Source organism: Filicampus tigris, chromosome 1 (assembly GCF_054856515.1).
Source record: "Filicampus tigris isolate MCC_2025a chromosome 1, RoL_Ftig_1.0, whole genome shotgun sequence".
NCBI classification, from domain to species: Eukaryota; Metazoa; Chordata; class Actinopteri; order Syngnathiformes; family Syngnathidae; genus Filicampus; species Filicampus tigris.
In genome coordinates, this window is record NC_141217.1 from 23,928,346 (window position 1) to 24,132,383 (window position 204,038).

At 40.5% G+C, this 204,038-nt stretch overlaps 9 protein-coding genes and 1 long non-coding RNA gene across 28 annotated transcripts; 7 read left to right on the top strand and 3 right to left on the bottom strand.

Annotated features, from left to right (window-relative positions):
- The first annotated feature begins 2,840 nt into the window (after nt 1-2,840).
- rassf11 (Ras association domain family member 11) lies at nt 2,841-4,865 on the top strand. Of its 2 annotated transcripts, none has more exons than XM_086028096.1 (2): nt 2,841-2,955; nt 3,048-4,865. In XM_086028096.1, the coding sequence occupies exons 1-2, from the start codon at nt 2,853-2,855 to the stop codon at nt 4,316-4,318; spliced, it is 1,374 nt and encodes a 457-aa protein (XP_085884222.1). In that variant the 5' UTR covers nt 2,841-2,852; the 3' UTR covers nt 4,319-4,865. The 2 variants fall into 2 exon arrangements, with proteins under 2 accessions (XP_085884222.1, XP_085884213.1); XM_086028087.1 differs by having other exon boundaries at nt 2,848-2,970.
- A 2,406-nt stretch (nt 4,866-7,271) lies between these two features.
- csde1 (cold shock domain containing E1, RNA-binding) lies at nt 7,272-28,546 on the bottom strand. Of its 6 annotated transcripts, XM_086028155.1 has the most exons (22): nt 28,435-28,546; nt 23,628-24,313; nt 21,061-21,323; nt 19,917-20,099; nt 18,540-18,738; nt 18,290-18,456; nt 16,894-16,980; nt 15,765-15,862; nt 15,598-15,679; nt 14,551-14,679; nt 14,330-14,455; nt 14,014-14,229; nt 13,731-13,871; nt 13,462-13,626; nt 11,468-11,575; nt 9,984-10,156; nt 9,763-9,875; nt 9,550-9,669; nt 9,283-9,461; nt 9,040-9,203; nt 8,725-8,857; nt 7,272-7,370 (listed from the first exon to the last, which is right to left on the bottom strand). In XM_086028155.1, the coding sequence occupies exons 3-22, from the start codon at nt 21,184-21,186 to the stop codon at nt 7,323-7,325; spliced, it is 2,757 nt and encodes a 918-aa protein (XP_085884281.1). In that variant the 5' UTR covers nt 21,187-21,323; nt 23,628-24,313; nt 28,435-28,546; the 3' UTR covers nt 7,272-7,322. The 6 variants fall into 6 exon arrangements, with proteins under 6 accessions (XP_085884281.1, XP_085884244.1, XP_085884235.1 ...); XM_086028118.1 differs by lacking the exon at nt 19,917-20,099 and having other exon boundaries at nt 18,347-18,456; XM_086028109.1 differs by lacking the exon at nt 19,917-20,099.
- Nucleotides 27,478-33,111, top strand: sike1 (suppressor of IKBKE 1). 2 transcript variants are annotated; one of them, XM_086028167.1, is made up of 5 exons: nt 27,478-29,350; nt 30,413-30,518; nt 30,594-30,736; nt 30,873-30,986; nt 32,328-33,111. In XM_086028167.1, the coding sequence occupies exons 1-5, from the start codon at nt 29,192-29,194 to the stop codon at nt 32,454-32,456; spliced, it is 651 nt and encodes a 216-aa protein (XP_085884293.1). In that variant the 5' UTR covers nt 27,478-29,191; the 3' UTR covers nt 32,457-33,111. The 2 variants fall into 2 exon arrangements, with proteins under 2 accessions (XP_085884293.1, XP_085884302.1); XM_086028176.1 differs by lacking the exon at nt 27,478-29,350 and adding an exon at nt 29,870-29,958.
- A 147-nt stretch (nt 33,112-33,258) lies between these two features.
- micos10 (mitochondrial contact site and cristae organizing system subunit 10) lies at nt 33,259-35,862 on the top strand. The gene is made up of 4 exons (XM_086028189.1): nt 33,259-33,573; nt 34,221-34,268; nt 34,352-34,452; nt 35,656-35,862. The coding sequence occupies exons 1-4, from the start codon at nt 33,510-33,512 to the stop codon at nt 35,662-35,664; spliced, it is 222 nt and encodes a 73-aa protein (XP_085884315.1). The 5' UTR covers nt 33,259-33,509; the 3' UTR covers nt 35,665-35,862.
- A 714-nt stretch (nt 35,863-36,576) lies between these two features.
- On the top strand, nt 36,577-46,470 carry htr6 (5-hydroxytryptamine (serotonin) receptor 6). Its single transcript, XM_086028218.1, has 3 exons — nt 36,577-37,915; nt 38,766-38,900; nt 41,927-46,470. Exons 1-3 carry the CDS (start codon nt 37,028-37,030, stop codon nt 42,281-42,283), a joined length of 1,380 nt encoding a protein of 459 aa, XP_085884344.1. The 5' UTR covers nt 36,577-37,027; the 3' UTR covers nt 42,284-46,470.
- Nucleotides 42,522-55,113, bottom strand: tmco4 (transmembrane and coiled-coil domains 4). 2 transcript variants are annotated; one of them, XM_086028201.1, is made up of 14 exons: nt 54,813-55,113; nt 54,120-54,270; nt 53,842-54,016; nt 53,297-53,324; nt 51,920-52,049; nt 51,703-51,800; nt 51,236-51,379; nt 50,976-51,095; nt 49,319-49,483; nt 48,725-48,861; nt 48,444-48,528; nt 47,169-47,286; nt 46,907-47,024; nt 42,522-45,886 (listed from the first exon to the last, which is right to left on the bottom strand). In XM_086028201.1, the coding sequence occupies exons 1-14, from the start codon at nt 54,853-54,855 to the stop codon at nt 45,383-45,385; spliced, it is 2,016 nt and encodes a 671-aa protein (XP_085884327.1). In that variant the 5' UTR covers nt 54,856-55,113; the 3' UTR covers nt 42,522-45,382. The 2 variants fall into 2 exon arrangements, with proteins under 2 accessions (XP_085884327.1, XP_085884331.1); XM_086028205.1 differs by lacking the exons at nt 53,297-53,324; nt 53,842-54,016; nt 54,120-54,270; nt 54,813-55,113 and adding an exon at nt 52,754-53,282.
- Nucleotides 55,114-66,155: 11,042 nt separating this feature from the next.
- Nucleotides 66,156-78,925, top strand: vwa1 (von Willebrand factor A domain containing 1). 2 transcript variants are annotated; one of them, XM_086028233.1, is made up of 7 exons: nt 66,156-66,287; nt 66,477-66,563; nt 70,854-71,411; nt 73,896-74,225; nt 74,335-74,610; nt 76,449-76,718; nt 77,856-78,925. In XM_086028233.1, exons 1-7 carry the CDS (start codon nt 66,176-66,178, stop codon nt 77,882-77,884), a joined length of 1,662 nt encoding a protein of 553 aa, XP_085884359.1. In that variant the 5' UTR covers nt 66,156-66,175; the 3' UTR covers nt 77,885-78,925. The 2 variants fall into 2 exon arrangements, with proteins under 2 accessions (XP_085884359.1, XP_085884369.1); XM_086028243.1 differs by having other exon boundaries at nt 66,189-66,563.
- A 1,145-nt stretch (nt 78,926-80,070) lies between these two features.
- On the top strand, nt 80,071-108,299 carry LOC147153341 (ral GTPase-activating protein subunit beta-like). 9 transcript variants are annotated; one of them, XR_015086470.1, is made up of 32 exons: nt 80,071-80,226; nt 81,890-82,111; nt 83,214-83,416; nt 83,756-83,922; nt 84,104-84,290; nt 85,970-86,101; nt 86,689-86,867; nt 87,177-87,245; nt 87,625-87,776; nt 88,216-88,465; nt 91,255-91,456; nt 91,532-91,699; nt 91,868-91,982; nt 92,082-92,229; nt 92,726-92,790; nt 92,913-93,057; nt 94,771-94,901; nt 95,311-95,493; nt 95,587-95,735; nt 95,951-96,138; nt 96,239-96,342; nt 96,619-96,774; nt 97,670-97,879; nt 98,038-98,196; nt 98,349-98,514; nt 98,591-98,713; nt 99,785-99,921; nt 99,999-100,107; nt 100,248-100,326; nt 102,209-102,357; nt 104,660-108,135; nt 108,179-108,299. XR_015086470.1 is itself a non-coding variant. In XM_086028303.1 (32 exons), the coding sequence occupies exons 2-32, from the start codon at nt 81,935-81,937 to the stop codon at nt 104,851-104,853; spliced, it is 4,632 nt and encodes a 1,543-aa protein (XP_085884429.1). In that variant the 5' UTR covers nt 80,071-80,226; nt 81,890-81,934; the 3' UTR covers nt 104,854-108,299. The 9 variants fall into 9 exon arrangements, 8 of the variants coding, with proteins under 8 accessions (XP_085884429.1, XP_085884383.1, XP_085884395.1 ...); XM_086028303.1 differs by adding an exon at nt 90,440-90,475 and having other exon boundaries at nt 104,660-108,299; XM_086028257.1 differs by having other exon boundaries at nt 104,660-108,299.
- Nucleotides 99,838-109,934, bottom strand: LOC147153342 (uncharacterized). The gene is made up of 4 exons (XR_015086482.1): nt 109,844-109,934; nt 102,169-102,291; nt 101,624-101,656; nt 99,838-100,469 (listed from the first exon to the last, which is right to left on the bottom strand). It is a non-coding gene; the product is annotated as an uncharacterized LOC147153342 (long non-coding RNA).
- Nucleotides 109,935-110,863: 929 nt separating this feature from the next.
- prex1 (phosphatidylinositol-3,4,5-trisphosphate-dependent Rac exchange factor 1) lies at nt 110,864-202,901 on the top strand. 2 transcript variants are annotated; one of them, XM_086028340.1, is made up of 41 exons: nt 110,864-111,423; nt 134,004-134,069; nt 134,260-134,382; nt 139,737-139,841; nt 144,398-144,499; nt 145,560-145,721; nt 150,624-150,757; nt 151,007-151,122; nt 153,055-153,204; nt 159,278-159,425; nt 164,455-164,555; nt 166,222-166,325; nt 166,600-166,649; nt 167,451-167,526; nt 168,656-168,728; nt 174,070-174,215; nt 175,795-175,887; nt 178,824-178,972; nt 179,045-179,130; nt 180,795-180,934; nt 182,442-182,586; nt 183,597-183,772; nt 183,898-184,059; nt 185,418-185,628; nt 186,849-187,116; nt 187,597-187,815; nt 190,341-190,429; nt 191,596-191,678; nt 192,480-192,570; nt 192,673-192,801; nt 192,967-193,008; nt 193,312-193,529; nt 194,207-194,309; nt 196,320-196,463; nt 197,975-198,089; nt 199,403-199,469; nt 199,592-199,636; nt 200,299-200,474; nt 200,576-200,678; nt 201,058-201,125; nt 201,204-202,901. In XM_086028340.1, the coding sequence occupies exons 1-41, from the start codon at nt 111,280-111,282 to the stop codon at nt 201,244-201,246; spliced, it is 4,965 nt and encodes a 1,654-aa protein (XP_085884466.1). In that variant the 5' UTR covers nt 110,864-111,279; the 3' UTR covers nt 201,247-202,901. The 2 variants fall into 2 exon arrangements, with proteins under 2 accessions (XP_085884466.1, XP_085884476.1); XM_086028350.1 differs by lacking the exon at nt 199,592-199,636 and having other exon boundaries at nt 110,866-111,423.
- Nucleotides 202,902-204,038: the final 1,137 nt, after the last annotated feature.

Consider the following 204,038-nt stretch of genomic DNA (forward strand, 5'->3'; position numbering starts at 1 on the left):
AAGGCATTCAGGGTTTGACTCAAAGCATGACAAGTCACGGCGCTATATGGACAAGCTAAAACAACAACTCAGCATTTCTAAGTGTACAGGAAGCTTCATTCCGTCATTTTGTTGAATAAACTATTTTTTCTATTAGACACTACGCATGTTTTTGTTTGTTTTTATAGGCTACTTTAGGAGTATGTCAAATAGCTAATAAATTCCCTGTAGCCTCGTTGATATTTTTCTGTCAACAGACGATCTACGACAACAGAAATCCACAGAAGGCAGAAGTTCTCTGATGAACAAAAATGTACCCGGTGTTGTTCACTTTTTAACTGTAACACAAGTGTAAAAATAAGTTAACCTAAAAAAAATGAAAAACCCTTCAATCACCCTTCACTTTGACAATGAGCAATATGTATGAACTTGTAGTCTTTTTTGCATTGAATGTTTTAAGTAATGCAAAACACCCTATATTGGCCATTTATGTAACACGCCTCTGGTGTGCCATCCATCTGGGACACTGCAGTGTGAAGACAGACAGCAGGACTTCTATTTTTAGGGACCGTGAGCTCAAATGTCAGAGTTCGTTTTACGGTTGAATGGGTTAGAGATCAAGTTTTTTTTTTAAAAAAAAAAGGCGTCCAGTTGGTTCAAAGCTCAGAAATTCACTTTTGTGCGGTTTCAACCAAAGCATATACAGTGTAAGCAATGACAATATTCACTGTAATACCAGCTGTGTAACCTTAGTAAGTATATGTAACTATCTTTCAATACTTGAGGAGTTCAAAACTTGGCTGTTGGTCTGTGCTATAAAAATTCTCATCCAACAACAATAAATTGTGGTTATCGTATATCCGATCTTCGTGGGTTCTCATACTGACGCCTGGGAGTGTGAAGGGGCTGGCACTCGGGAGTCTGCCAAAGTTTTTAAGTGAGGTTGAACTTGAAGGACAATGCTTCAAAGTCAAACGGTAAGCACATGAATAATTCTCAGTTTTAGATTGAGATGTAAATGGTTGCCAAGGTGGACACGGAGCTAATGGACATGACGGTGGTCTACATGGCAACATGGAGCTGAGGGGGTCCGAGTCGCTTCCTATCATGTTACCTTGCAACCCCACTCCACCCCGTCACAAACAACAGCTGCTTGACATTAGATTTTTTTTTTTTTTTTAATACTAGTATGTGGTTCTCAACATTTTACATCAAGCACCACCTAAAATACATAATGGTGGTACTGGGAGAGCGAACGTACCACTGACCAACATTAAAATACTGTAGCGTGGCATGCCTAAGTGCTCATGAAAATCTAGGGGTTTCATTCTTAAAAAGCACATCACAAATCCAAATTTTGATTCCACGTCTCCACTCAATAGCATGAAAAAGTTGTTACCAAACTTTCGAAGGCAGTCTATATTTAGTGTAATTGTACGTTGCTGTAATTATTTAATTATACTTGACCCTTAAATATAGAAAACAATGGGGAAAGGATACAAACAAAAAGCACTGCACATAAAAGTTAAAAACTGTGCACAACACATTGAATGCAAATCTATTGAACAACAAAATTAATACAAACTAAATTGTACTTGCCACTCAATGGAGCTTGCGTACCACTGGTGCTACTACACTTAATTAGTGAAGTAGATTTATTATTGAAAACCATTTTGAACCTTAACAGCGACTTATATGGGTCAATAATACACTTAAATATGGAAACAAAATTGCAGAGCTAGGCAGTCTTTCCCTGGGCCGGACCGGATGCCCATTTTTGGGGCGAGGGGTGCGTGCTGACAAATTTAAAAAAAAATGCTGGACTAAGCATGATGACTGATTTTAACGGTAAAAAACAAAAAGAAAAAACAACTTGACACCAAGTTGAAAATGTAACAAATGTGATCAAATTAAAGTCAGGGAGTGTAATATGAGTGTAATGTGGGTGGGATCACAAGCCGCCTTTGGGTTGTTTAAATGCCTTTGGGAGTTCTAATTACTCTTAATTAGTCTGTTTTTTCCTCCTGAGCAGAGCACTCAGCCAAGCAGACACTTCTGATCATCTTTACCACAAGCAGCACAACACGGTAGGTGGCTTCAAGCATTTTCTTCGAATATACTATGCTTGAAAATTCAAGATCTCAGACACATGAATATGTTTTAGGGATTCAGTCATACTGCCATTGAGTTATTTATTTTTAGGGCAGGGCAGGTCTCCATTCACAGTGTGGAACAGTAATTGCGATCTCGACATGGGATTGGGTTTTATTTGAGCTGAACTTGTAACTGGAACCTTTTTGTACAACAACAATGCATCATACCACTAGTGCTGTATCGATAACAGCCATATCGCAATGTTAAAATTGCCAAATGATGACTTTTTGCCTGGTTCAGCTAAACACAGCATTGTGAACTACATAGACCATGATACTTTGCGTCGCTGAGCCAATAGGAAAACATGAAAATGAAAGAACGGGCTGAGACTATTTCTTTGTCACTCCTGTTTATGTCCAAAAACACAATGTTGTGCTTTGTTTTTAATATTAGTTTTTTTTTTTTTTTTACAATGTCATAAATTTTTATACAATATTATGAGATTTTTTTTTTTTATATCATCAACCTCCCCACAATATCATGATATCGTAATGCTTGGATATTGTTACATCCCGACATATTATGCAGTATCAAGAACAAGGGAAGTGTAATTGTATGAGAAGCATGGTCCTAAAAAAGAAATTTGAAGTTGAAGTGCAGTCAAACTTATATCTGGCTAACTAATTATTGGATCAAATAAATGCTAATATTCAAGTAACGCCCTATTTGTTGTGTCTCCTTTATCAAAAATGAATACTTTTCTTAACAGATTGCGTACGATGGAAATCAAAGTGTCTGTGGACAGCGTGCCACGTTTGGTTTGTGGAGTTACCGATGAGACAACATGCCAAGAGGTGGTCACGGTGTTGGCTCAAGCCCTGGGTACGTGCCTATATGGTGGGAGCTACACCTTTACCGTACTTTTTATTACCCCATAAAGTTGAAAACAAAACCATGTCACCTTTTTCATTTAGGCCAGCCTGGACGTTACATGTTACGCGAGACGTTCAAAGACTTCGAGAGGTGCATGGCGCCGGATGAGCACCCACTAGAGATGCTGAAGAAGTATGGGGAACACGCCAAGGAGGTCCAGCTCACTTTGCTCCACAGCGGCCCTTCAGTTTACGACGAAATGAGCAGGGCCAAAGTGGGCCGACACCAGCCTTGTCCGCCACTGCGGAGGAAAGAAACCGCGGCTAGAGGTTGGCATCGCAGCGGGACGCTGAATCTGCATCGGCAGAGCTTTCCGCTGTCCTGCTTGAGGCGCGACGCGGACCAGAACCACGAGCATCTGAAAAGACCCAAAAGAAAGTCCCTGACCCTCATGGAGGAGGCTTGGGAATGGCTGGAGAATCTGGGGAAAACACAGGTCTATAGCACATCAGGTGATCAGGACAGCGGCAAGAAAAAGACTGAAAAAAATCAACGAACTTTTCTGAGTGTCACACTTTCTGCTGCCAGAAAGAGTCCACGTGAGCAGAGCCAAGTCCGAGGTCAAAGAAACTCAAAGTCCGACTTGGATCAGACATCTTGTTGCATGGGAACCCAGCAGAAGGTTAAAGAAAATAAAAACTCCAAGAAAACACGTGCGGGAAAACTCGAGAGCCTCTCCGATTCTAACAGTGAAGACGAGATGAATCACCTAAGACAAACGATCATATGCCAGCTCAGCTACCTTCAAAAGCTGCAAGTCCAGATAGGGTGTGTGGACGATGAGATTTCAGAGCTGCGGGAAAGCGAGCGGACCAGGGAAGAGCGGAAGCTGATTGAAGAAGAGATGGAGCAGATCAGGTTCTGGGAGAATGAATTAAAGGTAGAAGAAGATTTTGAGAGAGATTTGCAGAATCAGTTTCATGACATGAAAGCAAAGGTTGTGGACTGCAAGGCCAAACTGGAGGACTACAAGAGCGAAATGCAAAAACTGGACTTCTGCAGAGCTCAAAATGTTGACTCCAAAGAGGGCCCACACGCTGCAGACGGCAATCTGACCAAGGACTCAAATAGGCAGCAATTTGAGACAGAACTAGATGTAAATAGTGACAGGAAGTGGCCGCCCAAAAATGTCAACCCTTCTCCCGCTTTATTTCCTCCTAGTCAGATAAAGGAGCGCCGGCCCACCGGGCCAGCTGAGCTCAGGGAGTGGTGGGCATGCTGGTCTGCAGGGCAAAACTCTAAATCAAACAAAAAGACGACAGAGATACACCGCTCGGAGCTCACTATTTATTTAGGCGGAACCAAAGATTAATGAAGGGGGAAAAAAGTCACCGTGAGTTAATGGCCACTTCATTACACTCTTGCGATATCTCATGTACATGTTCAGAAAGCACTAATGCTTTAAATTCAACATTCCTTGCATGTAGTCCCATGTGTTAGGTGTGCCCTTTGCTCTTGTACTTTGCTGGCGTCGGGCCAAAACCTCATAAGACACATTTAGGTGAATTTCATACTTTTTCCAAAATCGACACTATTGGTCAGTCCGCACGCATAGATGTAATTATTAAAGTGTTCAAAATGGCTTGCTCTCTTTCACGCTGCAATGCTATGATAATGATTTAACAAACTTGCCATTTTGGGGGTCCCTTGAAAAGTGACTATTTTGGAGGTACAAGGTTTTGGCCCAATACCAGCGACTTGGAAGTTTTTGTAATTACCACCTTCAAGTTGTAGCTACAGTAGTATAGTGACTGCTGCCCAAAATGCCCTTTAACCCCCACCCCTAAACCCCCGCTGGCCTGTGTCCTTAAACAAGAGTGTCATTTAGTATTCTGCGCTCATAAATTGCCTGCAATGCACTGTGATGTTTTTGACAATCTCCTTGTATCTTATTCCTATAGTCTCAAACAAAATTCAATCCGACGACATTATCTCCTTCCATTGTTTATAGTGCTAGCCTCTACCTCTTTCCTTACCATTTCCAGAACAGGAGCTCTCAATTTGCTAACCCAATTGTTCAATAGGGTGCTAGAAATTTGTATTGAATGGCCACAGATTAGCATTTTGTGCACATGCTAATGTTATATTGTTTTTACAATTAAAAAAAAAAAAAGGACCATGACCTCCTCCAAAGGGATCTCTACACCCCTGGTACACAATCAGTAGGGAAGTATTTTTTTGCATGAACAAGGGGACTGATGGAAAAGTGAGTGATTGTATGCTAAAAGTTGGGTCTTTGGCATGCCTGCCCGTTCATTGGGTGTGAATTTAAAAGTTAAATCTGGATCTGCTCATTTCTGACAATGTGTGCGAGAGAGCCCTTCTCCACTGTTACAAAACTGGGACTAATTAATGACATGCCACTAAGTCTCTCAGCAAATACGGGGGTGCACAGTGTTTGCAGATTAGCTTTGGATAACAGTGCTACCAGCATTATCTTCTGATAATAATCATCCGCTAAATTGTCAACAAGGGGATGGAGGTACGCATTTGTGTTTGGCAATGTCATGCACCTACAACTACTCTTAGGTGACAAGTGAAATTAAACCGCTTCGTGATTAAATGCTGCCTCCGTAAGTGATAATGCATCGGAACCTAAATAGGCACTCGCTTTTGTTTTTTTAATCTTATTTTGTAAGTGCACAAATGACGAAAATATTGAACATACATCCATTATTGATACCGCTTCTCCTCACAAGGGTCGCGGGCGTGCTGGAGCCTATCCCAGCTGTCTTCGGGCAGTAGGCGGGGGACACCCTGAATTTGGTTGCCAGCCAATCGCAGGGCACACAGAGACAAACATCCGCACTCACAATCACACCTTTAATTTAGAGTGTCCAATCAACCTGCCATGCATTTTCTTGGAATGAGTGAGGAAACCGGAGGACCCAGAGAAAACCCACGCAGGCAAGCGGAGAACATGCAAACTCCATACAATACCGTGCAATTTCATCGATAACAGTAAAAAAAACAACAACAAAGCACCACTTGATTTTCATAAAACTTTAATTTGCTTATTTATTCAAGACCATTAAACGTACTTAGGAACCTCTGTACGCGGTTCAACTGAAACCCAGTGATCGCTGCAGATTGATTGATCCTGATTCTGTTGTTTTTTTCTTTTCTTTTTTTTTTTTTTTAATTTTTTTTTTTAACTTAGTTTCTAATACCTTACTTTTCCCCCATAAATTTGTTCTCTTATATATGAAGTCTGACTTCAACTAAGGGAAAAAAAGCACACATTACATACAGTATTGTTTAACCCACAGGTTTGGGATGCATATCATTATCTCTACTTAACAAGAAAGCCATTCAAAGATTGTTCTTTATATCGGTGGCTGGCTGGGAAACAAACAAGCCTTTTTAAGCCCCACCCCCCCACATTTTGCTTGTTTTTTTTTTTAGGCACCTTGTTTCTCATAGTAGACTGAGTTTCAATGGAAAAAGCAACATGTGCAAAAATAATAATAATAAAAACTAAAATAACTGCAGATATAAGATGCCACAAGGAATTCTGCACCTGGGAGAAATTGCTTTAGTGGAGCTTGTGAATACCAAAAAAGTATTTAAAGGCTCCAGTTTGGTAAAACTAAATCACATTAGACTCGCAAACACAAACACTCTCACACACACTCCATGCTTTCAAAAAGCTCCCAAATCAAGCATTTAAAAACTGCTCAAAAAAACGAGCAGAGAAAAATCCTCGGTTGAAGCTCGCACATGAGAAATATGATCCTCCTTATGGAGGGAACTTTGCTTTATGCATTTTGTAGGAAAGCATACAGTAGCAGAAATCTCACATTGAAATCATTTCAAGTGTCTGTGGGTAAAGAAGCAAACAATAAGGGGGGGAAAATACATGGAAAAGACACTCAAAGACATGCAGTCAAGCATGCGCACACACACAGTCACGCCAACTAAACAAATGGACACATTTACAGGTGCAGAATTCCAAACAAAGCTAATTCCAAAACAATTGGGGGCACAGATGGCCACACGGTCTGATTTAGAGGGACAAGGCCCTGTCCCTACTCACAGCGAAGATACATCACACATGCACACGCTCAGAGATCTCATGTGCGCTCATCAAGAACATCATACAATGGAGGCTGGGCGGGGAACGAGTGGGGTGGGGTTACTTGTCCCACATTTATCCATGGCTCCATGAATTAAGTGGGCCAATTGCTGCATTGTGTGCGTACGTTTTGGGTTTTAAGCGTATCGTGACATATCGGGTTCACTGGTATACCCCCCCCCCCCCCCCCCCAAAGAAAATCGTCCCCCTCCCCGCTTCTACCAGCACCAAACAGTATTGCTCAGTCAATGACACCAGGCTGGCGAGTCTTGCGCTCCACATTGAAGCCCTGGATGGGAGACAATTGGGTTTTATGTTAATAATCACATATATGTTCTATTAAAGTGATATTCAGTCATTAAAAGCTATGCACCATGAAAATCAATTATGCTTATATAGTCTAATGTTTAATATGGAGGTCCAAGAGACAAAATTAAATAAGTCATTAAAATAATAACTGTCATTAAAGGGGAAGTCAACCAAAACATATTTTTTCAGGAATGTGTTCTATGGAGGCCAACAAGGCATTCTGATTAACATTGCGTTTGTGGAATAAGAGTTAACCAGCAAAATCCACCTCATTTATTTTAAATTGTACATATTTATTAAAATGTTTATTTGAAATTTTTTTTAATTTCATTCTGGCACCTCTGTTCCCTGTGTGCAGCGGAAAATATATATATATCATTCGCCCATCAAATACAGTGGGCGGGATCAGTACAGTGGCCAAGAAAGTTCTAAACAAACACCAACGCCAACGGCACTCTATAGTTGTGTTGTGGCCATAAAGATGTACAACCTCGCCCCTAGCCTTCTCTTCCTTTCACTTACAGTATATTGAGGCAAATGTGCTTGGCTCCAATAAATTAATCACATCCCGACAAGATGATGCTGACAACCACTATTTTATGTTGTTGGCATTGGTTAAGGCCACGTTTTTGAAAATCTACCCCATACTTCAAAACTAAAATCACAAATTGGGTAAAGTAGTGCTATTTTATGGATTTCAGTGACTTTCATTTGAAAGTAGAAATATAATCACTCAAACTTATTTTTCAATTATATGCTGTACTGTACCATATTGTACTTTTGTGTTTATGTCAATCCAACTTTTGAACAAGCTTTATAAGTAACATATTTAATATTTTAAACATTAATATATTTAATATTGTATACATGTGAGTCGCATGCATCTAACTGGTGTCTGGTTTCAAGATACTATTCCTTAAAAGTTACATTTTTTTGTGTGAAGAAACTTATTCAACACAGATTTGTTTTGTACTATAGTCATATCTGACATTTTCAAACAAGCTAACAGCATGAAAATCGCTTAAAAATTCAAGGGATTATTATTATTATTTTTTTTTACATGTTCTCATGCCCCAAGTCTCAAGAGGAATACATGAATTGGAGACGCGGGACTGTACGTCGCTCTTATTCCAAGCCCAGGCTCATTTCTATGCATATGGCGATTGCAGTTGTTTTGACCCGTCTCGAGCAGACAGGTCATATACTATATATAAGGTTATGAATACAAAGACTTCACCTTTACATGTGACATGTCACTGTGATAAGTCTGCATGTCTGCAGAGATGCATAGTGGTACTGCAAAGAGGCTTTCATGACTATTCAGATTGAGGTACCTTTGAATTGTCTGGACCACGCGGCTGTCTAACGATGACGAGACGAGGGGCACTAGCATCATCCAGAGTGATGCTCTTCAGTCTGTTGACCAGACGGTCAGGACGTGGAGTCACCACTGGTTTAGGCCCCTCACTGCAATGTCAGGGTCAAAACATATAATGGAGGTTTAGTTTAGCATGTGGCTACAGTATATACCAGGGGTCACCAACTCTGGTCCTCGAGGTCACCTGTCCTGCATGTTTTCAATCTCTCCCTGCTGTAATGTATATACTATATACAATGTTGCACTTTAGAAATGACCAGTCAGGTCCTACCTGACTCTGCGCACGTTGCAGGCACTACATTTTCCTGTGCGTTGATTGAAGACGACTGAGAATTCCACTTCATCCCCAGTCTGGAGCTCCAGGCCATCTTGTACTTCTTTGACGTGAAAGAAAAGCTTCTTGCTCTCACCAACTTCGTATGTGATGAAACCAAACTAGGAGACACACAACAACTTGAGACTACTTTTCGTCTAGCAAGAATCCCGTCATATTGAGTTGGTGCGTGACAACAACCTGGTCTTTGACGCACTCCACCAAGCCTCGACGCTGGGGCACCACATTACAGGCCATCTTCTGTCCAGTTTGGGATATTGTGCACACCTGGAATTTCACTTGTTCTCCTTTTTGTAGACAGTTGACCTTGTTAGCCATACCCATGATCCCAAAGGGATAATTTGTGCCTTTACCTCCACCTGAAACAACCAAGTGTACATGACAAAACCATTTTTCGTTAAAGGGAAAAAGAAAAGCTCTTAAAGGAATTGCAATGGTCAGCCTCACCTTCCTCTATGACCTCAATAAGCCCTTGATATTCTGTCTGAGATGGGTCCACACTGCGTATTGGACGGATGACTTTCCCCACCATCACTGTCGTACCAACATCATCTCCAATGCCATTCACTGAAAACAGTGGATTCCACCTTGTTTATTGTGTGCAAGAACAATTGTATAAACTGGGGGGGGGGGGGGGGGGGGGAGAATCCAAACTCATACCGGCAGCCACTTTGGTGACCTTTTCGGCACTGACTTTATTTCCTTTTCCCTTGGAGAGAGTGTACTCCACTGTGTCACCCAACTCCAGATTATCCAAGTCCCCACACATTTCACTGAAGTTAAAAACAAAAAACAATTGCTTGAACAAAATGTGGTTATCACTTGTAACAACATCTGAAACAACTTCAACGTCCAAACAAGAATTCACTTTAAAATTTAACCTATAGTGAAAGAAGATCTCCTGGTCGTGATTTGCAGTCTCGATGAAGCCAAAGTTATCCTTTAGCGTGGCAATGAAGCCTTGCAGTCTCTTGCCACCGCTACGGTTCACCACCCTGATGGAAACGGCACTCTGCTGGCCGCTTCTTTTCACTTCATTGATAGAGAACTCAACCTAGAGGTTGAAAGTGACCATGTCACACACAGTTACCACAACTGAGTTGCTACTCAAAGGGTTCTGTTGGCAGGGCATCTAGATCAGTGTTTTTAAAACTCTGTGCCGTGGCACACCAGATATTGTCAGGCGTGTCGTGGGAAATTATCTAATTTGTGTGCTTGTGCGATCTAGCGCCTGGCAGCGTAATCATGTCTTTACTACACTGTAGTACTCTTCCATACCAGCAGGTAGCTAATTGTCTTTGTTTAGAGACAAGCGAATTAGTGACACGTTTATCCAAACAGGCCCATGTTTCACACCAAGTATCAATATGAAACATCATAAAATACTTTTTTCTTTGTGTTTGTTTGATTCCCATTCAAGATGTTATAATATAACATCATTCTTCAATGATAAATAATGCTCATATAAACAAAATAACACTTATATTGTTAAAATAAGCTTTTTTTGCCCCACAATTTCAGTTGGTGGTGTGAAGCAGGATTTTTTTCAATGAAATAAATGTGCCTCGACTCCAAAAAGTTTCAAAAACACTGATCTACATAAATACATTGTGAATGAAAGCGTAAAATCTCTGGTGGAAAATGTTATGTATTAGCGCGATTCAAAAGAGGTTTTCTGCACGGTTTTTCTTTTTCAAAAGCAGCTTTCCCTCACTTTTCTGCTCTTTACATTCACACAAGAAATGCACAGAACAATCACATACATGGGTGTTAAAGCTGTTTGGTTAAAATTACAGCTGTTCTCAGAAGCTTACATAAGGAAAATAAGATTGAAGTGATGATTGTGCCACACACACACACGTGCGCACACACATGTTTTGGCGAGTTTCTTCCACATCTACATTTTCCATTATAGGCATTGAGGATGTCCTGTTAAAATATACTTCATTTTGTTTTTTTATCTTATTTTTTAAAACTAAACTTTTTACTTTAAATGTTTTATTTGTGCAATAATTTTGTTTTATTATTAAATTCAATATTAATGTTGCAATTTTAGTCAGTTAAAAACATTACAACTAGGACAAAACGTCAGACTGAAAGGGGCCCAAAATTTCAACTTTGTGCAAGTAGTATCTTAACACAGCAGAACACACGAGCAATGTGTGGATTATCATTAAAATAATTTTACACATTTGTTTTAACCCAGTTTAAAATCAGACTATTCTAATGCTATTTCAAACATATTCTGTAATTTCTCAATGTGGTCAATATCCTGGCAATGTATCAAAAAATGAAAGCAACCTCTGGACATTACTTTAGCAAAAAAGTACGTAAAAATATCTCAAGTTATTTGATCAGATGATACCTTGTCTCCAACCAGTGGTCGATATCCTCCCTCGAGGTCTTTTGTATGGTATGCCACAGTAAGCTTCACTCCGCAGTCTTCATATGCGATCACTCCATCCTCGGGTTCCTGCAGAGCGAGAAACAAATTCAAACCGATATACTGCATATCAATTTTCTATTTTTGAGCATGGAGTGGGTAAGTATATGACCACGTGTATCAAAACGGCAATCAACATTTCCTCTAAAAAATCATCAACGAGCCACATCAAACACACAAGTTAAGTGGATCATATGATTTTAGAGCTTGTTAAAAATATCGCGTGCATGTGATCTAAACTCATAATGCACTTAGTCAAGAATGATCATAAAGGCATGGGTGGTGACAGATACAGTATATCTGTTATAAAGCTGTCTTGTGATCCTAACCCTATCTTTCAGTGTCAAAATAGTTGGCATTTAACAGTATTTTAAAGGGTTTGCACTGTTCATTCGGGCTGGGCAATTATCGCTTAAGATAAGTCAGGATAAATTTTCAAATCCATTTTTTAGTGGATTCCAGTGCTCAAAGCACGTCCCTGCAGATATGCACTGCTGGCTCCAACAACATGGCTGCAAACTGGAGCTAGTAAACAAAAGCTGCTAGAGTTGCCAACTCACCAATTTGGTTGCAAAATTCAGTGACTTTTCTCACCGTTCTTGAACATGTTTTTTATACAAGCAACTATCAACTTCGATTCTTCTTTAAGAAACAGACAACGTGAGCGGAATCCTTTTCACATCGCTTTCATATGACGAGAGAGACTGGTGGAAGGCAATGCAGTCGTGTGGTTGAGCATGAAATTGTGAACTTTTCATCCCTTTGTGACAGTAACTTGCAATTAACTATTTTGTTGGAGCATCCCGAGTGTAGTAATTCGGCAGCTCCGTGATGAAGTGCTCATTAAATTTTTTTACGGGGCGCTCGCTTTGTTCTTCAGACGCTGGGCTGCCACTTCCACACAAGTAGCCACTCGACTCGTCACAAATACTAAGATCTGCCCAGTGTCGTCATGGGTACACAAGGCCGGACATGATTTGCATACCCCCTATAAAAGTTACTGTATATTTAATGTTGAGTTTTGGCAGTTGAATAAATACAGTTTTTTCTTAAATCAATGAATAATCTTTTATAAGTGATTTTAATAGCAATCAAAATAATCATGTTTATCTTTTCCCCAATAAATACCCAACTGGAATACAGACCTTGTATATTCCCTTATCAATAAGATTGTTGATGAAGTTATTTCTATTTTCAAAAATTCTGCCGCAATACTTCTTACTAAGTTGTTCTTCACATCCATATGAGTTAATTGGTGACCAAATGCATGCTGTCAGCAGCAAAAGTAAAAAAAAAAAAGATGAGACCTTTGGGTCTTCAAAGACTAACCTTGTCTACCATTTTACCCTTAAAAAGATGAGAGGAACAGGCACCTATTAGACAGAAATTCTCGAACCTAAACAGGGCTCCAGACTGCACCTAGATGGGGGCATTTCGCCCCTAAATCTGTGACTGTGCTAATGGACTTGCGCATGTGCGACTAGTAAATTTGCTGATTTTAAAGAAATACATATAACATTGATTATTTTTTGTTGCTGACAAACTTATGCTCGACACTTCATCAGCAATATAGTGAAAATGGGTGGCTGTGAATATCTACTTTGCAGCGTGTGCCCCTAAATGTTCTACTTGCGCTTCTAAAATTACCACTGTGCTCCTTGTAAAAAGAAGAATAAAGAGTTAGTCTGGAGCCCTGCTAAAAATGGTCATCTTGCGGTATTGTGCCATATAATTCTTTTTTGCTGCATGCAGTGGGCCTGAGTCCTACCTTGTCTTTTTTCTAACCACAAGAAGAGGGAAGAGGAAGTGGTCATTGAAAAAGAAAGCAAAAAGGTAAACATGATGAACTACGAAGACCCCTTGTAAAGGCAACACTGCTAAATCGCCACCATCTGTTCAAATTGATGATACAGTACCTTCTCCTTGGCCTTGCTGGGACTGGCATTTTTAGCAGTGGCTGATACAACTTCCTTCTGCACCACCCCCATAAAGCGCTGCTCAGACTGTGTATGAAAGGACACCGTGCCCTTAGGCAGCTTCTTGATGCGTACGGCATGGTTCCTCTGAGCAGAGAGCATATCCTAGCAAAGACCAGATAAGATCATGAGATTGACTTTCATTTGTTGATTAATTACAAAGAGCATGCCAACTCCTAGAACAGCATTACAGGGAAAACGCAACATACAGGCACGACAGTAAACTCCACTTCATCAGAGATGTGCAGTTGGCTCTCTTCCAGGACTTCACTGAAGTGGAAGAACATCCGAGCATCGCGATCCACACACTTAATGAAGCCGAAACCGTCACGTATAGCAGCAATCACCCCCTGAAATAAGACTGGCCATTACTCTTGATGACAGTGTCTTCTACATGAACCCATTCATTTGCATCTCTTAAGTGTGAATTCAGAGAGCTCATTGAGAATTGTCGAAGACACCATCCTCCCGCCAATTTTCTGTCTTGCTTACCATTTCACGGGTCTCTTTAGTGATATCAAAGGAGTCTGGGAGGATGTCGATATTGGTAGCCCTCTCCAGCTTGTCTCTGCGGTCAGTGGAAATGTTGAATTGCACATGGTCGCCCTCCAAAAGAGTCACCTTTGACTTCGTGTCCTTTTCACCAAACGGCATTTCTTTGTCACTGAATCCAATCCGAGCACTGATACGGCCTGGGAGAGGGTCATTCTGTGCCAGCAAAAGAAAGAGCAACCAATGGTAAAAGGTGTATTCTTCAAGTTATTTTCCAAAACTACTACTCTAGAAACAACTTTTTATGGCGACTTGCCTGGTTTTTGGTGGGAACCTTGGGGATGACCTTGATGACTGTTCCTTCAAACTGTTCAATGCTGATATCCTCAAAGATTACAGTTCCTTGAGGGAGAAGTTTCACTTCTGTGGCAACCTCCTTACCCTATTATCACAGGAACCCATGGTTCAAGGGGTCAGGTCAGATTAATGAACAATGGTGTGTGTTCACAGTCATGTCAAAAGCTGCGAGATGCCTACATTTCTGTCCTTGATTGTGAACTCAACATCATCTCCTGCCTGCAAGGCCTCAAGATCTCCCTTAAACTCACTGTAGTGAAAAAAGATCTCCTTCACCACATCAGCCCTCTCGATGAACCCAAAAGCCTCCTAAAAAGACAACAGATGGTTAAATAACACACAAAGATGTTTAAAATTTGCATTACTGCTAAAACTTCACGTCATAGTAAGCATTACAAACATCTTTTGAATTGTCACCCATAAGCGCCCAGACAAAAATCAACTTTTTTTTGTAGTAAAAAACATTTTTATTTATTTAATATGCTCAATATGACTGCCATTGTTTTTAAAAACATTTCAATGCGTGCCCTCCAATGCATATTAAACATATTAGCACAGCTGAACTTGGATAATTTATGTTTTGAATCTTTTTCCTGGGCCACCAAACGCCCCTAAAGATAAACATCATGTGGTGTGGGATTTGAGGGCCTGGGAGACCACATTGACCAACCCAACCATCAGGAAACTGCTAATCTAATTACTGACATGAATGCCAGAAATAAACTTGACGTTACCAATCTTGGTAAACAAACATACAAAAACAACAACAAAAAATCTCTTTTTGGACCATACAACCGATTCAGAAATATCAAGTTTGAACTCAAATTTATATTTGTGTTTGACATTGCCCCACTGAAAATGTTTCTAGACAAGAAAATACAATTGGCTGTTATTCACAATGTGAATTTAAAAAATGGTTGAATTGAAAAACAATTATTCATTTGTTGTATTGCCATGCCATTGTTTAATAAAACTCTTGATCTAGGTACCTGGGATTAACCTGCAAAAGATTGCTCCTCAAAATTGGAAAGTTGCTCCTCAAAGTCACTGATTAGCAAAACTGCTCCTCCCCAAAAAGTTATTTTGAGCATTACACATTATGAAACGACCAGAGTCTAGGCTGAAACGACCTAGGATTATTACTCGACTATACAAATCCAGTATTTAGTTTTTGAGTCATGAGACAGGTCAAAGACAGGTGAGACGGGTGTTACCAGTGACCATTACCTTTGTGGCGCACACCACACCCTGGCACCTCATTTGCTTTTTTGTCACAAGTTGGATATTACGAGCGCTGACCGCACCAGTACTGAAAAACAGGAGGTGGATAGAGTTAATGCAACCTGGTTGGACCAGGGAAACACTAATAACAAAGAGAGAGAGCTAGAACCCACTGCTTGTTGGTCTCCATATAAAAGCTGACTTTGTCACCAGTGTCCAGGTGGGTATTGCCCTCCACATCATCAGTAGTGTAGGTAAGGTAGAACACTTCCTGTGGAAATCACACCACAGTCAAGCTCCGATTGAAGGGATGTGATGTGAACTGCTTAAATTTATCGCATGTACAAAATCACCCCTTTAACATCTACAGCAACGGTAACATGCTTAGTTCTCTCTGACGTCACGTGACCACTTCATTAGTAATACTACCTACATATTTTGTACCATACGTATATGCAAAATATAATAATGAGTACAGACTGATTTATCATTTTGGCTACTCCAGCTTCAATTTGGCAAAATATTAGAAACACCTCTCTGAATCATGTAGTGCAGTTAGTTACACACACGGGTACACGTAAGTGGTACGCAGGAGCACTGTAAACTGCGCTCCAGGTGAAGTCTGTCATTGCGCCGTTTGTGCAAAAAGCATTGTGCTTTTGCTTTTTTTTGGGGGGGTCTCCCAGTGCAGAGCTTGGCTCCACACGAACAATGAGCGCACATGGAACAAACTCCCTACAGTGAAACACAACAGCAGACGAAAAACATTTTCAGGGACGGATGGAAGGGTAATTTTCAACGGTGGGATTACAAAGCAGTCGTGAGATATGTGCAGTCGGCGTAACGGAATTGAGCACAACTTATCCAAGTTTGCCTTTTACTTCGAACGCATGGTGAGCGCTCCCATGCACTCATTCCCTCAAAACCAAACTCCAGCATGGACATGCACTCATGTCCTGCGATATATCTCAGGGGGTGACGGTCGTTTTGCTCCATGTCACTATTGGTCAATGTCTAGGAAAAAATCGTGTGGACATGTCACAATAAAGTATGCAGGAAAATATAAAAAATAATGACACGACTGACTTTTCTGTCATGGCCATGAAGCATCCAAGACACGAGACAACCAATCGTTGATTATGTAACTACACGGGATACAACGCTTCAACATTCGTCTAGTTTGAGCTCGGCCTAACAGACGTCAGTCAAACTAAAAAAAATTTAAAAAATATGCCTGTTGTACTCGTATGTTGCAATTAGGTTGGTTAGATGGATAATCTGGAAATAAATTCTTAACATTACCCCATTTCGTTCATAACAAACACTTCCAGTGGGCACCTGGCCGGGAGCAGACTTCCCATCTAAAGTTCCAGGAATTGAGGAGACAACCTACACAAAACAAGGGCGTCATTTAACAAACATCTTTGCCAACCATAATAATTTGATTCTAAAATTAAGGTGAAAACATGAACACACAAACACACACGCACGCGCACACACACACAATAAGTTGACCGCCACCTATCACGATAACGAACACAACAAGTGCTCACCATCAGTGACGCACTGGCCACAGTGGTCAACTATCCAGCAGCAGCAGGAGAACAGTTGGGGATTTAAATGCCTTGCTCAAGGGTATAGCTGTGATTGTGGGCCGTTATAGGAAGAGGTGTGGGCTGCTCTACAACTCTTCCATCCCATTTTTCTAGTCGAATCTGATGCCCTTCAATCACAGGGCACAATCAAAACTACTACCGTACTCCTTCAAATATTTCCGCCTTTATTTTGAGATGGTAATCGATCTCAAACAACTATAAAATATCCATGTGTCTGAATATACCATGACCAAGCTTATAGAGTACTGTATAAGATCCTCTTGATGCCAAGTTCTTTTGTTTGATGGATTCTTATTCAACCACACTGACTGAGTAGGAAAAGGAACCAAACCATGGTATATGTGAAACCCACTACATTTGCATTAACCCACAATTACAGAGCACTTGAGCATGACTATTAATCTTCCAGACAACTCATAGCCCAAGACAACATACAGTATGAAGGACAACATACTAATGTAACATTAGGCTTAATTGATATGAATACAAAAATATAGTAACATGTATATAGCTGTATGAAAACTCCTGCCTTCAAAATGTTAATAAATCTCAGTTGTGATTGATAGAGAGGTATTACGTTGTTGCTACTTATTGAAATTTGCAGTGGTGACTACAATCACTGCATTATACTGTGAGGTGTTTTCAATATTTTGACTCATGTAGATACAATTTAGAAAATGTATTCATTAGTATCTAGGTACTCAGAATAATCTTTCTAACAGCGGAATTTTTGATACAGCTTATGTATTGTGGCGCTCAATGTACAAGTGGCCGTGCTATGGCTGGTCAGGCTTTGTCTCTTTCTGCGTTTGTGTCTTTTCATACTGGATTGGCTGGTGACCTCATGCATACCTTTGAAAAACTTAAATACAACGCAACTCATTCACTGCCAAAGACAAATTTGTCGTTTCACAGTCCAGCCATTCAATCCCAGGAATTTATTTGTAATTTTTTTTTTTTTTTTTCAATCTTTTTCAGACGTTTGGGTAAAAGACGGCGTGAAAATGTCTAGCAGTGAATGAGTGAAGCATTTAAAGACAACAGACAGGGACAGAACCAAATATAAAACGGTGTTCCTTAACTGGATGAATATAACCATGCAGCACAGTAAAGGGATAGGCGTGCAGGTCTGGCCCCACCTGGCCTGAAATGCGCTCCTCTGGCAGCACCTCTGGCTTAATCTTTAGCAGCTTCACTGCTATGGGCTTGCCAGTGCGCCTGTCAGAGGACACCTCAAACTCAACATCATCTGCAAAGAAAACAGCAGAGGGAAAATAAGTTGGTGTATGCAGGAATAAGCACAGAAGTTTCTCCAAGTCCAAAATTCCTCACCTCCTATTTTGAGGTCCTCTAGGTTGCCACAGTATTGAGAACAGTGGAAAAAAAGACGCGCCTGACGTTCAGAGCACTGGATGAAACCATACGAAGTGAGAAGCTTCTCAATCACCCCCATCTCTCTAATGCCAGGACCTGTGCCATTAGCATATGCAGTGTGCCCATTGTTATGGAGCATTCCTGGGTCAAAACTCATCTGGGGAAGAGGACAGAATTTAGAGTGAACATCGCAGACTATACCAAACGAAAAACGCAGACAAATAAGTTGCTTCCTGCCAACCTTGAAAATAAAAAATCAAAAAAGAATTTACAAAAACATGCACACTTAAAAATGTGGAAAGGAAAGGGAATTCAAAAGTCTAATAAGCTTCTCAGGGGCTATCTGTACAAAGCCAGACAGATTGATTACTTAATTCCAGTACGATTCAAACCATACATGGGTAAGTAGAACATGTTGCACAATGGTTTAAGGCGCATGCACTAAAAACTACTTTTCACTTTGCAGTTGTAAGTCATTAGTACAGTAATGTGTATTAACGTACAGTTCCAGGTTCCAGTATATATAAAAAAAAAAAACTGTTACACTCCCTCTACTGATTAGGTCAGAAATCCTGTATAGGCAGACTTCGGTCCGGATCTAAACACAGAAGCGTTTTAATAACCCCAAACCTAACCAACAACTTCAATTTAAATAGGGCAACTTTTTTTTGGGGGGGGGACCTAACCAACAACTTTAATTTAAATAGGGCAACTTTTTTTGGGGGGGGGGGGGGGGCGGTTGAGTGGCGGGGCTATACATTGATTTTGCCACTGGAAACATAGATAGCCTTTACGTGGGTTAATATCCTTGTCAGACACTGATGGACTGATTTGATGTATAGATTAATAACTACAGCTCTCTCCCAAATGTCTCAATTTTTCTCCTTTTCTACTCTCTAACCCAGAAATGGGCAAAGTACGGTCCAGGGGCCACATCAATACAAATTCTAGAAATGTTTGAATCCTTCCTGTTAAACGTGAAAAATAAAAAAAAATTGTTGGAAGACGAAAGCATTTTCTCATTTTCAATTTGGCAGTTATTTGGCGACCTACAAATATTTGGGATTGAATTACAATACACGCTAAACATCATGATGTTCAGAACCTTGCCTTGAAGATGTTTTCCTGAACTGAACTGCTCCAGCTACAGAAAACCAGAAATAAGTTGTGATTCACTGAGAAAACCATGTAAAAACATTGACAGAACGAGCCCACAGACCTTGGTTAAACTTTGTTTTACAACACCACACACAGTCCATGCTGTTAAACCACATGATACATTGGGATGTTATAGAACTGTAAAAATCCTTAGGGACACCCAGCATGCCCTCTTACTGATCTCTGGTACAAGGGAGTCCGCTTGTGTTTTTTACTTCCTGACTGGGGGCGGCAAGAGACCGAAGAGGAGCGGGGAATGGACATGGGAGCGGTAGAGGTGGATGGGCCAGTGCTGCGAGCCACTGGGGGCTCAGAAGTACCCCTTTCCATTTTTGACATTTTGGCTTGCGCTTGGCTATGCTGTTGGAGAGGAGCATTTAGCATTCAAGTTTAACTACCTTTATGCAGACAGTAGAGATTGTTATGTAGTGCCAAAAGATACTCAAACTATAATAACATCCAAAGCTTTACCAATAATAATGATTGGTTTTCCTTCTACGCACAGCTATAATACCATTGCCACATTACAGTTCAATATAATGGTAATCAATAGCAGAAGGTTATGGAAAACCTCTAAATTACCAAGCAGGAGAAAAAAAACAACGATTCACCAAATAGAATACCACCGTACATCACTTTGGCTGTTCCCCTCCCCCCCAACAACGTAAGAATTAATAAGAAAATACAAAATCAACTTCAGTCAGTTCACAAACATTTCTAAACCAGAGTCCTAAACATTAGTGGAAGAGTCAAATTATTACATTATAGAGGGGATATCAAATGATAAGGCAAACAGCAGTGCATCTACAGTGAAGAGTGGTGATGAGTAATGGGTTATGGGGAGAGGAGGGGGTCCAAGATCAGCCTCTTTTGTTGGCCCAGTAAGGAATAATTTACCTCAAAAAATGTAAAGGATCTCATTAAGGTGGTCCATTAAAACGTAGGGAATAAAATTGATCTTCGGCGGCCAACAGCCAGTTATCTCATTTTCTTGGCCTTGGTTTGGGGGCAGTGATTTACCTGTGTATCGATGAAATTGATGAACCTGTATTGGTTTATGTGGGGGGGACAAACTGACATGGGAGGCAAGAACAGAAAACGCGAAAAGTGTGATATTCTTCTTGGAACAGCCACCCTGAACAAAACTCCTGAGCAGAGGCTAGTCTCTGGAGCCCAGAGGGGATGGAAGGTTGTAGGCCATTCACAGCAAATCGACGTGGGGGCAAGGCAGGCTGATGGACGTTCGATGGGAAGGGTGGATGAGCATTCAATGGAAGGGCGGTGGGGCTTTTTAGAAAAGAGTTGGGAAGGTGGAACTTACAGATCGGCCATATGGCGACAGGCTGAGTCCGACAGGGGATGTGCTGCTCAGGTCAGCGCTAACAAACGTGGTGGGTGGCGACGCAGGCATGGTAAATTCAACAAAGCCTTTCCAGGGGCTGCCCATATTTTCCCATAAACTCAAACCACACTTGCTTGAGCACTTTTGCTGATTTTGATAAGTATTTCTAGTTTTTTTTTCTTTTTGCTTGATGGTAAATGATTTGTTCTAATGAAACCACCCAATGATACACCGCTGGATGTCTGCAGGGGCGAAGAGAGGAACAAACAAGATGGGTGAGGCAAATACGTCAGCCGGCCACAAATTCACAAAAAGAAGGAAAGGGGGTTTGGCCTCTTCCCTGACAAGGAAGTGTACAGAATGTTGAAAACTTAACTAATACTTTGGAGAACATGTCTTGAATCAACAGTAGGTGCACGGCGGTGTAGACCAAAGGCAATCAACTTTAGCAAAATTACCGTATTTTCCGGACTATAAGCCGCTATTTTTTCCTCGGTGTTGAAACATGCGACTTATATAATAAAGGTGCGACTATTCTGTGAATTTTTCTTCCACCGCTAGGGGCAGTCTAACCGGAATTACATCCATCCATTATCCAGACACCCCATATGCTCACAAGGGTCGCGGGCATGCTGGAGTCTATCCCAACTGTCGCCGGGCAGTGGTCTGGATACACCCTGAACTGGTTGCCAGCCAATCGCAGGGTACACAGAGACAAACAAACATCCGCACTCACAATCACTCCTAGGGGCAACTTAAGAGTGTCCAATTAACCTACCATGCATGTTTTTGGAATGTGGGAGGAAACCGGTGTACCCGGAGAAAACCCATGCAGGCATGGGCAGAACATGCAAACTCCACACAGGAAGGCCGGGGCCGGATCGAACCCACGACCTCTGCACTGTGAGGCGGACGTGCTAACCAGTCAACAACCACCGGAATTACAATACAATTGCCATCAACAGGATATAACTGCAGGTGGAGGAGTTCAACAGGCGAGGCGCTATGCACAAGGGTTATGAATTATGTGGTATGCGGAGATAGAGCTGACAGTGAAATGAAGATAAGTACTTTATTTTTTCTGAGTTCTGTTCCGTTTTGATCAGCAAAGTTGCTGCCATGTTAAAAGGCACTGTTAGGAAAGAATCTGTTTGGGTACAAACATGGACATTTACAGTTCAAAATCATTCTGTAAATGTTTTTAATGTTTCAACATAGGTGCGCCTTGTATAAAGGAGCGGCTTATAGTCCAGAAAATACGGTAACTAAAAACAGCATTTGTTGATGTTTTTTGTTTGTTTGTTCACTGTTGGGATCATCTCAGTATCTAACATTTTGGAGATGACAAAATGTTTTTTTTTTTTTATGTTTACGCAAAATGAACAAATGATATGAAATTTTGACAATTTAGGCTAAGAAGAGAACCCATTCAATTTATGTCTTAGACTTTTTGTTCCCTTTGGGGTGGGAACCCAAAAGCCCCAAACCAAGGTGAATGGATCATGTGGTTCTGAGCCAAGAGTGTAGCATAAAAGCAGATTCCATTAAAGTGTTCTTCAGCCTTGGCGAAGGTCTCATCTCACTAAATGTTTTTCTAGTTTACTGTGCTGATACCCTATGGAAAATTCATTTAGCACTGAGGAGAGCAAGTTATGGGGCGTATAGCAATGGAGAGTGGGTCCAAATGTTGCTCAAGGACACTTCTGTGAGAAATGGTATTATAATTATTTTGAAATCTCCTAATTTAATGATTTAGTTGTTTATACGTGTTTCCATTTTTGAGAAATTCTCATCTGGCTTGCAGTAACATTTTTGACTTAAAAGGTCACTAACAGAAACAAAATACTTTAATACTGTTTACTTGGCATCACTTAACAGACTAATCGCGCAATAGGAACTCAGTCGTTCCGCATTTAGGGCAGGGGTGTCAAACTCATTTTTTGTCGGGGGCCACATCGTAGTTATGGTGTACCTCGGAGGGCCGTTATGAGATATAAATGTATGATCGCATATACGCAACAAATTGATGGATAGCTAGTTTAGAAATTAGAAGCCGGTATGTATTTGTTCAATTATTTTATAGGTAGGATTGTTAACAAATAACACATTGCAGTATCTCTTAAATTTCAGTGTTAAAAGTGAAAACAATTTGCAAGAAAGGTGAAATTGACGCACTTGAATTGCCTTCGAGGGCCACATAAAGCGCGGTTGCTGGTCGGATCTGTCCCACGGTCCTTGAGTTTGAGAACTGTGGTTTAGGGCAATAAATACCACTGCTTTCAATGCAGACACTGAGGGACATATTACTGAAGTCTCTTCTATACCGCTGTGAAATTCGGCTACTTTGACCAAACACTGGTTTGTTTACCTTTGAAAAATGCTCCATTGTGTGAGTTACACGAAAGACAACCACCACCACCTTTGTTAATTGATTTAACCAACTTAAACTTCCAGGGAAATAAAAGAAAGCTTGAAAAGGGGGAAACAGTTGATGCATAGCTAAGTACAGGTTAACATGTTGTGCTGGAAATACACTTATGACCCACCTTTAGTTGTCTTGAAAGGTAATTTGCAGGTTCTTGATGACTAATACGTTTTTGCGGATCTCTTCATACACGGTCCAACACACACTCACGCTCACACACACTTGTTACAGGCTTGTGGCACAAGTTGCAGATGCTTGCAATAAGCAAAAGCAGGAAGAAATGTAGCGCAAAATAAGAAAGAAGGTAGAAAAACTGCTTCGAAAAATAACGTTGGATGAAAAAAGTGGGCGGGCAGAGGGGGTTAAAGTGTGGGGGGCTATGAAAAAAAAAAAAAACTAGCAGACAGCAGCTCACTCCACACCCCGGTGTCGAGTCGGTGGTGTGGTGAGGATGAGGAGAGCTAGGAGCAGCGTTGGGACGTGTGCTTTGTCAAAGCTGTTGAGTAGGCACAAACTTCTGGTTTCAGATCAGTTGTCTTCTCACAATAGGTTGGGGCGTAGGATTGCTTCTCTTCTGCTTTAGTAGACTGGCCTGATGTTGGTCTTTGGTCGATTCAGGATTTGGTTACATTTGTTGTTTTAAACCCTTGAATGAAATGATCCTAGATCCAACGTATCTTGGAGTCTTGGGAGTTGCAACGTTGCTTTATTTTGTTTTGGAAATTTCTCTTCGGTTTCTTTCTTGTGATCTGAACTTTGAAGCAGTTGCGGATGGTACAAAAAAATTCGGTCCCGTTTCACTTCATACTGTTAGGAAAGAAGCACAGCAACAGGGACAATGCATTAATTTCTTTCACGTACATATACATCAAATGTTTAGGTTCAAAACAGCAAAATACAGTAGTGGTGCCCTACATTTCAAATGTATCTAGGAACAAGGCTATTACACATGCCAAGTAAACTATATGTCATGTTTATTATTTGTACGATCAATGTATAATTTAGTTCTATGTTGTCACTGCCCGGTGTTGACGCTCGTTAAGTTGGGTGCAATATTGCTTTCTGCAGATGTGGGTTGTATCATGTGTCACTTGAAGTGAACATGTAAATAGACAGTACAAAAAAACGGATGTAGCACAATCACAAAGACTGCGATTTAAGTGGTCATTTGGAGCAGCGCGGAGGGGTTCAGAGCAGGCATAGGTGGCAACACTCTTAATGCCTGGCGCACTAGGTATGAGTCATTTTCAGGGAGTTTTCGGTCACCCGAGACCTTGATGCAAGTATATAACATGTGACTTTATCACCTCGCAGGATTTTAAAAAAGTAAACAAATACAAATAAACCATTTTGGGTTGTTCCGGTCGCTGTCATATGTTGAAGTGTGTGGCAGTAAGGACAACAAACCTTTCATGTGTGAGCCACCACGGCTGTCTAATGTGCGCTGCCCATATAAAATAAAAGGGTTGACTTATTTACATCTGATGTTTGTGCACACACAAGGACAATAGAGTGTGCACGCTACTATACAAATGTAAACAGATCCTCCGATCAAATGACTTGGTAAATCATCAAAGTTGTTAGCGGTTAAATAGTAACAGGATAAATATGCCTGTATGTGCTTAAGAGAGCACTTAAGAGAGACGAAATGATGTTCCTCATCATGAGGTGCCGCCACTGCTGATAACTTTTCCGTGGTTAAGCGGAAGTTTCAACTCCAACCGGAATGTTTGCTGCCGTCAACATGGGTGCATTTGGAATTTCACTCCGACACCCTAACACCACTCAAGGTGTGTGTGTGTGTGGGGGGGGTGCGGGGTGCGTGCGTGTGTGCGTGCGTGCGGAAAGGCAGAGTGTGCTGCCCTCCAAATAATTTCAGAACTCAGCCAATGTTATAAACCAATCAGCAGCTCGTGCTTGAACTGTTTCCTTTCATTGTACTGGCTGATGCACTCAGCTCCGGCACTCCTTTTTTCGGGGACACTATGAATAACCGAACAGCACATTTGAACAACGCTCTGCGTTTCCTAACGGTCGGGGTGAAGCTCTGTGAGCTCTCAGCATATAGATGAACGCACCCGCGATTAGGGAATGGGGATTTGGGATGAGAGTCTGACTTTTACTGTTCATGGTTTTTATCAAATAAATTTCCCCAAAAACTGCGACATACTCCGGAGCAACTTGTGGTCCAGAAAATACGGTAATTACTTCTTCATCTGACTTGATCTTAATCCCATATTGTATAATAGAGCATATTGTTTATTACAATAAAGATGAAGTAATTGGTTGTTTGTTAGAAAGGGACTTTGAAAAAATAATTGCATAAAATGGCTGGATGGATATTAAATCGCACTTTTTAGTGGCAAAAAAATTGCAATTCGATTGTTTTCCAAAATGGTTCAACTCTAATCTGATTATCATTAAAACCAGAATCAGCCACTTGTACCTGTACAATACAATTTTATATAGCGCATTTCACAACAGCTACAGCTGTAACAAAGCACTTTACATACAACAACAAAATAGCAAGATTACAACAACAGTGTAATAATACAACAACAGTGTAAAGCCAACCTTGGGAGCCCCCACTGTTGACCAAAGAAAAACTCTCATATGACTGATCCATACTACAGTATGTATTCTGTGTCACATGCAAAGGGGTTGGGCAGTTGTTTTGGGAAGCCCAACGCATGGGTTTAAAAATAGGTTCTTCCCTGATGCCTGTGATTGCAGCTGACTAGATGGAGTACAGCAAGAAGCCTGGAGCAACAAGTGCTCATGCATACTTTCAGATCAGGTCGTGACATTTATGGCTGCATTCTCCTAATGTGATCTAGCGCAACAGTGTTGACCACAACCGTGTTTTGCATACCCAACAGTGCATGTTCAGACATAGATTATATAGGGGCTCGCCTAACAGGAAAAGGATTCCATCAATGGGTTAGACATGAGACTTTGTGACCTAAATATTGTACACATCTTTGAATAACAAGTTGAGAGGTGAGGCCAAAGGCGTAGGTCGTTTTTTTCCTTTATTCAATCAAATGCATGGTGCAACATCTTTCTCATTGCTAGTACATGGATGTACATTGCTTAGCAAACAATGTCCATGCTGCGGTAAGGACGACCAATGCCTCTCTCCTGTGTGGATACAAAACGGATATGTATCCGATGTAACTGCATTATAGCCGCTCAGGCACGCTCATTCAGATCTTTACATCTTTAAAAGCCAAAACTCTGTCGCATCTTTGCCACTGCAGCCAACGTTTCTCTATACTCTGTCAACTTTTTAGTCCTCAACTAAGCACACCTAAGGAGATTACAGCATGGTGCCATTTTGTTAGTAAAAGAGGTTGTACAAAGTATAAACATCAGGCGTTAATAATTGTGGAAAACATGATTTGATGGAAAATAATTATTTCTTACTGAGGGAATTTCTTTCTCACTAAATAAATGCACTGGAAATAAATGTTGGATTTTTCTCTTTTTGTTAGGGGCGGGGGTCCTACATTATTTAATCAACATTGAATTTATTGGAAGCTAAAGAATGCATCTTAACCAGGGGTGCCAATAATTATGGAGGGCAGTGTATACATACATACACACAAACCTATTTGCTGTTTGTCACCCTTTTGAGTCTGACCACACATTTTACCTGCAACGTTGCCTGTATATCTTAAGTTTTTACAATGGTTCAACCTTTTTACAATGGTTCAACAATATTAATTGTCTATTTCGATCACTTCCAGTGGGGGGCGGGGTGGGGGTTTGTTGACTGTTTTAAAAAGACTCCAGTTTCAAATCATTCAGTGGGCCCACGCTTGGTCCAGAACAACAAGTCCTCTGACAGGAGTCGCCATGTGACTTCCCAGCAGTCGCCATGGCACGCTCAGCTGGACCCGCGAACGGCCTGATCATTGAGCAAACACGTTGCAACACACTGCAGCCGTCCAAGGCGCAAGAGCATTTCCAGAAAGGCATGTGTGTCCTGAAGAATGCGACGGTGGTTTGCTGTCTGTCGTTCCGTTTGGGTCGGCAAAAAAATGTCTGTCGCTTTAACAAAAACTGCGTTCTCTCAATGACCTTGCCTGGGCAAACGGAACCACGCAGATTAGCATTAAGCTAACTATATGGTGCTTGTGTCCAGGGCGTTACCGATCGACTATAGCGGCAGTGGGACAGTCAGTGTCTCAATAAGTTAGTTATGGGAAATACTAGTTTACGGCATCGTCGTACAGTAAATTCAGCATAATTTGACTTGCAAAAAATTACGACACATACAAAAGGAAAAACACTCCTTGAAGCGATTCGTTGCTCATATTTTAAATCCAATTTCTGTGCTAAGAAATAACTTCATGATTGATCACCCAATTGTACATTACAGGTACCACACTCGATTTCATTTTAATAAGCGAGTGCCTAATACGTTGGCTTAGTTGTTACCTATAAACGTGGAGTTTTAATGATTCCTGTAGTCTACGGTTAACGGGGACCGTTAAAAAAAAACCTAGCCGCACGAGGACCGGGCAACAAAGAAGCCGAGACTGGAACTCGAGATTGGTCTTATCTATCTTTGTTGCCATTCAACGGTTACCGCGACAGAATCGAATAAAGTGATTACACAATCGTCGTGTCACCACGACATTGTTATGTCCAGATATAATAGCGAGAATGTTTTACTAGCGGAATGTGGTTAGGCCGTACCCGGTCCTGGCGGCTAAAGCTAGCTTGCTATGCTAACCTAGTGGGTCCTTGTGTGGGGTGATTTATGCTGAGGGGAAAACGTCTGCTCCTACCAAGGCCCCACTAGCACGGCAAATGAGTTCCATTTCAAACTCACCGTCGCTACAAATTGTATCTACTCGCTAGACATATCCATACATGTGTTTCAAAACAATAAGGAACCGTAAATATTTATAAAAACTCACCCCAACAGCTTTCAGCACTGTCACCAGCGCCGCTAGAAGCAGCACGGCACATTACGTAGTGAGTCTGACGGCTGCTATCGCGATATTTCCCAAACGTTCGACAACCAAAGAGTTTAGAGGGGGAAGAGAGTTACTCCTTCCCGACATGTTTTTGTTGTTTTTGTTCACCTTCGAACAGTCCATTCGCAATGATGTATGGGTGCAGTTCAAGTTGGACACGAGACGTTAATACTGTATCCGACAGTAATAATGAAGACACATTTGTTCTGAAAATACACTTGAATGCCTTTCAATCAGTTTGTCCAATCTCAAAATAACTTATTTTGTAAGATAATTTTGAATTTTGAAATGTGTTAACTACGTTTAATAATATGCCATTCATATTTTGTTTTCTAAAGTTTTATTACCTCAATATTGGCGACTGTGGATACATTACCATATAAAATAAAGGTAGGGAAAAAAAGCGAAACAAACGTATTGCGGAAGTGACGTCATCAATGTGCCTCGCGTACCGAAACGAGTTTTGACTGCAAAACGGACACGGTGTTTATTTTCAATCGGATCATTTTTTGGGGGGGTCATAATAGTAGTATTTAATATATAACCGCTCACCTACAACACAATCGCTACTTTTGGTGCACAAAGACCACAACGCTAGCGTCAACTTAAACACTGTGACGGTTGTTTTAGCCAAAGGAGGGGAGTGGGGTGTGCGAGTAATTTGTAAGCGTTACATTTACGGTATACCTTCAGGCAGATGGCCTGCACTTTAGAGAAAGTGTTGGGTGATGCGCGGACACTGCTGGAGAGGTTAAAGGAGCACGACACAGCCGCCGAGGGCCTCATCGAGCAGTCCGGGGCTCTCAGTCAGAGGGTGCAGAGCATGAAAGAAGTGGGAAATGCTCTTCCAGACAAGGTAAAGACATAATGTAGGCTTAAAACAAGTAATTCCATAACTAACAAAGTTAACTGCAACAATCCCCTACTGTAGGTGTACCTACAAGCCTGATCAATTATTGTCAATCACAATGATATTGTATTCTGAATTGTTCTTGGGTTGGGTGTGAGAAGAGTTCCCCGTCCATATGGGCCCGGCGTTTCACTGGTGACCAGTCCAGGGTCGCGTTTTTGCCTAAAGTGAGCTGGGACATTCTCATCAAAATGGTTAAATGGAGCTAACTGTGACTAAAAAACAACAAATTATGCCGTCTTTATGTTTTTTTTTCTATTTTATCTTACTGATTCTAGTTCTTAGACTATACTACTGTTTTGTCTTTTAGTTTTGTTGCTCTCTGCCGTTGTCAGCTTTTAGCTCCAGTGTTTCCTCACGGGGGAGCCTCCGCTTTGAGGGAGGGGTGGCTGCCCTTCCCGCGGGGGCTGTCATCGCAGGGACTCCTGGGGTCTGGGTGGCCGGCGGCCTCTACACTTTGTGTGGGGTCCGCCTGTCTAATCCAGGCCTCTATGGTGGTGGCGCCCCTGTGGCCGTGGGCTGTCATTCCCCTCGGCGCGGAGAGCTCCCCTTGGGTACCCTTTCCTCATATGGTTTCTCTGTGCCTTGTCATGTCTTTTTAACACATTTTATCAGGTTGTGCACTTTGTGTGGGTGTGTGTGAATGATTGCTGATGTACTAATGGATATCTGTCTTGGGTTTGTTGGGAGGGAGGGCATGAACGAATTTTTTTTTTTTCTAATTATCTATGATTTGCTTTGAATGTTTTAAAGCACTTTGAGTTGCATTTTTATGTATGAAAAGTGTTATATAAATAAAATGTGATTGATTGATTGAATTAATCATTAGACGCAATTTCTATAACGCCAGGTCGCTTTTTTGTTGCAGCGAGTCTCTGATTGTCACTAGGTGTGCAAGGCTCAGGGGCCGACTATAATTTGTTTGAGATTGCCCAGTTCCCTCAGTTCAATTGATAAGCTTGACGTGCTGCTGGCTTTACATAACCCTTCTCCTTTCTTTCTCCTCAGCATGCAGATGACACTTCGGAGGTCCAGGCGATGATCAAGTACAAGCCTCATGTCCTTTTGACTCAGGAGAACACTCAAATCAAGGAACTCCAGCAGGAAAATAAAGGTTTGGAAACATAAATTCCCTCTGTCCTGTCTGTATTCCCAATGTGATCCTGTGACATGTATTTAATGTCTGCAGAGCTCTGGTTGTCTCTTGAAGAGCATCAGTACACGTTAGAGTTGATCATGGGCCGTTACCGTAAGCACATGCTCCAGATGATGATGGCTAAAGAGGAGTTGGATACCAAACCTGTCCTTACACTCCACGAGGACCACGCAAAAGTACAGTGGCTGTCTTTACAGTATTCACACATTGCTAAAGGCCAATGCAAAGATAAATACAGTCGCAGCTTCATATCATAATCTTCTGATTCAAAATTCACAAAATTAAAAAAATATTGCTTTGGCTCTTATCCAGGAAGTGCAGACGCAGGTGGAGCGAATATGTGAGATGGGCCAGGTGATGAGACAAGCTGTGCAGGTGGATGATCAGCGCTATTGCTCCATTCGGGAGAAACTTGCCCAGCTGGAGGTGACTAGACTTCTATGTCCCATTAACAGTGACAAACCCAACACATAGGCCTTGGCATGGAGAGGAGGGAATAAAAATGCCAATAAATGTTTGTTGTCTGGCTGAATATAGAAAATACACAGAGGAAGAAATCACGCTGCTGGATCTTTCGTCAATATTTAGTTGGATCCGAAAAAAATCCTGAATATCTGTTCTCACTCGCTTGCAGAGTTCTCTAAATAAGATCTCAAGTGTGCATGCTTCAAGCTTTTCATGCTTTTTCCACTCCCAATTGAAGTTTACATCATATCCGACACATAAAACAAAAGTGAATTATTAATTGTGTATAGTTAAAACACTGAAAATGTTTGATATAATTCCCTCTCTACCGGAAGTCCAAATATAATGCAAAACAGCATAGGCAGGTTAAAGAACATTAGCATGAAGGGTATCCTCTGCCTCTTGCCCCAAATTCAGCTGGGATTGACTCCCGCACACTCGCAACCCTTGTGAGGATAAGCGGTACAGATAATGGATGGATGAATGGATAAAACTTCAAACATCTGGTGCTTTAACACAAATGGAGCAGCATCACATACAAATTGAGCACACAACATTACTGAATTAAAAAGTCTTTTTAACTAACGATGAAGTGTTCATATGTTCAAAATGTTCCTATGATGAATATTTGTAAATAGTATTAAAAATCTGCGATACAGCCGGGGCGCGAAAACTGAACCAAGACATAGAGGGTGAATCCTGTCCTGCAGTTTGTACATGCAGTACTCAAATCTAACATCAGGACACAGTAATGAAGAACTTAAAAAAATATTTTCTCATTAATGTGTGGTTTGTTTGTTTTTTAATTTAGATGATTATTTGCAAATGTTAACATGTGAAATGTTAAAATTGTGATTTGTGTTGTGTTCCAGACTTACAAACCTTAGCACCTTACCTGAAAGGTGCGCATTATTACTTTTGTAGTTACCAAGTCTTTTTTTCACTCCATATTACAAACTGGGTAAAGTTGTGGACTTGCCAAACTTGGATAAAGATTAAGAATAGTGTTACGGTAAATGACTGGCAAGATGAGGCGTCTATATACCATTTTACGTGACAAACTGTATTTGGCCGTACCTTAGAAAAATATGGAATTCGTAACATACGAGTGCCTATAGTCTAGACCGCCAAGTTACTTTTACCTAAGGTCAAATGAGAGTGCAATGGCGCAGAATGGTTATTCAGGTAGTTTATGCAACTTCTGGCACAAAAATGTGCAGGAAAATTCTTACCAGGCATTGTTTTGGTTTGCTTTTTTTGCACTTGGTCACCATTTGTCCCTCCTCACACTCTCTTGGCCAGATTGAGAACAAGGAACTTCGGGACCTGCTGGCCATCAGTAAGGACTCAATGACAGGGGCAAGAGATGAAAGCACCCAGCCAGCAACAACAACACATGAAAACGGGCCCCAGCGGGAGTCCAGTGATTAATCTAAAATGCTTCATCTGGAACTGTTTGGTCTTTGGTCCATGGTGTTGTGTTTACCATTGATGGGTGATCTGTTAAACAAACCACAATATTTGTTTTGTGTAGTGGTGCAAGTTTTTATGCTAATTGTTGATTTTCATAATTAGGTACATGACCAAGTTGATGTAAATTCATTGAATACCTTTGAAAAGAACAATTGTACAGTATGAGCAAAGGGGAATTTTGTTGTTAAATCCAAAATATATTTAATCTATGAAGACATGGTTGTTTCTACCTCTTTGCTATTCATTCACTTGCTTATAATGACCCATGCTATACTTTTTACTTGAAGCAGCCAAATGTTTATTGTGCGCCATTTAAAAAAAAAAGGGGGCGCATGCTTGATGCTAAAACGACGTCTATGTTAATTTCGTTTAGTCATTTTTTGGTTAAACGCTAGTTTCAGGCTACGAACCCGTTATACTACTCCCCTTAGTTGGCTGCACGTCTATGTAGTAATCCCCACGTATCTTCATGTTGGAGTACTTTTTCGTCAAACAATGTACTTAATTGTCTCAGGAAACCAGAAATACTACAATAAAGAATAATTTTGTGGCAAACGAAACGTCACTCAGAAAATTGTAAATAAGATATTATCAATAAATCTACTGTACAGTATATTGGGTGGGGTGACACCGATGACTTCTTTGAGAGTTGACTTCTTTGGGTTCCAAAGTCCGTGGAGTTCCACCCTGGCGCATGATGTTATAGTATCGCGAGAACTGTATGCTACGTTCAAGCGAGCAAGGAAAAGTGTTCTCTGCGCTTTTGGCATCACGCTATCGTTACATTTTGGGCGTGTTTTTGGTATGGTCTCTTTCCCCCCCGACTGTTATTAATTATATCTTATTCTGACCTTAAACTGCATATGCTTTTATCCTATTCCCTACGAGTTTATAATCATCATTATTATTATTATACAGGAAATATTGTAGGTTGAATATTTACGATCGTACTTGAAAGCTGCACGAGTCAGCTTTTGACACTTGGAGCCTGCTTCAAGCTAAAAGCTCAGCATGTCTGAGAAAGAGCTAGGGAGAAAGTGGGACCGATGCCTCGCCGATGGTGTCATTAAGCTTGGTAAATATCCTCAAATGTCTCTGTGTTTACTGTGATTATGGCAAGGATGTGAAATCGAATGAGCAGCAGCTTTTAAACAGCAGTTGTCATTGAGTGGTGAGGTACCTAGCTAGCGAAGGGCAAGCCAATGACCACCAAAAAACATCGTATCATGCATCGTATTTTTTACACGTACAACATATTTCTTGGCACTTTACAACACAAATAAAACATCACAACGTGCACTATAATGGTGGATAATTCGTTCACAATGTCTGAAGTTAAAATAAGTGTAATTTTAACCCTTTGTTTTGCTGTTGCCCGTAATTATATTAATACCTGTCTTGGACTGAGTTATTCTGAGACAAATACGCTTTTGAATTGAACTGAATTTTATTTGTGAAAGTTGAGAGGGTCCAACTTCAATAGCATTTTGCGGCATATTTATTTATTTGAAGAAAATTGTAGCTATTTGCTTGTTGTAGTGTTACATTAGTTAATTACATTGGAGAACACGACTATATTCAAAAATGTACATGAACAGACAGTATGTTTCACTTGAACATTGTGTGGTGCAGCAAATAGTTATAAATAACTTTTCAGTGTAACTATAGTATATCATGGATGACAATGGGCGTGCACGATCTTGTTTTTTTTTTTTTCTATAGGCACAGGTCTGGGATTGGGAATTGTGTTTTCTGTCGTCTTCTTTAAACGTAAGTTACATTTTATTGCCGTTTTACCAGAAGAACAGCCAACCATCTGATGCTGCACACAACACACCTTGTCTCTGATTCAGGGCACACATGGCCTATTACGCTTGGCTCTGGGATGGGCCTTGGCATGGCATATGCCAACTGTCAGAATGACCTGAGGTTACATTACTTGCTGCATAAAAAGGTAAGTAAGAATTATACACACAAAGGTCTCAATATGAGGTACACTGGCACAATTGAATGAGGAAAAAACTACCTTGACAAATATAACGCACCCTCTTTAAATGACAGCTATTAGTTTAACTATTGCGATTGTAGTTGACGGTGTAGAATTGCAGTGCATGATAATACTGAGAGTTGTTTTTGTTTGTTTGCAGTATATCCTTAAACAGTATAGCTTCCACTCAATTAATCACTGAGTGTAATATCCACTCAAATAAACAAAAGCCTCTCTTTGTGCCACTATGTTTTTTTTCCCAATCTGTATCACACAAAAATAGGACTCTTTTCTTTTGACAGACAAACATACGAGAAATGGTTTGAAAAGAAACGAATCACTTCATTGATTACATACAACAACCAAATTACACATTAGCATGTTCTTACAGCTGTGTAAACTTATATCAATTTGTAATAATTATAAACTAACAGTGCGTTTTGCCTCCGACTGCACAGTATGTATTATTGACTGGAACTGGAAAGAAAGGGACACAGTGAATTTTAAAGTGTGGCATTTATTCAATCGTTCATTGACCAATCAATAGACAGCAGCATGTCCAGCGCCAATCTTAGTCAAGCATTTGTACATTCGTAATGAAACAACTTGCCATGACTCTTTGGTTTTAAAAAATGGACAAGTTAACTTGTCTATGTTCTATCTACCTTTGTCTAATGTTTTTGTAGTTCCATATCAAATAAAAGATTATTCTTATTATTATTTTAATGCTGTTAAGTCAGTACACACAAGTATCTATGAGGAAATACGGTTTTGGTCAAATTAAAGTTTGTGGAAAAGAACGTTGTTTACAGAACATAAGGTGACAGCCTTTTTTTTCTTGTTCACATTTTGTATTATAAACATATTTCAAATTGTACACGCCATAAAGGATATCTTGTACTTCGATTCTGATTCATTTATATTGTGCCTAAGATAATAACATTTGAATAAACTGTCATTTACCAACAGCAGCTACACACCTGTTGTGCTTTTGTCCACTTGTGTATTGGAACGCTCAAGGACATTCAGAAGATGGGCAATGTGATGCATGCTTGTCGTCTACCATCACGGATTTGTAGTTACTTTTGTCGAGGCAATGCAAAAATTGTTTTCTCATCGGCTGTGCCGTGTTTCTAAGTTGATGTAACCAATGTCTGTTTTCTTCAACAGGACCAGTAGTTTCAAGTCACCAAAGGACTGTCTTTTTTTGAAACGTCTTTTGTTTTGCTTCTGTGGGAGTCACCATTTGCACTGTCCTCCTATTAGACACCGTTGTCTGCTTATTGGAAGACCCTCTCCCAGTGTGGCTCTGTATAACATATGCTTGATCAGGACAGTCTGTGTTTATGTAATAAAATCAGTATGAAAACAGCACAATGTGAAGGTTGTGTTATTTCCACACAAATGGTTTGTTTGAAGTGTGATGTGAGAAAATGGATTAAATCCACACTAAATGGGAACAGATTTAAAAGATTGGCTTTCAATTTACAGTTGCTGTGAATTGAAGTGAGATGAGTGGTCAAAATCATTGCAATTTTGAATTTCAATCCATCCGTCCATTTTATATGCCACTTCATAAGGCTCACAGGGAGCTGAAGGTTCCAGTATTCCAGCTTGGTGAAAGGACTTGCTAGACAAATGAAGTCTCCATTCACTGCCACTTTTCAATCCAGATACAATTCTCTAATAGCATTAAGTACACATTTTTAATGGATAGTTTCTGACACCTAGTGGTTACCAGCGCATATTTCAAAATAAAACAGAAACTAGACTAGTCTTACAAAAACACTTCACTTACTGTGAACTATAACCCCAATATCAGTTAAACACACCTTTTAAACCAATCATTTTGCAGATGAACCCTATTATAAAGCATCCCATTTGGTACAGAACGCCATGACCAAACATGGAGCACCACCACCCACACCAGAGCCTATGCTGTCAAATTAGTATGTCTTGGCTGTGATTGTGCATGCTTATGCATTAACAGCCCAACGCTTTGACACACTCCTTCTCAGAATCTGTGCGCCTTGGAGGGGAGGCGCGCTAGAGTGGCCGACGCGGGGATTAAGGGGAGCGAGGGACTCTAAACGCGGCGTTACAAGGACCGTGATACCTATTCACCTCGTTAAAGATGAATTTTGTGTTGCTTTTTGCTTCCCTGCTCCGTCTCCCAGAATAGAAATAAGTGCCGGCAGTGCACGAGCTCAGCACAGACTTGTGAAGCCAGTTAAAGTGACAGGTGAGGTGGAATTTGGAAAAATATCTTGTTTTGCTCTTTTGTATTCTTGTGTGACACTTGACACTGTCGGATTCCCGTGGCCAATGGGCGGCTCATTCATGCTCCTTGCTGTGGAGAGGATGGACTGATGAGACTGTTTGGAATTTTGTGGAAGCATCTGTAGGTCTCGAGGACACATCCAGATGGACAGAAGATGTTCACCTCTGGATCTTTGTCTAGTTAACCTATTTTCTGGGTGGCTCGTCCCCAACGGGACAGCAACGTCTGGAGCCAGCTCTCATTTACTTACCGACCAGCACCATGCCCGACTCTGGCTCTTTCAGAAGCGACAACAGCAGCTTCGCAAGCAACGGCGCTTGGAGCATCAGCGGTGGCGGTCCCTGGTTGCTCGCCTTCCTGCTGACCATCATTATCCTCATCACCGTGTGCGGCAATGTGTTGCTCATCGTGTTGGTTTTTGCCCACCGTTCTTTAAGGTGCACCTCCAACTGCTTCTTGGTGTCCCTGTTCCTGTCAGACCTCATGGTGGCGCTGGTGGTCATGCCCCCCGCCATGCTCAACGTGCTGTGCGGGGCCTGGGTGCTTTGGCCGGCCTTCTGCCCCGTCTGGCTCTGCTTTGACGTCATGTGCTGCAGCGCCTCCATTCTCAACCTGTGCGTGATCAGCCTGGACCGCTATCTTTTCATCATCTCGCCACTGCGCTACAAGCAGAGGATGACCCTGCCTCGGGCGCTGCTACTGGTCGGAGGGGCTTGGGGGTTGGCGGCGCTCGCCTCCTTTCTGCCTATCGAGATGAAGTGGCACAGCTTAGGACAATTGAGCGGGCAGCATTTGCCTGCGGGAGGCGGAAGCACCAACATCAGCTCCTACTCGGACTTGCTGTACCCGGCATCCTACTTCCAGCTCCAGGGCGTTTACTTTCAGTGCCGCCTGCAGGTCACCTTGCCCTTCGCTCTGGTGGCATCCTTGCTCACCTTCTTTTTGCCCTCTAGTGCCATCTGCTTCACCTACTGTCGAATTCTTCTGGCAGCTCGTAGACAAGCCAAGAGGGTCGCGGCCCTCAGCCACCCACCGCACCCTCATCCCTCTATCGGGGAACCATCTCAGCCTCCTTCGCTTGGGGATGGAGTTCACCAAGATGGAGATGACTGCAGTCACCAGGGGGCCCCAGTACCACAGAACGTACCGGTAAGTAAGGGAACCCTTACGCTAGTCCCGTTTGTCCGATAATGTGCTAAAGTGCCCAAATAATTTGATATTGCATGCCTGAACAGTACAACTAAACGAGCGGACATACATTTTGGTACAGTTAGTTAGCATCGACTGCAAGACTTCAAGAAAGGTCAGCCATTTGCCCCACCTGCAAAAAGTTTCATCAAACCAGTACTGCAGTTTTTAGTCCTTCAACCACTTAGGTTTGGTGATGCGGATATGCGTCAGCCAGTCCAAGAATAAAGCTGACGTAATTGTGGCATCGATCTAACGCCATATTCCATCGACTGTTTGTGTTTGAGGCTTCCCCGACGTCGTACTTACTGTTGTAAAATGCGATTGGATGGAAAACAGCCAATCGGAATTAGCCCTATTGTCCGACTCCTGGTTGGTTAAGAATTGTGGCAAAATTATAATGCCTGTATCGAAAGCGTGAGTCAGCGTATTGTAGTAGACAGAAGAAGCAAGCGTAAAAAACAATCTTGTGGGTGCATGTGGATGGTTTTGTACACGCGAAACACATTTTTCAAAACATGCTTTTGTCCGCAGTATTGCACATTACACACATGTGAAACACTTTTCTATGTGGTATTTTACATTACATACACGTGAAAGACATTTTGTAGGCGGTATTTTACGTTACGCTAACGTGATTGTGGCATCAATCTAACGCCATAGGCTACTGTGCTGAATTTATACCATGCATTACATTTTATCGTTTCATTAAGAATTGTTTTTGTTCACATAATTGACAATCCCATTATACGCAATACCATATTTTGTACAATTCAAGTTGAAGTACATCTCCATTCATTTCTGACTGTAGCCATCAGTGAACAGTGAGCGCCATCTGGCTCACAGACAGGGTCGGAGAGCACTGAAGGCCAGTCTGACGCTTGGAGTTCTTCTGGGACTCTTCTTCTGCACTTGGCTACCCTTTTTCATCATCAACATGGCTCAGGTCAGTAAAGTACACTTGCTACCAGCATTGTGTGCAAATGTAAACTAAATGCTGGGTAATACATCACAGCACATCATAGTATGCTCAAGATAGTGTCTGTCTGCATCAATATCAGAACAATCTGACTGGACGATTAGTGAGTACTTTAATGTCGTGCCATGCAAGCAGAGCTGGGCATTCTGCCTATGTAACAGACCGGTCCGCCTATGAATGACGCCCATTTTGTAGGCAATAAGCGAAATTTTAAAAAATTGTCGGACTAAGCATAGTCGGAAGCCCATTTTGTTCCATCTATCGTCTATTTTCACTGTGTCACCAGACACATAAATACCGAAGTATGGACACCTGATAAATCTACTAAGTACACATTTTTGATATACCAAACAAACCTAGCAGGAAGGTTAAAGGCAAGTCAACCCAAAAATGTTCTTTACAAGAATACTGTTAGTTCTATGCTGGCCCACAAGTCAAAATAAGCATTCTGATTAAACCAAACATATATTTTTTTCAAGAATATGTTCTATCCAGGCCCACTAGTTGAAACACTGCATTCTGATAAATATTTCATTTGTGGAATAAGAGTTAATCCATTTGTTTTTAGCCATCTCTGGGGGCAGCTATTTTGTCACTTCTGTCAAGTGAAAATAACATCACAACTGCCAAGGGCTCAGGTAACGACCAATTATGTCTGACCTGTTTTCTGAAGCTGAGCTGTGATTGGTCGTTACTTGAGCCCTGGGTAGTTGTGATGTCATTTTCAGTCAACGGAAGTGACAAAATGGCCGCCCCCTGAGGTGGCTAAAAGCACGTACATTTTGCTGCTTAACTCATATTACACAAACGCAATATTCATCAGAATGCGTTGTTTCAACTAGTGGGTCTGCATAGAACATATTCTGGAAAAAATATGTTAGGGTTGACTTCACCTTCAATAATGTGTTTGTGGAATAGAGTTTTGCAGTAAAATCCACTCTTTTTGACGAATCTCAAAGGGTGGCCATTTTGTCACTTCTGTCAACTGAAAATGACATCGCAGTTGCTCAGGGCTCAGATAACAATCAATCGTGGCTCAGCTTGAGAAAACAGGTGAGCCTCATCTTCCACAAACGCAATATTAATCAGAAAGCCATATTAAGACTAGTGAAGTCGCATACAACATATCATTGCAAATAATTGTGGGGGCTTAACCACCCCTTTAAATGTGTAGGGAATTACAAGTAGTTATTACTAGACTACTTTTATGTCTTAACTATTTTTTCTTCCTTCAAAATCTGCACCCTACCTCAAACCACTACCCTTTGTCTCCCAGCATTAACCCTGCGGTCTTGCTAAAATGACTTGTCTGTCTGTTGCTGTTTAAGAAACAGCAGGCAAATTAGCAGAGATTTCTCACCCTACAATCTCTGGTGTGCAACTGAGTCAGAGGTTGTTTTGTCACTTCTCTCAAATGAATATGTATGCATGACCATTTCAGTGATAAATACATGCACAAGCAAGAAACCGAGAACCTTGGCGATCGGTCTATTTTTGTATTTGCCAGTCCTGCCGTCAAGCCCAAGCTATCCAACAAAGACATATATAGGCTTTGTAGATTGGCATTTCAGATGTGCTGCCTGACTCATTTTCCAGAATCAAGAAAATAACACTTGGTCGCCACCACTTATGCTCGTTATTCATCTTTACTTGTTGATATTCATTGCAATGACTGACTGTCCAAAACAGCTCCATCTTCATTGGTGACGATACTTGGGCTGTTTTTGAGCTTTCAATGCTCCAGACATTTTGATTTCCCATCTGTGCCCTCTCACAACCAGCCCCCGCCATCCGACCTCCCCAGCCCAAAACTGCATCACACAGAGCAGACTGTGCCTGTTCTCATCTTCCTTCTCACACTCAATGTGCTGTGTGAAACGCACACACACTTCTTTTCTCTTCCACTGCGCCGCTACTATCTCATCTTGATAGTATTCGAAGCTGTCCTCTAGCAGCTGTCTCCTTCTTTATTAGTCCTCTTTGAATGGAATGATGAATTACAGACTCACTCAAACATGCACTCCTGTTCCGAGGAAAATCTTTTCTTGATCACAAATTTAATTTTTTATTTGTTTCTGTTTTTGTGTGCACTTTTTAACCACGCAAAAAACATTCATAATATATAGTAACATCCAATTGTCATTTAATGAGAATTTTGTATTAAAATTCAATTTTGAATTAATAAAATCAGTGTCACCAAAAAAAAATTGTTCAACGTGCTGTCCCCTCCCCCCAAAAATGTGTCACGAGCATTTAGCCATCATTTCAAAGCTTTTTTTTTTTTTAAAGGGAAAGTCAACCCAAACACATTTTTTTCCTGAATATGTTCTATGCAAGCCCACTAGTTGAAACAAAGCATTCTGATGAATATTACATTTGTGGAATAAGAGTTAATCCACTCGTTTTTAGCCATCTCTGGGGGAAGCCATTTTGTCACTTCTATCAAGTGAAAATAACATCACAACTGCTCAGGGCTCAGATAATGACCAATTATGTCTGACCTGTTTTCTGAAGCTGAGCCGTGATCGGTCGTTACCTGAGCCCTGGGTAGTTGTGATGTCATTTTCAGTCGCAGAAATGACCCCTGAGATGGAAAAAAATGGATGGATTTTGCTGCTTAACTCATATTCCACAAACATAATATTAATTAGAATGCTGTGTTTCAACTAGTGGGCCTGCTGGGAACATATACTTGAATAAAATATGTTTGGGTTGATTTCCCTTTAATCTTTTTTTAAGTTGTTTTAAAGCATCACCACAAAATAAATCATGTTAAAGCCTCTTGAAAAACAGACACACTACTGTGACTCACAATCATCCCTTGAGGTACAAAGTTGCATTACACAATAATATAAGGCTACAAATACAGTACAGTACACAGAACTCCAAACTGAAAAGATGGCATCACTACTGTCTAATCAATGAAGAAAATAGAAATGACTACTGAACTTCAAGGAGTTGTGAACTAAATGTTGCTGTGATCATTCTTTCAGGCAGTGTGCGACTGTGTCCCCCTGGCGCTCTTCGATGCCATCACATGGCTGGGCTACTGCAACAGCACCATGAATCCCATCATCTACCCGCTCTTCATGAGGGACTTCAAGCGAGCACTTGGGAAGCTCTTGCCCTGTTCCTCCTCGCGGTTGCCCAGACAACCTTCGCCAGCGCTCTCCCTGTCCCTCCGCAACTCGGGAGAGCCGAACATCTGCAGCGAGCCCCCGTCCCCTTTGGCCTCTGACACCACACCTCCACCTGCCACCGCCACAGACGCCGTGAATTTGCTGGACGCCGAGCATGCTGGGATTGAACTGCCTATTCTTCTTCCCAATCAGGTAGTCACACTAAACTGAATGACTGGCAGGTTGACCATTAACTATGAGTTACAGTCTTGAGTTCAAAGACATTTTTTTCTGGTTAAAGTGGTTCAAGTCCAATTTTGACTTTTCAAGAGTTGGAGCTTTTTCCAGTGACCTGTACCAGCACAGTGTTTCCCCACTACTGTAAATGTTCCTTTCCAAGCGATTGTTTGTACAGTACGCTTACTTAGTGTATTGCCCTCACATGGGAAAGGACAGCCACAGTCGCCGATGCACTTGTCAACCATTTATTGACTGCCGGTAGAACAGTAAAACACATACTGTAAATACACTCAGAACAAATGCACATGGAAAGTGGTGTTGGTCACAGCTCTGGCCTGTACACACCAAAGTTCACCGGGCCATTTATCTGAAGGCAGTGCATGTACACAAACTAGAATACACAAGATATTCTAACCATTTTATTCTCGCAATGTGTTTTTCTGGACCGTAAAGAGGGGTTCACTGTAAATTGGAAATGCATTGGACATGAATTGTAACACAATAGTTGATAAAAGCTTAATTAGACTGTACTGTATTTTCCGGACTATAAGTCCCGTTTTTTTCATAGTTTGGCCGGGAGTGCGACTTATACTCCGGAGCGACTTATGTGTGAAATTATTAACATATTATTGCCTGTATATCATTTCACATGTTATTTTAACCCACATAAAGAACATTAAGATAAATCCTAAAAGCTATTAAAATGCATGAATAATTTGAACGGTTAAAATCTAATATTGTGTTAAATAAGTAATTAAAATAGTATGATAAAAAGACAATCTGACTATCAATCCATCTATACAAAATATTGTACTGTTCCTTGAAAAGGCATTGTGCCTGGCAGTGCATGGTCTTGCATCATCAGCCAGCCACACACACACGTACGCACAAGAGTAGAGGAGAGAACAGATAATTACGACCGAATACAAAAATACTTTTGGAGACTTGGAAACATTCTACATGGTCGGCGATCAATAAAAGACTTATTTAATCGATCTACGGCCGTTTTGGTGAGTTTAAAGTTATCTTACCGTAACTTTCTTGTAATGCTACATGTGTGGATGTTAGCTAAATGTTACCATCGTAGCTCGGTGGAAATTATGTATACTAAGCGCACAATTTTATTAATTTGATTTATATGGACACATTTATTTGCGTTACGCGACAGAGACAACTTGGATTTTGAGAGGGAGTGGAGGGGGGTGGGGGCGACTTATACTCCAGTGCGACTTATATATGTTTTTTTCTTCTGTATTATGCATTTTATGGCTGGTGCGACTTGTACTCTGGAGCGACGTATAGTCCGGATAATACGGTAGTTGTTCTATTTTGTAATATCCTCTAAAAACAAGAAATGTAATTTTTAAAACGATTTTGATTTAAAACAAATGATTACATTATTTACAATTACTAAAAGAAATTTAAACTGAGTTGACATAACTTTATTTGTCTTTACGTTTTAGTGGTTAAAACACTCCATACTCACGTGAAGCTACATGATTGCTCACTCTTGAAATTTTTGGTATGTTTTCATGAGAATTTAGTTGGAAAATGTAGAAAGGTTAAGCACTACATCATATCAACAACTGGAGTGTTTTTGGGTTAGGCTGGGTCATAATTTTCACAATATGTTTTCTAAGGCTGAATGCAAATGAACGGAATATGGAGAAGAAAAATTAGTTGGCAACTCACACCTGCACACCAACCGAACACCGCTCACCTACAGAAGCGCTGCAATGGAAAAACTTTGACCCAGTATTGGGTTTTGAGGCTCCATGTACAGTATACTGTACTGTATCTTTTTTTTTTTTTTTTTTTTAACCACAAAAACATGGTGGCCACAGAGACTCCCCACGCTATGCTTTTTAGCAAGAGGTACATATGAAATTATAGTTAAATAGTTAAAATAGTTAAAATATAGTTAAAACACTATATCATGTCGTTTTCAACACTGCTATGTATACTGTATTGGTATAACTTGGTGGCGCTGTGGTGGCCGGCTGCGTCTCGCTTATGCTTAGTACCCAAGAATGTGCTTAATTGATTGGCTGTTGCATCTGCAACTTTGCAACACCGTTCATCTGCGATTCGAATTGAGAATCGCAGACAAACTAGTGGCCAACTGTCGGTCGTTTGTCATGAAAACTAGTGGCAGAACCCTGTACACTGTGCGACAGTTCACCCATATTGCTTGGTGTGCAACGCTCCTTCGGAAGCACGGTGGCGCATGAGGTGGCCTCACAACAAAAATGTTTGCAGTACCTAATCTGTGTGGAGTGTTCAGGTTGTCACTGTGCTTGAATGAGTTTTCGAGACTGTCGCCAAGAACGTGTCACTTCTCAAAGAGTCATCCCAGTAAGTGCTGCCCCTAACATCGCTACACCATTTATTCTGTCCTGTGACCAGAAGTAGAGATACACCGAATCAAGAACTCCATTGTAGACATCCTAAGTCAGGGATAGGCAACTTAAATGCTGGAGGGGGCCACCATTTTTCATCAGTGCTACTTACTGGAAGGCCACAGAGGACCATGCACTTCCTAACCAGATGCATGACAAAAACGCCATTTTAAAGATGGCCAAAATACATGTATAGGTGCAATATATGTGCTCTTAATACATTTACTTTTTCATATGTATCAATGCATGTATAAAAGATCCACTATCAACAAAGGGGTTGAAGCAGTCAACAAAATAACCACATACTGTAATCCCCCCGACCCCCGTGCAAAGGGCTTTCTTGCATAAAAAAATAAAAAATAACATTCAAGGATGGCCAAAAACTGCTGAACAGCTAACCAATTAATTTTATAACATATATTGAATGTTTATCTGCGTTTTTGAAGATTTTTGGGGGGTTTGCAAATACATTTTTTTCCCCAAAATTTTCCCCCATATTTTTATTTATTTATTTTTTAAAGAGAGTGTGGTCGGGGTCTAAAATCAAGCCGCCGCCCAGTGCCTTAATTTATGTATGGAATCCATCTGACATAACATGAGAAATTTGTTAAAAATCCTACATTCCTCAAAGACTCTTCAATACTAAAACAAATACCGAAGTTGATAAAAATCTTGAATTAAGCAGCTGGTCCTACATTTTCGGTCTGCTTTGTTTATGACTGTGCTCTGCAGTCCAGTAGGTGTCATCCCAGCTCCATGAGATCTGTTCATCATCCACCTGGACCTGCTCTTCACTCTCATTCAAAATAAGTCTATGGTCAGTGGCGCTCTCCTGACAGAGAGGTACATTGTTCCTGTCTCTGAGTGGACTTTTTGACTCATTATCATCACTGCTGAGATTGTCCAACAGGTCTGAGATATCAGGGACGTCCCAGCCATCGGCCATCACCATTGTCCTTGTTGAGTCCTCACCAATGTCTGCAACACTAGTCTCAGCCTCCTGGACTGGACTTTGGGTTTTCAGCAACTGCTGCTTGATTTGGGTTTGGGTTTGGGCCGGGACATCTACTGTGCCCTTAGTAATAGTTACAGTTTGAGGAAGCACGAAGGAGGATCCTGGGACCTCTTTGGTGGGAACTCCCACAGCCACCAAAATGGTGTCCATTTGACGCATATAGTCTAAGTGACCTTTCACCTGGGGAACATAAAAATAATAAATACATGTATAAACTTCTTTAAATTTCTTTTTTTTCTTTATGAAAATGATTTTTACTTTGCAATTATGTACACACCTTTTTTAACAAAAAATGTTAAAAGCCTTTTTCAATATCCTTAAAGGGGAAACTTGAGTCAAAGTATTAATCAGAGTAATGTGTTTAGACTAGTGGGAGCACATCAAACATTACTGCAAAGAAAAAGATTGACTTGAGAGAAAAAAATAAAATTCTGTGCTGAGGCTACGTATCGTACTTGATTAAAAAATATTTAGCTCAGTGTACGGTTGCCTTGGTGCATTGTGTCATCATTGTGGTATTAACAATGCGGCTCATTCACATTTTTTCAAACAAACTGGTTTAAATTATTTTTGCATACTTTTTTAAGATGATTGTGTCTTTTTTTTTCTGGGATTTAAAATTCACAGCTCTAAAATGTTTGCAATTTCAGTCCCTGTAAAGTGAAAACAAATGCAGTGGAACTTGAAGTTATGAACTTAATTGATTTGTGAGCACCTTTGTACCCTCCAACGTTCATAAAACAAGGTAATGTTTCCCATTGAAATGAATGGAAATGCAATTCATTCAAGTTATGTCAAGTCAAGTTATGCTTACCTTTTATTTAAATGTGTGGTTAAAATGAAATATAATGCAATATAGGCTGCTGGTGGCCATGATGGCCACTCCGCCCCTGAATGTCACCTAACCTTGTGAGAGCGGACTTTTCTGACGATTGACATTTTGAAAGGCCTTATATTAATGCTGCTTCTTGAATCTTGAACCATTACAAGTATTTATTTAATCAATTTGGCTATATTTAAAGTTCCATTGAACGAAAGAGCCTTAATTGACAGACTTCAAGAAATGAGACATTTTACAGTTGAATGGTCAAGTTGCTGAAACTGCTACCATGAACTAATTAGTTGTATGCACTCAAAAACCTACTAACACTTCAGTGACTCTATCAAAAAAAAAAAAAAATCTATAAAAAAATGACTCACCACAGAGGAGAGGTCTACATTGATAACACGGCGATCCTGGATGCTGATTGGTTGTAGCCCAGCAACACAGAGCTGAGCAGCTGAGCTCCGGTACAAGAACCCCAGGAGCCAATCCCCTCTGAAAGGTGGACAGAAAGAAAGAAAATTAAAATGGGCTATAATTAAATCACAAATCCTGCTGACAAGAGAGCAGCTGTAGAATAGTTGAAAAAGATTGCAATTTGACACCCGGCATTTTCTCTAATATGTAAACACAGATTACCTGCAGTACCCATTGACTATTTTTCCAGCCACTACCCTGGTCATTCTCTCCCAGGCCTTCTCCGAGCCATCTACAGGAGCCCCCAGCAGGACCACATCCTCCACAACACCTTCGCTACCTGGAAAACCGAAACAAAACACAACATTCCCATGACTGTGATGTGATTGTTGCTTGCCAGTTATTCATGATAAGAGCCACACATTTTCAATAGGAGACAGGTCTGGACTGCTGGCACGCCAGTATAGTACATCGCTCACACTCTTCTACGATGAAGCCACTCTGTTGTAACGTGCAGAATATGCCTTAGCATTGTCTTGCTTTAATAAGCAGGCACATCCCTGAGAAAGACTCAAAACCCTTTATGTAGCTTTCAGCATTACCGCTGGCTTTCGAAATTTGCCCGGAGGACACAATGTCCATAATTTCCAAAACCAATTTGAAATATGGACTCATCAGACCACAGAGTTTTAACTTGTATTCGTAGATGTAGTGAAGAACTGTGTTAACTGACCCATGGTTTTCTGAGGTGCTCCTAAGCCGACGTGGCAATACCTCTTACACGATGCCCGTTTTTAACGCGGTGCCGCCTGAGGGCTCGATGGTTTTCGGCCTTACTGCTTACGTGCAGAGATTTCTCTAGGTCAAGGGTGTCAAACTCCGGCTGAGATTTTCGGGGATGCTCCTCATACACCCAATCATGACACTCACCTGTTTCCAATGAAATTGTTCACCTGTGGAATGTTCCAAACAGGTGTTTTTTAAGCATGCCTCAACTTTCCCAGTCTTTTGTTGTCCTTGTCCCCGCTGTTGCAGGCATCATATTCAAAATGAGAGAATATTTGAAAAAAAAACCCAATAACGTTCATCAGTCTGAACATTAAATTTCTTGTCTTTGTAGTGTATTCAATTGAATATACAGTGGATTGAAAAGGATTTTGCAAATCAGTGTGTTCTGTTTTATTTACATTTTACACAATGTCCCAAATTTATTGGAATTGGGGTTTGTGCTAGAAATACAGAAAAACAGCCACAGCCAGTAGTGTCAAAAGTTATGGGATAGTTCTATGCAAGTTACTAGTGATATCCACCTTGTAAAATATGCAGTACATCAATGCACAGCCAAAAAACACAGCCAAGCATGATAACATCCTCGGGCTGAGCAATATGGCCTTAAAAAAAGCATAGGTTAAAAATAGCATCTCGCTGTACTCGTGCTGAGTAAGTACCACACAGCAGAAAAGAGGTTGGATTGAAGATGAATCTTGATGTTTATACCTTGATCGTTAGCGAGCTCCTGAAGACAGAAGTAGATAACTCTGGCCCCAAGACTGAAACCTATGAGACTGACTGGCCGCTTCCCCTTTAAATAAAGAAGAGAGGCTGTTTTGTTGCAACATAATTATGGATAGAAATAAATCTCTCTGCAATTCAATCACTCTATTAGAATTGTCTCAGTCTTGTTCAAACAATATACTCTTGAACATGTCTGTCAGCTGGCACACTACCACAGGCTTCTACCAGCTGTATTTAAAAAAAAAAAAAAAAAGCTTTCTTACCTGTTGTCTGCTTCTCAAAACCTGAGCAAGGTGTTTCCCCACCTCAGCTGAGCGGTTCAGACAAACACACCAGGGATTGTCGATGACGCTGGCGGCAGCCAGCAAAGAGGCGGGCCATGTCAGAGCTGTTACGATACCTGGACAACGGCAGTGTCGAATTATATTCCGCAAGATTTGATGAACATCCAAAGCATTGTTTGCCATCCTTTATTAAACCAAGACAACATTAATGGACATAGAAAAGTCATAGATTAGGCTTTCGGTGAGGAGACTTCACCTCTCAGGAACAAGCAGTTATCTCATTCTGCATTTGTACGATTTTAATGCACTGTCGTTAATGGTGGGTATAAATCTTATCGTTTTCCACATTTTTTTTTTTCACAAGAAGTGAAAACTTCCTCTAATACTTACACTTGTAAAAATTGACAATTTTATAATGGTGACAAACTGTATTATTATTATTATTATTATTATTGGTATTTTATTATTTACTATGGGAAATGGTACGATTTGACCGTAAAGATTCCACTTAATGAAAATAATACATCCAGATGTTTCGGGCAGCCTATGATCTTCTCAACCTTCTTCTCCTACCTGAGAGAACGGTGTACTTCAGGGCCTCCTGAGCCATCATGCTGACTAGCCCATCCAAAAGAGAGGTCATGGCTGAGCCCAGGTCCCTGAGGAAACGCGACTCCCACACCAAGCAGTACTGCTCTCCGCACTCTCCTAGGCTGCACCAAGGGGCCTGGAACGAGCCTGGATGACAGCAGTTAGCCTCTTATGTAAAGTCGACTGGGTGGCGATTTCAAATAGAGTGCTACTGAGCTACTGCATGTGAAGTTATGTACTGCTAGTAAAGAGTGCGTTGGTGGGTCGAGATAACTGTGCTGAAGACATATTTTGCTATCTTCATTCAAATCGACATTGCAATGTAGTAGAATGCAATTTTCAAATCGCAGACTGCAATTTGAAAAAAAATATTCTCATAATTCTTCTGATGAAACCGATTTACAAATGGTTAAATGGTACCTTTGTCAAGGTCTGAGGGGGGCTGTATCGCTTTTACTGGCACTAGTCAACTTTGAGGAGGAAACCACAAACCATGCCACACAAAATAACCTACAAATGTGCTGACTGTTTTACGGCATATGTCACTTCCCCCTTTTCATTACAAAGACAAAACATTGATCTATTATATTGTTTAGACACAATTCGATTCACTACATCATCGTCATTCATCCTAAACACAGCCACTGGAAACAGAAATGCAATTCAGTCCAACTGCAGGCGAGCGAGAGCTCAGGATTTCACGACAGCACACTATGTGTTGCGCCGCTGGCGCTCATGAGAAATGTGGTGGACTTCACTCATAACACTTCCGCTTTTGTCCACATGGCGCCGCCATAATCAATGAAAACATAAGGTTACACAGTGTTGCTTTAACTCTAACTGTCTTTCATTGGAATTCATGGTTCATTTGCCTTCACTTTAGCATAAGCCTAACCTATAAAACCAAAAAATTTACATATAATCCATCCATCCATTCTCTGAACTGAATTAATTACATATTGGGTGGCATGGCTCAGTGGTAGAGTGGTTGTTTCCCAACCCGGAGGTTGTGGCTTCGATCCCTGGCCATGGTGACCATGTCAAAGTATCCTTGAGCAAGGTACTGAACCCCCAGTTGCTCCTGATGCTGCGTCCTCAGTAGGTAGATGAGGTACAGTGTAAAGTGCTTTGAGTACCCAAGGTAGAAAAGCGCTATTTAGGTGACAGCCCATTTAAAATTGCAATAAGGAGCAGGGGGAAAAAAAACACTATTAGATTGTTTTTCAAAATCGTTCAGCCCTACTTTTAAGATACCTTCCATTCTGAATATAAAGCCAAATTGTTGACATTCATTCAACAAGATGATATGATTCATGAAAAAAAAGGGAAGGCAAACTAGAGTACATTAGCACTGAATCATCTACAACAGGTAAAAAAATAAAATAAAATAAAACGGAGGGTCTCATTGTTCCACTTTGAAAACCTCTCCTCTGTAACTTACAGCATCCAGAACCACAAAGATAAAAGCGGCCATTAACTTTTGTAGGCAGACTATTTGATACTTTTAATTGGATCTCACTGGAGAAGTCCAGGTGTACCTCATGCGCTAGTGGCCTTAATTGGAAGAATGAAATGTTCATTAATCAGTGTGAGTGTGTTAATGTCTCCAACTATACACAAGAGTATGGTCAACACTTACTATATTTACCAGTGCAGAGCCACCCTGTCACTGTTATGGTAAGGTGAAGATGCTTTCCAGAGCTGAGCGGCAGAAATTCAAACTCCTCTATTGCACCAACACACTTATTCATCTTGTACCCTGAAGAGAAGCACAATGTAAAAACTGCAAAGACAACAAAACATATTTGGTTGATGAAACTAATAATCGGGTAGAAAATAAACCAATACGATAAAGATTTGGAGGAATTAACAGAGACATTTACTCCTTTTTGCACCCACCGGTAAGTCCAGCCCCGGCTGCTCCAAACAGGGAAGCCATGATTGCAATGCCAGTGGCCGAGCCCAGAGCGGCAGCTCCTCCAGCTCCGAGCACGGCGCCGGCCCCTGCTGCCACTAAGGGGGCTGCCAGCCCACCAGTCACACCTGACGAACAAGGATGTAAAAATAAGTTGCATATGCATACCAAAAACATCAGACGTCATTAATCAACAATTCTTAGGTGTTTATGAGCACCTTTGGTGTATGCAAAAAATAACACAGCTGTTTGCCCATATAGTGCCAAGGGACATTACTTTAGAAGGCACAAGATATTTATTAAAGGTAACGTTTTTTTTTTCCCTCATTGCAGTAACTGACAGGTGAGCTGTCCATTGTGTACATTGTGTATTGGGCTGCCTCACCATTAGCTGTCTCCAGTTCTGCTACGAGCGCATGACAAACAGAATGAGAAATGAATGGATAATCACCAATCAAAGTTCCACCACCAACTGTTGCTAGTCCAATGAGGAGGTAGCGTCTTAATTTTCGACCCCTTTCTTTCCTCTGTCGCCGGCATGATTCCTCCCTAGTAAATAATGTATTGCATGAGTTACATTTTGTACCAATACTAAATCTGTCAAAGAATATCAATGTGAAGCGGAGGGAGACTTTTGAAAATAGTAAGCCACTTGTTTAGCATCTTACTCGCTCTCCTCCCCGCCTTCTGTCAACCTTTCTCCAAGCGTCTCCTCAAACTCTTCCAGCTCTTGAGAAGACACTCTGAGCAGACAAGCGACATGCCGGATGAGCACCCTCGCCCTGGCATCGTAGTGGCCTGAGAGCATGAGGTAGAACATCTCACTTTGGCATCAGTGCAACGTGCAGAGCTGGGCACTTCACCCTTTTTTGGTGGCCTGTCTTCTGTCCGCTAACCTGGGTACCCTTCCGTCCCTGTCTCGCCGTCCTTATTCATAAAAATTATCGTCGTCAGACCCCGTCCGTCCTCTAGCTGGCTAATTTCCTATACACACTTACCGGTTGGGAGTATCATGGGCGGATTGAACTGTTTACAGCTGTTTAACTAAGACAGCTATTTAGCTGCCAGCAGCCACCATCGTGATGTGATGATGAAGATGCGGACCGGAGCAAGCCAGGGGACATCACGAGAATATTTAAGATAGTGTAATAACACAATACTATTGGGTTTTGTTGCATGTGTTCACTTTTTATTGCATTATTTCGCAATAAAAATAATCATTGCAAAATAAGGCAATGTTATTTTAGGAGGAGAACGAACATCTTCCACTTCCAGGTCATAGCTTTCAGTGTTTTTTTTCCCCTCGTGATTCAAATGGACGTCCACTAGAGGGCAGCCTGTGAGAACAATACTGCAGGCAAGGAAAAACACATGAAAAAGAGCACTCCAGTGTTGTGCAGGCTTAGCAAGGCAGTCTTGTTTTTTTAAAAAGAACCCAACACAACACGTCAGCCGGGACTTGACCCAGTTAGGGACAATTAGAGGGACGGACGAAAACCTACCTCCGTCCTTTCTTAGTCCGTCCTTTTTAAAATAGTTCTCGTCGTCCGTCCGACCGTCCACAAAATGGGTCCCGGAGGGACGGGACCGTTCCGTCCCTGGGACGGAATGCCCAGCTCTGGCAATGGACAGTTTATTACAAGAACAGAAAAAAGGCATCATATATTGTTTTGGTAAAAATATGCTCTCTGCACTCTATATTACTTTTGTAAAGTCAAAACTAAAAAATACAAAACTTTAGAGCTTCATACGTGTCGCTGGAACTCAGTTCTGTAAGCCTTTGTCACAAACACAATTCCACTAAACGTCAAGAATGATTGTGTTCTAGGTTCTATTTCGTAATATTAGCAGTGGTTAATTTACTGTTATGTTTACATGATTATTAAGAATGCTCAACACGAACAAAATGATCAAAATGTTTTATGTTGAGACATTTGGACTGTGAAACACATTATTATTACCGATGGCAAAATCAAAATCCAAATAAACTTTTTTACAAAATTCTACTAAATTTCCCTGGGAATATACTTAGTAAGGTTTCTTACCATCTTTGACAGAGAAAGACACCAAGTCCTGCAATTCAGGAATACATATGTTAACGACAAACAAAACCAGAAGAACATGTTGCAACAGTACAAGTGAATTTAGTGTTAGTTTATTTATCAATGTAAAATCTCAGATTCACAAGACTGCCAAAATGTCCTCTTCCTAGTTTCTTTCGGCATTTGACAATGAGAGCTGTTGTGATTTCCCTGCTAATGATAGTTGGTTTTTTTTAATAGTGCAGTAAAAAACTGCAAAAGCTGTGGCACATTGAACAAGTCAGATAAAATGAGATACGCTAACAAACAACAGCCATAGATGAAAACGATCGTCTCCTGTGTTTACTTCCCAGCATGTATCTACAGAAAGGGAGAAGCTTTTTTTTTTGAGAAGAGACTGCAGGAAGCAAAAAAAATGGAGGCTGAGCAAAATGTTGACCGTATGTTAGCATGCATTAAATCCAGTAAAATATGCCTCAAATTAAATTAACATTTCATATATAAAACCTTTTTGTTCACCTTAGTCTCATTTGATATTACAATGGTACCTGTATGATGGGAATGGCGCCTGTAGCCATCAGTGATTCAGCTTGCACGATGGACAGGAAAGTGTCAGAGCCCTCAAAGCCCAGGCCTGACAGGAAGGCCCCCATGACGGGCATCACAGACTCATCCAGGTCCAGCAAGTGGACCAAGCCCTGCAGGTACTGTTCCCTGAACGCACTGGCATGGGAAAAAAGCACATGTACAGTTGTAACACCTTTTGACATGTGTTTCTGCGTTGGACCTAACTTGAAACTAATCCTCGACACTTTGTTATTGTTACCTGTTTTCATTTCCAGGAAACAACTGCCCCAGTGAGACACCACACAGTGCAGCATAGGCAAATCGGCCCTGTTCACTCATCTGTCTACTGAAAATTCCCTCGGGGCTTTGGTCACAGGAGGCATATTTTGTTTCTTCTGACCCGCCTGGATCTGAGGAGATAAACAGTACGGTACTGAAGTCTAATTATTAACCAGCTCTGCCGCGACATTCAGCTACCTCGTGTAAAAACAAATACTTTGTGTGTCAGGAAGTGTTGGTGGATTACAGAAACACAGTTAACCAGAAGGTTACACGGTTGTTTTAAGGATAAGGTATTTTTGCTTAATGTTTATTTATATCAGTGCCACTTCTTAAGCAAAGAAGCGACTACGTCCGAGTCAGGCAACTGAAATAGCTCCAATGACATACTTACTACATCTCTAATGAGCTGACCTGAATTGTAAACGTGGGAGCTCTGTAAGTGCTCATTTAAAACAATTTAAGATACAACTAGGGGGAAAAGGTGTAAGAAAGACATCTTATTGGCAACAACAAGTAGTACTCGAGTTAGCAAACAAACATCAAAACAGATGCGTAGGCAATCTCAGTCACTTGGAAAGCTAGTGATTCACAACTAAGTTTTCATAACGTCAACAGCTTCATTACTTGCTCTACTATCATTATATGGAGATGAACAGATTATTTCACATACCAGGAGTAAAACTAGCGTCGGCACTGCTGTGTTTTGCCTCCATTAGTTGATAGATGTCACAATTCACACGGTTGAACTTTAGTTGCCTTCACCTTCTTCCGACCAAGCTCGGATATGTTACATGCCCCTACGCCCACGTACGTTAAGTTTTATACATAGCGCCACAGAACGTCTTCATTTCAAAAGGTTGGTTTAAGATAAACTTTAACTTATAACCGTTGTTATTTTTGATGAGATACAAATAGACTCAAATGATGAATGGTAAAGTTACATTAACATTCAATGCATCTCTTGTTGGCAAGATTTTCAGTGACGTTTTTCCACGTGGCCTAAAACTGGGCGGAGCCTTCCCCAGTGGCTGTTATCTTATGTACCCCCCCCCCCCCCCGCCGAAACAGAAATTAAACTAAACTAAACTAAACTAAAATAAAGTACAATAAAATAGAATAAAATAAAATAGGATTTAAAAAATCGTGTACCCCTCACGCATACATGTTGATGATCCTCCAAAAGTAGAACTAAATTTGACCATTTAATTCTCAAGCTTGTTCGTTTTTTTTAAAAAAAAACGAGATAGGATATTTAAGCCAATGTACATTTTATATATACTACAGTAATATTATGTCGAGATTTAAAGTTTCAATAGTGCAGCATATGCAGTGGGCATCGTACCTCCCTCGGGGTTTGTACATCAACAAATAAAATCAGGTGGTCAAAACGAACTGTACATTTTTTACTTGTTTTCTTTATCATAGCGGGTCAAAATAAGATAACAGTACAATTAGAGCATGAAGTATCACTGTTGTCCAACAGGGGGCAGTTTCAACCTGCAAATAGACGTGAGGCGTGAGTCCCAATGCAATCTGTAGTGTAGCCCAGTATAGTTCAGTACAGTATTATCTACACTTGGCCTTGCTCCTATCCATTCGACAGTTTAATGGGGATAAGATCTGAATCATGTGTCTGAATCATCATCTAAAAAAAGTGCTAAAACTGTAAAAGCACACAAGTGAAGGGCAGGCAGTAAATTTCATGTTGGAACAACTGTGCGTTGAGAGTACTTTGTCAAAATAATATCCCTACCTTGTCACAGAAGAATTTGCAAAACCACATGTGCAATTTGTGTATCTCAGAAAGGCATCCTGTTTATGTTTCAAACAAACAATCAGTAATATATCACAACTTGAGCAGTTGCAGACTTCCCCATCTAAGATTGATCTATAAATGATACACGGTAGCTTCATGTTTTGGAATCTCTATCTTGTGATGATTTAGGCATTATATGATACTCATTCAACTAACCTATGATGATGAGAAACAGACACAAAGGATGAACTTGACCCACAAGTCCTCAGACTTGACCTTTTTATCTTGCCAAAAGTTGTGTGTATAGGAGAGTATACAGTGAAATGTTTAGTTTCGAGAATGCCGAATTCCTTTGATAGTGATGATGAACAAACAAAGGACTGCTCCTCGTGTAGATTACGGGACCTTATTTGGAATATAATGCACAATAATTTTTTGATGCAGCTCTGTATTCACTACAAAATGATAAGCGTTGTTGGTCGTGATCTCCATTCATCCATCCATCCAATTTCTGTACCACTTCGGCTCTATTTTCGTGCTCAGTGCAAGTCTAGTGCAAGGCCCACTCTAAATCTGAGGTGGGCTCGACTAATTTTTGGTGTTTATGCCGACACGCATCTTGGGGCAATTAAAATCGGGCGTTTTGCGCCATTTTGGGTGTGAACACAGCTGACTTGATTAGTTGCCAATCAAAGCCGTCCCGGTCCTAATGTATCCATTAGAACTGGCGCAGGAGAGGCACAGTACTTGCCATGGCAAAAGGACAAACTGAAGAGACAAAGTGCATTTATAAGGAACTCCAAGCAGACCTCCACGGTTGGATGATCTAAAGTTGGTCAGGGAGATTACGGATCTGTGAAGTGGGCATTTGGAGACTGCCTTCCACCACGATAGTTTGTGTCCGTGTGTGACATATTTACTGTTCATTCACCAATACCACCTACACAACATGTGGTGGAAACACAAACCAGAACAGGATTGCTGATCTGAACTGTACAGAGATTAACTGGATTGGCATATTGTCCAACTGCTTATTACAGTATTTATTTCTACAGCAAATATTTGTATAAAAGCCCCTCTGGGGTAGTAATATAAAACAAATTAAAAACAATAAGTACAGCTGTAACAGAGTGTCACTTCTTGTAGCGCCCACCCCCCCCAATTATTATTTTTTTTAAATTCCCCGGAAACAAAAATCACAGCTGACATTAGCATGGATTTTGCCTTCAAGAACAGAAGCATTACAAACATTCTTGGAACAAGACAGATGCTTTGAGATCAGCTCGCTCTGTCAGCCATCAGCCATCGATCCGCACTCCAACCAAAACCTTCTTCTTCCACCCCCCATAATCTCTTCTTGTGTGTGATCAGCCTCACAATGGATTACTCATTGGTGAACAGGCAGGTAGACAGTCTTGGCTCAAATCAGACAAGTTCAAACAAATACCCCCCTTTTCCTATATCACTAGCAGACAATGACAAGCCTTTTCTCCCATCTGCCACCTTGTCAATCGGCAAAAGTTGAAACCGACACTGAGTGGACTCGTTGATCTTGAGGGCACTCCCGGAGGGTGTGAGCATGTGTATGTACATAAAGTAAAAACAGGAATTTGGGAAACAAATGACAGAGGTGAGCTAAAAGACAACAACATGTCTGGAAGGGAAAGGAAAGCGAGACTTGATTGGCGGACGTTGAGCGGATGACAGGTGGATGGTGGTAACAGCTCCAATAGAAAGCTCGTCATCTTTCTGTCATTTTCAAGGATCTCAGGATGTTTGCCACACCTGGTGAGGGGTTTGTGTATGAGTTTGAGTTTCAGCCTCACAAGTGGGTTCTGCTCTGGTATGTCGGTCAACAGTCAAGATTTGACCAGGTGGAAGATTGTGGCTTTTGTTGCCTTTTGTGTCCATTCTCCCTTTTCTTTTAGTTTAGTGTCGAGAAAGGCGTGGTTTGTCTGATAACTTTAATTGGTTACAAGCTCCGCCCTTGACTCAACCTGCCCAGACGAATTCCTTTGCAAATGTGCATGTAATTACAACATGTCCCTTTTTTTTTAATCAGACTCACATACCACAAAAGTGACTTCAGCTACCTTTTGTGTTCATGTGTCGGTCGATGAGAGCATTTATTCCGCAAGTGCGCTTCTCATGGTACATGTGAGGACTTGTGTGGGAGTTTTGTATGGAGTGTCACTAAGGGTGGAAAGCAGCTGGGGTTACAGTGGAGGGTGTGCAGGATGTGAAGCAGCACTAGGGGCGGGATGAATCACAATAGGAAGAATGAATGCACAATCCAGCTGCTATCCTCTGCGGCCTTAATTGCTACAGAGAATCAGGAACTATTTTTGTTTTGAAGTTTTGAGTTTTGAAAAGTTTCAGTTAATAATGCTAATAACAATTTTTCTATTCCACTTGTAGAAACCACCACCAACATGCTGTACAGCCCACAAAACTGGCAATCAGACAACTAATAGTAATAAAACAATATAAATACGGAAATAATCATCTTCATACATGAAGAAAGCGTCAAATCAATAGTTAAATAAAAGCCAGATGATAAACGTGAGCTTTAAAGCGGACGTCAACCAAAACATATTTTTTTTCAAGAATATGTTCTCTGTAAGCCCATTAGTTGAAACAAGGCATTCTGATAAATATTTTGTTTATGTATTAAGAGTTAATCCACCCATTTTTAGCCATCTATAGAGTCGGCCATTTTGTCACTTCTGTCGGCTGAAAATGACGTCACAACTGCTCACAACGACCAATCACGGCTCAGATTCAGAAAACAGGTCAGCCGTGATTGGTCGTTGTGAGCAGTTGTGATGTCATTTTCAGTCGACAGAAAAAAAAATGGCTGCCTCCTGAGATGGCTAAAAAAGGGTGGATTTTGCTGCTTAACTCATATTCCACAAACACAATATTAATCAGAATGCCGTGTTTCAACTAGTGGGCCTGGTAGGAACATGTGTCATCTTCCAAACCACTCATTCTATACAGGGTCACGGGGAGGTGCTGGAGCTGTCAACAGGCGAAGGCAGACTACACCCCGAACTGGTTGCCAGCCAGTCGCAGGGCACACACAGACATTGTCACTGAGCGGGAATTGATCCCACGCTGCCTGCACACAACTCAGGCATGTGTACCACTACACTACCAGTGAACCTTGGTGGGAACATATTCTTGAACTAATATGTTTGGGTTGACTTAGGCTTTAACTCCACAAACGCAATATTAATCAGAATGCCGTGTTTCAACTAGTGGGCCTGCTGGGAACATTTTCTTGAAAAAAAATGTGTTTGGGTTGATTTCCCTCTTTAAGGAGAAATTCAAAAGAAACCAGTCTGCCCGAAATCAGCAGGCACAGAGTTCCAAAGCTGCAGAGCCCTAACTGCGAAAGGACATGCATGGCAAAATGTTGTCGAAATGACCTCTGTTGACGCTGACCGGAAAACGGCACATATGCATGCCCAACCCCTAGTTGGCGATGTCACGTAGAAACACTACACCCAAGCACATGAGCTGTTTGGCCCTCCCATAGTTTTGATCAATTGTTGTTTAAAAATAGTGTTGTGCAGTGTAAACAACCACTTTCAGACAGACCTATAATTGTATTCAGCTGACCGCCGACCTCCACTTGCCGTTGGCCTGTATCATTCGTCAACTGAGATTTGTTTTGAATGTAATGTGACTTACGTTTTATTAATACCTAACATTTCTTCATGGAAATTGGTTCAGTCGGTTTTGTCTTTTACGGGTTCACTAATAACTGCAAATGTAATAAAAAGTCCTACTATAAACTTGATTTTTCACCATCTAAGCCAGGGATGGGCAATTTAAATGCTGGAGGGGGCACACTTTTTTCATCAGTGTGACTGGGGGGCACATAAGACCACGCATTTCCTAACCAGATGTATGACAAAAATGCTGTTTTAGATATGGATAAAATGCGTGCATTTATGCAAAATATGTGCTCTTAATATATTACATTTTTCATAGTACATGTCTGAATGCATGCATAAAAGATACAACAACAAATGGTTTGAAGCAAACAACAAAATAACGCCATACCATACCTTCCATAAAAAATGCAATTCAAGGGCGAGACAAAACTGCTGAAGAGCAAACCAACATTAAAGCGGAAATGAGCCTCAACTAGTTAAAACGATGCATTCTGATTAACATTGCGTTCATGGAATATGACTTATGCAGCAAAATCCATCCGTTTTTGTTCATGTCCAGGGGCGGCCATTTTGTCACTTGTCGACTGAAAATTACATCACAGTTGCTCAGGGATCAGGTAAGGACCATCATGGCACAGCTTTTTTCTGATGCTGAGCTCAGCAATTGTGCAGTTATTCTCAGTCGACAGCAATTGGCAAAATCGCCGTCCCTTGACATGGACAAAAATGGGTGGATTTTACTGCTCATATTCGACAAATGCAATATAATCAGAATGCTGTGTTTTGACTAGTGGAGGCACATTGAACATACGGTATTATTATTGTGAAGGAATGTTTTGGGTTTGGCTGGAAACCAGTTCAGGGTGTCCCCCGCCTACTGCCGAAGACAGCTGGGATCGGTTCCAGCACCTCCGTGAAACCCATGAGGATAAGCGGTTTGGATAATGGATGAATGGATGGACTTCCCCTTTAAATGCTCGAACTCATTTAGTGCATTTTTATTCAAAAACCAATTTACTCATATTTTGGCTGTTATTGAGGTACTGTTCGTGCTGCATATCAATCCTGTTAAGCCTGCATATCAAACTAAAATCCAAAAATGATTAGGCCTTCTCAGGTTGTAGTACACGCCAGTATTAAGACCTGCTATAAGTGCAACAAAAAGCCGTGTCTGCCATCTAGTGGTAAATGGTGATATTACAAATTGAAACTACATTTGAAGTAGTTCGGCACCCACAAATTAGCATGTTCACTGATATTTGTTTCTTTTTTTCAATATGTATATATTTTCTAATTCTTAAATTTAAGTCCATCCCTGATCTAGGCTATCTAGCTAACCACAAAACTTGAGCCATGCCTCACACGTCCATGGCAAAAAGGAGCCTGTCAAGAAAAGAGGTTTTATTTGAGCCCTTGTGTAACATTCAGCACAGTACCAGACTGTGAGTGTGAGATTTGCCTGTTAAATCCCACCAAGTGCAGTCAGTTTGTGGCGCTTCCCACAGACTGAAGTAGATGAGTCACTGCTGCTGACCTTTCTTATGTGGTTTCTGCATAAGCAAGACTTCATTATTTTGCGAGTTGCTTGTTCTTTTGGGTGAGGGTTCTTTGTGTCACTGAGCTCAAGGAAGCGCTTGGGACACACGGAGGGTTTGAATGGAATTTTATTTCCTTTCATATTGTTGAACTGCAGTCAGCAGGGCAGTATTCAGCCTACGTCTGTAGTATCAGTTACTCTGCTGAGGGATTTTGGAAACAACAAGTCAAGTGTTTCCATGAGACTTTAGGCTCATTAGTAGTCAAGTTGCTCCCATGTAGCTGGAGTCAGGATCCGCTTTGTACATATACAGTAACCTTTCAACTGACGAAAGTCAGTACTGAGATATCTGTATGTGCCTCTTTCCAGAAAAGGCACTCATCTGTGCCACATTTGATGGTTCAACCCTTCACTTTGTGTTCTTGCTAAGCCAATAATATGCACACTTTTATTCGTACATGTTCTTCTGGACAAAGGACCCCATTGTCTGAGCTGACTTCTCAAGAGGAGCCAAGGCTGCTGAAAGGAGAACCTGCACCGACCCAACTTGGCAGAACCAAAGGCTGTGACATTTTACAGTGGAAACTCGTGGGTGTTGGCCTCTTTGCTGTTGTTTATTATAAAACAGATGTGTCAACTATAGCTAAAGGGAACCAGTAGTACTGAGGTTTACTCCAACAAAGTTAGCAGGCGTGTGGAAACTTGAATATGCACTTTCAGCTACTCTGGGAAAATGCAATCCAGCTTCTTAGTGGCTTGTGTTTAACCTAACTTGTCATATTTGTTTGGGCGAGTCTAAGATTAAGCATTTCAAAGTCTTGGATTCTTGTAGGCCAAGACTTGAGAATTTGAGGTCAAGATGTGGCTTCTAAGTGAAACAGACTGCCGTTTCATATTTCATACCAGCATATTACACAGCTGTTAAAAAGTGGCAATTGTGGTTGTAACACGTAACATGTAACATCGTAAGTCTTATTCCACGATCCCCAATTTCACAGAATGCGCTACTGCTGCCAATAATGTTAACTAGTGGCATCCCCATTTAAGTAATGGATACACCCATTGTGAAACAGGTGTACAATATTAATCTGTATAATATCTTCCTGGCATTTAAAGTTGGATTTCCTCTGTGATGCGCTCACGGCCATGCTAGGAAGATCAAACAATGTCCCTAAGGTTGAAGGTGAAATGCCTTAACAGATGGAGCTTAACTGAAAAATACCCACTGTGAACATACACAGGATGCTGTTTAACGAGGCCAGGAAAGTACCACTGACGCACATCGGGAGGTACCATCCTATCAGAGCTTCTCCGGAAGGTAGAATCCACTTGACTGCATTTGTGGTCCTCTTCAAATCCCAGTGAGGGGAAGCACCGCTAAATTCTTGTCTCTATTTTTGGGTTGTTATTCATGATCTGGTAAATGATTCTGCAGTACTTCCCCACTTCTTGTGAGCCAAGGCACTTGCAGTATTTTAAATTTTTCACCCAAAAGTTTGTACTCAGTGTCAGAGATGTCACAGCAAGGCAGGCAACACGGCAACTGCCTGGTGCCTTGAGCTGAAGGAGGTCCAGAGTGAGGGCTGGCATTGGACAACATCAGTAATAAACAGACTTTTTAGTTGCCTGCATTTCATCATTTGTTGGTTTCTATGCAAACATTCTGATTTAGAATAAATAAATAATACAAATAAATAAATACATGAGATAAATAATAAATAAAAGTGCGCATACACACATTTTATTTCACTTTTCTTTCTTACAGTCCACTTACATTAAGTCAAAGAGGCGTAGTGATCAACCAAACTCTACAGATAGAGCTTCACCTTTCAGGATGTTTATCTTTCCTCCTCCATAGATTCATGAGATATGTCTTCATCACCTTTCATAATTATAACCCTTGGATCTATTTTCTCCTCAAGCTTTCGTCTTGATGTTGGGCCTAGTTTACTCAGGGACAGACTACATTCTTTCCCCGCACAAAATGACTCACTCTATACCAAACAGAAAATACCAAAGACTGGCAGAAAGGAAGAAAAAAACCATACGACATGTGGAATTCACTCAAAGCTGACGGTGGCCATCACATTGTACGCTGACAAAACAGTGTGTAGAAAGATTTTTCATAAGTAATTACGGTTAGGCACAGTTCCAAGCTATGAGTTAAGCGGTGGCTCGATGAATGTTCCAGCCCACTCCCTCCCCCAAAGGATGTGCTGCTAAAATTCCATTATATCACACCCCCAATGAGATGAACATAATGTCATAAAGTTTTCCGTTGCTGACATATGACAGTTTTTGCCTCTTCCTCCTGCACCTCCCACTGGGGGTATTGCCCGGCCTGAGACTGAGCTTATGTTTACGGCAAAGGACTGTTACTTATTTTCTTCCCCAAAATGTGTCCCCTTGGAGCAAAAACGATATGATGCAAATTTCATACAAATTGCTTGGACGTGCTGACACAAGACCGTGCGGTCGAAAACAGCTGGAAATGTCTGTGGATTGATGTGCAATACAGTCCAAACACGGATTGACATTTGTGTGTGCATGCGCTACACACGGGCCAGTCAGCTGTGTGTAACATATGCAATGTGATTAAATACACACGTGCGAAAAATGAGACATTCTAACACCTTTCCGAGGGAGAATATTCTGTGTACATTGAGATGATTTACTGCCAAAACACTGAAAGAGGACTCCCGTGTGTAGTTATAACGCAGCCATTGACCGTGTACAGTACTGCAAATGCACATGTAAGAACATGTTCAGTTTGCCAGAAGAGGGTCATAAAAGAATTAATGTTGCATGCCGGCGTGTTGTAACGTAGCAACATGATATTTTACTGAAGTGTAATTGCAGTAACATTACATACAGTAAATAAAAAAATCTGCCAATTTAGATGATCACCAGGATTGATGGTGTAGATGCAATTAGAAATAAATCAAACAGTGATAGATTCAACAGGGAAACTTCCCAATCCTTGCTCTACTTTAAGTATAGTAGTGTTTAGTTTCTAGGCGTGTGGTGCAAAAAGGGTGTGTTCATAGTCAGTGTCTTTGTCAGTGTTCATAGTCAGTGTCTTTACTGGAACAAAAGACGTATTTGAATCCAAAGTGTCACAGTGGAATGCACCTTTGTTCAGTCCCACTTGAATTCCAGCATCCTCCCTAGTCCATTTATCCCACCGGGCCTCCTACTGCCTTTGTTTCCACTTGGCTTCTGTCAGACACACATACAAAAACTGTGTTTAAGTGTTTGTGGTGCCGTCTCCGTGTGCCAAAAGTTCCCTAATCTCTTCAATGGCTGAAACTCTTTTACCCCAATGAGTCTCAGAGCTTGAGATGCCAAAACACTACGCCGGGCATTTTTTTTTAGCACATTTACTTTTCTAGGATGGTCTTAGAGCTGAAGTAGACACTTATTGCTTTAGTCGAAAGGTTCTGAAAACGGCCAAGCCGTAATATAAAGAGCATAATGCAAACACTCAAAGAGAATGGCAAGCATGTATAAAAAAATTGAAATATTGAAGTTCCATACTGTTGAGTTGGTCTGGAATTACGCTTCCCCAATTGGTTTAAATTTGTGTAAATGCGATGTTCTCTACTGGCCTGACTCTATTTTTGTTATGTAATGATTGACACACCACTAATGTAGTATATTTTGGACCATTTTTCTCTTTATGCTGAAAGAAAGAAATTTGGAATTGTGTCAGTTGAACCATGCAGTGTTAATCAAGACCAAGTGGGGCCACTGAGGGGGAAAAAAAATCTGTTTGAGGATGACACACCTAGTGATTTAGTTGGGGAAGAGCATCTATTCGACAAAAATCACAAATACTCAGACATACACCAATGAAGGATCATCAAAAGTCACTTTTGGATAAGACCTGAATGGACAATTAATTGGTGACCTCACTAACTCCTGGTTTGGCAAGCAAATTACAGCGTTTTCAGTCATTCTCGCACTTCTCTGTTAATGGGGATAACACAACATTCGTCTTCTGTATGTGCAACGGTTTGAACACGCAAAAAATGTTATCGTCACAATATTATAAGCACATAATATTTGACTGACAGTAAAGGTTATTAAAAGAACAATTACAATTGAAGATCATCCAAAATCAGCTGGTATTTCCATCTGATGTTTATGACCTTATATCTATTACTGGCAAAGTGGGAAGATGTGCTGAAGTTAAAATATATTTATGTCATTGCGAGGGGGGAACTTTTCTGTCTCACATCCAAGATGTTGATGCCTGAATGGTGAACATGAGCTTATTTACTATTCCTGGTTGGGGAAACTTGACAGGGGAGGAGTGAGGAGAGAAGACAAGTGAGGTAAGTTATGTCGGACAGAAGACGCCTGAGGCTTATTCTTCTGTCGTTCACTTCAAAATAAATTCTTAAAGGAACATACAGTAATGGTTGTTGGGTCTCTGCAGTACCATCCATCAAGTGTGAAAAGAAACAACCAAGTAAATCTGTTGTTATCTACACTTGTATTTTTTTTGCACAAGAACAGCAATTTAAATTTGAACAACTTTAAAATATAAAGTATTGACATATATGGCAATAATGTTAGTTAGGATGGAGGATGAAGATTGAAAGGCTAAAGGAGCTCTAACACTGGCTGCAACGCAAAACTGGTACAGATCAACGAACCTGTTTGTCAGTCATAAAACTAATCCAAAAGGGAAGAAGGACTGACATCTGTGCTTTTTTTTGGTGTGGCAGAACCACTTATGCTTCTTATCTGATAACTTCAACAAACTAAATAAATACAATACTGCACATCATAGTCCCCAGAGTGTTTAAGTCTAAGTTGGCTGTAAAATGTTTTTAATGACCATCCGAATAAAGAATGAAAAAAAATGCTTACATCTGGGCTAGCTAAATCAGTTTGTTTCATTGAACCAAATTATAATTTAGGTAGAAAATGTGGGTCTGTGCTTCTGATCGTGTTTAGGGCAGCAGAGGGATCTTCCGCTCTCAGTTAGCTTTATTGTGAAAATCCTCACATTACCGGAAACGCTTGACTTTATTACCGTAATCTTGACAATGGTTTCTCGGGCTCACTTGCATGGCGAAGGACCGTCAGGCTACTGGGAGAGCGAACTTGGCGTCTCACTTAATTTTTTTCCCTTGTCGACATCATACAAATTAAAAGAAGGTATCACACGGGAAATAAATAAATACTCAGTTATGCTCTGACTGGGATTTTCTTTTTCAAACGTGGGAGTTCGTGGCTCCTGGCTGATTTGGTGGATTTACAATCATCTTGAAACGCCGCGGCAACACATGTGTTTTAATTTGAATTTCATGTAATTTAGTGGGTGGACCAGTACCTTTGTCGTTGCAGTAATGGAGAACCACTTGCTGCTGACATGGCTGCTCATGTTTTTGCTCCCGAGAGCTTTGAATGCACAGGCTAGTGCACCTGAGGGAGGTGAGTCAAATTTAAATTCAAATTTTAAAAATGGGTTTGTCCCCAGGAGGGAAGTTCAAGACAGAAAGATAAGACGATCATAAAAATACTCTAGCGCGATAACGTACAGTATATTTGAACGAACGAATTGTGTCAATTAGTCTTTGTTATTGTCACTTGTCTATAATAAGAATAAGAAGGCCTTTATTGATCCCACAGTGGGGACATTTTCATAATACATCACAATGTTATTGTGACACAAATAGATGGTTCCTTCAAAACAAAAACTTAAAGTATCTAGGAGGCTCAATTCAGTGGTACAGCACAACTGCTGAGTCTGTCATTGAGAGTTAATATAGTAGTTGTGAGTGAGATGCTGCCACTGTGCTATGTCCATGAATAGGGGATGAGCGTGTTAACTACCCCCCCCCACAAAGTTCAGCACCGTTGTGCACCTGTTAATATGTGCATGTCATCTCCTCAACATAAACATATAGAAATAAAAGCAAATTTGCAGCTGAATTTTGAAAACATTGGCCGTCTTGTTCGAAATGTAAAATTCAATCCACCAGATTGTTTTGTGTGTGTATATATATATATATATATATATATTTTTTTAGGGCTGCATGATGTTGGAAAAAAATGACATTGCGATTTTTAAGGGGTTTGCGATATATATTGCGATGTTAAAAATTGAATTTTCACCAGATGACTTGAATAGATTTGTTTGGGAATAATTTGGTTAACTCACCATGCCATCATTGTATTCATATAATATCGTTTAATCCAGACTAAGGGGGTTCATCTGTGAATGATGATTGCTGAATATAAAAGGGCTCACAGCGGTCATGTCTCTATAACATAATAGATTATTTAACATTGTATTTCACACGGCGGCACGGTGGTCGACTGGTTAGCACGTCCGCCTCACAGTTCAGAGGTCGTGGGTTTGATCCCGGCTCCGGCCTCCCTGTGTGGAGTTTGCATGTTCTCCCCGTGCCTGTGTGGGTTTTCTCCGGGCACTCCGGTTTCCTCCCACATTCCAAAAACATGCATGGTAAGTTGATTGGATACTCTAAATTGCCCCTAGGTGTGATTGTGAGTGCGGATGTTTGTCTCTGTGTGCCCTGCGATTGGCTGGCAACCAGTTCAGGGTGTCCCCCGCCTACTGCCCAAAGACAGCTGGGATAGGCTCCAGCACGCCCCGCGACCCTTGTGAGGAGAAGCGGTACAGATAATGGATGGATGAATGTATTTCACACCTCAATGTAAACAGCAGCAAAATATTAAACACATTTTAAACAAAACAATAAAAAGAGCAGGTGCACTAGACCCTTGAGTCATTTAAAAAAATAGAAGAAAATAAAAAAAACATATATATACGGACAAAAGTATTGAGGCACATATTGATCAGTAAGACTTTTGACTGACCGGTTAGTCTCAAAATGTGGTGCTCGTATGCTCTCTCTCATGATCCTAGAAAGAATCACTATACTCAAGTTAAATTGTATTTGACTTAAGTATAATTTTCCTATATTTACTAGCTGCAGTGTCAATGTTTAAACTGTGATTTTCATGAAGATCTACTACACTACTGTGTTGTAATGTACCTGTAGTTCATTATGGTGGTACTTAGAGGGTGCAGTATTTCTTTGGGTGGTACTTGATGTAAAATGTTTCAGAATGACTGGACTAGACCACTCTCTTATTCTTAATACTTCATCTTATCAAAACGTTTAAGACAATTCTTTTTTTCCACATTCCATAAAAGCATGCTTGGATGAGTTTGGTGTAGAACAAACTGACAGCCCATGAACTTTAAACCCATCAAACACTTTCGGAATGAACTAAAACAGAGAGAGAGCAGGCCCTCTCACAGAACTGACTCCATACTGTCTTCATTTTCAATTCGTCAAGGTTAACTGCCAGGCATGACACCACTATACGTCCAACCATTATATTGCATCTACAGATGTTTATGATAATGGCATACCTGCACAAAGGTACAGATGGCGGGGAGTGGGCCCAGTTGTTGTGATATGATGAACCCCCACACGCTCCAAAGTTCAAACAGTGAGACTTATTGTAAAGAATTCTCCATGCTGATGGAAAGTGTGTTAGAATTGTGTATGGCTCCAGGCCTCGCTGCACGCAGTGAAACCTTTCAACTTTACCATTTGTCACAACATTCAAATCTGACAAACATTATGATTTTGATCATTCTTAAGCAGCATTCTAGCTGCTTTCTGAGCGAATATCTGGTTTCTGACACTTACATGTTTGGTTTACTTTACTCCCAGTAATGGTATAAAAATCGGACTCTCCATAATGCCTTTTTATATTCTACTTCTATTGCTGTCACTTTTTGCGCGGCGTGCATGACCATCCAAACATTCCTTCCCGTCTCTCACATGGAACTACCCGCAGACCGCCCCTCTTCTTTTTTTACTGCCTTCTCTGTTTCCTCTCCCAACCTCCTTTTTTCACTCACCCGACACCCTCCAGCCAAATAATCCTAATTTGGTACCGACCTCCTGCATGTGCCCTAATTTAGTCTTTAACCCTTTTAAACATCTGCACTTCACTACATTGCCCTACCCGATTATGAGTGAATTTTTGCAATAAAAAAATCGGTGAGTTGTTGTTTTTTCATATTCTTTTAATGTGATAGGAGAATCTCTAAATGATCTGTATATACTAAGTGATACATTAAGTGGAATAATATTATCCAGAGGAGTTGACATATTGTGGTAGTCTGTGTCGATGTTGCTCAAACTTTCTAAATGATCCATGTTTTTATACCCATTTCTCAAGCCTTTATTTTGCACTCAACTAAGCAATAGCTAGACAAATATGGAATTCCATCAAAAATATGGGAATTCCATGAAGAGAAAATGTGCTTCACACAATTTTAAAATCATCCTCATCATATTTACAAACTGAAATATTTTATTTTCTGTTTGGGAGAAATCATCTGGTTTGTTATTATTATTATTATTATTATTATTATTATGTAACATGTTCTTCCTGCATTCTGACATGTTTTTGGGAAGTTGGAAGTGTTGCAAAATTCAGCTAGTTTGACTAGTGATTAATCGTGCCATGGAGCAAACTGAGGTAAAATGGAGTGCAACCTTGGTTGCAACCTGCATAGCTGTTGTTGGTTCAGTCTCAACTATTTATAAGTTCAACATCTAAAAACAGAACATGACTTCAGCGATAAGAAACATTATTTTGATGCATACAATTGTCACATTAAAGCAGACATTCAGAGAGATTTTTCCCCATGCCATCTAAAATGCTGTTTAGAAAATAACACTTATTAATACATTAGTTTCCTCCAATAATTTAGCCAAATACCCATCTCTAACCAGACAAAACTCTTTGAATCGTCTTCAAATTTTATAGATTGTTCTTTAGATCATTGTCTTAAAGTCTGTCTTATTTTTTTCAGTTGTTTTTATTTCTGCAAGCCAAGACAAACATAAGAAACATACCCAGCCAAAACATGATCTCCTTGGCTTATCAGTAACCCACTACCCTGAAAAATTGAGAGGCGACTCATGCTGCTTAGCTTGGGAGCTTTTTATAAACACTCCACCTCTGATGATATCATATTGACAGTTTCGCTTTGGGGTTGCTGTTTGTTGTGCTTTTGTCTTATCATCACTGTTCACTGTAATTGCAGGCTTTCATGCTTTAAATTCAGTTTATGGAACATTTTTGAGGGGGGGTGGGTAAAGACGGATGCATGTATGTATATTTGAGGCATGAAAGGCAATCACTTTGATACTGTGAGATTTGAGACTGTAGATTAACATCACAAGCAACTACCTGTTTGGAGAGTAATTTTAAGGAGTGAGATATGGGATTGCGGGGGGACTTCAGAGAAAGATTTAGAGATCCAGATGGGTGCGCATGTACAATTATGATGTGCTAAATTATAGGAATAGATATATAGTGTGAAAAAGACACGGAATGTGCTATCAGAGTTTTCCATGCACATAGTTGTTTTTGCTTTTCAAAAGCTCAGGAGAGGAGCCTGTTGGAAGCTTTTGATAGCACAGAGAGAGAGAGAGATTCCGATTCAGAGAGTTAATGTAGCAGAGCGGCACAGTTATTAACACAAAGTTTACAAGATACAGTAAACCCATTAATACCAATTGTTTTTATTTTTTGTTTAACGCCCCTGTTTTCCTGATGATTTTTGCAGATAATGGGTCAAAATGAATCCATATTTTTCACCTCCATCTGTAAGACATGAGTCATGAGTTTTAACGTTTTGACACCCTTTGTTATTTTTGTACACAGTTCTTAACTGCTGCGAGGGGGACGTCCTTTTCCTGTTGGATTCCTCCGGTAGCGTGTCGTCTTATGAGCACTCCCGCATGCTCGACTTCCTCTCTGAGCTCCTCCTGCCATTTTCCCTGGGGGAGGATCAGGTGAGGATTGGACTTCTACAGGTGGGCACCCAACCACGCCTTGAGTTCGGCTTTGATACCTTCCACACTCAAAGCGGCCTGCAGGAGGCTCTGAGGGGCACCAAACCCCTCAGAGGGGACACCAACACCGTAGAGGCATTGAAAATTGCAAAGAATGGAGTGCTGAGACCCGGACCTGGGGACAGAGCTCGTCCGGGGCTCCCGAGGGTGCTGGTGTGGCTGACTGATGGCGTAAAACCGGGGGATGTGATTGGCCCAATGACTGAGCTGAGAGAGGAGGGTGTGGCCGTGCTGGTGGTCTCCACCGGTCATGGGAACTATCAGGTGTTGAGGCAAGTTGTGTCGCCACCTGCTGAGAACCATCTGTACTTCGTGGACATTGAGGACATGAGCATCATCTCAGAGGATCTTCGGGATGCCATCATCGGTGAGTTTTGACGTATATCAAGGGCTAAAACCAAGAAGCTGTCTGAAATCTATTTGATAAATGATCATAAACGCTGGAGAATTACAGCATTAGATCAATCTAATTGGACTCTTATAATAATTGCTTTGACTGAAGTTATGTGCCACCGTTAGCATTCCCAGACTACCACAAATGTTTGATTCTTACTATTCACAAAATCACATTTGATAATCCCTAAATGAATACAGTATTTCACTATGTCCAGCCCAAGATTTAATTTTATTCTTGAACGGAGTTCATACAGTATACATATTGGATGTAAAACATCAAATATTGCACATTTGTTTCTTTGGACTGAAAAAGGAAAACAAATCATTCTGACTATTATTAGATGTGCAAATGTACTTTAATGGGAAGTCAAGTCAAATATTTTCTTTAAAAGGTTATGTTCTGTGTGTCCCCACTAGTCTAAAGACTGTACTCTGATTAATATTGTGTTTGTGGAATATGAATTAAGCAGAAAAATCCACCCGTTTTTTTTATCCATCTCTGGGGGCGGCCATTGTGTCACTTGCTGTCGACCGAAAATGACATCACAGTGCCGAAGGGCTCAGGAAGCAAACAATCACGGCTCACCTGTTTTCTGGTTTGTTCATGTGACATTCACAAGATGAACCCTGAGGCACTTTGATGTCGTTTTCAGGTGACAGCAGGTGGCAAAATGGCAGCCCCCACTGATGGGGGGGAAAAGAAGAACTTGTGGATTTTGCTGCTTAATTCTTATTCCACAAACGCAATATTGATCAGAATACTGTCCTTAGACTAGTGGGGGGCACATAGAACATATTATTGTAAAGAAAATGTTTGACTTCCCCTTTGAACTGTCAACATTTTTTTTTTGTTTTACCTACCATATGCCATCTAGAAAATACTATTTGCCTTCTAGGGCAGCACAGCGGTTCATAAACTTATGAGAAGTATTAGATAAACATCTTTGTATGATCTTTAAACACAGCACAATGAACTAGTGGTTAGGATGTCTGCCTCCCAGTTGTGAGGTTCAGGGGTCAAATCTTGGCTCCAGCCTTCCTGTGTGGAGATTTCTGTGGATAGACTTTGTTTCCTCACACGTTCGAAAAAACACGCTTGCGAGGTTCTTCAAAGACTGTAAATGATCTCATAGCGTATGTGCCCTGCGACTGGCTGTCAACCAGTCTAAAGTACAACAACAAGCGAGTATTATTGACATTTATACTGTACTGTATTTGTTTCAACAAAATTACTTCCATTTATTTACACATAGAAACTTGCTCTGTGTTGAAAAGCCAACAACAAAACATCTCTCTTGAAACACTATGCTGAGTCATCAACGGGCCTCACTAGTGCGAGGTCATTGCTCTTGGATGGACATGACCATTTTCCTCCAAACTGCAATGGCCACTTGGAAGTGCCGTACTCATATCATAAATTGCATTTCGAGTTGCTGTACTTCACCCAAGTTCCATGCATGCTGCTGCCGACATGGACACTGGACGGCAATCCGCAGTATGGCTGAGCGCATGTGTAATGAGAGAGCGTGATCTATTCAGGGATTAATGAGTCGGTTACATCCCACGCCGCTGTGACAGACAAGACATACAGATGCATATATTCTTTCCTATATATAGACTGAAGAACCTGTTCATTTCTTCGCTGCCAGAGTAGGTAGCTGCCATGACACCCCGCAGGGACTCCTCAACAATTTTACATTCATACTGTAGCTCAAAGCCATGTTGAATTCATTATATGTGCACAACAAAGACCCACAGATAATCTTTCATGTCCAGATAGCAACACCTCTGTGTCTTTATTTTGCTACAGGGCCTGACTGGGTTCGCTATATCGAGGTCTTATTGCAGGGGTTATGAATGTATTGAGAAACCCAATCCGGTCTGCACTTTGGTTTCTGTCTCGAGCGGGGACATTTTTAGCACTCTGTCCTGGTCCATCGTCTGAATGATAGTGCAGTCTAGAATGCTGAGAGATGTTTTTGTATAGTGACTTCTGCAGTGGAGGCAAGTACAGAATGAACTGCTTAATTAATGTCTAAAAATGTACTCGTTATATATCAGGTGTATATTTATTGTGTTTGTCTGACCTTGCGTTTCTGCCGGCACCCCCCATTATATCCAGTGGCCAAAAAACAGCATAGCGGTCTTAACTGCCAATTTTCTTCATTAAACTTTGGGGTACAAAGTGATGATGATTTCTGTCGAGCAACAAGTGGCAGCGCAAATGTGTTCTATGACCTGAACAAAAATCCTGGGAATTCAATTAATGTGCTGCAGTTCCTGCTAACTAGGGCAATTTTATTTTATGAATGTTTTACAATTACGGTCGGTCGTACAGTACATTTATGTTGAAAAAGCACGTAAGACTGTAATTTTGGTATGTAGGCTACTATGGATATTTAGTCAAAGAGAACAACACTTTTATTAACATATTTTTCCTTTGCACCTTCCACAGAGATAATCCGCGCCGAGCGTATCAATGTCCGGGACGTGTCCTCCAATGCAGCCACGCTGCAGTGGCGACCTGTTCTGTCCGGTTTAGCGGGCTACTACGAGATCCGCTTCGGTCCACTTCCATCAGGCGGGACAGGAAGTGGAGGAAGTGGTCCTGGGACCAGTCCGAGCACTGGTGGTAGTCAGTACCAGAGACTGGTCCAATCATCAGATTCCAACACTGTCAGGCTAACAGGCCTGAAGCCTGACACCACCTATACTGCCACTTTGACTCCTGAGTCCAATGAACAAGCTTTTAACACTCTGTCGGTCACCTTCGCAACACAAGCAGGTTGGATTTTAAAACCTGTAAACATTGGGGCATGACCACTTGCTGCAAATGTGATCTTGTTTGATGGTTATCCCTCCTTCTATTTTCTTTGGTCTCGCTGTCCCACCAGAGGTCCAGAGTCCAGCTATGGTCACGGTCTCAGAGTCGGGGCCGACCAGTGTTCGAGTGAGCTGGGGTCCTCTCCGGCCCCAGGCTGTCACAAGTTACTACGTAGAATACTCGGCCCTGCCCACTGGAAAGCTGCATACTGTCACAGTGGACAAACGGCAAAACTCCACGCTCCTCAAGAACCTCCAACCAGATAGCACCTACTTGGTCACTGTTAGCGCCCGGTATTCATCGGGCAAAGAGAAGGCAATGTCGGTGAAAGCCTGCACACAGGAAGGTGAGCTGTATGAACATCTTGGTGGCTAACTAACAGTGGTGGAGCATTTCTGCTGTCCGAAACAGTATCAGAAGCACTGACCTACATTTACAACTTCAATTCTCATATTTATTCTATGAAATTGTACTAAATAATTCCCCAAAATGTATTATCTTCATTTTGGAACATTTTTCTTGGCTGCACTGGTTTAAGGACTTGTATTGTTGTTATTTTTTTTGTCCAATCTTGAGGCTTTATGTGGTGCAGTGTCAGTATGATCTGTTAAGGGTCTTCAGAATCAGTATTGCTGACAGATGTAGCTTAAACTTTACAGTATTAGCAATTGGACCGTTAATTTAACCAATCAGATACAAAATATGTCTCAGGAGGCCATTTGGGCCCACAGTGACGTCAGCATTTTTCGTCTCTGGTTGGTCAGAGCAAAACTTACTACAGCCGACCGATTTCGACTAGAAACACGTCTGTCGCGATCTGCACTTTAGTAATCAACTACTCCGGTAAGAACATTTATTTAAATATTTACGTTTTTGTCATGGTGTTTGATAAATATTGATTCTCAAACTGCTCCAGATGATTTACGTGACACAGTTGCATGTTGTTATATTGCTTTTTTTTTTTATACACAAGTTGTAATGGATTATATAATTGCAACGTAGGAGGAGTGCGATATGGAAGAAAATGTTTTTTATTTTTTATCCTGATAACGATATACATTTTCCAATATAGTATTTTTTTCTTAAAATTACATGAAATTAATGGCAATATTCTGTCATCTTTTATTCATTTATTTATAAAATATATATTTTATATAGACCACACACAAAATGAAAGATCAATACAAATAAAATAAAACAAATATCCAGTGACCAAATAAATACCATTGAAAATATCTAGTAGCATAACCACTTTTCAAGGAATGCTATAAAGTACAAAGAATTAAAATAAAAATAACAAAGTGCACATGTAACATTCAAGTATGACTACCATTTATCCAGTACAAGTGCTAATAAATGAAGTTTTTCAGGTTGAGTTTTAAGAACATGAGACTGTTAGCAGCTTCTGAAGGCCAGACTGCGACATCTCAATCTGAACATTAGAGGCAACATGTAAAAGGTGTATGTAGAAGGTGAAGAAGAAAAAGAAGATAGTCGTGTGGATGGATCCACACTTTGTGATTTGATAATGATTAATGTACAGTATGTACTCATTGTCCATAAACTCTAACAAACAAAACATAATAATAATACAAGATAAACCGTTATATCATACAACTCTATGCCGTATGATAAGTGTTGGTTTTAAGAGGTGGATTAAGTCAGATAAATCCCCATGGCAGTGGCTCACTCCTTTGGGAATTGGCTCTGGGATCAAGGTTCCTTATTCAAGGAAGCATTCACTCTAGGCAGTTTGTACCATGCTTGGGCATGCTTGAAAGAGTCCGGTTCGCTTGACTAGCATGAGTGCTCCAATGTGTGCTGTCGGGCAGTGCACTTCCTTTTCATGCACATGCAGGGCGTGTTGTATAATCATTACGTACATTCCACCCAGTAATTTATGAAAACTGCCACCTTGCACAATTGAAGTAAACAAAATAACTCAAAAATACTCCTCAAATTCAGGTACGTGGCAGGATAGGTTATCAAGTTGAGCTGGTAAATATTGCTAGCGTAAGTGTTAATACAGTTGTTTTTTCTGTTCTATATGGAAAAAAATTAGAAGGCTCTTAAAGAAGAGGCATTAATTTGTTTTATTGAATAACATAGTCAACAATTGTAATGGAGGCCACTCATGTAGGATATTATTCTTGTATCCCTCCTAAATTCTGGGATGTTTTGCAGTGACTCCAGCCCTGGCTGACCTGCAGCTGACTACAGTGGATAGCCACTCGGTGCAAGTGGACTGGAAAGGCAGCTTTGATGGTTTGAAGGGCTACTGGCTCACCTGGGAAGGAAAACAAAGAGTCGCCGAGCACTCTTCTTTCTATTTGCCGCCCAACTCTCTGTCGACGCGACTCACCAATCTCCCTCCTTCTGCAAGGGTGTGTGTGTCACCCATTTATAAGATGGCACGGGGAGAGGGACTGTGTTGCACGGCAAAATTTGCCTCAGGTGAGCAGCATGCCCGATATGTTTATTGGTCTCAGTCTTAACATTATACATCAGAAATAGACAACTGGCGGGCCATGAGCCACATGTGGTCTGTGCTCAGACTCTGAGGGGCTGATTAAAATATATATATATATATATATATATATATATATATATATATATATATATAATAAAGTTAAATAGGAGCCAACCCCTGTTTTTTGTGGGTAATGGAGCTTTATCTGAGCTTTTTGAATAATATTTTGGGTTTACAAATTTTTGTCCCAGTTGCCCAATTTTTCCAGTGATTTCTAATGGTTGTCAGTTATATGCAGATTTTCGCTGTTCGTGGGCCGGCACGTATTTTGGCCGTATTTAAAATGGCATTTTTGTCACATTTGGTTAGAAAGTGTGTGGTCCTATGTGGCCCTCCCCAGTAGCGCTGATGAAAAAAATGTGGCCATCTCCATCATTTAAGTTGCCCATCCCTGGTATACCGTAAACCCCCCTCCATTGTGGGTTCTTTGTTTGCTTTCATGCTATTTTCTCATACTTTTTTTATCCAGTGATAACTCAATATTGTTGTTTTTGGGTGTAATTCTCCACATCTGGCAACTGAGGATGGCACACATTGTGTAAAGTTGAAAAAGAAGGGAAGAGGAAGCTCGGTATTCCAAAATCTGCCTTTTTTTTTTTGCTGAAAGTGATTATTGAATTTCTCAATTGTCTTCCATCTGGCATTTTACGCCTTGTGTGGCTGTATGTTCATTTTATAATGTACATCTTTGGGCATGGCTATTGATGTATATTGGGAGATAAGTTTGTTAGTTTGGAAAAAAACATTATTTATTGAACAGTAGTAGTGTACACTGTATGATAGTCTTCTCCATTTCTTTTGATCTATCTCTAAATATATTACCATAAATGTTTTCTAATATGTTAAATTGTTTTTAAAGACCTTTTAAAAAACAAAGAGTACAGTAAATGCTATGAAAACATGCCCAGTGAGAATTTTATTACACATTTCACTTATAGCGGGAGTGATCTGGAACTTGGTAACCCATCCTTTGGGTATGATGCTGCACTTTGCCCTAATGCAAACTCTCCATTTTATTATTATTTTGGCTCATTGTGTGTTTTCCCCTTCTGCCCTTCTAGATGCGTCAACGTACGGCTACCGATCGTAGCACTGCCTAACAGCGAGTGCACCTAACCAAACATGGAGGCTCACGACAAGAAGAACAATGTTGACTTTTCATTCATAATTCTTTCCCATGACTCTCCTCGCTCTGTGGATATCATCCAGGAATGATGTGTAGCTTGGCGTACTGAGCACTCATGTGGAAAACATACTGTAGACACTAAGGAGTGGTCTGGCACAATGTGGAGCACGCTGTCTGACAAAATTCGGAACACAAAACAACTGTTTGTGTTTATATTTCTATTGAAATTAAAAATATAAAGTTAAAATGTTTAAACTCTATGTTAATGCTGCCCTTATCAGCTAAAATTTTAGAAACATATCTCAAATTAAAGTTTATTTAATAGCATCCCTCAATCTTTTCTAATGCAACATTTTGTGCATAGCTGTTCTATTAGAGGCCTGTTGGAGTCTGTTAAAAAATGTATGCATTTTAAATACTGTAAACGAATTTCAGGTCTTTTTAAAGACCATGCATTGTATCCCCCAAGGGGATACATCGGGTGATTGATGTGGCTTGCTTTGGAGAATGTTTTGCACCATTGGGGAGTCTTATGCCCCAAGCATTTGTTTTGACTTTTTTTTAATATCGACCACAAGAGAAAAGTAAAAATGTGGTCTACTCTTATAACAAGCACTTACAAACATTGTTTGGCAACTTTTATATGATAACATACTGTTCTGTAATAACCCTTCAGTTCGAGTCATATTCATGACCAAACAATATACTACTAATGTCTGAAGAATGATTCAGATTCCACCATTCATATTTATTTACCCCAGATACCTGGGATTATAATTACAATTATTAACAGTGTATTTACACTTGTATAACGTGTTTTCATTTCAAGGCTGTTACTGAGTTAGTCTTTGCTGCCCTCTACTGTCGGCTACCACGGCAGCTTCCTTTCAATATAAAAAAAACCGCTCCATGTCCTTTGAGAAAGTTTCATTTTATTTTTTTGTTGACCGACCTCCTCTACTTTGTAACATCAGCTTGCAATAAAGTCTTTTTTTTATATATGTACCCAGCTTCATTTATTTATCCTTTGTCATTTTCAGTCTTTTTAAGTGACAATGTACATGGATCAGCAGATTGTGACAATATTTTTTAACAAGGCAGGTACTGCAACTCTATTAACCCGACGTTTTAAAGTAATTTACTGTTGCCAACAAGTCCCAATTGTACTTACTTGAATCTGTGTGGAGAAAATAGAGGGTAGTTTAATATTAAATTAAATGGACACAGAAAATTTGATTTAAAAACAAACTTTTTTTTAAATCACGCGTTGAACGTTGAATTTTACTATGCAGCGTAGTTTTGCCGTCAAGACGGCTGTGCCGTGTTTACTGCTATATTCTCCGTACAGGTTTCTCTGGTATTTCCAAATAGAGGAGAAACTGGTTGTGTTGAGTGTTCGTATCACGCAGGGGTGGGCAACATTTTGTGGTCAAGGGCCACATTTGATTTTAAACAAATGGGTCAGATCATTTGTATATTAAAAAGTTAATTTCAATTACAAAATAATTCATAATACTGTAATTCATGGTCCCTATTTGCTATTACAGATATTTATAATTAATGAACCGTCTATCCAATATATATGTAAAATTGATTCTTTTACTGCTTTATATTTAAATTAAATCAATTATAAACAAGTTATTTAATATATTTTAATAACGTGTGAAGGCCTTCACACAACTCGTCATTTTTAGGAAAAACATAATGCCACATATTAACCAGTTTTAGTGGTTCACTAAATCAGTGCAGTAAATGTTACATGACTAGTGATCATATAAATGCTCAGTGGGCTGGATTAAAAAAAAGACAGCAGGCCTTAATTTTGTTGCGATGTGTTTTACTGATGTTTTAGTACTGATCCAATACCAAGTATACAGTATACAGGGTCAGTACTATATCGCCAATACTGTACTGACACTGACACTTTTCTATAATAAAGTTAAATACACCATCAAATTGCTAAATCTCAATTAATTTTCCTGACCTGCAAGTGTTTTTATGTTTCCTGTTTGTGGGTTTATAAAACAGTTTACTATGTTATAAATTGCTATGTTTGTACCGCGTTATACGTAGGAACGAACACGTCGTAAACCGAGGACCTTACATAGTTTGAGGGGAAGTATGCTGCTGTTTATTTAGCAACCAGTTGGAGGCGTCAGTATCACATCCTGTTTCCCGTGTCAAGCTGTACGGTTCAAGCCTTGACATTGCGAAGATGGAGGCTGTTAGGGTCTAAACCCAGGCAATAACCCGGAGCACGAACTGCGCATTTCGTAGAGCTGTTATGACATCCCCGTCTGGGCCAGGTAAAGTGGAAACAGTCGTTCCGTATAATGCAAGCGAACGCCTTTCGGTTCTGTTTGATTAGTGAGCACTGATGACAAGGCTAATGTCAACGATGGCGCTAACTCGGCGAAGCTAGGTTGCAAGTCGAATAAACTACAACGTTTCTTTGGAATAACTGTTATGTTAGCTCCTGGGTACGCGCTTCTACATCTGGTGTTGTTTGTACTGTACCGCAGATGCCAAGCAGCGGCTATCGAAGCTAATCGTGTATGTTGTGATGTTCTTGCTAGCTAGCATCAGCAGGCTAATGGTACCGTTTCCTGGTTAAGATTCTGACCCGAAGCTTAGCATTCACTGATAATTACGGCCCGTTCATTGGCACGGTTAATCATATTGGGACAATTTAACAATAATTTATGTATGTGGGGCGTTTGAGACGTGCCTTATGCGCCCCAGTTTATTGTCAAACTATACAGCATACACATCAATTAGCATGTATTTACACTCAGTCATGCAGTGTTTTTGTGCATATTGCTAACCCACGAACAAATAGCAGTTGAATGTTGTTTTCTCACATGCAACTGAATTGGTTTAACTTTGCATCAAACGAAACACTTGCTGATGGGGCTTTGGCACAAATATAGTTACTGTATGACTAATTAACAGGGGTGGCAACTGTATTGTCATTGGAAGATACACTAAACATTGGGACTGAGCCCTGCCAGAATACATATTGTAAATCTGGCATTTCCTTCAAAGATATATCTCTCCAATAAAAGACGATTCAATACGTGTGTCTGTATATTTCAAAGTGGAACGAGTTGGTTCGAATTGATGCACTCGCATCTTTAAATCAAAGCAGATTTTCCAATTCAAATCGGTTATGCTACACCCCTTGTACTTATCCTTTCAATGAAATGAATGCCAGTTTCCTCTTATCTTTTCTCAGTTTATTTTTTTGAAACACATTTTATATTGAAAACAATACAATGAACAAAAGATAAATAAAAATCAACTACCCACTGGACAAATACCATTCACCCTCATTCCTTACAGGAATTTAGAGATGGCATCTGTAATTCCATGTTATCTCGCTTGCTTGTCATATGGGGAAGCCTTTGTTCAAAGATTTTTTTCATGCCTATTTGATGTATTTTTTTCTTCATCACTTTTCGGGTTTGATGCAACATTCGCACATTGTGGCAACTTGGTGCTGTCTTTGCATAATTCTCCATGCCATCTCTTTAAGTGTTGGGAAAGCTTTGACGTGTTCCAGTTGCTAGTAACGACCAGTTGGCCGCATATTTTGCAGGTGAATGTTTTCTGGTCGTTGCCGGACCTTTTTGAAACCAAACCAAAGCCAAACCATCGAATTATGGTTCCCTTTTTTTTGGCACCAACTTCTCTTTGGACTCTTTTTCTACTTTGCATCTGCTATGTTGTTTACAGTGCTGTAAACAAGAAAAACACTAACATTTGTGTACAAACGCTAGTGCAATATAGGAGCATTAGTTGTAGTCGCTGCAGCTGTATTCAGCTACATTGAACTTCAATAATTGTTCGTATAGTGTAGTAAAAGAGCTAACCCGATGCCCCACACATGAAAATAACAATATAAACAATAGAGAGCTGCCTGTTTATCTCCAGTGTATGTGGTGAACCTTTGAACATGCGTGTCTGCAGGCGTGAGCATGAGGTGCGAGTAGAAGTGCAGCAGACGTCGGCACCATGTACTCAGAGTGGCGATCGCTGCAGCTGGTGGTGCAAAGCGACCAGGGCCATCTCAGTGTTCTGCACTCCTATCCCACCAGTGTGGGCACCGAGGTGGCCAACGCCGTGGTCAAGCCACTCTGCACCGCCGTCAGCCCTGTAGCCACAGAGAACATCCTCAAGACGGACAAGGAGGTGAGAGAAGCTGATGTCGTATGCTTTACCTTGTTTTGGAATACCCTGGAAAGTCTGCCTTAAGGGTGCCAAACCCTTGCTGAGATTTTGGAAGCATCTGTTACTTAGATTAAAATCCTATTCCCTTAAGGTTACATAATAGCTGCTCTGGTATATGGTATGTTGATGCTTTGTTGATGCTTTTACATGAAACATCATCTGAAAACTAGGGGTGTAACGGTCCACGTTGGTGTATTAAGACGTTTCGGTATGGCATGTTCGGTTCGGTCCACTTGCGTTCGGTTCGGTCCAGTTATTAGCGCAAGTTTACGCACGGGCGCTATTGACTGTTGCAGGCGGGCGAGGAGGGCGGCGGCACTAACGAGGAGCCAGGACGCCAGAAGCTGTGATAAATCATAAATGCATGGATAAATGGCATTATAATGGCATACGCAAACAAGCCAGAGCTCGAAGGTCCCCCGTACACTGCGAACCGAACATTCTAGCTTTCCTGTTAAAATCGCAGATGGGGAAAGGTACGTGTATAAGTCTCAAAGTTGTGTACCGACATTGCTACATGAGATTGGCGGCTACGTTGCAGGTAACACGTCTGACATAATAACGAATATCCGACTTTGAATGTTTCTTAGACCAGGAAGGAAGCAGTCTTTTTAGCCAAAACTAAGTACGACAGCTCTGTTCTTCGTTCTCCGCTGCTTCTCCCGCTCGCCGTACGATACATTCATGAAGCTCGGAAACATCACAACTCCGCAAAACACAAATCCGACCACAACACAGATAACCCAATTCGTTACAATATGCTGTTGAACATTCAAAGATTTCAATGCCTAAAAAGTGTAAATAATTTCATAAAGACTTATTACTGATGTTACTGTATTTCATTATAAAAAGAGTTTTAATACAGTTAGCAACAATTGCAATTGTTATTTTATGTATTTTTTGTTCATCACAAAAAGTGTATATGTAGTAAGTACTCTTTCAAATAAACTTTCCCGTAGGACATTTAATTTAACTTTGCCCTCAACCGAAGCACTGTTTTCTCTGGCCTTGGCTGTGTTTTATGTTTTAGCCTTTGATTAATGAAAACGGTTTGGCTCCCAAGGTGAAATGGACCATGGAGGTGCTGTGTTATGGCCTCACCCTTCCCCTAGAGGGTGACACTGTCAAGCTGTGCGTGGACGTGTACACAGACTGGATGATGGCCCTTGTGTCACCCAGAGACTCGATGCCTCAGCCTGTGGTCAAAGAGCCCAATATGTATGTGCAGACCATCCTCAAACATCTCCACAATGTCTTTGTACCAAGGTGGGTCCCGAATATGTCACCTGACCATTTTTGCATTAGTTTGGCTACAGCCTGTTTTGCGTCTTTGACTTGATGTCACAGGGTGTAAAGACAAATTAAGAACTGTATAACAAAATGAATTCAAAGTAATTTGAAGTGAAAATGGATGTTTGACAGACACCTAATAGAGAGGGAACTTTATTTTAATCAGATATACTGTAGCAGTATGATTAGTGTGATTGTAGCATATGATAGGCATGTTTGTTTTAGTGTAAAATATGCTGTATGCTGTAATCTTGAAATGTGAACACAGAAATTGTGCCTGACCTGTGCCAAACTGTTGTCTTTGCCTTCGTCCAGGCCTGAGCAGCACAGCCTGAATCATATCAGGCTATGCCAGCAAGTCCTGACTGCTGTCCAAAAACTAGCGCGAGAATCACTTTGCATGGTGAGGGAGACCTGGGAGGTGCTGCTGCTCTTCCTGCTTCGTATCAACGACACCTTGCTTGCCCCGCCTACCGTCGGAGGTAATTCCTGCTCTCCCTCTGCATAAGTTGCCATCCTGAAAAATGTATCCCCTATTCATGGGAATGACCTAACCATTTCCAAACATGAGGTTTCAGAATGCAAACCCAATCTTCTTAGCTGAGGTCATAAACTTGCATTGCCACACTAACTACCGCAACTTCCTTACTTGTTGTTTACCAGTGGGTGTGGCAGAGAAGCTAGCAGAGAAATTAATGGCCGTGCTGTTTGAGGTGTGGCTCCTGGCGTGTGCCCGCTGCTTTCCCACGCCGCCATACTGGAAGACAGCGAGGGAGATGCTGGCCAACTGGAGACATCACCCGCCGGTTGTTGAGCAGTGGAGCCGGGTAGCCTGTGCCCTGACCTCAAGGTTAGTTAGGAAACAAGTCCCATTTGTGTTTCAATGCTCAACATGTCATACAAGAAATGTTCAGAAATAAACATTTACACAGTGCAGGGATGTGTGGTCAGGGCAGGCAGGGGACGCTTCGCCTCCCTGTTCCCTCCACTGCGTGTAAAGAGCCCTCCAATTGGGGGGAAAAAAAAAAAAAAAAGTATATTTAAAGAAGCTCTGTTGCTCAGTGGATTCAAACTTAAAGAGAAAGTCAATCTCTTCTACATTCCATCCTGTTGACCTGGGCCCCCTGGCTTCATATAAAGCCAAAAGTCTCAAACTTTAAGTTGGACTTCAATTTTAAACTGGACCGTCAAGTCAGTGCTGTTGTTTGATCCACCTTCTTTCATCTTTGACAGCTGGCTAAGGTAAAGCTCCTCCTTTCTCAACAGCCCTTATACATATTAAGCCGTGCCTTTGTTACAACTGGGCTAGATTACTGCAATGCACTTTATTTTGGAATAATTCACAAAAAGATTAACAGTGACTTTTTTTTCTCGTTGACCAATGCACAAGATAGTTTGTCTATGCACAAGACAATAAAGTTCCTGAGTCGTTTCAGTTTAGGAACTCATTGAATAGTTTATTCAAGTGAAGCCTGCATGTGACTATTTTTTCTACTTTGATTATATTCTGAATCATGCAATGTTTAGGTGGCATGTTATTTATTTGACTTTTTGCATAATTAAGTCTTTTGAGACTGCTGATTATTTTGATCTGTTAAAAACTGTTTTACTAAAAGCTGGTAAATTTAAGTTTTTCAGTTATCTTTGTGACTGAGTAATTGTTGTATTGTGCCAACAACGGTTTTGTATTTCTTCATGCTTTTGTAAATATATATAGATTCTTGACAAAATTACGGCAATAATATGGCTGTTTTTTTCAGATAATATTGCATAATAGCAGTCGCCGTAAATAAATGGAAAAATATACAGACACTCCATGTGATCAGAATCTGTATCGGTATCGGCCAATCTCACTCATGCATGATCGGTATCGGTGTCATAAAACCTGATCGGAAAACCCCTGCACGACACATTTCTATTCTTTGGCTTTTGACCCGACGGAAGACTGACACTTTTCTGCAGTTTTGCGGTGTCTACTGTATATAAGAATTTGTGTTTTAATTTATTGCTTTCACTGTCTTTGTTGTTGTATTGGTATTTTGTTAATGTAAAGTGCTTTGTTATAGCTGTTGCTGTTATGAAATGTGCTATATAAATAAAGTTGTATTGTATATTCCACAAATGCAATATTAATCAGAATGCCATATTTCGACTTGTGCGCCTGCATAGAACATTCGTGTAAAGAACATTTTTGGGTTGACTTTGCCTTTAAACAAAAAGATAACATAATGCACTTTTGTAATGTTTGCAGACTACAGTATAAGAGGATTGCTTTTTATGTGCTGTGCTATTTCCCATTCTAATTGGCAAGAGTCACTAGATATTAGTTTATTGGTTTTCTTTATTTCTTTGGCATATTTTTGGAAATAGCAATTTGTACGTATAAAAAAAAAGTGATTATACTTTTTTTTTTTTTTTTTTACACCCATATTGTATTAATGACCATTGGAAGAAAGGTTGTTGAGACGCTTTATTGTCCTCTCTTTGAGTAGTGTGTCAACATTGTTCTGTTTGACATCCTCTATTTAGACTTCTGCGCTTCACCCATGGACCTTCCTTTCCTGCTTTTAAAGTTCCCGATGAGGATGCCAACCTGATCCCTGTAGAGATGGACAGTGACTGTGTGGCACAGGCGTGGTATCGTTTTCTACACATGCTGAGGTACAATGAATTTACCCCCAATGTCAGTGGGGTCCTCCACTCTGTATGTAAATGCTCTTTCCCTATTGAGCCTGTTTTTGTGTTGGTAGTGACAGGGATTGTGACGCAGACAGGGAACTAAAAGCTTCTCATAAGTATATAAATAATTTTTGGAGCTGGGTAGTTGCTGTCGATACACTCTCCTCCAATTACATAATGGTTTTGACTGTACTAACCCTTTTTTTTAATGTGTATCACTCTAAGGCTGCTTTCACAGTCCAGACTTTCAAACCTTCACCTATTTACATTGTAATGTTACAATTCAAAGTAATACATAATTGATTTATACATGTCGAGAAATAACATTAAATTCTCACATTATGATGCCATATAAAAGAGATCAATCATAACCAAAACACTTGTTTTCCTTTACATTTTCCCTGTGGTTATTTAAAACCACAACCAACCAAGTGCAATAGATGATGAATGATGAATTTCCCCTTGCTCTCTAATAATGAGCCATGTTTGTTATTGTGCAATTTCATTACAGGCGGTGGCGGAGAGATTTCCTAAAATAATTCCATTGCAACTGCACTTTTTGTTTCTAGCAACCCAGTGGACCTGAGCAACCCAGCGATAGTGAGCACGACTCCGAAGTTTCAAGAACAATTTCTCAACTCCAGCAGCATCCCACACGAGGTGGTGCTGCATCCCTGCCTCAAGCAACTACCCCAGATTTTCTTCAGGGCCATGAGGGGGGTGAGCTGCCTTGTGGATGCCTTCCTTGGTAAGGAGATACGGATATATATATGGAAGCCTTTACAGAGCACAGTGCTGTCCGAAAACGCACACATTTTGAAATGCTTGTTTTTAACATTTGACACCATACATTCATACATGTAGTATGAATATACTTAATAAACCATTTACAGTAACTTAACCAGGATAGGCAAAATCTTTAAGAATTGCAATTTCGCTTTTTCTTATTCGTACATAATACAAGTTACTTGAGCGCTTCCCTGTGAGAAATTCAGATGTCGGTTAAATTATCAGTATCACTACATGTCAGTGTGTATTTTTTTTCTCTACACTATAGGTGTCTCAGTTGAAAAGAGAGATGTGCGGGAGAGGGTGTTCTCTTTTTGTCCAGTGCTGCTCTCCCATGGTACAGACAACAGCTGCCATGCTGTAAAATATGGGCAAATGATAAAGTGGTCCGTTCTTTGGTGGTGATGATATTAACAAGTGGACTTCCAGACCACCTTGCAGGTGCATTTGTAACACCTGCAAGGGCTCATTTGTGGGCAAGAAAGTCAATCAGGTTGAATATCAAGCACCTGTGATTTGGTTCTAACCACTTGTCTCGCATGTTAACAAATTAATTCTGCCTAAAATCAACTCCCAGATTCATTTGTCACCCTATTTCTTTCTCTTTTAACGGCAAAAAAAAAAGAAAAACGCTTTAGGTGATTGTCACCCTTGTCTTCCCATCCCAGCTATTACAGAAAAGCACTCTACATCATTCGATCTTTGTGTCTCATCAGGCATATCCCGTCCTAGAGCTGACAGTGCCCCGCCCACCCCGGTCAACAGAATGAGCATGTCTCCGCCCCCCTCCGTTGCCAACACCACGCCCCCTCACAGCCGCAAGCAGCGGCATGCGGTTGTCACCAAAACCACAAGCAAGAGCTCTACTGTAAGTCTCACTTATGCACGGTGTGGTGTGATTGTCTAGTACAATCGTTTTTGCTGGTTTAATTGCAATCCCACATTAGTGGTGACATTTTTTTCACTTGTGACAGTTAATGAATGAGATATGGGAAGCGTTTTGTACGTCCTCCCTTAACATCAGTCATTAAAGGGGCGACTCAAGTCAAACATTTTCTAATATGATACTCTACTGCGCTCTGCTGTTGACTAAAATTTGCATCAGACTGCCCTCGGGTTCGCATGGCCAACGTCACCGCATGGCCAACGTCACCGCTCACCTCTTTTCTGGGTTTGGACACCAATTTCAGTTGACAGCAGGGGGCCGATGCTGGATAAAATGTCGGCCTCCTGAGATGGCTGAAAACGGGTGGATTAATCATCTTAATTCTTATTGATTTGTCGAATATGACATGTTCCCCATGCAGGGCAGTGGGAGTCAACCAACAAAAGCATCCCAGCAGCAACAACAGCAGCAGCAGCAGCAGCAACAAACGTCTTCGTCTCCAACCCTGTTGTCCAGCCCAAACCAGAGCAGTTGGGAGTCGCGGCCGCTCCCTGCTCCAGCGCGACCAAAAGTCAACAGCATCCTCAACCTGTTTGGCCAGTGGTTGTTTGACGCCGCATTGGTCCACTGTAAGCTCCACAGCGGCCTCAGTCGAGACCCCAGCATGACTGGTAAGGCATGAGACTATACCCCACTCTAGCTTTTCCATTCCATGCATGAGCAGGTGGGTGTTTTGCTGCTGGCCAATTAATATGCCTCTTTTTGTGGCGTTTTCTGTGTTTTTTGTGTCTTATTTTGAACTGTATGTTGTTGGGATGTGCGTTCCTTTTTCTTTGTCGACCTTTGACTTAGAAACTTTTTCATGCCTTTCAATGTTTGGAGGGCTTGGCTAGAAGACTATCATCTGATTTTAATCCATTTACATCACCCAACAGTGTAAACCTGACTTCAATGAACCCCCATTTATCAGGGGGGATGTGCATACTTTCCGGACCCACCTTCAATTAGTGAAATGAAAATACTGTATGTGATAGATATTTTTTTTAGTGTTATTCCTTCCACACTCTTAAAAAGACTTAAAACATATTAAAACACACATTAACTTAAAACACATTTTGCAAGTATTCCTTCGTCGTCTTCTTTCGCTCACAGTTCCAGGCAAATCCTGCTTACTTCAAGCACTTTGTCACTCCCCGTTAAATTTAAATTTGAATTTAAAATTGACACATAAAACAAGAGAATCAACCGTTGTATTTTTAAAGAACACAATATTCAACTAACCCCTTCAATTTCATTTAACGAATGTACTGCTATCATGACAAGCTAATGGTAATTAGCATGCTTAACCACGATTGCTTAAAAATCCGCGACTTACAATAGAACGATGAACTGCCATTACAGCAAGTTGAGCTGAACATAGTGGAGGCTATGTTGCGCAGTATGGGTGGAGCTTGACATACTGCTGTCCGTTTATTGCTCGACAGAAAATTGTTACTTGCATATTGCACTGTGGTTCACAGCAGCAGTTTTTGTGTGTAGTTTTATTCAAATTTCTATGAATATTGCAGTCCAGGCGGAACTAATATTGCCCTGCTTAAGTTTCTACATTGCCACATATTGCTGGCGTCGTTTGGAATCCTCAAACGTGCAAAACTACTTTGCTGAAGACCCCAAAAAACGTTTTGCATCACCAATGATAGCAAGCCATTTTCAACACTTTAGATTGGTCAGCAATTAGTAAAAATTACACCCACGCATGCGGACTGACCAATAGTATTTATATAGTGTACGTTTTGGCCTGACGCCAGCGATTGAGGCAGCAGCCTGAACAGCACTGGTGATCAGGCAAGTTTGCACTTTTCTCTAAGACCATGCCAATGTCTTTGTTTTGCCAAATATCAGTAATTAATTGACTTGTAGGGGCACAATCCATTTAAAGCGGAAGTCAACGCAAACATTTTTTTCAAGAATGTTTTATGCAAGCCCACTAGTTGAAACAGGGCATTCTGATAGATATTGCGTTTGTGGAATAAGTGTTAATCCACTCGTTTTTAGCCATCTCTGGGGGCGGCCATTTTGTCTTCTGTCGACTGAAAATGACATCACAACTGCTCACAACGACCAATCACGGCTCAGATTCAGAGAACAGGTCAGCTGTGATTGATCGTTGTAAGCAGTTGTGATGTCATTTTCAGTCGACAGAAGACAAAATGGCCTCCCCCAGAGATGGCTGAAAACAAGTGCATTTTGCTACTTAACTTATATTCCACAAACGCAAAATTAATCAGAATGCTGTGTTTCAACTAGTGGGCCTGCTGGGAACATATTCTTAAGGCGAAGTGTTTAATTAAGTGGATGACACACCTGTCAATTAATTGCGGCAGCGTTTTCCTTCAGAGTTGAGGCAACTTTTAATTCTAATTAATTCTAAGACCACTGAGTGACAGCATGCCTGGTACTTGCTTACTGCTCCCTCTCTTTGCCGTCTTTCTCTTTGTGTAGTGTCCTGTATACGCTTCTCCAGTGTCTGATTTTAGTGAGTCAATGTCATTTGTAGAGGACAACAACAAAAACACAATTCATGCCTGAAATGAATTGGCTGTGCTTTGATTTTGTGTCTCTCCACTATTTCTGTTATCTTGCAGCCTCTTTTATCCAAATTCTCCTTTCTTATAAATCTTGTAAGTAGGAACAGCAGCTTTGTTTTCCCCTCACTTGATTTGCGTTTCTTGACCAATCTTCCTATTTATGAGTTGAGTTGCCCCATGATCATCGCCATTACAGCCATCCTTTTATGTTTTCACTCATGATTCCCCCCAAAACAAACAAACAAACGAAAAAAACCCATCAGCGTTGTCTCAGCGTCTTCTGGAGGTGATGGAATGATTTTCACCAACTGACCACTTGTCTCGACCATAACGTTGCCAGTCTGTTTTTTCGGTCACACTAATCCTTCTTATTTGGCTTCAGATCATCTCAAATTCAGCTTCATTTTGTTCATTTTGTTTTGTCCGTTTGACTTGAACTCTGGTGTTACTGGTTTGGTGCCTCAATGCATGAAGTGAATGATCTGTGCCCTGAGTGGTAGTCATTTAATTGCAACAGCCAGAAAGCTGACACAGGGATTTTGTTTTGTGGTCTTGCAACAGGCACATTTAATTTCCCTTTACTTGGTTCTGTTTTATGTCCCTGGATGGCAGAACGTTACGGCAAACTCTTTGTGTCAGAATTCACTCTATTGTATGCTATGGAATATGTGAGTGTGTTGAATCTTCATGGATGTATTACGTTTTTATGGATGTGATATTAATTTTGTTTTCTTTTGATGGTATTGTTGACTTTTCTTTGTGCTAGCATCTAAGTTTGCCTGTACGGTATGTGCATGAGCACTAGTCACGTACATGAATAGCCACATGACACTTCAGGTTGCTTTCATTCTGCCTCTTCCCACCCCATGCAGCAATAGCCACACAAGTAGGACTGGAGCTGAGAAGGAAAGGTTCCCAAATGTCCACTGACTCGATGGTGTCCAACCCCATGTTTGATGCAAATGAGTTCCCAGAGAGCTATGAGGCAGGCCGAGCCGAGGCCTGCGGGACACTGTGCCGCATCTTCTGTAGCAAGAAAACCAGTGAAGAAATACTACCTGTTTACCTCTCCAGGTAACATCTTCAGGCGGCGTCACACTGTCTGATAGTATAGTATCGTATTTAATGTCATTTTTTCCTGTCCAACAGGTTCTACATGGTGCTGATTCAAGGTCTCCAGATCTCTGATTTCATCTGTAGACCTGTCTTGGCCTCCATCATTCTTAATTCTTCCTCTCTCTTCTGTACTGACCTGAAGGGCATCAATGTGGTTGTCCCATACTTCATAGCGGCTTTGGAGACTATTGTACCAGACAGGTCAGGCTAGTACATGTTGCAATAAGTTTCAGATTGATTTATAACATGAATTTTGTATCTGCATGGGTTTTTTCTGCTGGGGATCATTCTCATGAATATTTCCATTGGTGAATTCAGGATATCACCTTAAGTTTCTTGAAGTCTACCTGCTGTGGTCATTTCTATTAGAGAGCTGTCCAAATTCAAGATGTATGTAAATCCCACTGATCTGAGGAGGGCCTCCATCAACATTCTACTGGCCATGCTGCCATTGCCACATCACTTTGGCAACATCAAATCAGAGGTAATTCATAGCTTTTATTCAATCCCTAAGATCTGTGGAGATGAATGTTCCGCACAATACATCCACTTCAGTGTTGAGAGGGATGGTGTCTCTTCAAAGGTTCTGTTGGAGGGCAAGTTTAACGAGGAGGATGGATTGCCTCACGACCAGCCTGTGTCTTTTTTGTCCCTGAGGCTGCGTCTCGTCAATGTTTTAATCGGAGCCCTGCAGACGGAGACTGACCCTGCCAACACACAGCTCATCTTGGGTATCTGCTGCTATATCTTTTCCTTTACTTGAAGTTAGGCGTCCTATTAGTGCTTGCATGTCAAGTAAATTGTTGAAATCAATTTAACATTGCTTTTTCAATTAAAATAGTCAAATATGCAATCGTCTAAGTAATGGATGCAGTGTTTTAAGAGTTTGGAATTTATTTGTAATTTGGCTGAATTATCCACCCATCCATCCATCCATTATCTACCGAGGTCGGGTTGCAGAGTATAGTACTATAGTACAGTGCTCAACATTATTAACTCCAAACGATTTGTTAAAAACCATTAGTTTAGACTTAAAAATTGTAATTCACATTTTGAGCTACATCCTATTCTAATTTATCATCAAAGCCAGTGCTCCTCTATTCTCCAATACAATACAATTTTATTTATACAGCGCATTTCATAACAGCTATAGCTGAAACAAAGCACTTTACAAACAATACCATTTTAATTTTAATGTTGTCATTTTAATCTGTTCTCCCCACTCAGGTGCAATGCTAAATATTGTTCAAGACTCTGCACTGTTGGAGTCCATAGGTGCACAGACTGAAACAGTAGGTCTTAGTTCTGTAGTAGAAAGATATTTTTTAAGCTTATTAAACTGTGGTATATTATGGAATTGTGGTCTGCATTTTGGAGCAGTCTTCTAACTAATCTGCCTCTGTCTTTGATGTAGGGTAGCTTAGATGGCAGCCACGTGAATGTGAGAAACCAGAGTCACAGCAGAAACAACAGTGGCATTAGCTTCAGCAGTGGGGGCAGCACAGAGGCTAGCAGCCCAGATTGTGAGCGTCCTGCCCAAGCCCTGCTTCGAGACTATGGTAGGGGGCATCAACACGCAAAAATGCTCTTGTATTACTCCTTTAATCTTTTACAGGTTATGGCATTACAGTGATTTCCCCTGTTCATTGCGAGAGTTGTGTTCCAGACTCATCCACTGGACGTAAAAATATGCGATAGAGAGAGACCATATAAATAGTTTCACCTTTAAAAAAAAACCCTCCCACAATCTTTAATCACATTGTAACATACTCAAACATGGTTCAATGACACATTTTAGAACAGAAAAAAATTGCAAGCCTCTTGGCCTCCGTCCGGGTGAGTCTGGGTTGTGGCTGTCCATAAACTATGTGTAGGTTTTTTCGATTTCAGACCAAAATACTTTTATCACTGAAAATCCACAGCTAAAATAGGATGTTGTGATGCTGCAAGCAAATATTAGCTTTGCTAAAGGACTATACAATCTGATATTTCTTGCAATATCATTCTGTAAATAAAACTGTCACTATGTCAATGTATGTTTAGAAATTAAGTGCCAAGACATTGCATTGAATAGGAATAAAAATTAAAACAAGATGTCAACATTTTGTCACTCGTACCTATTCAAAGAAAGAAATCATAACAAATATATAAAGATAAAATAATGTAGTTTGGAGTCTTTCTGGGGGTGCGTGTTTTTTGGGCTGAGATCCTAACAAAATATCAAGAATGCTCCTGAGAAGTCATGATAGGGTTTGGCATCTGCAGCTGTGAAAGCATGTGCATCGCTCGCAAAGAACCAGAGGGCTCACACTTGAACCAATTTGACTGAGTACAGAAAATTCTTGAGGATTCTTTCCATAATTTCTTTTGGTGTTTCGGTTTCAGATTTTTGTCCTTGTTGTCGCAGTTTTTGGTTTCAACCAAGAATTTTCATTTAAGTGCGCCTCTAATTAATACATTACTTAAATGGTAAATAAATAGTTAAATGTCATCTTTGCCTGCTTTCTCAATAATTATAGTATGATAATGTACTAATTGAACGTTTTTACCCCTTAATAGCTAACGTGGTTAAAGTGATGTGCAGAGTTAAGAGGCGTTGGATAAAATGCCTCTGTAGGTGATGCCAAATGAACTTGCTGTGATGCTGTGCTTTATTTCAATTGCTTTCACCAAATGAAGTGCCTGAGATGCATTTTTTTCTTTTCCTAAAAGTTATCATTTTCAAATGCACTGTAGGGCTGAGCAATGCTTACAACATACATTTATGACATTGGATGTGACACACTGTACAAAACTACTGATGTAAGGTATTTAATATACTTATGGTCAAATTTAAAGTGACTAATGGAACACAACAACCACCGGGCATTCAATGTTGTACTTTCTCTATTTGAGCATTCAGTGACAGTTTACACGTACCAAAAAATATGTCCTTAAAGAAGAGCCAAACCTATGGAGTGCCAACATTTATTTAAATGCATCACATACAGTTTTATGAAAAACCTCTTTGCGACATCAGACATTATTGTGGAGGGGAAAAAAAGAAAAGTAGTAAAGGTAATAATGAAGTAAAATGTCAGCATTGCCCTGCCCTATTTTGTACCATTTACATATATTAGGCCTTTTGGCCTGAATATCTGCAAAATCTGCTCAAACTGTGCTTCCTCCCGCCCCCTTTCTCTTTAATCTATCATTTTTATTTTTAACACCAAAATGTGGTGTGTTTTCTATGCTGTGCTCTATTTGGTATTTCGGGCTGTTATATGTTTTAGTCCTTCCAGATACAGCGGCAGGCCTGTTGGTGCGTAGCATCCACCTGGTCACTCAGAGGCTCAATTCCCAATGGAGGCAAGACATGAGCATTTCACTAGCTGCCCTGGAACTTCTGGCTGGCCTTGCCAAGGTAATGCTTTGACGTCCGAACCCCACACTCATATATTTTTGTTTCTAATACCCTATTGATTTTAAAAAAGCACAAGGGATGTGGTATATTTTCCAGAAAAAAAAAATTGAAGTGGGAAGTCAACCCCCAAAAATCGTTTGCAATAATATGTTTTATGCGCCTTCACTGATCAAAACACAGCATTCTGATTAATATTACGTTTGTGAAATACGAATTAAGCACCTAATGTATGAAGATAACTAATCATGCATGGCACATCTTCAGAAAACATGAGAGCCGTAATTATTTTAGATTATTTTCCTGCTGCTCAAAACTGTAGGACACGCGTCTCCTAATTATTATGACTCGCTTTCATTTGACGTGAGAGAAACACAAAAGCACACTTATAATCATTTTGTCTTTTGTTTAGGTCAAGGTGGGGGTTGACTCTGCGGACCGTAAACGGGCAGTCAGCTCTATATGTGGGTACATTGTGTACCAGTGTAGCCGTCCAGCTCCTCTTCAGTCCAGGGACCTTCACTCCATGATTGTAGCTGCCTTCCAATTTCTTTGTGTATGGCTCACTGAACACCCTGACATGCTGGATGAAAAGGTACATGGACCATGACTAATCCTTAGATCAGCCATTTAATTAATAACCTATTGGGTACTAGCTCACCTTTAACATAACTTTGTTTTGCATAAGGATTGTTTGGTTGAAGTGTTGGAGATAGTGGAGCTGGGAATCTCTGGCAGCAAGTCCCGACAGGAACAGGAAGTGCGACATAAAGGGGAGAAGGAGCATAACCCTGCTTCCATGAGGGTGAAAGATGCAGCTGAAGCCACTCTATCATGGTGAGATGCAATCATTCTTTATAAAAAAAAAAAGGGTCAGAGTTGATTTTGTCTTACATTGTTGGCGTTGGGTGATGTATATTAACCTGCAAATTAAGGCTGAACGATTTGGGAAAGTAATCTAATTGTGAAAATATCCTTGACCCAGTGACCCTTTTTTTCCCCCCTAAAGACTCTCTTATTGTTTTTGCTTGTGTTGTTGTGTGGTCATTCAGTATCATGCAGGTCTTGGGAGCTTTCCCCTCTCCTAGCGGGCCTGCCTCCACTTGCAGTCTGCTCAATGAAGACACCCTAATTCGCTACGCACGACTCAGCGCCACTGGGGCCAGTAACTTCCGCTACTTTGTGTTGGACAACTCTGTCATTCTCGCCATGCTGGAGCAACCTCTTGGCAATGAGCAGAGTCAGCAACTGAGTTCTTCTTTTCACCTTCGATTATTCCAAGAACCACCCTCGGATGAGCTGAACGTTAAACAGGCTGTGGTGTTTCTCTCTCATGACAGACCCCAGCCCATCAGTGACAGTTCTGATCCGAGGGACTGCTGGCAGACATGCATGGACCATGCAGCTCTTCCACCAACCCAGAGGAGCTCGGGCCAATCAAAGGGTGAGATCACACAGAATATTGCTACAATTAAAACATGAGGATGTCAAACCAGAATAGCATCAAAGATGGGTTGGAAACTTTAACTCAAACTGACAACCAGGGCTAAACTGTCAATCAATAATAATAATTAAAAAAAATAATTGCATAATAAATCACAATTGCGATATAGAGGAGGAAAACACAATTGAATTTAGATTATTTATTTTTCAAAATCATTCAGCTCTACTGACAACCCTAATCGTCTTTCTTTCCCCTTTTGCTCTCCTCCTTCCACAGCAGGTATTTGTTCCCGAGGGCCGTCCAACACCAAACAACGATGTCGGGATCAAATACAACGTCAAACAGAGGCCGTTCCCTGAAGAGGTGGATAAGATCCCCCTTGTCAAAGCTGATGTTAGCATTCCCGACTTGGACGACATTGTTAGCAAAGAGGTGAGAGGAGTTTCTGTCATTCGTCTTGTGTCCACATATTGGCTTGTTACATCTAACTGCTGAATGACTGCATCAGTTTTTTTGTTACCATATTTTTTTTAACTATAAAGCGCTTTGGATTATAAGGCGCAACATCAATAAACGGGTCCATTTTCATACATAAGGTGCATTATTTTTGTGAAGCATTGTATGTTCAATACATTATTCTAATTTTGTTTATTTGATAATGTATCAGTAACTTGCTTTACAAAAATGATTCAAATGGAGCACAATTGAATAAACGGTTTGTGCTAGTAGGACTACATTTCCCATGGTTTCTTAGATAGGAAAGCAGGAAATAGTTCTAGTTAAGTATGATGAAAACTTTGCCACAGCATTTTCACTTCTTTCATTTCATTTCATTTTTTGTATAACAAGAAAGGAGCCTGGTAGAAGGCAGTCAGTCAGTCACGTGGTTGTCACGTTGAACATTGCCAAAGACACGGTGCCAATTGAAACATTGCACAAGCAGCAATTTATCGACATGTTGGATAGTTTTGACGTGAGGGTTGTGCTTCCAAGCAACAACTATTTTGCCAAGGTCTCTATGCAGCACATGCCAACTATTGGGCTGCAGTATTTCAAACCCCGGTTGGTTAATTCAGTCATTTAAAGTTAAATCCCGTCCCATTCCTCGTGTCCATAAAGGGTAAAATATAAATTTGTCCTCTGATTAAATCCATTTGAAATGCTTTTGCAATGAAGTCATAACCACAGTTGACTCCTAACATTTCAACACTGGGAAAAGACACCTCTGTTTTGGCAATGTGGTTTGTGCAACCAGACATTGTCCTCCCACCACAGTTTGACTTGTAAATCCTCTTTAAACATGTTTCCTCTCCTCATCCTTATTCAGCTGGAAGTTCAACATGACAAGCTTCGCATTCTGATGACCAAGCAGATGGATTATGAGAATACGTTGGAGCGGCACGGTGACGACATCTGGAAGTCCAAGCCTTTCCCTGACCCACAGATTGACTGCAAACCTCCTCCGCCTTCGCAGGAGTTCCAGACAGCTCGGCTCTTCCTCTCCCACTTTGGTTTTCTTTCTCTGGAGGCACTTAAGGTTTGTTAACATTTCTGCTAAATGTTTTGCTGTGGTTGCTGTAGCACAGGTTATTGACCCTGTTGATTTACAGTGCGTAGGGCCACTATAGTTGCTCACTTTCAGCTAAATACTATTCTTATGTCTTTACTTCACCTATGTTGGTGAATTACTGACAGGAGCCCAACAACAGTCGTCTACCTCCTCATCTGATTGGCTTGGAGTCATCCTCGCCAGGATTCTTTGATGACATCAACTACCTAGACCTGCTCCCCTGCCGCCCATTTGATACAGTCTTTGTTTTCTATATGAGGGCGGGACAGAAAAGCAGCCATGAGGTGACGAAAACTAATTACAAAATGATTGTGAAATGGTATTGATGGGGAATAGTACCCGTCTGGAGGCCGGTCCGCCTCTAATTTTAAACGGCCGTCCGTCCGTCGGCGAGTCCGACTAAACTTTCACTACCCCCCCCACCCCACCTTTTTAGATCCTGAGGAATGTGGAATCTTCAGCCAGCGTTCAGCCCCACTTCTTGGAGTTCCTTCTGTCCTTAGGCTGGCCTGTGGATGTAGGGAGCCACCCAGGGTGGACAGGACACCTCGATACTAGCTGGTCCCTCAACTCATGCTCTGACAATGATGTACAACAGACTGGTAAGTGAATCAAAAAGGAAAAGCTTCTCAACATCAGTTAAATGAGAAACTTTGAGACGTTTCTTTTATTCTGCAGACGAAGCAGCTACTCCTGAGGACACGGGTGGTTCGGTGTTTAATGGGGAGAAGAAAGTTTTGTACTACGCCGATGCTCTGACTGAAATTGCCTTTGTCGTTCCTTCGCTAACTGAACATTCTGGTCAGTATTTTTGCTCTCAAAGACAACTTTGAAATCAATTATAAAATCTGCGTTTGTAAATATTGCAATTTTGATCCAGCAACTTTTTGTTTTTCAATATGAAACCTTTAATTTTGACTGCCTGGGACAAATTCACCTTCAAAATGATTTATTTTCTCTGTTTTGCTAATATTTTTTGGAATGTTGAAATCATGTTCAAGTATCTAATATCCAGCCACATTACCCTATTCCATTTTTGTTTTGATGCTTGAGTGCCACCTGGGGTCCATTTCACAAAGCATGTTTAGTGAAAACTCAGAGTCTGCTAACCCTGAAATGAGGGAAACTCAGACTTTTCAGTTTCAAAAAGGGAGGTAACTCAAACCAGGGAAAGAGGGGGAACTGTGCGGTTTCTCTCTGAACCTAACCTGGTCGGGACCATTTTTATCACAATGAAACTCGAGGTTCTCTCAGCCTCCACCCTCTAAGTAGACTATACAGCTACTTAAAAAATGTATCTGGCTCCAGATTATTTTATTTTGTGCAACCACCTCACAAAATATAATTGAGGAAATTGAACCATTTTTTCCCCATTAGATTATGTCGAGGTCGCAACTGTTTGAACAATGTTTTTATTTCATCAGTTGTCAAGTGTGCTTCTTCCCCACGAGATTGCACCTAAATGAAATAAATTAATAGGCGGAAGCAAGGAGTTTTCCTCCATGCCATGGTGACTCTGCGAATCGGGGCTCCATTCATGCTGTCTTTTCATAGTTGTGGTGTACGCGCTTAACTCCAGGTGAAGGTACTCCGAGTTGAGTAAACTGATTCAAGTCAGCTGCTCTGTAACCGGAAACTCAGAGTAGATCAACTCAGACGTCAGGATTAGACTCAGAGTTTGATGAACCTGCTTTGTGAAATAGACCCCTGTTTGGGAAGCCTACATTCAAGCCCTCACATTGATGAAAAGTTATAATGTGCTTTATTATCCAGAAGGTTTTTTTTTTTTTTTTTTTTTAATATTACCGGCACATGTGCAGGAAGATAAGGATGAAAACTTGGTATGGTTTAAAAAATCTGTTCATCTCACAGAGGAGTCATCAGTCCACAGTGACTCCACACTGGAGGCCGACACCAACATGGACCTCATGCCCAGTATACTCAAACAGCCCAATCTCACACTGGAGCTGTTCCCTAATCACTCGGACAACCTGGAGTCTGTCAAAAAGGTGAATTTTGATTTATTGAACAGCATTTTGACAGGACACTTTGATTTAAGATATGTGTTTGTGTGATTTTTCTCTAGCTGAGTCCTTTGGTGAAGACCAAGAGATCTTCAAGTGGAAAATCATTCCCACCACTGGGCCCAGAGACAAAGGTGTTTGTCATCTGGGTGGAGCGCTTCGATGATATCGGTAGGCATGTTTGTACTGTAACTTCCCAACAAGTCCACTCAGTAAACAGCTTTACACAAAAGCTTTTAGTGTTATGTTATACAAAACATGATCCTGTGGTCTCAAAATGGTTTCTTGAAAAGCGCTGATTGTGTTTTCAGAAAATTTCCCATTGTCTGATCTTCTTGGTGAAACCAGCACAGGTTTAGAAGCAAGCATGAGCAACAGCACCTCCTGCAGGTACTCTAAACATTGTACTGCTCAAATAGACCCTCTTCTTAACTTTAGTTCTCCTGGGTGCAACTTGAAGCCTTTTTGCATGGTGGACCTGTCGGGCCATCATGTGCCCTGTTGTGGTGGCCTTGCCAGGACCGGCACTCACCCTGTATATTTAGAATATAATACAATGAGTTTAAATGATTATTTTATATTTAGTGTCTTTATACTGTACAATGGTACCTCGACTTACGAAATTAATTGGTTCTGGAAGAAATTTCTTAAGTAGAAAATTTTGTACCTTTTAATTGCTGTCCTCATCGCTTTTTTCCCTCTTTGGTTCATGTTCTCTCTCAGAAGTAGTTTTTGCCTGGCATTTTGTAAACAACTGATTTCATAACGTGGCGACTGTCGATACATTACGGTCATATTCTTTGGCGAGATCAACCAAACGCATCCCTTTTCATACTTTTCTATTATCCCTTGCTTTGTTTGTATGGACAAAAAAAAACGATTGTCTCCTTTTTTTTCTTTTCCTCATTTCTAATTCACGTAAAACTATCGGAACACCTCATGGCCGGAGGGGCGAATGACGAGGACGCTGCACAGACACATCTATCACATGTTTATCTATCTACCTGTCTATCTGCACACATAGACACATACGGTAGAGGCCCCTCTTGGCCAATGGGATGCCAGGAAGATGCTGGGCTAGCCAATGGCAGAGCAGCGATGAGCATGTTGCCTTCAGGACACTCCCGAGCTGCGAGTGGCAGCCCATACTGTATTTTTACCTTTCGTATCTTGAAATTTCTTTCGTAACAAGAGGCAATATTTTCCTGTTGAGGCGTTTCGTAGCTTGAAAATTTCGTTCCTAAGTAGAGGTACCACTGTATTATTTATGACAGGGACGGGCAGCTCGCGCGGCCGCATGTGGCCCGAGCCCAGACTCTTGAGAGGCCCCTCGATTATTTTAATTGAATTAAATGGGGGAGGGGCGGGAGCAAGAACGTGTTGATTTCATTGTTGGGCCAGCATCACTGAACTGCAGGTGGCCCGACACAGTCACGTAGTGGTGCCACAACTGTTAATGTAGCACCCTGCCCTCAACTTGGATCGAATGTAAAACTGAAAGTGTTGTTGCAAATAAACAAACAATTCTGGAAATTGTGTGGGCTGGTTTAAACAAGCAAAGTGTTGCTTTGAAACAGGAATTGGAACATGCAACATGTGCAAAGCCTTGCTAAGAAAAGAAACTGTGGCCAACGTGTGACTTTTACAAAGAGTGAAAATTGCTTCCAGGAACATTCAATGCACTCACCTTTGAACAAAAGTTGCAGCTTGAAGACTGATGCTAGAGTTGCAGAATAAATGATTGTTATTAGTTAAGTGCCATTCAACATAAATAACAAACTGTCTGATGTAGTTTAATGGCAGCATATATCAATAGTTTTGGGTGCACAATGTCATATATTTCTTTAATTTTTTATTAAGTTCACACTTGTAATGTGTTTCACTCTGGGAATGCCTGAACAGGGGATCCTCGGCTTAGGACGGGGCCAACATACCGCACTATGTTTTGAGTTATTAACAGCATGTGATAAACTAGTTTGCGCTGTTGCATAAGAATACTGTAACTTTATGTCATCATGCAGCAAAAGAGGACGCATTCAGTTACCGCTGGGCTTGCTGTGTTTAGTTTGTTGGGTTTATATTCATGACCCAAGAGTGTTTTTCATACAAATATTTACTTTAATTATTACTTTACTACTGCATTAGTTAAAGACCACTGTAGGTACATCACCAATTTAGGACCCTCTGTATTACTGTTGAGACTAATTCTGCATTTTTCCTCGAATCACATACCTGTACAATATCACTGCAATTGATGTTTCTCCTTCTTCAGATCAGGGTTACTCGAGAAGGACGTTCCTCTGATCTTTATCCACCCTCTGAAGACGGGCCTCTTTCGGATCCGACTGCACGGCGCTGTGGGCAAATTTAGCATGGTGATCCCTCTGGTGGATGGCATGGTGGTCAGCCGCCGGGCGCTAGGTAGTAGCTTCTTTTTTCTATTTGTCTTCTGAGTATTTTGATGAGCATTATTTGTCATGACTTTAACAAAGTATTTCCTGCATGCAAGCAAAAGACTTTTGAATGTGCTTCTGTGCCAGTAATCATGCTTTTGAATCAGCGTCAGGTATAGCTCGCATTCGAAGAGGAGAGATTGTTATTATATTGCTCATTTATAAAGTTTTGAACAAGATTTCAGTAGGATCATCTGGGGCTGGACTGATAATTCAATATCAATATGTATCGCGATTGACACGTGTTCGATATCAATAGAAAATGCCTTCAATAAAACGTTGGGTAGAAAAAAAAAAGAAAACAAACCCGATCGCGGCATCGTGTGTGATGTAGGCAGCGCGCATGCGCCTCCAAACACGAAGAAGCTGCTAAACCAACGAAGAAGTATTTAAACCAATGAAGCAGCTAACAACCCAACAGAGCATGCATGCATGCAGTCCCGGCGGCCATGCGCCATACTCCGTGTCGAGTGAGCGCCGTAACTTCGTTCAAATAAATGACCAATAGAACTCATTAAAAAAAATAAGAAAATATTATGCATGATAACCCGATTAAACTCAAAGCTCCCTGTCTTTGACATGCTAGCACCAGTTAGCCACATCCGAGCATCGGTATCGCGCTCAAGTTAAAATCAAGCAAGTAAAATATGAGTAGACTATGGCAACAATGAGTTCGCTAGAAAGATAAAGTAGTCTTAAGACGGTCTGTCAATGATAATGTATGCACTGCAAGAGAGTATTAGTTCACTTTCATTGTATGAACATTAATGAAGGCTAATGTATGCATATCAACAATACTGCTTTGGGGTAGCACCTAATGCAAATACGTTTTCAAATTTTCAATGAAAAACTGCACATTACGCTAACATAACATACTTAGATTGTGACAGTTTTTCAGACATATCGCCCAGCCCTACTCAGCACATTGTTTAAAACTGAGTTTATTTCAGCTTTATATTGACCAGTTTATTTCACTCTTTCATTGTTACGTTGACTTCTTATTAAAGGTTAAGTATTACGTTAAAATAAAATAACCTAAATTCATTTTTCTCCGGGTCATTATTTTGAATTGTTAAAAAAAAAAAAAATCGATATCAACCAATATGAAACACTTATATCGTGATATACTTTCCAGTCATATCGCCCAGCCCTAGGATAATCCATTCGCTTGCATACGGGACAGCTTACATCTTTCGTTCCATTTCATATAAAATGGGAGTTAGATTGTTTCATTTACAGTATATAGCGACGTATTTAAGTCGCTATATACTATGGCACCTATGGTGCAGTGCAGAAAAGCCAATGTGTCCAGAACGTCATCCTGTATTCAACATTGTTGGTGCACTTTACTCGTGTTGAAGTGGCCATTCCAACTCGACTCAGCATTTTGACGCACTCATTTTTGGGTAATTTTGTCACATAGCGAATAATAATATTATTAGAAAGTATTTATTGCATTTTTAGACAACTACAATGTATACCAATGTGAATCCTGTGGATTTTCACGATTGGATTAGAGCAGCACCTGTTACCACCCAAAAAACAAACAAAAAATGCTTTTCACACCATCATGACCAACTTTAAAATACAGTAACATAGTAAGCCCAAATGTTCATCAAACTTGAGAAATAGGTTTTATTCCTAAAAAGTATAATTTTATTTTTAAGTCAATTTTTATTATTCAGAGTTGAAACATGAACACTGATCTTAAATATAGATGTACTGAAACTGTACGTAAATGATTCAATTAAAAGCACAATACCGGTATTGCTCATACTGTACATTTACAGTTAATCGTTCTGTAAATGCAGTAAATATCTAATTTTTCAACAAAGAATAGCACAACTTCATGGGTTTCAGCAAAGATGATTAAAAGGACTTGTGATTTCAAACCGGTGAAATGAAGATAAAAGAAGATAAATACGGTTCATTTTCTCTTGGCTCTGTTCTGTTTTAATCAGCAAAGTTACTACCATGTTAAAAGACACTGTTAGGAAAGAATCTATTCAGGTACATGCATGTACATTTACAGTTCAAAATCGTTGTGTAAATGCAGTAAATATCTAATTTTTCAACATAGATAGGTGCGGCTTATATAAAGGTGCGGCTTATTTGTTTTTGTTTTTTCATTAATTTTTTTAAAAAATAGAGTGGGTGCGGCTTATATAAAAGTGCGGCGTATAGTTGGAAAAATGCTGTAATAGAAGCATAGACGTTTCTGGTGAGATATAGGAATAATGAAATCTTGACTTATAACTGTGTCCTCGCAGGCTTTCTGGTACGCCAAACCATCATCAACGTGTGCCGACGGAAACGCCTAGAAAGTGACTCGTACAACCCGCCGCATGTGAGGCGGAAGCAGAGAATCACGGAGATTGTGCAGCGTTACCGCAACAAGCAACTTGAGCCCGAATTTTACACCTCCCTCTTCCATGAGGTGGGGGAGGGAAAGCCTCACCTCTAACACAGTCCCTGCCCCGTCCTGTCTGTCTTAACACTGGCTCACAAGTGCACACAGCACAGCACAGCACAACACACACACACACACACACACATTTATGCTAAACATGCATAAGTCATCGACAACACAGAATCTTTATATTTATACTGTTCAACTTTGTTATTTATAAGAATTCATATTTCAACACTGTCTGACTTTGAGAGTAAAGTGTGAAAAAGGCTTCATTTCGAGGTCACAACAATTCATTGATGATTTGAACAGCCGTGGCTGTCGCCTCACTCAGAGACCGTTTACATATGACCTTTTTCTTTATTTTTTTTACTTAACAGAAACTGCAATGTTTTGTTTTTTGAGCCTGAAAAACTAGCATTAATATATCTAAAGTGAAAGTTTGGCAAAACACCAATTACCATTTCAGTGTCAGTAATGAAAATGTGAAATCAGAGCACATGCACTTTTGTTTGTGTGCAGTCTGGGTGGGCATTCACAAGTATATGATTCATAGGGGTGGGAATCACACTTACCCACGATACAATCTTTTGCCAGCGGTAGCGACTATCAAAATACAGTGCTTTACTTATTATTAGATTATTAGTTAAACATCTGAAATCGGAGACATCACTATCTAGGGTACTGAAGAACGTATACATACAGTAAATGTGGATATTTGATGCTAGTGTGTCAGTACAATATTGTGAGCGATAATGATACAATACATTGCCACATCGATCTTTTGTCCCACGATAAAATCACAGTTTGCAAAGATCTGTAAAAATAATAGAAAATATCAAAATATATATGGCAGGCCAAACAACAGTGCGTGCATTCATTTTAGTATATTGCTGCTGTACACTCTAGCAGTATAGTAAATGTAGTGTGTTAGTCCACCGTTGGTTTTGCTGAAATGTCCTTCATTTTTATGGACTACCATTTCTGATTCGAATGCTACAGTGTTAACAAACATCCACTTTTTCCACCTATATCTTTTCAACTTTATTGCATTTTCAGGCTCAAATACAAAAACGCCCACCCCCCAAAAAAAACTATTTCAGCTGAAACGGTCCTGCATAAACTGCCCGTTTGGTTTCTGGTTTTGCTTCTAAAAGAATAATTTGTTTTAATCCTGAACCGCAATACAAAAACACCATGGTCAGCCTTCCCGGGATCGTAAAAATGTCCTTTGCGATTGCGACGAGGTGATTTTCTTGTTGCTCATACGCACTTGTGTCCCGACACACATTTCCACAGACAGGTGGTGGAATCTCAGCCAAGGTGGAAACATGAAATGATTACGAATCTACTGACACCTCATTTCATCGACATGCTAAAGTCTTCCTTGTGCACACTGGTGGCCATGGCAGCAGCTCACTAGCACACACATTGGTTTTGAATGATTGTTATTAAAGGTGCGGGGGTTCACCTGTATTCTTTTACTGTAAGGAGATGTCGTTTTATACCTGCCTAAACTGGCCCGTCTCACAAGCCACTGCTGTCTGCGTGTGTGTGCGCTTCTGCGACTGTGTATGCTTGTCCAGCCAGTCAAACTGACCTAGAGTTACCCACCTTCCCCCAAAACACTAACACCCCATCAAGGGCATTTAACAATCGCATTGTCATTTTAAGTATTGAAATCATACAATCCCTTTTGAAATGCTTGCCTGCTAAGAATTGAGTTCAGTGCAAACATTTGGAGTCTCTTAATTTTATTAAGGAGTAATTGCGATCATAGATTTAGGGGAATCAAATCAAAATATTACACAATTTCATCCATCTCTTTTCCAAACTGCTCATACTCACTAGGGTTGCGGGTGACTTAACTTTGCAATTATAATTTACACGAGCAAACAACTGCTGTTTTACAAGAATAAAGTCGTAATATTACTATAGAAAAAGTATTTTGCCACTAAACTCAATAGTAGGAGATAAGTCAAAATTGTACAATAATTTTGTAATGTATTACAAACAATCGTGTGTTAAGATGTGGTCTTTTGAGAATCCTGCCTAATTTCTCAAGCGACGGCAACGCCTCACGATTGTGTGGGAATTTTGGAATCACTCGTTATAATATATTCCCTTAAAGTGGAAGTCAACCCAAACATATTTTTTTCAAGAATATGTTCTATGCAAGCCCATTAGTTGAAACAAGGCATTCTGATAAATACTGCGTTTGTGGAATAAGAGTTAATCCATCCACGTTTAGCCATTTCTGGAGGCGGCCTTTTTATCACTTCTGTCGACCGAAAATGACATCACAACTGCTCAGAGCTTAGTTAACGACCAATCACGGCTGACCTGTTTTCTGAAGCCGAGCAGTCGACAGAAGTGACAAAATGGCCGCCGCCTGAGATGGCTAAGAAGGGGTGGATTTTGCTGCTTAACTCATTTTCCACAAATGCAATATTAATCAGAATGCTGTGTTTCAACTAGTGGGCCTGCTGGAAACATATCCTTGAAAAATAATTAGTTTGGGTTGATTTCCGCTTTAATATGACTTTTAGTCAGAAGTATGACTTACAACCCTTTATGCATTTCACTCAAGTCGCTAAACAGAACCGCAAGCAGTTTGTGTGTCTTGCTTTAAACCTGTCTATGGCAATTCATTTATTGGCTCAAGCAGTACAGCATTATTGATATACATATCAAACTTAGAAAGCGGCTTTGATCATTTTTTTTACATTCTTATCCTATAGAGAAAACATTTGAATGGACCCCTTTATATTGTGCTTTAAGAAAAAGACAAGTGTGCAGTTTTGTCCACACGGTAGCTCCCACAATTATTTGTGTTCAGTCACTGTAATTTTGGTTCAAGACCCCTCTCACTGTCTTGCCTGTAACAATGTGAACTTATTTATCACAAACGTGGAAAACGGCGACTCTATTTTGTTCTGTTTGGAAAGTCTTAATGCACTGAGCACATTCTGTGTTTATTTTCTTATTCCCTTTTGGTTACCTGAACATTTCTCTCTTTTGTTTTCTTTTTTGTACCTTTTTTGACTGGGTGTGTATTTGCAAAGAAACCCCTGCTGAAGGAAGAGTTTTATCGTGTGAAAATGTAAATCAAGTGGCGCCATGGACTTTTTAACTTATCACATCTAATTGTGTGACTCACTTTTTACTACGGTGCTTTATGCACATGCCTTTTATGGGAAGGAGAAAAGAAACCCACATAGAATCAATACGTCCCACCTTGTATCCTGTTACTACTTCACTGGTTGATCGTATTTAAGGACTTTTGCCATGTACAGACGCAATGAAGGATGAATTGTAAATATACTATAGCATAAGGCATTTACAAGCGGTATGGATAATGAATGAATGAATGAATAAGGCATTTACAAGTTGTCTGTTGCATTCCTCACTTCAGGTGGGGAGACAGGTTGTGTATGATTTTGTGTGGGAGGAGTGCCGAATGTAACATACACCCATTAAAGCTATTATTGATATTTTCATTGCCATTCTGTTTTCATATGTTTCTTGAAAATAATTTGAAATTTCAGTTTTACGATAACAGTGCTTTTAAATAAATATCTTCCTGGCCTCGGTTTGAGACGGTGTCACGTTCCTCCGGCATATGACGAGTGTGATGTGCATCTACTCAGTCGTCTCACTAACCTATACTAATTAAGTAGTACAGTCATAACTATAGTATTGTTATGAAAACATATACGCATGCCAAAATAGTATCAAATGTAAAATACTACGGTGTTAACTGTATGCATTTTGTGCGTGCGACATAGGATACTTTTTCAGCTGTTCATAACCTTGAAATGTAGAAAGTAGTTTTATATGGCACTAGGTCCAAGTTTTTGTTGAAAAGATGCATTGTGTTTTTATACAAAGAAAGACATCATTAGCAGGGTTTGAGGCCTCAGGCAGTTACCGTTGTCAGTTGGTGAAGGAGTGAGAAAGTGAGCCAAGAAGAAATGGGCGCGGTCGTGCGGATGTGACAATTTACCAACAGTTACGGACTTAATTGCAGTGGCAGAGCCAGAACGTGGCTAATGGGTGGGCCTGGAAAAATCAGGGTGGGCCTGAATATTCTCTCACTGAGCAAAATCCTCCTGTCTCGACACAGCGTATATTCAAACAAAATGACAAAATGATTAAATTGAACTTCAGATCTTCCTTAGACACCCACAATTATGGCATTCTTAATATTTGATAAAATAAAAAACAACATTCAAATTAAAAAAAAAAAAAATTTTTTTCATGAATCTCTCATGGTGGGCAGTCTGTCAGGCCCACCGAGGCTCAGCCCCTGGCTAATTGTCACAGCAAAGTTAATTAAGTAGCTGTAATAGGCTTTTAAAGTGATATAACAGAAACAACCTTTAGGTATGTATGCAAATATGTATTTATTTTACTTACACTAAAAAGTAAAAATCAGGTTTGGGACTTTTTGTGTCCAGTGTTTACGCACTGCTCATGAAGACTGACCTGAGATGTTGCGACGATTGTCGCCCCCCACCCCCCATGAAATTATACTCTTAACATACTCTCTACTACTACTATTTGCGAGAATGGATGGATACATTTTAACTTTTATGCAAAATTTTGGCCGCCACGTGGCGCCCTCCCCCCAGATTTACAAGCCACCAATTTGGCATGCTAAACCAGCTGTGTTTTATATCAGAGCCTTGGTTACATTATCCTATTCGACTTCCTGTGTGGGATAGCGAAAATCCGTATATAATTGACGCCCAACGTAATACATTTAGAAAGAAAAAAATCTGGATGACTAAACGTTAATATTTTTTAAAAAACTGCAAGTATGATAATAGGTGACGAACTGCGTGTATGCGGTGGTCCACTGTATGTACTATGTACAGTATCTGTCTGTCTGAATGTGATGACAGGCTATTTGAACACTTTGAATCAGAGGTACACAAACTTTTTACACCAAGTACCAACAAAAAAAAATACTTAACTCTTAAAGTACCTGTACCGCCATCATGAGAACCATTAAAATATAGTAGTGAAGTAAAAATTGCACCTCGTAACTCAAAAACAGTTCTTAATGATCCGGGAGCAGCCATCTCGTCTTCTGTCGACTGAAAATGACATCATAACTGCTCACAACGACCAATAACGGCTCAGATTCAGAAACCAGGTCAGCAGGTGTTCTATCGACAACATGCATATAAGCAATTTATTTTCTGACGGCACTGACATGATCAACGATATTTACTTTTGAGAGACGTACTAAGCATTTTGCGAAAGAAAATGGCTTTTTGTAAGGGAACCATGATGTTTTGCTAATTGGAAGAATTTTTTGAGACTGTACATACTGTTTTGCAAATTTTTTTTCTGATCTGAGAAATGTACCAAAGCAACTGAGAAAAACGTGGGCACAAATAGAGATGTGCACATGTATTTTGGTGACGATTGAGTGTTGTTTTCTTATGTTAATTTTTTTTACACTAGACGTTTGAGACTGTCCTGAAATTTTTAACACAAACCACAAATTCACGTGATAGCCAATCAGTATCACGTGTCAGTCAACTTCCTGAAAATGTTGAGCAGAAAAACAGGATAAAATAAGCGTTGCTTTGAGTGGGCACCTGGACATTTTTCATAAATTCTGCTACCAATATCGGACTGTGTGAAAAAAGAGCTCGCCTGCAAATTGGCGAATGGGGAAATTGGCGTATCTTTTAAGCATAATATGCTTACAAGATGGGCCAATTTTCCTGTGTACGTGATCACTGGAGGCACAGAACGTGCAATGCTTCACTTCCTGCCCATGTGTTTGAACAGGAAAAATACACATTCAGCTATAAAAGAAAATCAATGTAAAGTACCATTGAACTAAAATGGAACATAATTTAATGCAACCATACATTATTTTTTCTTTTTACTCTTCCTATGTAGGAGAAGTGACAGCAGGTGGCGGCACAGCCTCACTTGCCTACCCTGACCTCACGTTCCTGAAGTATATTTTTGTTACTTGGTGTTTGTATCACAGGTATCTTCCAAGGGAAGCCGCTTTTCCCTGTGTGTGTGTGTGTGTGCATGAGAGCATTTAAATTCGGTATGAAATTGTTACGCACACGCATACACACATTCGGAGCCTAAATCATGTCCCTGATGGCCTTTCATTGCTGCAGTGCTTGCGTGTGACTGAGGGTGTCAACAGTTGACTCGCCACTAGAGGAGAGTTAAGCGGCCCCTCCTCCTCGGGTGTCCGCTGTTCGGTTCTCAACTGCTGGTTGCTCATACAAGCAGACTTATCCTCTCGTGCTGGTCGAGCTTCACGCGTGGTGCGCGGTGCTGCGAGCATCTCCGCCCGGTGAACCTTGTGGTGGATGCTTCGAGATGGACTAAGGGGCCGCTGGCAAGCCAACAGCGGATACCTGACGTGAGAAGACTACTTTCCCCCCCACCAAGCTCTTGTTGCGAGGCACCTTTTTGAGGGGTCGACTCCCCACCATGGACGAGGAAGACGGGCATCTGGAGAACGCAGTCCACGCCGTCAAGGAGTCGGACCGACAGCAGCGACTCAGGCTGTGTGTCCTCAACGAAACGTTGAACACAGAGCGGGATTATGTGCGGACCTTGCTTTTCCTTCAGTCGGTAAGTTTGACTTCACCTCTAACCTTTTTTGTGTGTGTTCCGATTTACGCTTTACACGTTTCACTCGACCACCACGCCAAACTCCAACTACAAATCCTTAAATTTGGACGCGACTTCACCTGCTTATAACTGTCACGCTGAGTGTCGTGCACATGTATGTCCTAAAGGAGTAGATTGACCTATTTAATTCGGCGCTATCGATGAAATAGTTTGATGAATTTTATGTTTAGCTTAGCTTGTATTGTGTTGCAGTAAAGCAGTGGGTTTCTCTAGCAAAATACTATGAATGTAAACGAGGTTTGGCGTGGACATCAACAACGGCAGTTTCTGCTACTTTACCAACTCCTCTCTTTTCTATTTAATCTGTACAGCAGTTTGTTTTGCATTTGTGCACAGCGTGGTCTTTACATAGACGCATTTGACAGCTTTGTGTTTTGTATGCTGTTACTGTGAAGTCAGACATGCTGCTGTGATCTTATCTCACAGGCATCACTCACACCTCTCCATTGTGTTTGATTGCCCAGGTTCAAAATTATCAGCAGTGTTGCAAGTAAATTGTTATTCATGAGCAGTCAGCTCCAAGACATCCCCTTTACCCAATCCAGACCAAGATACGGGACCCACTTTCTAGCACTTTTTCTGTCACTCTATCTCATTTAACCATGTATATTCACTTTGTCTTGTAAATTGCTGCTCACAGACGTCAGATGCTGTTGCCGTCGGCTTCCAGCTGAACGTGCATCGTAGGCTTATTTCTGAATTAGCAGCATTTATTGTGCCAAATGCATTTGTGCTTTATCTCTCTTTTTGTCACAAGGTTAAAGACCAGCCTCGGCTTCATGTGGCTTCTCTCTGTTTTGAATGCAGCTGTCAGCAAACACGCTATTGTTTTATGCACATGCCAGTGGTTGTTGTCCAACTTCAACACTGGCAAGTGTCTGTCACGCAGTTTCCTCTTTCTCATCATTTCAGTCACATGTTTGTCTACACTTCCCCACTTTAAAACAATTCTTTTCATCCAACCGAGCCCTCACTTCACGCCACTATTATGCTATAGTGTGCTATATTGTTCAGCCATTATGTAAGACCGGGAGAACACTGCACCAGTGTGATGCATGGATCCCAATTATACAATCAGAGTTAAAAAAAAAAAAAAAAAAAAAAAAGAGAGGCTAAAAAGCTCCTCTCTACGGCGCCGCCACGTAACAGGCGGTCAGTGCTTATCTTGTGTTGCAAGACGGTTTGGGCAGCAGCAGAGGGACGTGCTCTGCCCCCCTCCCCTTACCAAACCCCCTTCCGGGAGCAGTGATAATGGCGCAGCCTCAAAGATTTATCAGAGATGTCAGTGGACGTGTGAAAGCTGGCATCTCCCCCGTTTAAGTGGTCTTGAGGTCATTTTAGGCAGATTGACTACATTTGCCTGTCCCTCAGTTTTTGATGCATCTTATCATCTTATCATGTGTCAAAGCAAACTGTATACGCAGGGTCAAAATATTTATTTCCAAAAACAAATGTGGAAGTCTGCTCTTTAACTGCTCTCGTTTCAGTATGAGAAAAGAAAATATAAGTAATGATTGACTTGCTTCCTTTAACTTGTAGTAAACATCCTAATCTCTCATCCTCTTCACGTAATGTGTTGGCACTGTAGTGTGGAAATCATGCCAAAGCATGATTCTCGCTATACATATTCATTTTCCATTCCGTAAAATACAGTTCAGAACAGAACTTGATCTGTCTTGTGTATCTAGCACAGGATGTGTCGTCATCTACGTAAAAGGTGGGACATCCAAGGGGCACAACTCAGTGTCATGCCATTTCACCCACACTTGAATCAACGCAGTACAACTTGCTGTTTCTGCTTTTCTGTTGGTACTAGCAAGTACTATTTCTGTGTCTTACTGTGTTGTTGGAATGTTTTGTAGGTCTCGAGTCCATAAGCCCAATTAGCAATTTACAAAACAACTACTTACTCAATGCGTGCTCATTTGATCTTTCAAGAAGGTGTCCAATGTAAATAAAGACTCACAAGTCGATTGAATATTCTCGTCAGTTTTCTTTTCCATCTCTGACGTTCAGGAATCATACAATAATCAGCTATGGGTAGCTTTTCCATCCTCGCGAATGCTCTCACCCGAGACGGGTGAGGGCAGAAAAGGGGCACGGTCTAACATGCAGCCCTCACATTTATACTGTCTTCAAAATCCAAACATAATGTGGGCTGGTCTCCTCCCTGACTGGCCTTGCCTATGGGGCTGATCTTCTCCAGCTGGTCCCAAGCTCAGATCAGGGCACGCTGACTCTTGAGACTTTTAACTGATTATGTGATGTGTAATTCCCATTTAGTTTTTTGGTTAACCTGTTGGCTAATATAAAGCCATTCGTATAGATTTTGATCCTTCAGTGTCCAACAAACACATGCTGATCTGTACACCTTGTTTTCGTGCATTGTTATTGTCGTAGACTCTTGTTCCAACTCATGCCGTCAATGCGGCATGGTATTCTCAGTTTTTCAGGGAAGAATTTTGGAATGAAAAACTGACCTGCTCAAACAGAACTATTCCAGTAGTTCAATGGAAATCCTGATATTCGTATCGTAAACCATTCAGCAAATTGCAATGTCTCTGGCTCAATCCTTTAAGAACCAGCCAACGTCAAAGTGCCAGAATGTGGTATGGAAGCGTTTGGCGCCTTTCACAACTTTTTATATGAAACACATTCACGTTAGATTCAGTTCTCCGTACATCGTGGCATTGGACCCGAGCCGATTGGGTTAGCCAAGAAGAAAATGTAGTACTTAAACTTAAAAAAAAAAAAAAAAAAAAGTCTTCCACCAGGAGCCCTCCTCTGCTGCTAATCCTTCACTTGCTCTCCATCCAGACTCCAGCTGAGCTTGCCCTCTTACCTCAGTGGGAGCGGAGGCTTTGTTACCACTTAGCTCACAGGGGTGTTGATTAGGGGGGTCCGGCTGTGGGAGCTCAGGACATATGGTTTCAGTAAAGATAGAGAATAATTGAAGGTTCTCCCTTTTCTCTCTGTCTGTTCCCTCTCCTTGTGTCTAATAAATATCCATCACAATACAAATAAGTGTATTGTGTAGAGTGAGCATATCAGATAGACTGGTACAAAACAAAACTGTTCTGGCGTAAAAAGGTAGATTGACCATGAATGGGTTTGGAAAAAAAAAAAAAAAAAAAAAGTCTGTGTCGTTTGTGTTGGAGTCCCTGAGAGTCAAGGGGCTGAATAAATGATTGGTAATGAAGAGAGTCATTTGTTTATCGGGATGGTAGGTGATTTGAATGTCCAGTTGGCCAAATAGCTCATCATCTATTTTGGTTTGACACAACTGCACAGAAAACTTGTGAGATGTTTTGTCTGATTTGAAGGCCGGGATTCAATTCAAGGAAATGTAATCAATTGTCCCTTACTAAAGCTTTGGCCTCGGCGGTGGTTAGAGCTCCACTCAGTGCCATCGTCGAGAGACTTGGTGGAGATTTCTGTTTTCCTACAGTCTCATTGGAGCTTTTCAACCCCTGCAGATATTGAACATCACCTCTTGCACGAATTAACACATTTATTTTTGACCTCCCTTTCTAGACTTCGCAGAAGTCTTCCCAGATCTATAGCTGCACAAAACAAGCCACACAGCAACAGTAACATATGAAAAGCATGAGTAGGTGGCGCTAAGGAGCTCTGTGAGAGCTGAATGCAAGCAGGTAGAGATGGTGTGAGGGAAGAGGGGGTCGGGAGTTTGAAAAGAGGGATTACAGGATTGGTTTTGTGTTTGTTTTTTGAGGTGTTATTGCACATCTCCATTTTCTGCTCGAGTGAAAGCTGGTTTATAAACAAGCCAGAGTCAATTGCCATAGCAGCTTTTTTTCCCAGCAACAAATTCCCTTGTTAGCATCTGATCACTCCTTAATGCTGTAGATTAGTGGGGATTTTTTTTTCTTTTTTTAATGGAGCAGCTTTATGTTGAATCTTGCCATGTTACAGTATCAAAATGTAGGCCATCTATGTCTTCTGTTCCTCTGGTTCACTCTTGCTGAGGGGATTTCCCTATAGAAACTCAACAATGGAGTTTGCTGCCATAAAAGCTGCAGGGTCTTTTTTTGGACATCCGCCCTCTCCTTTGTGACTCGTTTCCACCAAAGATCAGTAGACTACTGTATAACTTCCAGACGGACTCTTTTGTGGTCGTGATTCACAATTTGACATCCATTCCACATAATTAGCTTCCTGCAAATCAATACATCATTACTCACTGTATGTGAGTTTGGTGCCTTGCTCAAAGGTTACTGAGCTGTGCATGCAGCTCTCACTATGCCATTTTGGGGGACTCCAATGAAGTCCCCCCCCCATCACAGACAGCATTTGACCATGTACATGTTAAAAAACTGTCCTTTGTAAAAACGGGGACATGCTTAAATATTCCGTCTTGGCATGTGCTAGTGCAGCTAAGCCAAAACAACAATGGTGGAACACAGTGCCGTAGTAGCGATTTGCCAATTACTGGCCTGGCATGCAAATTAAAGTGTTATTTTGGCTCTTGGGAGCCACAGAGGAAGCACCAATTGTTGATGCTCAAGTCACCTCAAGTGGGTCTTCTTGGCGTAAGCGGAGCCACTCCCCACCGGGTGACGGTGCTTCTCACCTTATCTCTAACGCCTGTTCACGATAGACAACAGTTGTGGCCCCGTTCCTTGACCCTGTGAGAAGTAAATGCTGATTGAGGCATGGTGGGGGTTTCATCATCACTTCTGTGGGATAATAGGGAGGATCTGGAAATCCCGTCCTTCCTTTGGGCCACACACATGTGAGATTATGAAAGCTCAGATGCTGTGTTGTTCTGGCTTGCGCGCTTGTTCCTCTGCAATGTGTTGTTGTAGTCGCAAGCAAACAGGATGACACACACGCGTTCTTCTACATAACATTGCGGCCGCAGCGAGGCCGTCGTGCAGCAAGTCGTCTCGACTTCCATTCCAGTCTTCAGCATGTGTCAAGTTGGTTTGTTTTTTGTTTTCTCCGCTCCCCTCGTCTCAACCCTTCTCTCTTGGTGGCACACGCAAGCATCAAGTTTCCCTGGGCTTTCTCTAAAGAGGGGATGTATAAATAGCATAACTCTCTTTTTGGCCTCCAACGCCGGTGGTTTCAGTCCACAGCAACCTCACCCGAGCTGAAGTCATAGCAGGGCACACATCGGGTTTTTTAAGCAGCAGGTAGAACGGTTACGATGGAGGCCTGCTGAGGTTTGCGACGGTTTATTATTATAACTCTGCTTTAAACGGGCCATTTAGTCTCCACAGGCAATGCGCCACACCCATATTAATCTGGCCTTCAAATGTTGTCTGTTGCTGATATGCTAGTGCTCTGATGGAGAGGGGAGAGAATCAAACAATTCAGTTTGATTGTTTTCGGCTGCGGTTAAGCAGCAACAACCTAGTAAAAGTTAGAATGTGCTTCTTAGAGTTGTGGAATATTTATATGTCAGTGTTGTCCAAACAATCCCTATGTGCATGCATCCTAAAAAATGACTAAAAACACTGGTTTTATTTACTGCATTATGACTGAATGAGGAGTTCTTAATGTAACAGCACTGTGATCCAACATTTTGTTGTCGTTTTGGTTGTGAGGTATATTATCTTGAGCAACCCGAAGCAATATGTTATTGTTCCGTCTACTGCTGAAAAAAGTGGTCAGTGATAACGCCGGACATCAGACAATGATCTGTTGTCGGGTAAGTGATGTGAATGTTATCTTGCAACCTGCCCAGGCTCGGAGCAAGTTTGAAAGGTTGCCATTCCATTATGCCTGCAGCACACCGAGCAACACGGCCGAACGTGATTCAGCTGGACAATTGCAAACAAATTACACCTGGAGATTGACCCTTACCAATTTGCTTCAGTGGAAAAACTGCCACCACTATTCTTCTTACTGGGAAAAGCCATATACAGTAATATGTATTGTTATGGCTTGGCAGGGCTGGTTTGACCACACTGATTTTAATTTTTGTTGTGAAAGATGTGGTACAACCTGATTGATTGGTAGATCTGCGACGTTGCAAATGTGTTCACCCGGGATTCAAATTTCGAATCATAGCCCAGTCGGCCACTCACGAAACGTTGCAGGACCCCACGCACTGCGAGACGGTTCAGTTGCGTTGTCGCTTGATGTGTGGAGGTCCTGATGGCGCTTGAAAACTGGCGCCTTGCCCTGTGGCCACCACAGCAAAGTCACCATTATGAAAGATGAAGGTGAATGGCGGTTGACATTTTTCTTGTCACGTGTGGTAACGTGTGTTATTAAGCTACGTTTTTCCAGGCACAAGACTGCGGCAGGAATTTAAGGAATTAAAAGTTAACAAGTCTAAACCATGGTAATACCCAGAGGCATGATGTCAAAAGCCCCACCCTGAGCTCACCCCACCTCCTCAAGAGGTGCTGCTACTGTGTATTAATATTGGAGAAAAATCACATGGTATCATAAAAATGTGACTTTATGCATATAAAAAGGTCGGTCAGGGGTTCTTCAACTGAATTACGAACAGTACCTGTAATAAGTCTTGTAATTGTGTCGTATGTATCTAAGTGCTGTGTACAGTACATTTCTTCATGCTGGAAAAATGTTAGCACCAAGGCTTGCAGGGGCTTCACCAACCGAGGAAGCGGCCTTAAAATGTTTGTTGCCTTTCTCGAGTACAACCAGATGTGTGCTTTCCCTTTAAGGTCAAAGGTCATTTGCCCAATAGAAAAATGGCGAGCACATTTCTAGAACTTTCAAAACCTGTCTAAGATTACCGAATGGTTGAATTCTTTGTCTAATCAGTAAAGGTCAGACTAAAAGTCCCAGCCTGCTTGTGGTCTGTGCCAGCAAGCAGATCACATGACATGCTAAAGAAGAATATATTACACCCATTACACACGACCCTTTACAATAGGAATGACAATGCCAGTTTTGTCTATGTCCTTTTAGCTGCAAGGTACTTTATTAAGATAATCTTTTTGCACTATAATATAATTCTTCCTACATTTTGAGATGATATTTTTGCTTATTATTTTAGAGATATTCTATACCTGAGCATATAAACTGAAAATTGATGACTATTGTTGTTGAGAAGTAATGCTATATACAGTATGTCACTGATTCTGTTTGCGGATTAGGGCAGAACAACTGTAGAGGTTGTTGGGATTTCAAAAGAATTTTGACCGTAGCAGACAATAAAAATCAGAAGTCCATTTCAGAGTCAAACTCTCTCCGTCATAAAACATTTGATTGCAGACAATTTCAGGTGTTGTTAACATAATGTTAACATTTGTAACTTGATGCAACGGTAAATAGGAGTTAAAGGGGAAGTCAACCCCAAAAATGTCTTTACAATAATATGCTCTATGCAGCCCCATTAGTCTAAACACGGCATTCTGATTTTATATTGTGTTTGAGGAGTATGAGTTAAGTGGTAAAATCCACCCGATTTTGTCCTTCTCAGGGGGCGGCCATTTTGTCACTTGCTGTCGACTGAAGATGAAATCACAGTTGCTCAGGGAACAACCAATCATGGCTCAGCTTCAGAAAACAGTTGAGCTGTGATTGTTTGTAACCTAAGCCCTGAGCAACTGTGATGTCATTTTTTCAGTCGACAGAAGTGACAAAATGGCCGCCCCCTGAGATGGCTAAAAACAGATGGGTTTTACTACTTACCTCAAACCCCACAAATGCAGTATTAATCAGGATGCTGTGTTTAGACCAGTGGAGGTGCACAGAACATATTATTGTAAAGAAAATGTTGGGGTTGACTTCCCCTTTTAACCACTGTTAATAATTAACTACAGTAAAACAATCTACCTAAACTCGAAACCTTAAATCGCGAGATGCACCCCCTTGCTGAGGCTGCTACTTTGGAAATGTGTGTTGAAAAAAATCTGAGAAATAAAGAGAACACATGTCATGTCATGTCAAGTCAAATTTATTTATATAGCCCTTAATCACAGGAAAGTCTCAAAGGGCTTCACATATGCACCAGATCATATACATGACACCCCCTGATCTTAACCCCCAACACATGCAGTAACCAAGTTACCGTAATTCTTTGCTGCATACTGTTTTGAGAAATTTTATGGCAATTCAGGCGTGCTGTTTTCCAACATTGGTGGAAAACATTTTGTCAAGAATATCTGTTCAATTCTGACTGTGCATTATTTAAAAACAGTTAAAGATCTCCTAGTCTTATGTGTTGCTGAACTTTTAAAAACTTTTGAGAACAATTTCCTACTAAACACTGACAAAAACGCATTGAACAAGAATGTATTGTTTAAGCAGTCACGTAATTGACTAGGAATCAATTTAAAGCAATAATGATCAGTTAGGGCTGTCACAATCGAATCATTTTAGAATCGATTGTCCTTTCGACTCTTCCATTGAATAACTGAGTAATCGGATGTTATGCTAGCAGAAGCCCCACACTGGCCTCAATCCAACATTCAGCCACTTTGATATTTGTAGCATGTCACATTTATTGGGTTCTTAGACATTTCAACACTTGATGGTATCTTAAATTAGATCCAAAATGCTTGAGGTGCAAATTCATATCAGTTTCATCAGTTGCAAATTTTAAATTATCTTCGTCACTGCTTATGCGGGTTACTGTAAAATTGTCCAATTAAGGAAATAGATATCTTTGCTCATTTTGCACAGTTTTTTTTTCCTTTTCAATAACTGAAGACTGCACTCCATGTCATATTTGTTCTTGACAGCTTCTTGGAGTGTGAATGTTGAAGGGCTTTTATTTGTGTAATTCCTCAGTGTGATGATATTTTCACCAACCAATATCACAGCATTAAGGGCTTTAGTCATCTGAGGTCTTAGTGATGATTCTGTTCTTGGCTTCTGACCAGAAGCATTGTCTGAAATGGTGATTTTCTTTTCTTTTTTTCTACCTTAGGTAGCTGTATAATTTACATTCCCAATGAGATATATTTATTTTTCTCTAGAATGCATTCAGAAATGAGAACAAACAGTAGTCAGGGAGCGGTTTCTCCCACAAGTGAAGATGAGACTGAATATAGGTCAGTTTGTGTATTCTGGGCTTGGAAAAGTCTTTCCCATAAAATCCACTGCCACTCTCTTTCTCATATACCAGTACATATTTTTCTTCCTCTTAGTAATTGTAATTTTAGTTGGTGATAATTGCGGTAATGGATCCTCTTTATACTACTCAGAAACCCCATTACTACAAATGACTGTTTTGCCCAAAAAACATGGTGGACATGCTTCATTCAACGGCTTATATTTAAACCTCTAAGGCCAAACACAACCCCTTCTTTGTAATAGATTTTTTTTCCTCCTTAGATCCATTGCAGGTAAAAATTGTTACCATCTTAAAACCCATAGTACAGGCAATGTACAATAACCGTACAGACAATGTAACATTTTAAAATTCTGAACTCTCTTGTAAGTGCAAAAAAAAAGCATATAACCCCGAAATAGCCATTTATGCAACACAAATTACTTACACAAATTCTTCTCAAGAACATGCTATTTTATGAGATGTTGCCTAAAATTTGCTTGAAGGATCAACTTTGCTTTTCCTCTCACCTGGCCTTTGGTGTGAGTGAGGTCTCATGGGTAACTGGTGGCTCACAGTACATCACACTCCAGTGTCCAGATGGCCTCCTCAATCTGGTCCATGATGCTATCTGCACATCACCGCATGTGACCCACTCATAGGAAAAACCACTGTGGAAAAGAAGAACCTGAGTGTTAGGACCGCAACAGATGCAGTACTCAATTACTTAGTGAACATTACCTGGATGAACAATCAGTAATCAAGTCCGATAAAGTCATCAGTTTAGAGTAAGAGATTTGCAAGGCAATCTTATTGATATGGAGCAACTGTTTCATCCACAAAGGTTATCCAATGTCTTTCATAGAGAAAATAGCAAAACAAGAAAATAATAAAGTAGTTGTCAATGCAACTTACATTGTGGTATGAAAGGGGTTCAGTCAAGCATATGATCTTTGGAGTCAAAAATATAAACTGACAATTGTTTTGTTTTTTTTCCATTAAAATTCAGGTTACAAGTTAGTGATTTAGATGTCTATATCCATTTCTGTAAGAAGGTTTTACCTTAGGTTCTATTTTTTTCTGTAGGAAATACTGCAATTTAATGCATTTGCTCCACAGTCATAAGTGTTCATCACCAGCAAGCATTTATTAACTATAAATGCAATGTTTTAAGTAACATTTTAATGTTATTAAAGTCTCTGTAAAGTGGGAAAAATGTTTCTTCAACTTGGCATGCCACAAAGACAAGCGTTGTTAATGACACTGCCAAATTAAAATGATTAAAAAATGTGGATTTTTCTTCCACTGCTAGGTACGCTCTAACTAGGATTAGAATCAAAACTAAGAAATAAATCAATGCAGTGAAGAATATGCTACTTTTTCTTTAGCGTATAGATCACAGACAACAAACGGTTAATTACTTTCAAATCCTTGTCCCTTCATCATGGAACCCACACGAAGAAGTTCATATGATGCAAGTTTTAAGTTGAAGGCCATCGATCTTGCTATTCAGGAAGGAAACCACGCTGCTGCACGCAAGTTTAGCATCAATCAGTCTATGGTGAGTTGTTGAAGGCGGCAGTGGGAAGTGAAATGAAGATAAGTACTGGTTATTTTCTCTTGGTGCTGTTCCATTTTAATCAGCAAAGTTGCTGCCGCATTAAAGACACTGTTAGGAAAGGTACAGGCACATACTGTACATGTACATTTACAGTTAAAAATTATTCTGTAAATGCAGTAAATATCAAATTTTTCAACAAAGAACGACACGTCTTCATGGGTTTCAGCGAAGATGATAAAAGTGACTTGTAATTACAAACAGGAGAAATGAAGATAAATAAATGCTGGTTGTTTTCTCTTGGTTCTGTTCCATTTTAATCAGCAAAATTGCTGCCATGTTCAAAGGCACCGTTAGGAAAGAATCTCTTCAGGTACATACATGTACATTTACAGTTAAAAATCGTTATGTAAATGGAGTAAATGGGTGTGGATTATGTATCGTTTTTATCTTTCTTTTTTGATAAGAGTGGATGCGGCTTATATATGAAGGTGCGGCTTATAGTCCAGAAAATACGGTAAATATATTACTTAAAGTTTCTGGTGGTGGGAATATGGGGCCAACGCGGAGCTTTCCATGCCATGACGAGAGGTGCTCGCCACTAGCTAGCTTGCGAGCTAACAGGCTTGGGTAGTAACAATTAGGTAACTCGCATTGTGACGGGTGACCACTGACACAAACGGAGGCGCTCAAGTTCTTATATAGACTGGGAGGTAACATTCATGCATGATACTGAAGTGCCTCACTGACGCCCAAAAGTTCAGGAAACTGAAATGGTGTTAAAACTGTTTCATCTTTACAGATATCGCCACAATTGAGTGCCACCTACAGTAGTTCTCACTTCACAAGTTTTCAGCAATTATTTTCAAACATGTGCAGTAAAGAAATCTCAGAATTCACTTTACAGGGTCTTTCACGCTTGTACAAGTGTAAAAATAACTTGATTGCTGTAATAGTAAATTGTAAAACTAACAAAAGGTGAAGACGGAGGACTACTGGAGACGTTTTACATTTGTTCATTAGATATATGCTCACTGAGCCCAAAACTAGTTGCCATTTCAAGACGTGGTTATATATTCATCATCATGCCAATCATCCATTCATAAATGTGCACAGGAAAGCTTTGGTCCGTTGCTATTTCATCCCCTTGTGAACTACTGAAAGGACTATTTAGTTTAAAGTCCTTCAAAGTGCAAGTGAGTAAGGGGGGCGAGGGTAGTAACTGGACAACATTCAAAGAAGACTTCTTTGTTTTTTAGCGATTGGATGTGCCAAAACAGCTTTCTCTTGGAAGAACGCGAGGGATTGGTTGAAGCGTTGTGGGAGTTTTCGGGGCGTGTGAGAGTAGAGTTGTGAATTAGAGCCTCAGGGAGAAAAAAGTCTGCCGAGGTTCGCTAGAATCCTTCATTGTGGCAGCACCACGGGCCATTCTCAAACTCTGCAACACTTTGACCTCTGGAGAGGGAATTTCGAAATTTATTTATTCAATTTCATGCCATGTCGACCCCAAAATGGCCCCAAGGCCTCTCCAAAACAGCGCTCTGCCCCTCCCCTTTGTGCCTGGCTACCCTAAAAGAGACCATTAATGGACGCATTGTTTTACAGCTTGTTTTCTCGTGGATGGGAAGGGGTGGGGAGTTTGCTGGTGACCAGAGAACTTGCACACAAGAATCCTCAGTAGGTGTGTGAACTAATGACATTGAAAAGGGATTCTGGTAGCCAACTGGACCTCTAAATTCATTTAAAGGGGAAGTCAAGGCAAACATATTTTTTTCAAGAATATCTTCTATGCAAGCGCACTAGTTGAAACAGGGCGTTCTGATAAATATTGTGTTTGGGGAATAAGTCTTAATCCACTCGTTTTTAGCCAATTCTGGGGGCAGCCATTTTGTCTTCTGTCGACTGAAAATGACATCACAACTGCTCACAATGACCAATCACGGCTCAGATTCAGAAAACGGGATTCAGCCGTGATTTTGATTTTAATGACCAGTAACTTGAGTCACTTATTCTAGAATAGTGCCATTTAATCCAAGGCTTCCAAAACAGGAGTTGAAGACCTTGGTGATCCATCCATCCAATATCCAATCCGCTTCTCCTCACAAGGGTCACAGGCGTGCTGGAGCCTATCCCAGCTGTCTTGGGGCAGCAGGCGGGGTACACCCTGAACTGGTTGCCAGCCAATTGCACGGCACACAGAGACAAACAAACATTCATACTCACAACCACACCTAGGGGCAACTTAGAGTGTCCAATTAACCTAGCAAGCATGTTTTTGGAATGTAGGAGGAAACCGGAGTACCCGGAGAAAACCCACCCTCGGTGATATTACGGTAAATAAGCGTCACATTATACCGTGTGGACTGGCTTGATGGTGGAGGTCAAAAAGTGTCCTGAGTCTGACATGGCAGACGTGAGGGCAGCAGGCTACTTTACTCGCCGTCCATTGGAGCGAACGCAAGGCCACACCAGCATATGGTCCATCTGGCTCTTCACACCTCACTGTCTGGCTCTTTGTTGCTGCCCATTAAGTGCGGCAGTTCGCAGACCCTCAAACACATTTCTGACCCTTTGACTGAAGGTCATACAGTCATGCTGGATGGATTGTACATGACACTGTGCGCAGTTGGCTGTGATAAAGAGTGTTTGCAATGTGTCAGGTGGCAATGATGATGGATGTTGGCTTAAATGTACGCGTCAGGTCAGATGAATGACCTCTGAGAATGAATACAATCGGTTCCAGGATGGTGGTCGACCTCTCATTTACAGAACAATTTTGCCCATATGACGAAAGAGGAAGATGTAATATGGCTCACGCATATCGTTTTTCAATTCTAAATTGTCAAGTATAAAAAGAACCTAATGCCTCTAAAAAAATGGACGTCAATCAAACAGGCTCCATTTGATAACAGGTGCTAATGATTATTCATAAATGTTTACATTACAGCGTGGCTGGTTGGTTACCGGTTGGTTTATGATCATGATCATTTGAAATTCGATTATATTTCTAAAAAAAATCATCCTCTAAAACTATTTTTCCCCCTCTTTAATTTTTGCAAGTCATCAGTGACAAAGTGGTTCAGCTAATTGATGGAATAATACATTAAATCGATTCTAAAATGATTTGATAATGACAGCCTGAAACTCTGTTGGGATTGGGCATTGTTTTAGGAAGAGAATTTTAAATATTGTGCGGATGGAGGTAGTTTTCAATCAGTAGTGTAACAACATTTAGAATTTTAACAAAAATGTTCCTTAATTTCTCAGCCATTGAACAGGTATCTATTCAGGCGTTCAATAAAGACTTGTCCAAATTGCGATGACCTATTATTGCTTTGGCTGAGGTTTCAATCAACTCAGTGTTTTGTCAAATTTCGGGTCTGAATCCAAAACGAGGCAATCTTTTGGTGATCACAGCTTGTCATAGTAAATGGATCGTCTGTGAGCAATTTTATTGATTCTCTCTTAGATTCCTGTCTGTTGTGTTATTTTGCATTTACTGTATGCCCTCCTATGTTGACGTTGTTGTGGCCTTAAGTCCCATAGAAGAACCCAGTTTTTTATTTTTGTCTTGAACTGAGAACGTTTGTGAAAACCTGAACTAACTGGTGGATGGATGAATTGTCTAATTGTCACGGTTGGAGCACCGTTTTAACTTTCACACTTGACTTGAGATTCAGTGGAATTAGTAGTTAAACATGTTCTTCCTTTTTTCACAAAGGCCACACTTCCTGCCCTGAAAAAACATCTGCTGCAAGACGCACGGCTTCGTTGTACAGACTGTTTATTTTCCTGCCCCGGCTCCTTGTGCCTCTTGCCTATCTGCTTGAATAGAATGATATTTGTATTTGTCTGAAAAAAGAGCTTGTTTTGCTCTCCTAACACTTCTTCCTGTTTGTGGGCCACACGGAAACACACTATGCGCTTCTGTGGCACTTTGTTTTCCTTCAGCCTTCTCACATATTTTTTGTACATTCACCAGCCACATTAGAAACGATATGATGGAATTCAACACAGTGCAGTGCAAACTATAATCACTATGGTAAACATATATAGTATACATATCATGAACCGTGCTGATTTAAACAAAACAAAACAAAAAAAAACATTGTCATCTTTTTGCAAACACAGTTTCACATATTGTGCTTCTATTGGAACTCGTTAGATTGTGTAAATGTACCTCATGTTGTATGTTGCTGCAATAAAGTGGAAGGTGATGCAGCAGTGGACAGTTTCACAATTTGCGTCCACATCTGATCACTGGATATAATTTTTAGATGATGCAATGTGCACTTACGATAAAAAATGCCTCTAGTGACATACTTCTGTAAATGCACATGATGCTTCTTGTCATGTGAGAACCAGTGCTTGCTTTCTTCATGATATCTCCACACCGATCATCTTATGGCCACACTGGTTCTTGTTTTAAGTGTGAAAATACTCAACAGTTTTTAGGTCAAAGGAAATAGTGCAGGATGAGAATTGTAAAAAAAAATAAAACACGCCAAATACAACGCCAACACTTGTAACTCCTGGTTAGGATGACAGGACAGAACATGGTTGAGCTATCGTGCAGTTTGCAGGGCTCTGCCACTAGATTACATGAGCCTCAAAACAATAATGCCCAGAGGCTCTGGGCTCATCTGACCCTTCAAGAACAAAAAACAAACGCTACTTTCAAAGGCACACCGCCATCATGGTGCTCATGTCCCAATCAAAGCACAAACTGTGTTCTATCCAAGATCCCAACTCTTTCTGTGGACTAGCGGCTTTGCTGTTCTGGGTACCAAGTGAGAAACTGACGGGCAATGCAAAAACATATTTATGCAGTAGATCTATTCAATTTAGCAATACATATCATAGATGTACGATATAACATGTTTATCATACCATATTTTTCATATAGTTTATGGCAGTGGTCCCCAACCACCGGTCCCGGGCTGTGGCCCATTTGGCCCATAGAGACACAGACAAAATTGTGTCATCTTTTGATCATGTACATGTACCTACATAGGATCGTAACATTAAGATTATTTAAGACATATTCATTATTCCCGAGGGGTTGATTTTTAGTAGTTCATTGTGTTATTTTATATTGTTCTACGTTTGTTGTAATGTGGACTAAAATAGGTGAACTGAATGGAAAAAAAAAACCCCTATCTTTTTCATTTTATTTAATTTACTTAAAGTTCTTATGTTAATAAAATATTGAATTACTGTGTTTTCAGTAGCAGTGCTTTAAAACTGGCAATTTAAAAGCAATTCAAAGTTGACTTTCAAAACCCCTTTTTACATTTTACAATGTTTTCATTTTGGTTTGTTGTTTCGCGACTTTATTTTACTGACATGAGTCTTTTAAAATCCCCTGAGTTGTGCTCAGCAGCAATCTATGAAGAGCTACATAGGCTTGTTATTCGCCTCCTGTGGGATTGCATCATCAGCAGTTTACCTTTACAGCCTGCCGCCCTTCTGGCAAGAGGCTGTCATGTGCAACATCTCTCTTGAGTCCTTGCTGGCAGTTCACAAGATGAATTTGCGTCCCATCTGACCAGCGATTGTTAACACACTGATTGATGTCGCTACACTTTTCATTGGAGCAAGAATGCATGCGTAGTCTGCAAGCAATCATATGTGAAAAACGCTACAGCAGGAACAAAGCCAAGAACCATTTATTATATTATAAATAACTCAATTAATGTTCCCAGCACAAAACTATGAGTTATGTAGCCTATGTGATAAGCTTTCATTTCGAACATTTATAAACACCATTACCATTCCTCAAAACGCAAACAATTGTAGTGTTTGTAATTCTTCACACAACTCTCCAGCTCTAATTTCAGTTATGAAAAGATAATTTAACTAAGTGAATTATTTCAATGCCGTTGTAAATGGCAAGTGAATATAGTTTGAACTAGATTGATATAATGCAAGCTAATTTGTGAGGTTAATAGATTAATCAACTGATTGAAGTACTCGAGGTTCTGTTGATTCAATTTCACTCAGTGTGAGGTCGAAAGAACAACGAAACAAATCACCAAAACTGCTTTCTTCCACCTCAGGAACAAATCGCGCCTCCGCCGTTCACTTTGTTTCATTGCCGCCCAAACCCTCATCCACGCCTTCATCACCTCCCGCCTTGACTACTGTAATAGCATCCTCTACGACACAACCTCCAAACTCCTTAATAAATTGCAATATGTCCAGAACGCTGCCGCCCGCCTTCTCACTCACACCCGCTCCGGTGATCATATCACCCCCGACCTTAAAAACCTTCCACTGGCTCCCCGTTCCCCAGCGCATTCAATTTAAACTCATCCTACTCCCCTATAAAGTCAAATGTTCATCCTTAGTTAATATGGAGATATGATTTTTTATTTTTCACTTTGAGCACCACAGTGATTTAAACAAACTACAAGTACAATTTGCGGTAGTTGTGAGTACCCATTGGCTAAAGATAAGACCTTGTCTTTTCCAATCGGAAGATCATATACCTTAATACATGACCCTCCACTAGACCTCACTATTCACCACAGTTATCTGATGTCCGAAAAAAAGCACAAAGGTCATCTGAGATGGCGATAGGAGAGAGTAAACAAGGACCATCAGCTGCGTCCTTTTGCTTCTCAGTATGCTTATTAAGAAGTAATGAGCCCAACAACTGTGTCCAGAGGGGAGACTCCAGTTACAGCGTTTTCTTTTCATGACTCCAGCATGCCGCTTTGCTACGGCTCATATCTTAATGTCAATATATAAAGTGCTTGGCGGTATTGTCTTCTCTGAGCAAATGGCGTGAAGCCTGTGTTGATGGTTGTCATATGTCCCCTTTCAGCTGCACTGTTTGTACCTACAGTACATGGCTAAACGCAGCTTTAACTCTATTGCTGATTTTCCGTACGCAAAGTAGATATTTCTGTTGTTGTTAATCAACGGCAATGCTTCATTGGTACCTTGACTTAAAGCGTAACTAGAATTATTCGTAAACAGAGACGTTTGTAACTGATTTTATTAAAAAGTGAAGTACAACTGAACTGTACTTGAAATGTTGCTTCGCCTCGCATGTCTCATGTGTGTTTGTTCATGGGGGAAATTCAAGGTGGTCTCCGACTTCCTCCTACTCCTGCGACAGAACCAAAAAACTTGGAACACAGTCAATTAGTTTGCTGGTGGTTGTGCTTCAACTTTGGTGAATGTAAATTGCTATCTTAATTGTTCACAGTTCAACATCTGTAAACTTCCTCTCTCATCATTCTCCAAGCATTGCTCATTTTTAGCTCAGGTCCCCGAATTGGAAGCTGGCTGTGTTGTGTATCTCTCTTGCCCACAGACCACAATGATTACTTTGTCCTACATTGGATATTCCACCAGGTTGTGTTTGTGTTGTGCACTGTTGTTATGTGTGACATAGTAACATAGTAATTACATTCTGGGTGCTGATTGGCTGTGACGATTCGATGTGTGTCTTTCAGTTCAAATTTACCATCTTGAGCAGATTGTGCTCGCCCCCCTCTCGTTTCGCTTCAAACAGATCAAATCGTGCCGCCCGGCGCAGATTCACACCTATCTGCGCAGAATGCATCGACATTTTAATAACATTTATTTTTTTACCTTACAGTGCACTTGTATCGGTGTCGAGTCAGGCAGTGATCTGCCAAGTTCTGCTGATAGAGCCGTGATGGGGAAAAAAAACATATTGTGAGGCACACTACTGCAAACTCCACCACGTCGGACATGTTTAGGATTGTTCAGTCCTGGCAGTGTTCTGTATTCTACTGAAAGCCAATTTTGTTTTGGTCTGTTTTTGATTGTGATTGTACTCTCAAATTATTTCAGTCAAGAGGATCAAAGTATTGATTACTGACACATCACTTGGCATATGTTTTGTCCGCGCACACCCTGCTCCACCTACTGATGTCAGTGTCTGAGACAGGATGGTGGCTGGAGAAAGCCCGAATCTTCTCTCCAAACAAACCTGTGTGCTTTGTAATGGAACAATGACAACAGCCAACACAATCCTGGTTGAGGATGGCCAATAGAGTGAGAACTGGTTGAGGAGGGCCAGAATGAGAACTGGACTGAAAGGATCTCTTTGTTGCTCCTGGCCCACCATCCTCCCAACTATAATCCATCCTGTCACCACATCTGTGTAGCACATTTTTTGTTGGATATTTGTAGTTTTTAAACTCGTTTTAACTTGTACCATTGTCACTTCCCCTATTTTATTTGTTCATCTTTTGCTCTCTCTCAGCCTGCTATCATCATCATCAGACACTTCTTGTCTTATTTGGCACTGGGCACTCTCTCACTTGATGATTGAACCCTTCAGTGTGGACTTGTGACAAATTGCCATATGGGGGGAAAAAAATAATTAGTGCACACCTCAAGCACACAGTATTGTAGGTTCCTCCCCAAAATAACAGCCAGTATGTACTCAACTATGAATTCCCTTTATCCCTGGTTTTAATTAGAGAGGTGGCACCTCAGAGTTTTTGCATTCTATTTTGGTCCCCTCAGAAATTATAATGGCTTCAATCTTGTGAGCAAATGTGTGATTATAAGTTTTGGTCCTCTTTAAGAGGGGGGAGCTACTGTAAGTAACACTTGGTGTTGACTTGGAGTTTACTTTTATAGAGCATAAAGTGTTTTATTGGCCCTGACTTGAACTTGAAGCAGCAACATGTCATAAACAGCATCAAAATAATTTGCATGCTGCAGTCGCTCGTAATAAGCGCTAAAGCATCTCTGTTGTTCCCATTGAGACCCAGATCACCTATTTTAGTGGCCGGTAAAGCTTTGTCTCCACCACACAGGTCAATAAAGTTCAAATGAGTACAGCCACTGCTTTTTTGTTTCCATTATGGATTATATCAAAATAATTGATTTATAATGTGCTACTGCTACCTTTTAGCAGCCATCCGTTGCGGTACCAATCAGGTTGATGCACTACCTAAAGGGTGGTGCTTGACTCATTGCAGGTCATTGATTTGTGGAATGGGAAAAACACACACATCAAATCTTGGGCATCATCGTAAGAGCCATTATTTGAAAGGTAATGTACTGCTTTTGAGCTGTGAGTCAATCGATTTAGCTCATACAGTTCAAATGAAAAGTTCCATGCAAATCCACTCATTTTAAACTCTACAGAGCTGAAATGTACTTTACCTCTACATCTCAAGTTAGCTTTAGTTTTAGTGCTCATGTTACTTTTTATTCTTGCGTGCCACTGTTGTGCAGAGTTGCTGAGTGAAATGACCACACAAAGGCTATTTTAAATTACGACAATATGAATTCTGTTGGCTGTGTGGAATTGATAGCAACTGGTTGTAGGCATCAAATTCAGTGAATATTGGGTTTAAAAAACAAACAAGAGAGTTTGAATTTAAACTTTAGATATCTTGTCTTTGTAGTGTATTCAATTGAATATAGGCTGAAAATGATGTGCAAACCATCATATATATATATTTTTTTACATTTTACCCAGGGTCTCGACTTCATTGGAATTGTTTGTAGTACAGCGAAAAAATAAAAAAGGAATCTTTGTTTACTTTAAATCTGGTGCTATTGTACCTCTAACACAATGTCAATCAGACAGTGGCAGTAGGTATGGCGATTTCACAAAACTTTGAGAGTGTCCGCTCTTCCTTTGTACAACAGTTTGCACAATTCAATGCCGTCACAACAGAATTGCAAGGCGAGGTCCGAGCCCTTAGCAACACTCATAAAGTGCAACACCATTCATTACATCGACAGCAAGAGGAAGGAAGATGAGGAAGGAGGTGGGTGCGGATAACATTTTCATTCGGTGGTTTTGGAATTGACATCTTTTTCCCTCTTATTTTGGAGGCGATGGTTGTCTGGAGCTTAGGTTGAAAGTCAGATGGTTTGAGGAGGTTTAAGACTGTCAGATAAGGGATAATGGACAGAAGAATGGGGAAGCGGTGGCAGAAGAAAGATTCACATCCCTCTTTTTTTCACCGTCTTTGTTCACGTGTCACAATTGCTACTGGCCAGCATGCAAGCACAAAAGTGCACACCTCCACAATCACATTTGATGTGATCCTGTTATGGTCATTATATTGGAAGCAGTTTGACAGTTCAACAGTTATTTTGGTTTCTACCTTCGACATCAACTTTCGGGTGCATTAACTCACTTGATAGAATACATCCGCAGTTTCAGAAAACAAACAAAGTAAACTAGCAAAAAACGTTGGTATGCGATATCATGTTGTTCACTTCTGATCCAGGGTTTGCATTAGAGTGACAAATACTGATTCGGTTGTGTTTCCATGGCAGGACGGCAATAAACATGACATCATAGCGGTGTGTATCCCACCAGCGAATTCAACTTGCATAACACGGCACAGTTCTGACTTTAGTTGGACAGAATAGAAAACATTCTCCCTACTGTGGCCAACAGCCACACACTGAGAAAGAAATACAGGAGGCTCTCGTTCTCCATTGTTGTCATTCATTCGTGTTTTGCGATGACTGGTGCTCTTTCATGCAGTGCTATTTTGAAGTGGAAAAAGTGGTCACCCTAAATAGTGACAACCAAACAAAACAACCAAATAGGTGAATAGAGTCCATGGCTGTGTCCGAATGTCCACACTATTCCCTATATAATGCACTATATAGGGGTCACAACATTTTGTAGGGGTGTCCAAATGTACAGAGAGATAATATGTAATACACTCAAAATTACCGACAATGCACTTGGAAAAGTAGTGAGAACAGGTGAAAATTGACCACTAATATAGACCAAAGGTCCCCAGATACCAGGCCCGCGGGCTACTCCGAAAGAAGAAAAAAATTAGCGTACTTCTGTTTTATTTAGTATCCGAGGCTTAAAAATATTTTATTTTGAAAAGTGACTGGATTCTATGATGGACTTTTGACGCATGTCAAGATGCTACGGTGATTGTCTGTTAGCCACGTAACACTAATATTTAATCCACTAGCTAGCAAAATGAGTCAAAAACAGACCACGCACAAAGCCAGCTCTACATAATCTGCGGCGAGTGCCTCTTGATTTAACGTTATGGTGAGTTTTATGTTTTCATTTGCTTCATATTTGTTCTGTAGTGTCTGTTGCAGGTTTAAAAGTTACCATAGTGACCATATAAAAGCGCTGTTACTCCGGTTATGGTGCTGGTGCTGCTGGTAAAGGTACATAAAAATAGACAGTGGACTTGCGTTTGTTGTCGAAGCATTTCATTAATCAACCGCCCCATTCTGATTTCATGAAGGACTACAGAAATCAGAGAATAATTACTGTTGAAATCCTAAACTCAGAGGATTTGGACGATTTTAATTCAAACAATCATTCTAGGGGGAAAAAAGTGGATTAATTTAACAATTGATTGTTTTTGTTGATTAGTGGATTAATTTAGCTTATTTTCTTTTCTGTTCATGGCTCCATTAAAAGTGAGAAAAAAAGTTATGCTCATGTGACGCAATGTTGTTCAAAGGCTTAATGCCTTATTAAAGTGGAAGTCAACCCAAAAATCTTCTTTACAATAATATGTTGTCTGCAGCCCCACTATTCTAAGCACGGTATTCTGATGACTTATCATGGCTCAGCTTGTGAACATTAACATGACCAAACTCAGAAAACAGGTGAGCCGTGATTGGTCGTTACCCGAGCCCTAAGCAACTGTGATGTCATTCAACAGCACGTGGCAAAATGGCCGCCCCCTGAGATGGATTTTGCTGCTTAATTCATATTAAAGAAATGCATTATTGATAATAACATTTTTAGGTTACTTTCCCTTTTAAACTGACCCCTTTATCTCTTTCCAAGTGGGCAACGTATTCACGTTTTGCAATAATCAGTGAGAAGAAGCCTCACATACAACATACAAATTTCAGACATGCTAAACAGGGACTAGACCGTTTCCATGCCATGTGTGTTTCGTGTTTTGTCAAACACACGAAACTTATCTACCATTTTTTTTTTTCCTTTCCCAGGCATTTTTGCACAGAATCAGACAAACTGCAGATGACCAACAATGTCTCTCACCTGAACACGTCAAGGTAGGACTGACTTCTAAAAAAACAGTTCAATCTGGATTTTTTTTCCTCACTGAATTTATTTTGCCCGTTTTACCTTTCTGCCCCTCATCTTCATCCATCTGTTGGCCACTTCCTTCCTCTCTCCTTTCCTTTTCCTTTATCTCCCCTTTCCTCTCTATCCTCTCCGTTTAAATCATCCCACTGTTTATAGATTCTGTTTTCCAACATTGAGGACATCCTGGAATTGCACAAAGAGGTGTTGTCCTCGGTGGAGGCCATCCTGCAGCCCGAACCCCAGCCTCACCATGCACTGGGACATGTGTTTCTCCAGTTTGTAAGTCCAATAAAACAGAAATGCACAAACAGCAACTGCATGGGCATGCAAAACATGCACACTTTTCACCCGTAACCACAGAAGTACAGAAAATAACCCTAATTTTAACTTTGCCTCTAGCGCCCCTTCTCTTGCACCCCCTACTCATTGAGACACGCATATGCTTGTCTTCTTTTTCCCCCAAAAAAACTGCATCCTCCCGTAACTTTCACTCCGTCTCTCTTCCTTAGTCACTCACAATGTTTACATGCAACCGAGCTGAGCAACCGACATAGTTCAATTACTCTATAACTACTGTATATCTTCTTCTCTATTTTTAGGATTTTTTTCCAGTTGACCTATTATGTCGTATTAAAACAAGGTTTTTGTGGGTAGTTGGCAAAAAACACTAGGTCACTATCACGTTTTTTCCCTGTTATCATTGTCCTTGAGCGCCTTGAGAGCTTTAGCTGTGGTACTGGCTTTCTTTTTTTATTGGTATTCACCTCCCAAATCAAGTTTTGCCCTGGAGTCTGGAACATGTCCACAACTGACTATATACAAGCAGTATACATTCCCACTACAATATTCAGAACGAATAGCTTTTTGGAATTAGAGTCCAATCGAACCAAGGTAGACCCCTGGGCTGCAGCACTGAGCTTTAAACAAATCAATTTATTCATATCAAGTAGAGCAGTGTTTTTCAAACTGTGGTGTGCCACGAGATATTGTCAGGTGTGCCGTGGGAAAGGATCTAATTCGTGTGCCTGTGCGGTCTTGCGCCTGGCAGCGTAATCATGCCTTTACTACATTGTAGTACTCTTCCATACCAGTAGGTAGCAGCAGCAACAGGAGCAGCAGCATCAGGTAGCTAATTGTCTTTGTATAGAGACAAGCGAATTAGTGACGCATGTTTATCCAAACAGGCCCATGTTTCACACCAAGTATCAATATGAAACATTATAAAATACTTGTTTCTTTTTGTTTATTTAATTCCTATTCAATACGTTATAACATAATGTCATTCTTCAATGTTAAAAAATGCTTATATAAATATTATAATACTTCTTTTGTTAAAATAAGCTTTTTTTTCACTATTTCAGCTGGTGGTGTGCCGCGGGATTTTTTCAATGAAATAAATGTGAATTGACTCCAAAAAGTTTGAAAAACAACTGAAGTAGAGAGTAAAGTTATCAAGTAGAGAGTAAAGTTGATTAAAAAGTGATATTATGCAAATTATTGAAGTGGCGGTTAACACTGAGTCTGAGCAGTTTGTGGTTAGTACTAGCTAATGAAAAGTGGAGTTTTTGTGTCGTCACTAAAGTCCAATGCCTTGAATGAATATTTTCTTAAGTCAGCTGGAACATCGAACTACCTGCTCACTTTACCCGCAAGATAAAAACATGCTGCAAATGTTACTCATATTGAACCACACTGACCACCTTCTCTCTGGAAAATATTCTTTTTTTATCCGTTTTCTAAATGACTTTTATTTAGCACTACAATAGCACAGTTGTTGTAAACCTTTGAAAAGTTGGACAAACTGATGTAACTGTAGTGTCATATATACTAGAGTATAATATATTTGGAGTGTCTCCTTGGCTCTGTCTCTGTAAACATTCCTTCCACCCATCCATCCTGCTTTTCACCCCACCCACCACTACCACCGCTCCCCTCTGTTTGAACTCGTATGGCCTCAGGGGACAAACAAAGAAGGGTCTGTGTCCCGGGAGGAAGAGCTGCTGTGTCAGTCTGCGAGGGGACAATGCCATTTCTGCCGGTCGCACTCCATCTCCAGCTCGCGCTCCCTCACTTTGTCTTGCTTTGACCAACTATTTTCAAGTCAACTTTCACTGAGGCCTTTGAGTGTCACAGCCGGGTGCTGTGCCACGGTCTGCTGCAGTGATGCTGGAACTTTAAACGGCATCTTTCAACAATCGCGCTCAACCGCTATCAGACAAGAGCTGTGATAATTGTGTTACTGCTCGGGGACATGCATTTTGTCATGTACGGTTTGAGTGACGGAAGCACACTAAACGGGGATACGACTGTATTACAAAATGTGTTTCAATTTTTAAAGGACTGTGATACAGTAAGTGTAATGTGTTAGCTTACTTTTTATACTTGGTCTAGCATTTTTTCCACACATCTACAGTATGTGAACCCCCACACACAACACCATTCCGAAGTGAATCAAAACTACCTCTTCTTTTTCCACCGCTAATGCATAAATAGTATGACATTATAGAGCATTTGAGAGCGCATGCGATTTTTCCAGTTAATTAACCAAAGAAAGTAAATGCAAAATGTGTGTTTGATGTCACATTTGGTCACAAGCCACAATATTTTCTGTCGAAGCACTTTTTGCTTCACTGTCAATTAATCAATAGATAGCGATAGTGTGTCTAGCTCTACCCTCCACAACTATACTGCAACTGGCACTCCAACACAGTGTTTGGAAATGTAATAATTAAAATGTCATTGACATTATTTAAATTATAATGAAAAAAAAAGGCAACATGTGTTTCAGATCACTATGATGTCATCCCCAATGCCGTTCACAGACCTCAGGAAGCATATTCGCACACTATCAGGGAATTGCTACATTGTGCTATGATGCATTCGTGTGAAGTGTTGTGAATTCCTTTCTTTTTTCCACATTTTGGTTCTGCAGTGGAATCTCTCAGCTTTCATACCTTTTTGAATTTTACCGGTATATCTATCGTCATTTGTCACAAACAACTCAGTAATTGCTTCCTGCATAAAGTGACTTTCATTGTAAGTGTCTGTTGATAACTCCTTCAATTGGCTCATCAGATGAGACCTTCCCACATGTGCCTGAGACGTCAAGACCGTTCCGTCTGTCAGGGTGGAAAATTGATTACGGGAGTCTTTTTCCATCACTGTGTGGTCAGACTGGGCCACAGAAAGGTCAGACTGTGGATGTGCACGCAGGAGGTGCTCAGATTTGGAACTGAACTTTGCTGGAAAAAAAGTGTGACTAAATATGACAGGACAGAAGATGGATGACTGAAGGCAGTATTTAATACTGATTTTTGTTAGCGATACCTAGTCAGAGCAATAAATCAAAACCTATGAAATGTCAGTATTTATACAGTAATTAATTGCATTTAAATGTCATTCACTAATGTAATATTACACCAGGTCAACAAAAAGCATCAAGATTACACTATACACAGTATTATTAGTATTATGTGTGTGCCGGTAAGTACATTTTAGAAAGGTAGAAGCAGATTCATATTTGAAATCATTCACATAGTTCAAATGCCTTTAAACAGACAGACATACCCACCTCTGCATAAATCAATCAACCAGTTTCCCCAGGGATCAATGAAATGTTCTGATTCAAATCACATTGCACATTTGATTTCAGGAGAATTAACTGGAATGTATTGTTTTTACTTGTTTACAAGCAGATTAAAATATCAACATAATTTCAACACAGGTCCTGTATAAAATAGAAGTTATTTGAGGAGCTTTAAAATACCAACTCTCTGAATTACGCATTTTTTTCATATAAATTGTGAAATATTTTCAGCAATATGAGTTTATGAGACGACACGGCAACAGTCTCCCCAAAACATTAAAAAAAATAAAAAACCTGAATATTCTGATGAAAATATTGCATTTTGCAATACAAAGACTGTGTACAGTATCTAATATAAAAAAGCTTTTTTTTTTTCACTTTTCAGTTCGGCTTCAGATTAGGAATAGACTAAGCTTACCTTTTGTTTTCTGTGAAATGTGTTATGTGAAAAGGCTCAAATTTAACATCATTACTGTGAATGTGTTTCTGATGACGTGTGGCGCAGTGTTTATGTGTTGTACTTTGAAGGTATTGCGCTTCCCGACACGCACCCCCTTTGTAGCTGCATATCCATAACACTTCTTTTTGCAGCCCATGACCTTCATCACCTTCAGCATTGATAGCTCTCAGCCAATTGGTCGGTCCCGTCTGGCACCCTCCGGTCGTAGCCCTTGACCCAGGCCGAGGTCAACACCGTGAATGAGATTTGATTAACCTCCCACATTGTTCCATAAGACCAGCTGCCAATCATGGCTGATCATTACTATTCAGAGGCTGAGCGTTTCGTTGAGGAAGCGTCGTTACTGACATGACTATAATTACTACAAGTTACTTTCTTTAGCTGCATCAAATACTAGTTCTTAGAGTCACGAAATCACACTTGAATACTCTTGCCCCTAGGGTAACTCCAACTCTCCAAAGTCCAAAAAGTAATTGCATGTTGGACGAGAAATCAGAGGCGTCAATATTTGCTCAATCTGGGCGTCTCTTCCGCGAGTCCTCAAACACTCACGTCATTATACGTTCTGAACTACAGCCATTATGCTTTCACTTCTCAGAGCGTGACACAAACCTCTCATCTAGCGTTTGGAATAACATTCCAATGAAGAAGAATTTAAATAAAGCTTTACGTTCATCAAAGAATTGAGGGGGCTATTCTGGGCACAAGTGGTATCTTTCACCGTCGTTCTGATGTTCATGTTCAGCCATCAGCAAGAGAAGAACACTACCTTACGTGTACTTGAGGTGAATGTTTGTTGACATCCAAGGACAGAAAATATTTCAGATCGGGCCTTCGTTGTAAGCATACTTTAACTTCATAAATTTATGCATGAAAAGCTCTCTGCTAGATTACGATTGAGAATGCAAATGATTATTGCAGATTGAATGCTGTCACACTTTATATTTGGTCAATACAACTACGGTCACTTATGACTTTCGTGCACTTTTTTTTTTTTAGCTTTCGTAACTAAAGTAAGATACATCACATACAGGTTGAATCTCTAATCTCAAACTTGCCACACTTTTTCTTCAGGTGATTTAAAAACTTCTTCCTGCTAAATGCAGCTTTGTTTCTTATATCACTCTTAGTTCATACATCTCTTACAAGGCTAATTCATAAGACACTGTCACGTACTAACCTCAAGCATAATTCCATGTTTTACATGGTCTCACATTCTAACGGCTGTAGCTTACTGTAGGCACATAAAAGGGGCACACAACAGAAGGCAGACATGTTTCAGGGTCAATTGTGGCCTTAATGGTGTCTATGCCTTGTATTTGTAATGCTAGCTATGTGAATAATGTATGACAAATGGCTATACAGTATTTCCAGAGGTCAGTGTATCACTTTACACAAGAAAAACAGGAGATAAAAAGAAGTTTCTCAAAGCTATCAGGCTTTAATCGTTGGGTTCTTTGAGGACAAGTAACATTATTTGAAAAACAATAAGGTGCCATAGTCATTAAAATACACTTGAAGTGTCATCATGAACAACCAGCTAAAAGATATAAGAGCTCTATTGTGTATTTTTTTTCTGTTTGGCAGAGGGAGAGTTTCTCAGTGTATGGCGAGTACTGTAGCAACCATGAGAAGGCTTTGCGGCTCCTCATGGAGCTAAACAAGATACCCCACATCAGGACCTTCCTCCTGGTAAGAAGCCAATTTTTCTTTCGTCAATGCCGTTGTTTGACTACTACTCCCTGTTCTCAAAATGTATTTTGTGGGATTGTTGTTGTTTTAAAAAAAAAAAAAAAAATTTTTAATGAAAATGTATTCAATTTCATGCTTTAGAAAAAAAAACAGATTAATTTTGTGGGATGCTTGAAAAAGCTTTTGTACCTTTGCCAAACACAAACAATGTTTTTTGCTTGCTTTTGTACGTAATGTTAGCGTACTGAAAAAAACTATTCTATTCTATAAAAAAACTATTTATCATGCTTGTCTTTATGTACTGTACATCCTTTATGAGTCTAATATGTTCCCTATTGGCACTTGTCCTTACATTTGACCTCATTTGTTCCCACCTACTGCCATCGTCATCTGTCTCTCCGAATCTCCCTGTGAAGTGTGACATATTTCTTCTAATGTCATATCCCTCCTCCTCTTCGTCCCTTTGTCAAATCCATTTCCATGTTATAACGCTTGCATAAAGATACCGAGACCATAACAGGGTCATAGGGGTTCTTCCTGCCCGGACAGGATGCAACGGCTATCAAGGTCACTTTTGTGTGATACTCTTGTAGTGTTTCCGCTGCTAGCTGTTTCCATGTTTTGACACCCCAAGCGTTGGGCCCCAGACAATAAGCTCAAAGTGGTGACCGGTATTTGCTGAGGAAATTTTCTGCAGACTTGTACGGGCTGGGGAGATAGGGGGGCTGGGGTCAGCCAGCTGTGTATTGCTGGCAGCATTGATGGGATTGGTAGAAAGATCCGATGTACATGAGTTTGTTGCTGCCAGATGTTTTCGGCCGTGGCTTTCTTCTGACCCGTAGCTCTGGAAACAGCAGGATCAGAGTAACAATGTTGCTGTTGATTTTTGACTAGAGCCCGAATCTCACTGAGCGGCGAAGCTTGATGAGTGTTTGCGTATTGGCTATGGCCCGAATGTTGATTTTTCGTCAGGGTTCGTTCTAGGTCGTAAACAACCGCAAAGACGTTCGCTAGACATTCGCCAACAGTTTAAATTGTCGCAAACAGTTTTTTCTTGTCGCAAATAAATTTTGAACATGATTTTAGGAATCCTGATGAAAAAAACATTTGCTACGTGCGCAAACATTTGCAGCTCCATTAGATACGTGCTGTTCAGTCTTCGCTGTGGCTAACCGATCTTCCATTTATGTGTGTAAAATGATGATTATATATCAGATTGAGCTCGCTTGGTCTTGTAACCTTCAGAAAATTAGAAACATTGTCACTAAAAATAAATGTTGAATGTAGAAGAACAAGATACAATAAACCTACAAAGTCGAATTCCGCTAAAGTGATATAATTTGGTATTTGACCAGCATTTTTGGCCAAGACATGCAGACATAACAGAGTTTGGAGTTCTAACTGCCCTCATGCATAATGTTTTGTAATGTGTCAACAGCTCCGTTCAGAGCGTCAACAATTTAATATTTCATCATGGTTTGATTTTTCTTTGCCTTCTTGCTGGATGTTTTTTTCTGTAACATCTTTTCTAAATGAATTATGTATAATATCAACAACAATTAATCTGAAAGCAGTAATGCTTCAGTGTTGTTGTCAAAGTTAAGTGTTGTTTGTTTTGCAGTGTTTAACATAAGACATTTGTAAACTTGTATGGATGTTAAATTGTGAATATGTAAAATGTTTGCCCGAGTGAATGCCTTATTATTATACTTCATCCATCCATTTTTTATTCTGCTCATAATTATTAGGGTGGCTGATGAGTTGGAGCCAATCTCATCTGATTTTGGGCGAGACACACCTTTGATTGGTTGAAAGCCAATCATATATAGAAACAAGCACTCACATTCATGTCTAAGTAACATTTTGAGTCTTTAATAAACCTACACAAGCATAGGAAGAACATGCAAACTCCACAATGGAAGGCCGAAGCAGAGATTAAAGCCCAAAGTGACACTCGGGGGATATACTCCATGTTGGTATTGGGTCATTCTCTGCAGTGTTCAATTCCAGTGTAATTTTCCTTCTCTGAATGTGACCATTTTCATGATAATTGAATCACACAAAGAAGGAAGCCTCTGGAATTCCATGTAAAAAATGAAGTGTTAATTACTTTGGAGGAGAAGATAAGTTGAAAGCAAAAAAAGGAGGTCAGGGTGAAGAACTGAAAAAGAACTGTGGGAGTTCTAGCTTTAGGCTGGCAGATTATAAACAAGTAGAAAAAAAAAAGTACGAAGCGTTGCGCTTGATTGGATTTAGAAAGTGGGGTGCTCGAAAAAGATGGATTGGGGGGATTCTAGAGTCTGTTTTTAAGGGATTTATTTCCTCCCAGTAATGCTGCACAATCACCAATTTAAATCAGTTGGCTTCAGTTCAGTGCTAATTATGTATAGCGGCAATTTATCTCTTTTAATATACCAAAGGTCCATATATGTAAGGGACTCAACAGAACTTTACATGAACAAGTACTTTGTGGAAGTAAAAGGAATAACTCCCATATATGAGTTATTGTGTGGACGTCTGGGGACATACTTACAAATCAATAACAAATGCTCTTCTTATTCTACAGAAGAAGCCAATCTGGATAATAAAATTTGCAGATTATCGTGCGGACACCAATAATATATTTGTAAAGTCACATAATTCTATGATCTGGTGGACTTTAGAACGGCTCAGTTCATGTTTAAAGTAAATAATAATATGCTTCCTTATTGTGTTCAAAAGCCTCTTTTAACATATGTTAGTGACTATGAACTAAGAGGAACATCAATGTTTAGAACAGCGGGAACCAGAACTAATGTTAAACAGAGATGTATCTCAGTGAAAGGAGTCAAACTGTGGAATAACTTTGATTGTGAATCGAAAAGGTGTAAGTCCATTCAGATCTTCAAATACATGTATTAAAACATGTTAGTAAATAGTTATACAAAAGTTTTATAGTTGCCTATGCTTAGCAAAATTATGGACAACAATGATTGGCCTATAAAAATACCTCTGTGGGTGTATGTATGTATCTCTAAAATATATATTTAGAAAAAATTATAGCTATCATAAATGTATGTATTACATATGTAGACATTTGTAAATATTCATATGTACAAAATTGGGATAGTGTGAAAAGGGTAGACACTATAAGATTTGGCTCCACTCTACACACGTTGGTCTTTGTTTGGTTTATGTGAACATTTTGTATTTTTGATTGCTCATTTGAGTTGACCAAATGAACAAACAAACATTACAAAAAAAAAACTGCAAGAGTCACATAACTAGTACTGTTCTGCAAAAAAATATCAACCAGTAATCAGCATTATCATTGTGACAGAGATGGTGTCAGACAGAGCAGCCTGGTGCATCATGGGAAATCCCCAAGCAGTCGAAGCCTATGGCAGCATAACAAAGGGATGATTTAGGACAAGCCTGAGCCAGCATTAAGTACAGTACAGCTTTACCAAAATGGACGCTTTTATGTCTGCTCTTAAATATAGAGACAATGTCACCAGACTGAACTGGGAAATGCCTGGAAGATGGTTCCACACAGTAGGAGCCTTATTAGTATAAAGTATTTAAAAATATGATAAACATGTCAAAGGAAAGCATTTGTGTAACAAAAGTTTTGCATGCCACAAATTCCATTTCATTGATAACAAAACTTTTGTCTCAGGTTGACATGCTTCGTACCAAGAGAATGACTAGCGCTGCATAAACATGTAACAATTTGTGTATAAAAAAGATATTCAGAAAATGTGCTGCACCCCTAGCTTCCCTCCTCAACGAGAACGGATTACAGCCCTGCAATTGGAAATGTTGCACATCTTCTAATGCTGCAATGTGTTGTTCTGAATTGAAATCAAAACAATTATCAGAGGTCATTGCTGGAAGAATTGAACCAAAATAAACAAGCAAGCAAATGCTGCACTGAAGACCGTTTTTTTTTTTTTTTTGTCTACTACTTGTCTTTTAGTGAAATGTGGTTGGTGTGCCATAGATATGACTTTGCAAGTAGGACATTTGGCATCAAGTGGAGTTGTCCTGCATACTTCTATTGATTTGAAATGTCCCTCTTTCCAGTTTTCTGGAATGCAGATTAAAACTTAACATACCTGTATGCGTCCCTTGCAGCAGACTTGTGCAAGTGAAATACACCGAGTAGCCACAACTTTACAAGCATGAACTTTGACTACAAGAAATAACGTAACATACAGTACACATCCATGATTTTGATGAAGGAAATATTCCTGTCATGCAAATGCATTGATTAAATAATTCATTAAGAACAAAACAACGGTAGAATGAACAATAGAATTCCAAATCATTAACCAAGTAAGGACTTTATTCAGAATCACACTCAAAATGAAAGTAAAAAATAAGAATGCAGTGATCCGACTTCTCCCAATTTCCCCAAGTTATGTTGACAATAACACAACAACAGACCTCTGGCCTGAGACTTTCTGTGTGTTTCCACCCTTCCTTGCTGTTTTGAAAGTACGGATGCTGCACAGCATAGCTCCCTGTTAATCGTATGTTCATTTGTATGTATTTTTGCGTTTCCTCTCCTTCAGCACTGTATGCTACTGGGAGGGAAGAAGAGCACGGATATTCCATTGGAGGGCTATCTTCTCACTCCCATCCAGAGGATCTGCAAGTACCCGCTGCTACTGAAGGTACTAAAACCCAGCCTAGATTGTCAAACTTTAAAACATGTTTTTAAACATAACCGGTGACGCGTTCTTATTTACTATGCGCAGATATGCATTTTTTTAGCTGTATAATTCCATCTACTGGTATATCCAACTTTCAATTGTTTATGCGAGGTGTTCAATCATTATATAATGTCAGTGAGGAAGGTCATACCTCATTTAGGTACTCTATGTCCACACAAAATGTATGTTGCCATTTGGCCTGATTTGACTGTGTGCAACACTTTGACCAGATTTTTAATATAGCAGCCCTTTACAGAGCAAGGAACCATATTTGGTATCTTGAATTTAATGTAGAAGTAAATGCCTAATGGCTCACTGTGAGGGAGAGAAGAAAAATCCCTTTTTTATTTCCTTTTAAGAAAGAACTATATCGTTAACCTAAAAGAATAATTGCCCAATACATTTTTTACTTACTGCCACAATGTCAATAAAAATACTAAAGCGCTTCCTAAAAAATGTGTTTTGCAACTGGACTCCTCTGTTAAATTGGTTGAGTTTTTGGTGTTTTCCTAAAACATTCAAAGATATATTTGGCACTTATGTGATTAGGCTAACTATATGCTACACTATTTAGACTGTGGCATCAGTGATTTCTTTGTATACTTCCTATGATAAACCATCCTTTACTGTGCAAGACATTGTCATATGTTGTACAGTTGATTTAAGATGGGCACTTTATCATTGTGTTGCACGGCCTATATATAGTGCATATATTTAAAAAAATATTTCTAATGCATTAAATAAACGTAAGTGTTAATTATAATAATTGACATAATACTATCTCATTAAATTTGTCAATTGTTATGTGGCAACTTCGCTAAGGTTAGAAGAATTGAAGTCAAACCAACTTTTGTCCAAATTTACTGAAGGAAAATCTGAAGTGAAAGATCTCAATAAGCCTTAGTCTAGTAGCTATTAAGATACTAATTATAGCTTACGCTGTAGTCATTGATTTCAGGCGACAAACGTTGAATGTCTTGGCTCTAAATCGCACCCTGTTCCTCCCATTTATCCACCACAGGAGTTACTGAAGCGGACCCCGAAGAAGCATGCTGACTATCCTGCTGTAGAGGAGGCTCTGCAGGCCATGAAGGCTGTCTGCTCCAACATCAATGAGACTAAGCGGCAGATGGAGAAACTGGAGGCCCTGGAACAGCTGCAGTCTCACATTGAAGGCTGGGAGGTGAGAACAAGGACAGATTGACAGCAGACTGAGGCCTGAGTGAGAGCGTGACAATTGTAATCAGGTTGGGAAATATGTGGGGGAAGGAGAGGAAATGGACAACATTCCCTTGGTAAGCTTCCTCTGTGACATATTCCGATTTGAAACATTCACATCCGCACTTGTTACTCACTTGTGTTGCTAAAAGACAGATTTCGGGGTTGCCGATACCACAGCATCTTAGGCTGGTTTACAACTTGTTCCCGAGGCCCACACCAACCCTGTTTCAGGCCACTGCGGTCGCGAGACAACACCGGGGGGATGGCACGGCCAAACGTGACAGTCTGTGATTACTGTGGATTCTTGTCGAGGTTTTTAAACCGTCCAAAAATTAGGTCACAGTGCTAATGACAAATAGAGTTGGCTGTAGTAAAAGGGGGTGAATGCAAATAAACCTGACAATACATAATAGAGTGTATCAAGAGAGAGGTAGAGGTGGTCCGTAGTGAGACGAGAAGCATATGTATTGCCAATAACTTGTCCGAAGATAAGCCATGTGAGGTAATTTAGTAAGACTTGAATGCAAAGGAAAAACAAAATAAGGCCCAAATCCTATGTTTTGGGCAAACAAGCATACTTTGGCTGCCGAGAACATATTTTATACTGTACGTAGGCTTACCTGCTTGGCTCGACACGCTACTAAGGCTACTGGTGGGCCAAGTTTGCTGAGCAGATAGATACCATGTGGGCGACAGCCACATACTGAGAAGTAAATACAGGATACCTTGGTTCTCCTCCATTGTTGTCTCATTGTATTCACTATAGCGTAGCTTTTGCAGCTTCCAGCCAGACCATTTTGAAGTGGAAACCTACCACACCAATTCTAGGCAATAAAAAAAAAAGCTAAGATGCAGCGGGAAAGCGACATAACAAGCCCAACCTCTAATTGATTAATGAATTGATTTGTTTTGTCTCAATATTTTTGTCCCTGATTGGTTATAAAAGGAGGGAGAGGGAGGAGGGCTTTATGTTAACCCATTAAGGACGGGAGTGCATAACCGCATTTCTACCACTAGAGCCGAGAGCGCTGTTGGGTCTTTCGACCCTTAAAGCCGAGAGCGCGTACACGTCATTTTCTTTTTATTATTTATTTATCGGTTTCTTAACCAATAAAATGCATCAGAATATACACGTGACTGTGTCGTAAGCCCGCGGTGGATGTTCCGGAATTCTTGCGACTCATAATGGCGGTTGACCGTCGATCGTGGGAGCTCTGAAATGTGTAACGGCACTGATAGAGATGACGCGCTTGTGGACTTTGAACTAGTAGAACCAGTCGAACGTGATATATAGTTAAGATATATGTTTGTAGACAATGGCAAAATCGACATCATTGTAATAGAATGTAAATAGAATAATAGAATAGAGGATGGAATTACCACTCGATTTTTTTAATATTAAAAATAGTGCTTATCTTGTACTGACACTTAATTTTTACATCTTCGATTGAAACAGTAAAAATTAATAAAATCAGGCCTGTGTGCAAGCCACGTCTAAGGTCTAAAATTCTTTTGGAATTGTGTTTCTGTCTGCTACAGGGGCTGAGAGATTAATTATTTTGTACGTGTTGAATTTCTGGGAAAACTTCAGGTTTTCAAGGGTAATTACAAAGACGACCTTAGGTTTTGGGGAGCTGTTGAGAAACTTGTTGCTTTAGGCCTTAATGGGTTAAGCCATATCGTTATTTGAGCTTAGACCGTAGCTATGTACAGAAAATAATACACCCATCTTCTAACAGGATTGTGCAAAATTTACATGGGGGTTGAGTGGGGGGGTGCAGAATTGCGTGTTGAGAGTGAAAAGTATTTAACATGGCAAAATACTGTACTGCGTACAATTGTGTTGGCAAAAGAGTCTAAATGTATGTCTGACTGTTTGATTACACTCCCCATGGAGGCTTATCGAGAACCCCTAGTTTTGCAAAACCTAGCTCTGGGTGATTTTTCATACCATCCTGCAAGAGGCCCACTAATGTTATAAGAAGCTTTGCATCAAGACTGGAATGAAAAAGAAAAAAAAGGTAATAGACCACACATACACATAGTGAATTAAAACATAATAAAAACTGTACTTACTGAAAGTGACCTGCAGTAAGTTGTCCAGCATATTTCTTGTCTGTCCTAAACAGTTAATCACCACCAGAGCCAACACCCTGCAGCAGGGGCACGGATGGGGCTTGGGAGCCAATTGAAGGGTCCAGTGCATTTTTCACGCCTCCCTCACCCACCACAACAGAGGCCTTGTCTTAGGAGGCACCACAGGGACAATCCACCTACACAGGGTGCCAAGGGGGATGCCAACAGGCATTCTGCCCAATCAGAAGAGATGGAGGATGCTGTGCACTAGTCTTACCAGCACTTGTGGTTAGAGGGGGGTGCTTCTATCAGGGGAAGAGGGAGGAGGGAACAGAGGCAAAAACCCCCGGAAAGGATGGACCCTGAGAGTGGGCCTCACTAGTACATCCCACTGTTTGCTTGCCAAAACCAAACCACCATCTCGAATTTCCCTTCCACAAAAATGTCAACATTTGACCATGGTCATGGTTCACCAGAAAACATCAGAAAACCAAGAAACTGCTCTGTAAAGAGGTGATGTCAATAAATACTATAGAGCTTATAAAATACTTTAGATCCTTCTGCAGAAAGAAAAAGTTATCCCGCTTCCTTTTTCTTTATGCTCCTTGAAGATCGTATAATAATTCCCAAATTATTGCAGTTACTGTATGTCTTTTATATTACATGAGAATCCATGGGGTGTGGTCGTGGTAAAATGGGGACACAACACCGTTACAGCGTTTATGCTTGCACCGTTTACCACACCGCTTCTACAACAGGGGTTGCACTGCTTACCAGTGACATGGTTCATATATGTTGACAAAGGGTTTTCAAAAAATTGTTTCAGGCAAGGGGTCAGGCAAACAATCAGTTTTGTGGAATACTTCTTTACAAAGTGACATCACCAACAGCTAGTCTGGCATGAATATACAGTAGTCTATTTTTTTGTGTCGCTTTCAAGATTGTACTCAAGATTGCCTTATACCCTTTGTCTTCACAGAATTCATGTAAATGCCTGATTCTAAACCTTTACACAATACAAAGAAACATATTTCATTGCACAAATAGCATCGACTCGATCGCACAATAGCGCCATCTCACAACAGCATCAAATGGCTAATATTATCTTGTGTTTGAATACAGGCATTGTTGTCTTGCGCCACTGAACATCAGGCTAATATACTCAGAAAAACACCCACTCTCACCGATCGCTAACGGCATTAGTCTCGCTCTTGTTTTCATCTCTCAGTAGACTCTCTTTAGGCTGTTCACCTGCAGCCTTAATGGCCCAATCTACTCGCAGCCAATCAGGTGCAGACACATAACACACTAATGCAGGCAACCCAACACACACACACACACACACACACACACACACATTTTAACTCATTGGAGTTAATGTGAGGTTAAATCGATTGTAGTCTGATACACAATCTCATGCTGAGGTCCAGCCAACCTTCTCGTTGTGTCTATAACCATGTGACTGATGACCTTCTATCATAAAAACATCCCCATGGGACTCAATAAGAGACACTTGAGCGCGGGTGTGGCCGGTTGAGGGGGTTTCCACGGCGTCGAAACATAAAAGACCACAGTGTGGTCCAAATTTGATGCATATACGTATGCGAGTGCCTGGGGTGGTGTCCACACATGGGTGTATTTAGTTCCAGATGATTAAGAGAGGAATGAGCTGTTTTACAATGACTAACGAGCCCTGATGATCTTTCAATTTCAGTAGGTCTTGCGTTGTCCGCGATGCTCTGCTGATATTTGTTAGCATGACATGGAGCATACCATAGCAATCCCTAAATGCCATGCAAATATGTACCCTCGGGGCAGTGCCAGCTGCCATCAGATGAATCTGATTGGATGCTTCACAAGTTGCTCGACAGAATTGAGGCTTCACTGCTGCTTTGTTCATAAGATCATTTAATCTTCTCGTTTAAAAAGAATATCGGTATTATTGAAATGAATGATACTCCGGTTTCCTCCCACATTCCAAAAACATGCATGGTAGGTTGATTGGACGCTCTAAAATTGCCCCTAGGTGTGATAGTGAGTGTGGATGTTTGTTTTTCTCTGTGTGCCCTGCGATTGGCTGGCAACCAGTTCAGGGTGTAACCCCTCCTACTGCCCGAAGACAGCTGGGATAGGCTCCAGCACACCCCGCGACCCTTGTGAGGATAAGCGGTATAGATAATGAATGGATGGATGAAATGAATCATATTGTTACATAATGATCTTATTGCTGATGCTAGTTTTCCTTGCAAAATAAAATTAGTGGCATTGCTCGACTCAGCGTTTTCACAATGGACAATATTTTGTCTGGTAATTAAGATTAGGAATTAGGGCGTACCTATGTTTTAAATACAAACATGTTTTGAAACATTCATTATAAATAAAATATTTAAGTGTGACTTTTCCTTCAGCACATCACTTTTATGTGAACGGATGTGCTGGTGCATTTAGGGTACATCCTAAGTGCACAATTGAAGGCTGAGTCTCCACCCCGCCTCCTGAAATGAGATTTACGTTTCCCATAGGAAAATGTAGAGCAAGGTAAACTCCGTCTACTGTGATGTTTAGTGCTTCCTTCCATTACAGCTGCGGCCTGATGACAATGTTTACTGTAAGTGCAGGACGACCAGGAGTGCGCTCACAAATTTAGTGATTTGTGTGTGGATTGGACCCGGGTAAAGGCCAAGTTTGAAAATGATCCAATTCAAAATGTTTATTTGCATCGTCAAATAAAACTAACTGTTGGGCACAAGATGATTTCCCGTCTTTTCATTTCTCCTCCTTCTCTCAGGGGACTAACTTGACGGATATCTGCACAGAACTGCTGCTCCAGGGAAATCTCCTGAAGATCTCAGCGGGCAATATTCAAGAGCGGGTCTTCTTCCTCTTTGATAATCTTTTGGTCTACTGCAAGAGGAAGTCCAGGTGAGGAATGGTGCTTGAAGAAAACAACTGATGAGTGTTTAGAGATCAGTTCGACTCTCCGGCTGAATGCAGGAAAAACATGGGAAATGTGAACAAATGTCCAAAATATAATTTTTGTCTGTGCAGGATATGCATGCTTCATGTTTGTGTGTATTTGTATGAATGCGCAAGTGTTGCAGACGCTGTTTCACTGCCACCAGCGGATGTTTTCCATGCTGAGTGTAACCACACCGCTGTCTCATTTCCTAGGGTTTCTGGAAAAAAGTCCACCAAGAGGACCAAGTCCATCAACGGTCCTCTCTATGTGTTCAGGGGCCGAATCAACACAGAGGTGATGGAGGTGGAAAACGTGGAAGATGGAACAGGTTGGTGTTTACTCAGCAATATTACATTTCGAGACTCTCTCTCGGGTTGTGTGCATAACTGTGGTTATTACATCATGGAAATTTCTATTTACATCGGGGCACTTCATTAAATGACTGTCATAGAACAAGTGATGAACCTGACAAAAGTAGAACGCCGATCGAGCGAAGATCTCTGCCAACAATCCAGGTTTGCGTAGCAGCATATTGTATACTTTCATAAACACGCTTCCTGTATAAGTCGATTCTTTCTTCCCCTTTTCTACTTCCTTTTCATGACATTTAGAAATGTCCCCCATGGAGATTCAGTGTCATTCAAAATAAAAATCTTTATTTTAGCTAGTGTAACATGATTAATCTATGGAAGACCTAGATCAAAATCAAGCTGATGGCTATCGTTCACATCACATTTGATGTTTTCGATAATTGTTCTTAGATTAATGCCGTCATGGAAAAACGCTTCTTTATTAAAAAACGTGTGTGATATGATACTTGCTGTTCTGCCTCGGTGAATTTCTAGGAAGAAGAAAAAAGACGGTTGCGAAAATCCGGGCAGGATCAGCAGCACTGTGCTTGTGTCACGTGATCACACTTTGGAAGGACTAAAAGTCAGGCTGGCTGTTTTTATGAGCTTCAATATTCAAGGCAGTGCATGCTTTGTTTGTGTCTGGATTTGTGTCTAGTCTTATCTTACACTTTGTGTCTATTTACAAAATTCTAATCCAAAATGCATTGCAAAACCTGCAGACAAACCAGCAACACAAAATCAGTCCTTAAATTTGCCTCGTGTCTTCATTTGCTATCTTGGTTTATGAATTTGGTCTTTCAGGACTAATACTATGAATCTGTTACTCGCTAACGGTTTGGGTGTGGCGTTTTCGTTGCACTGAGTTTCAAAGAGGATGTCGCGCACAGTCTCATGGCGAATACCACCTATTTGATGTCCAATATTCCGTTTAAGGTGTAGCTACAACTCTGAGGTGCAAAATTTCCTCAGCAAGAAACTTGCATTCTGGTTAATGCCGATTGCCAACGCCTTGTCTGTGGGCTGGATGTGGTTCAGCTATCGTGCGAGTCAGTCGCGTTTCACTCTTGTGAAAATGTGTGTATCAGTGTAGAAACACCGTCTTCCTCTCTATCACGTGTTTCCTCTCTCTCTTTTTTTTTTTTTTGTTCTCCTGTATGCTACTCGAATACCACAAAGACACAAACATAACTTCCTTAATGTTTAGACTATTGGTGAAATCTCATCTACTAAGGTATTAACTGTGTTCATTTCTGTCCTTAATACGTAACAGATAACCTACTCCAGAGTTGAATGAGATAAGGCCAGCTAAGTTTTACCTTCTAAGGTCAAAGTTATAAATGTCCCCAAGGACTCCTAAACCTGACCAGATGTCAGCATTTCTATTGATTTCACCAGAAGCAAAAACACTCCCCCAGTATATGTGCACCCCCAACCCAACATTTTTTCTTCTCCCAGTACTACTGGAGCTACTCCCCATTGGGCTTCAAGTATCACAAGTATATAAAAGGTCTTTGGCCATGAGGCTAATGTAGCCCATTACCAGAGGCCATTCATTAAGTAGGTGCTGCTTACCTGGATGATAGAATTAGAACAGGGTTGATTTTTGCTGAGTCTGGCAAAAGGTGGCGTGTTTAACTAACCTCCGAGATATTGATCTATATATTTATATCAACACCAGTGTTTAGTGCCGCTGTGTTATTCACTCATCCAACGAGTCTTCTTGGTTACATTACAATGGGTGAAGAGAGCAATATAATTAGTATTATTCTTATCATTGTATCTTATCTTATTATATCTTATTATTATTCACTTATTTTTATTTCCTGTGATTTGTTGTTAAAGCACCCACATTTCTATTTATTTGATTCATCCGACTTTTATTACTAAATATGTGTTTTTCTCTACAGCGGATTATCATAGCAACAGCTACATAGTGACCAAGGGCTGGAAGATCCACAACACAGCGAAAAACAAGTGGTTTGTCTGCATGGCCAAAACTGCTGAGGATAAGCAGAAGTGGCTGGATGCCATCTTGAGGGAGAGAGAGCAGAGAGAGTGTGAGTAACCTTTTTTCAGCCTTTTTATTCGCTGGGAGGGGCGTTAGAAAATATTACACTAGATTTCCTCTCACAAAAATATCATAATGGACAATCGGATGCTCTCAACTTTGTGGGAAGAGATTGGGGAAGGCCCTTTGGTCTAACAGAGTGACAAAAGGGCCGCTTGGATGAGTTCGGTGTGGAAGAACAAGCCCCGTCAAACACTTCTGGATAAACCAGGATAGAGTTTGTGAGCAAGGGCCTCACTCAGGTTTATTATGCTCAGATCTACTGAAAAAGAATATGTATACGTTCTTGTCTATCTGTATTTTCTATCACATGGCTAATGTGGTTTACTGCTGGCTTTTCCTCGCCTTGGCCCATTAAATTACCCATGAAGCTCATCAAAATCATGTTGCAATTTGATGCAGTTGTCCTTGTTGTTGTGGAGTCTCATCTTGGATGCGTGCAAGGATCCCTCAGGTGATTAATTAATGACTGGATGCGCCATTGTCCTCAAATATCAATGTTGTGTCCCGCAGTGGTGTCACACCTTGAACAAGAGTTTCTTAATGAAGAATTAGGCCTTTAGGTGCTGTGGTGTTTTATTTTGTATGAGGAAGAATGCCTATGATTGCACGTTATATGATTGAATGAGCTAATCATAGTTTTCATCAAATTCGGATTAAGTTGATGAAAACTTTTATTTACTTACATTTATTTTGTTTGGACAAACCTTTTGATTTGTGTGAGAATCCAAATTGCAGTTCACCTCAGTAATTGAAAAATGAAACAAAAGCAGATTTTTAGATTGACCGTGTAACCCGATGCCCTTTTTTCACCTTAAGTTGTGTTCACTCTGTTTTCATCCCTCTTCTGCCTTTAAAAGTGTTCCCACATGTTTGTTGAGGGCCATCTGTCTTTATAATGTTATGTGTATTTCACACTGGGAATGGCTTTAACTAGATTTGCCGTGTGACATTAAAGGCCACCTGATAGCATTGACGGCTTAAAAAAATTCAAAATGTGATTGTTTGGACACGATTTGGTCGGAAATGCAGGAATACGCAACAGATCATGTGTCACAAAATGGTCAATTTGCCTTTGTAATCCGGGCATATGTTAAATAATCACCAACAGCGGATTTTAACAATGTCAGATCTGATAGTGTGATGAATAAGCACACATGAGTGTGCGGCAGCTTGTGGTGTTAAATTACGAGCAGGCGGAAACTGACCTGAGGCTAACAGATGCCCGATCAGTCACGGCGCCTCATTTCCACTCACGCTTCGCTTTTGACAGGGTACACTTCTCAATGTGGTCTTACCTTTCTGTCAGCCTCTTTACTTGGGACTTTCATTGTCAGGTTTTCTTCAACAAAGCTTGACATTTCACCTGATACAGCTTGTGCTCAGTGTTTTTTCACTGCGCGCACAAGTGGCTGCAATCAATCGCCCTAAAAGAGCTCAATTGTTTATGAACTGTGAGCCAGGCACATTACGTTTTCTGTCTTGGTGAAAATTGGTGCAGCGGCATCCCCCATATATTGCACCACATTCCAGCATTGATCTGGATTTCCATATTTTGAACATTATTTCAAAAATATTAATGGAGTTTCATTGCTCAGACCAGCCCACTTTAGTTCACCCTTAAATTAAGTTGTGCACTTTTACCCCCTTACCATTCCCCCAACATCGATTTTTTTTTTTTTTAAATGGTATTTGTATTGTTTGTTCAACAATAAAAAATACAACTGAATGTACGTGCAAAATCAAAATCTGTGCTTATTTGAACAAGTATGAGAACATAAATCGTTAATATGGACAAAAAGGGACCAATGAGCAAGTGTAGATAATGCAGTTAAAGTATCAAGGCAGATTTATCAAACTCTGTTAAGTCAGCAACATTTAGACAGCTAACATAGTACGGTACTTCCTTTTTGTGCTACTATTTGAAACCAATTTACCCCGCTTTCAGCACACTGCTTAGTGGACTGACGCTAACTTCACCATCGACACAGCGATGTGCTTGTATGCACGTAGATTACATTGACACGAATTACTGGCCAATGATGCACACCATCGATCAGACTTGAAACAAGGTGTGCACACGCTACCCTCAAACTGACTGCGTCCCACGTCCCACTGCGCATGCATGAACTAATCTCCTGCAAGAACATTATACAAATGTAAGCAAATTTGTCAATGGTTAAAACACCTAAATAAAAAAAGACTAATATATTCTCTCTCTAAAATCTCTCTCTCTCTCTCTCTCTAATATCTCTCTATCTTTCTCTCCATCTCTCTCTCTCTATCTCTCTCTCTCTCCCTCTTTCTCTCTATCTGTCTATCTCTCTCTTTACAATATCTCTCCATCCCTCCCTCTATAATATCTCCCACTGAATTCTCGTGAGATCAGCTTCCTTAGATAATGTGATTATGTCATGCTGGTAAGTGAAAGAAGACAAGAAGCAGCTCAAGACAAACTATGGCAGCTGGTCAAGAAGCTGAGAGTTCTCTGCACTGGAAAGACCTCCATGTGTTGTTCAATAACCCCCATTGTTCTTCAGCTGCTGTCACATGTAATGCAACCCAGCATCCATCACGGCCCACCAGCACAACCACCCAAAACTCAATGGGCAAATTGACTTTTTATTATTTTGTTTTGTCCCGCTCGTCTTTCTTCTACTTACTGACGGTCACAAACCAACACTTGACACATACATTTCATCACTGTCCAATAAAAACTGAAACTACTATTGAGTTTCTTTTATTTCAACCCCCCCTAAAAAAAATGAAGTCCAGTCACGTTCTTTGAGTTGATATATATTGCAGATATACATGGCTTTTATTTGAGAGGAATATAAGCGGCACATTAAAATACAGCACTGGGAAATTCTGAATTTACAATCTGTAAAACATTTTGAGGACACTGAGACTTTCTTTTGTGGTAGGCAACACCACTCAACGTTTATTTTTTCCCTCAATTTCATTTGCGTCAAAGTGCATGCGTGAGATGCACGTAGCTCGTACCTCGCTTGCGGAATGTAACCTGTTCAATCGCCGTGTTCGGACAAGCCCTTTATCAAACGTGCAACAGCTTGCGCCATATTTGGAAGTGACCAGGAAGTAAAAAGTGAGGCTTTTCCTACTGTTTCAAAAAATGTATATTTCATTGTTACAAAAGAAAGCCCAGTCTTTGCTCATTTTAAAAAAGGAAGAGAGACAAGATGGATCTTTCAGTGTTAATGCAGTAAATGCACTTGATTTATCTTCTATAAGGCTTCTTCCATTGTCCTCATGTCGTGACTCATAAATAAGTCAGCCAAAATAGCAATAAATCGCTTGTCAACCCCTCTCCTATTGAAAACGCTTTCTGACGTCATGACGGCGCCGCCGTCGAGTAGAATGTTTCAATCCGAGGGGATTTGTCGTCGTGGAGGACGTCCGTGTACGTGCAGCGCCGCTCAGCATCGCTCCGTTCTGTGGTGCCGCCCCTCACCACATACACAAAGAATGGCGTTGACAACAGCGCGCTGTAAGTTCACAGTGACAAAGTTTTAAGAACCTTAAGAGCCGCAAAAAAACAGGGAAAAGAGCCGCATGAGTCGTGGCTTGGCCAGGGCTGATTTAGCATCTCCATAGTGGTGAAAGCTGCAACTGCAGTCAAAATACGCTGCTGCCGCAGACAACAATTATTATTATACAAACATGAAGTGCTAGAGGAAGAACAAGTGCAGATTCACAATCAGCTCAAACAATCTAGAAATGTTTACTTGCATCTCTGATTAGGAAAAGAAAATTGTTGACCAGTGTTAGCACTGGGATTGTGGCTAACAAAACAACACATTTTTTCTGACTAATTACATTCATTGGAACCTCAAAGGTTTAACACAATTCATTCCTGTTGCTGGTACACCTCAGTTTTGTTCAGATTTAGGGGGGAAAAGAGGTTATATTAGCGTTTTATTTAATCACTACTGTGGGAAAACTCTCTCCATTATAGAACCTTTATTAACTTTACAGGCAATTTAAGTAACATTTTAACACCCCAAAAAAGGCAGTGAAGCAGCAACAGTCGTGATTTGTTCTGTTTAAGAGACTAAATGTGTTAAAATTTCACCCAATGAAATTGCAAAAATAAAAACACTCAATTTGGGCAGTATAGTCTTTACTAGTGACATGTCTACCTCACAGTCGGAATGTTCTGAGTTTGAATCTCAAATCAGGCAGTCTTGTGTAAAATGTATATGTTCTCCAAGTGCTTGTGTGTTTTTTCCACTTTGTACTCCAGTTTCTGCTCACATAGCCAAAACATATGTGTACATATGCCTGTTTGTGCCCTGTGATTGACTGGCGACCAGTACAGCGTGTACCCCACCTCTCACCTAGAGTCAGCTAGGATAGGCTCCAGCTCACCCGCAACCCTAAAGAGGACATGCGGTATAGAAAATGGATGAATGGAGAACACCTTATTTGACTCAGTTTGAAGGTGTTAAAATTAAATGAATTAAACATATGGCAGCAACATCAGAATGGTGATATTCGTGTTGAGTTTGATGTGCCCTGAAATAGACTTGTTGCTTACTGAGTCTCAGACTTGTGGTGAGCTAATGACAATGTCACAATGTAGTTCAGAAGTTCACCCAAACCCACAAGGAGTGTCAGAAGGAGCTCCAAAAATGGACTCGCAGGAGTGGCAGCGCAACTCACAATAGGCCTTTCCAGTACATGCTTTGCTGTATGTATACAGTACAAGCCACGTAATCGTTAACATATCAACACAGAGACAAGATCCCAATCACAATGCCCTCCTTAACCTTGTCTCAAGAAATGGCTTGTTCAATTGAGATTAACATCTGGCTGGGATTGTTCTTTTTTTCCCCCAAAGATTAGTTTGGCTGGTTATCAATACAAACAGATGGGATGTCCAGTCATGCTTGTTTCTTCAAATAGCCCTAAGACTTGCTTCGTTCTTTGGCACACAGAGATGTTGTAGCACTACTGTCCAAAATTGGGTGATGGTAGGAGTAGTGGTAGGCTATTAGTCTCTTTAAGCACAATTTACACCAATGTACCACACAGGTCTGTTAAGTGGATTCGATGATAACCAGGTGGGCCAAAGGTCCAATGAATGTGCGATGTAAAATGTATTTTTGTTCATGTGCTTTTTACATTCATGTTGTAGGTGGGCACTTAATAAGAACATTTCTGGTGCAATGAGTACAATCTACACAAAGTTTGGCAGTTTGTTGTCTGCTTCTGGTGCAGGCGGTTCCCAAAGATGTTGTTTCCACACTTGGATTCCATGTGCCCAGCCTTAGGTCATTGCTGGCTCTTGTCAAGGTGCTCTTGAGCAAGTCATTGTCCCCATCACCACAGCTTGAGTGGTGCAGCACTCATTGCTCACCTTTTTCACTCTGCATGTGTCTGATTGGTTCTAAATTCTAATTATCCAAATGCAGCAAACCAAAAATGCCATCTTCTGTGTTCCATCATCATTATATTGCCTGTGGAATGCGCAGCCCAACTTGAATTAAAAAGATCTTTTTCACTTAACAGTGTAAAATGTATTGGATACATCCAAAAATAATAGCCAATTTAAATGTATAAATTAATTCCTCTCTGGAAATAATTGGTTAAGTAATGTGTTGTAAATGATAGCGTAAAGATATTGGTAAATAAAATATTTTACCCTTTGGTACATTTAACACATTTTTGTTAATTGTAATTCGATAATTCTAATTGCCGTTAAATGTATTATAAATTATACTATTTGAAATGAAATATTTTACTATTAAAAAGATTATACACCTTTTAACTTGTTTTTTAAAACCTCATCAGACCTGGCTCGTCCGTCCATTTTAAAAATCAAATGTACACTTTTCCTACCCCTGACATTAATGTACCCACATTGCACGTCAATAACGACACAAGTGTAATAATGCCTAGGGATTTTCTTTTAAAATTTTAGAAAAGGTCACGGATAAAAAAAACTTGTGCATTTCATTTCATCATCCAAATTATATATAATTGTTTTTTTTGTTTTTTTTTAACTCTGTGTCACCTTTTCTCTTTGTTGTTTCTCGCAGGTCTCAAACTTGGAATGGAGCGGGATGCCTATGTGATGATAGCTGAGAAAGGAGAGAAGCTCTATCACATGATGATGACCAAGAGCCGGCACCTCATTAAGGACAGACGCAAGAAGCTCAGCATTGTGCCCAAGTGCTTCATGGGAAAGTGAGTGCAAGTATGCCGCAGTGCTTTTCACAAGAGCTTGTATTCAGTGTTCCTGGAAAGTCTTGGCAAGATTTCCTCTGTCTTCCCTACATCCTCTATATCCTCTACCTCTGCTTTGGCTTCCTATCCCAAAGCCTTTCCTTCATCCAATGCCAAGTCCTTCGTCTTAGTCTTCCCGAAAAGCGAGGCCAATCTAACGTCATGAATAATAACTGGTACCAACCAGACTTTTACCATCAGGATCCCTCAAATTGAGGCTGTCCCTCTTTCATTCATGTTTCTGTAACACAAATAAACAAAAAGGGCCTTTTCAGACTTCTCTCGAAGATCTACAAATAACACTCTGTGAGCCTGTTAAAACAAGAAAAGTTAATGAATACAAAAACATGGACAGGACTGACTGAAATAAGACAACCCTAAAATGCCATTGACATGTCATGAACCAACCTCTGAGTGATGTATCACCAATCTCCGTCCTCACAATAATTCGATAGAATATGATGAGATTACTTGGCTTCTAGTTCAATTGATTGTATCTTTTTAGCTTCTTTACACGCTTCCGATTTTTTCTTTGCATGACTACAAGGGCTGGGTTGTTCCACAGGACATAAATAGGAACATTAATCCTTTTAAATTATGAATTTTCTGTCCTCAGTCAGTGACCTGCTCTGCACTGCTACCCTTTGTAGTCTGATTCTTCCTCCGCAGACAGGTTTTCAACTTGGGTGAACCAAAAATAAAGTTAGTCATTACGAACCATTGCATTTTTGGGCGCAAAAATAAAACTGATTGATGGAGGGGGGAAAAAACCCCAAAATAACAGAAGAAATCTTCACCAAGTCCGTGAAACCACCTCATAAAAAGGGAACATGGATGACAGATTGGAAGACTGCCCAAATAATAACACACAGTACAAAGACTGCATATTCTATCTTAATTTATTTGAAATGATGGATGGCTGTTGGTAGAATATACAATGGAATCTCTATGGTCGAGCACATGATGTTCTAGGCCGCCTTCCCTTTTGAAATGATGACAAAATAGAGACATTCCTTGAAAATTCTAAACATAATATAGTGCTACTTTTGAAAAATATATATTAAGTCCCTACCGAGGGTTAAGAAAGTGTGTCTCTCCTTGCTCATCAAACTTCCAAGATAATAAATGCAAAATGCACAATAGAAAATGACTTACTTGATTGCTACTAAAGTGTAGCAGTGCTCAAAGCAAAATAACAATAAAAAGTGCCTGTTCCTTTCCACACAAGTGTTTAAGCTGCGGCATCCTCTGTCCTCTGATTACAAATAAATGACTTGCAGCTAAGACACCCGATTCAATGCGTCCACTGGCTTGTTTGTGAAGTGTAATGAGAACCCTTGCACACACTGAGGCAGTACAAAGAGCTTTCTAAATAGCAAAACTTTGGTCTCTCTTGACCTCTAATATGATTTAAAGAACCAGAGTTCAATAATATGATTTAATGAGTCGGAGCCAAATAAAACAGGAATAAATATAGTTCTAAAAAAAGTAGGATGGTTGTGATGTGCCTCTGGCCGCGCTTTGCTCTCGCTGCCCTTTAACTGAATGTGCCACCGTTCCGTTTGTTCCCATCGGAGCCCACTATTTTAAAATTGTGAGTCATAATTATCATGTTCTGCCCATCCACTTGCATGTCACAGCTCAGTGCCAGCAGTCGCTTTGAATCCAGTTCAAATTATAATGTTAGTCAACGTGCGCTTCATATCCTTGCTGCCAGTCCACGCTGTCCTCACTTCATCACTCTGTCAAGTGCCGTTGACGAAGGCAACTAGTCTTTGAACTCTGCATTTGTCTTACTGACGAATGGGCAGCAGCCACAGTCTGCACGCTTATTTCATTAAATCGAGTGGCCGCTTTGATAACAGCCTGTTGTCCTGAGAGCATAATATCATCGCCTATCTGATCTTTGTCAGCGTTAATACACATTAACAGATCACGTTTCATGTGTGTTTCTCCCATGCCAGGGCATCCAAGGCATTCCTGTCATGAAACTGTCGTAGTACTTATATTATTGTTTTCTTACATCTTCATACTAAGAAAATGACTTTCATCCCACAAGGGTGACTGGGTTACACAGTCTTCAGGCTTTAAAACACAGAAAACCCAGACAGCAGTATTTTTCACACCTCAACATGTCAGTGGCAACAAAACAACGATATTGAAGTTATAGGATAAAACTAGTGATTTAATAATAATGACAGTTTAATAGTGATTGCACTACTACAATTGTTCATTCTACATTTTCGTTTATTTAGTTGCACATGTGTTTCTTGCGGGAAAAAAAGCAACGTGGAGACCTGTACAGTATTTTTTTTTCGGAACATATCAAAACAAAATGCAATACGGTCATACGTACACCGAGGCCCAACAATTACAATCTGGTAAGATTTGATAGCATAATACATGAGATCTCCAAAAATGTAATAATCTACTTTAAAAAAAAGTTTATCATTTGAACGTCCTTGGAACCTCATAAGGACACGCATAATATAAAATGGTGAAATGTATGGATTTGATTCCTTAGTGTAGGTCATTTGCAACCACTAAGTGTCCCATAAATAAACAACATGCATGGGTGTGTCCCACCAAGCCATTATCCTTGTCGTCCATCATTCACTGTGTGGCCGTGGAAGGTTCTCTGTGTTTCTGTTGCATGCACACACTCATGCACGCGCACAATTAATCACGCTCATTGTGATAATTTCTTTAACAGCACCGTAACCAAAATTAATCTTGCATAACATCCACACACACTTGAGCTCTCTGCCAACGTTGATTAACAGCCACTGGCCTTGACGTGAGCGTCCACAAACAGAGGCGCCGTGCGCTACAAACATGGACAAACTGTAAGAATACAAAACAGACATTGGATGCATCTGTCTGTTCACTGGTCAGAAAAACAAATTATGATCAAGTGCAACTTTTGTTCTGCAGGCTGTGGACAAAGGTTGCTATGGCAGATGGTTCAAGGTGTCCACTCTCTTCTGTCGCATCCTCGACATGCACGCGCACCCTCGTAGACTCACGCTAGCTAACTGTGCACGCGCGGGTGTGTGCGTATGCACAGAGGGGCCAGCCACATACAGTACGTTACACCTTAATTACACAGAGGCCCAAAAGCATACTGTAAATGTAAATGCACCAAAATTGCTTGCAGCTTAAGCCTCAGTAATATTGGATACATGCACACATGCGTGCGCTCACGTCCTGTGCTCAAGTGATGTGAACTGACAGATTCGATTCAAGTGAATGAAGTCGTTGTCTTTTTCAGAAATGCCCAATGTACATTTAAACTAAAGACTATTCATTAAGAAACAATAATATTGCATTTTGAGTTTCTTGACCATAATATGTATTATGCGCCCCCACTAGTCTAAACGCGGCATTCTGATGAACAGCACTGGGACGGAATGCCCAGCTCTGCTGATTCATATTGTGTTTGTGGAATACAAATTCAGCAGCAAAATGCACCTGTTTTATTATCTCTTATCTATTTTTCTTCTATTTATCTCATATTCCACAAAAACAATTGTAATCAAAATGCTGGTGTTTAGACTAATAGGGCTGTATAGAATATATTATTGCTAAGAAAATTTGGGGGTTGGCTTGCTCTTTAGCAACTTTGCAAAATCCTGCAGTATTTCAGGGTGGATTTTGTGGTCCTTCTGAAAGACGTAACTTCTAAATCTTACTCATGTGAATGTTTATATGTCAATTTGGAACTACTGTATACATCTGCCAAAGCTATGTTTTCATTTGGGGTTGATTGCTTTGTTGGTTTACTTGGTGGCTTTGTGGGTAGATATTCTTTTTGCATTTTCATTTTCCGTTTTCTACGGCTTATCCTGTGTATGGTAAAGACTAAAGAGTGAGCTATGGGGCCTCTCCCGGCTGAATTTGGCCTTGAGTTATCAGTCACAGTGCACATATTGTTTAAATAAATAACCACGCACACTCACACTCACATTTATGGGCAATTAAGACTCCCCAAACTTTGTTTCTATTTTGTTGTGCTAGTATGGGAATTTATTCAATATTCCCATCGATCCAAAGTATTTCTGTTAATTGGGATGGGACTTGACCTCCTTTTAGCAATGAAGAACACACACATTGATTTCACAGGTGTATAGGTCTTGTGGAGGTCTATGCTCTGATTGCTCGTTTAGTTTTCTTGTTCTTGTTTGTTTGCACTTACCTCAGTTGTTGCACAGAAGAAAATCACTGCCTCAAATGTGCTGCCTTCCCATTAGTAGAGAAGATCCATTTAGCGATCAATAGCATGGTCAATAATGCATTGCACTTCTTGACATATTGAGACAAAGCTACGAGCAAAAAGACGCTTACTCCTCAAAACATCTTAGTCTGCTTCTCCAGAGTGCTTCTTCACAGTTCACGCGTGAAGAAATATTCAAGCTTCTTTGGCACTGGGAATCCAACAGAAACAGTTGGATTCGTTGCGTGTGCTTAGTTTCGTTTGGCACAGGATGCAAACTGCACCACAAATATTATTGAGTCTTTACCACCCAAGCGAGTAGTGGTGCTGCTGTATTACTAAAGACGCTTGTTTCTTTCAAAAAGTGAAACCACCTCCAGCTGCTACCCTATCTCCGTCTGAGTCCCAGGAGATGAACTCCCCCATTCTGAATACAGAATTTAGTTTGATGGGAAGTCTTGGCAGCTATCATGTTGATATGTTTCACATGGCAACTTCTGTGTGTGAACAAAATGACTAAACAGATTGCGGAAATTATCTGAATTGGTTTCTGATCCCTAATTGGCAATTGGTGCAATCAACACTTGAACTGAAGGGTCTTTCTAATAGTGAACATATTATTCTTGGGACTACCGACCAACCAACCAACCTACCTACAGTGTCTCCCTCCCTCAAATCAGCCTGCAGGAATCAAAATAAAACAATCCAAAAAAACGATCTTACAAAAAAAATCTTTTAAAAACCCTCATTGACTCTTTTCTTTTTTGTTCTTCTCAGTGAGTTTGTATCGTGGCTGATCGAGAGCGGCGAGATCAGTAAACCCGATGAAGGGGTTAACTTAGGACAAGCCTTATTGGAAAATGGCATCATTCACCACGGTGAGGCTGCAACACAAAACTGACTTCCTCTCCTACTTTGTTCTCACTTATTTATTTGTCCTTTTTATTTTTATCCACACACCAATAGCTATTTGCTTAGTTTTCATCTCATGTTTTTATTTACTTACCTCCGCCAAGGGTTTCATGTTTTCATGACCATTTTAGAGTTTGTTACATAGCAGTGGGTAAGCAAATGCTATTGAAATCAATTTTTCAGGTTACTGTACGTTTGGAAAGGGTTGGAACTCGGATAAAAAAAAAAAGCTTTAGTTTAGATACGGAGAAAAGCATTTTTCTGACATTTTCCATAACTTCTTCCACGCAACCGGTAATGTTTTTTTGTGTTGTGTGTGTGTGTGTGTTTGTACATGTTAGCGACACAGCATGGAAAAAATAATGGTATTTTTTGGGCTGCTAGATGTAATTTTCAGGAAAATATATTCAAGCATTGATGGCGGTCTGGCCTCACTTAGTGTTCTCAGTTAATAATGCATGAGTCTTATTATTAAAATGAATGCATATGAATGAGTTGGGTACCTATGAAGATGTGCAATCTGATGCTGATCCAAATTAGAACGGCATTGTGCTTTTATTACTATTCTAGTATCATTTGTCTGATTTCGTTATTTGACTCATAATTAAGACACAGTATGTATAAGGGGAACAAGAGATTTTCCCCAAACCTTGCCTTTCTATTTAATTTCCCCTCCACACTGAAAACTTTCTTAAGTGTGACATTTTCACTTCCACTTACCTGAATTATGCAAAAGACAAACAAGCAGCTATAAATAACGTATGAATGCTGTGGTCCACGTCGGTGCTGAAGGGTCTCTTGTCCATCATAAGTGCACATCGGCCGCTAGGGTTGTTTTCTGGTTCCCATGGAAAATCCCCCTGAAATCTACCGTCACTGTGGCCTACCCCCTGAGGGAGATACAGTGCTGACATGCTGGCTTCTGTGGGTTTACACTGAGGTTATGGGGAAGATTCGGGCCTAGCACAGTTGGTGTCACTGTCAATAAGTGAGGTAGACCCTGAGAGGTTATGGGGGGTAATGCACAAATTGAACATCAGCTGTGCATTTAGCATGCCACACTACTACCATAAGAACTGAGCTATTCATTTCACAAACTTTTTATCTCATATTTGATACGTCGTAATAACGATTTTCCCGGCGCATTCCTTTGGTATATGAAAGAAATGAAATCTAAACGATGAAAACCAGCAGCTTGTTTGTTGTGGTGTCTTCAGTGTTTGGCCAAATATTTATTTTCCAGTTTCTATGATGTATTCACTGGAAGCGAACATTATCTTTTTAATGCAATAAATTTCTGGAAGATGATTATGGAAATTGATAACTGTCTGCCAAGGTGAACATTTGAGCCCAGTCATGGATTTATAACTGCGGTTTCCCCCGAACTTATCACTTTGCTTCTTAACATCTTACATCAATGGACATTGTTTTTCTAGTGAGATTTTATCAGGAAATACAGTGGAACCTTTAAGGCTGAAAATAATCCATGTTCAAGATGCTGGAATTAATGGAAATAAAAATAATAATCTGCTCCAGGATTTTTAAGAGCAGCTATTTTCTGCATCTTGACATTCACAATGCTTGTAAGAAAACATTTTCGCATGACAGTTCCCCCCTCTGGTGTCATTTTAGTATCAGACAAGCATCAGTTCAAAAACGAGCAGGTTTTGTACCGTTTCCGCTATGACGACGGCACCTACAAGGCCCGCAGCGAGATGGAGGACATCATGTCTAAGGTATCTCATTTCATGTGTCACTTTTGTCATCATCCTCTCTCTGTACTTTTTTCCAAATAAAACATTGAGGTAATCACTTCTGTGTATGCCTCCTGGCACCGATTTCTGTTCTTTAATACGATTTGGCAACATTAGGTGTGATATATGCTCTCTAAAAGACTGGCCTCGGGGTACGTCGGCTACAAATTTCCTACCTGGAAGCCATTTATGTGCTTGTTTATGAAAGGTGTGCATTGTTCTCTGACTCAACGGCACCGTGCTTCTTCTCTTTTAGGGCGTCAGGCTTTACTGCCGACTTCACAGCCTCCACACGCCCGTCGTCAAGTAAGTACCTGCCCTTTTCCTCGCTCACTTTATTTTTCTTTCCCTCCAGAGCTACTCTCACCTTGCAAGAATGAAGTCGCAACAGAGAAGAAGAATAGAGAATCAAAAGCGGGCTGCTCATTTAAGCACACATTCAGCTATTTATCCTCCATCCGTCCGTTTACAGTATTCAGGCTTGCGTTGTTGCAAACAAAAAGCTTACATGGCACAGGCAAATCACTGCATACCAGACAAGTTAGTACAGTATGTCATATGGACAAGCTTTTTAAGTACAACATGAAATTGACATTATAGACTGCCCAGCATTTGATAATGTGTCTGTTGAGTGTGAATATGACAAACATCAGTCACATTTGTAATGTATGTTTTTGTATAACTACAGACACACAAAACTAGTTAAAGGGGAAATCAACCCTAACATATTTTTTTCAATAATATGTTCCCAGTAGGCCCACTAGTTAAAACACGGCATTCTGCGTAATATTGCATTCGTGGAATATGAGTTAAGCAGAAAAAAGACACCCGTGTTTAACCATCTCAGGGGGACGGAAATGACAAAATGGCCGCACCCAGAGATGGCTAAAAATAAGTGGAATAACTCTTATTCCACAAATGCAATATTTATCTGAATGCCTTGTTTCAACTAATGGGCTTGCATAGAACATATTCTTGAAAAAATTGTTTGGGTTGACTTCTTCTTTAAGTGTTGTTATATATTACAAAAAAACCTAGCTAATTAAAATGACAAATGTATTGTATGAAAATAAGAGATTTTGTGCTGCACATCTTTTGTTGCACTAGGGACAGAGACCATCATTTGAAAACATTTAAATCCGTGGTGCCTGCTTGCAAACTCGTGGATTGGCTCCTCTCACAGGTACTGTCATTATGTTTTATCATGTTTCAATTAAAACAACAGGAAGGAATAATTATTGTTTTGCTTCAGGGCTCTCCCTAGAAGTATGGAATGACCTTCTATGCATGTCACATGGATTTGCTGTAATTGACAAATCTGATTTGGGGTTTAGGTGATAAAGCGCTGCCCCCATGACTGAACATACAATTGATTGTTTCACTTTCTTTAGGGGCGCTCACTCTTTTCTCCAGGCTCTGCATGCCTCTTCCGCTTGTAGCTGCTCGCCTTGTCGCAACCCCTGCTTCTGCCCCCGTTGTCACGTTAACACACGCTGTACTTGTGTTGCACACCTCTCAGTAGATGTGCGTGGGTGTGCAGTGGCTCCTTTGCATGAGACAGGCAATTTGAAAAGTGTCAAAAGTGCTGTAATTCTTGCTCCTCGGGGGTAGCTTGGCAAAAGCACCTTACAAACATGTTAAGACACCTAGGGACTCTTGAACAGTTTAAAAAAAAAAAAAAAAAAGGAAGGATGTGAGCACATTGCAGGGGGCACATGGAAACGTTTAATAATTTATTTCCCAGATCAATAACCTGAGTTACAGCAGTGCCAAAATCACAGCAGCCATGTGTCAACTCAAGTGTCTCATTAATGCTCAATGACTGATCAAAGAAAGTAAAACTGCTCTCCTGAGTCTGAATATTATTCATGTTCAGGGTTTTGTTCCTGATACAGTATTTAAAGTTTAATGCCCGTTTAAAGGGTACTTATTCAAAGGAACTCCATTTACTGTTCTAATATATAACAAAGACAGCTTCATTTTGATTGTGCGTATTTTTTTTTTTTTCATTTTTGTTTAATTTGAGTTAAAATAAGACATTGTCTAAGAATGAAGTGTTCAAATCAAGAAATAAAGGTTAGGGACCACTGCTTTACTACTACTACTGCTTTACAATTACTATGCTAATTGTGTCTTTTTTTTTTTTTGAATAATCAAGTCAGCCTCCTGATGTTAACTAGTCTCTCTCAACACCATTTTGAGTGCAAAAAATGCTTAAGACCCCACGGTTTTGTAAGCCGCTGTGCGTCAAAGTGTATGAAGGTGTAAACAGGTGAAGATGGTGAATGACAATGTGCGTCATCGTTTCCCAGGGAGACTGCTCGACACGAGAGGATGCGGTGACGCTGGGTGTGGGTCTCTGCAACAATGGCTTCTTGCATCACGGTCAGTTTTACACCTGCTCACACATGGATATATGAATGCTGATTACACACACGCGTTTTCAACTCACTTTAGTTGGATTTTGTACAAAACAACTGGGGAGAATGAGTAGTAATTAGTCATATAATTTAGTCATGACTTTAGAATTATTTCATAAATAGGGGCTATGTATATAATTGCCTACTCTATCATATAATATCGATAATATATATTATTATCGATATTATATTATAAAATAATTGCCTTGAAGCTATAAATAATTTTTAACATATAATCTGAGTAATTTTGCCAAAGCTTACACTACTGACTTATTCAGTTCCAATTTCTGTTTTCTGCTTCGCCTTAGAGTACTGTGAGGTGTACATTTTGCTGTTGTAATGCAGATGAAACAGAAGTGTGTTGGGGAACTATCAAGCGCCGCCTTGTGTAAAATTGACATGATTACACAACCATAACCCTTGTCACAAAATGTAGGTTTTTTTGCAGCTCTAAAATGTTCATCCTAAAAATCTGAGATGAAAAGCAATTTGTCAACTGGCCTCAATCTGAGTGTGGACAAAAAGGCCAGAGTAGAGAAAAAAATTACCCGCCAAGTGGACATTGATTGAAAACCAACAACAGCAAGAAATTGTGTGCCTACTGAAGGCTGAATGCAGCAATTTGCACTGAGAACCTACCCAATAAAATTGACCTAACAACTGTTTTTGGTCCTGACCCTAATTTTGGGAACAGAAGGGCATGCGTCATAAACTCTTTAATCTTTTTGCTCACACTGTAGTGTGATGGCTTTGCCTCCAGCCCAGTATGTTGAACATAAACAGCATTAGCAGTGCATCCTGACCAGAGCTTGTTTAGCTTAGCTACGGTTTTGTCTGGGTTGTTCCACTGAACCACGGCGACTGCCTCAAGGCTCACTATGAGCTGCTAATTACAAAATTCATTGGCCCATTAAAAAATGAAGGGCCATTGAAAGAAGTAATGTTTGCTTGAATGCCATATTAAGTGTGAGGACTGCTATTCATTGTGTTTTTAAAATCTAGCCCATTTTTTTTGGGGGGGGGGGGTTGCTTTACACTGGAGGCCTGTTATTCATTAATTTAAAAAACACATATTTTGCCACTTTATACATTTCGACTGCTTACAGTTTCTGTATGAAATAATTGTAAGAACAGGCTACACACATACATGTATACGCATACATAATTCTAGCTTCTGTTTTGAAGAGTCACCTATTCTGCCGTGTCCATTTTTTTCTTTTCTCCCTCATGGTCATAACCTTTTTCTTTTCAGCCACTTTCACCTTAGTCAGCACATCTGTTGCCCTAAACCTAGTTCTTCATTCCTCTTATTTTTTGGTTGTCCTTGACTCGCTGCACAGTTCCTGCTGTGTTGTGGTGCAAAACAGGCAATGTGATTACTTAAAAGCAAAACATTGAGGCATTGAACTCTGTGTGAAAGTCGCCAGAGCACTTTCACTTGCACGCAGTCATGTGCTTCGGCATAACCCTGAACATCTTAATTTTCACTTTCAAGAGATGACCTGTACATTCTGCCATAAGTTACTCTGCTTCTCTAGACCTCCACCCAGGCACCTCTGAAAATCAATAACTGAATCGCTGGATCCAAAATTTAAGAGACCAAAATGTAGATGCTACAAAACCACAGTGAATATCTTATCAGAGTTGACCATCTTACCAGATCTACTGTATATAAAACTTGAAGCACAAAAAAGCTTGTATAAAACATGTCCGTCTAGTGATACAAACGATATTGAATTGCATTTAGAATCAGCATGTAAATTTGAACAGCAGAGTTCCAGTCGAAAATATTCCACTGTGGTACTGCAGGTGGATTTCGGGCACACAAAGGTGTAACCAGGCAGCCGCAGGCTGTAACTGCATTTTCTCCTGAAATGGATCATTCTGATATTCATGTAGACATAACAACAGACAAACATGGTCTTCCTAAACTAATACCACACAATTATGTTTCCCTGTTTTTTTTTAATTTTTTTATTGAAAACAATATAGAAACAATCTCATTGCAAGATTGAAATTGACTAACTAGTTGGCATCCCTGGCAACAATAACATCAACCAAGTGTGTCTTGTAAATTGCAGATCAGACCTACACCGCTGTCAGGAGGAGTTTTGGGCTATTCCTCTTTACAAAATGGTTTTAGTTCTGCAATATTCTTGGGATGTCTGCTGTGAATCACTCTCTTTAAGTCATGCCACAGCGTCTCAATTGAGTTGATGTCAGGATTCTAACTGGACCATTTTAGAAGGCGTATTTTCTTTTGTTAGTCTTTCTGTTGTTTCTTTCCTGTACTTCTGTGCTTTGGGTCGTTGTCCTGTTACATCAACCATCCATTGGTGAGCTTCAGTTGGCAGACAGATGGCCTTAAATTATCCTGCAAAATGTCTTGATAAAGCAACAATTCATTTTTCCATTGATGATAGCAATGCGTCCAGGCCCTGAGGCATCAGAGCAGTCCCAAACCATAATGCTCCCTCCACTTTACTTAGTTGGGATGAGGTTTTGATGGTAATTAGAGATATATTTGACCCTTTTTAGCTTCCTGTAAATTGTTAAGAGTTCTTAATTGCAGATCTTCAAAGACCTCTTTTTTTTGCAGGGGAATGGTTCACTTGGGCAATGTTTCTTGAGAATAGAAACTCTGAACTGGTGTGTTTTAACCAACACGTCCAATCTCATCACTTTGTTCCTGTTAGTTCTTGAAAAAGTCATGAGCCAATCATATAATTGTTTTTGTGGTATTATCTTATGAAGAATGTGTTTGTATATTGTTGTGATTAGATGAAATTTCATGTGGGAATTCAAATAATTTCAAATGTTTCACATACTCTTTCTTGCAACTGCTGTATATATTTGTTCTTCTATTCTATAACCATAAAATGTGTTTGAGTACCGGTTTCTATTATTATAATATAAATATTCTATTTCTAAGTTGGTAGGTTCTGCAGTGGTCATTTCTGTTATCCGTTTTGTCTTAATCATTGATACCTTGGGATGGGTTGAGTTTTTGATATTTTTTGTTGTTTGTTTTAACTGTGGGAAAACGAATAAGACTAATGAAGAAAAATCATTGTGTCAATGAAAATCATTGAAAAATCATTGTGTCAATGATTTTTGTCTTCATTCTTCACTTTGGAAAATAGTGTAAGCACCCAAAAAAGTCAGAGAAAACGTCGAAAAATTATGAGACAAGGGTGGCTAGCTGTAGCTAAAACTCATTCAATTTTTTAGATTTTTATGTCAGTTTTGATACCGATTTCCACACATATTTGCTTCGAAATTGTGTCCCTTGTATTTAACTTCTAAAAATCTGCTTTATTTGGACATAGTGTAGCACATTCCAACGGGCAAAACAAAACATTTAAAAACACATATAAAAGACATAACATTTTGGTACTGAAAGCTATGATTCTGGTATTGGTGGAGGATGCCCTTCTAGTTCAAAATGTTTGTTTCATGCGTGCTTATATTGTTGCAGTTAAGCATCACTGCGGTGACATAATTTTTTTTGTTTAAATAAACACGGTGCTGCACTCCCTCCGGTTGAATAATTGTCATTATGAGGCCATAGCCTCTATGACTCAGAGGAAATAACTCACTTTGGTTTGAGGTGGCACAAGACTGACGTCAGCGAGTGTGTGAAATCAGTTTATGGAGCTTTATGGAGCTCGGGGGGGCCAGGTGATTTTTTTTTAAACTGCTCAATAGCTGGGTACCTTTTGGCTGTGGGCAGCCTGTTGTCTTTTACATCTGTTTACACATTATTCCACTTCAACGCACATCACGCGCACACACACAAAAAAACTTGGGTTATGGCTTAACCCAAGGCAACCACATAAATTCAGTTGGTATTGTTTTGGTGTTGTTCTTTGTTTCTCTCTCTGTTCCACTTCAAAGAAATCCGATACAAGAACTGTATCATCAATTGCCATTTTCTCAACATTGAAATGAATCCAGATGTTAGAAAGTTAACACCCTGACTAAAGTCAAAATGATTAGGCCACAGGCATACATAGCACAATATTTTGTGGTCAAACATGTTGAGATGTATTAACGATTAAAGAGTCATGCTTGGCATGTCTTGGCAACTGTTGTACAGTTGTGTTGTTATGCAGTATGCTCATGCTTGTGCACTGAGCTGATGCAAAATACAGTAAAAGTGAATGCCATCACTGAAATGTATTGGACAAATGTTGCTCATGCATGAGTGTACCACAAGGAAATGCGCAACATGACAAAAATGTTGTTTTGTATTTATAACGCCCTGCTCACCTGTTTGAGTGGCCGCATGTGTTTGAGTGAGGCCGAGCAGAGCAGTGAGATGAACAAACACACTACACAGGCTGCTTCTTGAATCCCCCCAGAGGGTCCTGCCAGCTATGTCCTGTTTTGGCTATGACACACGTGTTAGTGTCAGCATTACTGACCGCTCAGCCAATACGGCCTCGTCAGTGTGAACAATTGTGGATTTTTAAGACTTATTTTGTTTCGTGCATTAAACACTCTTCTATCAACTTTTGGGCAAGACAACCACATGCGTACATACACTACACTACAAACGGCCAAAAACATTTCCAACAAACGTTACAAAAAAACGTGGACATTCTGAGCTTTAGCAGTTTTTTTAGATTTTTTTTTTTTTTTTCGGCAATGGAAACATTATATTTCCCACTAAATCAATAATCTATTTGTATTTATTTTATATATCAAGACAGTTTGTGGGGGTCTGTCGATCAGACTACTTTTAAATGTTAAATCAATCTATATCTATATAATAAAAAAGACACTTTTGAAAGTAACACCAAACTATGTGTTGTTTTTGCACGGGTTACCGAGCATTTGCTTTTTATACATTACATGTGTATATATATATATATATATATATATATATATATATATATATATATATATATATATATATATATATATTCAAATTAATTGGCATTGGATAATTTCCCGCGGCACACCTGATCTCTCACAGCACACTAATGTGCCACGGCACACTGGTTGAGAATCCCTGCACTATACAGCTAAGTTCTCGTGAGAAGTGGGTCCCTCGCAGATTGCTAGCAAACCATAAAATTTTAGCACAGATCCAGGAATATGTTGTTTATCACTGTGTACTGTATATTGGTACGTCTTCATAACGTTGTAGAGGTGCGGTACATCAAGAAAATCCCTAATCTATTTTGGTGCACATCTGGATAAAGTTAAAAATTAACAATCAAATAATAACAGCACAGCTTTGCTTCCAGTTAACACAATAAAATTGCCATTAATCCATTTTGTGTGTCCCCCCCCCACAGTTTTGGAGAAGAGCGAGTTCAAAGACGAGTCTCAGTTCTTCCGCTTCTATGCAGACGAGGAGACAGAAGGCACCAGCTCAAAGAGCAAACAGCTCCAACGGAATGACTTCAAACTCATCGAAAACATCTTGGTGAAGTCGCTGGTGGTGAGTTTCAAAATATGGTTGAGGCAAAGTACGTGAAAAAAGATACAAAAGCACTGACCAAAGCAACCGTCCTACCTGGATAGTAACTCTTTTCATATACAGTACTGTAGAATACACTAGTTGGTCTCTTCCACCATAAATGTAGCAACTTGTTGCTAGGCAGGATTTATGGGGTACAATCCTTTTCCTTGACAACTTGTGGAAGAAGGATTTTTTTTTTTTTTTTTTTGCACAATTTAGTTAAGAAAGGACTGGATGGGTTGGCATGAACAGAAACGCAGAGATTCACACGAAAACTCATAGACTCAAAAAAATCTGCACTATTAGAATAAGTATATCAATATGAATTTATACCCACGCACACATTTCGCAGTCACGATCTGTATTGTATTACTAAAATAAGTATTACAACAAAAGAGAACTGTCTTCTTTCGCCACACCACCATCTGCTGGTCCACGTTTCAAGAATGGAAAATTCATTGTACCACATTCGAAATTTTCTCGTCAGTTTATGATAAATTATTTAAAAATTTGGTACGATTTTATTAAAGTAGGAGAGACTCACCCCCCAGGTTAAAGCTTAAAAGTTCATTACATGATCTTCCCTCCATGACTTATCCACACAAAGCTGGTTACATCAATATTAACTTTCCATGGAGACACATACAATGACTGTGGCATCTTGGAGCGTTTCCTCCTCACATTCTTTAAACTCCATTTTGCAACATCGTTTATCACTGGATTGCGGCAGAACGTGTAATTTAACACATATTTACAGCCCTGGCCCGAATTTGTATTCAGACATGATACTTAACACCATACAGTCAAAAGCATTTAGACACAGTCAATCAATCAGGGGGTGGACTTGACCCCTATCCTCCCTCAATCTTATTTCTCCATCATAGTGAGACATTTTAGACTCGTTGCTTCCAACTTTAGAGGCACCCCTTTCGCTCTGTTCCAGCGCGGCTGTGCCCGAGTGCACACAAGGGCCAGGTACATTTCAAAAACTCTTTATTTACCACAGACATCTTCTTCTCATCTGACACCACCATCTCCATTTTATCAGGGCTGTGCATCAGGAAGATGGCCCTGAATGCTCACTTAATGGAAGCCAGCTAATGTGTTTGCTAATGACAACACCGAGCCCCTCTTAACTCGGGAGTAGAGTGCAAGAAGCAGAGAAGCAAGATTGTGTACATTCTGCACATGAATGCTCATAACTGCAAACATACACCTGTTCTGTTTACAACGTTTCAGTACAGGGATACTGTAAATGTACAAATCACACGCTGCAGTTAAATGTGTTTAACAATACATCCTTATCAAAGGTATTTCTAATATGTTGCTTACTTTAATAGAGGTTACTTTCATATCGCTACCTGAGACGGTCCAAATATTACAGACAGCATAACAGTGCAGAAACTACAGCAATAACGATAGACATAGTGCTAACAGTTTCAGTAAAAAATTAGCGATATTATCTTTGTAAAGGCAAAATATTCGATTGAATCAGAAGTGCTCGATGAGTGTACATACTAGACAGGTTCAATTGAGTAATTCAATCTTTGTGTGCTAGATTCACCCTGAGGAGGAGGATTACGGCTTTGAGATTGAGGAGAAAAACAAAGCCATTATGGTGAAGTCTGTCACCAGAGGCTCACATGCTGAGGTAACGCACGCACACACACACACGCACGCACGCACACAATGTTCCTTGCCCCTGCCCCATGGCATTAGTTCCTGTAGGTAATGGCTGTCTAATGATTAGACGGATGCTGTCTGTCTTCTTCTGTTTCCCCGGAGGGGCTTTGTTGTGATTGGATGTTGGGCCACTGGGCAGGCCCACCCACATCCCCTTCACAAAAATAAGACACACAAATAAAATACAATGTGCCACGTTGGGGCACAAAATGGACTGTGAAACTGCTTTGGACAGACAGATGATGTTTTTCAGGCTTTGTTTTTCACCACTATTTGGCCATGCTTGTTCATTTGTGAGCTAGCAAAATTAAACAACAACTGACAAGTACCATAGTAGCAGTGATGAATTGGGCCCATATTGTCATGTTCGCACACAAGTCTTTTTCTAAGCGCCTGGAGTTGGGCACTTTTCATCTACGTACATGCACTCTTCCCATCCAGAATTCTGGTGTACCCACCGCGCATACACTGTGAATGGGTGCGGAAACACCAAAGAAGTGGGATTTATTGAGTGCTTGACTTGCAAAAGAAGACAATTTCTTAGGTCGATGGGAGAATATGCAAACGAGCAGATTTGACAGGGAACACTCCCATTCTAGGGTTAAGGATGGATATAGGACAGACTTAAGTAAAGAAAAGAGAATCTGTTCAGCCAGAAAAGCATGCAACTGCACACATTTGCCCCCTAAGTGGCACAATGTAAGCTGTCTTGCATTCAAACTATTCAGACTGCAGCATGTCGTCACTTGTTATTGAAGGTAAAGTACTTGTTTTATTGTGATTTCGTTTTGCAGTCATTGACTTGTTTACTTTGTTTACACTTGTTTGGCAATGAAGAATGTAAAAAGGGGAGCACCTGCAGGCAAGAATTGGGGCACAACCCTAACAGAATTGTTTGAAAAAATTTGCTATCACCTCATCATTTTCCAGGGCAGGGAGGGGCAACCGGCCACACTCTGAGTGGCTCTTTGATTACGGTAATTCCCCTTAAAAAAAGTTAGCGATTGAGTTAGTGAGTTAGTTAGTGAGTTTGTTTGTTTGTTTTGCAAACCCCAACATTTCTATTAAAAGAAAATGCTGCAGATTGACATTTTTGGTCAATGTTTTCCACTGGGAAATGGAGAAAAAATCCCAGAAAAAAAACGGGAAACATTCTAAATATATATATATATATATATATATATATATATATATATATATATATATATATATATATATATATATATATATATATAATTTTTTTTAAAGAAAAAAAAATGCGAATATGCAAATCCACGTGTGCCGAGTGTGAATATGCACAGGTCGATTGTAGTTTGAGTTGTAATATCACCAATCACCAATAGATGGCAGATACGTCTTAGTTGTGCTTATATTGGGTCTTACACTGCCCTATATTACAGCGTGAGTAGGCTTTTTTGTGGATTTGGAATGATGTGCAGGACAAACCTCAATAATACAACAATTTTGAGTCAATTTGTTTATTTATTCATTTATTGTTTTAAATGTACAAAATGAGAACTTCAAATCAATGTTGGTTTTTGGTTCAGAGGTTTTGTGCCATCCTTGAATGGTAATTACAATGCAAGAAAGCCCTTTGCACTGGGAGAAAAATAATAATGTATAGTTATTTTGTTGCTTGCTTCAAACCCTTTGTTGTTGTGGTTAGCATCCATTGAAAAACATAAAAACATGAAATATATTAACCGGTTATGCGCTCCCGTCCTTAATGGGTTAAGAACACGTATTTTGCATGTATGCACATACTCTGTCCATATTTAAAATAGCATCCTGTACGGTAATTGTGCTCCACTTTAATAGAAAATTCTCTTTAATATATTCGATACTTGAATCCAGTGGGTTTATTGGATCCTGATGAGTTGTGAAATTCTTCAATCATAGTCAGTCACACATTGATTTAGTAGATGAGAAATGCTTAGGCCTAAGCAGAGGATTTCTTACAAGTCAGGCAAATGCAACTGGTGTATATGTGAACAATTTGGTGTTAACCCAAATTAGGATCATTTGGCCTTGACAAGTGTCTCAACTCTACTTGGTGCCATTACTCTCTGTTATTTCAGTTTCCCACATTGCTCCCTTTCTCAGTGTCTGGATAATCTCTCTCTGTTTCTCTCTGGGCAGTTTTCACAGTAAACCCTCAATCTGTGCTCTCTTTTCTCCATTCCTCTCGTTCCCTCTTCGTCTTTTATTCATCATCCTCAGTGTCCCCAACCTCTCCACAATAACACCATTGGTAGTTGTGACATGGCCTGTGTGCCAGCACATTGAATGCGGCTCAGCTGATTCCCATGGGGCTCTGAAAGGGGTTCTCGCACAAGCGCGCACGCACGCACATACACACGCACACACGCACAGCCCTATGATACTATTACATCAAGTCAGGCAAACTCCTCTCTGCTTTTCCCGGTCATTCATTCATCCCGGGCCGTTATTCAGAGTCGGGGCCCCAGCTCAGCCAAGGCCACCCCTCCGGATGTGCGTCCAGGACACTGGACTCACACTTGACTCACACAGAGCACACACTATTCTCACAACGTGACTGCATTTCATGTCCAATAGCAGGTCGCCACGTAGTGTGAGTGTCATTAATAGCTTGTTTCTGACAAAAAAACAAAACAAGCAAAGCATGCCTCAAGATGTTACACCATGCATGTAATAATAATTGTATAATAATTATTTAAGAATTGTGTTGTACAATTAGATCAATGGGCATTATTATGCTCTTCATTATCGAATATACGTTTACATATATGTATATATACGTTTATGTATATGTATATATATGTGTATATCTATATGTGTATGTATATACAGTATATGCGCAGGCATGGTGGGACGGTGTGACCTATTATTAAAAAGATCATCTATGTCCATCTGTCCGTCCAGATGGCAGGTCTGCAGGTGGGCAGGAAAATCCACACCATCAACGAGGACCTGTTGTTCCTCAGGCCTTTCGCTGAGGTGGAAGCCATGATCAACCAGGCCTTCTGCATACGACGCTCCCTGCGGCTACTCGTCACCACCAAGGCCAAGGAGTAAGTGACTGCTCACATAAACATGCACACAAGCATGGGGCGCTCTGGTCTGATGGGTTATTTCTCTTCCAGGATTGTGAAGGTCCCTGACAACCCAGACAGCCTTTCCTTTAGACTGTGTGGCTCGGCACCCCCTCATGTCTACGCTGTAAGGAAAGGTGAATGACCCATTCCATTGACCGGATTGCAGAATTATTAAATGAATTCCCCTGTGGCATGCAGTCGATATTTAATACCCAATCACAGGCCTCCATCAAGGCTGGAACAGTTCTCATTTATATTAGCACCAAACAAATAAAGCTCACAAACCTCAATAATAACCAAAACAAAATGTCTATATGTATTTTTTTTTTTTTTTTGCAGCCTGTATGTTCACTGGCAAAGTAGTTTTGCTAATGACAATGTGCAGCTGCCAGAGGGGTAATTAAATGTACTTTTCCTAAACTCGGTTACAGGCCTCATATATTTTGCAGACAGGACCCCAATGTTTGGGGCTCTGTGCACATATTTCAGCAAGCTTATCCTTACACTGACACCATTATTGCTGCTAAATGCTTTGAAAGCGTTTAAGGTGTCAAAAAGACAAATAACGCTACTGAAATCAAGGGAAAGATGAGGTAACTCTAGCCTGTAGCCACCTGTTCCATTCTGCCCTGAGTTAGCCTTTATTGGGTTTTTATGACCACCTGTCACCCACACTGCATTTGGTCAAGGTTCAAATCCTTAAAAAGACCAAACTCTACTTCACAGACACTTCTAATTAGACTGTTGTTATGCATGATTACATTAACTTATTCCTAAACCAAAGCTGTTTAGGACTGCAATCAAATGTTTATCACCTAATTTAGTTTCCCTCTGCGCTGTCCAATATTGGGTCTAGTGGTTTTGTGGTTAGGTAACTGTTGGCACTCGAGGGAGGAAGTGATGCAAGTGATATTTTTAGATGGGAGAGATGCAGATAATGGAGGTGTTGATTGGGCATCCGTTCTATAAAGCCATTAGTGGCTTAGGACAGCATGTTGTGGGAAAAATGGATGTCTGCTTTTCTTGTTGGAACCAAAAACAAAACAAAGAAAACGGAATGCCTGCTAACGTCTAAAATGAGTTTTACTTAAAAATGAAATGAAGAGGACACTTTAAAGGGCATGTCAAGCCAAACATATTTTTTTCAAGAATATGTTGTATGCAGGCCCACTGGTTGAAACGCAGCATTCTGATTAATATTACATTTGTGGAATATGAGTGAAGCAGCAAAATCCACCCGTTTTTACCCATCTCAGGGGGCGGCTATTTTGTCACTTCTGTCGACTGAAAATGACTGATGCTCAGGGTTCAGATAAGGACCAATCATAGCTCAGCTTCAGAAAACAGGTGAGCTGTGATTGGTCATTACCTTAGCACCGAGCAACTGTGATGTTATTTTCAATCGACAGAAGTGACAAAACGGCCGCCCAAAAGGTCCTACAAAATATAAAGTGTTCCAAAAATACAAATGCAGAGTTAATCCTGCTCACTGATCTGAGGTTTTGCGAGATTTTGTTGACCTTGCTCATGACATCAGGCATTACAGATATACTGGCATTCCAAAGTTTTATGCAATTTTCTTGAAAGTTGTTGGATTTAAGTGGAATGATTCTGGGGTTCTTCTCTAATTTAGATTTATCCCTCAACAATTGACACGTGTTTTTAGTTTGCTTTCTGTGGTCATCCAACAAAGTTTCAGATTACACGTGCCCACAATTTATTTTTTTAAACAATACATTTCTGTCTCTGTCACTCAGCTGATCTCCCCTTTGACCTCTCTCGTTGACACTCTACACAGGCTGGGAGGCGGTGGGGGCGGGCCTTCAACCCGGTCAGGTCATCCTGAAAGTCAACGGCAACAATGTTAACCGCAGCGACTACCAAGAGGTTCTGGAGCACTTCAGTGCACAGCAGACAAACCTCGAGCCCTCCCATGTGGTGAGAAGACACGCATGTACAAAAGAAACATGGAGATTTGATATTTTGTAAGCCCACAATTAAGATGACATCATTTTTCAGCTTTCTAGTATACAAAACTCATGCATGTCTTGGATGGTACAAAAGAGCCCGGCATTACCATTATTTAAGCTACAAATGACATCCCTTTGTCATCTTTTGTGAACCAGGAAGAAGTCTGTTCAACAGACCGATGAGCGCAAACACAATTGGAAATCCCGCACAGTGCCATTAAGTTTAGCTAGCAGCTCAGCCTTGTGTTTGTATTCAATATATAGTCCCCCCCCTTTCACATTTGTCTGCAGTCTCCGAAAAGCATTCACATTACCACCACCGCTCTTACTTGGACTGTGGGCCGCATTCAACGTTCTTAAAGGTGAAATCGACCCAAACACATTTTTTTCAAAAATATGTTCCCAGCAGGCCCACTAGTTGAAACACGGCATTCTGATTAATATTGCGTTTGTGGAATATGAGTGAAGCAGCAAATTCCACCCCTTTTTAGCCATCTCAGGAGGCGGCCATTTTGTCACTTCTGTCGACTAAAGATGACATAAAAGTTGCTCATGGCTCAGCTTCAGATAACAGATCAGCCATGATTGGTCGTTACCTGACCCCTGAGCAGTTGTGATATCATTTTCAATCGACAGAAGTGACAAAATGGCCGCCCCCAGAGATGGCTAAAAACGGGTCGATTAACTCTTATTCCACAAATGCAATATTTATCAGAATGCTCTGTTTCAACTAGTGGGTATGCATAGAACATATTCTTGGGAAAAAAAGATGTTTGGGATGACTTCCCTTTATGTCCAATATGTACACAAGACTGTGTACAAAATAAATATTTCAAAATAACTAACTCGTATCTTTCTGCATGAATGCCAACCACTGTTGGCAAGAATGTTTCGGTTGAATTTTTATTTCCTTAAGTCATGCTTGAGTTCAGAAGTTCACTCTTTATTGTACTCAGGCAGCATCCAACCTGCAACACTCACGTCTGGGTAACAGGAAGCCAGTGGTGCCAGGCAGTTTTTCACAGGGCTTCAGACAGAGTGGGACGTCTCCTCACTGTATGAAGTGCGCTGCAGTGTTTTGTTTTCTTTCAGTCATCCCCGCCTTCTATTCTCTTTCCAAATCCTCTTCACTCACACCCAATGAGCAGGCTCAGCCTAAGTGTGAATCCTTTGGGATTTGTTTCACTAAATGGTTGCGGCTTCATTTGATCTCAGGATGAATTATCAGGATGTTGTTCAAGTGGTTGATTGCACTGCTGAGTTTCGGGTGGAGCATGATCGACACCCTCGGTGGCGCTTCTTAATTTCCTTTATTAAGTGCATATACACACAATTCTGAATGTAAATTAGGGAAAGTTGGACAGTGGTCGCACTTGATATCATGAAAAATGAACAATCAGTTATCAATTCATTGTTCAATATTCTATTAACCCATGTACCTATTAATATTCAGCCTTACTCCACTGCTTCCTCAGTGTCAGTGGGTGTACCGAGCTTTTGAGGACGTGGAAGAGCTTCAAGGCCAGCGAGCTTCAGCTGAAAAGGAAGAGAGCCCTTTCAGACCTTACCCTGTAGAAAATGGCTCTGACCACAGTGAGGAAAATGGCACCAACGGAACAGGTAACTGACTATGCGCACCAAAGTTTTATTTCCTTCCTTTTTTTTTTTTCTTCTTATTTAAGTATTTTGCACTATTTTCAGACTCATTTGTGGCCCAACAATTTCATTTTGACATACAAACTATTGCTGCTTCATGTCTGATTGAAATTGGAGTAATAATGCAACCATAGTATGACATCATTGCTTCTTACATCATTTTTCCATCTAGATCGCCAGAGGCTACGATGTCTGTATTGAGTGTGTGACACAAGGCTGGTTAAAAAGCCAATTCAGCAGTTTGTTCTTAGTCTGTAGCATTCTCTGCATCATGGTATCACAGTCACATTCAATATACCTTGTTGTTAGCAGTTGGTTGTTGTTATCCTTTCGGCTTTTCCCCTCAGGGGTCGCCACAGCGAATCAAGTGCACGCTCGATTCGTTATCCAAGCGAAAAGCACAAACTGGATGGGTCAAAAAACCAAGACTGTTTTCACTTCCCCCTTTGCCTGGAAATGTTTTTACTTTGTATGTAAACCGGCACTCTCTTAATGCCCATTACTGCCACCTATAGGAGTGGAGTGGAACAGAATTACCCGACACACACCATTTTTTTTCACTCAAAAGAGGATAAGCGGGCAGAAACGTTTCGGGGCGTTTGAACGTGGCAGAGGTCTTCCCTCTCCACAGTGCTTTTTAAATTTCAACTGTAATTGTTTCCACTCCTAGTGCATACTGCAATATTCACAGTTGTTAGTTTTCCTCTATTATTGCAGCTTCATGTAATACTAGAGTTATTTCAAAGAAACAACAACATTTGAAAAGTCACTTGAGGAATAATTCAGTTACAAGCTAAACTTATACACTGCTCAATTCAGTATACCTGTACAACCTACAGCTTGTCCAGAAATAAATATACGGACAATAAAATATATATGGACTGTAAAAATCCAATATGTTAGACTGCTTTGCTCGAGGACACAAAGTAGTTATTCATGTATTTCTTTCCCATTTCTTTTTATATGGCCCGCAGATTACAGAGTGGGAAGCCTTTCCATCTCCGATGACTCACCGCTGGTCAGCTTGACAGTGGACAATGTCCACCTGGAGCATGGGGTGCTCTACGAATACGTCAGCACTGCTGGGATCAAGAGCCATGTCCTGGAGAAGATAATGGAGCCCAAAGGCTGCTTTAGCCTCACTGCTAAGGTAGTTAGCAGGTTATACCTGGCTAAAAATAGTATTATGGATTTACTCCTAATTTGTCTTACATATGTGTGTGTCACACACTAGGAAGTATATTTCCTTCAACTCTGTACTGTCTATCCACGCAGATCCTTGAGGCGTTCTCGAGTGATGACAGGCTATTTGTTCGCAACTGCAGCCAGCTCATCTCGCAGAGTGACAAAGTGGTCACTATGCCACAGTATGAGTTCAGGCAAATCTGTGAGACTAAGCTGGAGAGCATCCGATGGCGCATCAACAGCTACCAGCAGGTATGGAAGCACACTGGTCTTGTTTCATTAACATGAGTTGAGCACGGTTATTGTTGCTGGCTTGTTAGTCATATTTCCCTTTAACACATACTGTCTTCAAATGTCTATTGTGCTCATGAGAATGTTAGTGTGTGAATGTTACTAGTCTCATTTCTCAATGACTTTGAACTTACTTCATTTAAGACAGGCGACCTAATTCATCATTTCTAATATTATATCATAATTAATAATTGCTCTGTTGATTCAGTCTTCCGTTTAAAGAACAATAACAAGACACCAGCCACAGTGGCGTGAAGAGGCATTTGCCCTCTTCTTGAATTTCTGATATATATATATATTTTTTTGCACCGTTTGCCCACTTTAACATCTGAGGAATGGAAATCTATCCAAAGCCACCTGGCCCTGTGTGAAACTTGCCCCCAAAACCTAATAACGGGTTGCTCCAACATCAGCATGTTCTACACCTTTTCAAGCATAATCATCACATTTAAAGTCGTGCCACATAATTTCTATTGGATCCAAGTCCGGACTTTGATTGGCCTCTCCAAAAGCGTTTTTTTTTTTTTTTTAAAGCCTTTCGGGCTTGCTGGTGTGTTTTGGATTGTTGTCCCTGCTATAGGACCCAAAAGTGTTTCAGTCTGAGGTCATGAGCTGATGACTAAACATTTTCCCTCAGGATTTATGGTAAAGAACCACATGCATGGTTCTATGACTCACACAGCGTCATCCAAGTTCTGGAGTAGCAAAGCACCCCCAGAATATTATTGGTTAGCAGTGGTTTTCACCTTGGAACTATGTCATGGATCTCATTTTTGCCCATTCTCTCCCTTATTGTTTAGTCATTGCTGACATCTGCTGAGGCAAGGGAGGCCTGCGGTTCTTTAGCTCACCTGGGTTCCTTTGTGACCACCTGGATGAGTTGTCAATGTTCTCTTTGGTTCATTTCTGTGGACCGGCCACTCCTGGGAAGGTTTACAACTGTTCCATGTTTTCTCCATTTGCGGATAATGGTTCTCACCATGGTTCACTGGAGTCCTAAAACTTTAGAAATGGATTTAACCCTTACCAGACTTGTAGATGATAAGTCACAGTTAATTCATAATTTAATTAATAATAATAATAATAAGAGCCAAGTCCGTTTTCACACAAGGCCAGGTAGCTTTGATGAGTTTTTTTCCCTTCATAAATAAAATCACCATTTAAAAATTGCATTGCACTGTATGCTGTTGTTCATAACTGATTTACTGTATTCATATTAAATCTTATAGTGCTTACCAGTAATTGCCATCGTCCTTTTCTGCAGAATTGTATGGATATAATTCATTCGTAATTGTTGCGTTTCCCATATTTTCTCTTAGTTTTCCTTGGAGCTTCGAAACATGGCCTGGCCCACGTTGAGGCAAGCTAGCAATCGAACCCACGCCCTGAGCTGCATGGACTTTGTTCCGACCAACTTCCACGTCAACATGATGCAGGTTTCCTACCCCAAAAGTGCTACCTCTGCTGGCAGGACCTTTAGTATCCGCTTTGGACGGAAGAACTCTCTGTTTGGTCTTGACCCGGATCAAGGTAGTACCCCATTTCTTGCACACGATGATGAAAATGCAGGGCAATATCATCAGATTTAGTTGTACTGATCAAAACAATGCTGTACTTTAATTTTCCTTTGAATCCTCTGAGATCGGTCCGTGACGGTACGGCTAGCAATAGCCGACCGACTTAACGGCAGCTCAGCGCTCACTCTGGCTAATTGACCTTTATGGCCATTTAAATCCCACAGTGCAAGGGAATGGGATGCCATTAGTTCACTACAGCAATTCCCATTGTAAATTCAAAGAGTGCTTCGCTGTTCGGACCTCCCCATTAGCCCTCGGCCACGTCCTTGCTATTGACATGAGAAGTGACTGGCGTCGTTTGCCAACGTAGGAATGTGATGGTGCTACAGCAGAGGTCAAAGGGCAGAAAAAGATAGATTGTGTGTATATGGAAAAAAACATCTTTGCAATAATTCCACAAAGCAATACAATCTTTATAAAATTCTTCTTTTGTTGGTAGTAGATTTCCCTTTTGACTTTTCTAAATAGTCAAATAACTCCATCTACTCTCATGAAAGATATAAACGCAATGCAGCTGTCGAGACAACATCGCTTGTGTTGTTGCTCAGGCCTTGCTTGTGCTCCATCTGCCGAGCAGTTGCATTGAGCAGATGTTCTAATTCATCGAAATAATGTCGGTTTTAAAAATAGTACTAGGCACTGCTTTATGTCAAAGTTACTAATAATACTCGCTCCGGGGTCCAGAGCAGGATCTCTTAGATCACGGCGGCTAGTTTTGTCTTTTAATTTGAGTAAACATTTGACTTAGCTCGCATCTCAGCGCATCTCAACAAACTCTTCCTTAAATGGAAAGCAGACAAAAGTGTTGCTTCATACTTTTAAACATCTGTTGTGGATATCTATGTCAGACAGTCAAGTCTGTTTTTCACCCATCGCAGCCCACAAGTGTTCTCTACTCTGCACTACTTTACTCTGCAATACTTCAGTCTACTCTTGACACATCTGCACGTTGATATTGTGTTCTCTACTCTGCTCTGCTGTTTTAATCCAACATAGTCAATCTTCTCTCTATTGGATTTTACTCTACCCTAACTCCAAACAACTGTACTGGTCTAAATCTATTGTATTGTTTTTTCTCAGCTCTATTTTTCATGCCTCTGCTGTCATATATATATCATTTTCCTCAGCCCTTTTATACTCCGCATTCATCTACTCTACTCTTTTCACATGCAGCCCAACTGAACCCGATGTCACACACCCAGCATTGTGTGACAAGCATGGGAGCTCCTTCTTGGAACTCTCCGGTCCTGGATGGGGAGGACGGAGAGGAGTCCACGAATGGGGGCGAAGGTTTGATGGACAGCCGATGTCACGGCGAAGGCGGCTTGAGCTTTTTGCTCAAGCAGGAGGACACGGAGACGCAGGACGCCTACCTTCACTTGTACAGCCGCCTGAACGTTGCCGTTCGAGAAATGAAGCAATATGTGGTTCAGATAGATGTGTGAGTAGGAACGGTTGATTTGTTCTCTTCGTGTCGCTCCGTTCAACAGGAAGTCTTGACTTATCTTATCAAAACATTGGCACAGACCTTTGTGCCTGTCTCGCCTCCACAATGATATTTAGAGAAGTCTGTGGAAAGCGTCGGGAGTTGTCAAGCCCACGTCATCGTTTGGCCTTTTTTTGCAGTGCTCTTTGCCTTGTTTAAGGCTGTCGATTGGGGGAAAAAAAAAAAAAAAAAAACATTCCTCAGGCCCAAAATATTTTTGGGCCAGGTCAGTGTATGAATAGAAGAGACAAACACATGCTCATTGTGAGTCTGTCTGTGAGGAAGGGGTGTAACACGCATCAATGAGTGAAATCTTTGATTTCGAGGGAGTCTTTGTCTCGTGACATAATGCCGTATACATGATCGTCGTTCTAAAATGACTCTGTTTGTCAGGTTCTTTTTCTGAACGGAACATTTTTTCTTTCATTTCTGCAGTCTCTTGTCATCCATCACCAAGCCCACCCAGATCCAGACGGGTGAAGGAGAGGCTCCCGTCTATGAGACAGGCCAGCCCCCTTCTTTGGGCCCCTCTGAGGACGGCTGCGACCAGGACAAAGTGGAGCAGGGTGGCATCAAAAGGGTTTGCTTCAAGGTGAACGAGGAGGACCAGGAGGACTCGGGTCATGACACAATGAGCTACAGAGACTCCTACAGGTGACCGGAATAACGTCTTGAGATCACAGCATAGCTTCTCGTGTCAACTACCGTATACTGATACCTGGGCCATCTTTACTCATTCTGCAACATTTTCCGAATATTGGAGTGGCAAGTCGTTGGAATTGTCAAACGGAGACACAGGAAGCTCTTGTCTCACACCTGGATTAAACATGAGCAAGTGTTTCAACTCGTTTACTGACTTCACAAGCCCATAATGCAGCTCATTTCCTCCCTTTGGAGCCTGACAATTCATTCCAGATGTTGGCATCTTAATTTAAGATTGCAGGGCTAAAAATGACTTCAAAATGTTTTGGTCTGATCTGGTTATGTAATTTGCTTGTTGTGAGCTCACTCAGGATGTGTGTGTGCTTGTGTGCGTGGGGGTGTGTATGCATGCATGCGTGTGTGTGGCGCCCCAGTCAGGCCCGCCCTCCACCACCCACAAAGATGTAGTTATTGGTTGTTGGTGCGTTGGGACGGTCTATAATAGAGCCAAGCGTTTGGGGTGTGGCCTCTGGCCCAGTCTCTCATTAAGGCTCAGCCGCAACGTGTGGAACTACCTCATTGCAATAGGATGTGATGGAAAATGTAGGTCAGGCTTTGTTTGTTTCCTCAGTAGTTTGACAATAACTTCTAGATAACGCTGGGAGGCTGCACAGGGAAATATATGTATTAATCATCAGTCTTGGGCAGTGTTGAGAGCTGCACTGTTAGAAAAGGGACGGGATGAAAGTGGCTTGCGCTCACAGATGGCTGGTAATAAATGTGACTGCAGTAATTGTGTGCAGATATCATGATTGAGTAGCTTCTGTCGCAAACTGCTCTGCAATAGGTTGTAAATCTCTTATGTGAATCCAGATTAATTTGAGAAGCAGTGAGTTTGAGGCATGGCGTTGCCTCTTCTTCTTCAATTAGTGTTTTGTTTTCAAAATGATTAGTCTCCTGCTACATTTTTTTCAATTCCCCTAAAATGATCTGTGCTTTGAGTAGACTGAAATGATACAGTGACATCATCCCCGAGTTGTCTGGCATGCATGTTACAGTGTTTTAAATCGTTAAACAGACATTGTTTTGACAGTGTTGACTTTTACTGCAATTACTAAAATGAACAGCTGTCCAGTATAGTATTGACTTCCACTATAACTTGCATCTCTATTTAGTTGTGCATCTGAATATACTGTAAATATGTATACTTTAATAGCATTCTATCACCTTGTGAATATTTAATTCCATTACCCAATCTTTTGCGTATACATATTTATTAGGAGTGGGAACGATAATTGTTTTTTCGATGCATCGTTCGGCGTACTAAAGATTCTGAATCGATCCATAGGTGCTAATACTCAATATTTAAAGTTTTACTACAACTAAAAGCATGCGCAAGCGATTACGTGCGTCAGACGTCTGTGCTAGGCTAAGCTAATACGTGACAAGATGGCGGAACAAGCGAAACCTCATACGGGCGGAGCGAAGTCAAAGTGTGAAATATAAATCTTTGCTCTTCCTTGAGTTTTTTCGTTTTAAAAATAGGTACCAGTGTTTTACATGGTCTATAAAATGTAAGCCAATGTAGTGATGCATCAGAGTCGCAATCAAATCGAATCATAGGGCTCTGAATCGGAATTAAATCGAATGGTGGGCCTCTGAATCGGAATCAGATAGAATCGCGAGGTACCCATAGATTCCCACCCCTAATATTTATACTGTATGTCTGCTTCGATGCAATCTGCATTTCCTTGCCCTGTGCCTGTGATGTGCACTGGCAATAACTTTGCGTCTATAAACGTTTTTAAATATAGGTTGGACATCGGGGTGTGAATTGTCAAATATGTCACACAATATTTACTGCAGCGTGAACAAACATGGGTGCATCATTGCTTGCTTATATGAGTGTGCCTTTGAATAAAAAAGTGAATGGTGAACCTGAGCCAAAGCGGCGACAGATTGCTATGTTAACAATGTCCGCTTAATTGCTGTCATCCCGCCCAACCCCACCAAGCGAGCATACACACATGCACGCAGGCACACACGCACACACATTAAGAACTACAAAACTGCCGGGCAGGTGATAACTTGCCATAGCTTCCCTCCTGTGCCCTCCACGGGGGGGACAAAGGCAGTCTTGTGGTGTAGTACGACGTACTGCTAGGCCATCCATAATTTGGCAATCTGTGAATCATTTGCACCACCTCTGAGCCACTCAAGTACGCACAATTGAAATTGCCGTATAATTTAAGACACATAAATCGTCAGTGTGCTCCTTCAAATCCTGCTGAATCATGCCGTCATATGCCTGTAAATACCAAACTGAAAAATAAAGTTATGGCTGTGCACATTTACTGTATTCTAGTGTAGCTTTGTTTTCCATATGTAATGGATGGATGAAGTAACTTAATTGAAAGCCTCAACAAGAAACATTTCATTACCTTTGATGTATAGCAAATCACAAAAAAAAGACATTTATACATGTCACATTTCAACTGTGTGTTGTTGTTGTTTTTTTTTATGTACTTTTACATCAGCGAATGCAACAGCAACCGAGATTCCGTCCTGTCCTACACAAGTGTGAGGAGTAACAGCTCTTACCTGGGGAGTGACGAAATGGGATCAGGTAACAAAAACCCTGAAGAGAAAATGTAGGGCAACACTTTATTTTGTTGTTAGGTCTTCATCCATAACGCCGCACTCTCAGTCTTTTTATCTGCTTTCACACACTTTCAGTCCTTTCGGTTTTATTTTTCTGACTGGCTCCTTGCCACCTTGGCGAATAACGTCCCGATCCAATGTGAGAGCCAAGGCGTGGAAAAATGTGTCACTGCATCTAACTACTAACATGGACACAAACAAACATATCTGCACAAACAAATGTTTACGCCCTCGGGTGCAGTTCTTCTTTGCGCAGATGTAAAATATTAATAAAAGCACTAGCTATTAGTGTTATTGATTTATCAAAAGTATATGATTGTGACACTGCTAGAGGAGCTATGACATGCAGACAACATCACACGTTAAAGCTACAATGCTTAATAATTGATCTTAAAAGCAGCTCTATATGCCGGTGTGAGTCGTACACCGGTTTGTATCAATTTGGAGAATAGCGTATATTTGTGGTTAGGGCTGCTCGATTAAGAAAAAAATATTAATCACAATTATTTGGGAAGTAATTCAAATCTTGATTATTCAAACGGTCGTTTATTTTTTGGGTACAAAACAAAAAAAATGTTTAAACATAGAAAATATAAAGACAAATAAATTACTTCGAAACACTATGTAAGTTCCTTTTGGACCAAGCAAAATGTATCACATTTTTTATTATAAAATAAATAAGGATGCAAATATTATTCAAATTCAAGTAAGATTTCCTTGTGTAAACAAACAGTGCGTTGGATATAAATGCATATTAATCATCGATTTTTACGATTATGTCAATTTTGTAATTGTGGAGTGTAATAATCGTAATTGTAATTGAATTTCAATTAATTGCACGGCCCTATTTGCGGTTGCCACTACACTACTAACTATAGTGTACGTATGGCTCAAGGCGCAAAAAAGTGACAGTGGAGGTGTGACCACAGTCACCTTTAAGAAATATGATCATTTTTGTAAAATGTATCCTTCCTCGAATTGGAGCAAGTTTGCACCAAGGCGCCGCCTTCATAAGAGCAAATGCGAACAAAACTTGAAACGAATACACTTGCACACTGTTGAATTAAATATACAGTATATTAAGTGTTGGGAAAAAAAATCATCATGTACAATATGTGTTCTGCTTGCTAGGTGATGAATTGCCTTGTGACATGAGGATCCCCTCAGACAAACAGGACAAGCTGCACGGCTGTCTCGAGCACATTTTCAACCAGGTACGGTGACTTTTGACTGAATGTACTGTCTGTATGTGTTCAAGAGCAGTTGCACCAAAGTTCTGCGCAGTAATCAAGTGTTTGTCAATGTTTGGTATGGGTACCACTGGTGGTACATGGGCTTTCTCATGTGCCATTTGTGGGAGTGTGTGGAGGGTGGGGAGAGGTGCGGTGGAGGGATTTTGGATCAATGAATACAAATACAATTTAAAACATGCAACATTAGAATGAAGCTTTTGCCCATGCATACAGCCTGTTACTTATTCTTTTACTTTTAAAATACGGTACATTTTTGAAGTACAGTTTGGTTGTATTTAACTAGTGCAGTGCAATACATTTACACTTGGTTTTAAAGGATGTAGCTGCCTTTTCAAAGATTGCATGCAAAGGGAATAAAGTACCCGGAGTCTTGTTTTTTTTTGTTTTTTGTTTTTTTTTCGCATGGAAGTAAAGCAATTACATTGAAATTCACCGAAAAGTACTCCATAAGACCATGCAGACATTCATGCCCTTTTTATTAATTACATTTTTACGTGGAAAGTTGTGGAGGGTGCCAAACTAACTTATTCCCATCGCACTTGTACATTTAGTGCCCTTTCTCTTGGATATGTAAGTGGTGTACTGTAGTACCAAAAGAGTGGAGGTAGACAAATGGTCTTGTTGATTGGTCACTTCCGTGTGTCTGCCCGCACTTGCTTGGTAGGGGCATGGCAATGTTTCACAACAAATAAAAGTTTGGACTTGCACGTTTATTTGCATTCCTGTGCGAGTTCATTTGTTGTTTTTGTGTGTTGCACGCAGGTTGACGCCATCTACTGCCTCCTCAAAGGAAGTGTCATGACCAAGGCCTGTGAGGAGACCAAGTACTTTTACTCCGACCACAGCCAACCAGGTTCATACTCGCCTGTGTGCCAATGTGTGAGAGTGCGTTTTCAACAGCGTCCCCAGCCACAGGTGCAAACCCACTCACGTATCGCTGATTTTATCTGGACAGAGTTTCGCCAGACGGAAGACTGGACAGGTCGTTGCCGTTATATCATCCACAAGAACATCCAGGAGGACCCTTGGAATCTTCCCAGCTCTATTAAAACTCTGGTGGAGAATCTGCAGAGATTTGTGGATGGTTTGTTCAATACGCACACACATGCACACACACAAATACACACAACCACTGTATTATATGGCAGCAACGACTGTATTCAGTGCCATTATATTAACAGTATGTAGAGATTTATAGTGTGCGTACTCACAATTATCACTATAGACTTTTTTTCGTCCTTTTTTGCAGATGGAAAGAACCAGCTTCTCCTGGCCCTGCTTAAATGCACAGGTAGTGCAACACGCTGTTGTTTTTCATTTTTATGTCCAATAAAACTAAGCACTCAGAGCTGTGGGACTTTCCCATATTTTGACTCTCATTAGAAACAGATCTTACTATGACGTGGTATTATAATCAACATTGCTTAATCAATACCTCTCTAACCGTGTCAATCAAAACACTGCATTATAAAGGTAGACTTTTGAATGCAGCGCTAGTACTCACAAGTACTATATGAGTAAAATGTACTTAGTTACTGTTCTTACATGCCCCATTCACTCTTTTCAATCAGTATTTCCATCTTTCTTTCACCAGACACAGCTCTGCAGCTTCGGCGTGATGTCATCTTTTGCCAGGCCGCCGCGGCCGCTGTGTGCACGCTGGCTGAGCAGCTGCTCGCCGCGCTACGATGGCGCTTCAACAACGCCGGCGAGTACCAGGAGGACAGCAAGGAAACCAGCCGCAAATGGCTGGAGCAAATATCTGCTATTGGCGTGCTGCTGCACTTGCAGTCCACGTTAGCGCCGCATGTGGTGAGGACAAGTGTGGCAAACACACATTTTTTCTAATGCGATGGCCCTGGTGTCGAATGTACAGTAAAATCTACAAATTGGAGTCCAAGCCGTAAGAGTCAGCAAAACGCGGAGTTCACACTGTGACATCACAGCCTGCCGATGTCATGTTGAACGTAGACAAACAGTTTATACGGATGAAACAAACAGAAAGCTCAAGATGCCCTTGTGCTGCCTAAGGAAAGACGCGATATTTAGTTTACAGTTTAGCTACAGCATCTCCCACTCCAAAAAAAGAAAAAAGGAATACGAAAAATTTGCAAATGGTCAACTGCGGAAATTTGGTGTTTCACTGTGCAGTACAATACAATATAGTAGTGAAGTGTTATGTCAACTTTTGCCTACACAGTTAATAGATCTTGGTTATACTTTGTGCCTGGAGTGAATTCATTCACATTATTATCTTTTCCCATGGGGAAAGTGTGAAATTAGAAAACCTTGGAAGTCAACCAGTGCCATGGAAGGGCCCCCATCTATATAGAGTACTTGCCTTATAATTGGAACACAATATAAACTAAGGAATTGGGTCACCTGGCAGGAATCGATGAAGCGGTTTGCTTGAATACATTTGTGCATATAGTGCGTCAAAGATGTCCTGCTGGTGCATTTCCTCAACCTACCCCTTCTTCCCCCCTCAGAAAGAAGAGCGGACCATGCTGGAAGACACCAAGGCAGCTCTGTCAGACTTGGACAAAGTCACAGTGTCCTTCAGGAAACTGGAGGATGAATGTCTAGTTGCAAGTAAGATACAAAGACGTCTTCAGTCGGTCCAGCCCAGTCATACCAGACTGCTGGTGATGCTGGTTGAACTGAATCGGAATCAAGTTCCATTTTGTCTGCATATGCTCACTTTGACTCGACCGTATACTTTGTTCAAATGAGAATCAATGTGCTATTTGTTCCATTCTGTCGAAAGTGTGAAACTAAAAGTAAAACATAATGATTTTGCATAAAAATCATTTTAAAAACTGATTAAAAACTGCAGTTGTTTTGGCCATCGTTAAAAAAAAAAAAAGATATACAGTAGTAGCTTAAATGGAGCATTTATAAAACTGAATGTCTGAAAGTCTTTTTTTCCCCAAAACTTTGGCACAAGAAAATATGCAAACTCTGCACTCTGCCATATCCATCTACATGACGTAAACATGTTTTTTTTTTTTTAACTCCTTTACTGAAGTTGTGTCGGTATTTACAACTTAGACCTGTTGCAGTGCAGTCGAATGGCAAATAGAGGCAACGTCCATTGCGCAATATTGATTAAACAGCCCAGGACTGTAGCCAGCATTGTGAAGTGTGCAATCACCACATAGTCTCTGTCGGATGCATCTCATCCACTTTCACAGGCTTACTGTACCACTTGAAGGCTTTTTAAGGAAACGTGCTGACCCAAAAGGGGACTCTGTAAATGTCATCATTTCATTTTTCTAAGTGGTGTGTCACAGTTGTAAAAATTCCCATTACTGCTTTCACAGAAGGGGCAGACAATATTCTTCTCTCTACATTCCAGTGCAACTCTAACATCACTTATTGTAGATTACAGGAAGTCCTCAAATTACGACGTACGCGACGTTTCGACTTTAAGACGCACGTGCCTCTTCCGCCATTTTGTCCCCAGCACCATAGTGACATCGTTTACATTAGGGGTGGAAACGATAATTGTTTTTTCGACGCATCGTTCGGCGTATTAACAAGATTCTGAATCGATCCATCGGTGTTAATACTCGATATTTAAAGTTTTACTACATCTAAAAGCATGCGCAAGCGATTACGTGCATCAGACGTCTGTGCTTGGCTAAGCTAAGACGTGACAAGATGGCGGAACAAGCGAAACCTCATACGGGCGGAGCGAAGTCAAAGTGTGAAATATAAATCTTTACTCTTCCTTGAACTTTTTTGTTTTAAAAAAAGGTACCGATGTTTTCCATAGACTATAAAATGTAAGCCAATGTAGGAACGGAACCCGTTCATAAATTGAGGACTTCCTGTATATTATTATTCTAAACATTCTTTTGTTTTTAGTAATAAAACAATGCAACTTATATTCCTCTGTCTCAAACAACGCTGAACAATTGTATTTTTTTCAAGACAATGCATGTTTTTATTCCTTAGAAATCACACTTTTTACTGTAGTAAACCCAGCCACTGGCGACGTTGCGGTACACTCGCCTGACTTGTGTGCAGGCAGCATGGCTTCAGTTCCCACTCAGCGATGGTGTGAATGTGAATGGGTTGTTTGCCTCTATAATTGCCCTGCGATTGACTGGAGACCACTTCTGGGTGTGGACCGAAGTCAGCTGGGATAGGCTCCAGCAACTCGCAACCCTGAACAGGATGATCATTGTTGAAAATGGATGGATGGATGAAGTAAACCCACAAGCACATTGTAACAGCTAGTGTTCTTGGAGGATGAATGTTATTTGTATCCAATTTGGCCCAGAAAAGGATGTCTACAGTTTGTGGTATTTTGCGTCAAATGGGTGAAGAGTTCAAACAAAACAATTCCGTTTTATGTTAATGATTTGTACATGTATAACAAACGGTATTTGAGATGTCAGCATGGTCCAAAAATCTCCCCCTTCAAGTTCGACAAATTTGACATTTTTTTGGTAAAAGACTGTGCTCGGGTGTGCTTAGTCAACGTTTAGTTACAGTACATGTATATTATTTGCAGTGTCTAAATATTAGCTGTCTTCCACATTTAAAATTGTGTTTCATGGACGCCTTGAAAATGCCTCTTTGTGTGTGTTGCAGACTCACCCGTGTGCTACCAGGTGGAAGGTAGCCGACAGGCCCTGAAGGTGACGCTCTACCTGGATAACTGGCACTTCAGTGAGCTGCCCAGTCGGCTGAAAAACGGAGGCACCCTCAAACTTCACACCATTCTCTTCACCAGAGGTATGCAGGAGACAAATCTGTTAGTGGAAACTGATTGCTCTGTATAACATGTCACTCAAACAATGTTCGTTATGCATTTATTGTAGTTCTGTGTAACCAGTTTTTTTTTTTTTTTTTTTTTTTAATCAGCTGCCAAAATATACACGTCTGTTTAAACGGTGGCTTTAAATTAAACAACACCTAACCAGGGAGACTGACAAAACCCATCCCTAAGCGTGCTGTTCTGATTGCTTCATTCATTTCAATAAACATTTCACAGATGTGTTCAGGAAGCAGCAATTAAAACTCAAGCTGTAAAATGTTCAACTCTGACTTCATGCAACACCGGGGCTCTCAGCTGCTCTCAATACACATTTAAGCGATTTCATTAAATCTGTCTGAAGCCATTTGCTGTTTGTCCACCTTCACTTACCCCCTTCACTTCAAAAGTGCTCCGTACTCCGCCAATCTCAGCCCAATGTGAATACTTCACCTCATGCATCATGAAGCAAAGTGCCAAAAAGTCGTTAATTTTCCACAGACGATCGCTAGTCGGAACACTTATCCAACAAAAGCGCTCATGTGGTTTTCATATGTTTGATTATTAAGAGTGCTGCTACTTGCAGCACAAGGCTCAGCTGTGAGAGAATAGGAGGATGTACATCGCCCCCTAGTGGAAAAGAAATGTCTTTTCTGCAGATGGGGAGGATGAGCACCTTGCGATCTGATTGATGGTAACATCATTATTTGGATATATTAGCATTGTACTCTTAACTTCTTACATAGATGGTGACCTAAAAACACAAATTTTACAATTTAATGTAAAATGATTAAATCATGTGGAGCGAGATGATTCATCACCAGAACAGAATTCACTTTAGTGCTGTTTGTATAAGTTGCGCATTTTTGTTTGGATCATGATTGCACCAAGTTTTTCAATTGTATTTATTTTCTTTCCATCCATATACTGTTGAGGGAAAGTAAAGTCAAACATGTTCTTTACAGTAATATGTTCTATGCGCCTGCACTAGTATAATTGTACGGTATTCTGGTTAGCGTTGTGTTTGTGGAATATGAACGAAACAGAAAACTCCAGCAGGGGACGGCGATTTTGCCTTGTACTGCCACTTGCTGTCGACTGAAAGTGACATCGCAGTGCCTAAGCTCTTAGATAACCAACCACTGTCACGGCTCACCCGTTTCCTGAGTTTGGTCATGTGACGTTCACAAGCTGAGCCCTCAGGTACCGTGATGTCAGTTTTAAAAATTCAGTTGAGCCAAAAGAAGAAGCAAATTAATAAGACGCATGAAGTAATTAGACAAGCATCATAAAAACTTGTTCAGACAAAAGTGCAAGAACTACAGTGTGATAAAAGCCAAGGCGTGAAGGTATAAACATGAATTGAAATAAAAAGATTGTGATATGTGTTGAGGCTATTTGTTTCTAGAAGGGAATTGGCATCCTCTGTTACAAGCCACATGCTGCAAAGATGAACTCTGCAGATCTGACTCTTTCCTGCCCTGTTTCCCAGCCCTGGAGCGCCCGGAGGGAGTGTCCCAGCAGGACTACATCGCCATGGAGGAGTTCCAGCAGCGCACCAATGCCGTCTCCTTGGAGAAGGTTAAGGCCTACTACCGCCGGCTCAGGTACTCAGTCAGGACACACTCCGTCAAAATACAGTACTTGACTCAAACAACTCTTGTGATATTGCTCCCGGGCTTCCCCTAATGTTGTAAAGTGTTATACGATTAGGTAATGTTGCATTTGACAGCGCTGGGAATTCCAAGATCCAGCATCAAAGCATTCCACACCAAAACACATGGCTGACAGACGTGATAAGCTAGTATTTCATTTGTTTGTGAATAGACTATTTGAATGCCAGCAATCCTGGCGAACAACCTCTAATATGTGGTTGCCTTCATCTATACTGGGCTATGTACAGGCACAGTGTTTGTTTGTTTTTTTTTTTTTTGAAAGCTTGATTGATTGATTGTTAGCCAGTCAACAAAACACTGCAAACAATCAACAAAATCACACATATACATTGACAAAAACAAGAAACAAAAGCACTTTAATTGACCAGCAGGGACTGATGTGGGCCATTGTCCGGTCAATTAACCACAACACCATAATGAATCAAATGATAGCGCACTTCTTTGAAAAAATCGCCAATGTGGGAGAATTAACCACATCACCACTAAGATTATTCCATAATGGCACTACCCTGTTACGACAAAAAAATTCTAAGGTCCAATTTAGAACATTTAACTTGAATTTTTAAATTATGACCTCTTGTGCGATCCGACAGTGCATACCCCCAAAAATGAATGAAAGTTCATGTCCACTAAACCATTGGGAATCTTGTATACCATAATCAGATCAAACACAACACGACGATGACTTAGAGACGTTCCTGATACGAGTACGGTTGAGTGGGTCACAAATCTGCCCAACAGTCCTGAGGTTGTCTGTTTGAATCCGGGCTACAGCCTTCCTATGTAGAGTTTAGGCTGGCCTTCAGTCCAGTATGTAGCCCACTTCTCACCCAGTCAGGTGGGATAGGCTGCAAATCACCCGCAACCCTAATGAAGATACGCTATGTAGAAAGTGGATGGATAGATTAATATATATTTTTTTTTAAAAAACCACACACACACAGAGGCTATAGTAGACTCTTGTTGTCTGTTTGTCGTTGTGGAATGACTACAAGAAGTGTTTAGTTGCAATTTTCTATCCATGAGTCCGAAATTTCAGACTTCACAGTTTTCTGGAAGGTAGCATCGGTCGGTACAAATACAAAGTGGTAATTATTTCTCAATGTTTTCTGCATATTCATAGAATTGCAGGACCGAGTTATGTTCACAATAATTCCAATTTTGTATACAAGATCGACTAAATAAGTGCACTTTTAAACGAGAAAAGTGAGAAGCTGATGCAAGAACCTTTGCTGTCACAATAGGGCCTTCTACTTGGAGAAGTCAAATCTCCCCACAGACTCAAACACCACAGCTATGAAGATCGATCAGGTAAATCTTCACTTATTGTCAGTGGTCTGTATGTTTCCCTTTTATTGCTTCCAATATCAAAGTGTTGCAACCAAGTCCGGCTGTATGCAATTTTGTGACTGAATGTATAAATGCAAGCACAGATACTGGGCCTCGAAGTTAGAGATCTTCGACCGAGCATTGCAAAAGTAAGATGAACTGGTGTCCTGTTCCCTGACCGGAACCCCACTAGCTTGTCAAGAACCCTCCATTAACGCCGACTAACATCCACACTTTAGCATCCTCTACCACCTCCATTTACTGTTTACCTCTGCACTGATGACATTTTAGAGCCCCAGACTGACGATAGCGCATATAGTTTCCCGTTATTATATTGAAATACTTAAGTGCATAGTGCTAGCTTGTAGCATCTTGTTCTAAAGTTGTGATTGAATGTAATAAAGTGTCAGGCACTGTCTGATTAATGAATCCATTAGGAGGCGCGCTTGATTACTTTTGTTCACATCCTTTGAAACTTCTCGTCAAACGTAAAAAGCATTTCATGTTTTACTACGTTAGAAGTAACGTGGTTAACTTATTTTTACATTATCACTTGGATCGTTGCTACCACCACCACACGCACTCGAAATGTAGTACAATCTGTCCATTTTGTGACACTGTAGAAACTAGAACATATAAAACAGTTTTCAGTGTAATGCAAGAGATAAGTACGACATGAACGCATCGTTCTTTATACAAATATGATAATTCCCTGACAACAAGTCCAGACACTATTCCAAATATTATTGACATGGGTAAACTACAGCCTGCCTGCACCTGCCAGGAGTTGAGCCTCTCTTCCGTCTCACAGCTACTCCGACCCCTCAACACGTTGGACGACCTTTGTCGACTGATGCAGTCGTACGTCAACGTGCGCCCCGGTACCCACGGCCATCCTTCCGGTGTCAGCGTTCTCTGCGTATCCTCGGAGCTGTGCAATCGCCTCGGAGCCTGTCACATCACCATGTGCGCCACGGGCATGCAGAGGTCAGTCTTCCTCATGCAAATCAGTGACGTCATACTCTGAGGGAGCACCGTTAATTCACATTATTCCTAACATATAATCAATCCCCGTGTGTTCTTTGCAGAAGTACCCTGAGTGTGACACTGGAACAGGCAATGATTCTTGCGAGGAACCACGGCCTCATGCCGCGATGCATCATGCAGACCATGGACATCATGCGCAAGCAGGTAACCCTCGGATTTCAGTTAACATTAATATTGATAATTATGACATACAGTGATAGCACTGCATCAGATCCGGTCACTTCACTCAAAATAAAATATTTTTCAGCCTCGGATAATAAATCAATAAACCGCAATTACTACAAGTTTTTTTTCATTCTTTCATCTGTGCGGACCAGTCCAAAGTGGTCCGTGGTTGTAGACCACTCACGTAATGTATAAAATGCGCTGCATAGGTAAAACAGTCTTGCCTTGCTTTACTCCCAATATCAGTGAAGCACTGTGCAGTATTTCCATGAAAATATGGTGTTTTGTTAGGCTTGTAAAGTCTCACACTTGGCTCTGTGTGGCGCTTAAATCTCATGTTTTCTCTGCCTGCCACCAGGGGGCCAGAGTTGAGCTCTCTGCTAAAAACCTCAAGGTCATGGACCAGATGCCGCCGTCAGCACCAAGGTACTGCATAAATGCAATCTTCAATGTATGGCTTTCGTTCAGGTGAAATTCCCTAATTCTGTTTTTTCCTTCTAACAGACTCTTCAAGCTATGTTTGCCGCCCTCAGATGGAGAACTGTAAAAAAAAAAAGAAAAAAAATACAACCCATACAACTCACAGAGAACTCGCAAATGTGGGCAAGACAGACATGAAACGATCAAGAGTGTCGCCAGCTTTCCGTCAAAAGGACACCTCTTATGGACAGAGCCTCTTTCCTGCAGTGCTCTGTTGCCACGGATTCCAACACCAATCTTGTCTGAAGAGCTCGATAATCTCTGGCTTCGCCTTTCGAGAGCAATGCAACCTGAAGTTTCAAGGCCTATCATGGAGAGTTTCATTGGGAAGCAGCCCAATTATCTGCGTGAGGGCTTTGCACAGATCTCACAATAACTGGATTAACCAAACTAGCTGTAGCTTTCATTGAAAACTCGGAGGTTGTCCATTTTTGCCTCGGACTGCAACTCCAGAGGGCTGTCTGTGTTGTTATTAAGACCGGTGTTCCACAGGGCTCAGTGTTCGGACCACGACTGAAGAGTATTCATGTATGATTGCTGGCAGGGTAGAAGCAGAAAGTCATGGCAATGTGATGGAAAGTCGGGATTTTAGGGGCGGATCAAACCCAGTGCATGTGGTTACTGTGCAATTACTGTAGGCTTAGTGTGAGTACTGTATTGCCGCACTATATGAAGGATAGTTATTTATTTTGTCCGAAAGGAGCGTTTCTTTGAATCCCTTACTTATACCACACCGGGTTTGAAAGAATCTACTAGCATTCCAGCTGGCATGTTGAACAGTATTTAAAGGACCAATGACCTGCCATCACTGCTTGTTTATTGTGATCTATTTATGTGAGCTTTTGACAGGAGGTCTTTCATTCATATTCAGGGAGTATAGAGGAGGGAAATTGACCATCAGGACAAACAAAACAAAACGACACAACATTTTGTCCACTCAACGGATAGCAATATTTAATCATTGGTAAATTATTAATATATTCATGATAATGTACTACCTGAAGGATTACCTTCTGAAACTGATGTTTATTTTAACATTTTTAAATGGTCATAAGACTTGGTATTAAAATAGACTCAATGAGGGCATGTGACAGTGTTAGCAAAAAAGTACTGTAAAGAGTTGTTAGGTGGCGCTCAACAAAGGGATCATAACATTTCTTTGTACATACAAGCTGTAACAATGACAAGCGTAATTGTTAGCTGATGTCTTCAAGCAGACAAATAATGCCATATATTGAATTGGATATTTTTATGTCAAAGATGTGCTTTTGTTCAAATGAATGGGCACTTTGTCTATGACGAGTGTAACCTCATCCATCAGTGTTGTTCTGGCTGTGAAAAAGGTTTGAAATGCATTTCAGCAGTCTTGACATGCTGCATTCATTAGACTGACGGCTTAGTATTTATTCAAAGGAAATCAGGACCCAAACCACATCCAATTCGGTCTCAAGGCGAGCAACATGCAGGTCCTCAATCGCCGGATCGGCTCATCTTTCATCTGCATTATTGCTTTCAATTTGCTAATGACTGCAGCATGTTGAATAAACAAACATGTTATTGGTGACACGTTGTATTTACATTATTCTAATGTTTCTTACTGTATATATACGATATTTGCAATTTTATCTTGCTCGAAATAACTGTACAAAGGATCTTTGTTTCTAAAATTATCACTGTAAATGCAATCTTAGCAAGCTAGTTAATAAAATGTTCCAAGTATGACAGTTCTTGTGTGTGGTATGGATAGTGAGATCGACTACATCTAATATTATATGTAGTTGCGTTTTTATATAAGTGGAAGTGAATCATTTTTCCCTCTGAACATGACAGCTTTTAAACGTCTGTCGTTGGGATGTGTATTTTACTTCCTAAGACATAGATTACGCTGTAACGTGACTCTATCATTGGTAAAATGTTGCGATAATACACAATCATCACTTAATGGCCTAAATTGCTCAGCAAGCCTATAATGATGTAGCTTTATAGTTGATTTCTTTCTTTGTCCCGTTATTCTCTCTGTAGATGTTTCGAGCACCTTAATTCCCCGAAGGAAAGCCTGTGTTTTTTAAATGTTTCTAAATACTTGCTAATCGTCTTGTTCTGTTGTGATCTCATATAGATACAGCTGTGACATTACTCATTTCACTCCAATTCTATTGAAAAAGAGTTAATTAGCATTCTACTACGGGGTGTGCCAATGCAAATGAGGCTTTGCGTTACCATGGTGATTCTTAAAAATAAATACTGAAAAATAGGGCTGCACGAAATTGCTAAAACATGCGATGTGGGTGTTGAATATTGAGATTATCGATCTTGTGACATTTAACACCTAAAGAAATTACATTTTTATTATTTAATGTAAAATGTTTTTTTATGTGGCAGAATAAGTAGATTTGATTTATTCCTAGCTAATTAATTCTAATAAGTATATATATTTATTTATTTATATATATATATATATATATATATATATTTTTTTTTTAAATTATGTATTTATTATATATTGATTAAAAAAAAGTGATTTAGGGTTAGTAACACCCTTAGATAGTGTTCACCTATTGGATAGAGATGTACATTTAAAGGGGAAATCAATCAATCCAAACATATTTTTCCCAGAATATGTTCTGTGTAGGCCCACTAGTTGAGATAAGCCATTCCGATTAATATTGCGTTTGTGAAATAAGAGTTAAGCAGCATGGCTCAGCTTCAGAAAGCAGGTGAGCCTTGATTGGTCATTACCTCAGCCCTGAGCAGTTGTGATGTCATTTTCAGTCGACAGAAGTGACAAAATGGCCGGCCCCAGAGATGGCTAAAAACGAGTGGATTAACTCTTATTCAAAAACGCAATACAGTATTTAT

Excerpts from the sequence above, each read along its gene's own strand:
- csde1 (XM_086028155.1), bottom strand. The coding sequence starts at position 21,186 with ATGGGCAGCCCCTGGAAAGGCTTTGTTGAATTTACCATGCCTGCGTCG. Across the intron at positions 18,457-18,539 it reads AGAGGACCTCAAAATAGGAG|ATGATGTTGAGTTTGAGGTG; the intron begins GTGAGGAATTTT and ends TTTTCTTTGCAG. Across the intron at positions 9,462-9,549 it reads TATTGAGGTCATAGAGGAAG|GTGGAGGTAAAGGCACAAAT; the intron begins GTGAGGCTGACC and ends TGGTTGTTTCAG.
- vwa1 (XM_086028233.1), top strand. The coding sequence starts at position 66,176 with ATGGTTTCTCGGGCTCACTTGCATGGCGAAGGACCGTCAGGCTACTGG. Across the intron at positions 66,564-70,853 it reads GGCTAGTGCACCTGAGGGAG|TTCTTAACTGCTGCGAGGGG; the intron begins GTGAGTCAAATT and ends TTTTGTACACAG. Across the intron at positions 71,412-73,895 it reads TCTTCGGGATGCCATCATCG|AGATAATCCGCGCCGAGCGT; the intron begins GTGAGTTTTGAC and ends CACCTTCCACAG.
- tmco4 (XM_086028201.1), bottom strand. The coding sequence starts at position 54,855 with ATGGAGGCAAAACACAGCAGTGCCGACGCTAGTTTTACTCCTG. Across the intron at positions 54,017-54,119 it reads TTTCCTGGAAATGAAAACAG|TGCGTTCAGGGAACAGTACC; the intron begins GTAACAATAACA and ends TTCCCATGCCAG. Across the intron at positions 51,096-51,235 it reads AGCCGGGGCTGGACTTACCG|GGTACAAGATGAATAAGTGT; the intron begins GTGGGTGCAAAA and ends GCTTCTCTTCAG.
- sike1 (XM_086028167.1), top strand. The coding sequence starts at position 29,192 with ATGGCCTGCACTTTAGAGAAAGTGTTGGGTGATGCGCGGACACTGCTG. Across the intron at positions 30,519-30,593 it reads ACTCCAGCAGGAAAATAAAG|AGCTCTGGTTGTCTCTTGAA; the intron begins GTTTGGAAACAT and ends TAATGTCTGCAG. Across the intron at positions 30,987-32,327 it reads AGAAACTTGCCCAGCTGGAG|ATTGAGAACAAGGAACTTCG; the intron begins GTGACTAGACTT and ends TCTCTTGGCCAG.
- prex1 (XM_086028340.1), top strand. The coding sequence starts at position 111,280 with ATGGACGAGGAAGACGGGCATCTGGAGAACGCAGTCCACGCCGTCAAG. Across the intron at positions 134,070-134,259 it reads TCTCACCTGAACACGTCAAG|ATTCTGTTTTCCAACATTGA; the intron begins GTAGGACTGACT and ends CACTGTTTATAG. Across the intron at positions 166,326-166,599 it reads TGGAGGACATCATGTCTAAG|GGCGTCAGGCTTTACTGCCG; the intron begins GTATCTCATTTC and ends CTTCTCTTTTAG.
- LOC147153341 (XM_086028303.1), top strand. The coding sequence starts at position 81,935 with ATGTACTCAGAGTGGCGATCGCTGCAGCTGGTGGTGCAAAGCGACCAG. Across the intron at positions 98,515-98,590 it reads CAATGATGTACAACAGACTG|ACGAAGCAGCTACTCCTGAG; the intron begins GTAAGTGAATCA and ends TTTATTCTGCAG. Across the intron at positions 99,922-99,998 it reads ACCTGGAGTCTGTCAAAAAG|CTGAGTCCTTTGGTGAAGAC; the intron begins GTGAATTTTGAT and ends ATTTTTCTCTAG.
- rassf11 (XM_086028087.1), top strand. The coding sequence starts at position 2,853 with ATGGAAATCAAAGTGTCTGTGGACAGCGTGCCACGTTTGGTTTGTGGA. Across the intron at positions 2,971-3,047 it reads CCTGGGTACGTGCCTATATG|GCCAGCCTGGACGTTACATG; the intron begins GTGGGAGCTACA and ends TTTTTCATTTAG.
- micos10 (XM_086028189.1), top strand. The coding sequence starts at position 33,510 with ATGTCTGAGAAAGAGCTAGGGAGAAAGTGGGACCGATGCCTCGCCGAT. Across the intron at positions 33,574-34,220 it reads CGATGGTGTCATTAAGCTTG|GCACAGGTCTGGGATTGGGA; the intron begins GTAAATATCCTC and ends TTTTTTCTATAG. Across the intron at positions 34,269-34,351 it reads TTCTGTCGTCTTCTTTAAAC|GGCACACATGGCCTATTACG; the intron begins GTAAGTTACATT and ends TCTCTGATTCAG.
- htr6 (XM_086028218.1), top strand. The coding sequence starts at position 37,028 with ATGCCCGACTCTGGCTCTTTCAGAAGCGACAACAGCAGCTTCGCAAGC. Across the intron at positions 37,916-38,765 it reads CAGTACCACAGAACGTACCG|CCATCAGTGAACAGTGAGCG; the intron begins GTAAGTAAGGGA and ends TTCTGACTGTAG. Across the intron at positions 38,901-41,926 it reads TCATCATCAACATGGCTCAG|GCAGTGTGCGACTGTGTCCC; the intron begins GTCAGTAAAGTA and ends TCATTCTTTCAG.